This window comes from Brachyistius frenatus, unplaced genomic scaffold, assembly GCF_029030835.1.
Source record: "Brachyistius frenatus isolate BFR_SWC_R1_liver_20210118 unplaced genomic scaffold, ASM2903083v1 Contig_146, whole genome shotgun sequence".
NCBI classification, from domain to species: domain Eukaryota; kingdom Metazoa; phylum Chordata; class Actinopteri; family Embiotocidae; genus Brachyistius; species Brachyistius frenatus.
The window spans coordinates 1-288,358 of record NW_027210745.1 but is presented as its reverse complement, the minus strand read 5'-3'; the positions used below and the strand labels follow the sequence as shown (position 1 = coordinate 288,358).

General features: G+C 41.8%; 12 protein-coding genes and 5 non-coding genes across 24 annotated transcripts; 6 read left to right on the top strand and 11 right to left on the bottom strand.

The window, feature by feature from the left end:
• The first annotated feature begins 27,996 nt into the window (after positions 1-27,996).
• On the top strand, positions 27,997-97,306 carry ntng2b (netrin g2b). Its single transcript, XM_069715651.1, has 8 exons — positions 27,997-28,483; positions 29,688-30,441; positions 42,282-42,925; positions 64,860-65,032; positions 67,129-67,158; positions 90,878-91,045; positions 94,523-94,657; positions 95,797-97,306. Exons 2-8 carry the CDS (start codon positions 30,223-30,225, stop codon positions 96,018-96,020), a joined length of 1,593 nt encoding a protein of 530 aa, XP_069571752.1. The 5' UTR covers positions 27,997-28,483; positions 29,688-30,222; the 3' UTR covers positions 96,021-97,306.
• A 29,688-nt stretch (positions 97,307-126,994) lies between these two features.
• On the bottom strand, positions 126,995-135,249 carry dolpp1 (dolichyldiphosphatase 1). Its single transcript, XM_069715682.1, has 9 exons — positions 134,065-135,249; positions 131,226-131,443; positions 130,372-130,472; positions 130,188-130,272; positions 129,528-129,627; positions 129,200-129,298; positions 128,607-128,735; positions 128,354-128,443; positions 126,995-127,571 (listed from the first exon to the last, which is right to left on the bottom strand). The coding sequence occupies exons 2-9, from the start codon at positions 131,299-131,301 to the stop codon at positions 127,535-127,537; spliced, it is 717 nt and encodes a 238-aa protein (XP_069571783.1). The 5' UTR covers positions 131,302-131,443; positions 134,065-135,249; the 3' UTR covers positions 126,995-127,534.
• A 13-nt stretch (positions 135,250-135,262) lies between these two features.
• On the bottom strand, positions 135,263-146,160 carry miga2 (mitoguardin 2). The gene is made up of 16 exons (XM_069715681.1): positions 146,089-146,160; positions 145,027-145,292; positions 144,122-144,332; positions 143,915-144,030; positions 143,676-143,796; positions 142,951-143,078; positions 142,106-142,223; positions 141,832-141,938; positions 141,588-141,700; positions 140,979-141,051; positions 139,807-139,893; positions 139,606-139,704; positions 138,142-138,276; positions 137,999-138,052; positions 137,791-137,907; positions 135,263-136,911 (listed from the first exon to the last, which is right to left on the bottom strand). The coding sequence occupies exons 2-16, from the start codon at positions 145,120-145,122 to the stop codon at positions 136,711-136,713; spliced, it is 1,776 nt and encodes a 591-aa protein (XP_069571782.1). The 5' UTR covers positions 145,123-145,292; positions 146,089-146,160; the 3' UTR covers positions 135,263-136,710.
• A 1,053-nt stretch (positions 146,161-147,213) lies between these two features.
• st6galnac4 (ST6 (alpha-N-acetyl-neuraminyl-2,3-beta-galactosyl-1,3)-N-acetylgalactosaminide alpha-2,6-sialyltransferase 4) lies at positions 147,214-151,842 on the top strand. Its single transcript, XM_069715674.1, has 5 exons — positions 147,214-147,550; positions 147,665-147,811; positions 148,536-148,945; positions 149,647-149,754; positions 149,846-151,842. Exons 1-5 carry the CDS (start codon positions 147,539-147,541, stop codon positions 150,030-150,032), a joined length of 864 nt encoding a protein of 287 aa, XP_069571775.1. The 5' UTR covers positions 147,214-147,538; the 3' UTR covers positions 150,033-151,842.
• A 1,356-nt stretch (positions 151,843-153,198) lies between these two features.
• On the top strand, positions 153,199-158,683 carry st6galnac6 (ST6 (alpha-N-acetyl-neuraminyl-2,3-beta-galactosyl-1,3)-N-acetylgalactosaminide alpha-2,6-sialyltransferase 6). The gene is made up of 6 exons (XM_069715622.1): positions 153,199-153,283; positions 153,662-153,734; positions 154,142-154,336; positions 155,863-156,275; positions 157,056-157,163; positions 157,290-158,683. The coding sequence occupies exons 2-6, from the start codon at positions 153,711-153,713 to the stop codon at positions 157,474-157,476; spliced, it is 927 nt and encodes a 308-aa protein (XP_069571723.1). The 5' UTR covers positions 153,199-153,283; positions 153,662-153,710; the 3' UTR covers positions 157,477-158,683.
• Positions 158,684-159,460: 777 nt separating this feature from the next.
• LOC138630959 (kynurenine--oxoglutarate transaminase 3-like) lies at positions 159,461-169,788 on the bottom strand. Its single transcript, XM_069715636.1, has 25 exons — positions 169,647-169,788; positions 169,485-169,543; positions 168,208-168,355; positions 167,882-168,031; positions 167,670-167,756; positions 167,442-167,564; positions 167,200-167,320; positions 167,036-167,112; positions 166,874-166,963; positions 166,195-166,381; positions 166,014-166,090; positions 165,750-165,836; positions 165,620-165,675; positions 164,381-164,483; positions 164,252-164,291; positions 163,532-163,645; positions 163,272-163,431; positions 162,000-162,083; positions 161,862-161,911; positions 161,117-161,247; positions 160,948-161,020; positions 160,744-160,842; positions 160,255-160,357; positions 159,927-160,074; positions 159,461-159,686 (listed from the first exon to the last, which is right to left on the bottom strand). Exons 1-25 carry the CDS (start codon positions 169,716-169,718, stop codon positions 159,609-159,611), a joined length of 2,517 nt encoding a protein of 838 aa, XP_069571737.1. The 5' UTR covers positions 169,719-169,788; the 3' UTR covers positions 159,461-159,608.
• A 306-nt stretch (positions 169,789-170,094) lies between these two features.
• surf6 (surfeit 6) lies at positions 170,095-172,318 on the bottom strand. Its single transcript, XM_069715669.1, has 4 exons — positions 172,107-172,318; positions 171,567-171,743; positions 171,391-171,473; positions 170,095-171,034 (listed from the first exon to the last, which is right to left on the bottom strand). The coding sequence occupies exons 1-4, from the start codon at positions 172,195-172,197 to the stop codon at positions 170,345-170,347; spliced, it is 1,041 nt and encodes a 346-aa protein (XP_069571770.1). The 5' UTR covers positions 172,198-172,318; the 3' UTR covers positions 170,095-170,344.
• A 34-nt stretch (positions 172,319-172,352) lies between these two features.
• Positions 172,353-175,337, top strand: surf1 (SURF1 cytochrome c oxidase assembly factor). The gene is made up of 9 exons (XM_069715670.1): positions 172,353-172,509; positions 172,635-172,695; positions 173,049-173,176; positions 173,274-173,356; positions 173,664-173,855; positions 173,945-174,017; positions 174,769-174,931; positions 175,099-175,180; positions 175,260-175,337. Exons 1-9 carry the CDS (start codon positions 172,447-172,449, stop codon positions 175,324-175,326), a joined length of 912 nt encoding a protein of 303 aa, XP_069571771.1. The 5' UTR covers positions 172,353-172,446; the 3' UTR covers positions 175,327-175,337.
• Positions 175,338-176,037: 700 nt separating this feature from the next.
• rpl7a (ribosomal protein L7a) lies at positions 176,038-179,492 on the bottom strand. The gene is made up of 8 exons (XM_069715668.1): positions 179,469-179,492; positions 178,278-178,398; positions 177,930-178,079; positions 177,530-177,670; positions 177,136-177,215; positions 176,723-176,853; positions 176,288-176,357; positions 176,038-176,177 (listed from the first exon to the last, which is right to left on the bottom strand). The coding sequence occupies exons 1-8, from the start codon at positions 179,469-179,471 to the stop codon at positions 176,073-176,075; spliced, it is 801 nt and encodes a 266-aa protein (XP_069571769.1). The 5' UTR covers positions 179,472-179,492; the 3' UTR covers positions 176,038-176,072.
• LOC138631012 (small nucleolar RNA SNORD36) lies at positions 177,001-177,075 on the bottom strand. The gene has a single exon (XR_011311681.1). It is a non-coding gene; the product is annotated as a small nucleolar RNA SNORD36 (small nucleolar RNA).
• On the bottom strand, positions 177,295-177,368 carry LOC138631017 (small nucleolar RNA SNORD36). Its single transcript, XR_011311685.1, has one exon. It is a non-coding gene; the product is annotated as a small nucleolar RNA SNORD36 (small nucleolar RNA).
• LOC138631018 (small nucleolar RNA SNORD24) lies at positions 177,765-177,836 on the bottom strand. The gene has a single exon (XR_011311686.1). It is a non-coding gene; the product is annotated as a small nucleolar RNA SNORD24 (small nucleolar RNA).
• On the bottom strand, positions 178,160-178,230 carry LOC138631019 (small nucleolar RNA SNORD24). Its single transcript, XR_011311687.1, has one exon. It is a non-coding gene; the product is annotated as a small nucleolar RNA SNORD24 (small nucleolar RNA).
• Positions 178,721-178,796, bottom strand: LOC138631015 (small nucleolar RNA SNORD36). The gene has a single exon (XR_011311684.1). It is a non-coding gene; the product is annotated as a small nucleolar RNA SNORD36 (small nucleolar RNA).
• Positions 179,493-180,246: 754 nt separating the features above from the next.
• usp20 (ubiquitin specific peptidase 20) lies at positions 180,247-197,816 on the top strand. Of its 5 annotated transcripts, none has more exons than XM_069715678.1 (25): positions 180,247-180,401; positions 180,733-180,851; positions 181,772-181,825; positions 182,151-182,213; positions 182,342-182,482; positions 182,573-182,675; positions 182,900-182,969; positions 183,057-183,170; positions 183,316-183,415; positions 184,933-185,440; positions 185,527-185,688; positions 186,480-186,592; positions 186,949-187,121; positions 189,247-189,341; positions 189,435-189,468; positions 189,575-189,620; positions 189,703-189,883; positions 190,049-190,175; positions 190,258-190,427; positions 191,945-192,026; positions 193,076-193,184; positions 193,278-193,380; positions 193,464-193,532; positions 193,617-193,785; positions 194,052-197,816. In XM_069715678.1, the coding sequence occupies exons 2-24, from the start codon at positions 180,774-180,776 to the stop codon at positions 193,772-193,774; spliced, it is 2,853 nt and encodes a 950-aa protein (XP_069571779.1). In that variant the 5' UTR covers positions 180,247-180,401; positions 180,733-180,773; the 3' UTR covers positions 193,775-193,785; positions 194,052-197,816. The 5 variants fall into 5 exon arrangements, with proteins under 5 accessions (XP_069571779.1, XP_069571778.1, XP_069571780.1 ...); XM_069715677.1 differs by having other exon boundaries at positions 180,647-180,851; XM_069715679.1 differs by having other exon boundaries at positions 180,247-180,562; positions 183,316-183,394.
• Positions 197,817-203,467: 5,651 nt separating this feature from the next.
• Positions 203,468-206,374, top strand: ptges (prostaglandin E synthase). Its single transcript, XM_069715672.1, has 3 exons — positions 203,468-204,207; positions 204,353-204,435; positions 205,718-206,374. The coding sequence occupies exons 1-3, from the start codon at positions 204,091-204,093 to the stop codon at positions 205,965-205,967; spliced, it is 450 nt and encodes a 149-aa protein (XP_069571773.1). The 5' UTR covers positions 203,468-204,090; the 3' UTR covers positions 205,968-206,374.
• Positions 206,375-208,717: 2,343 nt separating this feature from the next.
• On the bottom strand, positions 208,718-280,177 carry garnl3 (GTPase activating Rap/RanGAP domain like 3). 4 transcript variants are annotated; one of them, XM_069715629.1, is made up of 31 exons: positions 279,658-280,176; positions 256,473-256,542; positions 242,174-242,248; positions 240,338-240,437; positions 238,612-238,730; positions 237,549-237,613; positions 235,831-235,894; positions 235,630-235,656; positions 235,101-235,176; positions 234,688-234,786; positions 234,477-234,580; positions 231,995-232,103; positions 231,776-231,821; positions 231,460-231,566; positions 231,258-231,373; positions 230,700-230,822; positions 226,180-226,254; positions 225,401-225,515; positions 225,264-225,290; positions 225,067-225,171; positions 224,146-224,262; positions 222,642-222,808; positions 221,305-221,463; positions 220,774-220,840; positions 220,403-220,510; positions 218,917-219,035; positions 218,309-218,444; positions 216,444-216,503; positions 213,892-214,110; positions 212,060-212,183; positions 208,718-211,949 (listed from the first exon to the last, which is right to left on the bottom strand). In XM_069715629.1, exons 1-31 carry the CDS (start codon positions 279,753-279,755, stop codon positions 211,784-211,786), a joined length of 3,162 nt encoding a protein of 1,053 aa, XP_069571730.1. In that variant the 5' UTR covers positions 279,756-280,176; the 3' UTR covers positions 208,718-211,783. The 4 variants fall into 4 exon arrangements, with proteins under 4 accessions (XP_069571730.1, XP_069571732.1, XP_069571733.1 ...); XM_069715631.1 differs by having other exon boundaries at positions 230,700-230,804; XM_069715632.1 differs by lacking the exon at positions 279,658-280,176 and adding an exon at positions 262,862-263,329.
• Between the last annotated feature and the right edge of the window lie 8,181 nt (positions 280,178-288,358).

The following is a 288,358-nucleotide window of genomic DNA, read 5'->3' as shown; positions in this document are numbered from 1 at the left end:
GGATTTTGTTTCTCATTTTTCACGCTGGATTCAGACGAAGGACAAATTGTGGCAGCCGATATTTAGGTTATATCAATGTGCATCGGTCCTGCATCGGGTTTTTATCTGACAGTCACATCCACATTTAAAATACTGCCTGTTAGCGAAGCCATGTGCGAAAGCTCACTCCAGGGTTTTAAATATGTATTTTGAAGGTTGTTTGGGTTTTAATGTTATTCAACAGAGTGACTTGATGAGCAAAGTGTTTGTTGGAGCCCTTCCTATTAGTCTGGATTATGGCTGGCCCAAATGCTTTCATTAGGCTGGACCTTTGAATTTTGATCTGAACATGGATTATAGGATATTTACCGCGGTCGCCCTCTAACCTGTGCAGCATCCCCACCTGCTTTCATGCCGCAACGAGTGCAGCGGAGGTCATGGGAGAACACAGGGAGGCCCTCCTCCGAGTAAGTACGCAACGCCCATAAAAAAAAAAAATCAACTGGAGTCCGCCATCTAAACAAGCAGCTTTTTGATTCTCACTAATTACGAAATGGTTAAACATTCTACGCGTGTTTCTCTCCTGCGCTCGAGTCGAGCCGCCGTGCAGCCGCAGTCTTTCACCGGCGCTCAGATGAGGCCTCGTCAATTAGAGCACAGGCCAAAGCCCGGCATGTTAATTCGCTGTAAAATATTCCTCCTCCAGCGCTAATTAGGTGCTAGCTGCGGTCGAGGAGCGCTGTTCACCGAGCGAGAGCAGTCTGTGCTGCATAGCAGTCCCCCGGTATCGTTTGGCTGACCAAAGCAGCCACGATAACAGGGAATTATTTTAATTAACCGGCGCCGCCTTCTGCGCCTAACGAGCCTAGTTAAAACGAACCCGACATCTTGCTGCAGCATGCATGTTCCTGGGTGCAGAACCGTGGATCGTACACTCGTAAAAAAAACAAACCAGATGTGTTCAGATACATGCATTACAAGGTGAATACATAAGAAGAGCGCATGCATAGATAAGCAAGCGCTTTGAATACTAATAAAAGCCACGCCAGCATGCAGGCGAAGTGTAAGTAGTTGAGACTTAGTGCAACAGGTGAAGGGAAAACCACCACGATGACGTGCAGGGAGCACCAGTGTACTCAACACACAAGTCTTTCCACTCCTGGACTCTTTTAGTCCACATACAGAAAGCAGAATGATGAATTTCCCGTGTGAATGTGGGAGAAGGACACTTTTTTTTTCTTCTACACTCTCCTTCCGACTGAGTCAGAGTGAGAAAAGAGGAGGCTTTGAAACTCTGCCCAGTCTCCTGCACAGAGCAGCAGAGGAAGGGAAAGAAAAAAAAATTAAAATAATTTAAAAAAAAAAAAAAGGTTGGCCCTCGCCGCGGTTATTACTCTTCAGTTGTGTAACAGCGTCACTTGCCCCAGTCTGAAGCGCATTCATCTCTACCTCCGAACCACCTGTATTCCCAGAACTGCTGCCGATCACATCTTCACCTACAAAAATATCTGAGTCACGGGCAGGTGAGGCTCGCTGTATATTACCGAGATCTACTGCGTATGAAAAGGGTCGCCGGAGTCGTGCAGTATTGCACTATGACAGTGTGTTAATGTGTGATGTTGAGCAATGTTGCATTTGTCTCTTTGGGATCACATATGTCTGGATGAGGCCACGGCGTTCTGGGAGCTGACACAGGAAATCCGGTGGTGTCACTTCGATGAGGTAATCAATCACCTGTCGCTTCCGGATTTGGACCTGGAAACCCAATTTGGTTCACACATTGCAGCATTGCTGGTTAAGGTCAGTGCTTGGGAGTGTGATTTACAAAATTACAAAAGCTGTTTTATAATTTAGGTTTTTTTTTTTTTCAATTGTCTCCTGCATTGTATTTCAAAATTATTATTTTTTTTTTTTTGAGGATTCAAGTTATTATTGGCCTGTCAATAATCTGTTAAACCCTTTGAACTGCACTAATGTGTATGAAAAGTGCTATATAAATAAAGTTTGATACAAAAAAAATATATAATTAATTACAGTTACTATTAAAAATGTTACTGATTACCAAGGGATAACATCTGACTATTATTCGGCAGCGTGCTATCAAATTTTTAGCTTTGATTTTGATTGAGTCTATCGTTTGATAAAAGTTTGACAGTAATCAATATTAAGTTCTGTTGAGATGTTTTCACAGCCTTGTTTAAATTTTTATCTTTAGGACTTTTCAGCTTTATTATCCAGTTTAAAACATTTGTTAGAAAAGTACCAAAAAAAAAAGTAATTAAATGTACAAAGTTACATGTCTTTGCTATCCAAGTTATAAAACATGCGTGGGATCAGAGTGCGACATCACCATCAGGACCACGAAGCAGTGAACTCCTCAGTTTGTCTAACTCACCAGACATAGAGTGTTTGTATAAGTTTACGCCTACAGTAGATTCTCCTTCCTTTCTGCTATCTTTGTTACCATTTTCAAAATACAAGTCGCTACAGCAAACAACAACAACAACAACAACAACCTTTCGAGCAGAAACCTACACCCTGAAAGGTTTTGATGAAGGTTTTGGATCATACAAGGCAGGCCAGCTTGGTTCTTTTGCAGGGGATTTGGCCATGTAAATGCCAGGGTTCGTCTCTACATGTGCACATTTTTCACCAAGGCCGCCATCGCTGCAGTCTGTGCTCATAGCACCACCTGAGACGACTGTGATTGGTTTAAGGAAATACAAAAAAGCCAAAGCTTTTTTTTTTTTTTTTTTCTTTCTGTTATCGCAGAATGATGTATGCGTGAAGGCAGAACATTCTCCAGTCGGGTGGAGAACAGTCTGGATATGCAAAACTACTCCACATTTAACTAACAGCTCGGAGACAGCCTGCACCACCCTCATGTTCACTCAAGCACAGATGTCTAACCTCAAATCAGCGACCCCGGCCTGCAGTGAAACGCTGCTGTTAGTGCCGAGGCTCTCATTACCTTTACGCAGGAGGTGAACTTTAAATTAGTCAACATGGCATATTCATTAGCCCGCTTAAATTTACCTCCTCTAACGCGCAATACTGCACTTCATCTGCACATCACACATCTTACTATTATACTTAGCCTCTCATCTAAAACCAAGCGATGCCGGCGGCGGCAGCAGTCAAGGTCATTTGATGAGAGCTGGAGGTGTATGTGATGTGAATTCACTCACCGGATTGATTCCTCCCGTACGTCCTAATGATCAAACCCTGGCGGATTTAGAGGATAGTCAGGCCCCTTAATGAGAGTGTGGAGGATACTGGTGTTCAGGGAAATGAGATACTGTAGGTACACACTGTTACAGTATGGAGGACCAAATGAGAGCCTTTTTCATGGTTTGAACTGCAGATCATGTTCGCAGTGAGAAAGGAATAACCCAGCTCATCTTATTAATATAAACTTGACAAGTTTGGAGTGGAGAGTCTGCAGCGTCTCGCAGCTTTCTGTTTTTAAGACTCTGTTTGTGATGCATAAGTGTTTTTCAGTCTTAAAAGTGTTTCAGAAGGAATTCCTGGATATTAAAAATGACGTGATGCATGATGTGACAAAAAACATTTTAAATGGCAGGAAAACGTAGGGGAGAAATACTACTGCTATTCTACCTCAATCTACCCCTTGTCAAACGATAATGAAATGAAAGCAGAGGATTAAAGCTCATCAGGCTCCCTCTGTTAGAAAAGAACACTTTTTTTTTGTTGTTTCATTGCTGCCTTTAATATTTCTACTGCCACCCCAATGTCCTGGGGGGAATGTAATTATTTTTGCAGCGTTCCAAAGCCAGCAGCTTTTTCCAAACATGAAGTTTTTGTAACTTGAGATAATGCACATTTCTGAATTACTGTACTTTCTAAAGAAATAGTGTGTTCTGCGGATGACTGTCCTATTCGGTTTGTGAAACCTAAAAATAAAGCAATGAGCAGGATATTTGTCAAAGAACTTGTAAAAAGTTGTGGAATTGAATCATTTCAAGGATTTTTAGAGCCATGAGAAGTGTAAAAATGTTCTCCTCTTCATCATCGTGTGAGCCTCCAGTCTATTATTGGGACCCGTTATGGAGTCCAAACTCCCAGTTTGGGAACCCCTGATCTAAATTATGCAGGTACGATGTTTTTATTTATTTATATATATTTACTCCTGCTTTTTCTCACCCAAAATAATGTTCCAAAGTTGCAGTAGAATCAAATTAATAGCGGGGGAGGGAGGGGAGGAGAGCAATTAGGATCAATCCTAAAAAGGGAAAGAAGAGAGAAAGAAGGAGAGGGAGTCCAGAGTAACAAAAACAACAAACAAAAACTAAGAAACAAACTCCAAGCATAAAAAGTGTGTGCACTGAGATGGAGGTCTGTGGTATTTCCTGGTTCGGACGCCCATAAATCAGACTCCGATGGATACGTGAGGATTGTTGTGGCCAGAAACTCATTTTGGATTTAAACACGTCTCTCCTCGCTATGATTGAGCAAGCGGACGCGTGTGTGTGACAGTACAACACGGCACTAATGAGATCCCAAACTACCACCAAGTTATGCTGGAATTAGTGCCTTTCAATCCCCCCTCTCCTCCCAAACCCCCCCCCTCCCCCCTCTCCCTCACCCTCCTCCCCCTCCCACCCGCCTAATTCTCCCAACCCTTCAACTGGCTTTATTAAAACCTGGACATGAGGCAGAGCTGAAAAATGAGCTGAACTCAATCTCGGCTTTAGACGGACGGCGTCCGGGTTGTGTGCTCTGGAGGAGCGGAGGGAAATGACCTATGAAATACAGCCTGGTCCTTAAATACAATACAGCCGCGGCTACACGCACGTAGCGTTAGACACACACACGCACACGCACGATCGTTCCTGCAATCCTACGCACACACATGCACACGCCGAGCATCGAAGCAATTATGTGAACAGTGTTTCATGTAAGAGATGGAAGCGGACAGGTTGCTGTTTCATAACGAAGTCTTCGCTCGAGACAAAGCCTGAGCAGCGACGAGCGCTCCGATTCAGATTACAACTGAGCAAACAGTTAGCAACGCACGAAATAACGAAAGACTTATGAAAATGCTACATTTTAAATAAGGTAAATCAACACAATCTCCGGGCGTCTGCAGCCAACTCACACAGTGGGGCCTACCAGATGACAGCGCTTAGAGCAGTAAAGCAAACACTGTGCTGCGTCTTTTCAAAGGCGTCCTGCTGCCTCTGACTGGTTTTAATGAGGAATTAGCACGAAAAGATAAATAAACAAATTCAGATTTTACGATCCGCTGGCGTCTTACAATCCTCTTCCATTCCACCGCCCATCAAAGACCCGAGCAGATCTGAGTGATGGGAGCTTTCTTCGCTCAATGCCAGAGCTCTGAAATCGTATTGGCTCGTTGCAGCTCATGCTTTGCTGTGTTTTCATTGATTTTTCTTTTTCGTTGGGGGTTACAATACTTTCGGCGTTTGACTGACCAACTGATTAGTTGTGGCTCACAGAACAGCAGGGAGTGCGTGTTCCTTGTCATTAAGGTGCTTTGCTGGGTCATTAGCAATTGAGCAGGACTGCAGCACAAGGGGTAACAATGCATAAAGAGACACACACACACACACACACACACACACACACACACACACACACACACACACACACACACACACACACACACACACACACACACACACACACACACACACAGATAAAGATGAAATCCACACAGTGATGCTGCACCCTACGAATAAATAGCTTTTGATCAGCTTTCAGGAGGAAGCAGGTCCACACAAAAAAAAAAAAAAAACGCCTCACGAACAGCGACAGCGGCGAAAACATGTTCTGCTGCTCAGCAAAGCAGAAAGATCACCGGTACTCTGCCACGGCGTGTACAACACAGAGTTCAACTTTAAGACAACAGATTAACATATTAAATCAAAATGTGAGGCTAATCTGCCGGCTGCTTTTTTTTTTTCTTTTTTTTTCCCTCCCCCTCGCTCTCTCCCTGTCTGTCTCTCTCTCATTAGTCGGGCACATTAGCTTTCCTGCTACCCTTCGAGCCAAAGAAAGAAAAAGAGAGCCTGCGGCAAAGTGACCTTCTGGGGATAGGAGGGAGGCCAGGGGAATTCTCTGACACCACTGATCTCCACCAAGTTCAGTCTCAGCTCAGACGAAACTCTGATCTGATGCAGCCATCAGTGATTGACGGGGAAAACGGAATGAATTTTAAGCACACTTTCTGTGCGATTGGAGGCCATTTGACTACAGACTGACAAGTCTGGTAATGCCAGTTGGAAAATTAACCCTTAAAAAAGTGTCACGAGGAAAGATCTGAGGTGCACAGACATCTTATGTCCGATTAAAGAGAGGGGATACCCATGGGAGAGGGTTGATCAAAAACTGTGCTCCGAGTTCCTCATAGAATTAACCTGATAAATTAACTCTCGACTGTGTTGTGTGCAAGATGATGAGATTCAACGACCTCGAAACGCAACTCCTTGAGAAGTAGCTGGGAGAAGCATAATTAAAGGTTGCTGTTTGTGTTTTTCTTCATTCCCACCACTGCAGCTATATCAAATTATGTGGCCATAGCTGTCGGCGACACTTGAGAGACCTCCGGTGCCCCAGTATCACCGCTAGACCCTGTCGCTGTCAGCGCTTCTGCACAGAGCACCGCTCAGCATGTCATATAACCTGCAGTTCACCAATTTTGTTTTATTGCAGGCTCAGATAGATGGATAGATAGATAGATAGACAGATAGACAGATAGATAGACAGATAGACAGATAGATAGATAGATAGATAGATAGATAGATAGATAGATAGATAGATAGATAGATAGATAGATAGATAGATAGATAGATAGATAGATAGATAGATAGATAGATAGAAAGAAAATACCTATAATGCTACAATAATGGTAATTATCAGGGAGGGCTGGTGACCGCAAGGGTTACCCAAGAATATCACAATTTCATTCGATCACCTGATGTAGCAACCCGGTATCACGGCAAACATGAAATAGGCACGCATGTCCACTATAGCAAAACATGAAATAGCTACGCTTTGCGCTATCTAGGCGTGAAAGTTACACGTTTTCCTGTAGTGGACGAAAATGATACATAATACATGCATAGAGCCATGTGATTTACAGGACAATGAAACTTATAGCTAAAGCATTGGGGTTAGGGAAAAGAAAAAGGTTTGTGTTTAGGGAGAAAGAAAAAAAAAAATGCTTCGGAAAAACAACTCGACAAAAATGGTGTCACCTCCTGGATTCAAACCTTATGGTCCCACATGACAGTCTATAACTAATGGCACCAAGCAACCGCTCCTGCCTCCTATTAACACCAAAAAATGTCTTTTGTTGCCTCTGTTGCAGGACCTTGGTCACAGGATCCTGACACATACCTGCGTGTTAGTTTCACGCTTTCAAAATGTGTAATTTTCACGCCTGGACAGGCCAAAGCGGGGGTATTTAATGCGTTGCTGTAGCGGACTGGCGTGTCTATGTCACGCTTTGCTGTGATAATGGGCTGGAAGTAAGCCACACCTGGATTTGGAGTCACCAACTTTATCTTGATTTTCTCTTGTTGTTTCTAATTAAACTCTATTGTTACAATACAAGAAAAGAGAGGCACACAGAGGGCAATACAGACTTTTTCAGATAAGCCATATATACATAATAGGAATAATATAACAAGAAGTGGTCTGGAAACATAATTATTGCCAAATTGTAAATCCTGCACAAATAAAACAAACTGCCGGTCGGCACCAAATTTGGCACCGACGCAGCTGCACCCCCCTCCCCCTTTTCCTCTTCCCCCTTCTCCCCGAGCTGTCCCTTCTTCTTCCTCCACCACCTCTCTCTTTTTACTGGGTTTGAAACATCCCAACAGGATTTCTGTCTTTTCCTCTCAGCTTGTGTTTGATTCAAACTCTCATTCCTTAAAACTCACTGCCAGTCTCCACAAGACGAGCCAAAGACTCTGTGCAAGGCACTGTGATCGGAAGTCTGTCGGCTGGGTCCAAGGACCGGTGGAAGACAGAGCCGGAACAGAGCGGACCATAGATCTAAGTAATGGTGTATTTAGGCTGCAGCAACAGTTCAGCTCGGGCACAACAGCGGGGGTCATGTTTGTCAAGATGGTGCAGACACAGGTCCAATATGGTGTTCTTGGGTGGCACACACACAATGCCTGAGTACATGCCATTCATACGAAGATCACAGCCTAAGTGTGTATATATTTGTATATGTAATAAGTGACTGTGGGAAAGAGAGGGGGAGGGAGGATTGACGGGGAGGGGAGGATGCAGAGGTGTACTTGATGTCTTTATTCTGTCGTCTGGCTGGGGGGAATAAAGCAGGTGCTTACACGGCTCAGCACCTCCCTATGACTGTGCCAGCACCGGGAGCAACCACACATCCAGTGTTAATCACCATGTTCCCTGCCATTTCACTGACAAGTATGCCTGTACACACACACACACACACACACACACACACACACACACACACACACACACACACACACACACACACACACACACACACACACACACACACACACACACACACACACACACACACACACACACACACACACACACAATGAAAAATACAGACACTTGGGGCTCCCCAATTGCCTGCAGGGAAAAAGGGGGCTAATCCGACAGTGATCTAGTGACTCTGGAGAGAAAGCCCTTTCACAGAAGAAAGGCTGGCTGAGTGAAGGGAAATGTGTGTGTGTGTGTGTGTGTGTGTGTGTGTGTGTGTGTGTGTGTGTGTGTGTGTGTGTGTGTGTGTGTGTGTGTGTGTGTGTGTATGCATTTTTTTTCCTCGTTGGGACGTTTTCAGGAATAAACACCGACCTTGTATGGACCAGTAGTCCTCATGGGGACCAAACCCAAACCCGGGGAGGCAACACGTCATTTGAGGTCCCGATTAAAGTTGTCGGTAAGGTGTGAACTGCTTTTAGGTTCACGTTACGGTTACGCATAAACTGGTTATGGTTCAAGTTAGACTTAAGGTTAGGCTGTCCACATTTGAGGGTTAACATAGCTGCTCTTTCCCAGTGGTTACTTGTGGTACTGCAACACAAAAAAAATCCTCTGCAGCCCAAAAAGTATTTTCCCCATAGACCACAATTATAAAACAAACATATGTGAAAGCCATCATAGAGTCTATTATCCAGCATGTAAATCTGTGAATGATGTCATCAGTTGAAAGCCAGTGGATCCTTAAGGTAATTTGAACACATCATCTGGGAACCATGAATGTCTGTAAAAAAAACATCTTTGACATGTTAGTGTCTCTTGAGGGAAAAGTCAAAGACTCATCCAAGTTATTAGGATTTATCCTCTAGGGACTGAATGTATGAAGAAAATGCTATGACAATTCATCAAATAGTGGTAAAGAAATTTCGCTTAACTAATATCAATGTTGTATTGGCGCTCGAGGAAAAATCAGGGGACGATTAAAATCCTGGATTCATCCACAGGGGACCAAAAATGTCTGAAAAAAAAAATCCATGGCAATCCTTTTAATATTTGTTAGATTATTTCCGTCTAGACTGATTAACCAGCCAGCTGACCAAGATTCCCATCCTACGAGACACACTGCAAACATGGTTCAAATTATTACAGAATAACACATAACAACAGACTGTATATTTCAACAGTCCTTCATAAAAGCGACTTCTTCATAAAACCAGAGACAGGTGAGTACATCTTTTTTTGTTAGTGTGTGTGTGATTCTGTACGTACCCTACTCACATTACAGGCAAACAATACTTTAATAACAGAAGGTGGAAGGAGTGTCGGGAAACAATGGGGAAAAAAAGAAGCAAAATCAAATGAAATAGAAATAGACAAAAGATTTAAGAGATTAACCAGATCCCGAAAAATAAGACGGTTGGCAAGAGAGAGAAAAAGATGGCAAGAAAGATGAAGCAGATAGATGGAGAGAGTCGAAGCAGGCAAGCAGTTCGGACTCCTGGGAATGATGTGTTCATCCCACACATATCGAGGGATGAAGGAGAACAAATGTTCCCGGGCCCACATGTCACATAACAAAGATCGGACCGTGCCACAGCTCCATCAAATTCCTCTGAGGTTCTATTGTTAGAGCATGATTCCCACAAGACGCCATGAGAACAAGCATGAATAAGCAGCTCAACCTTTAGAAAATATGTCTCCTCTTTCTCAGAGGTTGTATCGGGATGCTGGGACACGGTGAGGAAGAGATTTGACTGGAGTCCAAAGATACAGAGTCCTCCAATTTCCAAACAGCCACAGAAGAAGATGCACAGGTGGAAGATTAACATTGAGTGTGTTTTCATCCACCTGTTTTCAGGCACATTTTCAATTTGTACAAAAAAACACCTGAATGGAAATGCTGAAAATGTAAGGTGAATATAGTTTCTTGGCTGTGGTGCAAAAGTCGGTGTACAAAACTTTAATCGATTGTTTGCAGTCTTTCCATGATGGGTCGTCGACCTACTGAAATTATTGGAGCAGTTTTTAACCAATTGGCACTGACCGCTGTATGACAAATGTTGTGTGCCAAAACTCACTAAGCAGTAAAGGGACAGAGATTCTTCCCTCAATGGGAGTAGAGGTTGGTAAATGACAACTGGAGATGTTGTTTTTTTTTACAAAAATTGTAAGTATTTTTCTAGTTCTGGCTTTCATTCCCAGTGCATCAAATAATGCCGTTCACAGGGCATCAAATATGTGCGTCTTATGTTTAGGCTCCAAAAACGATGTGATTATGGTTAGGAAAAGATCATGGTTTGGGTTACTTAAACGAAATCCACTTTGACTGTTGCTTCATCATGGACTCTCCCTGCTGAAAGTCCTGGGTTTGTTCCATCCATCCAGGACTGAACTCCTCCCTCCATGGACTTCACCCCTTTGTACTTCATCACATGACCTTTTTTTTTTGGCCCATCTCATCACAGTCTATAACACATAAGGTACCTTGTGCATAACATCTGTGACAAAACGGCAGCATTTAACATCCTAAAACTAAGAAGGTGCTTGAAGCAATAGCCTGACTTCAACGACATCGCATTTAGCTGCACTTAGTGGTGTTTCGTGGTGTGAGGCTGCAGGATTTCAGAACTGCAATGTTGATTTAGGTTCAAGCCAGACAGGTTTTTATTGGAGGAAAATCAATTGTTTGCAAAGTGAGTTATTAGTCATAATTGGCTGAACTGTGCACCGTATTTAAAGGCTCTGCATACTTACACATAGTGAGTTTTTTTTTTTACTTCACATGGCTGATTAGACATCTGATCATTAATGTTGAGAATTACAGTGCATTAGGTCACCGAAGTACATTTCATGAAAATGGCAAAGACTGAAGTTGTTCTACCTTAAGAGTTATAAAAAAAGAATTAACAAGAAATTTACGGAAATATCAACAAAGCACCGTCTCTACAAAGGACTGTGTGGATGTGTGCAGTTTACACACCCACACAGTCCTTCAAGACCTCTCCTGGGATTTAAGTGTTAGCTAACATAATCTTTTTTTTTTAGATCATCATCCATGTTCTCTTATCGTTTGTATCTTACTTTGATTTTCTGACTGCTAAATTCATCAGCAAGCTGTTTTTACCACCGAGATTTTGACATAGCTTCAAAACCACATATAGTAAGAGTAGTATTAATGATGGCTGCGTTCCATTTAGGTGTTCAGCTTCAGCACTCTGCTATTATTCATGCATGTTCTGGCTTACTGATAATAAAATGAAGTGTAGTGATGATTTATGTTATTGCTTGCTATGACAAGACAAAATGTCTGCAGTGAAAAAAGTCAAAGGCTCCAAAGTCCAATACTATGTGATGATAGTGTCTTTAAATAAATCACTTTGGTGTTAGTTCAGATCCAAATGAATGTCTTAAAACAACCAAAGTTAGATCAAATTACTGGGACTCTGGTGGCTTTGAGGAGAGCGATATGAGGATATGATGGTGCAACTCCATTGTGGGTCATGGCTGTCTGACCGCAAGGTAAAGCAGTGACCTTATGTCACAATAGGTCCTCTTGAGCAGGAAAAGTACCTACCCTGAAGTCAGAGCTACAAAAGTCCTCCAAAATAGAGTTAAAAAAAAAAAAAGCTATGATGGTTCCTGCAGTGCGGACACAAAAAAGGGGGCACTTCCTCAAACGGTTCTTAGAGCTGTGAAAAGTTCCTCCAGTCCGAAAGCGCCTATATTCAACAAACTGATTTTGGGCTAGTAATATCTGGAGCACTAATGAGGAGCAGTTGGAACAACAGGCAGATGATTAAAAATAAGTCTCAGGTGTGAAGGACAGGGGAGCACACTGAGGACATCTGGTGGACAGGTGAGGAATGCCACAGGAAACAGGACACAGAATAGGAATAGTTACAGCAGTGACAACACTTTGTCAAACGTAAAATTACTAAATTCACTTGCTGTAGCAGTACTGTGCAAGCTGTTACTCTTTAATACAGCATTTAAAACCGAGAAGTCGTAAAAACCCAGGAAAAAAAGTTTCCTCAGAAAATCTTTCAGCTTTTTTAGCTTTGAGAACAGACAGAATATGAATACTCATACGGTCACAGATCTGACTGTAAAACACTGCTGCTTGTCAATAAATGACTAAATTGTGCCAAAATACCTCTCAGACACGTTTCAGCAGTTCACACTTACAAGACCTCTCAAATCACAGTACAGAAATGTTAGTAATACCAGTCAGAGCTAAACATGGTAAAGCAGCTTTTAGCAGCTCTAGAACAAACTTCCTGATGACATCAAAGCTGCTCCAACGGTAGCCAGCTTCAAATCTAGACTCAAAACCCAACTTATCTAAGAGGCCTTTTGTTCACTGATTGAATGTACTAGCTGATCCAATTCACTTTTCATTTATAATCTTTTACTTTCTTTGTTTTTGCAACTGTTTTATTGCAAAGTTTTACTCATTTTGTTCTATGTTCTTTCTACTGTCCATACATTTATATGCCAAAATGTCATATCAACTTTTTACCTTTTCTTTCCCATGCGTCTCTATGCAGGTATCTCTGTGTCTTGAGCTGCATGTTTCTGATTTGCAGTCTCTGGTCCCTCCAGCCTGCCTGGTGTTTTTTGATTGTTGTTTCTCGATGCTCCTCTTCTCTCTCTCTGCTCTCCTCTCATTCCAACTGCTCGAGGCAGACAGCTGTTCACCTCTGAGCTCCCCACGGGTTCTGTCAGAGGTTTCTTCCTCTTAAAACATTTTTTTCTCCCCACAAGTGCTTTCTCAAGGGGGATTTGCGGTTTTTGTCTATAATATTGTTTGACCTTACTAGGTAAAGTGCACGGAAATGGCTTATAGTATGATAATACGGTTGAATTGAAATTGAAATCTACTGATTTGTAAAGCACTTTGAGTTGCCAATGTGTATAAATTGCGATAAAATAAACTGTGACAATGAATTGCTACACTAACCTTGTGGAGAATTTAAAGGTTCAGAAATTCACCAAACCTTCAAAAGCAGACTGTCTCTGGATGAAAAGCTACAGCGGTGACACGACAATAAAGCACTTATCAAATATCAATTGCGGTCTCCCTCGATGACCAAAAACCATGCGATCAAAATGCATAAAAGTCTCCAGGTGAGAGGGTATCAGAACTGCATGCAAGTCCAGAAAAGAGGAGCACTGGAGCTTCAGGCTGAAAGGACAATGAGAGAGAGGGAGAGAAAGATGTGGTGGCAAATTTTGTGGACAGTGGTTTAATCACTTTTCTCATTACAAATGGAAGTTTAAAGGACTAAATCTATATTAAATACGACATAATCGATACAAAAAAATAGTTCAGAGTCTTTGGATGTGCTTAGTTAATTTGTATAAACAACACAATAATGTGGTTTTTTTTTTTTTACCCGAGAGCTTACAAGACTAAATTCAGTCAAACCAACGCACTCCAGTTTTACAACACACGCGTATGGAATCGATTATTATCAATAAAGGTTGATTATCATTCTTTGTTTTGCTTCGGTTATCATAGAGAAAGAGACTGATTTTACCTATAAACTCCTACATTTAAATCTCGTGTTGCAAACTTGCATGTTCAGGTCTGTGGTTTCAGTTTTAGTCTCGTGTGTGTGTTCTCACAGACTTCTGACAGGTTTACTCCACTGTGAGGCTTTGCACAGAGCCTCAAGTCACATTTCAATTATGACCAATCTCCTTTTTTGAGACCGTTACAATCAGTACAATTATAGCAAGTCTGTCCAAGAGACCTGAGGATGTATAAAAGTAAAGCTGAGGAATACATTTAATGAGAGAAATGCTCAATTAGAGATTTTGTTGAGCACTGACTAGACTGGCACCGACTAATTGTTAGATCAAGGACACTGTAAATAGAACACAAAAGCTGTTACAGACTACAATGCTGTAGAAAAATCGCTCCTTTTAAAAACATCTATTTGTACTGCACAATTTTATCTCTCTCCTTCCAGTTGTGATTACAGCAGTTTACCTATAACAAGCCTGTGAATGTCTGTCACAACACAAGCAGACTTTAATGTCATTTTCCACCTCCAGACTTGCTGTTTACTCTTCATGCCAGTCAGTGTGGGGACTGAGAACTAACACTGGTACGTCACAGGGAAAGGGAGAACATTCTCATGGCCTCTGTAGTGAGTTCAGGATACTCCTGTGAAAGAGTGGGCCAAAACTCTGCAATATACACCTGCTGGAATTTCACCTTCAGTGTCCGGTCACAGGATAACTCCAGCAGCTGCTCTTCTGACTTTACTACCAAAGCCATTTGAAGCTGTTGCAACTGTGGCAAACGTGACGGGGCAGACAGTGTGTCACCACGGCATTTGGGTTGACAGCCTTTATCCTTGCAATAACTCCATCTTTTTGTACTTTTCTTCTTTTAAGTTTTTTTTTTCATGGAAGTTGGCAAACAGCTTTTAGGTACATTACCGCCACCTTCTGGCTGTAGAAACACACTGCCATCACACACCCGAAAAAAAGGGGAAATCAGCTAAAAGACGCATAAATTATTTTATTTTAGAGAATTCTAACCATCCCTAAAGTTTACATGTATAAATGTGATTTTTTTTTAAAAAAATTTTTTTAAATGTATGAGCAAGTACAGTTTTATCATCTAATTAAGATTTTTCAAGAAGTATTTTTGGACATTTTCACTTAATTTGATAACAAGATAAAGAGATAGGAAATGTGTGAAGAAAGCAGGGGAAGGACATGCAGCAATTGGTCCACTTATCCAGAAGTTGAACCAGGTACTCACTGCGCCCTAACCACTCGGCTAGTGGGTGACCCATATAATCCATTTTTTTCTCAATTATTTAGGACCCCTTATGTAAAGTGTCGCAAACCCCTAAGATGCCGAGGACACCAACTGCAATATTCCATACATAGGAATTCAAATAATAATGACATTTTAAGACAAACTTCTGTTATTGATTTTATATTTTCAGACATAATTTAAAAGTTGCTTTGCTTCATATACAGTTTTGAGTTTCCTGCAAACCAGCATCCAGCAGCCATTCAGAATTCAGCTGTAGTAGCTGCTGATTGGGACCCCGGCAGGTGCTTAAAAGTGCACAAGCAGAATGAGTTCAGACACCCAAAGTATCCGACAAAGTACCAAAAGTGCAGTCAAAAGAAAAAGAACACGGAGATGTGATGTCTTATGGAAAGACAGTGAGAACGAGGCAACACTCCGACCTCCTGGTTCTTAGGTTTCACTCTCTCCTTTTAGTTGTGCGGGTCTCACAACAAACATATTGATTGTGTTTACATTAATGGATACGTGGGGAGCTGCAGAGGAGAGGCTGGCCCTGCCTTTGCTGCAGTCCTGGGATCACTCAGAGGAGGGCTAATCTCTGGCCAGACCTCCACCCACCGCCTGCTGCATTCTCATTCCGAGTGGACAGGAAAGGTACATCTACAGGCACGCACTACCACCTCAGCCCCTCCACCCCCGAAGTCTGCAAGCTGTGGGAAAATGGTCCAATACTCCTGCACAGAAGAAGGATCAACTTATATATACACAGCATACACACAGATGAGCAAATACGACTTACACAGGAACATCACAGAGAAAGTGTAGATATATGAGAATATGTGCATGTGCTGTATAAAGGAAGAACACTTGGACAAGTGCTGACACGCTCTGACAAGCCGTGACCCGCAGACTTAAAAGCATGAAGGAAATCATCCAGTTGTGGTGGAGCAGAAAAAATAATTGCATGAGAATCAATGTTCTTTGTGGGGTCCAATAAGGGAGATATGAGGGAGAAGAAGAAACGCTTTTAAATCCTACAAAACCTTTGGCCCGCACTGAAGTCATACATTGAATCCCCACAGCGAGCAGCTACTGTAGGGTGCTGGATCTGATGATAATTAACAGGGTTTCCATCACAGGGTGTCACTGGTGGCGCCGGGTCCAGATTAGCTGCTGCTGATGGATGTTTAAAGGCTTTTTGATGCTAGATGAGAACGAAAAAGGCAAAAGGGCAAAAAACAAGACACGGTCAGGGGCTTGATGAGCGGCTGACCAGGCGGTGAAAAAAACAACATCCAACAAAACGATTTGAAAATAACATTAAATGTGATACGATGTCCAGTTTACAGCAAACCAGACCTCGCTGGTTTGAATGGGCTTCAATTTAATAACAACTAATTACTTTATTCTAAGCTGATATGATCAACAAGTAAGGAAATGATTGCGTATTTAAATATCCAGCAGACACGCAGCTGCATTAGCATTCACTTGGAGTCGTCTTTGTATCCACCCGACGAATGAAATTCCAATATCCACTCTAATTTTAGATCGGTTTTAATCTGAGGGAAATATCTAGCTCATTAGAGGCCGAATGCCTCACTGTGTTCACCAGTTAGTCGCTAACTTTATCGGTCAGGTAGCATGTAGCTGCTCCTGCAGGGAGGAGAGTAAACAGTAAAGTTGTGAGCTCAAAACAATGAGCTGAAAGATGCTACGTCGGTCTTTAAAGATGAGAGAAACTACAGAGTTGGGTGGTCATTTTCTCTGTGGGTTTTTCACTGAATGAGGAAGTGACATCTTTTATATTATTTTGTGTAATCAGACCTTTATGTTGGTCCGCCTGATGATACAGTTTTTATGTGCTTTATTATTGTGTAATATACAGAGAAAAACACAGTCTGCTGCATTACAGTGCAGTAAAGTATATCAGATTACTAATGTATACAGTACTGATGTTGGTAATTTACAACATGTTCTCAGAGAAAAAAGGCTATAGACGAAAACGTTAAGATAAGTTGCAGTAAAATGCAGCAGAAACTGAAACTGAAACCATCAGAGCCGGTAAACTCAATAAAGCTGTTCATAAAAGTTTCTGCTGGAATGAGGAGATTAGAAAAAAATGCTTGGAGAGAAAAGCAAGCAGTCAGATGAAGTGTTGTTTACATCTTCATGTTTGCGTTTCCTCTATGTATTTTTCTTCTCTTTCCCATCTTTATTTTCCCTCTTAATTGTATTCCTCACGAGAAGTCAGACACATTGTTTGCGTATGTATCCGTTACCAAAATATGATAAATATACTGTTTACTCTGTTTTTTCTTGAGTGAAAGTTAGACAGTGACATAAAATCACACTGTGGAACCATTTTCATTTTCTCAGTTTTTCCTGTATGTTTCTTTTTTTTTAATTATTCTAATTCCTTTATGAAAAGTTGGCACGAAACTTGGAAAAGTCCACTTTTAGTTTTGTTAATGTATGACTTGCTGTTTGTCGTTTTCTAAGTTTTGTTGCGTTTTAATTTTTGCTGATTTGTTTCATGATAACGGCGAGCACGGATAATATTACAGGGTATAATGAGGAAACAGACACACACATAGACATATAATATAATATAAATAGATTCCTCCAGCCTCATATCCATTTCCCCCCGTATCGCCGAGGCTGACCCATGACCTGTTAGAAGTCGAGCTTCCTAAGAAACAAGCCTCATTACCCAGGCTCCTCTCTGGCAGAGCGGGGTCTTATTTACCCCCGAGGAAGGACAGAAATAAACAAAGACCACCGTTGATTGAGTGATGGAAACGAAACACTGCTGCGGAGAAAGGTTACAGTGGCCGTCATCCTGTTCAGTGCCTACTGGCTTTCAGTCATAAAAAAAAACACCTCTCAATAACGTTCATCTGTGGCAGAATCTCAATTAAGTTTGAAAAGTCACCCCGAAACAGCATTCACACGTTAATTACTTCATATTGGACTGTTCAGGGCGAATTACTTATTGGTTAAAGACAATCTAGCGCTACCAGTGACAGTTTAGCAAAGGTTAACCATTTACCAATGTTCCTGCTGATAATGTGATTCATCACAGTGCAATAAATTAGACAAACACTTCATGAAGTCTCATTTTGGTAGAAAGACCTTCAGTTATCGTAGGAACATCAATGCTTGTTAATAAGTAGAAAAGGAGGAAGTTTGTGATGTTGTTATGGACACAACATCCACAAAATCCAGACAGAGGATGTCAGGGTGGATGATGTGTCCACAAAACATTTTACTTTAATATGGGAGGGAACAAACTGTTTTTCTGTTTCTTATTCATGTCAATTTTGGTTTCTTTTAACCATGATCACAAATGTTCCAGAGCATCATCCCGGTGGTTATCACAGTAACCAAACCTTAAACCTGAACTGCTTAAAGGTCCCATATTGCATAAATTCAGATTTGATTTGATTTTCTGATTATGAAGCAAGTCCACGTGCTACAAAAATACTGTGAGTGTGTCAAAACGCTGTCCACGGAGATATGAACACAGCTCTTATTCACCAACTGTGGCATTGGGACTTTTGTAAGTTTGTGATGTCGCAAACTCGCACTAATGTCATATGTTCACCCTCAACACGGCCTGCTGTCCAACCTCTTATGTGTTTAGGACACCCATTAATCCAGTAGAGGATACCGTGTCAGTTTCACATTTTGCTTTGCCCATGTGTCGAAAAGGAAGAGGTCGGGGGTTGCTTGACCGAACAAGCGCAGGCTTTTCACCCCAGAGACCAGTGTTTAAGTCTGTCTTACATAATGTATGTTAAGAGACATACGTAACATTACTCAGTTAAATTACTTATTTGAACCCAAACCATAATCTTTTCTTAAACTTAACCAAGAGGTTTTGGTGCCTAAAACTAAGGTACCTCACTTTTTACGCTTTCAGGCGAGAAAAAAAGTGACACCATCATGGTAACCTCTAGTGGACTGATAGGAGTATTACAAGTTGGGAAGAAAACACTGAGCGGTCATTCTGTCACAGAGCTAGCAAAGCACAAGAACAGAGAAAACCTGGAGCTTGCTTGAACCACTCGGCCAATCAGAAGAGAGGGTCACTAATATCAATAGACCTTAAAGACATAGACACAAAACAGCCTGCTCTTAGTAGAGGTCCAGAAAGAAGCACAGATGTTAAACTATATTGTGATGTTTTTTGGTACCTTAAACCATAAAAATATCTTTGTGTGGATATCAAGACTGCAAATAAAACACCAGAAAAACTTAAAATAAGGGAATTTTAAAGATAAACAAACCTTATTCATGAAAGAGTGACACAGGTTTGGAGGGCATGCCGATACGGCTGAGATCAGAAGATGCTTTTATGTGTGATTCTGGAGGGCGATGAGAAACAAAAAGGTTTTCTCTTCTGATGTAAGGAATTTGTGTTATTTTTGCTTTTGGTCAAAAACTGATCACACTTCATGAATATTAACTGCACAGTCTGCCTCCTGCATGCAAACTATACAGAGTAGTTAAAACATCAGTAATAACTGCTGCGTATACTTTCATTCCCATTTTAAGACATGATATCATGGGACCTCTAAGAGCCGCTGTCACTGTACAATGTCACTGTCTCCTGCCGGTGGAATGGATAGGCACTATATGTAGATAGATGAATGAACAGCGTCCACAGGTGACAAGAGGGGTCAGCGTGGCGGAAGAACCTCGAGGGCGAGGTTGTATGAGCAAATCAATGAGACGAAAAGCTGCTATTGATCCTGCTGGATTTATTCCCCCACCCCCCAATGTCAACACGGAGCGTCAGTCTGAAGAAGAGACTGTGCCCTGTTTGCCCTGCGAGCACCAGGATAAATCTCATTCTCTCCTCTACAGCTCATTTAATGAAGGATATAATGGTGTGAGTAGGCTGAACGACTGTTAGCAGACCATTCTGGCGAATAGACTGTAAATCTTTTATCCTCCTCTGGAACTGACTTTCATTTGCTGCTGAACCGGAGTTATAAATCTGAAATGGCACACAAGCAGCTACGCTAGCACTCGACAAACAACGTGTTCACCTGTGGTTACAAGAAAAAAAAAAATTCTGATTCAATATTTCCAATGCAGTTAGAATCATGTGAACAAAAAAACAAAAAAAACAAATTACCTGCTAAATGTAGTGCCTTTTAATATAAATCAATAACCCCCCCCCTGCCCACCTCCCATTAAAGGGAATGAGTCAATAAAAGTTCAAAGTCGTAAATCAGGATTACTCAACCTTATCTTGCTCAATATGACTATATGACACAAGCAGAAGAACAGTGTATCAGTCTATGATAATTCCCATGACCCTGTCAGTACCGGATGCTGTCAGGTGGAGCAACGCAAGAGTTGGTTAAACTGTGGCAACAACACCCCGGCCTTTTTGGCGTTTAGAGAGCACCGCGATAACAAAAGATAAATGTTGGTGAGAAATAGCGAACTCTCGCATAAACGTGAACGATGATTGGTCCGGGTCATACTTGTAGTGTTGCCAGTCTCCTGACAGACACGGCAAGAGTTTATGGCACTTTAATTGCTTAATCTGACACAGTTACCATCATAAAAGACAAATATATCAAGTGGTCTTATCCTGGTATAAGGAAGCCAACTCAGGGTAAACTATCCAACACACGACTGCAGCCTCATGTTATCACACACTCTTTTGCAGATTCCTTGCAGACAACAACGTAGCAATGAGCCAACACGATAACGGAACAGCTTGTAACGGTTAAATCCACACGGAGACGCCGTCCTCCTCCATCCACATATGTAAACCAGACCTGAAATCCCAGACCCATTGACGAGTCTCATGAGAGCGAGAGAGCGAGCTCACCAGTGAGTGAGTCAGTCAGTGAACAATGAGCTCACTCATTCACCCAATGCATGAATGAGTAAGTGAGCCGTGTGAGTGTTTGAGTGAGTGGGTCATGTCGATATATGTTTGCCAGCAGCGCAGAATGGCGGGAATCTTAAGTGCAACTTTACATTCGGTGAGGTGACTGATAAGCGGATGAGTAAGGGAAGAATGAGGACATGAATGACTAATCGATTGATCCATTGAGTAAGAGGGTGAGTGAGATGTTGGCTTTGTAACCTTGAGTGGCGAAAGACACTTACAGTGTTGAGGAGTGGAGAAAGGTAGGTGTGTGTGTGTGTGTGTGTGTGTGTGTGTGTGTGTGTGTGTGTGTGTGTGTGTGTGTGTGTGTGTGTGTGTGTGTGTGTGTGTGTGTGTGTGTGTGTGTGTGTGTGTGTGTGTGTGTGTGTGTGTGTGTGTGTGTGTGTGTGTGTGTGTGTGTGAGGCACCTCCAGAGGTTCTCATCGATCACCGGATCACATGGGGACACCGAGGAGGTTCAGTCATGCGGCGGCTGACGAGGAGAAAAGAGGCCACGTACTGTACGGCACCTGCACAAACACAAACAGACACACATAAATGTAGTTCATCTCACACATGGATTCACCTTCAACGTGCTGCATACAGTAGACACACAACATTAGTTGAAATAACGCCTCTTTTTTTTGTTTTGCCGATCCCTCTCAGACACGAGCAGTGTTTCTTCTGCTGGCCCAGTGTGGGACGGGACACCAACTGGGCCCACCGCAAATGCTGTTAATCTCAGAGTCTGCGGCTTGTCGCCCCTCATTACAAAGTGACTGATATGTAATGGAGAAGGATGAGCCCTCAACTCTTATTTCCGCTCATTACAGTGCTTCTTCTAGATTTCAAACCACCGCATCCAGTCAGACTTCTATTGAAAGAAACGAGCATAGAGGTCGACTTAAAAATATATTAATGTTTATGGTAGGAGGGGGGAAAAGCCACAGTAGATAAAGGTAGAGAAAGTGCTTGAGGTGTTAATACTGTTTTTGAGTTGCCTACGTAAAAGGGTTAGCTGTGGTTTGTGGGAATGAGGTGAAATGTGCCTTCATTTAAGGGTCACTTCAAGGTTATTTCTGGTTTCCCTGGTGGGCAAACTCCTGATGTAAGTGAAAAGAGCATCTCTCCCAAGGTAGGACCGCTAACTAGGAGTTGCTAGGAGACCGTGATTGGTGTGTGTGTGTGTGTGTGTGTGTGTGTGTGTGTGTGTGTGTGTGTGTGTGTGTGTGTGTGTGTGTGTGTGTGTGTGTGTGCAGTACACGGGGAGTGCATGCTCGTGTGTGTGAGTCTCTGCGCATGTATGTCTTTATTCATTGTGTGGAGGACCCATCTGGTTGCTTAAAGAACATCATATGTTCTCAGTGACAGGTGTCCGGGAGTCTAAAGACACATATGGGGCTCACTTGCAAAAAAATAAATTATATGAAGTGTGTCAATCTAAACTTAAAAAAAAAAAAAAGAATACGCATGAAAGAGCTGCAAAACATTTAAACAATCTTTAAAATGTCAATTCTAATTCTGTCAGATTTGCAGATAAAAGACTTCTCACACTTGTTGTCTTCCTTCTCCACCAACCTTAATAGACAATGCTTGTACTTCCCCCATACACGAGGAAGCTTGGTGCTCCGCCTCACTAAAATTACACACCTAGTCTAGTTTTGATGGAGGCCGCGTCAAGCTGCACAGAGCAGATCGGCCAGCAGGAAGTCAGACACAGGAACGCCATCGAGAATCTAGTCAATTTTCAAAATAAAACACCCTGTGCGAACTTGCGATTGTATATCCCATCACCACATCATTGTGTCCCCCTCCCTCCCACCCCCCAACCCCTCCTGGTGTTTCACAAGTAGAAAAAAAAATCAAAACAATAAACACAAACCAGACAAAGAAACCATTTAACAAAGTTTACAATCCGGAAGCACAAAAATCAAGGTAAAATGACCAAAATCAGGAAGTCATCAAAATCAGGCAGACAAAACGCTTCATTTCTAAAACACTCCCGGCGGGTACAGAAGCCGTGCAGAGAACGACACATGCGACGTGACGGACTCGTGCCCGGTGGAATCGTATCACTTGAGGCGCTTTGTAAGAGCTTCCTTTGGAGCCACAAAAGGTTTTATAGAACTTTTTTTTCTAAACATATGCTGCAGTGCTCCTCAGTACCTATTTAACACACTCTGATGTTTGAATTCCGTGGAGTTCTCCTTTAAACACATCCAACTTCTTTTGGCTGTATGGCCAGTGTACTAATGGCTTCAGACAATAAACTCATCAGTCAGATTTTTTTTTGAAGAAACACAGACATCAGCCTGCATGTGCACAAACAGAAAAGTGTATACTATGTATGTGTGTGTGATTACAGCCTGGCCATCTGGTCAAAGCTGTTAACAATGGACAGATAAATTCTTTCTGATCATGCACAACTTGTTTGGGGCCGACCCAAAGTTCCACACTGATTTATGCGAGACCGCGACTCCCGTACAAGTTGACTTTTGCGTCATCCTTTCAGCAAATAGAGGGAGGGAGAGAGAGAGAGAGAGAGAGAGAGATGAGGCCTGTCCTGAACCTTGTCCAAACTCCGCAGGCTGCCACGATGAAGGGTATATTTTTTATCAAGGTCTGCCAGCTAGGCTACTCTGACAGTCCTATCCGCTGCCAAAATACAAACATGGAGAGACTGAACAGGAGGGAGAGTATAGAGAAAGTTGGAGGCTGACAAAAAAAAAAATAAGGAAAAAGGATGAGGGGCTTATCATCTGATTTCTTCGCCACGTGTGATACTTTTCAGATTCAGTGAACACACCTCTGTGAGCCAAATGATTCACAGAGCAGCTTTCTGTAGAAACTGACTGAAACAAACATAATACTGAATTAAGTCAAAAGGATTTCTACAGTAATTTCACACTGAACACTGCATGGCCAATTCAGTGACATTGTTGCAGGAAATAAACACGCTGCTGTGTTCCATACTGTAGTGTGTTCAAGTCTATTAGCCGGGACAGGCTGTTCTATTGTTATTGATGCTCTTATTTATGTAGACATAATTGAATTCTAAAGCACAGTGTCACTCATTCATCATGTTCAGGGCTGACATTTCTATCAGGTTACTGATGCACATTCAAGTGAACTTGTGAAATCATACATAGATGTAGGAAACGTGTAGTTGGATTAAATACGATCATGATCTTTGTTTGACGCACAAATTATAGAAGCTGCCCAAAATGCAATCAGTCCTCACTGCCAGCACGTGTAATCCATGTCCATTTGTGGAAAAAAAAAAAATGTGTGGCGCTTAATCACGCCAAGTCACGTTTGGAGCCCGGCTGACACTCTCTGACCATCGCTGACTCAGTGATGAACCGCGGCCTTAAATCACTCACACCATCGAGAGAGGAGACGGAGAAAAAAACAGGACGGTTTGTTGGACAAAATTTCGAATTCCAACTCGTAAAATCGGAAGACCTTTGGAAGTCTGATATTGAAGGTGACATATCGGCTGTTACGTAGTTTTTCTTGGCCTCTGACACATGCCGTTTCATCTTTGACTCAGAGGCTGCTTGAGCAGGGTCTTATTCTCTAGTGTTGACTAAAGCAATGTGTTATTCTGTATCAACAGTCTGAATGCCATATTTATGGTTCTATTGATCCCAGATAGACGACTTTGTTTTTCAGTGCTGAGAAAAACAGGGTCCTCTTCCCTAAAACGCCTCAGCAGTACAAAAAAAAAAAAAAAAAGCATTAAAGCTCATCTCAAACATACGAAAAGGGAGAGAAGGCCCTGCAAGGACAAACTATCGATCTTCTCCTCGGTGTACTGCCAGCGTTTCATACAGAGGTTTATAATTTCCTTTGGACTGTACATCTCTTTCTTCCCCTCACCGTCTGCGTCTTCTGGCCTCTTGCTTCTTCTGCTGCCCTAACATATGACCGGAGGTGTCAATTATGTAATCCCAAATGTCATTCACCGCTGAAGTGTGAATTAGTGTTCTGGTTCGGTATCAACTGATTACACATTTGTTCCCGTGTTGGCAGCACAATGGTGTTAGTTACTTCAATGGTTTCCAAAATCAGCTGTGGGGACGTTCAGGGGTCTTGAGAATGCCACAGCTGGGCCCCTGCAGATTTAATTAATTGTCCGCTTAAAGATGGGCGATACATCAAGTTATTTAAGTGATATAATTGTGAGATACGTGCTTCCTCTTTCTATCAAATGACATCAGTGCTAGCTGTGAGAAATAGTTCACTGGAGTCCCAACAGTAACGTAAACTGTTGACGTTTCCTTGGAGATGCTTGCACGTGTGAGTGCTGCCAGTTAAACACACTTGAATAACGGCAGCAGCAGCTGACAATGTCAAAATATGATTGAAGGAAGGTAATCATATTATTTCAGTGACGCGGGACTGGTTCTGTTCAGCAAAGTTTGATGTCGACCGGACCGCCACGCTGTTTAAACATTTGAAAAACGCTGTTCAAACAAAAGGTGGCAGCACAACAAACCTGGTTCAATACATAGACTAAGTTCTATTCAATTCATGCTAATTTGATCAAATTTCAATTCAATTTAATCCAACTGGATTTCATTTAATTTAGTTCAATTTTGTTTTATTCTAATCTATTCCATTCTATTCTTCAAATCACAACATAAGTAATCTCGGGCAGTTAACACAGTGAGGTCGAGACCTTACAACATTATGCAAAAGAATGCATTGCAATGGGAGCAGTGAGTGTCTCTTCAAGATTCTGATGCTACAGCTCCCGTCCCGTGACCCACACGTCCAGGAATACAAAGCAAAGGTTAAAGGGTCACCACAGTTTTTCCCTAAGATTTGCTCATGTATACATATTCTATAATATCTTCTGCGGGAGCTTTCTAAAGTCAGAGATTATAACCCCGATGATGACATCAATGACAATGAGAAAACAATGTGATAAAGTAAAAGAGGTTGCTGATGAATGATGCTTTTGCTTCTTTCTTCAGCTTTACAATGAGTTTCAGCGAATTGTTTAAATGTCCCGCCTTCAAATTCATTGTTTTGGTGCACTCCCACCGCCGACAAAGTTAGCGATTAGCTGGTGAACATAGTGGAACCTTAACACCTGAAGAGTCTGATATTTCCCTAAAAGAGTTGGTAGTGACCCTAAAACCGAGCAACAAGAGAGTTAAAACTGACTTTACATTCAGCAGGTGGCCAGAAACACGCCTCTACAGGGATGATAATGTTGCACAATATCAGCTGGATGTGCTACTAACTGTGTGTATCAACTTAAACTTGATAATAAGTCAATGCTGTGATCATAACTTGTTTTTGCTACCCTCTAGTGACCACAGAAATATATCAGTAATCGCAGGGTTAATGTAAATCCTACAGGTGTGGAGTTTGATGATAAAAGAAAATGTTGAACTGCATTGTGGGAATTGTAGGATGTAACGTTTTTGAAGTTTGACTCATACTGGCAAATAAAAGTCAGATTATCTCGACCTCTGCTGCTTTGTTTTGATTGTGACCTTTTTTTTTTTTTTATAAGAAAAAAAAAATCTGTCTCTGGTGAGTTTCATCACTTTAAGTAAATTCAATACTAAGTTGCTGGCTTAAACCTTTAAGAGAATATACTTTGTGCAGATTCCCAGACAATTTCTGACTGCATCAAGCCATCTAAGCGTTGTTGGATGTGATGTGACGTGGCCCTATGTAGCTCAGTACAGGCTTAGTCATTGAGGACCATTAATGACACCATAATGATTTGTATAAAAAAGTTACTGACTTTTCTATTTTATGACAAGTTGAATGGAAGTCTATGAAGCCTGAGTTGTTGTTGTTTTTTTTTTTTAGCCAGCCCCTAGTGGTCCTCAGGGGCATTGCAGTTTAAAGCACTTTCATACTGGCATCACTTTTCAGACCCAGTAACTACGCTCATTTGTATATACATGTATAGTCAAAGTCTCCTATACTGCTGATCACCTGGTGATGCCTCAGATTTATCATGCGACAACTAGAGATTGGGAGGCACAGGGAACCACTGAATTTCCCTAATATAACACTTTTGCAAATCCATGCATTACTTAGAAGTGGAAAATCTAACAACAAAAATCAACTAAAAGTCACAAAAAGCAGGGTACATTAATGTAATTTATGTTGCATCCTGTGTGGAAAGTTAAAGGTCCTGATCCATTTCAACACCACGGACAGCCCACCGCTGCTGCAGGGGAAAAGCAAGCACAGCACTGCATCTACTCTGTGCAAATGTGGACTGCAGTTGGGATTACAACTAGGAATTCGGATTATCTGATGCTCGATTATGCATACATATATTCCATTTACTGCAGATTAAAAATCAGCAAAAAGTTCATATCTTATATAAAAATGCTGTGTTGTTTAATCTTAGAACGAAATTTAAAGCCATAATGTGTGCTATGAGTTAGTGGTAAATAATTGAATAAAGTGGGATACGGTCAGTATTTAACAGCACCGCAGCCACACTGAGTCCCGGTGGGAGAAATGCGGGAATATGTCATTTTTCACGCAGAGACAACTGTAAGTTCACCTCCACGTAAACAGCGTGTGCAGTACATTGTTTTATTTTACACATCTGGACGGATAAGGTCGCCGATAGGCTACAGTATAACACCGGATCTCCGTTTCCCCTTCCATCTGGTCCTTTAAGCCGAGCAGGGTGCAAGATCGGACCTGGTGAGTTTGGAGCAGGAGCGGAGAGGAAGTTGCACCGCCACGGTACATGCAGCAGGGCTGGAGCAGATAAAAGCTCAGATAGTGATTGAAAGTGATGGTAAAAGGATTTAGCCTAGGCATTAACCAAGAGAGGGAGAGGAGGGGGAGAGAGAGAGAAACGGAGAGATAGAGAGAGAGATAGAGAGGGAGAGGGGAAGGGAAGAGGGAGGGTGATATTTTCCATAAAGCCTTTTTTTTTTTTTTTTTCCCTCTCTTTCTTTCTGCCCTTGAGCATCCCGGGTAAACCCAAGCTTGTAAAGTAGGAAGAGGAGGAGGAGAGAGGGGGGAAGGAGGGCGGGCACAAGCCTTTCTTCAAACTCAATATTTTATACTTTTGATACTCCTTGACGCTGGATTTCAGTCCTCTTTTCCCAGCCGTTTCCAGATCTAGGACACCGATCTACCGTGCGCAGCCATCCACGGTGTGATAAAAAAGTATCCGGGAGACGGGGGGGGGGGAAAAAACAAACAGCGAGCCGGGCAGACTGATACCGGGAGTACAGCGAGGACCGCGGCGGGGGAACGAGTCCGGTGGATGGTCAGGAAGGGGGATCTGTTTTTTGGCCAAAGAAGGGGGACATTCACGCACTTCACGCAAAGTGCTCGACCTGCCTGGCAGATGAATGTGAAAAGTAAGTGCTTTATCTGATAAAACATTTCGCAACACGATCCGTTTTTTTTTTTTTTGCTGAAGCTCTTTGAAGTGTGCACCGAGTTGCACAAATATACGGACCACTTCGGGGGAAAGGTGTGGAGGGTGGGGACTTTCAGCTTCATTTCCAGTATTTTAGAGAAGAACAATGACGCATTGATTTGTGAACACATATGCTGCTCGATGGGTTGCACAACTGGAGAAACCGACACACCGCAAGACTGTCAGTGACGGGAAATAGCTTTGTCGACTTGACAAGTGAACTAAGTCAGAGTCCACAGGGTTGAACGGGACGGGTTACTCAATGTCCTGGCTGCTGTCAGTGTGGGATGACGGTCGGATTACAGGCAGTGAGTCCACACTGCAAAAAAAAAAATACATGTTCACCATATGTATTAATGTATTCAAATATTCAGTTTAGAATCAAATTATAATTAAATTAAGAGGTTAAATTAGGCAAGACCTACTTCCAGTGCAGTTTGTTTGGCTTCAAGTTCATGGTTACATAAAAGACTGATGTGCTGAAGTGAGACAGAATATTGAACAAGTCTATAAACTCCCCAGAAATTGCACTTAATTCAAGTAAATTCTTAAAACAGGGTGATTGTGAGTGTAATTCCTCTCATCTATTAAGAAAACAGATGATTTGGGCTGTTAAATGCGTCTTTCTTACAGTGCAATTATGAACATCCATACAGCACTCTCCATCCCCAGCACTGGAGAGCTATAGGAGCAATTACAACTCTTACACGCACAGGCGGCACCCGGCAGCAGCACGTGTTTTTACGCACAAGGTTATCCACACATGAGCGGCGCTTTTAAATCTGCAGCTCCTGATCATGTATGTCACTGAACGCCTGTCAAAGGCGAGTTTAACCAACAATCTGTTACGAATTCACCTAAAAGTTCTCCTCCTGGTGATATTTCTTCACTTTCCAAAATTAAGCACCGTGATTGCATTATATTTAGAGAGTTCGTACTGCAAAGCAAGATTTCAACCTACCCGTCATACATGAATATTTCAGAGTGGCATTCAAATTTAATTGCGGGATAACTGAGCTCTGTAAAACATGATGGTTATATTCTTGCATTTACAGTAAGAGTAAATATGTGATAACTGATGAGGACACTGCTCATGATAATAACTAGTTACTTCTCCCATTGTTGTCCCCATTTCGCCCCAGGACAATCAGAAGTGAATCTAAAACATCCAATGGATATACCTGAAGTCGCAGCAACTTCCTGCTCCATCCTCCCTAACTACGCCCACCGTTTCCCTGCAGGACCCCGCTCTCTGAGACATGGATCCGCGTGAGCATCTCCCACCCAACTCCCTCCAACACTATGGTTAAAGTGTATGACGAGATTCATCTCTGCGACATTATCCGCCTCTCCACCCATCGCTCATCGTCCTCAGGAAACCAGCTGTTGAAACAAGAACGCGTCCCTCTCTCGGCTCTCTGGGGGCCGTCAATATTTGTCAAGAGACACTGAGCGAAAGTTGCCGACACAGTGGTCGCCTTTCATTTGAGGAATTTATAAGCCTGGAGGCGAGTTGTGTCAATTCTCCACCTCTCCGTTCAAAAGTACAGCAATATGGTGGGAGGGATGTCCATTATTTCCTTATGATCACCGGTCCATGCGCTTTATCTCTCCTCTGAGCTCCGTGGCCCCCTCGCCCTGTGCCGGACCCCGCTCCAAATACCCCCCCAGCCTGCCATGCTCCTCCAGGCTGTGTTGCTGCTGCTGCTGCGCTTCCTGTCCTCCGCCGTGGGCCAGTACGAACTGTGCAAGTCCCTGGTGAGCACGGACGAGGGCTCGGTGTGGGAGAATTACGCGTGCCAGCCGAAACCCGCGTCCATGAAAGACTACATGCGGATCAAGGTGGATCCGCCCGGAATAACGTGTGGAAACCCGCCCGAGAGGTTCTGCACTCTGGTGAGTTCATGTCTGGACTTTTATACTTTTATTACAACCTTTTGGAGTATTTTTTTTTTTTTTATATTTAAAAGTGTAATGAGTAATCGAGTGCTCTTAAATCCTTAATTGGTCTCCTTAAAAAATACAGTTACACGTGTAATAAGTTGAAAACTACCATTCAGGAAATCACTCAGGGTTATACACTTAGAGAGACCATTTAAAAAGTAATGACACATTTCTAAGAAAGGTCAGAGTAGGATTCACACTATAACGGCGATACCAATCTGAGAGGGATGGCAGAAGTGCATGACTTGGCATGGATCAACCTCGGACCTCAGAGACATCTGGAGGTGTTGTTTACATTAGTATAGACTTGGCAGACCTGGTATCCGGTTTATTTTGGGCTTCTGGAGGACCTCACACCTCCTCTGGTAAAATGCATAGCGGGACCTTTTACTTCCAAGGACACTAAAGGGTGAGCTGTGAGGTGGAAAAAAACTCGTTAAAATGTCTGCAACAGCAGTATTTAACACACTTTAGCCTGCAGGCTAGTCCTGGCTAATGTAGGTGTAATCATTTTAAACAAGGGTTATAAAATCCAAATCATAAGACTGCAATTAAGCTTCCCCCTGCCTCCTCGGTGAAAAGTTTTCTATTTGAGGTTTGACTCTGCGTGTGTGAGACAAGTTCGTCCTCTTGATGATCGGCCCACTGTCACTGCGTGTCCACTGACTGATGGCCAGTGCTGAAGGTGCCAGACCCGTCTCAACAGCCATGAGTCAATATCTCACACAAAAAAAAGTGTCTCTACAGAGTGCTGGCCCGTCTGCATCACATTATAAAATCTTGTCATGCTGTTAATTAAGTGTTTATATTCCCAACGACTGGAGATTTGTTACTTTATTTTGAAAACAACCCCCCCCAACCCTGTCGCTCTCACTTCCTCTCACCAAGGCTAATAACTGGTGCGCAAGGGTCATTTGACAGGAGCAGGAAAGGATATTGTGGTCCTCGGATACCTAATGGTTAATGATTTGTTTAGCGGCGGAAACCATTGTTGTCTTGAGAAAACCCTCTCCGATGACTTCTCCTGAGAGGGGAGATGGACAGAGGCAAGGGGAAGAGAGATGCTTGCTGCCATAACGTATTGACGTCTGCCCCCTAATGGCCCCAGCCTGGAAACTTCTATAACTATGTTTCTGAGTGAGCAATGATGAAATATTGATGGGATCCTTAATGGGCTTCCTTACCAGGGTTGGCTAGCATCGCTCCATCCCAGGAATCCAGAGTGTGCCGCTCGGCTGATGAGACAGAAGGAAAAGCGAAGGGATGGATAGATGGAGGGCGGGACAGGAAGGAGTCTGGTCTTAGTCAGCACTTTCTTGTCGGACGGGGTCTTTACAGTGGAAAGTTCTGGTTCTTCTCGGGTCCTGCGGGGCTGTGGGGATTTAACACCCCCCCCCCCCCCACACACACACACACACACACACACACACACACACACACACACACACACACACACACACACACACACACACACACACACACTAGCTGGGGATTTAGGGAGTGAAGGAGCTGTGAGATGAAAGTTTACTTAAGGAGGGAGGGATGTCACACTCAAATTCCTACATAATGAGAAAGCAGTTTGATTGTGTAATAATTATTTGTTCCTTTTCTGACACGTAACAATCCACCTTGTACATTTAACTAACAGAATATCTACACGGTAACTCGGGAGTCACTGAGCATCTACTTATCATTTTCTTTAACAGAGGGAATAATCCATCAGCACAAACTTCAGCGGGGGAATCAAGGCTATTACATCTCTTCTCTGTCTTTCTTTTGGACACACCAAATGGGTATCGGTTGGGGGAATGTTAGTATACAGATCATTTTTATTTTCAGGCGAGCGGTGTTTTTTCTCTTCCTCCCTCTTCCTTTTGCCCCCCAGATTTTGGCAGCTTTACAGAAAAGCCCGTCTTTATCTAATTGGTGTACATTTACATTCACTCATTCAGCAATCCCACAAGTCAAGACAGTCAGGGCACATTGAAAAAAAAAAAAAAAAAGACTGCATAACCCAATGCGCAGAGCTGCTCTTCCTTAATAAGACTTGAGACATACTGCGGAAGATGCAAAATATATATTTTTTTGCCCCCCTTCTCTCGCTACAGTGCGCTCCTAAAAACTAAGGGAGAACTCACTTTCTGGGGTTTTGATGTGGAGGCATACTGGAGCTTCCCCCTGCATGCATTGGTTTACTGTAGTTTTTTGCTCCCTCCATCTCCGCAGGGATGCATTTTTTTCTACTCTATTTATCTCTCGTTCCCTGGGAATGCAGCATCCTTTCTCCTCAGCCAAACAGGCCAGCATGTTGGCTTCTCCCAACATGACGGGCTTCCAGCACTTTGACAAAGATGCTACTGTCACTACTGCTGTGTTAGGAGCTTCAGTAGTTGCTTTGTAGTTTCTTGGTACGATAGCTGCTATAGAGTTGTAGCTTGCAGTTAAAGGCAACGGAGTAAGGAGGGTTTGAGGCGGTACGCTGCAGAGGGAGATGGCTAATGATGAGGGAGAGGTGAGGAAGATCCAAGCCTAGCTAAGCTGAAAGATGAAATCAGACCACAGTTCTACAGTAGTACACCGTGTCGATATATAAAAATGCGGCATTCAAAAAAGGTCTCGCTGTGCTGTTGTTTGTTATTTTGTATTTTGGTTTTGAACCAAAAGCTTCAATCAACCGTCTCCCTTGGGGCCGAGAACAGAGAGCCGCCGAATGCAAATGGGAGGCGTGCGCGAGTACTGGAATGTACAGTGTACGGTTACAGGGACCGGCGGGGGGGTGAAACGTGTGCACGGGTTGGCCAACACACGCACAATAGTATGTCTAAGAAAGACAAAACACACACACACACACACACACACACACACACACACACACACACACACACACACACACACACACACACACACACACACACACACACACACACACACACACACACACACACACACACCTACCTTCCTGTTTCACAACACATTTGCCCGTTTTAGAAGGTAGAAATCTGCCAGCTCTAAAAATAGACATGAGAAGAGAGAGAAGCCGCGCAGCAGCGGAAGAGGAGCACGCAGGAAGGGGAGGAAGATGGCAGCTGGTAGCGTGGATCAGTGCATCCCAGACTGGGCCTATGGCCATACTTCATGCCCCCTGCGCAGTGAGGCCCTGCTGGGCCCCGGCTGGCCTGCCCCTGCCCAGCAGTGGGCCATCAAGGCCGCGGGAAAAGGGCCACCCACATCCAGCGGTGGGCCACTCGTGAGGCACCTCCCTGGGGTTAAAAGATAGCCCAGGTGGCCGGTGTCCTAATAATACACCCTCGGAGGTGAATTTGGGCACAGCGTGAGCAGGTTTGACAGTGCAGGGCATAATTAACGAAGGGAACAGGGAGCTAAAGAGAGCGATGGAGAGAGTGACTGTACAAACAAGGGAGGAGGTGGGGGAGGGTGCAGTGATGTAATGGCATGGCTTGCTTCCCCATTAGGACACAGTTGAAAGTGATCAGAGAGTGTTTAGATGTGTTGGCAGAACAGGGGGGATAGTTATAAGTGAGATTTATCCCTGACGGAGGTGATACTAAGGAGGATTGGCGGCAGGGACTTAGACAGCCCGAGGTGAACTTAGCAAACCATCCAGTCTCACCAACCGGGGTGTCAGGACGGAAGGCTGTTTGGAGAGCAGCTACATACAGCAAGTGTTTGTGGGTCTGTGAGTGTGTAAAATCGAGTGGCCTCAACGTATTAGTGATGAATGGAAATTTATCAACCTGGTTATTTTTGGCCCATGTGGCTATTGTTCTGCTCCATAATCAGTTGCAGGAATATTACTAACTGCCTGTGTTGCAAGCACTTGGGAAATTCAGGCAAGGAAAAGAACAGAAAGCCCCCAACAGCTTTCCACAAAAACTTTAAATACTTCCACATGTGCATTTCCATCTGAATACTTTCTGTTTTTACTTTCAAGACAGGAAGTTGTTTTCAGTTTAAAGGTTTCAGGGGAGTTGTGAAAGACTCTTTGCCCCAGCTGACACTGATCTTCCTGAAGTCTTTAGTTACCAAAAATCTGTCTAGTAAAAGTGTTATCATTAACCAAAAGGTCAAAAGTATGAGAACGAAAAATATTAAGATCTCCCATCAACATCTACAAGACGGCTCCTTAATTAAAGAGGAAGTGTGGAAATAAAGTTGTTTAAAGCCTCGAGTGGCTTCAGAGGGATCTGAGCGAAATCTGATTAACTGCCTCGAGTGATGTCACCTGAGTCAGTGTCAGTCTGGAATCTGAAAACGAATCCAATCCGAAGGTGTGGAGTAGGAAGTAGGAAGTGAGCTCTGTAACAGAGGCTACACGCTCGAGGCTATCAGCCGCTACTTACTGAACTGATGCTCTGACTGAACTGTTAGTGGTCATTGTGGGTAAAACAGCAAGGGTAAAAAAAATGAGAAATGCATGGAATAAAACAAAATTTGCATCGATTTGAATTATTCTCTTAAACTGTCAATAAAATCTGAGTGTTCGGAGAGCAAAAGCTAAATTGTTGTTTTTTAAGAAACAGAGAAAGTAATGCAAAGCTCTCTGTTGCACATCTCAGTTGTCTCAAAGCTTGAAAAATCCTTTTTCCTGCTCCCCGCCTGTCTTTATCTACTTTATCTACATCTCCTCCTTTATGATTGCTTGAAATTTAATAACAGACATCAATAAAAATAACATTATAGCTTTTCTCTGAATTCTCATCATCGGTTTATACTTCAAGAGACGATGACTCTCCCTGATATTGGGCTCCTTCAGCGGAGTGTATCTGCTGTAAAGTGTTACCTGGATTCGAAGACGAGTTCCTGACATAACTCGTCCTGATCCAACTGTGGTGATTTGAGCAGGACAAGCTCTGCTGCTGCTTTGGAGCAGCGTGGTGTCTCTGCTCCGTCCTTCTTCTTTCCTCCTCCAGCACAATCACACATGCCTACAGTAAACATTTACTTTTGCTGGCGCGCACGCACACACACAGTCATAAACAACACCCGCCCACGAAAAAACACACACCTAAGACACATTTACACTTGCCAACTGCTGTTTTGTACCCGGCAAGACATTTTACAGCAAGCGGATAATCTCTCTCTCTCTCTTTTTTTTTTTTTTAAAGGTAATTAAAGTAAAAGGCAGGTATTTGGGTTTGTAACTTTATACATTCACTTCACCTACAGAGATACACCATCTTCATTCAGGGAAACAAGAAGTCCAGTGTGATGGAAAAACCTCCTACAAAATAAAAGATTAACGTTATAAGTGAAAAAGCAATATCCCTTACTCTTCCCCTCGGTGGCCCTTTTTTTTTAATGGGAGGGTCATTTCATTTGATGTTTCTCCAAAACAAAATAAATTGTGCTCTCTGAGCGTGTGTCCCTGTCTTTATTCCCCTTGCTAGCAATATAACTTGGAAACTTCTATAAGTGGAGGTAGAAATAAGGACGAGCGAGAGGGCGAGGCGGCAACGGAGAATACTTTTTTGGGGGAGGGAGGGCAGAAATGGTCATAAAAGCAGGAGAAGGGAGAAGTAGCAACATGCAGGGAAGAACTTTCTTCATGCTTTACTTCTGTGTAAATACATAACGGCTGCTTGTTATTTCTGTAGGCGACCGGTAATGTTTAGTTTGTCCTGTTGCGTCCAAAAACAACACAATAACTCACTTCTAAACTGATGTTTGTGTGAGATTACTTGCACAATCACAAACGCTGCAGAGATAACTCAAAGATGATTCAGAGCTCAGAGCATAAGCCACATTTTAGCACTCCAGGAGTTATTAATGACTGTTTACGATCTCATTGTTATCCCGCGAGTTAAAACAAGGAAGTCGCTCGTCGCGGGGGCATCATGGCGGCTGTTGTCGTGGAGACGGGATCCCGGCGAGGATAATTGCTGGAGGGACTTAGCGGCGCGGGCCACCTGCCACAGCATTTGGCCGGGATCTGCGTGTGTATGTTTGTGCTAGAGCGAGTGTGTTTGCGGGTGTTATAGCGGGTGTGCGTGTGTGTGTGTGTGTGTGTGTGTGTGTGTGTGTGTGTGTGTGTGTGTGTGTGTGTGTGTGTGTGTGTGTGTGTGTGTGTGTGTGTGTGTGTGTGTGTGTGTGTGTGTGTCATGGCGTCGGCGCGCTGAGCCGGGCCAGAGCGGTGGCAGGAGGCAGAGTGGGATAAAGGAGGACAGGACACACACAAAGGGCTTAAACATAACCTTGCGTAAATCTCTCACGGGGGATAACAATCTTCCAGTCTATATTACTGTACATATCGCCTCCACTGGAGCTAATCCTAAAGGGCTCAGTGAGGTCGGAGCAGACCGGTGTTTTTGACCCAAAACACTCAAATCCACCAAAGTGACACGGTGTAAAAAAATATTATATTGATCCTCGCTTCTCGTCTAGTCGCCCTCACACGAACCAAACACGCGCTGTCGGCGTGTCTCTCTCAGACAACGCAGGCCGTAAATGTTGTCACAGGCACACTTCAGGGGCTAACCTACATGGAGTTTGTGCTGTATCTGGGACGGTGTGACAGTGCGATCATTTTCAGAAGGATTTGTAGGTCATGGGTCATCCCCGGAACAACAGCCCTACTAATCTTACGTACTGTCTGTGTGTGTGTGTGTGTGTGTGTGTGTGTGTGTGTGTGTGTGTGTGTGTGTGTGTGTGTGTGTGTGTGTGTGTGTGTGTGTGTGTGTGTGTGTGTGTGTGTGTGTGTGTGTGTGTGTGTGTGTGTGTGTGTGTGCAAAACGCGTGCCTTGACCGAGGTCAGGAGATGCACTAATGCAGGGCGCAGAAGCAGCTGGGCCAACACGGGCCTACCACTCTCACTCTGAAGTTCACTGTAAGCCTCCTCATCTGATTCTAATTACTTTTTTTCTGGTTGCTGTTGTTTATAGGCATTGTAGATTATCATCGTAAGTGCGTTTGCCCTGACAGCGATCTCTATCTGAGTCGGTGCAGGAGAGATTATTGGGTTATCAGATCGAGAACAATGCTGCTACGTTGCTCCGGCGAGGAGAGAGAGAGAGAGATTATCTGCTACGCCTTCACGTGCATTATGATCCCGTGTAGTAGCGTCTTCTTTTGCCGCACAGCCTCCCTCGGCACCAGCTCAGCGTTTGCTTATGGTCGGCGTTTCCCCCCACTCGGCGTTGTCACCATAAATCAGATGATTTATAATCCCAGCCTCGCCGGATTGTGACTTGTGCTTTTGTTATTAGACCACAAGAGTGGGTTTGAGTGACTGCTCACTTTCCCCCCGTGGTACAGTCCGCTGACTTTTTGTTCAAAAGGCAGAACAGATGCTGCTTTCTTGGCAAGAGATGCGGAAAAAAGTGAACGTCTGCAAAGAAGCGGTGACACACGATCTGTGCTTGCGCAGTACATCGATATCGTGCAGTATTGCTTTCACGTTAGAGCTTACATCATAAAGAAGAAAACTGCTGTTTCATGTGTTACTTCACCGGAACTCTTTGGAGTATTGACCAATCGGCCTGACCACGACTGAAACTCATGTTAAAGCAGAAAGGAAAAAAGAAAAGTCCTGAAACATCCAAAGAAACTTCTCTGATCACTCCTGCAGCATAATCCGCTCCTCCATCTGTACGCTCAGTATGTTACAAATGTACTTCCACGAAAGATTTTGCATCTCGCACAACTCTGCCAAGTTCGATAGCGGGCGTGCGCGTTGGTTTGAGCATGTTAAAGCGCCCTGCTGACTTGAGCCGCCATCTTACATCAAGGATGAAACTGCAGTATTTACAGGCGCCCCTTTAAAGCCTGCGGGGGGCTCCGCGTTTGATAGGCAAAAGACTAACTTTGTGTGAAATCACTTAAAAAAAATCCTCAGGCAATTAAATTCTGCTGCGCTGAACTTAAAGCAGCTGCAGTATCACATTACTGTATATTAGTGTTACATTAGTTTGTGGAATTCATGTTCTCCATGTAACTTCAAGTCATAACTAAAGTTTGATAAATGGCTACAGAGGATGTAATTTGAGTTTAACTGATCTCAGTTTCCACTGAATTTGCATAAAGAATTTCAATCTGTTTGGCCACAATTTCTAACAGCAACCATTTGTGAATTCTACACGAGTCTAATGTTAGGGAGGGCTATGTAAGCTCTTGAGTATTAACTGGGAAAAGGCACATAAATCAAGTACATCCCTAATGAAAACTGTATCAAACTGCTAAATCTAAAAATCTGGGACTTTACTGAAGGATAAAAATGATTTTATGACCTTCAGAAAATCTGATATTTATAAAATGTCCAATTTTCAGGCACTGATTTAGTTTCCATTCATCTTAATTGGCTGCATTTCTAAATGTGGAACTGAATGTTCTTGATTATACGGCATGATGTCTCCGATGTACCTCGTCTACCAGCAGCTGAATTTTATTTCCTGATCCTGTTTGGTTTTTCTGTTCGACAACTATTTCTTCTTCTTCCTTTTTTTTCTAATTGAAACATTAGATGCAATGTTGCATGTCACTTCTACCTGGAGATAATATGAATAGGATGTATTTCAGTAAAATATACTTTGTCATATTAAAATAAAAGAACAAACAAGATGGCCGATGTCAAATAAATCCTTAAATCCTCTCATTTGTCATTCCTGCTCTGAGCATTCATGTAATTGATCACGTGATCTGGAAAGTTGCTCGTGAAGGTTACTCCCACACTTCACTGGATGTAGGAGGGAGTCATTTGATAAATGTGTCTTACTCTTCACTCTCAGCCAAGAACATTTTCACTCGGAAATGATCTCTTTAGTGTATTTCTTATAAGTTTGATAAGATGCAAATAAGCAAAATAAAAAAGTATGTCATCTCTCTTTGCACTACCAACAAATTACATGCTTTTTACTGGGTTGTCACATGGAGGTTTTAGTTATGCTTTGCTCAACAACTCTCAGCAGAACAAATACTTGATACCACTGGGGCTTAGATTTAAATATTTACTTTGCCACTTCCTACAATTGTCCATTTGTGCTTTGTTCTATAATATCTAGACATCTAATAAATAATGATTCGAGGAAATCTGTTTTTTTTCCTGTGGTTGTTGTCAACATAATTACTATTAGCATACCAAACAGCTTTTCAACACGAGCTGCTGAAAGTCGTAAACACAACAATTAAAAAGTTGTACTAAAGCTAAAATTTGAAATAAGCGAGGAGGTGGAGGTCAAAGAAAAAGAAAACAGACAAAAATGAAGGACATTTCTTCTTTCTACTCCATCAAGAGAGGCTAATGCAGTCAAATTCTGAAAGACTAATGGATTCCCAAATAAATAAAAGAAAAAGAATAACATCAGCTGTAAGATTTTATCAGTTAAACAAGGGGTCAACAGGAAACTCCTTAAAAGGCACTTAAATAGGGGAAATGATGACATCTTTAGGACGTGATTTGTTTTTGTATTGTGCTATAAATGTGTGCAGGAAAAGTATCCTGAAAGAAGCTCGCAGCTGTGTGATAAAGTGAATACTTGGACAAATAATACAAAAATTGTACCCTCTGATACAATGACTGACTGTGACTAAATACAGGAGAAAATAATAACCCTGATCAGTCTAATTAGTGCATCCTGGGGGCATGACGAGCCCTCTGAATGTGATACAATCCAAACAGCAGTAGAGCTGAATTTTGCAAATTAAGCGCCAAGAGAGACGACTGAGGATCTCTGGGATTTCTTTGTGTAAATATTTTCACTTCTGCAGTGATGGGGATGTCACAGAACTGGCTTACAACAGTCAGCTACATCAACTTTACAGAAACGTCTCAGTGCGAGGCGCCAGCCACTGGGGAATCAGGGAAATGTGTGCACTTATTTGAAAATTTGGTGGGGCGACGAAGACTCCTAATATACGACTTGAATATGTCTTGAAGGAAAAATGACAAACACACTAATTAATTAATTAATTATATTAACTTACTAAGCAAATGTTGTCAATCAACACAGTTGGCGAGTCGCAAAAATATTCACTGCCAAAATATTTGATTTGTTTTCCGCCTAAAAACTACAGGCTATAATATTATCTTCTTAAAAGGGATTTTGTGAAATTGGATTAAAAATAAAGTATCGTTCAGGAACAGGTATTGAAGTCAAGGTATCAGGACCGTATTGACTCTTTTTTTGTTTTAACTGCATCTACTGTAGCCCTCAACTTAATATACAGCTTGTTTATAAATATCAAACTGAAATCGCAATCTTTCTCTAACCTTGACTTAAGTTCTTTAACTTAATGGTCTTTAGGTTTTTTTTGGTGTGTTCAGATATCAGCAAACTACCTGCATGGGTTGCTGTGGTAACGATGTACGCGTAGCAAAACTGATGATGCGGTTTTCCAGCAAAGTGCTGGCAGACGATCAATTTCGGGGAAGATTCTGCACTCCGTCACTCTGAAAATGACGTCGTCATTGTGTGCCGCATCGCGAACGACGCAAGAGAGCCGATCTAAACCACCAGAGCGTCGAGACTGACACGCATCTGTAGAAATCTGATTGGAATCGCATTTCAAACCACCTCCCAAATTTGGTTTGGATCCAAATTGCCCGAAAAATTGCATTTCACGTGGGTTCTTTTCCTTCTAGACTTTCAAAAATCAATCCAGATAAAATGTAGATATGATACAAGGCTGATTTGGGCTGTCAATCTAAAGAAAGCCAAAGTCATTTTGTTGCCTAAATCTCACGTGAACTTTGAAAATCCTGCGCTTTGTAAGCCTACCATCCACCCCGAGCACCTCCCTGTGACTCTGGTGCCGTACATACAGTAAATGTAGCACTTCATTCACTCAACAACTCTCAACATAATCTCTCAACATATTCCAAGCAATGATCACATTTGTCACAAGAAAGCAGTTAGGAAAAACATTTAGTAGCCTAGTGTATTGTGACGGACCCGACATCTGAAATATGAATAAATCTGAATAAGTGGATGAAGAATTTCCTAGAAAAGGGAAGGTGGGAGCCATGAGATCTCCTGGCGAAGTGAAAGGCATTTCTGAATGCAGGTAGTAACAGGCTTTCTCTCTGTGAGCAGTGCCAATAATCCTGTTGACTTTTAGTTGTGTAGAGGGGCAGCGGCTTGAAAGTCTTGGCATCACTAAAAGAGGAGGATCAATTCTCTGGAGTTAAAAGTGCAGCAGCACTCTGCTGTCTATGCAAAGACAGTGGTGATGCACCTTCCTCTTGACCTTCACACTTCCTGTTGTGTTGTTTGACAAGTTTACTTTTAAGCTTTCTGTCCCTCGGTGTCTCAGTGAGACACCCCTCATTTAGAAACACACTGTTTTTGGGGAACAATATGGATGTTTTGTTGTTCAGTTTTAGGATGAATTACATATTTTTTGATTCAGCATTTAGACAAAAAAAAAAAAACTTTCATACATCATCTTGGAGGAGTTTGGAAGCAGAAATTCTAATCCCTTACTTTAACATTTTCAGTCACATTAATGATGACTGCAGCTACTGTGGGGACAAGAAATTCATTACAAAAGTTAAAAACTTTGCTGCAAGACACAATGTTGTCTTGTCAATTGAGAATTTTTAAATAGAAATACATTTTGATTCTGTGCAAAGACAAATTACCAAACGAGTAAAGCGGGAAACAACTGCAGGAACTCAAAAGGCTCCATGTTTAATGTGTACCAATTACTTTGAGGTATTTTGTGCAATCGTTGGGAATAAGCACTGTGCTGTGAATCATGACTCTCTATCGTTACCATCCTAAGATTCATTTTCACACCCTGACTAATATCTTGCTGCTCTGTCTTCACTTCTATTTTAGGAGAACCCATACCTGTGCAGTGACGAGTGTGATGCCTCTAACCCAGACTTGGCCCACCCTCCTCAGCTGATGCAGGACCGTGAGCGAACCGGTCTGCTCACCTACTGGCAAACAGTCACCTGGAGACGCCACCCAGAGCCCCTGCTTGCCAACATCAGCATAGCCTGGAACAAGAGTCTGGAGCTCACAGACGACATCCAGATCACCTTTGAATATGGCCGTCCCACCATCATGGTGCTGGATAAGTCCATGGACCACGGACGCTCCTGGCAGCCCTACCAGTTCTATGCTGACGACTGCCTGGATGCCTTCAACATGCCGCCCAAACGAGTGCGTGACCTCTCGCCCGCCAACATCACGCGTGTTATCTGCACCGAGCAGTACTCGCGCTGGGTCGGCTCCAAGAACGACAAGAACGTGAAGTTCGAGGTGCGGGCGCGCTTTGCCGTGTTTGCCGGACCTCGGCTACTGAACATGGACAGCCTGTACACCCGCATGGAAAGTATGAAGGGATTGAGGGACTTCTTCACCTTCACCAACCTTCGGTTAAGGCTGCTCCGGCCCGCCCTCGGAGGCACCTACGTTCAGAGAGACAACCTGCTCAAGTACTTCTATGCCATCTCCAACATCGAGGTACCTGCCAGGTGAGGGTCAACGCTAAACTCACGAGGAACACACATCTTTGTGATGTCTTGACACACAATCACACCTTTTAGTAGAGATATAAAAATGAAGATAATCTAAAAAAAAAAAAACAATTCAAAATAAATACTCATCAAACATGTTCTTCACATCTAGGAAGTGTTGGGAAAATATTAAAACTAGAGACTTAGGAAATGTGCACCATATTTAACATTTAAAAAGATTATTGTGTTTGAATAAAATCATCATCTACATGCACTCATACATCTTCCAATATACCCTACAACCAAACATCACTCTTAGGAAATATAAATTTGTAACCTTTTAAATACTTACATCGGCTTTAGATTAAAGGAGCAGCAAGTATTTTAGTTTAAAAGATACAAAATTCAACTAAAGTTATCTGCAGAAAATATAACAATTGTGAGTTAAGTCAAGGACTTCTACTGATATCCACTGAAGTTAGCATGCCAAACCAGCATGTCACGTAATACCACTTTGTACCTCAAGAGGCAACAGTGAGCCACTGCAGTGTCTGCCATCAGTTCAGCTAACGACAACACAAACCAAACAAAAAAAACAACAACTTTGTTGATAAATGGTTTTGCTTGGTCTTGCAAAAAAGTGAGCTACGCAAACCATAACACATTAACACACGAAAAACATAAGATAGCAGCTCTCAGTTTCATCAGTTTTAGCCGAGAAAACGACGGTCGATGCCGGCTATAAATGACAAAGTGCAAACACGCATGTCTTCCTGGTTTTTGCTCGGTACAAAATAACATGTAGAGGAATTGTTAGCATTAGTGCTGAATATGTGGAACCGTACATCTTACTTGATGCACGTTCTTAAATATTACTCCTGTCCTGTCCGACACCGAGACATGGCAGATAAAAACCCACCCGGCGATGAGCATATTCTGGTCTGACATACGCACACGTTCACGCGCAGCCATTGTGATCCGAGGGCATTCAAAATGACCCCCTTTCTCTCTCAGCATTGAATCCTGGTCTGTCCGTCACCGGTCCGAGAGGACAATGATTAATGACAGAAACACGCGGCCTCGGTGGTCCAACGTAAACCACCATCCGCATTCTGCCAGGGGAGCCGCGAACCCTTACATAGCAACTTTGTGACAGTGAACGATGCTCGGGCCGTCAAGCACCTGCTTAGCATCAACAAGCCATCTTTCCTTCCTTTCAGAATTATTATTCCAATCAATACGGCAGGCTGACATTTGAATGGTATTTAACATCCTTGTTGGGACGGTATGGAATGGGGGGAAGAAGGCATGAATTTGTGTGTGTGTGTGTGTGTGTGTGTGTGTGTGTGTGTGTGTGTGTGTGTGTGTGTGTGTGTGTGTGTGTGTGTGTGCGTGTGCGTGCGTGTGCAGTCAAGGTATGTGGGGGGGGGGGTTTGATGAAGTCCTGAGTGGATGCTGACACAGCACGTGCACACCCCCACACACACAGTAACACAGTAACACACACACACACACACACACACACACACACACACACACACAGCCCCTCTGGCAGTGTGGAAAGGGCCTGCAGGTATTGATCACAGCCACTTTTCAGGCTCAGCACAGAATCACAGAGAGAGGGAGAAATCGGCCAAATACCCCGGGGGTGAAACAGTCCATCAGCACACCAGAACCTGCACCAAACACCGAACATTTTAATAATCAAACATCCTTGTTTTGAAATATTTGTGCTTATTTCTTTATTTAGTAGTCCACTAGTGCACCACATCTCAGAATTTTATCATCCGACTTGAAACCCACGCTGTGGCCGACACACTGTAAGGCCTCAGACATTTTCTTTTCACCTGCTACACTTCCAGAAAAACTCTCCTAATTTCCATCCTCATCCAGAGACCGGTGGCAGCTGGCGATAGTGTCAGTATGTGTTGGATCTGGTAACAGAGGACCCAAATTTAGCCTCGCGGAGATGACTGAGGCCAGTCCGTCTTCCGCCCCCGGCCACCCACACCTCCCGTAACATAATCAGTAATCAATAAGTTATTCTGGGCAACCAGGAGGAGTATTAGGTGATAGTGGTGGGGGGTCCTCAACAGTACAGTACAATCAGGAGTGTCTGATGCTTACGGCTGGGAAATTGATTTTGGGGAGCGAGACGATTAGTCAATGTTCCCCGGACAAAAGGCTAAGCTATTTCATCTCATCTCATCTGGCCTTAGTAACATATTGGGATTTCCAATGCTTAAAATTTGAATAATGAATATTCCACTCCGCTGATGCTCCGGCAGGGACAGCACACTGAAATGGGTTTTATATGATCAAGACCGAGTGGCAGTGTACCGCAGGTCGCCACCGTAATGAGATATGCTGGTGTTATCGATGGAGGAAGGGTTGTAGTCACTTCCTGACCGTATTGTATGTCCGCCGGCCTCCAGCGGTGGCTCTCTGACTGAACCCAGTTAAAAGTCATTATTATTAGTTAACTGTTCTTAATGACCAGAACTGAGCCTGGACAGAGACAGCAAAACAAGCCCTTTCCCCCCTCCATCCACCAGTGTGAGATGTTACCTCTGTGGGATGTGTCTCTTTTATCTGACACTGCATTGTCAGTGTGACTGGCCGGGCTCTAAAAAGCTGGCGCAGGTATGCGGGAAGTCAGGTACTCAGGGCTAAATAGTGCTGCTTTATCAATAAATACGTAACCTGATAGGCCATTAAGTGCAAACGCAGGCAAGACGGGTTTGATGGGAGGAAGGTTGCAAATTTAGATTTGTGGACGTGATGAAAACACTCAGCAAGCTGGATGTTGTTGTGAGAGGGCATTTGGGGCAGAGGGCAGCCAAAGGTGGAGCAAAGATTTTGAAGTGGGGCATGAAGAGGAGAAGGTCAAACAGAGGGACCACAGGCAAAGTCAAACTGCATACAGTCAATAGAATATCATTATTTAATTCAGCATCACTCACTTTGTGTTGCAAAGTTCTCCCAAGGTGAACTGTAATGAGCTAAAGTACTGGCTACAATATAAACTCTCAGCCAAGGTGTTTGGGTTTTTGAGTGGCCTGGGCTTTATGTTCACTTCCCAAGCTGTATTCAAAACTTAGATGTGGCCATTTCCATATCACTGATGGGCCATGTGAAAGCCATCGCCAACCATCAAAGATTGAGTAGCAAAGCCTCAACTCTATCATCATTTACATCAGTGAAATCCTATTCTCTGGGAAGTTTCACTCGTAAGCGAAGCTCTCAAATTGTTCCTCATTCATTGGTCCTCCATCCCCGTTCCCTCTGTCCCATCTGTCAACCGCCCTGCTGGACTGTGGCGGGGACGGTAGCAGGCCGTGGCTGGCCTGTAGTCTGCACTATGGATTAGACGTGGGGTCATGGATTGGGCCTTTTTAATGAAATAAGCAGCAGGTCGTACCTTGGGTCTTTATAATGGAATAAAGGAAAGGCTCTAAGCTCAGGAAGAGCCAACTAAGTGGATTAAGGGCCAAGACGAAGGAAAGGAAACGGAGCAGGATGGACGAGCAGGAGAAAGACGACGTCTGCATTGTTTTTCTCGCCGCGCTCATAATCGCTGCAGCATCAGGTTCTCTTCTACCTAACCTCTCAATTTGATTTGATTGGCTGATGGGGGAAGATGACATTTAAGAGAAGCCAAGTGGTCTGAGTATCTCTTTACTACCCTACAGTATGTCAGTCAGCTGAGTAAGGGGTAAAGAAAATAGTTCAGCACAAAAACGTTACCCATCCTGGTATGCAGCTAATGAGACAAAACTCACATTTTGACTGATATTTTGAGTTTGCAGAATTTATAATCTGTTAAATATTTTAGAAATGGATGTAGAATGAACCCATTATTGATATCTATGTCAATGTTTTGATTCATGTAGCGTTGCTTTTTTAGAAAATCAGCTTTTCTAATTTTCTACAAACTACAGAATGTATTGTAAAAGAGGAAATGTCAAAACATGGTTTTTACAGTCAATCCAGAATCTGGGAAAAAAAAAAAAAAAAAAAAAGAACCTGTATTTAATGGGGCAACTTATTCAGTGGGGTTCATTTCAAAACAATTCCATAATTAATTAGATAATAGGCCTCAAAGAGAGGTACGTTTGGGGGCGTGACCGTTTGATAGACATCCCTACGGGGCAGTCATGTCCACAGGTCCTCAGTCAGATCCACCACTCGCTCCTCCTCAGTCAACCAAATGCAATTTGAAAACAATTTTATTATCATAAAGCACTGACATGACAACTAGGCAAAGTACAAGCAAACAATATTTATTTCCTAATTATTTTGCAATATATAATTAGTTTATGTTAAACATGTTTAAGTAGCCTTTCTTCTTCGTGTAACGAGAAGTTAATTGGAAGCCTGACACAATTATTGCATAATTGCCCGATCAGGATTATTTGAGCTGATTACAATCATTTTGCCAAATCGTTATCAATCATCGGTATAAAAACAGCTGAATAAGACTAAAAGAAATGTCATATTTACATCACCGTTTCCACGTCATTTTCCTCCGTTTCAAGTTCGACTGGCGCTCTTCCTTCTCCTGCTGTGGAAATTAGCGCCACCAACTGTTTGTCTGAGCATCTGTTGACGCGAACATCAATGATTTAGTTGCAAAGCCAAGCAGCAGAACAAACACCGTCGTGAGTACAATTTGGTTTTAAGCCAAATGAAAAAGGAGAGACCAAAAGGCTGAAGGAAGCGATGTGTCAGTTATACAGCAAAAAAAGTGGCGGTCAAGGTGAAGTAAACAGAAAAATTATTTGTATGTCGAGAGCAAAAATGTCTGCACCAAATGTGGTGGACTGACGGATCAACAGACTGACATTTCCATCTTTACAGCCACGAGCCTGGCTGGAAAGATAACATCGATACCAACAACAACAACAACGACAACAACACTACTATTGCAACCAAACGTGCAAAACAATGTAGTGATTTAGCTCCATGAGCTTTAACCCCAAATTACACTTGGCGTGCCCAGTCTTGTCCAAAAGCCACATTTCTTATCAACAACTAATTCTTTTCCAGTAGTGAAAATTAGTTAAGAGCTGACCTGGCACGAAACAAGCCGCCATAAAAATGCTAATGATATTCAGAGTGCTCATGGTCATGTTGTTTCATGCCTGCTTGACTCATTTATCCGTCGTGCGTCTGTGTTTCTCTCAGCGCCATCCTGGCCCCCTGCTGACACAGCTAATGTGCTGAGAGGTTTAAGCTCTCCATCCTTTTGCAGACTAGAACAGACTGGCTCAGAAAACTTTACTGGTGTTCATTAACATGTTGCAGAGAGCAGAGATAGGACATTCAAAGCAGTTTTTATGGCTTCCGTCATCGTTCTGTTTTTTTTTTTTTTTTTAAGCATTTGTTATTATTATTATCTTTGCTTGTGGTTATATCAAGACAGACGGTATAGCAGAAGTCCCTTGTAGCTCTCCGTCACATGGCGATATTCCTGCTTCATAAAATGCAACTGTAGCCATGAATATGATCTAAAATGAAATGTTTCTGTATTAAAACAGTTCAAAAGAGAAAAAGTAAGCAACAAATTGGGGGAAATATTTCAGTACGTGTCTAGAATTGTGATTTTTAGGTCCCGTTTACATCTGGTATTAACAACTGATCTGTATCCGATAAAAAAGTTCTTGCATTAACACCTGGTATCAAAAGGTCTCGGATCATCTCAGATATCTCTACATTGTGATCGCATCTCAATGTGCAGATTATTTAGGCATGGCTTGGACCGGAGGAACTTCGTTTTAAGATTGCTGGAGGAAGCACACTTGGTTTTTTTTGTGTGTCTATCCACACTTCAGAAACTGAGGACTGTCGTTGTTCTAAAAACGGCATTTAATTTTGATGGACTTTTTTTTTGGCTTCTACTTCAGGCTCTGAACTCTCCCAGAATAAGAGGAACTGAGTGACAAAAATGTACGGTGATTGGTCAAAGACATGAAACATTGCAGTACCGGCAACCGCCACTTTAAAATACCGAAGTAAAACGTTAGCAGTTCTTCTACAGTTCTTAAAGTTAGCCATAAAAAAATGTAAAGGGATGCCACGGATATATCACTTTTTCTGAAGTAAGTCTTGCCACTGTTAGGCTTCTACTTTTAACTTTCACTTGGCAGCTTTAACTGGAGGAGGTGGAGTTCAAAGATGTCTCAACCTGCCGCGTGGAGCATTTTTTTGTGTGTGCGTGCTTTGAGGCTTGTTTGGGCAGCGACTTTATCAGATTCTTATCATAATGTAATCCTGAAATCTCATTTTGAAAATATGACATTTAAGTGACCAAGAGTCTGCACGATCAGCTTCCGATGTCAAGATGCCGCTGAAGGACTCGGGTCCCATCTGTACCTGGTATTAAAATTAGATTTGTGTCTGGATGGATTAGACATTACCTGGATAAAACTCTGCAGGCCCTTGCACTTACACCAGCTATTAGTAAACATTCAAGTTAACTTGATTCTACCAGACACTGATAATAAAATTCAGATTTGGCCTGATTGTGTTCTGATCACAATGAGGTTCACACTTTGCACTGACATCTAACAGGTACGTTACTGCCAGGCGTAAATGGAAAATGTTCGGTACTTATATAGCGCTTTACACCACCTGCCTATTTTTTTTTTGTCCCATAAAGAGTATCTTGTTCAGGTTCTGTAAGAGTAATTAAAACTAAAACTCAAGCCTACAATGTAATTTTCACAAACTCTTTGAAACAACAGGAGTAAAGTAAGTAAATGTAAATGAAAACAAACTGCTTACTCTTTAAAATGAAAGAAAACTGCTGTAACTATGGCTGAACCCACAAACACTAAAACAGTGGTTTCTCAACCTGGGGTTCGATTCCAGTTTACATGCGAGGTGTTGCAAAAGGATTAAAAGGGAACGCCGCTGATTTTACCCATCGTCTCGGTAACTTTTTACACTTGTAAAATCCTGCCTGACAATTACCAGCCACTGTGCAGTGTTTTGACCGCCGATAAGCTTTTAAAGGCATTAACCTGTTACCCAAACTGAACTTCCAGGTAAGTCTTCCGTCGTCTCACCGAGAAGGTAAACTAAACCGTCTCATCTCGGCTGTCCAGTCTTGTTTTAATGCAGAGCTGGGAAACGCTGCTTAGACATGTGTTGTGTGAAAGAGCCAGGAAAGATGAAGAATACGTCAAATAAAAATAAAGGTTGTCTCAAGTTCTGCTGCATTGTTGCTTTTTTTTTTTTTTTTTTTTAAAAACGATACCCATCGTAACTTTGACGATGAAAAAAGTGGAGACCATTTAAAAAGTGGAGCAGAACAGCTGAAATAACACTATTTCTAATTAATGAGAAACAAATAACAAAGACATCATTTAAAGTGTAACTCATGAACTTGGAAATCGCAAACCTTAAGTGACCCTGATCTGTGCTTCTGCAGTCACACTGCATCCTGCGGGAAGGACTAATTAGACCCTGGAAGGCTCTCCGTAGTTAATCCAATTGTTACAAAGGTTTACTGTTTTTTTTTATTTATAGTGGAAGCATGAATGAGGATGACAGAGTAGACGGCGAGGAATCTCAGTGGCCTCGGGGCTTGTCCATCCTCACCACTGCAGAACAAGGGAGAACAGATGCTTCTCATCTGCTTCCCATTTTTTTTGGAGCCTCCAGTCTTTTTGTGTCTTGATTATTTTACGTAGGGTGACTTTGACTTTGGAGACTGTCACACTATTTTTGAATTATTCCAAAGTTTTCTTTTGTGTCCTTTTGCGGAGTGAAGGTGAGAGGATGGGAGGTATAAGCCTGGATCAGGGGGGAGCGGGAGCGATAGAAGAAGAAGAAAAAAAAAAAAAAAGGAGGCAGATGATGGATTAACTTCTGGTTTCATGGGACTAGCTGGGGTGTGTGATTTCGTGATGAATGATGTGAGGTGCGATGCTCTGTAAATATTATTCTCCAGTTCACACGGCCACCACAGAGCAGAGAACCAAAGTCCTGTGACGTTTTCTCCATATTTCCCTCCCACGGTTGAAAACTTCCCCGGCAATTGTGTTTGATAAGAAAACAGTTTTGCGCTTGAATACTTCTCTTTTTCCCCCTCATGAATGAAATATACGATCCATGCTTGATGTACGACCAGGAGAACATAGAGGCGGTGGCTCGTCTGCGGCTCGCCAAACACAGGAAACCTTCACGCTTGGCCCCTCCCACCCCGTTCAGACTCCTCCCCCTCGAGTTATCTCCCTCCGAGGCAGCCGAGGCTCAGAAACAGATCACTTTTTAAATCATTCATGAGCACTCCCTGGAAAAGAAAGGCATGCAGAAAGCAGAGGGACCGCAATGAGGAATGTGTCATTGTTCCTCTCATATGCGATGATTTATGACACGATGGTTGTAACTGATTTGATAATCACAGTTTATTTCCCTTCAGAAGGGAAGAAAGTTATAGTCAGCGATTTTGCCTGTTTTCCTTTCATTCCTCGTCTTTTGTTTCACAGATGAAGGTTTTTTTTTTCATCCCCGCCCTCTTCAATAGATTTCTCTTTTCTTCTTCCACTTCGTGCCAACCCCCCCCCCCCCCTCCATCCCCCCGGCCCCCTCTTCTTACTCAGCCCGTAAATATCCTTTTAAATTCACAAATACAATGAAGAAATTCTCTCCACTAGCGTCTGCACCGTGTCTTACCCAGCATCCGGTGGTAGGGGAATCTCTTGATACCGCAAGCGTGCTTTAAAGCTGAAAAGCATGCTGGGAATTGTAAGTGGGAGAACATGAGGGAGAGGGAGGGTGTCCTTGGAAAGATGGTTTGTTCTCAGTCAGCCACATTAATTAGCATAGCATTATTACAGGCGTGGTGTGTTCAAAGACAAACTGCCGCCTGTACTGCGGGACTGCCTCCGTTCCTCGCTAGCATGTTAGACAGATGCCGATAAACAAGTCATCAACCGGACTCTGAGCGCGAGAGAACAGAGAATAAGCCCGTCGTGTGTTTGTCGATGACATCCATACCGGCTCACACTGTGATCAGTCGGTGTCTGATTTCACTTTTACTGCAGTATTGTCCCATCGTGGCGGAGGCTTTCAGCCGTGGAGGGATGAGAGTCTGCAAGTTTTCAGTCAAGCTAAACAAGACAGCTGGCGATGTCATGTGGACACTGATTATGACTCAAAAGCTTCAGTTGAAACCACAAATCAGGAACAGCTAATTACACCATTAATTGGGTGTAACTCCCCCAAAATTAACAGCATTACAGATCGTTTTAGGCGGTTTGAGAGTGTGCAATTAGGAGAAATTTACTAAACTATTTCAACTCAAAGTCCACGAAGTCACTTGTTCCAGAGCTTTCTGTTATACCATAATGTGAAGATGTTTACTTTCTCCATGCTGCCTTAAACATCAAACCGCTGAAGACTCATCTTTATCTGCTGATGTAGACCAGTATAGTCCAACGCTCTGTAACCAGATCTTGCTATTTAAACTGCTGTTTTCAAGGTCAGCAACAAACTGCAAGCTCATACTATGATAATGAACCAGTAAAGTATAATAAACAGGGTTCTAGTCATCTACTTAATGACCATTTTTTTTCAATTATTCATTATTTATTAACTCTTAAACAGCTGCTAAATTGCACATAACCAGAAGTAATAATCAGTTCCTTATTATTTTCTTTATCGTTTAGTCTTTTTAGTATTATTCCATGACAAACTTACCTTAGCTACTTTGTGTACTTATTTGTATTTTTTTCCAACTACGTATCAATCTGATACTTAGTCAATGTGTATTAACCTTCGACAACATAATGTAGTCTGCAGGAAACTGAAAACTACAAATTAAAAAAATATATATTTTAGGAGGAGGCAGGTTGGGTGGATAAGTTTGATAAAACTGCAGGAGACAGCTGTTCGATTCCCCGTTTCCGATCATGAGTCGGCATGTTTATAAAAAAAGAAAAAAAAAGAATCGCATTTGTGGTTGCCATGACAATGAAGGTTGCATAAATTTAAGTAACACGGTTCAAGTGGTCATTTTAACCGAAACCATTGCCTTTCCCTTTTTGTGCCCAAACATAACCAGGGGTCATTGGTCGTATTGGATCGCCCTATATGGCCATGAGGGTTGGAGTAGTTGTTAGAATATCTTAGGGCTCAGGATTATTCGTTAATCAAAGCAAGTCACTAAAAGGCAACACTGACATTTATCATTCGTTTCAGGCCCAGTATTATTTTCAAGCATTTGACACGTTGAACCTATGCGACTCTGCATCTTTATATTTCCATATTTATGTCATAAAAAAGTCACCTGTGCATATCCGGGAGTTTTCCCACCGTCCTCGTACATCTCAACTGAAGGGAACGGAGCAAGAAAGCGCAGTTTGATTGATGAGTGAATTCAGCAGCTGCAGTTTTTGGACGAGTCCCCGAATAACACTTTTAAAAGGCCTGTGATTTATTATCTTTATTAATAGAAAATATAGAGTCCTCCAGTAACTTCAGCTTCATATCTAATCTGCACAAACCAGAGGTCATTTCATTAATCACTAAATTATGCCGAGCATTTACTACATGAAAGTATCATCGTGTGTTTAGTTCAGATATGTATCTCATTTCTAAACCGTTTTACCACAAGTAACTCGTTTATAGGGAGATTATTAAGCAAAATAGTACAATTACTGAATAAGTGAAATTGTTTCTCAGTAAAAAAAAAATGGTCCTTTCTGGAGTTTTTTTTTTTTTTATTTTATTTTTTTTATAATAAAGACCCCCAAGTTTTAGTCCTTGTACTAATTGTCAGGCTAACTGCACTGGTGGGTTTTGAGGCTCTCCTTTCCTCCTTCTTCCTCCTCTGTTCTTCTCTCCTCATCGCCTCGCCTCCCCTCTGGCCTACGGCTCGGGTAGCTCTTCCTCTTGCTATGACTAATGATGTTCGTTCAGACTCAAGGTTTTAGCAGGATAATTATATTAACCCTTGTCCTCTGGATGATCCCGGCTCAGTTTTCTCTTCCGCCAGGCATCCACCCCTCCATGGTCTCGCTGGAGTTAGACTTTAATACACTCGTATGTGTATACAAGAGCACACATTACAGTTGTACGCCAATGTGTGTTTTGCATTAGCCTGCGTTTGTATCTCCGGGTCTTGGTGACTTTTAGGAGACTTTTTGCAAATTAGTTTACAAATGAGAGGACATGCAGCCACAAAAATGGGTAAAACAGTATGTAAAGTAATTGTGTTTGTCCTGACAAATTAAATGCACGGCTGAAGATGCAGGTATGCAAATGAGTTTGCACAATATTGTTTCGTGAAAACATGCCTTCACACATTAGAGGTTGAAAAGTGCGCTGCTGAAGTTCGTATTGCGGGCATGTGGCATCAGGGAGAAGACCCAGAAATCCTGACTGTATTCCAAAGTTTTTTCATTCTGATAAACACAATAACAGACGTAAAGATCCTACAAAGAGCCATCTCGCCCTTAGGGGGGGTTCAGCGACTCCATGGGGGACCACACAACAGGAAGAACCTCCCACCATACCCCGTACCGTCCCAGAGTTTCTGTATTTTCATCACTTTTTAATTCCTCACATCGGCTCCCATCTCCCATGATTCCCTCTTCCTTGTTCATATCTTAAATAAGAGGATGTATAATAACAACCCTCCCCCTCTCTCCAACTCACACCCAATTTCCTCTCTCCCCAGGTGTTACTCTTTGCTGTACTGTTCATTAAAACACATTCAGCAGCAGTAAGGACTGCGCGGGGAGGTCACAGTCTAATATCCAGCACCGTCACAGTGATCACGGGATGGAAAGAGGCAGGACTGACTCTCTTTAGTGGAGGAAGCCTTAAATCTTAAGATGCAGTGACATGTCTGCTTCAGTGAGATGGTGTCAGCCACTCTGCATCATTCATGCTGCATCATGCTGCATGAATATTACAATGCTGGCGTGCCGGGTCTTAAATTACCACCCGCCAAGTGCCAAATGCCAGTAAAATATGTCTTCTGTGTACGAATTAATAAGGGTCACCCGTCACGGTGGTCAGTGACTTTTGAGGGTGCATATATTCAGGGGGTGACAACAGTCAGCATATGTCATTTAGAGTACAATAACTTTTGATTAGTTTCATGGAGAGAAAAGCAGAGAAACGTGGGCAAAACTGCTGAAGTGGGGCTTTTATCTCGTTTCTATCTGCATACTAAACACAGATTTATACTTGATTACTCAAACTTGAGATAAATTGTATGTAAAGATAAAGCCGTATTTGGGCAGGAAAGAATGATAAGTATATTATATTTGATTTTATATTAAATGCTGATTGTTTTTGACACCGTATCAAACTGAAAAGACATTACAATTGCAGATTCTACTCAGCGGAAAGAACACTTTACATACAAATACAATCCATCACGTTTAATTATGTCAGTCTTTGGAAATGTTTCTATGATAACATTTTGACTGCTTATTTATAGAGATTTGAGAGCTTCCCCTGAAAACTGACGAGTCGACTCATCTGTCTGAGACCCCTCCCCTCCCCCTCCCCCGCCTAGTCGAGTGAGATTCATTAAGGTTTGTTTTTTTTGGGGTTAGGGTCATTTTACACACAGCCTTTGAACACCCTGTTGGGTTGGGTAATGGAAGCGCTTAGAGGGAGACCAGAGCAAAATGGCTGTACCGCGCTGTGGTTAAGGTTCTGTGTGGTGGGCAAAGTTTGGTTTTCACCGTTTGGGACCCACCACCGGCCTCCACATGTACCCCGAAAGTCCATCAAAGCAGGCCGCTGCGAGTGTGATAGTTGGAGTATGTGGGGGGGGGGAACACAGGGTTATCCACGACGCACTTCTTGCAACAGCAAGCAACAACGACCATAATCTCCATCAGGGGAGGTCCGTGGACACGTAAAAATACTTGTGACTTTTGGTTTTCGAAAAGCTCAGAAACGCTGAAATCGGACCAAGCAAGCACGCTTCAATATTGCCAGATAGTCTATATTAAACAAAAAAAATGTTGAATCTTCATTCTTCAAATGCAGTTTTATTGCAAAATTCAGTCAGGTAAAGCCAGAGAAAATGTATATTTTAGTTCACCTCGGTCAACTTTTTTCAGATTTGTGGCTGAGTTTGTAGTGGAAAAAAAGGTATTCATTCAATAAGTGTACGTGTATTTGGGGCTGAGATATTGTAGGTTGTTAGGTTCAAAGACAAAAATGAATCAATAAAAACTCTTATAATAACAATGGCTTAGTAAGTACTCAGAAAACCAAAAACAGCCCTGCTTGAATAAAGAAAAAGGGACAAGTTGAAGGAGGCATGGAGGTCCTGCTGAGATGATAAAAGGGCATCCAGTTTACCACATCAGATGAGTTTGAAGGTTTATCAAATGCCACAACCCTGCACAGCACTTTATACACCCATGAGACAGGATGTGTGATGGTATATAAATGTAAAAGCTGAGCCAGGTTCATCTTTTTTTTTTTGCTGAACAACTCTGTTTGTGGGTTTTTGTTTTGCAGCACAGACTGCATTTTTCACACAGTGCTAAATTTGGTCTTAACAAGGTTTTATGCAATCTATAGTCTACTGTATATCTATCACCAAACTATCACTGTTTTAGGTTTTGTTTTTAGAACAAGAACATGCAAAAATGCAAACAAGAGCTTCTTATACAAAGGCATAAGAAATGTTGCCACAGTAGAAACTAATTGCCCATCTGTCTACAAATGTGCAATAAATAAGCTCAAACAATTAAGCACACACATGCAAGAAGGGCTCATTAATCAAAACGCTTGATTTGCTTACTGATAATGAATAAATCTTAAAGAGCCAGACAATCTCCTAATAAATACTTGAAATCATATCTCTGAGCCACCTCTTACAGTAAAACAAGGTTTGAATTGGGCGTTTTAGTGTGCAAGAACATTATTTACAAATTGCATCCTCTCCTTATACACGTAAAGTATCACAGGAAACAGCCAGGGTGACAAAATCCTATGAAAGCTGCACATTAATTACACCTGCAGTTTGAAAGGCCAGCAGAAATGGTAAATTCCACACAGCTGGCATGTAACCCACACCTGAACTGTTCCAGTGCAGCGCTCTCTCACTCTCAGCTGCGCTCATGAGAACAGTGCTCTGAGGTCTGGACCGGAGAACAGGATGTGCCCAGGCTCCATTATTTAGCTATTTAGTCCTGTGCATACAGTACATACTTCAGAGAGCAGGTACCTCAAAGTGGGGCCGAGTTTACCGGCTGCTCTTTACGTGACCCAAACCGACCAATCAGAGGGCCGCTTTCAGGTCTAAGCGCACGCAACAGCCATTTACTGTATCCTGTGTAAATAATTTACTTCCAAGCTCCGTCCCACACAGTCTCTCTCTGTGTCGTTCTCGCTCTCCATCCCACAATCTAGTGCAGCATCACAAATTAAAAGACACACTTTTTAATACCGTGCTGAAATAATGAATCATCCCACAAACACACCAGGGAGATCACACATCTCCCGTACACCGCGTAGGATGAGACAACACAACAAACACACACAGGGTGTGGATTGCAAAGACAATCAAGGTCATTGCTGCGCTTTGAATAATTTAAGATGCCTTTTTGCTGGACGTTTCACTCCGCTTTTATTTCCAGAGCCAAAAACATCCAGTGCCCTCTCGACAGTGAACATATTTAGCGTGTGTGTGCCCCGTGTTGAATTAAAAAAGAATGGGAAATGCCAAACACACAGATCCTTCGGTCTGTCTCCCGTTTCCTCAGATGCTCCGATAGCATCCTCAAATTGAAAACTGAGAAACTACAAAAAGATTGAGAGGGCAGACAGGAAAGGAGGACTGATTTAGGAAACGTAACAAGAGCAATAGTTGATTTATTGGGTAGTTGATTGACAGAAATTAATCACAAACTATTTTTATAACCAATTATTCAGATTGAATCTTTTTTTTGTGTGAAAAAATCCCAGCTTCTAAAATGTGACTATTTTCAGATTCCTTTAGTCCTACTTGATAAATAAACCTTATATATTTTGACTATAAAGTGCTGGTCGGGACAAAGAGACATTTCAGACTGGAATTTAGATTCGGGGAAACATTTTTCACTATTTTCTGACATTCGTAAGACCAAACAACTAATTGATTAATTAAATGGAATCGAATCATTGTGACTTGCAGCCTTATTAAATAATAGCAGATAATGAGCTTTGGAGCCATAATTTGTTAAAAACAATTTCATAAATTTTGCTACGTGGAAGAGTGGGAGGGGCTGATAGAGATATGCGAGAGAGCTTTTGGGGTTATGAAAAGAGGCACATTGTAATTCCCGCAGAGCACACGACTGCAGGGGAGGTCAGTTATAGATTACCTGTTTAGTCTGGAGAGAGAGTGGGAGCGCACGTGTGAGACGGAGGACGGTGGAGAGAGGTGTGGTGGAGGGGGAACGTTTGAAGAAGCTCACGCCGCTACGGAGGGCTGCACTCAAGGAAAATCAATCTTTTCCCTTCAGAGAAAGAAATTTATGAAGCTGGAACATAAACGCAGTCATGTCCAATTAGCCGCTCTGAATTTACGAGGCGAGGCGGGGGAGGAAGTGGGAGGGGACGCGGTGATAAAGACTTCAGCAAAGCCAATAAGGCGTGCGGCTGATCAATGATCTCAGCTACATGCAACTCCCACTCAACGCTTGGTCGCTTCCCGCCGTGCTCGGGATAAACTGATGTTGGATGACTCTGTTTTTCTACAGCCAGGCCTCCACCAACTACATTTTAATTTATGGACCTTCTTAAAGATCACCTCAAGATATGTTTTAGGAAATATAAAAATATTCTGCTCTGAATAATCATTTTTCTCTGATATGGTTCTTGCGCAAAAAGTTTAATTAGCGAGTGAAAAATATCTTAAATTATATCTACTCCTTCTCCCTTATTGAAAACTCCAGGATCTATGCATTTTAAATATTTCTTAGTTTTAAAGTTTAACTGGACTGAATATGTCTCCAAACTAGTCGTGATGTCATAATCCTGTGGAAATGTACATGTCTTTAAAGGTCCCATGTTTTACACTTTTCCAGTGTTATTTTTTCAGTCTTGATAAAAGATGGTTCTGTGGTTTAAAGTACCAAAAAACATCTGAATATGGTTTTACATATCCTCTGTTAAGATACTCTCTGGAGCTCAAACAAGAACAGGCTGATTTGTGTCCGTCTCTAAGATTCATTGCTATCTATGACCCTCTATTCTGATTGGCTGACGGCAGGCTATGCTGAGGGCGGACATATGACACGAGTTTGTGACATCACAAACTTACAGAAATCCAAACACTGCAGTTGCTGAATATGGGCTGTGTGTTTCACCATGAACTAAACGTTCTAAAACTATCACAATATTTATAGCACCTAGACCTGTTTTATGATAAAAATGCAATGAAAATCTGAATCGTTACATTATGGAACCTTTAAATTCAGCTTTAATGTGAACACAGAGAAACTTCCCTCCTTCACCAGATGAATGTGAAAACACTTCCCAGTGTCAAACTCTGCACGTCTTGTTGCACGGTGAAGGTCAAACATGAAATAAAGAATAATTATATTATTTCAGGGCCATATCGTCCACAGCAGACCACGCGAGATTCATTCACTTGAAAACAAAATTCTGTAAACATAAACAAGGCAGTGATTAAGTTTCTCAATACAACATAATTGTAAGAAGTAATTAGTGTTTTGCAGACGGTATTTCTCGATGTCTTCAGTGAGTCCTGCTTTGAGTCTTAAGTCTGTCTTTCTATGAAAGCAAACCCTGGCACTCATTGTCCATAAGGCTCTCAATCTACTTTACTTTTCCGACAGCACTTTGTGTAGCGAGTTGTGTGTTTTGTTCTTCCAAGAGAAAGGCTTGTTGCGAGTGGCGAGAGGGCCTTCTCGGTGACGGTTGATCGAACATAGCGGCGAAGGGGAGGGAGACCTCCTGCCGGGTCAGAGCCGCATCAATGCGATCTGTCATCGCAGGTCAGAGCACGTCAATGCAGACCCTCCTCCTGCTCCTCCTCCTGCTCCTCACCACTGTAGGCGGGAGAGGCGGGCGGACTGTCAGGGCTTTAACACAACCGCCCTACTCCCCGCTGGACTGACTGCTCAGCCCCCACCCCCCACCCCCACCCTCTATTCTCTCCTCTCAGACACATGTCCACAACCCCAATTTACCCAATGCACTCCTCAGTGAACGGTGGTGCAACGGACGGTAGCAGAAGGGCTAAAGAGAGTACGGCCGCATAGACTGACAGAAAGGGGAAAAGAAAGAAAAACGGAAATAAATCCGAATAAAATGGAAAACTAGAGAGGAAGAGCGAAAGGGAAAGACTGGAGGACGGCTACGGGAGCAAAAGCAACACATACAGTGGGAGGAGAGCGAAAAACAGAAAATAAGAGAGAGGGAGTGATAACTGTGTCCCCGGAGAGAAATAGAGGAATACACGTCAACTGCAGTAAAGAGACCGAGAAAGCCCCATTAACTGCTGCTTCCAGCTGCTTTTTCTGGCTCCTCCACCACATGACTCCCCCTTGATGTTTGTTTATCTTTCTTCATATTTATCCCCCTAATTGCTGCGTCTCCGCCGTCTAAAACAAGCGGCCCTCGTATCGTTAAATGCGCAGCGCCGACATGACTTCAGACAGACCGACCGAGCAGAGAACGGTCAGAGGAACACGCGTCCAGTCAAGTTTGGGCCGAGATACAGAAATAGAGTAACATTCATTATTAGATTATCGCAGACGATCTATGATTAGATGCTAAACATGGCGCGTGCACGAAAACATGTTGATGATCCATGTGTGATGTTACATGAGCTTTTAATGTGCCAAGACTATCTCCATTAAATTATTTTTATATCCTACTAGATGGCTTTCTGTCATGCCTTTTAGAGGAAATGTAATTGCTTGCAAAATCTTTCAGTCTTCTTGTACTTTACAGAAGTTGTAGGGAGGTGGTGGTGGAGGTGGAGGTGGAGGTGGTGGAGTTGGAGGTTAGTAGGACTTTGACATCAGAGACCAGGACGTTTGCAGATATTTCTTAGGTTAAGGCAAAATTTCAGAGCATTGTGTTTTGTAAAATTGGAGATGCCAAATAAGTAAATACAGTAAAAGCGACTTCGTGTAAAAAACGTTAACTTTGTAGTAAAACACTTTTTTTTTCAGCTATTGTCTTTCAGTGTTCCATGTGTACACTTTACTTTACAGTAGTTTCTATTGGTCGCAGTAGCAAACAATTTAAACTACATACAAGGAATTGATTAGAAACAATAGATGTACTGGAGCTGACGTGGAAGACCAGTGTGTCACGCACTTCACATGGTTCAGAAAATGCAACTAATTCATCCAACGTTTTCTGCGGTGGTCAATACACATGTAGTTTTGAGAAGAAAGATGGCACCTGTATTATCAAACTACAATCGATGACACCCCTGTTAACTACAGGCGCCCTGAGATCTAAAAACGTACATTGTTCGCATCCATGTTTACCAGCAAGCAGTTGTGCTTTTTGCTGCTTTTTTCCAGCACAGTGCTGCATACGCTGATGCATTATCACCCCATGTAGTTAAGTATAATTGTGTAAAATTATTGGCAGGAAGTTGTACTTTGACACCCACAGGCACCACATGTGTGCGTGTGTGTGTGTGTGTGTGTGTGTGTGTGTGTGTGTGTGTGTGTGTGTGTGTGTGTGTGTGTGTGTGTGTGTGTGTGTGTGTGTGTGTGTGTGTGTGTGTGTGTGTGTGTGTGTGTGTGTGTGCGCGTGTGTGCAAAAGCCAAACAAAACGGGGACCCGCTCGCAAACTGTTACAAAAATGCTCCCGGCATCACAAAAAAACCCACCTCGAAGCCAACAGACTGATGAACAGCAACACTGACCCATAATTACGCCAGCTAATTAAACACCACCTTGTGTGTGGTTTTCTAATGTAGACTGGAATAAATCTGCATCCCTTGTTTGCTCCCGTTCCTCGACACTCTCCGGGCCTTCTCTTGCCCTTCTCTGTCGTCTCCTCCGCTCACCTTCTCTCATTTCATCTCCCGCTCCCTCTAAGTAAACAGACAGGGTTGTGATGGATCCAGCTGTCCCGTCTTAACTTCCTTCAGCTCAGAGCTGCTACTCCCACTTTGATGACTTTGCAGCGAAGGCAGACATCTTGCACATTAACATATGATTGTGCCCATGTATTATTTGTGCGTGGAGGGACTGACGAGAGGGATCGGGGGGAAAAATCCCAGTGCAAGCTGTCATCCGAAAAAGAGAGAGAGAGAGAGAGAGAGAGAGAGAGAGAGACAGCAAAAGAGACACTGCGCTCAAAAAGGCGGGGTGTCACATCATTCATGCGGAAGGAGTGCAAGGCTAGAAGTACTCTTGGTCTTCCTGGGCTGTACTGCAAGGTAGAAGTCAGAAAAACAGGTCAAGGAGATGCAGCGTCCACAAAGTTTCAAACCTGCAAGAAGACTGGGTGACCCAAACTTCTCCTGTTTATGCTTAAATTAATTATGCTGGCAAGAGGCAGCCATTAGGCCTCCGAGACTCCGGTGTACCTCGAAAATCACTCTGTTCTTCCCTATCGATTTTAAACTACAACGTCCACATCCTTCACTCGGCGGCGGCGCTTCCACTTTTCAGATGAGACAGATGAGATTTATCACCAAAGATGCAGGAGATGAGAAGTAGTGATATGTTCAGCGCTGTCAGTCACTCAACGCAGGCATTAGTCACCGCGCCTCTGCTTCTCCGATCTGTTGTCTGTCATCAGGCGCCCTCAGACAAATGCATCACAATCACATGAACCAGAAACACACACACACACACACACACACACACACACACACACACACACACACACACACACACACACACACACACACACACACACACACACACACACCTGTCCCGTTTGACACACGTTCGCTCTCACGCACCCGCACACTATTTTCGCCATGAAAAAGAGATGTTCAATTTCCGTCTTCGCTAAGTGGACAGCTCGTGTCCTTCAGAAAGCACGCAGGAAACAAGGCCTTGTCGGTGGATGGATTCTCCCCGGCACATCCTGTCAGCTCGTCCAGTGATCAGAGGGAACTGGGTAATTTATAGGACTGCGAGTAACCATGTGATATGAGACACAACTTGCTGATTGACTGTCTCCATTCTTTCTTTCTTTTTTTTGCCTGTGTGTTTCTAAGTTTCAGTCATCGTTATTCTGTTTATGTAATTTTGTGAAACTGGGGTTGAGGTTGACAGGCCAACCCCTTTCCCCCCCCTTTCCTCAAATAAATTGATGAGAAAGCGCTGTAGATTAGCGAGAGGAAAGAAGATTGAGGCCGTCATCTCGCTAGAATACAGAGGCCATTCTTTGAATATTTGATGCAGACGGATAGCTGTTCACTCCAGTGGAACAAACTGGATTGGAGTCCAGTCGCTCATCTGGAAAAGGCTGTAATTTAAAGTCGTAGCTGCCGAGGATCCTTCCTCATTTCCTTCCTGGCAGAACTTCAGCCTCTGGATCGGCCCACCTGGGTCCTGCCCTCTGCTGAGGTCGAGTTTGCACACGGGAGTGCGCGCACTGCCACACAAACAGACACTCGAATTTCACTGGCTGTAATTGTAAAACACTAATTTCCTCCCAAATTGACAAAAAGCAGGTAAATAGATTGTCAACAGTCTCAGACCAAAAGTATTTTACACTCGACTTTTGGACCGGTTTTCAGATTACACCCTGCTGCCCGTTTTCCTACACTACAGAGGTTTATATCTTTATAATATTTTGTATGAAAATAAATGTCTGTTAATTCAGTTAAATGTTAAAGAAAAAATGGCATTATGACAACAGATTTTGTGGGAAACATCATAGAAACACTTTGAAAAATAATCAAACAGAATAATTACATTCAACAGCTGCAACTCTTTATGTAAATGGATGTTTATTCTCTCAATAACAACTAAAATAAATTGTAAGTAATATCTAGTCTCAGTAAATAGTAAGAAATGATCTGTAAAAAAACAAACAAAAAAAACTTTCAAATTCTTAAACTGATGAGTAAAGTTTGTCATCATATGTGATAAAGAAAATCAGAAATCCTCACCAACTTGCACCCAAAGCTTCTCAGATCATCAGTTGACTAATCGAAGAATTAATAAAGCGTTTCAGCGCCGCGATCCATCAATCAGGCCTTTTATCGTTCAGCAAGGTTGTCACATTTTAAAAGGAAAATGTTTCATTCGTGTTTGTTACTTCACTCGGTCAGTGTGTGAAGAGTACACCTGCTGGTGAAATCAAACCGCACAGAATCAGACGGACTGGCAACTTTACAAACTGTACCAGCAAACATCATCGTGGAAATGGGAGTTCTGCCAGTGACTTCTGAGAAGGAATGGAGAACATTTGAGACCCAAAAGTGACAGTTAACATGGTAACGAGTCTCAAGGGCATCTCTTATGATATTTCTGAGAGTTCTTATTGTAGAGATTTAAATCTTATTTCTTTGTCAAATTTGCATAGAAACCCCAATGAGGCCACGCACGCAGGAAAAAACTCACATATAAGCACACGTAAAAGCATAAAGAAAGGAAATTTCGATAGTTTTTTTATGACTTCTTTCTCTTTGTCAAGTGGAATGTTTAATTTACCGACAATGCACTTTTTGCACAACCTTAATTCAGATTTTTCTTGTTTTGTTTTGTTTCCCCTTTTTTGTATATCATTATAACAAGAGGTGTGTGTTCTGTCTGTACTTGCACTTGCCTTTTTTTTTTTCTTCTTCTTCTTTTTTGACTCCTCGTGTAATGGGGCTCCTTTAACATCCGTTATCTGTAACACTGCACTGACAACCTGGGTGTGATTACAACTTTGTCCCGCTGCTCACTCGTCCTCCCTCACACACATCACACGTGAATGTTTCATCTCACATGTGTCAACTGTCTATTCTCTCTCCCTTTAAAGGTGTAAGTGTAACCTCCATGCCTCCCAGTGCCTGCAGATTGATGGGAACCTTCAGTGCCAGTGTGAACACAACACCACCGGCCAGGACTGCCAGCGCTGCAAGAAGGGTTTCAAAGCCAAGTCCTGGAAAGCAGGTTCCTACCTGCCGGCACCCAACGGAACTCCCAACACCTGTACGTACCTGCCTCTATGGTTCCACCAACTCACCAATCTGGCACAGTCAGATACGGGGCTGGGTACCAAACTTTGATAGAGTAATGGCACCGATCCAATCGCTTCTGTGCTCGTCTACTATAAAAAAAAAAAAAAAAAAAAAAGCCTTATCATTCGGTACCAAATTTCAATACCTCCGCTTCATCCACACAACAGATCATAATGCTGAGTAAGATTTTTGGGGTAAATTAGAAGTTGTTCAGATTTTTTCAAATCCAGTTAGTGAAGTTTACTGATTCAGTGCACTGATGTCAGTGTGGACTTTAAACTGTAAAATATCCTGCCTTCAAAGCAAGTGTTAAAAAAAAAAAATCATTTTATATATAGACCATATATGCAGTAGCCTATATATGAAGAAGGATATGTTGAAGAATGTTGGCCAATATATACATTTCTGAATTTTTTTTACTCGATCTCCGATTAGGACGCCATATTTTACTCATGTTAAATAAAGTTTTGGCCCCACACTTGTCTGAGTTGCTGCATTAACTGGAGGCTTCTCTGTGCACAGACAACAAGCTAGCACCCACTGTTAGCATGTGAGGCATTCAGGGAACATCAGTAAATTGTAGTGCCTAGTGATAGCGTCTGGAAAATCTCTTAATTTTAAATATAGAAAACAACTTTGGTTTCGCTCTCCCCCTCTAAACTGCATGAAAACTAAAGATTTGTACCGTAATGTAAAAGATAGATTTATTTTTGTTAAAATGGATTTTATAAAATTGGTATCGAAAAAGTTACCGTTCAGGAACTGGCATTGAAGTCGAGATATTAGAACAAGATTGTCTTAGTGAGACATTAGTGTCTCAGCCTTAGTGAGACATATTACCGCTTACTTCTTTTCCCGTGCCTTAGCTGTGGATGTCTGTTGCTTTATCATAATATGCACTGAACATTAATGCAACTACACAATTGTGATACAATTAGTTTCAATTCTTCTAATCAGACGTGATGTATCATCACGGTATATATTTAGTTTCTCAAAATTAATCCGCGTGGAGTTGTTTTGAATTACATTCCTCACTATTCTTGACAGACGTATGTGTATGTGAAAAGAAAGGAGGAAATGAAACATGGCGCCGAAGAGACTAAGCTCTCCGAGTTGTCGTCACGTCAGCGCAGAGAGCAGATCAGAGCTGAGTAGCAACGGGAGTGTGTGGGGAGGAAATCCTCTTGGAGAGTGTAGCCAGCTACAGTAGCTAGCTATGATAAAATAATAATCTAGGGCAGCCCCTCCCTCGTTTTTCTCCTTTCAAACAAACAGACACACTCGCACAGAGAGGCACAAGCAGAAACACACACACACACACACACACACACACACACACACACACACACACACACACACACACACACACACACACACACACACACACACACACACACACACACACACACACACACACACACCTGTACACACACTGCAGAGAATGGCTCCATTGTGAGCCTTTGTAAAAAAAAAAAAAAAAATGTTTTATCATGCTGTTGTTTCCAACCCAGTTCTAATGGCCCTGACACACACCTTCAGAGGGCATCACCAGCCTTTTAAACTCCTAAAGCCCATTAGTGGGATTTAAAAATTTAAATGTTTGCAACTTGCTCGGTTGAAATGCGACACAAAAAATGGCCGAGGCTCACGAAGGAGTTTGTTCCCTACAGATTGCATTATGCATGCAAAGTAAAGCTTACTATAAGTAGAATCTTGTAAAAAAAAAAAAAAAAAAAGGCAAGAAAGGCAAAAAGTTTTGATTGAAGCATAGCGTGGTAGTGGTAGCGCTCTCTTAAAAACATACATATAAGATGAGGGCCTGTGACTATGAGGGAGTGGGGTGGAGTAACAAGTTAAATGAGGGAGGATGGAGGAGGCGGTGCAGAGCCAGTAATTACTCCAGGACATTGAGAGGTGGTCCACAACAAGCCCTTATTTTGCAGAACAGCTCTTTAGCTCTCTCTGCCACCTGAGTCTGATGAATGAGGCAGAGTCAAGTCTTTAGGCAAATTGAATGCATAAATAAACAAGTTCTCATCCTCTCTTCCTCTCCTTATTCTCTTTCAGGTACGATTGCTGGTTCTCCCTCCGGTTCTAGTAAGTAATAATGCAAAGCGAAGCAGAAGCGGTGCTGTCCCGCTCCCTTTCTCTTCCCGTCTCGTCTCCGTCTCTCCCTTTTGTTGCACCGTTTCTGAAATTTAAGTTTTCACCTCATACCTCATCTGTATGTCTCCTAAACTCCCCCTCTCTCCTGTGATGTTCAGCTGGCTCTCCAGTCACTCATTTCTCTTTCGCTGCATCTCCTCTCCTCTCGGTGCTGCAGCTTGGGCCCCGTGTGCTTCATTATTAATAGGCCTCTCTGTCGCCGTGTCCTTTCATCACAGCACATCACACTAACCTGCACAGGAGGAATTCTTCCACAGTTCTGCCTTTTTTTATTTTATTTTTTTATTATTTAAACTAAAAACAGTGCCATTGATGGATTGAAGAAAAGGAGTGATGGCTTGTCTGGGAATGGCTGGTGGATGGAGCAGCAAAGGGAGCCGAGACAGAAAACAAAGGGAACTGGGAGAAAAGGATGTGGGCATATGTTAGTGTGTTGTAATGCAGTGTGATTCCGGGTGAGGAGCTCAGGGAGGCAGGAATAAAAGGGAATTTGATTAGGGATTCTCTCTGTGGAGAGGCTCTCAGCCTCCGAGCTGTTAGACAGAAACGATCGGCAAAGTGGCAACATCAACCCTGACAGCACTGGGCTTTTCTCCACATGGCCCGACAGTAAAAGGCTGATGCATGGATAGACTGAGCAATTGGGCTGCACTGCAGAGGCCTGCTTTGAAAAGGTCTCCTCTGACAATTAGGCACAACTGTGTGCTTATTTGAAAAAAATAAGGGGTATGATTTATCAGAGAAAATAATGATTCTCGCTAATGGGCTGATTATGGGTTTAGCGGTCCAGTTTCAGACTCCCACAGATTCAGTTTCTGGTTGTTAATGAAGACTTTTGTACCTGTGTTGCTTCTGAAGCTGAAGATACGACAGAGGAGGGAGATAAAGTTGAAGCTGAGGGTGAAGCTGAAGGTGAAACTGAAGGTGAGGGTAAAGCAGAGACAACCCCAACCCTCTCTGAAGCTGAACGGCCCCCGACTGTTACCCTTGAGCCCTCCGGAGCCCCTCGGGAAGGTGCGGAAAAGTAGTTTAGCCATAGTTAGACGTAGAATCATACAAAGTGCATCTACTAAATGCTGTAAAACCCGAAACCCAAATGGCGCTTTATCATTTCACTTCTCTCCTGCTATGTCCTTTCACTTCTCTCGAAATGCAGCAATTTTTACTCCATTACAGCACATTTATGTGGCAGATATAATGACCTGTTACTGGAGAAATCAGCATCTTACCAAATAGTTTTTTACGCAGTCCTGAAAGTCTTATTATCTTAAAACAAATCTGCCTTTGAGGTCATGCTAATGGAGGCCAATTGCTTTCATGAATTTTCGGGAAAAAGGTGCTAATTTCTTCCTTATTCTGTCTTTTAAAAGCTATTTCTAATATATTCCTAAAAGAAATAGTTCATCATTTTGGGAAATTGTTTGCTTTCTGCCAGAGATTTGGAAGATAAGATTGGAGGGATGATTGGTACCACTTTAATTTCTGTCCATCAGTTATGAAGCAGCCAGAATCGGTTTAGCTCAGTCTAGTTGAAGGACTGAAAACAGGAGGAGCCAGCTATCCTAGCCGCCGTCCAACAAATCCAAAGAGCACCTCCGAATCTTAGTTATTTAATCTATACAAAAGATTAACTGTGAAAATTATAATCTCCTGTTTTTCGAGGATGTTTTGTGCTTCACTATTTCTTGTCCAGGCTCAGTAACTACCTGGAGTTTTCACTAGTTCCCTCACAACTCCTCAGTGACAAAAAGTGGCCCACAGATGAAACCAGCAAGATGTGTTGATAGTTTGTGCTAAGCTACGCTAACCACCTGATGGCTGTAGGCTAACAGTTAACACACAAACGAGTTGTATCGATCCGCTTCGTTAAGTTTGTCAAAGAAGTAAATCAATATATTTCCCTAAATGTGGAACTATTCCTTTGAAATAAAATTTTCACATGAATGAGGCTGAAATAATTTAAAATGTTGTACTTTAAAAAAAGAAAAACTTTAAAAAAAAAAACACACACATTGTTTGCAGCTCAAAAAATAAGTAATTAAATTATAATTCTGCCTACTGTTTAAAACTTGAACAACAAATAACCAATAAAATAGGCAATAATATTGATATAAAAGGCCACTTTGCATGAGTACTTTTACTTCTGGTGTATTTATACAGTGTGATATTGTTATTTTTAACCGAGTAAAGGATCTTAATTTCTTTCTTCACATGTACAGTAGCATGAACTTACTATTCACTAGTGACAAGTCAAAAGTGTGTGCCTGTGGATGTGCTTATAGACTCTGACAAGCAGGATGTTTGTGTCTGTGTACACATCATACATAATTCATCCTGCAACTTACTGGAGGTTTTAAGACATACACCGACTGTTTCCCTGGATATATAGATATATAAATAGATATATCCACGATGTCTGTCGTTAATGTGAGATTTGGGATGTCCCGTCTTGAGAGCAAGGGCATCAAACTGTACGAACATTCAGAGTTTATCTGTTCTGACTGACTGACTGACTTTAAGCAGGACGGATGTGAACAGATTCTGTCAGCTGCTTCGACGTACAGTAAAGTGGTCCTTAAAGCTCAGCTCGCCTTCATACTAAATTTAAACCTGCCATCTTAGTAGGCAGCGGACCTCTCATGTTACACCAGAAAAGCACTTAGAACGTGGTAGGAGCTGGGATCTGTGCACCACCGTGATGTCATCAGACTTTCTTTTTTTTTTTGTCGTAAGGAAATCCATTAAGAATGTGTTTGTCTTTTTTTTTTTTTCAACAGCACAGCACTTTTGTTGTTTAGCTGACATCAGTAGGGAACTCAAAGAATTGACTGATTAGCTGTGATTTAGGGCTTATGGGCCTTTTGAAGTTTCATGGGGACAAACTTCCCAAAACATCACACGTATGGCGTTCTGTTTATGTTCAGTCATAATGTTAACGTTTAAACTATGCAGTGCATCTCTTAATCTCTCTAAATCAACAATTATTTTCTTTACCAAATAATCTACAGATCGTTTCTTTAAATAATTTGTACAAAACTCAAAAATATCCCCAAAAAGTAAGAAAACTTGAAAACAAAAACTATCAAATGGCTAAGTTTTTGACATTTTTGCTATTAAAAAAATACTTTAAACGTTATTTGATTATCAGAATCGTTGCCGATTAATTTTCCACCCCATTAATATTTAATTAATTGAACAATCACTGCAGCTGTGTAACCCCATATGTCAAATTAAAATTAATATCCAAATACAAGTTTTATGCGTGCGTGGACAAAACAAATTCCTAAAAATCAATTACTGTTAAATTATGACTAAACCCATACAATGAATGCATTTAGTGGACAATATAACAGTACTGAGAACATCTGGGTCGCCGAGCAGGAAGATACCTTTGTAGAGTCGTATTCCTGTCTTTGTCTTTTTTTAAATCTTGGGTTTAGAGTTGTGTTTTTGGCTTGAACCTGACCCTGATGTGAGCAAACCGTTGTTATACGTGTGTGTGCGTGCATGCTGGTGTGTACGTGTAGATTTATGGCGGGCATATGGTGCAGTTCAGTGAAACCCATAAATCATCTTCATCCTCTCCTTCTCCTCCCGGGGATCTGAGGTCTTAGGTTCCATTCTCACAGAGCGGCCCGCCACTACTGTTTGTACATGCACACACACTGAGACACACACACACACACACACACACACACACACACACACACACACACACACACACACACACACACACACACACACACACACACACACACACACACACACACACACACACACACACACACACACACACACACACACACAAGTTTTATCATATCGTACGGCTGAAGGTCCTATGACTTTAATAACTAGATCACATTACACCATCAGTTGTGTGGAATAATATGACCTGAAATGGCAGTTATCTTGACGTGTTTGATGATGCATTCATAGCTTTTTCGGTTATTTTAAAATGTAAGTAACGCATGAGCAAGATATGAGAAAAGAAAATGCAATTTTAAGCGTGAGAAGGTTAGGATTTAGTTTTTCATTTTTTAACCACATAAAAGTTGGTTATATGAATCATATTTTCAGTATCATTAGCATTTCCACCAATTTGGAAAAATGCAAATCCCAGCTTTATTGTGTAATTTCACAATAAGATCAATAGTAAGTTTTTGACTGTGGTTTGTACTTCACGAGCAGATGTATATTCAAAAACATTACAGCGGACTTACAGCGGGTTAGGCGGCACGTCATAGTAGTTGCACCCTTTGTCATGCCTCTGCCCCAGTTAAATCAGTGAGCATGCTCAGATGAGGATTAGCGACCTATTGGCAGGAGAGTCTGATCCACTGAGCCCGCAGCCCATTGGTCAGCTGGACAGATGGGTGTGTGCAGGGGGGGGGGAAGGTCAGAGAAACCTAAATCCTAAAACCCAGTCATACATCCACCTATCCAGCCACCATGACCCCACACGACCCCGCTTCATCTTTTGTCCAAAATCAGATCCCGAGTGGGAGCAGGAGCACACATGCTCAAACACGCATGCACGCACGCACGCACACACACACACACACACACACACACACACACACACACACACACACACACACACACACACACTGGTGATGTAGTACGCCACTGAAATTGTTTCATTTTTATAAAGACTGAACTTAGCCTTAGTTTGAGAGAGATTAGATCATGTCTGGAAAATCATGTAACATATTAATAACATCTACGCTGTCCGCCACCATTAGGTGTTCTGGCAAACGTTAACTGGTCCTGAATCCCAATGGCTTCATTAGCGTGGAGCTAAATCAATGTCCACCACTCTGATAACAAATGATGAGAATGCTAAGACTGACAGGTGGCATTAAACATTATTGTTATACTGACAAATGATCTCATTATATGCAAATACATTTGTGGGGAAGTCGTCTAAAAATTAGTGAGAGCACGTGAACCGACACTGTATGCTCGCTTTAGTGTGTGTGGGTGTGTGCAGAGAGGGGAAGAGGGGGGAGGGGGAGAGGGGGGAGGGGGAGAGAGTGTGTGTCATGGGACAGTTAGTGAGTCCATTTGTACAGACAGACAGGGATATATTAGAGGATTACTGAGTAAATCAGCTTAGTCTGTTGATGCGTTTCATGAGAGAGTGATGGCGCTGTTGCACGGCTGAAAATTACACCAAGACCCTTTTTTTTTTTTCTACAACCTGTTTTCCTTTACATACAGAGTCCATTTCCTTCCACGGCCCTGTTTCTGGGGTTGGAAACTCTCTAAACCCTCATCATTCTGATAAAAGTGAAGGTAGGCAGTATGAGGCTTGTTAGTCATGCCAGCAGTATAATTCCACTAGAATAGACAGCTACATGATGGTTCAAAGTTATGTAAACGCCTTGTTTTACTGATGATATAGAGCTTACAAAATCCTCAGAAACAGAATCCTCCTCCTCACCCCAGATTAGAAACAGCCAGATCCCTCTTCCTTGTTCCCGGTTTACACGTTCCCCACCTCTGCTTTCCAACTTTCTGGATTCATAAACAACATATACTTTGCTATGGAGCTGGACAACCCACTGTCCTTCCAGGAATAAAAGAAATTGAACATTTTTTCCATTGTCAAATAGATCTGGATTGAATTGTCTGATATACTTTTTGTCATTACACTGCCAGACTGTTACGAGGCAACTTTGATGTATTTGGTGTCTTTACACATCATACGATACAGTGCTTCCCACAGGTAGAAAATGTACTTGATGTAGTGGGTGGCGCATGTGCATGCAGAGACTCATGCAGTTTAGAGGCGCAGCGTGTAAACCAGGTTATTTTCTGTAGGTACAATTTAGAGATGTTCCCTAAACTCCTCAAATGCATCCCAACCATTGGGACTTCCCACAGCCCCTGAAAGTAACACATGACTAGGTCAAAACCTAGTATAAGGCTAGGCCGTGTGTGAAATACTAGGGGGGGCTTTTAATTTGAAACAAAGTCTTTTAATTTGAAACAAGGGCTTTTAATTCGAAACAAGGGCTTTTAAGTTTTAGTCGCGGCATTCAACTGACCAGTGGTGAACTCTGATTCCACACTCACTGATTTTTAAAGCAGCAATTGTGCAATAGTGGCCGAAAAACAAAATTCTGAAGGATAGTCAGATCGTAACTGATGATGAATCTTTATTCAGTGAAAATAGTAATTGGAGTTACCCTGGAAAATTTAATTGCACAATATACACGTATTGATGGTCCAATTCACTAGTGTGCAGCAAAAGAAAAAGTTCACGAAGGACAAGACTGCAGTTAAAAGGTTGCATGTGGAGCATTATAATTTTCTCTCATTAGCTGCTGAATAAGGATTCACATTAGTGGAAAACGGTGTGATGATCAGTCGGGACAGCAGAACAGAAAAATAGGAAGATTTATAGCAGCACTGTTATGTATTCAGATTATTTAGCAGTTTGTTGTACCACTGTGTGGTGGGATATCAGTAATTGATTCATTGCTGCTGTGAAGGTGAGAGATAAGCACTGCCATTATTTGTCATTATTCATCTAATGACAAAGTTGAGTGTGCGCAAACACATATGCACGTGTCCATACACAACATTGTAAGTGTAAAACAGAGAAATACACTTTGACAAACAGTGTGTGATTTCATTTTACAACCATATTAACAATAGTCACACCTTTAACAGTCACAATGTTTTGCAGAAAGACCACAGTTTCCAGCACTGAAGGGGTTGTGGAGCAGCTTTTGAGTTTAGCCTATCTCAGCAGTGTGAAATCACACTTTCATTGTGTGTTCTCACTTCTGTGTGTGTGTGTGTGTGTGTGTGTGTGTGTGTGTGTGTGTGTGTGTGTGTGTGTGTGTGTGTGTGTGTGTGTGTGTGTGTGTGTGTGTGTGTGTGTGTGTGTGTGTGTGTGTGTGTGTGTGTGTGTGTGTGTGTGTGTGCGTGCACATTTAAAGAAAAAAAAAAAAAAAAAAAGGGAAAACTCTGCTTTCTTTGGATAAACAATCTGAGGCAGCATCTCTTATGCTAATGTCTTAGCCTCCCCATTCCTCATTGCATTTACATTCTCTGTCCTCATGCTACTGATGCAACAGACAGCAGAGCTCCGCCAGCAGCAACCAGAGCTACAGAGAGCTCAGCCCCGCTAACAGGCAACGTGGTACCCACCACCTCTTTATCTGAGCCTCCGCTGACACCCATGGGAGAATCGGACACACTTCCTGTTACAGCGGAGGTTCGCCCTCCGTCACCATCCTCCCCGCCTGCGGTGCACAGAGTTTCCCCGACACCAGAGGAGGTCACGCATTCAGAAACAGTCCCCGAACACGCACACCCGTCTCACCTGGTCCCAAAGGAGCCCACACATCACTCAGCTGTTGACCATCATCATCACCACCGTACAATCACAGAGGAGTATATCCTCCATCTTCTGACTGAAGTTCCTCATCACACAAGCCGAGCTGAAACCGAGGAGAAACACTCAGAGCCGAAGCACGGCGAGAGAGGAGGTGAGGCACACCCACAGCTCTAGATGTCAGTAGATAGAGAGTAGAGTAGAGGCCCACAGAAAATAGAATAATCTAATTCAGAATCAGGAGATCATTTTCAGCGTGATGGTGTTTATGGTGTGGAGCTCCTCTAAAATGGGCAATTTTCAGGGAGTGAGAGTCACTAACGCGCTCTTACACACAAACTATCAGCATTTTTATGTAGCTCAGCATCATATCACATGTCGGAGATGCTTATTCAATTTGGCGACAGCGAAATCTACTTAATGTGGGCGGGGGAGCGAGTGAGAGGGTGCGGAGAGAAAAACTAAGTTTTACAAGCATCAGCTCTTGTCGGTTTCAGTCAGAGTTCAGATTCGGAGACATTGAGAGGATTGAGGAGCATCAGGCACAGGATCAGAGTGATGAAAAAAACACAAGATGTATCAAATAAAATCAGAACTAAGGCCAACTCAAACCTCAGTTTACCGCGGCGGATTATAAAACACCGTGTCAGCAGCTTTAATGTATGAAGCAGGACGATGTGGAGAAAGCGATCGCGTGTTGTTTGAGGTCATTTGCTGCTGGTTCTGGCAGGGTGTCAACCTGCCAGTGAGGGAGCAGATGAAGAGCTCCATCACTGTCATGGTTTACCAAGCCCAGCTGACTCTCCTACACACACACACACACACACCTTTTCTTTCAGTCAGTGTGGAGCAGGCGGGAACCCCCGAACGCTCAGGCTGCCAATGTCTGATGTCAGACGGTACGGACTGAGCTGATTGAGATTAATGCCAAGAACGGGTCGAATCACTCCCCCCCCCCCCTTCCCTCCAACCCCCCGAGGTAGCACGGGTTACTGAGATTAAATGCATTTATGCTCACTGTTGTGCTACATCAGCCTTTGAAACAACTGTGATTCAAGTACTGCTTTCCCACTCGAGAGCTTTTCAGCCTGCATGTGTGAGTGTTTTGAGAGAGAGAGAGAGCGCGTGTGTGTGTGTGTGTGTGTGTGCGTGTGCGTGTGCGTGCAGCTGCGACAGATGTGTGAGAGAGTGGGTCTAGTGGGGCCAGAGTCGGACACGAGTGGAGGTAGGCGGGGGTTACTTTGATGAGATGTAATGATGGCATGATGCCAGTTGTGTGAAATGGTCCGGGGCACTGTGAGAACAGCTGCTGGCGTCCTGTCTCACTGGAGCCCGAGGGAGGAGGGGGGATGAAGGGGAGTGAGTGGGCGAGAGATAGCCTGAAGTGGGATGCACGGCGGGGGAGTGGGATGCTTACAGGATGCCCCTTCTCTGAAGAACAACTGGAGATGGAGTTTTGCTTCCACAAAAAAAAAAAAAAAAACACCTCAAGGGGAAACCCAGATGGAAGCATGCAGGAATGTAATTCTCTCGCGGGCTGGTGATCACTAGTCCCTCACTGACGTTCACGGTGTGGTCGCCTCGTGTGATTGGCTATCTGTATTTTTTTTTTTTTTTAACAGTAATCATCTTTGTGAGGAGGATCGCGGTGTTGTGATTAACTGAATTGCGCCCGTGTTGCAGTAAAGGTGTAAGGAAGAGGAGGCTTGATCCATAAACTAGTTTCACATCTCTATTTTTTTTCACTTTTAGCCCTAAAAACCTGACGCAAAGGATCACGGGAATGGCAAAAAGCCCTCTGGGAAAGTGCAGCAGACAAAGAGGAAGAGAAAGGGAAAAGAGGAGAAAAACTTGAGCAGGAGACAATTAAAAATGCAGTAAAAGTGGAATGTGTGTGCACAATTGTCTCTGATACGAGATGTTTTGTGCGAATGTGGCATCAGAGAGAACTTGAAATCTCGACGTGGGGAAGTGCGCCCATGAGGAGACGTTACTGTCACATACTGTAACACTGTCAATAGCATCCTATGAATATTCATATTTTGGACAAATACAATATCAAACTTACGAGCTGTAGTTGATCTTTTTTCTCTACTCAGGGAAAAAAAAAAAAGGAAGCACGTAAGGAGTTAGAACAAGCACCCATCAGAAAATGTCATGACACTCAGATAAAAGGAAGTGCATGCCATTTATTTCACACCCAGAGTGAAAATGTAGTGATGAAGGAGTTTCTCAAGCCTCTCTGACTCTCGCAGCTTTTTCCCAAGCCGAGGGCTGAGGCCCCCGATGGGGCAATCCACTATCTGACAGAGAGAGAGAGAGAGAGAGAGAGGGGGAAGAAGAAGAGAAAAGGGAAACAAGGTCTCGGAGGAAGATGGGGGAAGAGGGCAGACCATATCAGTAATCTTTACCAGCTGCAGTATCAGCCTAATTATGAAGTTCTTATTGTTTCCCGGGGAAAAGAGCTCGTAAAATACCCCACAAGATGTCTGTGCTTGTTGTGTTAATGATGGCTGTGGTGTGTCAGTCTCCCACAAGTTTGTGCATGAGACTCATGGACACAAAGCGGCAGGCTCCTCTGAGCACAGGCGGGGAAGGGAGGAAGACGAGGAGGAGGAGGAGGAGGAGGAGGAGGAGGAAAAGACAGGTAGAGTATGTCTTTTAAATATAGTAGTGACAATTTTCTTGGATTAATGTGCTGGAGTTTACTTGTAGTGTTTATCCAAAAAAAAAAAAAAAAAAATATGCAGTCAATAAACTTTTATTATACAATTTTTACAGCTCAGGGAAAACTAGGAACCTAACAACTGAAGCAGAAACCTATCGAAATCTACCTCTTACCGTCTTATATTACTTTGAAACAATGACTTAAGTTGATGGGTCAGAAATGAAAAGCGGACAGCGGGGCGAAGTAAAACTAGACGGACTGTTTGTTTATTGCTCCACTTCCTCAGAAAAGAGGATATAAAATTCACCCTCCGTGTGTTTTTGCTTTGTGTGTAAACGCCGACTGCGGCGTGTCAGACTCCCACAAGTCTCAGGAACAAGAGACTCACGGACACAGAGCCGCAACTTCACATGAACATGGGGAGCAGCGAACAGAGAGAAAACCTGCAGGGAAAGGTATCTCTTCAGACTGTACTGTAGTGGTTGTAGCTAACCGTAGTTCATTGTAGTGGTGGACGTATTTATGCATAGAGCAACTAACTAACTGTCTAGATTTTTGTTTCTTTCTTTCTGTATGCCAACCATAATTGCGATATGCAAGTCTCCCACATGTCGGGAGAACATGTAGATGAACCTCACGGCCACCATACTCCGTCCTTATCTAAACACGGGGAAGAAAGGGTGGAGGAGGAGAAACAACACCAAAGAAAACCTGATGAGACAGGTATCTAATTTTGATGTAGTGCTGGAAAGTATGTAACTCTACAGTACGCAGATGTCTGTGACCGACTCGGCTTGACCGGCGTCACACGTCGGCGACCCATCGGTGACCGATGTCACTGGTTAAACGCGATGACGCTTTTCTACATGTAGTTGCAGCGGAGGAAGGTGGTTCACGCGGATTGGTTTGAGGCTGCTCTAACAGTTTCAAAATGAACCCGAGTTGTAAGCAGCCGTTGGAAACGATTGCCCATTGGACGGACCTGCATATTCAAGCAGCGACCCCTCAGGCCGGGGTAAAGAGGAAGCTTTCAGCAACAGGTGTACGGGACCTTTGTTGTCACGGCAAACATAAAAGGTGTCACAAAAACATTGTGAGGCGGTCGGAGTTTGTTTCGGTTCAGGGATCAAAACTACTTGGTTGCTCTTCAAAAAAAAAAAACATTTTGTACATTGACTTGCGTACTTTAGAATAGAAACGTTGACTTGTTTTTCCGCGGGACACACGAGGACATAAAACAACAATCTGCTGGGTAAAAGTACTGCATTTGAGCCAAACATAGTTACTACAACCACTAGATGTCGCAAGTAGACTCAGTAGGCCCCACTAGCCCGTATATTGGTAACCGATTACATTTAGCGAATCACACGTTGTCTAAAAGTTGGAACAACAGACATTTCTAAAAATGTTCACGTTATTTAGATTAAAATTGTGTTTTTTCAGACCCACACAAGTCTTACGGGCACGTGCATGAACCTCACGGCCACGAAACAACCTCATCTGTGCACGGAGAGAAAAGGGAGGAGGAGGAGGAGCATAGAGACAGACATGTGGAAAGGAAAGGTATCCCATCTTTATGTCGTAGTGTCAATGTTCCCTTGACCGCTAGAGAAAAAAAAAAAAGCAGAAGTGCATGAAAATTTGAGCTTCTTGTTTATAATTACTGCGGTGTGTCAGACCCCCACGTGCCCGAGGGACACACACATGCAACTCACGGCCACAAAACGACGACAACCTCATCTGAGCACGAGGACGAAAGGCGGGAGGAGGACGAGGAAAGAGGAGGTATCGGCTCTGTACGCTCTTGCGGCGGCACCTCTGGAGCTTTTTGTAGTCGACCTTTTAGTGGCAGAAATCCCCAGATCAACCTCTACCTGAAGGTAGACTTAGCAGCTGACAGAAAATTTGCTGGCTTCGCTTTTGAATTTTTTTTTTTTTTGAATTTCTGCCACCTTCCCTAAAACACGACCCACAGGACCGTCGCGGTCAATTCGCGCCACCGGTTCGGTTTAAGGCACAAAAACCGATCGGTTAGAGTTAGGTAAAGGTAACGGGTTTGGGTTTCAAATGATAACTCGAAGCGCGTTATAGTTATTATCTCCTTGAAGTTATCGCAAGCTTTGTCGTCGTGGCAACAGCAAACGCCTGGTCGGAAAAGGAGGCGGGTCTCCGGCGCCTAGATCCGCTGAAATCGAAGCATCCGCCCAAACGAGGAAAGACGTCGCCCGAACAAGCGTCTCTTCTACGGTACACCAGACATTCATTATGACGAGCGCCAAGAGAACACTAAACTTTAAAACCTAACCGTGGGTCGTAATAAGCTGCTGGCGCAAAAGACCCGTGGGGTCTTTTTTTTTTTTTTTAGAAAAAATGGGGAAGAAGAGGCGGCAAAAGAAAGAAGAGCTTTCATGCAGTGCTGGCAAGTAGATCCGCTAGATTTATCTACTCGTATCGTAGTGGTAGAAATATGCAGCCAATAAAGTTTTGAAATTTACAGTAAAGAGCGATGCTCACAAAATTGGTGACGTTAAAAAAAAAAAAAAAAAAAATCCAATTTTTTTTGTTTGTTTGTCATGCGAGTGATGACTGTGGTGTTTCAGCCGCCCACAGCTCGGAGGAGCACGAGCATTCGAGTCACGGCCACAAAACAACGAGCTCAGCTGATCACGGAGAGGACAGACAGGAGGACAATGAAAGGAAAGGTATCTTTATCAAATGTCTGGGAGACAATGTTCTTAGAGATTTAAAAAAAAAAAAAAAAAGTTTATCTGTAGTGCAGTAAATACTCAGCTTATTAACTTTTATAGAATAAACATGAAGTCGTCAGGGGGGGGGAAAGTGTTCCCCAAAAAATGATGACGGAAGCAGCAGAATTTTGACCCGGTGTCGTTTTCTTTCTTGTTATGTTTACGATAATTACGCGTCAGTCCACCACACGTCTGAGGGACACGGACACGAGGGACACGGACACAAAACGTCGCCCGAACGCGGTCGGGACGAGCACGCAGCAACAAAAGGTACCGAGAGTTCAGACGCAGCGACGGCGGATTTCACAGTAATTTTGTTTCCTTTTAGCGGCGCTGCCGCCTTTCCAAGAGTTTGAGCTTAAAAGTGAATTCAAATGTGCGCGTCAATCCCTCGATCGTGTCACAATCCTTGCGTTATTTTGAAAGATTAACGCTCCACCGCAGGCGACTTTTCGCCACGATTTAAATATGGCAACTCCTACAGAATTTACACGTCAAGTTGTTTCCTTTCCGGTTGTGTTGGTGATAATCGCAGCGCGTCAGTCCACCGCACGTCTGAGGGACGCGGACACGACACTCACGGCCACGAGGAGCACGCAGCCGGCGCAGGTACTTTGTTTACATGTAGCGGTGGCAAATCTTGGAAGGTTTACCAGAGTAATTGAGTTTATATTCAGCAGGGGCTTTCACCAATTCCTAAATTTAAGTTAGAGTAAAGTAGAAATTTCACATATATCACCGTTGATTTTTGAATCCAAATCCATCCTGATTATGAATCACGAGGGAGGACTCGTTTTCACCACGAGTGAAATGAATTTATACGCCGTGTTGTTGTTGTTGTTTTTTTTTCTGGTTGTGTTGGTGATAATCGTGGCGCTTCAGTCCACCACACGTCTGAGGGACACGGACACGAGACACGCGGACACGAGACACGCGGACACGAGACGTCGTCTCAACACGGTCGGGACGAGCACGCGGCAACAAAAGGTGTCCAGTTAACACGCAGTGGTGGAAATTCTTAGATTTAATATAGAATTCTAATTTATATTCAGTAAAGAAGCACGCAGCAATAAAAGATCAGGACGAGGATTCAGCAACACGGATCGCCTTACGATGAATATCAATTTGAGATGGAGAATCAGAATGTCAATCACTCACATTATTTTGAATGTAACCAACATATCTTTGTTCTTTAGTATGAGGAAGGATTAAGTTCAATTTGGCAACTCGGTTAAAAAAAAATTATACAAAATTCAAACATTGATGTGTTTTTGTTTTTATTCTGGTTATGTTGGTGATCACCGTGGCGTCTCAGTCCACCACACGTCTGGGGGACATGAGACTCACGGTCACGATACGTCGTCTCCCCACGAGCAGCACGAGCACACAGCAAGAGCAGGTATTTGTTTCACATGTAGCGGTGGCAAAACCTTAGTAAATTTAACAGTTATTTAGTTTATACTAAACGATTAAAATCGCAACGTCGACCTCTCACATTATTTTGAACGTAAACCACATCTCTCGATTATTTAGTATTAGGAGTGATTTATTTTTTATTTTTTTTCATCGCAAGTTAAATTTGGCAACTCGGGTAAAATGATGAAAAATGTAAACGTTGATATGTTTTTTTTTTCTGGTTATGTTCATGACAACGTGGCGCGTCAGTCCACCGCCCGTCTGAGGGACACGGACATGAGACTCACGGCCCTAAAACGTCGTCTGAACGCGGTCAGCGTGAGCACACAGCAAGTGAAGGTATCACATTTGGACGTAGCGATGGCTCACTCGATTAAACACAGAAATTCAGTTTACTTTAAGAAGTACTTTAATATCACCTCTCTACGAATTTAAATTTTAGTCGATAAAACTTGAATATCAATCGCTAAAAACTTTTCAAGGATACTTCAAACAATTTTTTTTTTTTTTTTCTTAAATCACAAATTAGATGTGGAAACTCAGTTAAAATTTATTTAAAATTGAAACATTAATATGTTTTTTTTTCTGGTTATGTTCATGAGAACATGGTGCGTCAGTCCACCGCACGTCTGAGGGACACGGACATGAGGCTCACGGTCACACAACGTCGTCTGAACACGGTCAGCGTGAGCACGCAGCAAGTGAAGGTATCACGTTTAGACGTAGTGATGGCAATTCTTTGTAGATTTAATTCAGTAATGTAGTTTATATTTAGTGAGGCTATCGCCTTTTCATAAATCAATAATAATAATGAAAAAACCTCTGAGATCGAGATCTTTTTTGTCTGGTTGTGTCGGTGATAATCGTGGCGTTTCAGTCCACCACACGTCTGAGGGACACGGACATGAGACACACGGACATGAGACACACGGACATGAGACACACGGTCACACAACGTCATCTGAGCACGGTCGGGACGAGCACGCAGCAACAAAAGGTATCGAGTTAACATGCAGTGGAGGTAGTTTTAATTCAATAATCTAGTTTACATCTAGTGAAGCTATCACCTTTTCATAAATCAAGAATAATCATGAAAAAAACCCTCTTGAGATCGAGATCTTTTTTGTCTGGTTGTGTCGGTGATAATCGTGGCCTTTCAGTCCACCACACGTCTGAGGGACACGGGCATGAGACTCACGGGCACACAACGTCGTCTGAACACGGTCGGGACGAGCACGCGGCAATAAAAGGTATCGAGTTTTAACATGTAGTGGAGGTAGTTTTAATTCAATAATCTAGTTTATATTTAGCGGGGCGATTCAATTTTTTTAGAACCTTAGGTTTGAGTGAAATAAAACCGGCATGCCCCGCATATCCTGGTACCAGGAAGGATGTTTTTACAGTTAAATATGCCAATATGTATCAAGTCGTCACAGTCTATACAAAATTTAGAAACCGAGATGTTTTTTTTTTGTCCCGGTTATGTTCATGATAATCGTGCTGCATCAGTCCACCACACGTCTGAGGGACACGGACATGAGACTCACGGCCGCACGACATCAGCTGAGCACGGCCAGCAGGAGCACACAGCAATAACAGGTAGCTTGTTTACACGCAGCGGTGATCATTCTTAGTATAGAATATAGCGATTAAGTTTACTTATCGTAGGACTGTCACCTCTCCGCGAATTCAATTTTGAGTGAAACTCGCATGCCCATATATCCTAAATCTGGAGCATTAGGAAGGATTTTTCACCACAAGTTATATTGACAATTGACGCCTACACAAAATTTAAACACTGAGATGCTTTTTTTTTTTCTGGTTATGTTCATGATAATCGAGGTGCGTCTGAGGGACACGGACACGAGACTCACGGTCACAAAACGCCATCCGAACACGGGCCGGAGGAGCACGGGGAAGGTATCCGTTTGACATGTGGAAGTAGCGGCAGCCTTCTTCTAGTTTTATGCACCGAATTAAATGTGGCAACTCGGAGCGAAACGGTTTCCTGAAAAAAATGAGAGCTGAAATCGTCCAATTCAGATCAAATCCATCTGGATTTGTGGCTTCACCAGCGGGATAGTCGATCAGTCAATTTGAGAGAGCGAGAGCCAAGTTCCAATTTTGTACCAGTCGCACTAAAACTGAAAGGAAAGGAAATGTTTACGTGTTGTTTTGGTTGCTGAGTAAATATTATACAAAATTTATATAATGAGATCTTTTTTTTTTTTTGGTTCTGTTTGTGACTATCGCGGCGTTGTCAGTGCACCACACACCCGAAGGACACGTACATGAAACTCATGGCCGCAAAACAGCATCTGAGCACGGCCGTGGGGAGCATACGGCGGGAAAAGGTATTTATCTTAGTTGCAATAGCAAAGCTTTCTATTTACTGTAGTGTTACTGTAATGATAGAAATACGCAGTAGATAAGCTTTCACTATAAGTTAAACTGTGAAAAATGGGTCCGTGAAAACAAAAAAAGCAAACGGATAGTTTTTAATCACTTTTACATTGTTGCTCGTTTTGTTAATGACAACTGTGGTTTGTCAGTCCAACACAAGACTGAGGAACACGCACATGAAACTCACGGCCACGGACAGCATGCAGCAATAAAAGGTATCTATCTCGTACCTAGTGGTAGCAATGCTTTATATCTACTGTAGTGTAGTGATATAAATATATAGTGTACCACAAGTTAAACAGTGAAAAAGGGGTCCATGAAAACAAAGAAGAAAAAAAAGCCATAAAGACAGTGTTTACAATTTCAAAATCTTTGCTTTTGTTAAATGATCACTGTGGTTTGTCAGCCCATCACACATCTGAAGGACACGAACATGAAACTCATGGCCACAAAATGCCGTCTGTGCACGGGCATGGGGAGCATACAGAAAGAAAAGGTATCTATTCCATATGTAGTGGTAGCAATGCTTTAGATCTACTGTGGTGACGTAAATATGTCGTGCATAAACTTTCACTACAAGTTAAAAAAAAAAAAAAAAAAAAAAGGGAAAAATGAGTCCCTAAAAACAGAAAGAAGCAAAGTCACAGTATTTACAATCTCTAACATATGTTCTTGTTTTTATTCCAACTGCGGTTTGCCAGTCCATCACACACCTGAGGGACGTGCGCACGAAGCTCACGGCCACAAAACCTCGCCTGAGCACGGGCATGGAGGGCACACAGAAACAAAAGGTATTCGTTTGAAATGCAGTCGTGGCTGTGCTTTAGATTCACGGTAGCGTGACTAGTGATAGAAATATGTAGCGCATAAACGTAACTGTTCTTACACGCATGATGCTGTCGTTCGCTACGCTGTTTTCTAAACCGCTGTTTTCTAAACCGCTGTTTTCTAAACTGCTGCCGCAAGCTGAACTCGTCGGCTGTATTTAAATGCTTGCGTTCACGTTGATGACGGTCATTTTGTTAGTCTCCCACAACCATGAAGGACACGAGACTCATGGCCACAGAACAACCCCCACATCTGGGCACGGGGAAGCGCACGCAGACAGGAAAGTCACAAGGACAGGTACATGTCTTCTCGACGTAGTGGATAGAAGTTTGCAGTAGGCAACAGTTTAACCACATATATATATATATATATATATATATATATATATATAACTGTAGCAAGAACCGTACTGTAGATGAAACCTAAAAACAGCAGACATTTATCGAAATGTTTGCTGGTAATCTTAAGGTCTTTACACACCGGGGGGGGGGGGGGGGGGGTGTCGCGAATGAACAACACCAAAAGCGATCAATACTGCGAATGTTCGGCATCCAAAATATCTCGGCACCGACTGATGGATTCAACGTCATCCAGTGGCGATGGTGTCGATTTAGGTCACGCTGTTGCTTGCTTACGACCAACTTCGTTAGATCCAACAGTGAAGTGCATGAACTACTCACTAGCCTGATTCATTCGACCGGCGACACGTCACCCAGAGGTTAACGTCACCGCAAACCTTTCTGGGTGGGGGGGAAAGAAAAAAAAACAATCCGGCACACCGAACGTTGAGAATATCCCCAACCTCTGAAAAATCTTTCTTCTGGGGGAAAAAAAAAAAAAGTTAATTTTTCATTTAATATTTACATTCTGTGTAAAAATACTAGTAACAAAAAGAACAGTTAGAATTTTTTTTTTTTTTTTTTTGCCGTAACGACAAAACGCCCCCCAGGTGTCCAAAGACCTTCAATGACCTTGGTTGTTTCAGATCCCCACAAGTCAGACGGACATGCACACGAGACTCATGGCCACAAAACAACAACCTCCTCTGAGCACGGGGAAGAAAGGCATACAGAAACACAAGGTAGCTGGCAGCATTCATTTTTTTCTTCTTTTTTTTTTTAAATTAATCTACAAACTGAAATATGCAGAGCAAAACACGGCACCTCCAGGTATTAAACTGGGCCGCTATAAACAGAAGGAACGGATCTAAATTCACGCGCCTGTATACGTGTTCAGTAACATAACGTCTTGGTCAGTAAACTCGGGTTTAAGAGTAAAAAATAAATAAATCTTCAGCGGCACCAACGCCAGCTTCATTTTATCTGAAATGATATAAAACCAGATATAGATATCGTGAAGTTGTTACTCGGAGCATGGAACGCTTTCCCAGAATAATGTTTTTTGGTTGCGGTGTGTCAGTCCACCACGAGTCCGAGGGACACGCACACGAGACTCGCGGCCACAAACCCCCGACCTCATCTGAACACGGGGCGCACAGTGGAAGGAAAGGTATCTATCCGACCTGCTTTAGAGGCAGTCGTCTTCTCAGAAAATGAAGCTCCGTTTTCTTTTCCTATTTGGTGATTGTGGTGTTTCAGTCTCTCACAGTTTTGGGGGACGCGTACATGAGACTCACGGCCACAGCACCCCGACGTTTTCCGAACATGGGGAGCATCGTGAGACAGGAGGTATTTTGTTCACGCGCTGATAGATCAACTTTCACCGCCAGCTCAGCTCGTTAGCGTACGGCGACAAATAGAAACCGGGAAACGGATCCGAGTTTATCTCTTCAGCGACGGTGATAGCCTGTCAGTCAACACGAGCCGTAAGGCTAAATCTTAATCTGGTGGCATCGTGCCGTATTTTTATCTAACAAAATAAGTGATGCTGAAGGGCAAGAAAAGAGAAACAGACAGCATAAAGGATGAAGGGTTAGGAGTAAACGAAAAGGAGGAAGGTGAATTTGATGCTGAAGATGCTCTTGAAATAAACTGTTATTCAGAAGTGTATGAAAATAGTTTTTTTTTTTTACATTTTCAATACCCTCATGTCATGTCCGCTCGACAGAGTGTGCTTTGTGTTAAAAAAACAAACACACAAATATTACATTTGAATAAGATCTATATTAGAAATATTGGATGTTGTTGACCTGTCAGTAGTCTTTGTTGTATCTCGTTTGGTGTAAAAAAAATTTTTTTTAAAAAGACACAAAATCTCGTGTGTAACAAGAAAATCTGTGCTGCGTCGATACAGATTGATTTTTGAGTTGCTGCTCATTTGTAGTGCATCATGTCGTTGAACAACCTGAGTGGGAAGGAGGCGGTCGTGAGACCTCAAAACACACCGTCTGGGGGGAGGATGAAGACGGAGAAGAGAGAGAAAAAGTGAAGAAGAAAGGTAGAATTTCAACACGCGATATAATCACACAGTGATTCATAACTGGTTGGTCAGTAGGTGACAGAGAGCTGCTTTTATCTGAAATGTTCAGTGCTGCAGGCGCGATCCATTGGATGGAGTCATTTCAGGCTCCAGTTGTTACATTATTTCTAAGTTGAATCTTCAAACAGATGTTGTTGTTGTTGTTGTTGTTTTTTTAGCTTCCCTGCGTCATCGCCGACAAATACAAATTAAATCTTAGCCTGTAAAGTTTCGCGAACGATAATGCAGAATTGAAGTCGAAAGATGATTTCTGTAGTTTGCAAACCGAAGCGCAATCCACACAATCTTTGGCAGGTAAATTTGTCCAGATGTCCTGTTCAAATTTCGTTTTTGTCAAAACGTTTTCAGGAGATCTCGTCCTGTATTTTGACCTTGTAAACAGCTACTGGAAAAAACAGTCTGGCGACAGGTTCAACCGTGGTGAGATCGGTGGCAATTCGAGGGTTAAAACTTGGTTTGGGGGATAAGGTTTGAAGTCGGTTCAGGTTTAGCGTCGGGGTTTGGCACTTTGGTGCGATTGTTAAGGTCAGGGTACGGAACTAGGGGATGCATTACGTCAATGAGTGTCCTCACAACTACCGAATAGCAAGTCTTTGTGTGCGCGTGTGTGTGTGTGTGTGTGCAGTCTTTACTGTCCAAGGCAACGCTGCAGTGACGAGAAGAGACGGAGATCTCTCGCAAAGCGCAATTTGAGTTTTTGGTTTGTTTTTCTTGCGACTTAACAACAAATTAAAACTTGGTCAACTAAGACTTTTCTCATCGACTAATTCTTCATCGAATATTTGGGGGCAGCCGTAGTCTTCAAAGTCCAGAATAAACTTCTTTTTTTTTTTTTTTTTTTTTTGAGTGCTTCAAGCCTAAAACCATAAGGTATCCTTTAAAACAAGCCACATCAAATTGCCAGTCCAATCCACCTGTTACAAAAGGTTTCATATTTGATATGGGTCGAGCGAAGCGTATCGGCAGCTTCTTCCTTCCATACGGACTTTCATAAAATCTTGTGAATACCTTTTTAGTTGTGTCCAACCAGTTAAGAAACACTGCACTTTGGTGAAGATGTTGTCAGCTTAATAGAAGAAAGCAACCCCCTTCTTGAAAGTAGAAACTACTGGGAATCCCCGTCATGTAATCCATAAAACCCCTTCTGTAGAACTGATATTGACCTGTAGGCTATAACCCGCTCCAGCTGTGTGACGCTACAGTTGCGGTAGACAACGGTAGCGCGGTGAATGATGTGGAAACAAATCTTTAACAAAGGTTCCTTCGTCCCTCAAGGACTTCTGAAACTCTTGATCTCAGGAGAGCCCCAGGCCAAACAGTTGTTTGGGATCGTATACAATGATTTCAAAGGTAAGAGACCAACACAAGCAGCATGTGGTTTGAAGAAGCGGAAAGAAGACTCGAGCTTGATTAAACCTTCTTGATTCTTTGGTTCAGATCAATGGATCTTAAAGCCTTTCTTGTCATTTCCCTAAACTGCAGATGGTGTTTTTTTTGTTTTTTGTTTTTGAAGAGGAAAATCTGTGGAAAAATTCCTTCCAATTGTCTGTTTTATGTTTTCATTTTTCATTTCTTTCCCTATGCATCCGTGACTCCCTCGTGGTTGTGTTTGCTTTATGTGCACGATCAAGGTAAGAATCTGGACTTCGTATCAAACCATCAAACGGTTACCTACACTGCCGTTTGTGTTTATTGATTTTTGAAAGGATGCCTGTTAGCAGAATTTAACATCACTCCTTCAACTCCACAGATTGTTTGATGCAGGCACTTCTCTCTCGCTCCGTCTCCCAATATGGCCGTCCTTTACGCGTAACACTTCACAATTGATAAACACCGATAAAGCGGTATCTTGACTCGTAACGATCATTTGTGGAACAATGTCCCATTGCCTCTCTAGTCTGCGCAGTAATTGGCCATTTATATTTAATTAGGCAGTTCTTCCCCCCACTGCTAGCTTGGTTCCCTCAGTGCTGAGAGAGGCACTTTATGGTGCTCCTCTCGCTGGCTTCCTTTAAACCAGCTCATTAATATTTCAGCTGGCATCATCAACCAAACAATAATAAAATAATAATGTGACGGCTGATTAAACAGCTAAACTCCGACTTTTTAATGTGCATTTAAATGTGTATTTGCATAAACATGCCTGGTAAACGCCTCTTTAGAGGACAGTGATGCCTTGCAGCACACTATTGCAGCCAACTTCGAAAGCTTAATAAAACCTTAATTAGGTAGCAGCCTCAGTCGCGATAATAAGACGCTGGAGCAGCACCTCGCTGCACAACGCAGATCACACAGGAGGTGACATCAGGCTTTTATTTCTGTCTCTGTGGAAGAATTATACAAAAGATCTTACACCATTCTCCACATCTTTTTTTTTTTTTTTTTTTTTTTTCTTCGTTTTGGTTTTAGGGTGTGAAATTTGAAAGAGTCTTAATTTTTTTCAAGCATGTGGAGTAAAAACCTGCAATCAATTCCTCTCAGATAATTCATGAATTACAAAGAGAAAATTTAATTAAGAGGTCTGATTGTGCAGCACTTTATAGAAGAAAACTTAAAACCGTGGCGATGAAAATGCAGCAGTGAAAAGTGAGTAAAAATGGGGGATGGGTAAAAAAAAAATACATTGCCACAATCATTTTTTTTTTGTATTGATTGAAACTCAAATCCTTTTACCAAAATACCATATTTAATACCAATAGAAAAGAAGGAAACACATTTGATACAATTGTTAGACCCGAAAGATTTAACAATTTGTCGTGGCGTGTAACCCTGAGTGTAATATAACTTGTTTACAAGACAACTCCGAAGTGTACTTTTTAATTTAAAGTTCACGGAGTAATGTTATATTTATTAGTTTAAAATACGCTCTATATATATCTGGGTGATATAGACCAAATCAAATATTTTAAAAATTCTGACCAAATGATCGATGACTATTGGTGCTCGAACTAAATATGTGCACAGTAACATTTTTGATAAATAGTCATGAATGATGTGGACATAAAGACTACGTGGGGAAAAGGAAAATAATGCCACTAGAAGTTCAGAAGAAGTTCAGAAGAAATAGGAAGGCGACGCTGACCAAGTCTGGCTATTTCACCTTATTTTCAAAGCAAGTACATTTCCTCCTTTCACCACAACCGCTGCCCCAAATACAAAAGAGACACATTTATCCTAAATTCCTCGCCACTTTCTTATCGTTATTGTGGGAATTTGTTATCGAAATCGTTTTATCTTCCCGCATTAGAAGAGAGGCAGTTTTCAATCGGGATAACCAGGGTCAGACCAGTTGTATAGTGCGAGGTGCAGCCTGGAAACACTGTATCACTCACCTCAAACTCCCCTGGTTATCATCGTGAAGCTTGTAATCTACTCATCCCCTAATACAATTAAATTCCCAGACACAATTAACATCCCTTGGCCCGCACACAAGCAAACGTGTGGACACGCAGAGGATGGTGAATTCCCATCAGTAATCAGTGCAGCACAGTGAAGCAGACTCAGCAAACGTCTGAGTGTAGTAATGGAGAGGGAGTGGTCTGTCTTTGTTGAACCAATATAGAGCGAGAAAGGCAGGTCGTAAAAAAAAAAAACATTCATTTGTCCACTGACATCTAAAACTCTCCGAAACGTCCGTTAGTGCCGGTTATTTCATCGTTTCCTCCCGTCATCCCATAATCCTTGAAGAATTTAAATACTCTCCTATTCCAGTTTTTCATCATTTGCATTTTGAGTTTAACTAAAAAAAATGGATAATCATCCTTTTAAAAACGGATTTCAAATCTTTCTCTTTCCTTTCAGACTGCGAGTGCTACGGTCACTCCAACCGCTGCAGCTACATCGACTACCTGAACATCGTCACATGCGTCAGCTGCAAGCACAACACCAGGGGCCAGAACTGCCAACACTGCAGACTGGGATACTTCCGCAACGCCTCTGCCGAACTGGATGATGAGAGCGTCTGCATGGGTCAGTCTGCTGGGAGACAGTGAGAGGATGTGGAGGGGGATGGTGTGTGTGTGTGTGTGTGTGGTCTGTGTGTGTGTGTGTGTGTGTGTGTGTGTGTGTGTGTGTGTGTGTGTGTGTGTGTGTGTGTGTGTGTGTGTGTGTGTGTGTGTGTGTGTGTGTGTGTGTGTGATGGGATGCTGTACCTGCTTATAAAATTCAAGCAATTGCTCAGATGTTTTGTTTTTAAACTGGAAATTACCACATCTAAGTCGTTAATGCTTAAAAGCTAGGGCTGTACCCAACTCAGGATTTGACTGTTCATGACCTTTTTTTTTTTTTTTTTTTTTTAATAAGGACTATCTGGCAATCAGAAAATCCTCAGTGCGCTCTCTGTTGTCTCTGAATTGCAGAGGCTCTCTTGGCCGCTTTGCTTTGTGCTGTGAGATGTGAAGGTGTCCAAAGGCACCTCTTATTGCCTTCATCCGCACTGCCAGACCTCCCCAGGTCGAGGTTGTGGCCGGCGGAGATCAGCAGACTCAAAAACAGTCCCAACTGGACAACCCTAGCCTCCTACCAGATCCACCTAAGCGAAACACTTACAATGGCCAGCTCAGAGGGCGTAGTGGCATGATGATGCTGGGCTCCAGCAGAGGTCGGTGTGGGATCCCCATCCAACGACACCCAGCCCTGGCTCACTACTCAGAACCTTAACTTCAGTTCATTGTCTGCATGTAAAATAACAAATAACTCCCAATACAGGAAAAAAAAAAAAAAAAATACTTCTCAACTTCTGAGTATTCAGTGAACTGAAATGTGTCCGACCGATGATTTGACCGTCGACTTTCAGAGGGCAGCCCTATAAAAAATAACAAGGAACCAATATTTTCTTCAACGATATAACCTCTTTAGTATCACTTTTACGAAACAAAGTGTTTCCCATACATGAAAAATGTACTTGTGGTGGCTTTTAATTTAAAACAGAAGTCGCGGCATTCAGACTAACACTCGCATAACTCTGGCCACGCTGTTTCCATCCAGCCAGATATACTGTATTTATGTTATTTACCTAATTTATGAGCACCCGTTTCTTTTCAGCTCAGTGTGATAGTCTCTGCAGCTTTTGAAGGTCGCCCTAGTTTCTGTCCTCTGATCTGTGTTTCACAAAGGGCGGAGCTTAACCGCTGCTGCACTGACACGGAGCGGAGCAGGTGAAGGAGGAAATGGGGAGTTTGTCCTCTTTTAACAGATTAAAAAGTATCAATAAAAAAAATGCCGAAATGGATCGTCAAATATACTTGGGCGGTTGTTAATATACCGGGTGGGTCCCCCCCCCCCCCCAAGTATAGTATATGTATGAGTAAAGTACATGTATGGTAACTATTATTTTATATTGACTCTGCAATCCAGCACACACAGGATTTAGAAAGAAACGATGATTATGAGATTAAAACATTAAAACGCTGATTTTGACTGAGGAACAGTGATGAAATCTTTTTTTTTGTTTTAAACATGGTCCCCAAACTGTAGGGAACAGTATGTATTTCTACCACAGACTTAAAGCCGCTCTGATCGATATCTCTACAGTACCATCAAAGGATAAAAATGTCTCTGCATAACGTCATCTCTGCTCCTTTCTAGGGCTTCCTGCCTTTAGTTCATTTTTTTTTTTTTTTTAGCAGAAGCAGCAATGTGCTCCGGTGAAGTTTCCCATTGTTTGGACATCAAAACTTTATGATGTTTTAGGGTTATTGCTCTGCTGTCTCAAAGCTGGATGGACGGCACTATGAATTAAAGAAGCTCTGCCCAACACCGATGCGAACACCCTCAGGCGCCCTTAAAGCTGAAAGTCAACTCTTTAAACTCATATCATATCCAATGTGCTGGCGTGCAGGGCCAAAACAGAGAAAAGTACCACTCTAAAAATGATCAAACTCGTTGAATAGCGTTATATCGTTATGTACAGTGATCCACACCTTTTGCTTGCTTTAAAAGTGTATTCACTCTCTTTAAACTCGGTCTTATTAAGGACACGTCCTGATAAGAAGTCACTCTGTTTGGCTGTGGGGCTCAAATCTGGTGTTGCGTTGGATCCATCTGTAGGTGGACTGCAGGGGGTTGGAGGGTAAACTCGCGGCGGTTGGGGGCACACGCAGGGCCAGACCTTTGGAGTCAGCACAAATAACCCCACCCCCCCCCCCCACCCCCGCCGCTCATCTGCCAGCACACTGGCACAACCAAGCGTGGCAACAGAAATCAGTTCACACCAGCGTCTCGAGAGCAAGAAAAACACGAATGCATTTGCACACCCATTTTCCACAGCTTTGAATCCCACACACACACGCACACACACGCACACACACACACACACACACACACACACACACACACACACACACACACACACACACACACACACACACACACACACAATCCCAACATTAGTGCACATGACCCACAAACACAGGAAGACCCACCGCGTCGCTGTGGTCGTTGTAATGTGAGCCTCTTGGCTTGTTTCACTTTTATGAATATTTTATAATAATTTTCATAATAAATTAGCGAAGCTGGTCTTGGCTTTACGCAAAATACAAGCTATCATAGGCTTACATCAAGTCACGAGAGAAACTTGAATTCATCATCAACTGACTGACAAATGCGATGCAAATATGGAGAGCTGCAGGTTGTTTTTTTTTAAATAACCTCTGATCTGCTACCAACTATCACTGATCTGAATTTCAGTCAGTCTCAATAAATATATGCATTTCTACTTCTACTTATTCTACCTGCCCTTGAACTGAAACCTGTGATTCAGAACAAGCTGCACTTCTATTTTGTGGTATTAGTTTTCCAAACAACATCTAAGATGTGCAGAGCGCCCTCACATAAAGCACATCTGTCAATGTATTTTTCAGTTCTCTTGAAGGCTGTTTGTTATAGGTGTTTTTTGGGTTTTTTTTTTTTTTTTGAAAGCCGTGCCAGTCACTAAAGTTAACCTCTAGTAGACCTTGAGAGAGTTTGTGTAGTCGTGCTCCGCTGTGTGAGCAGAAAAAACTAAATTGACCTGTTGGATCAGAAATGCAAAATCCTATGTCTTATCAGCGTTACAATTCTCACCTTATCTGCTAGTTGTGCATACAAAGTTCTAGACGGGCGTTTTGCTTCAGCGTTTTCAACAAGGTAATACAAGTGCAAACCTTAACCAAAGCTCAACAATAATTCTGTCCGAAAAAGGCCTAAATTTCAGTTCTGAATCAGAGCATCATCTCGGGATGTCTCTGTACTTTGGAGAAACCCCGCCTCGCATGCACAGCACTGTAGCTCTGAAGCGTTTGAATATCAAACACAACTCTGCGGTCTGAATACAAATGTGCACATTTTCAGGCTGAACTCAATTCAACTCCAAATTAAATCCCAGAATTTAACAAGAGGCGGGGATTTCTAAATGTCTCCCTCTCTTTCTTTTCTTTTTTTTTTTCCTCCACTGTTCTCTTCCTTCAGAGTGTAACTGCAACCAGATGGGCTCTGTTCACGACCGGTGTAACGGCACAGGCTTTTGTCAGTGTAAAGAGGGCGCCACGGCCGCCAAATGTGACGACTGTGTGCCGGGATACTACTGGAAACAAGGCTGTTACCGTGAGTATGAGGAGATGGGAGTCTCGGTTCATGTCTTAAACTGTACGGTTGAAGAGATGTTGCAACCTTCGCGAGAGCACCGTCCACTCGGCTCCCGATGTTTTCTTTACTCACTGGGGAATAGATCATGTTGCTCATTAGCAGGATCAGCTGCTCCTTTAATTGATGACCCTGTCCCACCTTAACCCCATTACAGGGACTCACCATCCTCTGCCATTTACCATGTAGTCAGGGGCCTCAGTCTCAAACAGCCCCCCCCCCCCTCGCTCCTCCCTCCCCCTACACACACACACACACACACACACACACACACACACGCACACGCACACACATTTTGACCATTGGTTTATTTATCACAATGTGGGACGTACTGTAATAAATAATGGTAAAGTTTTTTTTTAGGTTCTGACATCTTTCTCCAAATAACTCAACAGAGCTAATTATATTTTGGTGCGATAATAAATGTTAGCACATGTAATTACTTCTCGTCACGGAAGCCTGAATCTCTGTTTTTCTCTCAGAACAGTTTTAGGTCAAGTATCTTGTGCAGTGCAGCGTTTCCTAAAGCCTTTAGTAGCATCTCAACGATGCCACTACGATGTCACTGCTTAAGAAATATCACGCATGTAGTGTATTTTTCTGCTGGGTTTGACACAACAATTTTGACTTGACCCTGAGAAAGTGCAGGCTCAAGGAAAACGGACGGAGAAAAGGGCTGCAAAAACAAAACAAAAGGCAGGTGGTACCTGTTGTAGTCCCTGAGGCAAAGACTGGAGAATTTATCTTGCCTCTTTCCTTCCTCCTGCTTTCTTTTCTACTTTGTTCTTTCTGCCCTGAATTCTTCCCCTTCCCCTCCACCTCTGTTTCCCGTCATGTTTTTTTTTCCGAACATTGCCCCTCCTTATCTTCCTCCACCTGTCGTTCTCTTTGCCATACATCGTTGTGTTCCTTACTGCCCCACTATTCTTTTACCACCTGTCATTCTGTCACTTTGCTGCTCGCTCTTTATTCCCAACGATTCTCTCCGCCATTCTCCTTACCTCTGCACTTCCTTCACTCTCCATCCTTTTTCCCCTCACTCCTCCCTCTGCTGCTTTTTCCATCTTCGCTTTGGTCTCTCTCGCTCTCTCTGCTCACAGCTAACGTTTGCGACGGGGAGATGCTCCTGTGCCAGAACGGAGGAACGTGCTACCAGAACCAGAAGTGCATCTGTCCTCCGGAGTTTAAGGGGGTACTGTGCCAACAGTCCCGCTGTGAGGCGGGCAAGGACTGCAACGGCGCCTCTTCGCCGCACTTTTCCACGGCCACCCTGCTGCTCTGCACTCTGCTAACCTACCTGCTGGCCACGTTAACACCCCACTGAGCCACAAAAAGAAGTCAAAACAAACCCTCAGACCAAGGAGCGCGTGTCTACGTGTGTGTGTATGTGAGGGCGAAGGGTGACCTGGGGAGGACCGTCCCAGTCATGGACCCGACGAACGCACACTGCAGCACTCTCAAAAGCGCACACACACACACACACAAACTCACAGAACACTACCTAAAACCCCCATTCTCCTTTCAAACACACACACACACACACACACACACACACACACACACACACACACACACACACACACACACACACACACACACACAGGACTGTTATGATACCGAGTGCGTGCAAAAGAAGGACAAACAGAGGGGAAAAAAAAGAAAGAGAGCGACCTCGGAGAAAAGAGATCCAGTCAAAGGGGGAAAAAAAGAATCATACCAACCACTGTTCCCTTTATTCCTGAGCTGGAGCAACGCGCATCAAACCAAAAAGCATAGACAAAACACTTTAATCACCACTGTTTCACTTCAAAGGGAATGGCTGTTGTAACCACAAGGACCTTGTCTTTTTTTCTTTTTCTTTTTGAATTCTTGGTTAAGGGATCTCGCCTCCGTTGGATTGACGGCCAACGTGTGTGTGTGCGTGTGTGTGTGTGTGTGTGTGTGTGTGTGTGTGTGTGTGTGCGTGTGTGTGTGTGTGTGTGCGTGTGTGTGCGCGCGTGTGTGTGTGTGTGTGCGCGTGTGTGTGCGCGGTCAGACTCAGTGTGAGACGTGTCGACACGACGGACGGGGTCGGGAGGCGAGGTGCTCATTCGATTCCTGCTGCTGAGGCCTACATAGTATATTAACCAGGTTTCATTTCTTCTCCAAAAAAAAAGATGAGACTTGATTTTACATTTATTCTATTTCTGCTGCATTTTTTTTAAATTATATCTTCAGTCATTGTATCTAATGTGCCCACTAGCAGTCGCTGAGATTATACACATTATATAATATCCAGGGGGTTATGAATTATTTAAAAAAAAAAAAAAAAGATTTAGTCACTATTATGGTTGTTATAGGAATGAGTGATTGTTGCCACACTTAGCGAGATTTAATCTTCACACAGTATTCAGGAAGCAGAATTTATCAGAATTTAATCAGAAGTCTAAAAAGAGAGAAAAGATATGAACCACTTATCAATATTATATGACATTATTTGAATATTTTTTGTAGAAATTATTTTTGTTTGGAGTTACAATAAATGATAAAAAATGACATTTACAACTATTCCAAATGAGCATTTTATTACACTGAGTGTAAACCTTGCAGTAAATATGACTGTTATTTGCCTTCTTTCTTGTACTTTTTTCCATTCGATCAAGTGTCCACAATAACATGCTGTTAAGCTTCTTTTCAGAGGACGGGTAAAAAAAAAAAAAAAAAAAAAAAAAAAGGTTTTTACAAAAGAACCGCATCGCTCTTCATCATTCATTTGATATATTTCATTCACTTTGGACATGGTGTCGAATGCTTCTTATTACAAACGCTTTATTCCAGTTTAAAATCCAACAGTCTGTCTGACAATCACAAAGAATTGCTTTTCCTGTCAAGAGAATATAAATAATTTTATTCTGATAAAAATTGCAGAGCTTTTATATCTGGAAATGTCACAAATAACAGCCTGATTGAAAATATTCTCCACAACATGAACAGCGGAGATGTACGGTGATCAATGCTGGCCGAGAGACGGAGCGACTGACCCCGAGGCCAGAATTTCTACCTTTCACCACTCGAGATCGCCGATTTCCACTTCCAAGGGTGTAACAAACATGTTGTGTTTAGCAAACACACGGTTAAGGTTCCAGGTTAAAAAAAAAATTTCCCTGAGCAGCAAAAACTACAACATAATTTCCCTGTGAAATGTATTGCTGAGTCAGCCGAGGCACACAGTGGATAAATAGACGCGAACGCCGCATTACATCCGGATCGAGTGTACATCCGAGATAAAAGCGAGACTAAGCCTGCGAGAAATGACAAGACGGGGATTCTGGTATTACTCCTCTCTGTCTGAGCTCTTTAAGTTATTTTGTGTGTAGGGCTCAGCCCCTCTGAGCCTGAATGGTGTCAAGATCTGAGCTTCAAGAAGGGAAAGTTTATGAATGTAGAACAATGAGAAAGAGAAGGTAATACTCAAACAAATCAAAAATGCATGATTGACTGACAGTAGGATGTTCAGACACAATGCAAATATTTAACTTCTGTCTGTTTGTACGAAAACACTTTGATTCATGTTCATTCTGGAGACTGTTATTTGCGGTGCTGTTGAACCGCACTGGGTTAATACTGACAAGTGTTCCTAATACTTTGTCGGCCCGATTCATTTAAATGGGAGGGACCAAATATTAGCAACACCTCTTAAATTACAGTCTCTCCAAAATGACCATCAAAATAAATCATGACCTCTCTTCATCGGACTGAATAACAACTGGACATTGTAAACCTCACGAAGGGAGGATTTATTGCTGGGCTGTTGTTTTCTACTTCATGCTTCACCTGTCAGTGGTTTTAATGTCGTGGGCTCATCAGACAAGGTTATCGTATGAAATGCGAAAGAAGTACGTGACATCAAACAGCCTACTACATCATATTCTGTCTCTTAAAAATACAAAATCTCATATGATGACAAGTTCAGGATAAATATTTGCCTCGTTGCTGTTGTCTGATGAGACGTTGATATCACTCTCTTGTGGTAAATAAACAGTAAACCTGGTTCGGAGACAGTTATTAAAAAGATAAAACAGGGACAATAGCTGGCTCTGAATTTAAACTTATTCTGTGAAATATACATAACATAAAAAAGAAATATACACCGATATAGCTCTAAATTGTACCAATTATGCAACTCATTTGTTTAATCCTTAAACAAACATGTTTTCTAGAGTATTACGCAACAACAGCTGTGCACACTGAACAAGCGTTTTTTGTTTTTTTTTGCATTGATTTCTCTCTACCGCTCTACAAACTTGTAATGTTCAAAAAGAAGAAGAAAAAAGCTGTTGTAATACAGTTTGCACCAGGATAGATAGACACCGATCCATTTGGATTTGGCTCCACATACGGATGTTGATCAAATTAGGCGTAGTGTATTTATACATTGTTAATCAAGATCAAATAATGCGGTTCATTTTTTTATTTGTAAATGCAAACTGACAAATAAGATTGGAACTGCCGAAGGACGTCTCTATTCAAGGCAAAACTGTGCACCGTTTCATCATTCAGGGTTTATTACAGTAATTAATTAATATTGAGAGCAGCCCACCCAATTAAATTAAAATGGAGCAACACTGTGTTTTGGCGCTCTGAGATGAACCCGGAGATATATGAAAAATGAATGATCAGCAGACAGCTCCTCTCTTTATATTTCACCTCTGAATAGCTGAAAAACGACCGTACAGGAAGCTAAATCATCTGTTCTGAATCTCTTTATAGGGAGTAAGTGGGCTTCAAAGTAAATTAAAATGCTGTCAGGCACATACAAACCAGCCATGTTTGTTAACATGAAGAGATGCGGCTGAAACAGAAATAAGTACATAGTGTCACAGCTGCACCATGAAGAGAGCACTTTTCATATCACCTCGTGAAGTGATCTATTAAAAGTAAGACGTTAGCGTCAGCCGGTTGCCGGTGTGTGTGGAAGAGATCAGAGACGTCAGTAGAACAGCGGCTGCAGTTTGTCTTTGTCCTCCTGCAGCCTCCTGAATGTGACTCAAGAGTTTGGTGAAAAATGGCTGTGTTTGTCCATGTCATCTCTGTACTGTTTTCCCAGCTGTACCACTGCCTCCTGTTTGGATTATTTTCGGCTGTGAATTTTACATGGTTCCTCCAGGCTTCTGCGTCTGATTGCCCTAAGATTTCCTTTTCCAGACACCCTTTGTTTTGAGGATACACATCCCGGCTACTTTCACCGCGTCGTGCCCAGGGGTGTCTGCTGCTTTATACAGCCTGCCGTCTCTTGTACATGACCTGGTTTCTCTTCGAGGGTCGTGGTGTGTTTCTCTGGGGTTTTACTGGGGGCTGATCTCATGTTTCATCATCCCTCGTACAATCATGTAAGGTTAGAAAACCTTATCTAGACACATTCCCTCTGGAAGAGGCCTGACTGAGCACCTCGTGTTTTTTTTGGGGAGAGAGTAGCATTGACTCGATCTGGCTCGATAACTTTTGTGCGGTTCACATGTGAAGTTCTACTTTTGTTTTATACGGTGACATCTCCCCACATCAATCACTGTGTCCTACTTGTATCTTGGCCTGTCACAATTATTACATAATCACCTGATCACAATTATCTGAGCTGACGGCAATCATTTTGCAGAATTATTAGAATAATATCCATCCATCCATAGAAAAGCAGCTGGAACTGAGAGAAAGGTGATATTTCCACCAATATGTTCATGCCATTTTATAAAAATTCAAGTTATATTTGGTAATATAAAGTAGCTACTGATTTCGCAGTAAAGAACAACCATAGTCTTCAGATTAAATTGCATTTATTGTGAAGAAGATGCAGGAAGAGATGAGTAGGAGCTGAATGCATCGGTGTCATGTCGGGCTGATATCGACTGAATAAGATCAGTTTTGGATCGTATACTGTACGTGTAGGAGATCGGCAAACATAGATAAAAGTCACCTGCCTCGTCTACATCGGGAGTTACGCTACCTCACTTTATTGTAAAATCTATATTTAAACACTGCTGATTATTAGGAATCTTTGAAAAAAAATGGGTACATCTTTCCATTTAAATTTGCAGTGTTAATTACAAACAAACAGGTTTTTTGTTTACAGCTCGGCCCCGTTAAGCTCTCTCACTCCCTTCTCTTACGGTTTGCCATCTTTTCTACGCTGCACCAGAAATCAACCTCATTATCGCCAAATGAATAATGTTTTTAAGGCATGTTTGCACAGTCAATTGAAAGACGGCGTGTAGCGAAAATGTCAGTATTTAATTGGAGTTTTGAATTTAATCTCCTGTGGCTCAGGGATCAACCATGCCTGGCTAGTCAGAATATTACTGTGACTCCTGTGCTGTTAAAAGTCTGTGTGCCGCTCCTTGTACTGATCCACTAACACCTGACTGGAGTTTAATTTTCACTTCCCTTTGAAAAAGTCATTGAAGACAAAACAAAGAGACAGAAGGAGCTAAATACTTGATTTTGAGTTGTGTGCAGATCAAAATATTTAAAATCTAGTCCGACTTCAAATTAAATAACTAAACTAATGTATTAAAAAAAAAATATTGAAGGCTTTAGAAAAATCAATCATACATTCCTTTATAAGACAATATTTTTATAGACCAGTTTTATCGATTTTCTACTGCCACATAAAAAAGATTGAAAGACTGAAGACCCCCGAAAATAATTATCTTTGCCATTTGACATATGGGCATACAGGCTGGGTGGATGTTTTCTCTCTTGTTAATTTCTTGTCACTTAATAATCAAGATCTCGGCACTCTGATTTCAGATCAATAACTTCGTATAGCACATCTAGAACCATGAAATGCTGACTCGGACAATACAATTTCTTACAAATAATTAGTCATCATTTACACGCTTGGAAATATTAAGAGTGAGGCCCACCAGCAATAAAAGCCGCTGAAGCAAATTTACCTTCACTTAAATTTAAAAAGGGACACGTTGGATGCAGAGATATAGCGAGTGAAGTTCATATGATTGAAACGATGTCAACTTTAAAAGCTCCATCTGCTACCACCATGGTGGTGTAGTTAGCAGTACTGAACCTGTGAAAATCACTGAATAAAATTGCATTAATATGCATGAATAATGTATCTCCAGGCCATCGCCTAGTATGGAGATGCAACAGTTGGTGGTAAAGGTTTGACGCTGATTGGTGCACGTTTCCCTTAGCCAGGGCTCGAAACACATGAAAAATGAACAAACACGCACGGATCTAAAAGCGGTGATGGGCTTACACTTACAATTATGATAATTACATAAGAAAATTGAACCCATATTATGATTAAATCAGCGATACATTATGCAACTTTATGCCTGGAGTCAGCAGAGTGTAGTCCCACTCACCTCCCGGTTCGCTGGTCAAGTTCCCGTCACTCATCTTGATGAGGCGTCTACCCGAGACGTCTCGCCCGAGGCTGAGCGTAAAAACTCCGTAAAGACCCCCACTGGTGTTTCTAAACATATAGAAGTGCTGGGCCACTCTTCCATAAAGAGCGAGTTTAAATCCAGAGGAAGTGCAGGTGAGATTGTCATGAATACTAATAACTGCAGGTGAAGAAAACATATCTCACAATTGAATACTCTGCAGCTTTGTGGAAAAAGGCCACATTATAAAGTGCCCGCAGTGTCACAGAGAAAAAAAAAGTAGACTGCAGAGTCCAGCAGCGCTGCAGAGAGGACAGCGACGGTTCAATGCGTCATCTGTGGGAATAAGCGCGAGGCCTGACAAACACTAAAAGCTGACAGACTGATACCTCGTTTAAACCCATGACCATGAGTCAGACCAGGATTATTAGACCTTTTTTTTTTTTTTTTTTTTTGCTAATTCAAACCAAGCCAGTCAACACGGGTTAATCCCCGGTTATGATAAGTCAGATGGGACCTCGGTCGCAACCCGGGAGAGATACGTGACAATTAACACGGGCCGGAAACGGACGGGGGCAAACAACATGGCAACCAGGGTGGTACCATTCACATTAAAACAGACCTTTGTACAATCCATCACAAGAGGTGAGTCTGTAAACACGAGTCGGACACAAAATCAACGCGGGTGTAGGACCCTGGTTGGCCACTTTTGGTGCTCCCAGAAAATATCCGGGACTTTTTATACAGCTCCCACAGCAGGTGGGGACAGGTGCACGAGCAGACTTTTAGAAAAGTTTGTCTGACACAGTTTACTAAAGCTCCAATCAGTGATGGTGGTTTAATTCCCCTCCGAAATTATTGTTTGACCTTTCACATGTCAGTCTTATTTTACTGTTCACCGGTTGCTTTCACACGAGGTTTATTGAGGTGCTTCCAATATGAACTTAACTTATGCTGCTGTTGCTGCATCAAATTCAATCCCACTGATGAACTAGACTAATTGTGAAGCAGTCCTAATGCATGCGTTGTGTTTATCACCGAGTTTAGTGGAGCTTCAGTAGCAGTTCAGCCGAGCATTTTCACTTTGTGCTGCAGTGGAAAAACATAACAAGCCAGAGGCCGTTCACAGCAAACATAAAAAACTTATAGGTATGATATTTTAGTCAGCAACTAGAGGGAGGCAGGAATAGATTAGACTTTGAAAAGAAACCAATAATGTACCCCCTTGTTAATGTCAGGTAACAATGTTTATATGAGCTCAGCTTCACCAACTCCACTTATTTCCTCATAATTGCATGTAGCTATTGTGGATGTCAGCGGGGGCCACGAGACTCAAGTCTGCACTGCACATCTCACTGATGCCGTGGTAAGTCTCACATACTGGAGGCAAAAAACAGAACAAACACGTACCCTGGAAAGTACCTCCCTGCCCCGTCAGAACTGGCTCACACCACTTGCAGGGAGATTTTGCTGCAACGAACGCTGCTGTAACCCTGTGGTCAACTGGAGTAAACCGCAACCCAAAATTTGAAATCTCTGACCCGTCTGCTCTGCGAGCGTGAGGAGCCTTCAGTGCAGAGAGCAGGAGGAGAAAGGAAGACACCTCCCCTCGTCGCTAGAAAAAAATATATTCTTCTTCTGTTTCTTTTTTTTCCTCTTCGCAACTGAGTGGCGCATTAGCACTACGCTGCATTTCACATGCTATGTATCGGGACATGCCAAGTCTTTTTCTGGCATACTGAATAGTATGGTGGTAAGGATATGGAAACACGTAGCATGTGTTTGAAAGTGCCTGGCACCTCCTTCTCAATGACACCACGCAGGACATCAAACACCGACAGCTACTGTGTGATTGGTGGATGACTGATGTGTCTGTGCATCTATAAAAGCCTAATCTGACACGCTGACCAGCTCATCAGACACAAAACACCGTGTAGCCTGAGAGAGCTTACGGCTGCTGCCACTGAGCTTTCTCAGGCGTCCCTCTACAGCTGGAGCATCTGCAAAACATGCCACACAAGAACCTCTTCCGTCCTCATCATCTGCTTTAAAGCAAGAAGAGAATTAAGAGAGTGCGAATAAATATTCATGAGTGCCCACTGAATGACAAATTTCAAGTTACACATTTGCTCTACAATGCTTTCGCTGTATAATATGCTCCGTTTTCCCTTGTTGTCGCACCGTGCTGGAGCATCCAAGGTGTCAGTTTTGTGTTTGCTAAGTTTGTAGGTAGTTTGCTTGTTGAATAAGCAGGTGGAAAGTCCCCACGACGGGCTTCAGTCTGGCTGTCTTACACTGCCAGCGCCTTGTTTCTCACACTGTCCTTCACCAAAAACATCCACATCTGAAGTACCAGCGTGCCGTACTTCAAACATGTCGGCATATGTCTGAAGAAGTGGTTGCTGCTGTGCAGCATGTAACCCTCAAAATCCCTGTGCTTCAGGCAAGAAAACGAAATCTTTGTCAATTCACTAAGCTGTCAGGCTCAGCGTGGCAGCGGGGTTGACATCATGGCTCCAAAATGCCAGCTGTAAAACTCACTGCTGCTCCTACATGCATACAGCAGTGTGGGGATGTTAAAACCGCGTGTCTGCGGGGCTCACCAGTGCCACTTCAAATAATGTCTAAACATTTGTTTTTAGAAACATCCTCAATGATTTCGATGGAGTTTTCTGGGGTATAAACTTCGTCTCTCAGTCAAATCTCTTTTGCATTTTTAAAGAAGTCCGTCGCGGACACAGTCGGGAAAGATGTTGTTTTTTTTTGTTGTTCTTTTTCTGTCTTGTGTTTTGGTCAATTCTGCAATGCTTTTAAGGATGTCAGGATGCTTTCAGTTGGTAATTTAAGTTTGTTTTTATGTAAGACGTCTTCCATCTAATCTGTCGGAGAATTCCTACAGACAGAGCTTCCCAGACATGAAGAGTATAAGACAATAAACCTACTGTACATTAGAAATAATTGCATTTCCACCATTTAAATATGACAGCAGAGTACGTGCTCTTCAGGAAGGCTCTTTATTGGTGTCTGGATAAATTCACGGCAGCAGTGATTTTCTTCCACAGTCATTAGGCAGGATTTCATCAAATGAGAAGTAGCAGACACAATAGAGCTATAAATTAATGTCAAACTGTGAATGCAAATAAAACAGTGGAGTTGATTTCGAAAGAGCGTCAAGTGCTATTAAGACGTACAGATATACATATTTATGAGCAAAAAAATAATGTTGTCGCAATTGAGGAATTATAATCTGTTCTGCAAATTTTACTTTTAAGGTTCTAAACTTTTGTTATTTATAAAAATAAAAATGTTGAAAATGACTCGGGCTCAGCATCATAGAGTTAAATTGAAGAGCTAAAACTTGCCTCATCTTCCCCATCTATCTTCCCCATCCACACAGTAAGCAGCTGCGTTAACACAACATGCCGCGTTCTCTTTCAGGTAGGAATTTTCAACTCTGGAAAGTTACCATGGCTGCAACCATTATATCTTTAGCTATGTTTGCAAGGTGAGCAGTAGAAATTATACACTGACTCTACAATGTACTATACAAAGAGCGTGCACTTGCTCGTGTTTAACTGGCTGCAGTTGAGCAATGCTAGATTGTTTTGCTGGAAGATGTCGAGTTTTTTTTTTTTTATGTGAGGCTTCTGTGTTGGCAGACTGACTTCCTGACATCAGCAGGGTATCGTCAGCATCATGGTGGCCCATTGTCACAAACAAAAAGAAGAGCGGTCATTATGCCAGCTTTTTGATTTTACAGTGAATGTGTGACTCAACAGTGTCGGGCTCTAATGTCATTTATAAGTACGGCTGCACGACTCTGGATAAAATGAAAATCACACTTTTTGGGCTTTGAATTAATATCCCAATTTGCATTATTTTCTTCCCACTAGAAATGTTTATTTCACTCACATATTCACATATTTCACCTGATACAGAAGGAGGTGCCTGATGTAGGAGCGGCAACAGAAAGGGAGCACTCTTGTTTTTAGCTTAAAAAAAAACAAACAGCTGCTACTGATGCTGAATATTAAAAGTCAGCTTCAGTTGTCTTGTCTTGTTTTATTTATGTATTTTTCTGTGCGTTCTCTTTTCGCCTGTGTCGGTCCCTCATGCTCACAGGGTTTACGTTTCTTACTGACAGCGACAGACATCGTTTACCTTCCTATGATGGTTAATCTCTGCTCAGAAGGCGAGGAGCCCTCGGACCTCAATATTTTCCCCGTTTTTATACGGTACAGCGAGGCTGAACAATGGTGCAACATTTTGGGCTTTAACATACGGCATAAAACAGACTCATGAGAGAAGATGTACACCAGCAAAGAGACCAACAACCCTTTAGTAGGAAGGCTTTGTGTTACTGAATGCTGGAGGCCAGAAAGGCGGCAGACTGGGGATAATTATTTTTTTACGGGGGTGGGTGGGAATTTAAATGCTCATTTTAGCAGAGGAGTGTTTCACAACTGAGAAGCTATGAAACAGGACAATGTGTACAAATATGTTCCCACCAAAAACAAACAATGCCCATATCAGAGATACATGACTGATACATTACTACAAAGCCAACCCAGACACGGGCACAGATAAGCTTTGAAAATAAAAAAAATTAAAAAAAAAAAAAGGAGGGTCAAGGAAAATAAAACCATACACCGATAACGATATTTATGTTCACATGAGCAAAAATGCATGTATCAAATACATGACTTACATCATCCTCAGCATATAGTGTAAACACTGACAAAGCAAACAAACAATATGTCCCAGCGAAACCACCTGACTCAATGCAGCACAGCTTACAAAACACAAGTGCAGAAATCCTCACAAACAGTTATTATAACTTTAAGCCCATCTTATGCAAACAGGTGTCATTCATAATGCAAAACTGGAGGTTTTCCAAAGCCTCAACTATCTCTGTCAGTGTGTGTGTGTGTGTGTGTGTGTGTGTGTGTGTGTGTGTGTGTGTGTGTGTGTGTGTGTGTGTGTGTGTGTGTGTGTGTGTGTGTGTGTGTGTGTGTGTGTGTGTGTGTGTGTGTGTGTGCGCGCATGGACAGCTTCAGAATATAAACCTCCTCAAGAACTTCACAGCAGGTAGTTGAACACACACACACAGCCATGACAGGACATTTAACCATTTAAAAAAAAAAAAAACCAACCAAAAGACAAAGAGGAGGTGTATCTGACTTACTTTTTTTTATGAAGTCCATGCTTGTTTGTGTTGGAGATGAGGCGCTCCTTATCCATATTGCGCAGTGTCCCGTTCATTGCTGTATCTGACAGGAGTGTCTCGTGCTGCTGGCTAAGAAAATACTTCTTTGGTAATTGTGATCATTTTCCATTGTTTGTTATCAGAATAACTTTAGAGTTGCGTCCATTGTCAGTTTCGGCGTAACATGACACCGACCGTCTCTGTTTGTTTGCAAAAGTAACGGCTCGTTTGTTTACTTCACCCGGTGGCTCAGCCGGCTCCAAACACGCGCAGGGTTTCACGTGACTGACGTAGGCCGATCGAAGCCTTCAGAGCCCCGCCCACCGCCAGAGCCCCGCCCACCGCCCAGGTTTGAATTATTTTCAGGTAGGGGAGGGGTTATATATGGACGAAGGAGTATTAGAGCAGCGTTACCCGGAAAAATTACAGGCCGAAGATTTTTTTTTTTTTCCTAATTTTGCATTTCGATAATAAATTCGAACTTTCAGTATTAGTGCCAGACATACAAAATTTTAACTTTACTCTCGACATTTTGGCAAAATTTCTAACATTATGACTTTATTCTCAAAACAGTTTCCTATTTCATCTCCATTCTTGACATCGACTTTATTCTCAACATTTCAAATTAATTCTCGACATTTTAAATTTATTTTCACCGTTTCTAGTTTTTTCGCAAAATAGCATTTCGACTTCATTCTCAAAATTTGGACTTCTCCACATTTCCACTTTATCCTCCATCCGTTTTCTGAACCCGCTCTAGCCACTCTTCAGTAAAAGGCACGACAGCCTGCTTGGAGTTTTCCAAACAGCAATTTTTTTTTTTTTTAAAGGACCCGACAGCAAGAGGAAACAGATTTTGTGGTCTGAGGAGACAAGTCGAACTCTGTGGGCAGAACTCCAAGCGCCAACGTTTGGCAAACATCCGGCGCTGCTCATCACCTGGCTAATACCGTCCCTGTGGTGAAGCAAGGTGGTGGCAGCGTCATGCTGTGGGGGTATTTCTCAGCGGCAGGGAGACTGGTCAGAACTGAGGGAAGGATGAATGCAGCCATCACACAGAGAGAGAGAGGTCCTTGACGAAAAAATGCTTCAAAGAGTGTGTTATATGTGAATAAATCAAAACGGACTGTTACGTGATGAAGACACTCAGGAGCTCTTTTTTATTAACATGACCATGTTTGATCAACGAGGAATTGCCTTGCTTCTTAAGAGGAAACATCACTGCATTTCATCAGGTTTAGGAGGCTCACTGGTCCCACCTGAATCCACCGGGACCACCGCAGAGCATCAAACAGATTGATGTCAAAGACCGATGACACCGACGGATGAACTGTTGTGTAGCAGTCACCAGTAACACGTCAAGTAGATGTACACCATTACCACCTGTGTGCATGAGCGGAGCCTTGTTCTGCCACTTTGGACTGCATCACGTCGGGGGGGCTTCAACAACTGGAGGCTCAGACTCGCCAGTTAAGACGTTGTCAAAGCTCCTCTTCATTAGCCTCCAGGGGCCAGACATCGAACAGCTCACCTCTCAATAACAAGTGGTCTGCGAGCCCAGAGAGAGAGCAGGATGTCGATAATCCTCTCTCGTACATTTCCATTCATGTCATGCCATTCGTGTCCCACTGGAAAGAGTGTGATGTATCATGTGTTAGAGCATACAAAATATGTTGTAAAAGGAAACCTGAAATAACATCAAAACACCAAAACAGGAAAAGAAAAATAACAAAACATACTTAGATTTGTCTTGATATGTTTACAGGTCCTGCGATAATCTGTATCATCGTACTTTGATTTTATCTGATCAAAGATGAACTCAGAACTCATTGGCACTCACATTTCTTTAATTAGCCCTGGTGTTTGGCACATTTATGAGTTGTTGTTTTTTTAACAAATTGATATATGAGAAAATAAAAGATTGGATAGAAAGGAAGAGGACATTTTGGACTTCTACAGAGTGATACCAGTCTCTTTAGAAAAAGGCATGAATATTTTTGCATTCTCATCATTGATACATCTGGTGTGGGTTTTTTGGCATTGATATTCCAAAACCACAGGTGCAGGCTGCATCCATCTGCAGGTTGCATACAAAGAAACTTTAGCCATTAAGGACACTGGGGACCTGACAGTCATTCTTCACAGTCATAGAAAACAGCACAGTCCACGTGCCTCCAGATGGCTTCGGCTAAAAACAAATTTGAGTCTAAAATAATGACTATCACAAAGAGAGACCAAAAGAAAAAAGGTTTTAGTTGATAAAGAAGGTGAAGGTTTTACCCAGGAAAACCTTGATAAACAGCAAATATTCTGTCGTTTGTAGAAAATATGCCCAGTTTTATTTGGGACCTTACAAACAGGCATTTGGGTAAACACAGACAGTTTTCAATTCGAACAGCAGGAGGGAATTCACAAACCCTCATTTCTGATTTCCGCCTGTCCAACTGAGCTGATTAAAAATGAGATCTGAGAGAAGCACACCACTCAGCAACAAGGAGGTCAAGACAAACTGGAGCAAGAAATAGTCTCCCCAAAAAAAAAATGAGACACAAAAGAACAGTTGGCAGCTACGTGACACAAGGGAAGGAAGTTTGGTTCACCAACAAAGAAGTGCAGACATTTAAGAAAATGCACGACTCTGTAGAGTAAACACCGTCTCTGGCAGTGACATACCTGTGGTTTAAGTCACCTGAAGACGGGGAGTTTTGCTTGGAAGATGGCACAACTCGGTCTCGACATCCTTTTCAAAAGAAACTGACAGCACAAACTGAGAAGAAGCCTTCCTTTTTTCTTTTTCTTTTTTCTTTTTTACAAAAAGTCAGCAAAAGCAACTCGCACACTGTATAAATATTCATTTAGACTCCGTTATGTGGTTGCGTTATTTCAGTGTTGCTGTAATTTCATTATGATTTAAGTTCCCTTTGTGTTCCTCTATTTTTTTTTATGTGTATTTGGGTATAAAGTTATATAGCGAGCAGCTCTGCACACTTCACGACATTGGATTTCTCCCAGAAAAGATACAAATTCTCCTCTTTCTGATATCTTGAAAATCTGATTTATATCTGATTTATTTATTTATTTGATAGTTGGTTTTTTTTACAGTTTTGAAAAGCTTTCCCAAGTTGCTCTGTCTGTGCACACTCGGTTAGGAAGTGTATTTCCATCTCTTTTGTGGTCTCTGCTCTTGTACTGTATGCCTCTCCCAAACACTCACTCTCGCAGTCGCTCCTGCAGTTCCTTCATGGATGGCAGAGCACCGTGTCAGCTACTGTCACACATCGAAATGTTCAAATGAAAGCTTCAGTTGTGTATTTACTGTATGCTGATGAAATAAATAAATAACAGTTTTTTATGGAAAAATGGAAACAATAATTGCAAGTTTTCAAAGTCGTCACCACTGAGCAGAAAGATAGGAGAATTGCATTTAAATTAGACGTTTACGTATCACCGCAGCTACTTCTATTTATCTTGACAGGAACGTTAATATATATGTTGTATTACATGGCAAGCCATCCAATAGTTTTCAAAACATTTTATTCAAGACTACAAACACCTTAGTCATTTGTCTTTATCCTCTGGGGATCTTGAAAACTCCCAATAGTTGTCAAGATAATCTATAATCCATAGAGCCAATCCAAAATAAACAGATTAAATAAATTCTCATTTTCATGGGCTAATGAGTTAACTTTCTGTCCTCCCTTTCATTTACATTTTCAATAAGAGTTTTACATTTGGCTCCTCGGAGCTCGTATCATCATTATCCTCTCCAAACATCCCGACTAAAGATGCCTTAAGACTGTCAGGACACGGAGCAGCGGGGGCTTTAACATTTCTGACTGATTCAAGAAATTTTTGACGCTGCCTAAGAGATGCAAAGGCCTTGGGGAGATGTGCTATAAGCCTTTTCTTTTAGATGTAATGACCAGCTCTAATGAGATCTGCCAAAAGCACTCTATTACAAGAAAGAGAGACGGAGATGGAGTCGATAAGGTCAATTTAGAAAGAGCGAGAAAGTGAGCCTTGTTCCACGTCTCCCTGCAGACCCAGGAATGGGGAACTCAGGACTTATACCAGGGAGTGCAATTATCTGTCACACAAAAAGGTTATCGACATCACAGGTGTTATACAAATCTGGATTCTCTGTACTGTATGTACACTAACTTGTTAGAAAATGAGATCAGTTTTTAAAAAACATGTAGGTGAGCGTGAATAAGGGAATACCAATGCATTCCTCTGGTTGCTACTATTTAAGATGAACTCTGTGAGTGTTTTGTTTTCTCTGTACAGCGAACGAGTGCTTTGGCATCCGTTCTATCCAGAGCGTTGCATATCTGACATCAGCACATTCAAAACAACGCTGGTTTACTGCAGTCACAACTCTTTTATAACTGCAGTAAGCTTTCATCCACATTTCATTTGTTCAGTGCGCTCAAAAAAAAGTAAAGTATCCAGGTATGCAAAGAGTCTGCCAGATACCCAAAGAGTGAATTTGTGATATTTCTACAGACGAGGATCTGACGGAGGTGTTTGGTCAGTGTGTCTGAAGCGGAAGCAGAGGATAACAGTGTTTTCTTGTGTAACGTGTGTGTCCTGCCAGCAGGCAGCCTCTGGGGCGCCTAAGTGTACCATCTGTGACCAGGTCTGTCATGCCATCATACCCTGTACCACTGCCACTGATGATGAGGACGCGGTGGAGCCCATGACTTATACTTTGTGCTGCCAGGGAGCGGCGGAGAGGAGCCAACAGGAAGCGGCGTCATTTGTTTTTCTTTCATAACATAGTTTGGTTTATGATGATCACAAATATTATGAGTTAAGTCTGTGCCAGGTGAGCAGATACTGCTTGCGAGGAGATTTTGTGCAAAACAAAGCCAGGAAAAATACATCTCTGAACTGGATGTGTTGACAACAGTACTCTCATGTGAGTGTAATTAGCACAGCAGACAACTTTAAAATGTGAGTACTTCTTTGATAAGATCAGATATGTTGCATCCTAATCTCCAAGTGGGATAATCTGCAGAAAATGACAACAGTCAGTAGATAATGTGTGATTTCTCTTGGTCTCTGGCTTGATTACACAAACATATATTAATTTCTTGGCATTAGTAACTGTACAGCTCAGCATGTGATGGCCACACAGCAGACCTTGCAGACCTGCCATGGGTTTTACCTGATAAAGAATACACAAAAGGTATAGCTAAAGAAGTCATTGGCAGCACTGCAAGCCTGCAAAAACCAAAAATCTAAACGTATGTGTTGACCAAAATCAATATAAGTGCACCATTGCATGTTTGCCTTCATCACTCAGCTGGTTGCTCCCAAACTGTTTGGAATCAAACTGTTTGCAGCAATACAGTATTTCCTAAAGTGGAGAAAGTGACCGTGTGTGCTGTTTTGTCCACTTTCCTACCATACAATGCAAAAAATGTTTACTCTTTTTGCAAGTAAAAGAAAAGATTGTTGCAGCAGGACTGTGGAATTAAAACTCCAGCGAAAACATTTTCTACAGACCTTTCTTTAAGAGGACAAATTGATCTTTCAGAAGTTCCTGTTTCTGTGAGAAAGGTGTTTTATCCCTGCAAATGTTTTCTCTCAGAATCTCTTTAAGATGGGGTGAAGAAGAATTTGGACTGTATTGTAACATAAAGATTTTACAAGTTATTTTTACACAAGATAAACCTTTGTACTGAGCCTTGTGCTCAACCTCAAACCAGGGAATCAATAATTGTGTTGATATAACAGATGAATTCATGAACAAAGACCATGAGGAGAAACTGCTGCTCTGTTTACTGTCTGGTAATTATTAAATTCTGTCCCACTGTTGGTGAAATAGCTTGCTTAAAAGCTGCACACCATGTGGGGCTTCAAAAATTCAATCAGGAAATATTCAAAAATACAAAACATTACAAAAAAAAAAAAAAGATTCGCAGTAGTGAAGGGTGTCGGTACGGGCAAATATTCATGCTGCTGTCAGAAAGCTGTGTAAATCAGAAAAGCATGTGGACTAAGCTCCCTGCAGCTCTCAGACGGATCACTGCTGTCCATCACTGCACACTTTGTGACACGTTCCATCAGTTAAACACAAAGCATGACAAGGAGCTCCTCAGGAAGAACGTACTGTTTAACTCAGTGCAGTATTCAGAAGTACTGCATAAAATAACAGCAAACACCAGTCACATATTCTCCATGTACAGTATAGTCTGTCCACAGTGAGGCTTACTATACCTTCTTAATTTTATTTAACTGAATTGAAAAGTTAATACCCAGAAAATTGGATTATGGAATATGGAAGTGACTAGAGTTAAATTTCCTTCCCAAAACGGAGACATCCGACCACAAATCAAGCGACAGGCAGTAATGGACCCCGGTCGCGGGGGTGACAGAGATCCAAGGTCCTGTCTCGTTGCACTACAGCATTCGTTGGCGGCTACAAGAGATTTTTCTGGAAACACAACAGTCAGTGCTGCACTTCACAAATCTGGACTGTGTGGGAGAGTGGCCAGATGGCAGAAGACAGCAGCCTGGAGTTTGCAGAAAAGCCAGTGAAAGAGTCTAAGTGCATGACGCAAAAGACTGTGGTCTGATTCAGTGAACACTGAAAACTCACAAATGCAAGGTGATATTTTTGGGGGTATTTTTAGGGCATCGGCAGCATCACTCCTGAGGTTACAAAGCGCAGCATCAAAGAGGTACACATGTAATTCTGTTCAGAAAAAACGCTGATTGCATGCAGACAAATTAATGAAAAAAAATAAAAAAATAAAAAATCCCAAAGGGAAGCAATAGATATGCAATTAAAATATGTAACCACATTTAAAGTGGAAAACAAACAGACGTATTTTCATCTTATAAAAGGTGATATGGGAAACTTTTGAGTAAACAGTTGCTCATTCACAATTCTGTTAAAGGCAAGGCCAATATTCACACTCTTGAAACCCAATTTTGGTCTCCACCATCTTCTGTATCGAGTATATTGAGTTCATTAGCCACCAAATGATAATTATAGTCACCGTCTACTGGGCAGATGACTCAGCTTTTTTGCTGAAAGCTGCCTGATGTGTCTACGACGCTGGTCAGAGCAGAGACTAAACAATAACAATCAAAACTGCGGGCTGTAAAACCAAAACAAGGAGCTAAAAGATGCTAAAATGTTCAGTGGTGCTTAAGAGAGCTGCGGAGTAGCATGGTAACTGTGGGTTTGACATCTGTCAGTTGATCCATCAAAAACATCAAGAGCAGTTTCACACGCTGCAGTAAATACACAAATAAATGCAGAGTGATTCATCAAGTCGTTTCGTCTGTACACATCATGCAGGCGGCAGTCAGACGCCACCGAGTCTTTGGTCACCTCATCACTTGAATCACGTTTGTTTACTATCTTGTCAGGAACACAGATGATGCACACCTTTAGATTATCATCAATGACCACTTCACAGCGAAGCATTTTTTTTCCAATATACTAAAGGCTTGTAGGTTGTCTTGCCAGCCATGTCTGGCTGATTGGACTGTTTAATCATTTTTGAAATAACAGTTTGTCTGAGTTACAGCCTTAAACAAAGGAAAACATCAGTAGATAGATATGAGTAAAAAAAAACGACATTGTTTTGGGCACTACTCCTTTGTACCTCAGAACCTCCTACAAAGGTTCCCAAGTTGCCGGGCAGGACTCCCACAAGGACAAATCTGAGGAGTCGTGAGGTAATTAAGAGAAGAGTCTGCCTGTCCACTCATTTTTATTTTTACACTCGTTCCCAGGAGGGAGATTGCATTGCATCAGGGCTTGACAAAACTAGAAGCTCTTCCTTTAGTACAATAATAAGAAGCTATAAAGTGGGAAGCATCAACATCCCTGTTAAGACACAACAGAAGTATGAGCAGGTGAGGTAACACACAAAATCATTAAGGGGACTCACAAGCCATTCATTCAGACTGTGAGGATTATGGAGATGAGGGAGGCCCAGGAACACCAGCAGATCCTGGAGATAATCCTGAGCCTGATGTCCTCCTGATTCAGGAGTCCCTGACAGCAGCTTGAGTTTGAGTAAAGTCACATATAGAAAACATACAGCCAATAAGAAAAAGAATAGCTAAATTCAAATTAAAAGCATAAATACCAATGTGTAAAGGAATATATATTTCACAAAGTAAAACAAGAACAACAGCTCTGTGAGGTTGTACTGCAAATTTAAACTATAGCTAGCTATCAAACTCACAATGGAAATGCTCAAATTTAGCAGGTGTAATGTAACACACAAACCTACTTTGAGCTAAAGTGCTCACAACCCAGTCAACACTTACGTATGTCACCCATCGGTTCTTGCTTCTTGCTTGCTCTTAGACACTATGCCCCGCCCGCCTGTAGCGGAAAAACCTTACTGCACCACAGGCCTGTCGATCAAACAGACACGGCCCCCCCAAAAAAACACCTTTTTGAGGCCTAATTTCCACCTGACGATGGGATTATTTTCAGATGAATCACCAGAAAACTATTAAGACGGAGGAACTGTAGCTAACGACATGATAACTTATGGGAAAAAAATGTATTGACTTTGTATTTCATGAGCGAAGTTGAATGGGAGTCTGGAGCAATCCCTAGTGGCCCTTGGTGGTATTGCAATTGAAGACACTTCCGCATTAGCTTGATTTTTCAGAAACGGAAGCTACGCCCACTTTTATATATCACAATACAATGGCAAGGCTACTGGTGGCATATTTACCATTTTAGCACGCATGTGAGCATGTTAATTAGCAAACACCTGAGGCTGATGGGAATGCTGTTAGTTTATTAGGTTAAGTATTTGGTCAAAGGCACTGAACCAAAGCTGTAAACATATTTGACTCAATCAAATGATTGATTTTCATCATTTCAGTTTATCCTGATGGTTTAAGAATAGTTTGAGTGAGTAAAAGACAAAGGTGTCAGGTGTGTGTTAATCGTTACTAAAAGAAAATAGCATTCATCCTCTTGGGAAGAGGCTGTGGGCTAAATCTTTAACAAACTTGCCAATCCATATATGTATATGATACGTACATGTATGTATGAGATACTTTCTTTAACAGACAAAGTAAAACATTCAATAGTTGTTCAAATATTTCAGTCTGGTATAAAGTGCTGGACTGACTGACCGCCTCACAGACCAACAACTGAGTCACATGCTATCCTCGTTGAAAATAAATTTAAAAAAACGTGCATTTACAGCATGTGTTTGTATGTGGGGGTGTTGAGACAGCTTTGTTCATCAAAAGGGTCTTAAGTGTCTATTTATATTTATTGTGGGATTTCTTCTAGAGTGAGAATGTAATAATTCCACAAATGTGATCCATGACCTGATAGAAAATTGATAAGGGAAAGCAAGTGCAGGAAATGGGGAAGCGGTATTATCTTTTCACTTATGAATAAGATCAGCAAAAGCAGATGAAAAAAACACAGACACTCAGGTCACTACTGACAGTTTTAAGGAAATGAGGCAGTATCTTCTTTCATTGCACTCTTCGTGTGGTATACTGTATTGCACAGTTTACACTTAATTCAGTCTCCTCATATCAAGCATGTATTTAATAATGTATAGGTCATATGGCATTTACAATCTGTCCTTCAGCATGCAAACTGCAGCCTTAGTCTCCTTTAAAAAAGGGATGTAATATACTGAGACGTTTTTGTGGTCTGGCTCTTTTAACACCTTAATTTTGCCCTGCAGCTGAAGTGAGGGGTTCTTAACAAGAAGCTGGCCATCACCTGTACCTCTAACAGGAGAGAGTGCAGGGCAGCAGAGGAGTCAGCAGACGAAAGGTCTGGTCCGAAATGGAAAGGCATCAATGGGAAGAGGAGCGAGAAAGCTGAAAAACTGTAAGGAAATTAAAGGATAGGTGGTGAGGCAAAGTGTACGGCCCAGGGCTGCGAAGAAGGTAAGAGTGTGGTTAAGAAAACAGATGAAAGGAAGTAGAAAGGTAGAGGAGAGGGAGGGGCAAAGAGAGGACAAAGAGGTAAATAAAAAACAAGACCATCAGAGCTAAAAAAAAAAAAAAAAGAGTGGGGAGAACAGGAAGTTAAAGTTATTGATAATAAATCTATGCACTGTAATTTATGGCTAAATTCAAGTCAACAAATCAGGATATAAAGTTAAACTGGTGAAATTTGGACCATTAAGATATGTAATTACCTAATTAGCGGCACTACTTGAACAATTTTGAATCACATAAATCCAGTATTTCGTAAATATTTCAGAGCTAAATTAAATAGCATTAAAAAAACAACAACTATAGAACAGCAATATTAATGCAGGTATAATAATAAACCAGCAGGAAATTATGACCCAAATCTGCAGCTCCCATATGCTTATAAGTGAGTTTCAGAGCATAGTTTTGTTGTTCGGGCCACAATTTCACCGTTTTGGTTCATGCTCACTGCTTTCACGTTGTTTTTGTCAGTAGCTGTTTCTGGAACATCCAGCACAGTTTATGCCACCTGCTCGGCACCAAACACCAGACAGATACAGTAAGCAACTTATTAGCAAACAAAGCAGAGCATTTAGCAGCTAAACAACCAGGTGTGTCCCTCAGAAGCTGGTGGAGACCAAAAATGGAGCTAAAAGAGAGTGAATATTATTTATTTATTATTATAACATCTGTCATGTGGCCAGAAACACAACTCTAAATTCATTATAATCTCATTTAGCAGTTCACCACATCAACTTTAAAAAGTGATAATGTGTCAATGAAGTTTTCACAACTTGTGCTTTTTGATTTATTTATTTTTTAGTGTTTATCAGGTCTACAGTATTCAGTAGTATATACATTTGCAGCTATTATTAGCTTCCATCAACTCTGAGCTCACTACTACATTAACATGAAAGAGGTCCAATAATACACACTGCAATGCAGATTTCATTCTCATCTGCAGCTCCAGATTTCAACGGGTTTTTCTCTGGGATGATATTCAGAGATGTGAAAGGGACTCATAAATCAGAGTACAACTTGTGGCAAAGATCCACTCTGAAGCTGAACGCAGGGATTTCACAGAAGCAGGTGTAGAGAAGCAGATGTTGTAGTTCACACGCACGCACACTATATTTGGTATAAATAGTCCCCGGCCACAGCTTGAAAACTATATCAGTGTTCTGTTTGTTCTATCCTCTGCGATATTAAAATTAGTGCAACATGAGCTCCATATTGTGTAAAAATAGAACCACATGTTCACCAGCTGGTCCAGGATCAAGACCTGACAGAGGCTCTCTTCTGTTTACATCACCGTGCCTGTGTCTAAATATAGACTAAAACTGCAGGGGGTGGGAGCACAGGAATAAAATAAATCTCAGCAATCAAAGCTTTGAAAACTTGTAATTTTAGGAGACGTCTACCAGCCATTTGTTGATGGTATCAATATCCTTAGTTGAAGACAAGACTTGATGCTCGTCTAAATAAAAAGCCTCGGCAATACAGACAAAATATTCATTAACTGACTACGACACAGTGACTATGCAAAGAAATAAAAATATGATCAGAAAAGGACTACCACCAAGTTTTGTCCTTTAGATGCCAGTTTTGTCCTTGAACCAACCGTGTTACCATCTATTACAGGTCAGTGTGTGTTGCCCCCAAGTGGAAAGACTGTGGAAAGACAAGAGGGAAGTGCAACCATTGAAAGAATTTAGTTAGAGTTAAAGTGAATTCAATTTAGAGAAGGGATTTAGACGTTTTGGGGTATTTGTACATGTTATACTACTCTACATTTGATGTCTTTGTAAAACTGATGATGTTAACAGATGCTGTATGAGCAAGAATTTATATGAAAGTCAGTTTTGTAGAAAAAGCAATGATATCTCCATGACCTGTAAAATATTGTTTAAGTTAATATTCAGCTCTGTGCTGTTCCCACTTTGTTTTCCATTCATGTTGCCATTTTTGCAGGGCATTGATGGCTCGATGCATAAGGCAGCGCTTGTTCAGACCAAGGATTCACAATTGCAAAGTGTGAAGAAATCTGCTTTGATTTCCTAAAAAAATTCAAATTCAAACTGTTCCAACAAGTTGCAGATGAAGTTTATCAGCTTGTCAAACAAGTTAAAGTTACATTGAAAAGTGTGAGAAAGCTACATCGTCACATATATCACACTAAACACGTGATGTCTGCAGTACAGCGGATCTATTTATTCCTCTTGGACACTTCAAGTAAAGCAATTGTTGTAACAAAGAATCAGATGTGCTTACTCAGGTGAAATTGACAGAAATGGATTACGACATGTCTCATGAGTCCTGATAATAAACAGGGATGGAGCTGACATCTAAAATCTGTGCATATTAAGAAAATATAATGCAATTCCAAGCTGGAAGTGAAGCTATGAGAGCGGTGAGAGTGAAACAAAACAGTTGAAGAATGGGCTGTCCATTGCGTACCCTTTTCACATTGTTAAAAAAAAATATTGGTTATCGCTGCTTTAACTAAATATGCTAAATAGGATGTGAAATCAAAATCCACCTTGGGAAATAAGGCCCAGATCTTTTAATGCCTTTCACACATTGTGTACTTATTCACAGTTCTGTTTACCAATAACTATGGAGGACATGTGGTTTGATATTTAACAGGGTTTTGTTTTTTTCCCTCTTAATCAATCTGAGGTGAACAGAGGCTTTTTGTTTTTGTTTGTTTCTATCATGTGCTTCATCAGTCAGCAAGTGTCGGTGCTGCATGCAGCTTCTGAATCTGTTGAGTCCAGCAGGAATCTATTCATGTGCAGAAGCTTTTCATCAACAAAAAAAAAACCAGTACAATTTAGAGAAGATCGTGTAGGGGTCCACCGACTTGAAACAAAGGTGCCTCCTATTTGGGACACCTGATGATTTTCGTCTCTAAGCTGCAAATATGCAAATTCAATCAGTATTAGAGTAAAATGAAAACATTTTTTTGTACATTTTCTCTGATGTTTCATAAAGTGTAGCAAGACAATCAGTGAGCTCAGATTTTGGATCTGATTAGGACAATAATTTGGCTCATGATCAGTAGCTGGTGTACTCTCATCCCTGTAACACTACGTACGCAAAGCCAAGAAAAATACATTTAAGAAGTGAATAAGGGTTCCGACATTTCTTTTGAAGTATTTATCAAAAATGCTGTTGTTGTTTGTTGTAATATAAGGCTGGTTATTATTGGTGGTATTTCATGTGCTATCCAAGAGACGAAAAAAGAAATCTGAGGGCGGCGGTTTGAATGCATTTCATGCCACTGTTCATACATTTGTTATAGCAATAGTACAATCTGTACAAACACTCCAAGAACTGATTATCATAGACTCTCCAGTGTTTCAGGACATGTAGGCTGAAACAATTTGAATCTCTTCATTAAACATACTTCCATCATTTTACTTTCCTTGATGCGGACTCACAATTCCCCTGATTCTGTTGTCCTACTTGTATCCCCATTGGTGGATCTATTTATTTTACTTTTACATATTTTTCAAGTCAAAAATTTGTTTTACTTATTGCTACTCACTTGGAGGTTTGACCTTCACGGTGCTGACTCTCTGCGCTTGTGTTAAATCTGAGTTTAGGACAGGATTTTGTGACATCATGACTTGTTTGGAGACTAAGCACACTTACACAAGTGCCATGTGAAAACTTGACATCTCTAACAGTTACATGACCGAGTGAGCATTTTTTTCCCCCCTATTTTCTAAGACATGTTGTACTTCAACTTGTAATGAGCAGGAAATCATTAGGTGTATTTAACGAAGGAAGGATCCAAACCCTCGATACTGAGGCAGGTAGTGAAGTAAACTTACAACGAGTAAAGGGAAAAGCAGAATCCAAAACCGAGGCAGGGTACAAAGCTGTCAAAATACTGACACAGTATCTGAACTCTAGGAAACCTCAGGCTCAAACAAGCAGCAGTGGGAGACTGGGAGTAGATACACTGAGGGGGTTGACTGCACAGGGGCTGCAGGTGAGGCAGATTGAGGAAGTGGGAACAGGTGAGGTGGGCGTGGCAGGTGAAGTGGGCGTGGCAGGCAGGCGACGGCACAAAGGGAGAGACCGGAGACCTCTGGTGGGTGGAGGGACTGAAACAGGGAATAAACTGAAAAACGGACGGGCAGAAAGACCAAAACTGAGACAGTTTATGCACAACAACAAAAATTTTAGAAAGATATGTAAATTCCATAAAACGATTGAGATTACCTTTGAAGGGTTACAACAGGTGGCTTACAGAAACTCACATGCATGTTGCTTTGATTGATGGCATGATGTAATCATGGACCGTATCAGTGCGAGATAGTTAAAAACAAATGTGATAATCTCAGAACAGGCCTCGCTGCAGATGTGCAGTAAGCGATGGGTGCCATCTAGTGGTCCTGGTTCAGTACTGTGTGTAAAACATACAAACATGCTGTATACGGTGTGGTGCTGGTTCAGTTTGACTTGTGTTTGTGAAAATGACCAGATTAGTGGAAAACTGCTGAGCTCCTGTGTGAGGTGGTTTCATGTCTAAATTCAGGGATTTTTCACAAAACGACAAGTTATTGCAGGAGTTATAAATGCTGCAATGCTGGAAAAAAAAAAATACCAACATTTCAAATTTTCATTTTTTATTCTAGGAAGAGGAAATGTTATCACATAAAACCCAGAAAATTCTTATGGTTTTTGCTTTGTACATATAGTTACCTCAAAAAGTTAAGACACTTAACCCACACCTAAAAGTGTATTAATTGAATTGTATCAGAACGGTCAAAGTAACATTTATCTTAAAGAAAAAAACATTGAAGCTCACTTGTAAAGCAAAAATATTCCAGAAAAAGATGGTCGGGTTTTATATTGTGAAAATAGATTTACAGTTTAAAGACAAAAAAAAAAAAGATTATTTGGCTTCACTGAAGATGTAATGTTTGAGTCTAAAGGCCTAACTATGTTTTAATATTTACTTTGACATCCTCTCGCTTGCAGGGCTGCTTGATAACATCTGTAGTGGCTGTGGTAAAAGTTTCTCCATGTTTCAGCAGGTGAAACTGTCACTCTGTCCACACTAGAGCGCTGACAGACTAACAGTTGAAAATGCAACTGGTTCAGAGTGCCGGGGCCCTGAAGTAGTTGGGGACCCCGGATGGATTACAGGGAGGACATTTATATGCACAATGTATAGATTTTAGATATAATCGACCACATCCGAGGACATCCCTTATTGATTGTGATAGGTCGGTTTCCACCTTCCCGCCTTGTGCACTTATGGGTTTGAGTCATAGGCCTTTGTCTTTATTCAAAATTTCCAAAACTGCATGTATTATCAAAAATAAATATTTCAGCCCATCAGTTAGACCTGAACTGACAGCAATCTTTGCCTGTTTTCTCAATTTTACTCACATTTCTGCGGTCCAATCTTTCTGAGTCTGATTGTTCTCATTCACAAGTCCATTAACTTTTTCACCATAAGAGCAGCTGTAGATGATGGAAGACAGAGTTATTGTTTTTTTTTTTACATAGTTGACCAATAGAGTGAGCTTTTTGTGCTAATAAACGATGCTTGACCTTTCCTTGTTATTGCCACTTTAGCAGCTGCTTTTAACGAGCATTTCTTGCATGAACATGAATGTGAGTGCGTTGCTCTAAATCTCACAGTCAGAACTTGTCCAAATACCGTTTTGTTGCCATTTACAGAGGCACAGTATGTTCATACCTCATGTGACAACCACATTTATTTAGTTTAGTGGAAGAATTTTTTTTTTAATTTTTTTTTTATAGTTGTTCTAAATTTGTTTTTTGGTGGACTAAATTCAAGTTTTTCAAAACATTTTGTGAAATAACCACGAAATTTGCTTGATCGTTTAAGTGCTGTAGTGTTTGTGTTTGGTACGACTCAGCACATGTAAATACATGCTTCATACAATAATTTTCTCAGATCTGAGCAGAGATGTTGAACCGCTTCCATTTCTCAGACTTAAAACACTCCGAGTTGCTTGCCAACGTCCTGTGAGATTACACTCTGAAACTCTTGCCAGTTGTCTGCTGGCAGAAATGTGACTTGACTCTCAGTAGAATCTTGCAAAAATTCCAAATTAGAAAGACAACTTCGATGTTTGTTGTAATGAATGTCGAGGTAGTGCGTTCAGAAAAACCCACATTGAGGACTTCATTCCCAAAATCAGGATTGGCCGAGCTTTACTGCAGAGCCAAAGCAAACCGGGGGACTCAGCAAATGCAAACAACAGGTTGTTTACCTCAATGAATAAATCCAATCCAGATGTTTCACTTGATGTGTGTATTAAACCTTTTGTTGTGTCACCATTTCTAAAGTCATCTTACCAAGAATGAGCAGCTTGAAATAAAATGATCTGATTTGTGTTTCTTTATTTTCTTTTGGTCACATATTAACTTTGAAACACAGAGCTCTGAGTTATACCAACGCACACATCTGTCATTAGATGTCATTGGAAAGCAAAACGCAAAGCTAACGTTGATGAAGTGCAGAGCCGACCTGAAATCTGGGTGTGCAACATTTATACATCTCAGCCAACCATTGAGCGATTAACATGACAGGCAGGATGCCGACAAACAAATCAACAAACAAATTACACAGCTTGTTAATCAAACTGGGGCTGCTGTTTGATTAGCGATTTAATTTGTTCCCCAGGGAACTCATTAAAGCGAACATCAGTAGGTGAACAGCATTCATCTCAAATGAGAAATGGCCGTATGGTTTTCAGGGAAAAGGCTGGTAACAAACAATGCATTCGTCCTGAATAAGCCGGGCATTGTAGTTTTTAGCAGTCAAACAGGAGTGAATAGGGCATTTTAATGCAGCTGTTGTAAACAATCCACCCTGATAAACAACGAAGTCAATAAAGTTGGAGTTGAAACTATCACAACTCCTCATATTTATTTACATGCAGACTTTATGTGGAAACTTTTGACTGCAGGTTCTCGATGAATGTATTTCCCTGTATTACAAAATACTTCAGTACAGAGGTGACCAAAGATGAATCTGGATGGAGGGCCCAAAATAAATGTTTATGTGAAATTACATTTCATTAGAATGCAATATATTTGACAGAAAGCTAACATTTTCAATCTAAAATAAAAATTTCGGAATAATTAAATCACTGCTCTTTAATCTGGGTAAAAAGCTATTTTATTGTAGGCTAATGTAATTTAATAGGGAATCTTTTATCTGCACAAAATTTACGGTTCGTGGTGATTATGGATTTTACAGCATTTAAGGAGAAGCAGAATAGGCAGAAACCAGTCAAAACCGTCAAATGTGATCTTCTTTGAGAAGCCCATTCACCCTTTTCTTACTGTCCCTTTCTTTAATTCGCTTTTCTAATTTAATGGGCCACGTGTCTCAGGAAATTCACCGACTTTAGCCAAAACTATCCTCTCATCTTCTTTCTCGAACATATCATTTGTTTGTCATTATTTACATTTCTACCTTTCCCACAAGCCATTTACAGACTTTAAAGAGGCTGCAGACTTTACAGCAAAGTATTCCCAAATGACACCTTCTGCTTTTCTTTAACACGATAGTGCATTAACAGGCTTCATCCAGTAGATGTCAGTCCCTCCTTTGTTGTACGTTTCTGTGAACTCTGGGAGCCTGAAGCCTCGCCATAAAACTGCAACTGATGTAGGCCACATACCAAATGTCCAAGCTGATGACGACCTTCACCTTTTTATAAACTAAACTACAAGAGACGAGAATTAAACATACCCAACGTGCTCACTGCTCATCCAGACAGTGCAGGTCAAAGAGAGAATGGCTTGAAAGAGCCTGAAATAGGCTGAGGCCTTCATAGTTTCTATCTAGGCTATGCCCGCTCCCGACGGGTGCTCGGGGATAGCCTGAGGGAAGACCTGAAAAGTGAATCAAAAATGGAATGGGTCGTTTAAATAGGGCAGACGTTCCTTTCGTGCCGCGCTCGTCGGGAGGAGAGGCCCTCAGTGTTTCTCAAGAAGTTGTTCTGCAGTCACATTGGAGCGTGAGGAGCAGGGAGAGGAGTGCATTAAGCTACTTTTACGTGATATAAAGGAGGTGGGGGGGGGGAAGCTGGTTCGTGGTTAGAACCGATTTATTATTAGCCTTTTTATAAAAAGAATTGTCTTTATGAAACGGAAAGTGGTGCATTTGAACCGTTGTGGGTCAGTTTCCTTGTTGCTTCTCGACTCTTGTTCCAGTCATGTCTCCACTAGCGTTAGATGGACTGCAATTCGTTTTTGTGCAGAAGTTCATGGTCCTCAGATTGACTGCGACCAATGACTGCGTAGTGAATCCTGTGATTTTTCTCCGAGCGCCACCATGAGATTGGCATTTAGGGAGTCCAGGAAACTTGGGAGATCACGGGACACCTTTTAAATCATTTTGGTGATCTTTAAACACGTTCTTTATCAAAACGTTCTATCCTCAGAACTGACATTTTTTTTCTTTCGTAATTAAGTTACAACCCTTTATTTTAGTTTTGAGCCATTCATATTTCACAGGATTATACCTTAGTAGAACACGGTGCCGTAATGCACCGTTAAAAGCATGAAATAAACAGCAAAAAGAGTGTAACTAAAGTGCAACTACACAAACATCTGCTGCCCCACTCAAAATGTCCCCCCTCACGGTCATGACCCACCAGCTGAGAACCACTGCATTACTTTACGACCAAATACCAGCAACACAAACGATTTTTCCATCTGCATCAGTACCAAGAAGCACTTTAACACTCGAATCTGAAACGGCTTGTTGAACATTCCTGTCAAGTCGTATCAGCACAATAAACTCTATTTAAAAAGCAGAGAGACATATTTCAAAATACGACACCTGAAACTTCTCTTGTACATAAACACATTTTTATTCAGCCTGATATAGGTTACACATGAAGAAAAAAATAAAAAAAAAAACTAATAAAAAAAAATCAAATTCTAAGAGATCTACTTCCCTTTGTGGCGCTAATGATATGAGTTTTAAAATCAGCTTCAGATCCCCAGTTGACAGCTTTCAACATCAGCTGCCGTAGGCTGTGAGGAATGAACATAATCACATGCTACGACCGACCTGAGGCTTTGCTTTTATTTATTTTTTTTCCTCCTTTCTTCAAAAAATAATACAAAAAGAAAACGCGTCCTCTCGGCAGTCATCGTGTTTTCTCACGTAAAATGATATGGAATGTTATCTCGGAAATGCAGGTGCAAAAGAAACCCGTTCTCTGCACCAGTGGAAAACAAGATGAAGAACTGAATGTAAAAAATAATAACAATATAAAGAAAAACTGATTCCCAGAACTCTGTTCCCGGGGTGCTACTGTGTGCGAGGCATTATGAAAAACACCTTCTCGGTCCAAAGTGTGTTCAACAGCAAAAGTAAGTCAAACCTGCTGCTGTGATTCAGTCCTGTCGCCCTCGAACGTGGACAGAAACCACAGCCTCGATGCTCTATAGTACAGAAGGTACGTTAAATTTACACCGCTTGCAGATCCGCTTTGGAGTCTTAGTATATTATTAGGACTGGCAGTCAGACACAAAGCAAAGGCTGAGGAGAGAAAAGAGGGGGAGGAGCTTAACATTAAACTAGTGTTAGTCTTATTTTTTTTTTATACTTATAAATTTCACAAAGTGCAAATTTGTACTTATATTACATTATAACCAATTTTAGAAATTGTTCAGTATCTACTATATAAATGAAAAATGGTTAATTCCATTTACGCTCAACAAGGCCATAACCAAACCCCCCCCCTTCCCCACCCACTCCCATCAGCGAGCCACCCTAATATCTTAAAAGAAAGATTTTTTTTTTTTTTTTTTTTTTTTTAAAGAAATCACTTAATACATGCTGCAATGACACCCACCAATTGGTTTGAAACTTGACCAAAGCCTCCATTTTGGCCCCTTGAATCTCTTGCAGTACACTGTTACTGTCAGCGTGCGTTTATAGGCAAAATATATATATATTAATCTATCATTAAATAGTATGCCTCTTGCACAGTCTTGCATGCACTGAAGAGCATTTTGGGCAAGCTGTACAAGGAGGAGAGGCGTGTGGACGGACTTGCTCAGGCTGTAGGCTCCGGGCCAGGTCCAGGCACTCTTTCGCCACCTGTAAACGTGTTGTTGTTTTTTTTTTTGCCCTTTATTCCTTGCAATCACGTCAGTCCAAAAGATGGTTCTCCAGTGTGTTTTTTTTTTTTTTTTTGTCAAGTGAGCATTTGTGTGTGCGTGTACACGAGAATGTGCGTGTGTGTGTGTGTGTGTGTGTGTGGTTTGAAACCCAGTTTCACAAAAGAACTTTGTCGATCACTGAAGTTTTGTTCCAAGCTTTCGTTGTCTGTTCCTAGAAGAAGAAGAAGAAGAAAAAAAGAAAAAAAAAGAGAAGTGCGTCACATAACAAGTAAAACATTCACGAAGGCCCTGTGCAGACCTGCCATTAACACGTGTCCATTGTGATCCCATCACAAGTAGTGAGTTCCACGTATGCACCAAAGACACAATGAGCTGAGATCTGATCCGCTCAGAGCCCCGCCCCCTCACACAGTTCACTTATCCACTGCGGCGCAGGGCTCGACCCACTCAACCCCACAAAAATGATTAAGGAAAATCTGCGCCAGAAACAAAATGAGTTCGATCTGGATGATTCAGGTTGAGAAATACAAACTTGAGCTATTAGCTGAGCAAATAACTTAAGTTTAGTTTTAGAGCTCAGTCACCTCTTTAATTGGCCATGATGAGGTTCTTAAGGGTTAAGTGGTGCAAAGAAAACAAAAAGAACGACTTCTAATAAAGCAGCGTGGGACTCGGGTTTGTGCCGGATATACCGTGTCACACGATAGCAACGCGGTGAGGATTATCTCCGACCAATCAGTGGTCTGCAGTTTTGTTTACGGTCAGGTTTCAGAAATGATTCAGCTCGGTAAAGAGATACCAAAAAAATAAAAAAAAAATACCAGATACTGTCAACAACTGATGGGAAACCAAAAAAGTCAAGTTGAGCCATACGATGTGGTGGAAAAGCAGCACAAGCCTCTAGAAGTGCCTACATCATCAGAATGTGAAAACTTCCTGCTTTGACCAGGCTTTGATATGATTGTGGATGACGTCACAGCGATCGCATCTTACCTTGCCTCTGATCTGGTCACTGTATACTCAAACCACAAGATGTTGGGGATCAGGCTTGTGTCTCGCACCAGAAAGTACTCTGATATTGGCCTATTGATAGTGAAAAGCAAAAAAAAAAAAAGAATTAAATAAAAAAAGACAGATTAACAGGGAAACCATAATGGAGCAGTTTTATCCATGAATTCAGGCTAAGGATGAGTTGTTCTCCCCTGTGACACCGGAAGGAAGCAGACAAAATGAGAGAACTACTTACCATGCTGCTATTTTGGGGAATAATGGTGTCAGCACCTCTTGTGTGAAAAAGAACCAAACTATACCGATCATACTACCGGCCACACCGCCATAGAAGACCTGGCTCCAGGTGTGATACAACAGGTAGACCCTGAGATTGAGCAACAAAACAACAACATAAACAGTCAGTGGGCAAGAAAACAAATTGTGTTGAGTCGATTAAAAAAAAATATATATATATATATATATAAAAAAAAAAACAATTATGGCTTCTTTTTTTTCCCCACCATGTGAGCAGGCTGGTTCAACAATATTCAAATGTTCTCATTCACCTCTCTAACAACTGACCTCCACATGTTTTTAAAATATTTCACAAGGTTCAAAAACATCAGAAAAAAAAGAAGAAAAAAAAGAAGCACTTTCATATCTATATTGGTTATGTATAAATAAAAACCTTTTTAAATGTTTTAATATGCCCTCTGAGCCTATGATATGAAACCAAAACCTCAAAAACACATGAATCAGAAAGCCTGCTCCTGAACGTTAAGGTTCTCGTCTTCTGTATTCACGTTAGGATCCGTCTGGAAAGGTTTGCCGTGCAGATGAAGCTCTTACCTGCTGTACGAGACTGATAAGGCCGTGCCCAACAGGATAATGGACAGTATGTGTCTCCACAGCAGGTCCACACATCGAGCATTGTTCGTTTGATGCATTCTGGGAAAAGAGAGAGAGAGAGAGAAAAGAGATCAGTTAAAGAGTTCACACCACCGCATCTACATCATGAATGAAAGAGCAAGAACCAAAAATATGCCCATAATCATGCAGTAATTATAATTCATAGCCTGGAAGAAACTAACAGAAAACTATTTGACTTTGTAGAATAGGCACCCCTCAATCTTCCCCAAACAGGAAGAAAATTAAAAAAAAAAAAAAAAGAGCTCACCTTAAATAAAGGAAAAGAAAGAAGTAAACAACAAAGAACCAGATGAGCTGGGAATGACTGGAGGGCATCCCATACTCTGTGTGCACAGTTGTGTGAGCCCCTGCAAGGAGACAACAAAACCAGATATAAACATCGCATTCACAACATGAAGTTCATCCGACATCTTCTTAGAAATTTAGAAGCCATTTGGTTTACAAGCAAAGTACCTTATACATAAATATCTGTCCAAGGATGGGTGATGTCATCCATTTGCAGAAGCATTTTCAGGCCAGGAAAACATTTATTTATTTGTTTTCTAATTTCATGACCGTGGGAACCTTTTATCTGCATATTATATCTACAAATGACTTAGTGTGACTAGCGTATCCGTTTTAGATACAGCTTAAGCCTCAGTAACAGAAATACTATTCAAACCAGCACAAATGACCATGACACAAGTTGATAAAGCTCTTTTTGTTGCATTTTTTTTTTTTTTTAAATTTGGTTTGCAGAACTCAGGAACACCAGCTGCTTATTATAACATCACACAGTTAAATTAGACAGCTGAAGTGGAGATGTTCTGTTTCTGAGTGGATACGGTGATATCGGAAGAAGATACTCTGGGTATCTTGGGGGTGTTTTGTCCAACCCTGAGGAACAGCGGTTCGTTCCCTCACTCACCTGCGCAGGGGCGCGGCTCTCTGAGGATGTGCTTCAGCAGCCAGTTCACGCCTTCGTTCAGGATGAGCCCGCCGAAGAAGGAAATCTGTAAAAAAAAAAAAAACAAGAAATGCCAACGTTAGGGTTCCTGCAAGACCAACAAAAAAACCGGCTTCACGCCCAGCAGGTCCTGTGCAGGACTCACCGTGTGCAGCTCCCGTTTGAACACTACCAGTGTGACGAATCCCACAAGAACCGCTATGGGCAGGAGACTGATGTAAGCCAGCACTTGTCCCGTCAGATCGCCTAAAAAAAATAATAATAATAAAAAACCCAAAGACACAGTCTTGAAGTGAAGACACACGTCACGTAGCCCTGGTGGGAGTGACACTTTGAGGCTCCCAGTGAACCCGGATGGGGGGGGCTCCTGAGAGTACAGACAGGAAGCTGGTGTGGAGGAGTAGTTAAACAATCTTCAAACTTTAAAAAAAATACACATTATTTCATCTTTTTTTTTGGGGGGGGGGGGTCGGACACGTGGCTGCGATGTGGTTTATGGAAGTTGCACTAATCAGTATCAGGCCATGGGGCTAGCAACGTTAGCAACTGTCCTGGCTACAATGCTACACGGGAGGGAGGAGGAGGGGGGGGGATAGGTCGTTACTTGCAAAACGGTCATAAATGCTCGAAATACTATAATTTAGTGAAATAAATCGTGTAGGCGCGTTCGTTAATTCACCAGAGAAAATATCAAATTCGATATTAAAAGACAGCTAACAGGCTAGTTAGCCTTCATTGTGGACATTCAGACAAACTGCGCATGCGGCGCCGTCTCACAATTTGGCAGTCCGGGTTTTACGTTCCCCGCTGTGCACCGAGCTTCAACAGCAGCTCACAATTTGGCAACAGCACACCAACGGCCGTGGCCGTCCAGTAAGCGACAAAAAAAAAAAAAACAACACGCGCGGCTGGAAAAATGACCCCGCAGTTTTGGCGGGGTTAAAAAAAAAAAAAAAAGCGGCTTCGACAGTTAAAACAAAAGACGCGGCGTGTACGTACCCTCCGGAAACTCTACGTGTGTCAGAGATATGGACCGCCATCGAGGTGGTGCCGAGCACTGCTCTTCCAACGCCATCTTACCCGGACACAGCCGGGCAGTCTCAGTTGCGACGCCTCAGACGCGTGCGCAGCCAATGGGGAGCGGAGCTCGGCGTTTAAATGGGACCCGGCAGCGGAGGAGCCGACCAATCACAGCAGCCCTCTGCAGAGGAGACGCTCTGCCCATAGAGAAGAATTATTGAATGAACAAAGAACACAAAAGTCCGGAGCTCCACATTAAAGCAGCAAACTGCATTCATTAAAAAAAAAAAAACACACACACACAAAAAAAATGCTTCTTCATGATAATTTTGTTTAATCATTATGCATTAGGCCTGGACATGGAAGTACTCACCTCCTGGGTCATCAATAAGTCCTGATTGCTCGGTTACCATACCTTAACCATTTTATTAAATTGCTCTGTACCTCTTGGGGATCTGTCACTATCTTAACAAAACACATGTCAGTGATATTGTCATGCATAAATGACAAAAAGCCGCATATTGCCACATTTAAGAATCTGGGATTCAGATAGCCTAATTTTTGGTCATTTTATTTGCCAGAAAACAATTATCAAAAATAGTGATTCATCTTCTGGGATAAGATCAGTGGTGAAAAGTAACTAAGTATTTACTCATGTATAAATACAGTTTTGAGGTAGTTTATACTTCCACATTTCAAAGGGAAATCTGTGCTCTCTACTCTACTAGATTTATTTGACAGCTTTAGTTACTTTTACAATAGTAACAACAACCTTTTAAAATAGCCTACAGCTATCCAAAGGGGTTTTTGACTCCTGACGTCTTACAAAAAAAAAAGTGTGTAGTCTGAGTCACATTTAAGATGTCAGATGTCAAAACGTCTCACGTGGTTTTGCTTCATGAAATGTTCAAATGATCCAATAACTTACCAAAAAGTCCAAAACTGAAAACAGATTTGTGGATCAGAACTTTGTTCTCTCTTCTGTTTTCTTTCCCCTCAGATTTCTCTGCTGTCCTTGTGTGTAAAACTTTATAAGTGATTAGCTCCAGTAACAGGAACGTGCTCCTTACACCCTGATGCTTCAGTATTAACAATCTAATGACGTCATATATATCAGTCAGAGGGACCAAACGGGTACTGTTACTTAAATAGTTTTACTAAAAGGTGTCCATGTCATTTTGTCCACCCTACTCGGTAGGATCCAGCCCAATTTAACAGCACCACAAACTGAATCCTCCAAAATGACGATCACCAAGACGTTTCGAAAACACTTTCAACAAAAACTGAGCATTACAACCTTCCAGAAGATTCGAGCATTACCATTTCTGTTTTGCTTTGGTCCACTGACGCTCAGTTTATGTTTGATACAGTCTGTTAACTGTTAATCTGTTCCTTTTTTTATTTTTAAAGCTGCAGCAGAACAAATGCTTCGAAACAAAGACTGTTTCTGCCACCTTCTGGACAATTTCACATTACCGACCAACAATTTAGCAACATCAGATGAGCGTAAAGCCCCTTTTTATCCATTTTACTCACTAAATACTCTCTTTCAGGACAAACTATGTTCTTTGCTTTTTGGTCATTTTTGTATTTTACAGTAACAATATGAAAGTGTGATTTTTACTGGAGCATGAAGTACAACAAGTTGTCATCAGTTGGGAAAAGGGATCAAAAACATGTTGATTTAATAAGAAAAAATAACATTTAATATGGAGGATTAAAATAAATTCACAGTTTGTGCTGGCATTGTAAGACAACAATAGAAAAGATAAAAGGCATGAATAGGACACTTGTCATGTACAACAGTGACTTTCAAGAAGAAAAATAAATCTTTCCACATTTTGGCCGTCTGCAATCCTTATTCAACTCTATAATGTACTGAATATACTCTAAGTAGGAGACTACATGCCTAAATTTGAAACTTTCTTAATGATTATAAATTCCTAAATATTTTCTTTAGCTTTTTTTCAAACTGGGATATTTTTTTTTTAAACTTACAATAACTATAGGCTGAGTCTGCATCTACATGTTGCATGTTACACTGATGCATATCAGAGAATCTACACGGTTAACATGCAAAGGCAGTTCATCTGTGAACACAGGACTAAAAACATTATTTCCATGACTGCATTTACCTGCATGATATAAACTACAGAGATAAAAACAGGGCAGGGACACGTTTTTAAAAAGCAGATCATCAGGGATCGGACAACACGCAGGTAAAAATGGAGAATGTGAACAATTTAAAGACGGACACTTAAAACAAAACCTTATGATAGCATCCAGAATAAACCGTTTCCCTAATATAGTTTTCTGGGAAAGATAATTGATCTACTGTACAGTGTTTATGTTCTATATTATCAATAATATGTTAGTTCTGTGATGTAGCAAATAATCAAACAGCTTGTACAGCTTCACTCACAAAAAGAAATGGGTCATTGGACATTTCTGCATCGTCTTTCTGCTAAAGTGCAAAATGCTTAAAAACACAAAGCTGCTCATCTGTTGACAAACGAGGAACCAAACCATTTCTTGTAAAAGCTCCATTTACAGTTGTGGAACATAAAACAAGTGATCCAACGATACTGACTCCTCACACGGCTTGTGCAGTTTAAAGAGCCCCCAAACAAATTTGAGAGCAGGATTTGGATTATCAATGCCACAAAAAAACACACATTTACATTAAGGAGAAGGACAAAGAGCAGACTTCTGCTAATCGGTGTAATAAACTAAACACAAAATGATTGGACAAATTTATCCCACAAAAGCATAAACACTCTTCTTCCTTTAATAATAAATAATCTTACAGTCTGCTTACCACAAATCTGACTTTACAGTAGTGGTGTTATCCGCGCTAACTTGGCATCTTAGAGCCCCTTCAGCGTCTCTGCGCTCCAACAAGTTGACAGCACGGAGGAAACGGACAGAACTGGAAGGTTGTGATCAGTTGTGGGTAGATTGCAGTCCAACTGTTCATATGCCCTGTTCTTCAATACAGATGTCCATTAGATCAGACAGATTCTCGCTAAGACTACTAGATGGCACTGTTTCATTTGAGGTGTGCTGGGAGAAGATTGAGGGAGGAGCTTGTTTTTAATACAGTAGTGATGGAACATTTTTAGGCAGTTTTAACACTGACACCAACATTTTTTGTTCTTGTTTTTTTGTACAACCTTATCCTGGGCCTCTTTCCACTGAAGACATTTTTGACTCGTCACCCGTTTGAAAAGCACAGGTTTGAACAAAGACCTGGATGACATCACTCCATTATGTGTCCCCGTAAGCCACGTCAGTCGGTGCACAATATCTGGGCCCCGGCGCACACGAATGGAGTGCAGCAATCAGTGATGTTAAACAGTCCCACTGTGCTTTTCCTGCTCTGACAAGTTAAAAGTAACTGGAAAGAGTCCGTTGTGCATGTTGGCTCATTTGTCGCAGCTTACGGGGACACGTAAACACAACAAAGCCACCAATAGGGTGGCAACACGCGTCAAAAATCGAAAGTCAGAAATGTCTGCTCTGTGATAAAGGCTCATTACGCATTTTATATTCATTTCCAGCCAGTGGGCTTTAAAGTTGGAAAAACAAACATCCTCAGGAGGCATTTCACATCAGAAACAGATTTCCATTTCATCTTCATACAAGTTATGTTTGGATAATTTTGCTTAAAACATTTCAGTCATTATTTTCATTTTTCATCAGTGAATTTAGTTTTAGCAAGTTGTACAATTCAAGCATCACACCCAGTTGAAAAACACATTAATTATGAAAATTTGAAAAAAATAAAAATAAAGTACTGCAGTCCCCAATATTGATTTCAGGTTGCTTATTGTTCCCTGAGAGCACTCAAGTGAACTGAATGAAGTGTTACACTGTTCAAGATATTTGTTTTCTCACACCTTCCAAGTAATTGTATTCAGGCAGATATTTTCACACCTGGTATTGTTATTTGTAGTGGGAGTTTCTTTGTGTCATGAAAACTGACAGCATGCATGTCCGAGGGGTGTTTTCTGGGAGGACGACGGCTAATGTTCAAACTGTCGGTCAAAATCTGATTTATGTGTAACTGGAGTCTGATCATAAGAAGCAAGTCTGAAGAAAAGTCTTTTTTTACAAATTTGTATCAAAACACATCTGTTTGAAATATGATTCAAACGACACTTTTGCTAATTTGTTTGTCTGACTGCTCCGATCTGAGATTTAATTTGGTGTTTTTTTAGTCTGTGACTTTTGATGCCGCCTGAAGTTCACATGAACAGAAAGCACGCTAGTTGCACACAGCTGCTGTATCTGGACCACACTGTTCTCTGGACCGCGAGACCGGCCGGTTACATCATCAGCAACTCGGGGCATAAAAGCTTCCTTCATCTGACATTACATCTTTAAAACCTGCCCTGCAGCTTCCACGTTGCCATGTGGTAAACAAGACAACCCATTTCATTACCCTTCACTTTGATTTGTTTATGTCAACTACGACAACTTTCAGGCACAATGTCATTACTGTGGCAACCGACGTGGATAAAACTGAAAAATGCGGGTTGCTACTCGGATACAGACCGTTTCATTTGCCGTATATAATGCGGGTCATCAGTCAGCAAGATTGGACATGCACAAAAACAACAACAACAACAAAAATCAGCTTTGGACTGACAGTTTGAACAAAGTCTGAGGTCAAATACAACTTTGGGAAAACTCAACTTCTGTGTGTTCACGCCAAACACTGATTTTATATAATGCATTTAACACACTCTCTCAGATATGTCACGTTTTAGCCGGCTTGATTAAACCAAAGTGGAAAAAAAGATCTTGGAGATTAAAGAGGATTTAAGGACAAGTAAGGAGACAAACCCTTCCTGTCTTGCATCATGCAGCACCAGTCTTCAGTTGGCCAAAGTTCCCATGAACTACCATTAACAAATATCCTTCCTGGTTTAATACAAAACATGGAGTAACACAACATTGACTTTCACACCGTTTCTTTTCACATAATGATGAAGACTGTGACATCCCATCTTGTTCACACTCCTCTGATGATCCATGTGAAGTAATCATTGTCGAAGGTCCAGTTTTCACGTGTTGGGAGTCGGTCAGGTGTGTTTTTTTTTCAGAAGCATCCCCGTCACCCGACAAGGCAGCGACGAGTCCGCACACGTCTGTGATTACATGACTGCAGCCTGCGTTCTTGATACGCAACGGAGCAGCAACACAAGAGGAGCGGTGGAATCATGTCATCCAAACAGTCTCCCTCGTTGGGACCAGTGACACTGCAGACCTGGTGACAATATATCCTAATGAAAGCAGATGAATACATGAATTACGTTGGTTCTCAGTGTATCACAGCAGCATGACTCAGTTACACCTTAGAGTAGATTAAGCGTTGAGCTGCGACTCCTTTGTCGTTCCCGATGCTTTTTTTTTTGGCCCGTACAAGCCCAGAGAAGCCCTCAGCGGCACCCCGGTCGTCTCAGTGGGTCCCGAGAGAGCCCTCTGCGTCTCCGGGCAGGGTCCCGTTGAGCTCCAGGAGGCTATTGATTCCCAGGTAACCCAATAAAATCTCACTCCGGCGGTGGGAAAGGTTCAGGATATCCTCGGCCAAGGAGTGGGAAGAGGTGAAGCGGACCTTGTCGTGGTCAAACATATCCTTAAGGTATTGAACGATTTGTTGCTGCAGGTGGAAGGAGAGAAAGGAATGACAGGAAGTGGTACATAGCAGGGCCAGTCGAACATTAAAGGGGAACTAACTACTTAGCCTGTGAAAACTCTGAAGAATCTTGAAAACACATCAGGTTTAGTTTGGAGACTACGAATGTATAACAGAGGCTGTGTTACTTACAGAACAGAAAGACAGAAAGGCTAATGAAAGATGCTATTGAGTAGCACAATGGGATGTAGATTTGATTTTCACGACTCTATTTTTATTTCTCTTTCTGCAAGCCTCTCCACTTTGTGAAAATCCACAACTGTACTTTCGTAAAGTTATTAAAAACTGATTAAAGAAAAAAAATATTCCAAATGAAATTGCCAGAGGCTCCTATATCCGGACTTTTTTAATCTGATTTGAATCACGTCCCAAACATTGGATCCCACTGTTTGCATCTCATTAACTAACGTTATATATGTTATAAATTGGAAGCCCCAAGCCAACATTGAAATAAACCTGACTGCCATCTTTCTCCAGAACCACAGAAGAAATTAGATAACTTATTTTACTGGGTGTATAAAACCGCAGTATAACGTTGTTTATCGAACCTGAAGTGGAAACTCTTCTGCCTGTATGAGTGATTACAAAACACTGTTGACGATGTGCTTACGTCAAAGGCTCTGCTGTAGGCACAGGGAGAATTATCTATTTGAACTCGTTTGGAAACAGCGTGAATGTAACAGACGTTCTTTGATATGTAAAAGTTATGTAGTAAAGCTTTAAGGCTGAGAGCTCCCCATGACAAGGAAACTGAACTTCATATATGAAACCTTTAAATTACAAACTAGTCACAGACCTGCGTTTTAAAATTGTGACAAACTTCTCGGCCCTCTGTGCTCTTACCTTGAAAATGGTGCACACTTCACTTAGGTGCTGCCGGGGGCCCAAAAACCCAAAAGCTAAAACTGGGCTCACGTGTTCTGATATGGCATAGAAGTGGGAGATAAACCCATCAGGAACCTCCGCGGGGCAGTAAGAGAACAAACCGTTAGAATCAAACATGTAAACTTTAAGAACAAAGCAACAACTTTTCAAAGTAGCTCAAACTCACCATGAGGAGACGCCTCTTTGCTTTCAGGACGGACCAGCAAGCCGTGGCCAGAGCCTACCAGAAAAACACAACTCTGTTATTCAAGAAATATCTACTTATTGGTGGCTTAAGAAATTTGTGTATGTGCGCGTGTATAAATTAACCGTCTCTTTAAAGCTGTCAGAGAGCCAGCGGTTCCTCAACACAGCAACCACAGAGGAGGGAGGGCTCTCCAGGTCCTCGAACGCATCCATCAAGATGAAGTCCAACACGATGTCGAAAAAGTTCATACACACAACCTGCAGAGATCCGGACACGAGGACACACACACAGGACAGCGGTTACTCTTTATCGCTATGTATTTAGCTGCCGTAGCGTTGCTGTACTTCTGGACAAGGACACACAGAAGAGAAGAGTTCAGGGTCTTTGTACACGAAATAACAAAATGTAATTTAAATCTTATTAAAAAAGTATCTTTCTTTTTTTTTTTTTTTAACCACCATGGAGGCTTTTAAAAGTGCAATTCGGTTTTTGTTCTGTATCTGTTGCATTCTCACAACCACATGTGCGCAAAGGTCCCGCAGCTGGTTTCACGCGATCCCACTGATCAACAGTTGGTGGCGGTGATGAGCCGAGAAATGTGGCAATTCACAAATAAAAACTACAAACCTGAAGTCAATCAGACTTTCATGTTTCACTGCACAAACAAAGTCACAGAGTGATTGTTGACTGGATTCACATTTACACGCTCGCTGTATACATACAGTATATAAAGTCGTTCATACACACATGGATTATCATATCTACACGTCGATGTGCCTAAACACAGTCACAAAGGCGTATTTCTTGTACTGCTACAAAAACAAATCTATTTAGTAAGTAAAAACCTGATGATTCATGATTAATAAAACTAAATGGATTACAAACAAATAATCCCTCGCAGGTTTGTTCTTGTTGGTCACAGATTTAAGGATTTTGCCAACAAAGCCTCTTTGTTGTGTGAAAAAACTTTTCATTGCAAATCAGGCCCCTTTGGTTGCAAGTCAAAAACTTTCGCTACACTGACAGAGAAAACGAGGTTTCCTTATCGCAGTGCAAGAACTGTACTTTTACGCCTGCTTTAAAAAGAAATGTTTAGCAATTTATCAATTTCATCATTTCTATCATGACTATTTCTTGGCTGATAAAACAGCCAAACAAACACCCTGAAAGTTTTCTGATGCTTGTTATTTGGCCTCCAATTGTGAACAATATGCCACTGATTACTACGACCAGATCATCAGTGAGCCAGCCAAATGCAGTATGACCCAAAAAACTATCTTTACAGTGAGCAGAGCCGACCCTGCGACAAGAACCTGACATACTGTGACTGAGCCTCCCTGTTCCCATGAATTAAACAGGGGATGAATACTGCATGGCGACAGATCTTATCTGAATAACCTGGTTAAGATCGACAATGTAAACACACACACACACACACACACACACACACACACACACACACACACACACACACACACACACGATCTAACTAATGTACCTAAATGTAGTCATGTTACCAGGCACACGCTGAAGAAGCAGACGAAGACGTGACTTATTAGCATGACATGAATGACAGCGTTACTCACCCCTCTGCCCTCCAGCTCCAGCTTGGTGATGGGCCACGTTTCCTCCCTCTGGGTGTAAAGCAGCATGTCCTCATAGCTCTCCAGGAAGGCTTTGGGACTCTGGGTTAGAGCAAAAAAAAAAAAAAAATAATCAGTTAAAGCTGTGTAAATAAGTCAACAGGGCAAGTTCATGTTTGAGGATTCAGATGAGTCGCGTCTCACCTTGTTTGCTTTTACCATCAACCCGACAATCATCTGCTTCCCGGTCTCCATGAAAAAAGTGCGGTGAGTTTCATCCAACAGCAGGATCTGAAAAAAAAAAAAAAAAGGCATTATAGGTTTTATTTCTGCAGTAATTGTCACGTAGATTTTAGTTAATTTAGACAATATGCATCTGATTTCTTTACAGCGCTGATGTATTTTACAACGCCGCCTTCATGATGCTTTAAAACAACATTCAGCTCCCTTTAAGAGCTCCCTTCAGCTCCAGCTGTGCAACTGTCCACATGTGACGGAAATCAGAGGCTTAAATTTTGATTAAAAAAAAAAGAAGAAGAAAAGCAGCAGAGACAAACACCCACAATATCATCCATTTTTCAGGTGTAAGGCACACGGTGAGTCACCCGCTCTGATTGCAGCTGCCGTCTTTTTTATCTGACCTTGTAGCTTTTGTGAGGATGAACAAGGAAACCCGACGCGCTGCCTGCGGGTGCTGCTCAAACTGCAGCTGCACAGAGGCAGAAGCAGAAGCTGGGTTTGAGGAAGGTTTTCTACAGGAGTCTCATTACATGTACAGGATGAGATCAGAGATGATGATTCGAGAAAGAGATACTGCATGTTTGCGCCTCAGATGACCTGATTACACCGGATTTTAACGCCTGGTTCTGAAATCCACTCTGACTAATAATGAGCCACATTTTTCACTTGCATCATCTCTCATCATGTATTCCTGCAATATTTTGCAACTGCAGTGTGTTATTAACTGTTGCTTTTAAGTGACTATCATTAAGACAGCTTTCCTGCTCGAAGAGACATCAGCCAAAAGCTTTATTTTTTTCCACCACTTTTTCACAGCTAACTTAAGAGTTTCACATGTGGGAAAAGTAACCTTACCCTTGCTAGTGTATAACCAAAATAACTGCCATTGCAAGCTACCTTTTGGAGCTTTTGACCAGTAGTACTGCTGCAGTGTGACGCTTTCAAGAGCACAGAGGTGTACATTTTCTTGGTTGTGTTACAATGCACCGTAGAAAGCAGGAGTCACCAGTATGAGAAGAAGAAAATCACTGTAAACAATTGAGATTTTAAACCATATAAAACGTCTTTATAACTGAAGGAGGTTATCAGAATGACTGCTAACAATCTAATAATGAGAACAGTGAGCTGAAACCGACCTGGAATGCTTGTCTCACACAGTGAAGCTTAGCGAGGAAGTCTTGGTCACTGTAACATTCAAGTAATTCAGTCCTGGAAAAAAAAGAGAGAGAAGTGTGTTAAACTCAGCAGAGCCTCAGTCTTTTCTTCTGCTGAACATTTGAGTTAAAATCAAAACACCAGGGATGAAAAAAAATAATTAAAACTTAAAATTCAAGACAATAAACATTACTCCAAATTAAAAGCCAGACTGATCAGATAAGTCTTTTGTTTCTTTTTTTCTTTTTTTTAAATACAGAGAAATTTTGCCATTTATATTTCCAGAGGCAGTCTAGGGGCATAAAAAGAGAAGACACTCTCACAGGAACTTTTGTGGACCAGAGGAGGAACATTTAAAAGAACAGCGGCGGAAGACCTCAGTGATCCAGCAGGAACATAAAATGAAAGAAGATAATTAATGTAGGAGGGTTAAGGTCATTTAAAGCTTCATAAACAAATAAAATAACTATAAAATCAGTTCTAAAAGATACAGGTGGCCAGTGCAGCGTCTGGGATAATGTGGTCAATTATCTTGGCTCTAGTTAAGTAAGTGAAGTTACTTGAATAAAGACGTGACACTTGACAGTTACCTCGGGGACCTGTAGGACACTTTGCCCTCCCGGACCAGAGACAAGGCCTCTTCATAAAGAGCTGCTGGCTTCAGTGGCTGGTAGACCTCCTCCACAGACATGGCATCAAACAGCTGCACATATAAAACACACCTCAGTGCACAGTTCACGTGTACTCGTGTGTGTGTGTGTGTGTGCGTGCGTGCGTGTGTGTGCTTGAGTGCTTGATACAAATGACTTGAGAGAGCAGAGGAAAGGAACCGACCTCTGCAGCCGAGAAGAAGGAGTCATCCGAGGTTACAGTAGTCGCGTCATCGTCTTGCAGTCTGTGGAAACTCTCCACTTGAGGCAAGATAAGAGTTCCTTCACTCTCTGCCAAAGGAACAAGACAAAGTAAGTCCCCATGCGAGATAAAAAAAAAAAAAAAAAAAAAAAAAAGCGCACGTGTAGAACTGTATGTACAGATTAGAATCAACTTTTATTCTCCTTGATTGATAACTGTTTTTTTTAGGGTCTTCTTCATAAAACTCGAATCTCACCGAAGTCTGCCAGCACACTGTCTGTTGGGATGCTGCTGCCAAAATCCTCCTGGAGGTGGTACGCCCTGTGCAGCAGTGTCTCTAACTTCTCGGCAAACACTTTATTACCGGCTTCAACCTGCAACCGAAAGGAAAAGGTGAATTCAATATTATTTCATAAATAGCTCACATTCAGGATCAGTCTTAAACTGATTCTATGTCACCTCGGAGCAAATCAACAACAGGTACAGTGAGTTAAACTCCAGCTACACCATTCAAAAATATTGTATTTCAGTGGTTCTAAACCAGTGGGTCGCGACCCAAAATGGGGTCGCAGGGCCATTATGGGTGGGATGCAAATGGTGTGTCCTAAAAAAATAAAAAATAAAAAATAAAAATAAAAAATAAAAAAAAATGAAGGGGGGGGGGGAAAGGGCAAACTTTTATTTTGAAGTCTACAGAATTTCTGCTGCTGTGATTTTATTTTGAAGGACAGTGGCACAGCACACCTGATGCCAGCGTTGTCACGACAGTAACAACCAAAACGTAAGTCATAACATCAGCAGTTAGCTCTCATTTTATCATTTGTAAAAGTTTGGGATTAGATAAATCTTTTTTTTTTTTAAATTTAATTCAAGATAAATCTGACTTTTTGTTTCATATTTCAAACAGTTCAATTTAGATTCTTGAAATTTTATAAGCATACACAGTTTAAACCTGTTTGACTTGTAGTTAAATTTAATGCTGACTTGTGGGTCATGAGAATAGACCATCAGAGAACCACTGCGGTACTTGATTTGGAAATAATCCAACCATGCACGAGAGTTTCAAGCCGTCTGTACTGGTAATGATGGTTTGATGGTTACCATGGGGAGGTCGCCGCACGCTGCCCCCTGCAGAGCGAGGCTGTTGTTGCTGGAGGTCGAGTGGGTGTGATGGCGGATGTTCAGCGCCTGTTCCCACTTTTGTAGCGCTTCCTCAAACAGCTCCATTCCTACAAGGAAAAGAGATATAAGACTGAAATAAACTGTCTCTTCGTGAGCTGGAGAATCAAAACGTTGAGGGTAAAAGTTGCATCAAGTTTTACTTTATTAAAAACAACCTGAGGTAATAAAAGTTCCAGATGAGGATGATGGCTGATTCCACATTGTTCATGCAACATAATCCAATTGCCAAACTACAACACTCTGGGTCCAAAAGTCCAACAATTACACCATTATATCCTCAATTTCGGCAAACATTATTAACAGTCACTTAAAAACTCAAGTTGATACTGCTTTTTTTATGCCGTTTTATGATGACGGATAGCATGATAATATCAACAGGATATGGGGAAAAGATATTCGGAAGATGCAAAGATCATACTAAATACCGAATATCATCCTCTTTACTAAGCCAATACAGCCAATATCCATTTGATTTTTTTGTTTGATTTTTTTTTTTTCTAACAGCTGTTAATTATCTGAACAGATAATTGTACTTTTCAACCCATGGTTCATCTTGGATGATATGTCTCATACAATATCAGAATTTCACACACAGCTTGTATACTACATGTTTTATAAAACCACACGTCATGGTAAATACCAACCCAATAAATAGAGATTCTCTGCATTAGCATCCTCCATTGCCCCTAACTCCTCCACCACAGGCTCTGCCTCCCACGGCATGGATGGATTGGCAGACTGATTCGGGGAGCTTGGGACTCGCATCTATGCCAGACAACAACAAAAAAAACACGTCAAAGACAGAACAGGAAAAAGAAAAACTGACGGGACAAGACGAGCAAAAGTGACAAAAACTTGAAAAACTATGAGTCTGAAAACTAACAGATGCCAGGCTGTGTGAGGAACTGGAGTGTTTACTGGGAGCCAGGGAGGAAATCCCGCTCATGGTGTCATTGCTCCGCGTGCTGGGACTCATCATCTGTCGACCAGTAAACTGACCTGTCCAATAAAAACACAAACAGAAAAAGATATCTGAGCAGATGCTGGAAGACGCGACATACCACAAAACAAAGCTATGATTTCAGCACACCTCTCTTTAATGACGAGGGTCTTCCCGTCTTTATCAGCGCCTCCGGCATCCCCACCGTCTTCTGGCCCTCCTTCCCTTGTGTCACCTGCTTCCGTTTTCTTCCTCGCCTTTTCAGCTGATGAGCAGTGAGAGCCAGAGCCACGCTGCCCAGAGCCGTGGCGAACAGTACCTTCTTCAGGTTGGGGGTGAGTTTGAGCTGGGAAAATATGGACTGAGAGCAGGAGAGGAAGGGAGGATACAACCAAACATTAGCTGTCATTAGAAGGACATCGACATATAATTTTTTTTTAACTTTTCAGAAGACAGTGATAAGTGATTAATTCAAAGGAAATACTTTGTATTTCTTTTTCAAGTGGGGTAGCATGAAGTACATATAATTATTCCTGCAGTGCCCAGTTTGAAGAAACAGGCACATGTATTTTAGCCACCTGAAATAAAACATCAATATTTATATAACTGACATATATTTAGCTTATTTTCATCCCTTTACCTTCCAGTCTAACAGCCCTTTCTAACAGGGGAACTGAAGCATTTATATGGTTCACTTCAAAGCTGCCAGACTCGTTTAAAAAAAACCACAAAAAAAAACCAGTGATTTTACCACACAGAATAGTGGCCTCAAATGTTCAGTTTGTTTGTGTTATTGTGGGAATTTGGCAGCGTTTTAACACATCAGTTCACATCCAAACTAACACCACAGTCACACCATGTGACTAAGGTGGCTAAAATACGTGTTGTTGCTGACCCCATTCACAGCATCACACTGCTTAAATTCCATGCCTGCTTTTCCAACTGGGGGACGTGCAACATCCATTGCAGGCAATGCACCGACTACCGATGAGTATCTCGTGCAAACCCCACTTCAAACAATCCAACTATGCGGGCGAGTGTACAAAGCGGTTTACCTGCCCGAACGTGGAATAGAGAAAGACTGGTATCTCTGCGACAGTCATGGCCAAAGCCTGGGCTAGGGACATCCCTTCTGCTCGTTTGACTGACATCTCAGAAACAAAAAAAAAGCCCTCAGGCCACCCGGGGCTCTTTTACATTCACCCACGGTGAAACGTCCTCTCTGCGCTGCGATCAGCCAGCTGAGGGCTCGGTGATGAACCATCCGTAGTCTTCCGCTCCTGGGCTTCACACCGGTCCGGCGGCCGACTGTAGTTTTAACCTGCGGTGGATAAAAATAAAAACACAAGATTTGGAAATGACCTTAAGTGTGTGGCAGCCTTCTCTGGTAAGGACGCACAATGATCACTACAGAGTTGTTTGCTCCCACTCAGCTTCGAGAAAGAATGAACTTGTGTAAGTTCACACGGCCTAAACCTGGAGAAATCAAGCTCTCGCATTAACTGTTAAGCAGCAGAGCAACTTGACATCCTGCCAGCTACTTACCTGCAGCAGCTCTTCTGTCTGGTGTGCAGACAGCCTGCCTGCCCCACAGCTGCTCTACATGTCAAGACAGCGGGTGGGTGGGGGGGGGGCCTCGGCGTAACAAAACTCTGCAGACTTTTTCCCCCCTCTCTCTGAAGCAAAGCTGTCAAATTCAACTTCGACTCTGGTGTCAACAAAACACATGTTCCGGTTAGACAGGGACAAAGTATTGATGATGATGATGAAGGGACTGCTCGTTCAAAAAGAGACTGGGCTATAAGGCGAGGGAGGGAGAAGGCGAGGCTGTGAGCCCCGTTCAAGAAGCCGAGGCCGGGAATCCACCCTGAAACCATTTTTCAACTTTTAGGTAAAAAATCCATAACAAGTCTGAGCTCTTATCGTTTAGGCCGAAATCAGCACTAGCACGCAATGCTAACGTCGGCTAGCTCCTCCGGCTAGCCTAGCTCAGCCTGACCTGTCGTTTCAACATCACGGCGTCACATGTTTACAAGTGACACAGTCTTCAAGCTCTTTGTGTCACAGCTCATCCCGCAAGCACCAGCTAATAACATAATCCCTCTTCAGCTACGTACCGTGAGAATCCGAGGGGTCCGGGAAGGACATTCTCGTGTCACAGTCAGTGAAAGCCGCACAGCAGATTCTTTCTTTTTTATTTTTTTTATCTCTCGCACCTATAGCGTGTAGGAATACTGAAACAACCTCCCAGCCAATCGGGAGAGGAGTACAGAGGGCTTCTTTTTTTTATCGACCAATCAGAGGAAAGGTAGGAGGGGCGTGAGATTTTAGAATCCAATCAGATCGTAGATTTTTTTTTTTTTCGAGATGATCGTCCCGCCCCTTTACCGAGAGACTCTCGGAAAGTTTCGGCGGTGCGTTTATTTGTAAAAACGTAATTAAAACAGCAGGAAAGACACAGAAATTTGTCACAATGTCTGATATTTCTTGAAGTGATTACGTGCCTAAGGCCCTGGCAATCAAAACAGGCTCTTTCAGGGGTGCGTTTGTTTCTGCATAAAAAAAAAACATTTTAGACATTATTTAACAAACAAAAAAAACAGCTTTGTTAGATTGCCCGCCTTTGTTGTAGCAATGATACACACAGATACTCTCAAAGAAAGCCCGCTAACCATTTGAAATGATGTATTTATTGACAACGGCTTATTAATGAAGTTTTTCTACAGCTTCGTGTAATGGAATGGGGAAATTCCGAGTGTCGCCTGAATGCAGCATTAGCAGACCACAACAATCAGACGACTGTTTCCGGTTTGGGCATCTATCTTTCAGACTAAAAGCGCGGTTACCCTCTTAGCGCCACATTATCAGGGGGTTATCGTTGTATAAATGAATTGCATCATCTCAGTTTTAAGTTAAATACTCTTGATTCAACTCTTCTTATGTAACCTACCACTTTAGAGCTTCCTTATACAACAGATAGTCTTTAACTGCAGTTAATTTTAAATTGCTGTAGATCCATCAGAATGTAATGGCAGAGCATCTCAGTGTAAAGTTAAAATATTATTTAAGTGCACTGACATTTTGTAACATGTGCATGTAACATTTGTATACGTGTGCATTTGTCCTTGCAAATTCTGTAAAAAAAACAAACAAAACAAAAAAAAACAACCGGTGGTGCTTTTGTTTTGAAACAAACGTCCCGGAAGCCTGTTTTGCGTGGATGAACATTGTGCATGTCACAGGGCAGGTCCTACACTTTATGTAGACTGTATCAAAACTGTGGGTGGAATATCAGACACCTGAACAGATATCGAATGGTTTTTAATCCAAACATGATGCAGATTTAGACATGAATAATGGACTTGTGGTCTGCCAGGCGATGAAAACAGAAGTTACACGGAAAGGAGGAGCATCCTGGATTTGAGAGTTGACCAAGAGAAGCCCGCATCTTTTGACATGAAATCCCTTTGATAAGGACTCAACCATGGCCGGGTCATTAAGTTAACGGGCTGGGGAAAATGAGTGCCGTCAGGTCCTCCGGAGCAGGACTTTCCCAAAGGCCTTGATATGACAGCTCCGGTAAGAACGAGTTATTTTTGATGCAACATGTGTGCTCAGACATTGTATGGATGTTCAATGTGTGCAACCCTTCGACTCTAACTCCGCTGTCCCACTTTCCTGCGGCTCATGCAGATGCTCCGCTGGCTTTGCCTGCTCAGCCTGAGCCTCCCTCTGTTGTTTTGGTTTGCACATGTGATCACACGGGATGGTCCGTCGCCTGCTGCGCGAAGCTTAGGGCTCAGGGGCTACACGAGGATCAGTCCGGGCAGGATGGACCAGGTGAGGGGGGGCCCCCAGGGGTCTCACAGATGCATCTTCCAGAGATTTGGCTCCAACTCAGCTCATTGATTCTTGGTGACGTGAAAACTTGGTTTAGATTCATACTCAACATGTCAAATTCCGCTTCTTCTTTTTTTTTTTAAAGTTTGCCCTGTTTAACTGTGATTATTTACATTAACATTGGGTGAAGCTGTTTGTTGTGTATAAATATGACAAAGAAGGCTGAAACATGCAAAACATGTCAAACGAGGCCTGAGTTAAACTGATATAATTTGATATTTAAGTCAAATATATTCTGCTAGTATTTTTTAATTATGATAATGATTTAAAAAAAAAAAAACAGGTTACATAGTCACAAGCCCATTCTATACAGAAATCCCACAATATTGCCCAAAAGAAGAGGTGTCATTTTACCTACTTTTCTTTTTTACAAAAACTAAGCCGGCATAACGCTCCACCTCCCCTCAGTGATTTTACATAGCAGGCCAGCTTTCTGGAATCAGAGACTCAACCATGGGGCATGACATGTGCCACAAGATCAGCAATACAGATAATAATAGCGCAACATTTCCATCTTGAGCAGGCTGAGTTAAGGGGGCCATACATTCGTAGATATATAATGCTGGGCAGCATAAAAAACAAGTTATAAACAATGCAATTAATGTTTTTACGTACAAAACCCCCAAACTAACACTGTCTTATCTTGCCTGTTTTTCCTCAACAGTTCCTGAACATGCACTGCAACCAGTGTGCCTTGATCTCCAGCTCCGGTCAGATGCTCGGAGCTGCAGCCGGAGAGGAGATCGACAAAATCGGATGCGTGATCCGGATGAATAATGCGCCCACATCAGGGTTTGAGAAGGACGTTGGGAGCCGCACCAACGTTCGGGTCGTGTCTCACACAAGTGTTCCCCTGTTGGTGAAAAACGAGCAGTATTATTTCCAGCAGTCGGCAAACACCACGTACGTGTTCTGGGGCCCCGAAAGGAACATGAGGCAAGACGGGAAAGGACACATCTTCAATGTCCTCCTGAAAATGGCGAGGAAGTATCCGAACGTCAGAATATACACCGTGACCAGAGACATGGTTCAGTACTGCGACAGCGTGTTTCAGAATGAAACTGGAAAAAACAGGTACAGTGTGGGTTTAACATCCTCACAGTATTATTTAAAAAGCATGAACTGATGTTTTCTTTGTACGTAAAGGAATGAGTTAAGCAGAACAGTAAACAAACAGAGGACAATAAATTACAACTACTAAACCTCTAGTAAACGCATAAATAAACCTCCACTACATTCTTCCAAACCTGTTTACACGATGTTGATTAAGCCCGTCTCTGCCAGGTAAACTTCTCTGTATTTCACAGTATTCAGAGTTTTTAAATCTGATGTCTGGTGAGACAATCCCGCCGGCCGGATGAGTGCGTACTGGGCATGCTCCATGGACAGAGCATGTGCGCTACAGACTTCCACCAACCGAACTGTCTAACTTTCGGTTTAGCCCTACGCTACCTTGATTGGGGATAAACTAAATCAATTGCATGGCACTTCTAGACTTTCCAAAAATTATTGTACCAAATGGATCGAATTCTGACAGTGAAATTAGTCATTTACCTATAACCGTAGCGATGGAGGCTCCATTACAGTAAAGTGATGTCATTTTCTGAACTTACCAGACTGTAGCTGTTCTATTGTTTGCTTTTACCCACTTAGTCATTATATTCACATTGCTGATTTTGGATCAAAACTCCCATCATGATGTAAATATTTTGTGAAAGCACCAACAGTCATCCCGACAATATAGTCTGAAATTGAATGTTTGGTGTCTCACTCAGGATGAAAACGGGGGCGTTTCTCAGCACCGGATTCTTCACAATGATTCTGGCGATGGACATGTGCGACAGCATCAATGTTTACGGAATGATTGACGATAACTACTGCAGGTGAGACCTTTATGAACTACACTCAAGCTACATCTTTTTTTTTTGTATTAAGTACCATAAATAACCTCTGGATCTTTCCTCCTCCTGACAGTCGAGTCAATCACAGCGTGGTACCTTACCATTACTACGAGCAAAACCGAGTCAGCGAGTGCAGGATGTACAAGGTCCACGAGCACACGCAACGCGGCGGCCATCGCTTCATCACCGAGAAGGCCATTTATGCCAAATGGGCGACGCGCCACAAGATGGAGTTCAAACACCCGCCTTGGAGCCTCTGAAGAGTTTAATCCTAAAACTAAGATGTTCCCTCACGTGAGGGGATATTTATTATTTTTCTGGATTTTAGTCTTATTTGTTAAAAATAGTCGTGTTTCTGGAGCAGGTACTTTAACGATTACTGGTGGACTTTTCTTTCTTTTTTTCTTCTTTTTACCAACTGAGCAATTTATTAAGTAGAAACAGCCACATTTGGTACTTTTCTCATTATATAATCCAAAACAACAGAAACATTATATTTCTGGCAACAACTGTGACAATGTATCACCTTCAGTATTACTGAATATTTCCTTTATATATATATATTGCCATTAATATGAATACTGCTAAAGCATATTAAGACAAAACTTGGCACTAAAACCAGTTGATACCAAAGCTTACAATTTAAAATTTCTTTATACGTGTGCCTTGACTTTCAGTCTTATTCTGCACAATGTTGTACTCATGCTGCAGTCCGGCCTGTGAAATTTAAAGCTGCTACCTGCACCGTTACCCCACGAGACAGGCAGTGTAATATTTAGGGCTGCAGTTAAAAATTATGTTCATGATTGGTCAAATTTATTGATTACAAATGGTCAGAAAATCAAATGTTAAGCAATTTACAATCTTAACAGTTTAAGAAAAACATCAAGAACCAGAGCTTTTGACATTCTTGCGTAAAAAAAAAAGACTTAAAACAGTTCATCAATCATCAAAAAAATAGCTGGGGAATTTTCTATTGGTGTAATCAACAAATAGTTTCAGCTGTAGTGGTCAGTATTTTGCCTCAAAACATGACAATCCTCTCAGTGAACCATCAAGTTCAAAGCTCAAGTAAAAACTAGCGTCCAAGGTCACAAAGAAAAACATCTCTAAATGTTGTTTTGTACGTTTAATATTATGCTGATAACCTGCCATGATTGCAACCAGTGTTAAAATGTGTGAAATTTCATGTAAACAGTACTGTATTCAGATGTTACCATAGTGGGCTGAGTGCCATTAAACTCGGTGATTGGGCAGTTGTGGCATCAGTGGTTTAACATGGAGCCACACACTCTTTTTCACATACATGACACAGTATGTGCAGTATGTGTGATAAAGTGGGAACCACCCACAGAGCAAACAGTATTGAAATGTAACTGCAGTGGTCCCACGCTTATATTTCCACTGAATAACGGCCAAAGACACAAACATTACATGGAATTTGAATGGTAAAAGAATACCAGCAGATCTGCGTGGTTAGTGTATTTAATATTATGTACTGCTGCTGAGGGAAATGGACACCCACCAGATTTCCTGGAAGGCTGATGCAAACCGTGCACCTACACTGGTGGCTGCGAGGCCGCCGTGAGTCATCCGAAGCTTTTCATGATTTAATTCTGCACACAATTGCAGCCAAAAGCTAAAAAAAAAAAAATGGAGGCGCCTCAGTGTCTTGTTTTAACTTTAAAAGTAATTGGCTCAACACCATGAACATAAACATGACTTATTTGTCCTCGAGACCTCCACTTTAACATTGGTTACCCGTTATATGATGCTTCTTGTTTACGATTAAAACTATAGCGCTGCCTTTGAGTTGCATAATGCTTATTTTGTGATTAATCCCAAAGACTGTAACAGTATTTGCACTACTGAGCAAGTTTATTACTAAAGTGCACATTTTAAAATGTAAATAGTTTGCATTAAATTGTATTATCAATCATGTTTTAGTAACCACAAGTAGCTTACTTGTGTAGTAAGCACTGCAAGGTAAAAACTTGAATGTAAACCTGAATGCAGGTCACATCTGTTGAGAGACAAGCGTCATCATGAATAAATCTGCTGTCAGATGAATTCTGCTTGTGTGTGTTTGGTCTTTGTGTCCATCCCTCTGAAATCGCCTGCACATGTGACTTTAGTTAAAGGCTCTACACAGTAACTACCTGATCAAACATCTTCTGGAGCCGGGTAAATGTGTGTAAACTCTACGTGATTGACTCACTTTCTGTTAGCGTTTGTTGTACATGTAAAAGTGGGAAGAAATTTGGCTTTTTTTTCAGTCAAAAACTGAGCAAGAAGGCTATCAACCAAAAAGATCTCATTCGTACAGCTTTTTGAAAAAAATTGTATTTTAAGTTTTAAGGGCATTTTCGCTTACTACAGATTACTTTAGATTTTTAGATTAATTCTAATTCCTTTTTTTTTTTTAAATACATCAGTTATTTTCAGATAAATTTTTTGTTGTTGTTGATTTAGCTATTAATAATGATGCAATTAAGACATTTGAATACGCTTTGAAAGGGATGTTTTACTGTAACTATCTGTTTTCAGTTTTTAGACTTTTTCTCTCTAATCTTTTATTTTTTTTATTTTTTTATAAAGTATTGGACCAAGCATTGAAATCAAAGCATGGAAGATGTTTTGAGGGGTCAAAATCACTGTTTGGTGGCGCTATTAACATCTCTGACATCTAAAATGTGATGTGACCACACTGATTTTTGAAACAGGTCACAAGACTTCAAAGTTGGAAACGACTGGTTTTATCTTTAACAATGTGTTGTATTTTAAAGCTTCTTACATTATCTATTGTGTGAAATCTTATTATTAAAAGTAACAAAAAGCTACCAAATAGCCTAAATGGAGTGGAGTATAGAAAGTTTGCCTATTTCCCTCTGAAATGTAGTGGAGTGAAAGTATGGAATAGCATTAAACAGAACTAATAATGTAAAGTACAAATTGTACTTCCATTACTTGAGTAAATGTACATGATATGGTCTACTGTATGTATTGTAGATCTGAGTCTTCTAAAAGTTTACGCAAAACTTTTAATTCAAGATTAAAAGCAAAAGAGAGAAAAATAAGCCCTTATTTGTTTTCTGTGTTGGATAAATGAATAAATTAAAAAAATAACCATTTTCTTTTTCATTTTCAAAATCTGCAGTCTCATCTAAAAATGAGAACAACCAATATTACAAGCGTTAGTTAGGTCTTTTATATATATAAATATATATATATATATAGGTTTAAAAAATATGCATTTCAGATTTGTTTTATTCATGAACATTTATTCTATTTTTCAAAACAAAAGTCTTGAGTTTCGATTTTGTTTTGTGCTCTCTAAATGGTTCTCCCGACTTCACGTCTGAGTTTAGTCCCACCAACTTTTGAGCAGCTGGACTCTTCCGTCCGTGCTGCAGTGACAGACGCGGCGATGACGTCACCAAGTGGCGCAGGAAGATGGGGGACGAGGGAGCTGAGGGAGTCCTCAGACCGAGACCACCGACACCATGACCAGGTAAAACCCGGATCAGCTCCGGGGTTTCCGTTAACGCGCTTTCAAAAAAAAAAGTCGAGCTGGTTAATATCTAAATCCCATCAGCGGGATGTTGGTTAAAGACGGGGGACGTCAGCTGACGGTGTTGACGGAGGGCGGCTGCGCACGAAGCCTGTTGTTGTTTTCTATTTAGCAAAATATATATATATATATTTTTTTTTCTTCTGTATCCGCGACGTTAGGATAAAATACACCTCAAGATTGTAGCATATTTCCAAACCTCCTAGTGGCTGTAAATACTCTACATTCTTGAATACAGCTTTGACATGACGCGGTTTTAAATTACATGCGTGTGCGTGTGTTTGTGCGTGTGTTTGTGCGTGTTGGTCCTCCGGTTAGGTACGATGACACGGAGCCACAGCCCGGGTGTCGGTACTGATCAGACAGCATGGGACTCCGGCTCAGTGGCAAGGTAAGACAGACCGACCCGGAAAGGGTGTGGACCTCCGACCCTTCATCATCATCATCATCATTGTCATTCGTGCAAAGAGTGCAGTGAAGTACTAATACCACGTTGTGAAAATAATCCACTGCAAGTTTTGCACTCAAAGCCTTACTAATGTACCCAAAGTGCTAGTTACATACAAATGCATTTGGTATGTAAAAAAAAAAAAAAGTCAAATTAGTTTTAGGATCATTTTCACTTCATCGCTGTTAAGTAAATGCAATGCGGTAAAAAGTTGATTCATTCGCTGTGAACTGTAGTGGGCTAAAAGTATAAAGGGGCACAAAATTCAGGGACTGTACATATAAAGTGTATACGTTTGTATTTAAGTAAATGTTCTTGATTACATTCCACCGCCGTTGTTCACACTGCAGGGACAACAGAGCCACAGGATGGTGATCTTTGCCGCCATCTTCGTCCTGATGACGCTCCTCATCCTGTACGGCTCCAACAGCAGCGCCGACACCATCTACTCTCCCATCCACATGGCTACCGGTCACGCTGCCAAGACTACAGACCTGAAGAAATGGGCCGGGAAAGAGGGCTACGTGCCGTTTTACGGCAACAAGGTAGGACCGCACACATACCTTAAAATGACTGTATTCATGTGAGTAAGACAAGGTTGTAACTGTAAATAGCAGCGGAGGATGTAGCAGAGGGGAAATGTGTCTAATTACTGCCGCACTGAGGAAATATGTTGGCAGAAACTGAAACTAAGCCTTACAGGATGTGAGTGAACTGCACGCAGATCAGTCATGTACATCAGCCTGAACTGTGAACACCATATCAAAAGATACTAAAAAAGAAGTGGGACACCAGAAGAAAACTGCATCCACACTCGGTGTCAGTGAAAGGCAACAACCACGTCCCTCTAGGTCACATCAGCGCGCTGCTGCAGCTTACGTAAGGTGATTAATTTAAAATACTCAGAACAATCACTCAAAAGCAGACAGCGTGATAACGTAGGTGAACTATTCAATCAGTCGGGTGTCCTTTCGAAATAACGCTCTCCTGTTCTGACGCTTTCTGCAGTATCGGCTTGTCACCATCATATCCGTCATTATACATGAGCTGAAACTGAAGATAAACAACTACATCCCCTTGAATCACAGGGCGCTTTTTCTTTGTAATTTCACTGAAGAAACAGGAAGCCGCAGGTGTATGGTGCAAATACTGTTCGGAGCATGTAAAAAAAAATAAAAAAAAAAGAAGCTATTACAAGGAACCGTGGGAGGGTAGAACCACCTACAGACGATCAGTGGGTGACAATCGTAGGAGAAATTTACTCGTAGGAAAAACTGACACGTGTATTCAGACTATGAAAAGCACAACTGGATGTAAAAGGGAGAAAAATGAACTCAGTTTGGCGATGCCAGAAAGGGACAGTGAAAAATGAAGAAAATCAAATGTATTTCTAAGGATTGTTTGTTCTTCGTTAGGGACACTGTTTACTGTGCCACGGATCTTTAAAGATTTAAGGGGGAATAAATAACTGGAACTAGTGATGAGGCTATACAGTTAAAAATGACAATTTGATGCTATTCAAACACTTCTCACTATTCCCGGTCGTGTGAACTTTTTACGTTTTTTTACAGTTCACCCTGAAGGGAACATGAATGTGTGTACCAAATGTCGCAGCATTAAAACCAACAGTTGAGAAGCTCTTTCACTCAAAACCACACAGACGTCAACTTCATGGTTTTGTTCGAACCCTCTGAGCCGTCTGAAAAGTCCTTCGGATTCATCCTCTGGGGATCATGAACATCTCGACCAAAACTTCACTGCAATTCATCTATTAGTCGTTGGTTGGACCGACGCGTTGTGCTGCTACCGTGTTAAGTTGTAACTAATGATGAAACTCATTTAAATGACTCGATGCTCCAACCAGCAACGTGAACTTCTTATTGGCTGCAGTGTTAACTGGTTTTAACCCCGAGTTGATCATTATTTGCAACTTCAACAATTTATATCAGCTAATGTAAATATTGCAAATTTAGCTCTTACAAAATGAATAAAGAATAAGGACGGGTTAACAACTCCACTTAATGTCTATAGACTTGTTGTTTTAACACATTGACTGGTCTCTCCCTCTCAGAGTATGACCCTGCACTGTCAGAACTGCGCCCTGGTGACGAGCTCCAGCCACGTCCTGGGAAGTCGAGCGGGAGAAGAGATCGACGGTACCGAGTGCGTTATCCGCATGAACGACGCCCCCACGTTGGGGTACGGGTCTGACGTGGGGAACCGGACCACTCTGAGGGTTGTCGCTCACTCCAGCGTGTTCAGGGTGGTTCGACGGCCGAACGAGTTCCTGCAACGACCAGACAGCAACCCTGTGATCGTCTTCTGGGGACCCCCGAACAAGATCGGGAAGGAGGCCAAAGGGGCCATTTACAGATTGATCCAGAGAGTCAGCATGACCTACAGCAACTTGTCTTGTTTCAGTATCTCCCAGAGCAAGATGCACAGATTTGACACTCTGTTTCACAGAGAGACGGGACGAGATAGGTGAGTATCAAGGGAGCCGGTATAATGTTAATCATGAATCGCCGTGTGCAAAGTGTGATTAAAAAGTTCAGAGACGGCTCCTGTTGCGCACAAACAGAGTGCAGCAGAGTAATGTGCGCAGAGCAGGGGGAAGCAACAACTGTGATGAGTAAGTATTGCCAAGTTTCGAAAGTTTCGTTCGAAAGCCAACGGCAATGACCCAACGAGCTGGGCGAGATGTTTTTGAGTGGCATTTACGTTTCAAGAGGGGAAGAACGTTACTGTAGAAGACCAAAGAAGACGCGTCGAGTCAGGAGCGCAACCAGATGGGTTTTCTTTGACATATACGGGGTTGTGCTGCGGAAATTCGCCCCCCGAGGGGTCAGACTGTCAACACCGAGCTCCACTGTGACGTTCCGAGGCGTCTGAGGGAAAACATGGAGCGCAAATGACCCTGAACTGTGAAGCAATGGCACTTTGGTTTTCCAACATTACGACGAGTTCCCCACCCCGCTGTACCAGGCGGATTTGGCTACCTACGACTTCTTTGTGTTCCCCAAAAACATGACACAAAATTTTACTTGTGCTCAAGTTTCGGGTCCATGTTCCAAAAAAACTTATCACAAAAATGCGCGTAGCTCAGGTCACGTAACTTGAAATACTTAATCAGAAAATGTATCGCTCCCCCCCCCCCCCCTGCAGTTCATGTGCAACATAAACAGTCTCCGAATTTCACCGACCTCCATATCGGCCCCCAACATCACATTCACAAACGTTTTTTTTTTCTTCCCCTCTGATCAGGCAAAAATCTCACTCGTGGTTGAGCACAGGCTGGTTCACAATGGTCATGTCCATCGAGATATGTGACAACATCAAAGTATACGGGATGGTTCCGCCGAATCACTGTGGGTGAGTATCACCTTACCTCGACTCTTTAAAGCACATCGACCAGTTAATAACCGCGGAGAAACTGACTGTCAACCCAGATAAAAGATATTAATTTTTTTTTTTTTTTTTAAATCCCTCTTTTTCCAGAAAAAAACCTGCATCCAAGAAGATGCCCTACCACTACTACAAACCCAGGGGACCTGATGAATGTGTGACGTACATACAGCACGAGAGCGGCCGGAGAGGAAACCACCATCGCTTCATTACGGAGAAACAGGTGTTTGCACGCTGGGCAAAGCAGTACAACGTCACCTTCAGTCATCCCAAATGGTGAAAGGACTGTTGTGAAAACCACAAAGAGATCCCGGCCCTCACAAGAACGCCTGAATGAGCACGACGTATTCATCGTGACTTCCCCAAATGAGACTTTAAAAAAAAAAAAAAAAAGCCTTGCAATGAATGACCGCTGTTTTCAGGAACTGCCACGAGGGTGAAAGAGCTTTTGGAAAAACCTAATTGAGGAGATAAATGGGAATGTTTTTCTCATCGATTCGAGAGGTTTCTGAAAAACTATAAACTCCACATTGACTTGTTGGAGCCCTCTGACAAGTGTTTTTGTAAATAGAAAAGAAAATGAATTTGAGAGGATTTTTTTACATGTTTATAATATTTTTGTTATTATGTATTGAAAATGTAGTCATGTTTCCCATGTTGAGAAGGGATTATATCAGTGAGCACATCTAGTTAGCTATAAGTGCCCTACAGCATACACTCTGCAAAGCTCTTATCTCTCCATTACTGAGATCCTGTTCTACAGTTCTTGCAGCCAGAGCTGGTAAATCACTAATCCAATCTACAAACAATCGATACTGTGGCCTTACGACACGGTGCATGAGCAGGATGGTTGGGTACAGTGAAGTTTTACAAATCAAAACAGCACTTTTTCAATATCTCAGCCTGAAGAATATAACATTTTTCTTCATACATTTTCATTTGACATAAACAGTGAGCTGCGTGCATCGTTGTTTAAGGTCTTAGCACAAAGCGCACACACATAGAAACTGAACAGAAGTCCAAACTGTGATTTCAATCAGGAAACAGTCCAAAAAAGGTTAAGTTTACGACGCTGCACAGCTTTTAATGCTCGCTGCTGCAGACACATTGTGATTATGGCTCAAAAAGTAGCAGAAAAACAGCTCCAGTTAAGAGACCTTAGTGTTAGATTATTATTTTATTTTTTTTAAGATTTCACTGATTTTGGTTTAACGGTGACAAAAACTTGACACCATTATTGGAGCTACTGCAAATTATGCAGCATCAAATTAATGTTAGAAATACCGATATAGCCTCATTTTGAAGATATCAATACTTCACTGTACCATGAATATTTGACTTTTAACCCTGATTACCTCAGTGGTATTGGAGTGCATGCAGCTTAAGTTCAGGAAGTCCACAGAGTGCATCATGGTCGTGTTATGTATCAGTATGTTAATCTTCAGACTGCACGAATTAAAAGTGAAATTTCAGTTAACGCAGAGAAAGGTGTCTTTTGCAAGTAATTCATCTGCATACATACTTTTTTTAAAGATGATCAGGAGAGGCTCTCAACGTGCTTAGATAGTTATGATCAGAAGTCGGCCCTGATGATTTCTTTGAAATCATTAGTGAACAATGATTAAGAAGAAAATACATGAAGCACATCGACTGTCGTGCTACGTAACCGAGATTAAAATGCCTGCTAAAACTACTGAAACAAAAGCGTATAACATTGATATTGTTGTATTTTATATGAAGAACTGTAAATGGAAAACCACAAAAAAGCTCATTCAGTCTTTACAACACAGCAGGTGGCAGATCAAACTACAGTTTTAGTGATGTTTCAGTAGATATAACAAGGTGCACTTCAAACTACAAGTTCCAAAATGATCAATATGAATAATCGAAACGAAAATTTAACATTATCACCTTCATGAAGGGAGGATTTACTGCAGGACTGCTGTATTAGCCTGCGTTCATTTTCACGAGCTGGACCTAAAATAAAGCTCTTTCAGGAAGATGCAAAGGCGTCCCCACAGATAACCCAAAAGAAAAGTGCAGGTCCTGTTAAACCTGGAAACCTGTGAAAATGAAATGCAAATATAAGGAGGTAGATACGTGCGTCCAGAAGTAAATCGGAGCTGTTAGGTTCTGTTGTCTACTACCAGAGGTTTTGTTTGTCCGTGCTGCTCGCAACACTTTCTTTCATCGTGCCTTCTGCACCGTTTATCGAAAACGTAATCATATGCTTTTGATAAAAGAATGCAAGCAGTCAGTTTAAGCATGTGGAGAGTATTTGTATTAAAGCATGTACAATTTGTTGATCCATTGAGAAACAAAGACAACGAAGATGAGATAGCTATAGTTGTGGGCGATGAACAACTTCATGGTAAATCTCCCAGTGTGTCTTTGCTTCATCTCTAATTCATTTTATGAACCATTGGAAACATCTGAAAAGGCAGCTGAGATCTTCGGTCTCAGTCCCGCCATGGTAATAAAGATGGCCTCCTGTTGACGAAAAAAGGGAAATAGTTAAATCAATACAATAATTGGTGAGCAGAGCAGGAAACCTTCAAAGCATTTTCATAGTACAATGTAGTGTCAATTTATCAGATATTGTCTGTGAAAACTCTTCATCCAGGTCGTGTTAAATCTAAATCTTGTTCAAAGGCACACTGGACTTTTTTTTTTTTTTTTTTTAGGTGCTTAGAGATGTTGGATAACTAACGTTCTTCAAATGTTTCTCACCTCTGTTCGAATGATCCTGCTGCCCTGACCGGGACACGTGTTGAGGTAAAAGTCAAATAAACCACTGGGGTCGGTCACATCCAGGTTTTGGTCCGTACCCACACTGCCTTCTAGACCCCGAAGACCTCCGAAAACTACCAGAAGATGCCTAAAAAGTAGAAAAAAAAAGTGATTCCGTGAGGCTGTATTTAGGTGCAGCGGTGCTTCGAGCACGCTCAGGTTCTCACAATTATAACGTGCTCATGTTTAACAAATCTTTCTACCGTGTTCAGCATGTATGCATACTGACAGTAGTTAGCTGACTTTATCTTACAGGCTCTGAACCTACTTGAATGGCGAAAGTGTGGTTTGGTCCACGCTGCTGCCTCTCTCCGAGGTGCCGATAGTCACATCGTATCCTTCTTTATACGGACTTTCTGCGAAAACTGAACCTGCATCGACAAAAGCAAACAGCGGTCACAGAAAGAAGCCCGGTGGATTCTAACACAACAACTTAGTCGGTTGTTTGGATTTAAAAGGTACAGTGTGTAGGATTTAGAGGGATTGCGTGGCAAAAATGGCACATCAAAATGAGAATTATGTTTTCATTAGTGCAAAATCACCTGGAACTAAGAATTGTGTTTTCAATACCTTAAATTGAGCCTTGTTTGCAATCTAAGACTTTACCACTAGATGCCACTAAATCCAACCTTTCAAAAAAACATTTTTTTTTTTTTTGTTTTTTTTAAATGAGGGTAATTCTTTGTGACAGTCTGAGACGTTGCAAATTAATATGAAGCGTATTGTTGACTGTATTCAGAAAATCGGGGAAACCTACTGAGACAAGATGCCAGGCGGACGCTGTAGCCCCAGTAAAGACCTCCTTCAGATCTGGGCTTGTGAGGAGGCACAACAACTCCTTTAAACACTTTGCTTTCTGCAGACAGACAGACAGACACAAACACACACTGAACTGATGTTCTACACAATGCGATATAAAACATTTAAAAAAAAAAGATTTTTAAAACCAACTGGAAATAACCTTGAGTCTGCGTCTTATTGAGCTGCACTGTGACTCGGAGTCCAGACTGCAGCTGTTTATCAATGCGAACATCCTGAGGGAGCAGATACACACAGTTTGATCCAAGTTCTCTTATAAATACTAAAAATACAAAAGATGGTAGTGGTTTCCCTAGTAGAGTCATGCTTACCTTTCTCATGCCACAGTTGACTAGTGAACCATGTCCTGGTTTGGACGGCCTGTTGAGCACAATTCCGTCCCGGTAATCAGATTCCTCATCGATCCTCACATGGTGAGCACTGTCTAAAGGGTTTAGCAAACCTAGCACACATACAAAGTTGAAAGTGTATCTTTTTTTTTTTTTGCCTTTACTTTTATAACATGGACCCTAATATGGTATGTACAGCATAAGCAAATGTCACCCTTTGTATTTACATAAAGAAACAGCTGTATTTAATGGAGGTTCATAACAGGTTGCTTTTGTTAGATAATGGAAGAATTTAAAATTTGTGTTCTTATGCTGTGGACATGATTTACAGATACAACAATCCACCTTATGTCAGTTTCTTTGTGATTTTTACAATCATCCGTTTTATCTTCTGAACTGAACCAAGGGCTCAAAGTTAAAAAGAATTCTTAAGTCCCAAAACAAAACACTTATCCATAAAAGTGACCTTTATGGCTCAATATTTGTTAAATTTGCATTAATTATTGCAATTGCTAGACCACACTTTCCTGAAGGGACTGATTTATACAGTTTATCAGAAAAGGCAACAAAACAGAGTGAAATTTCATGTTATAAAAAAAAAAAGAAAAAAGAAAAGGGTGAGTTTGGTTGTTCCAAATCAGCAGGACGTTTATGTGTAGTTTGAAAACACAATCAACAGTTGTAAATGAATGTGCATACATTTAATATCTGGATTATTTCAAATTACCTGCATACAGTAAATCGGGATGCTTTGGGAAAAACCACTTGCGCAGATACCTGGTGGAGAAGAAAAAGACGTCATCTCAATCTGACAAAAATGGAGTAGCGACACCGATGACGGTGGTCTGATCATCTCTGTACTTACTGTGGACATTCCAGGTACTGAAGTACTTTGGCGAGCCGAACACAAGCGTTTCCCTTCTTCCCAATGCCTTTGAATTCGAGGCTCCTGCGGAACAAAGCCAAGAAAATCTTCTCTACTAGATTTCTAATGGTTTTGAACTGAGATTCTCAAACCGTGGTACGTGAGGCCCCACCTGGTGGTGCCACGGGAGCCTCGTTGAAAGCAGTGGCGCAGACATGATACGCAAGTATACAGCATGGACCCACTGAGAAAGCTGCAGGATTTCTCAATTTAAAATGTTTTTAAAAAAACGCAAGGATATCGTACAATACTGTTTTTGTGACAGAACATGACAGTGTTTCCAACTCACACGCTTCTGTTGTGAGACACCTGTTAAAGTTTTGCGCTCTCATGTTGCCCAAACGGATCTCATGGCAAATAAGAAGAAACCTCAAAGCTTCTCCTTTATTTAACGGATAGTAACATATTTTTATGCATACGGTACAAAGTCTGAACATCAGGCTTTTTCCACATTTGAACACCAATATCGCACCGTAAACATTAGAGAGAGCAAAAGAGAGACACACACACACACACACACACACCTTTTTAAAATCACTTAGCACCTTTCATGTATGTTGAGTTTTACCTTTCACGTTTCTCGACAATTTCCCCGATATTACAAACTGAAATGTCCATAAAAATACAAATGTACCCGCAATGAAGACAGCGTGTGACAGATTTCTGTAGTGACACTCATCAAGGAAAAAAGGAGCTTTAGTTTGATGCTTCCAGCTGTTTGTCTTTCCTTCATTTTATCATATTTAATAGCTCCAGCTTCATTCAGCAGTAGGATCCCTTTGAGTGTCTCTAAAGAGAGAGAGCTGCACACATTTGCTGCTGTTAAAGAAATCATCATTGTAAGTGGGCAGAATTTTTATTGTTTAGGAAATGATAAAAAAAAGAAACGACTAAAAACATTTTAGGCGCTACAGACAGCTGATTTCAGATGATTAAAATCATTTACTTATATGTTTGTGATAAGCGATTTGAAGGATGAACTTTCCCTCTAATACTGTACACCACGGCAGCTTTTTAAACGGTCAGTTCACCCAAATTAACCGACTATCAAATAAACTGTTTCAGCCCTTCTGCAGCTGTTGCATTGTTAAATTAGTATAAATAAAATGTTATGAAAAAAAAAATGTTAGTATTGACTGTGGGGACTTGGGAGATTTGGTTTGGCACACAGCTGTGTGCTGTACAATAAACTGCACCGTTACGATAACTCACTTGACATCTTCGCCTTGTTCGTCAAACACGATGATCTCGTCGATGCAGAAGACGACGCAGGCTCGAGCGATCTGTCCGGCCAGGTACGTCCGAAGTTCAACGGTCTGAGCGTTGTCCAGGATAGAACCTGGCAGAGCGACGCTCACCGTGTAAGCCCGACCTGCGAAACACAGGCGACTCATTACAGCACTCGACTCACCGCTATTACGAGGTGACGACAATCTCGGAGATGATGATGATGATGATGATGATGATGTTACCTTTTTTGTTCTGGCTCTGTTCAACTTCGACTTCCTTTGCAGCATCTTGCATTTTTTGCTTTTCCAATTGTTTGATGAGCTTGGCCTCTTTTCTCTGCTTCTTGGCCTCGTTTACTGTCATTCAGGAAGAATCATTTGTAAGAAAAATGAACACTGCATTTATCTTAAGACAGCATTCAGTGGAGGCAATCAATTCATTGTTCCGTAGTGACAATTTCTCATGCGTGCAGCCAAAAATCCTCTCAAAACTGTTTGCGCGTTATGTACATAATATTGTCATTTGTAAAGTTTTGCAAGTTTTTAATATTAGTAACTTGTGAAAATGAGCCAACATTGCGCAGTTCCAGCTAAACATCTGAGTACTTGCTGCATTTCTTCATGTTGGAATTTTATGATTGAAATCATTCTGACTCCAATATTTAAAGCATTTACGTTACCAAAAAAAAAAAAGTTTCTACATTAAAGCTTAAGTAACAAATATAATCACATGTGAGCGTTAATACTTTTCGATGTATAAATGGGCAAAAATTCTGCATTAATCCCGTTGACAACTATATGGCACAAATTTAACTTAAACACAAGCGATTTACTGAACTGTAGCGTTAATTACACTTTAATAATGCGTTTAAACGAAAACGGAGCGAAATGAAACCAGCTGAGCTGATGGGCATGCAGCTACAGGCTGTTAGCTCCATGTGGCTAGTTGAGCTGTTTACTCACTTTCTGCTTTCTTTTTCTTCCAGTTCACCTTCTCCTCGGGCTTTAAAAAAACGACAACCGGATTACAGGTGGTATAAACGAAGGGACACTTTAGTTTTTTTTTAATGTAAAATAAGGCTGTAACAGTACCTGAGAGAACCCACGTTTGAGTCTTTTCACTGCAGCGTCGGTCGACATTTTTACACGCAGAGACACGTGAGATTTATTTACTTCTAGGTCCACATCCGGATTTCAAAATAAAAGCCTGTGTTGTAAAAAAAAAAAAAAAAAACGCACCCGGACTTCGAGGTACTGCCCTAACTACTTTTAATCACACTATATTTTTTAACTAGGACCGTAGAATAATACGTGACTGTCAAATTTCCTGTCTTAATTGACTGTCTTAATTTTCCACTAAAATGAGATGTTGTTGGCACAATTAGTACAGCTCTTAATAACTCTAATTAAACGGGGAAAACCAATGTAGTGGATGCTGTGGATCAAAGTGAACAAGTACAGGACAACAATATAGTATAGTGTATATTCAGGCTGAAATAGTTACAGTAAAATGATGTATCATTAAGAAATCAGCAATATTGCACAGATAATAGCACAATTACAAGTTTCAGTGATGGTACATAATGATGAATATAACAATATAAAGTGAGTATGTATACTGAAGTGTACAGAGAGGACTTTTTACAAACTCCAGGACCTTAAAAATTATGTCTTTAGTTACAAAATGTAAAAAGCACAGAGTGGATGGGTACAAACAGAATTTTTCTGGTGTCTCATTTTTGTCACTTGAAGGAAGGTCTTTCACACACTCAAGCCAGCAGGCAGGATGGTTTGCTGTAGTACACTTTGTTTTCCACTAAAACCTACTATTTTTCTCTTGCATCAAGTGTTTTCATTCATATAAAATTTAGGGATCAAATCCTTTTACATTAAGTCCCATTGATCTTGCTCGTCAGTATAATTACATTAGGTTGATTAATAAGAGAAACCACAGTTAAGGTTGCAGCTCAAAAGTGTGTTTTACTCCCAAATCTATCTAGAAGTGAGACACGTGAAGCAGCAGAAAACAGGAAAGGAACTTTGATCAATGTATTAATATCTTTATTAAGTGTATTGCTTTATTTGATTCAGGAAAAATATCTCTGCAGTTACATTGCGACAGATGCATAATTTAATTACCGACATAATTCCTTAAAAATTACCCAGACATGGGTCTTCAGTGTTTTCTGAGTTTAAGTGGACGTTGTGTTTGTGTGCCTTTAAGAACCCAACAGGGACGAAGACTTTACTGAGGACGCATACTGAGCCACTTTAAGTAGGCTGGTTAACTCTGGATGGATGGATAATACTTCATATTGTGGGAGATTTTACTTTCTTTGACTCCACTTCCTCAAGATGTCCCCTGCTGCATCCAGCGTGGAGTCCTCCTGTTGGACAAAAATGGTGAGAAAAGTGACAAAGAGCAACTGACATTTATTTCAAGGAATGAAACTGAATTTACCTTGACAAAACAGAATCGGATGTATTTGTCAAACTCTTTGCTGTGCTCTGGACTGTAGAACGCAGACACGGGGATTGTTGCTAAACCCTGCAGAAAAAAAAAGACAAATAAGGTCGGAAATGTTTTTGAAAAATCCCCCCCCCAAAAAAGGGAAGTAAAGTTAAGGATGTTCTCCAAATGCAGTGGTTCAACAAAAAAACATTTATCCCACATTTTTTTCTTTTATTCAAAACAAACGACACCAAAAACCTCTTAAATCTTTACCTTCTCTTTAACCAGCCATTTAACAAATCTGAAGTCATGAGGTTCATCCTTGGTGCTCTGGTCATTGAGGTCCACATCTGTAAAAGCCAAAATAGAAAAATAAAAAATTGATTTAACTGGATAAATCCAGACACGAACAGGTGATTAATGTAGTCAGTTCAGCTGTTTGACCATCACTCACTGACAGAGGAGATGTCTGTGATCATGAAATAGCCTCCCTCTGGCATGATGGGCTTCAAACCCACACTCTCCAGGCACGAGGCCAGCTTCATCCTCTTGTGATGCAGCATCGCCGGCAGCTGCTGGAAGTAGCTCTCCGGAGTCCCAAACAGCTCGTATTCTCTCTCAAACCCGTGAGCGACGGCCTCCTGTGGACGACAAGGATGGATGAAAAGTGGGATCTACTATAGTTTCAAAGGTATAAAACAAACAAATTAAATAATAAGAAAGCAACATTTTTTTTTTGCTCATTTCCATGTTCTATAAAATCAATTAGACAACAGAACTAAGATTTATTTTTCTAGGTAATTCTTTTAAACACTGATTTTCCCCCTCAAATTTAAAAGCTTTAAAAGGTGAAAAAAAAAAAAACTGTCTTCCTTGCTGACGATTTCAGTGACATCGTGTCAAATGGAAATGTTCTCAATGAATTGTGAATCATTTCTTTTTTTTACCACAGGTTAGCATTACATTTTTGGAAGCTCTGGGGCCGAGTCTATAATTTAAAAGTGTATGGACTATGACTATAACTGCACCGCACTACTGAATATTTCAAGAGAAGGAACCAAACTTCTTTGGATGTGTGGCACCTGTTGTTAGAGACAATAAAGAAGTAATGTCAGTCAGAATAATGAGTTTACCTGAGCAGCTGTTGCACAGTGATAAACAGAGTTCTGATGGATGGTTTTCAAGTGTTTGATGACATGCCCGGAGCTCATGGCCCAGCCAACCTGAAAGGAATAACTCCATCAGGTCATGGTAACGATGTGTAATAAAGAAGAAGACATGACACTGTGTGTTACCTTCCATCCTGTCGCACTAAACGTCTTTCCAGCGCTGCCGATGGTGACGGTTCGCTCCCACATCCCAGGAAGGCTGGCTGTCAACGACACAAACATAAACAAAATAACTCCGATAATACAAACTATTTTGTTGTGCTTTCCAATGATCTCTGGCTTTATCTCACCTATCTTCACATGCTTGGCTCCGTCGTACGTGAGCCACTCGTACACCTCATCACTGATGCACAGCAAATCATGTTTGATGCACAGATCAGCAATCATCTGAAGCTCCTCCGTCTTGTAAACCTGTAACGGACACGGATGTATGCTTGTGTCCATAAAAACACACTCGTTATATTGCCTCCCTTTCAAACGGATCCTTGTGCTAAATCAGAGCCCAGCGAAGGCCCCCTCTGACTCAGCTTACCTTGCCCAGTGGGTTGTTGGGAGTGTTGATAACTATGGCTTTTGTGCGTGGAGTGATTTTACTGGCCAGCTCCTCCGCTGAAAGAACCCAGTCTCCACTGGACAGGACGCTGCTGCCCTCTCTCTGGCATCAACAAAAGAAAAAAAGAAAAAAACTTATTCACAGGATCTAAAAATGAAAATTCATTCAATGGTATAATTTTTTTGTCAATAAATGTGAAGGACTCACAGGTCTCAGAGGTACATACACCGCCTTTCCTCCAGCCATCACCACCATCGGCTGGTAGCAGTCGAAGAACGGCTCGACAATTATGACCTAAAAAGACAAATCCCTCTCAGCCCGCCTTTCCTTTCCTTTCAAAGTCTTGGCTCTTTTCTGATTTTCTTTGCCCCTAATTATTGGACAACATCTTAACCTGACTTGACTGCTGTTTTCCGTACCTCATCGCCTGCATCCACCAGAGCCTGAAATGCACAGAAGAGAGCCTGATAGGCTCCAACTGTCACCAGGATGTCTTCAAGAGGGTCGATGTCATGTCCCACAATCCTACTGAAGAATTTAGCGAGGCTTTTGACAAGACGGGGATGACCCTGAGGACAGAAATGACATGAAAACACAGTGTTGTGCTCAATATTGGTTCTACATCCATTTGTCCTTAAAATACCTGATAAAAATAACTGAAATCATCCCAACTTCAACTATGAAAATAAGGAGGTGACTATCAGAGAAAATATAAACACGTGGCCTGGAGTGTATTTCCACTTACAAAAGCTCGGGTGTACTGGTGCATTGTGGGTCCTCCGCTCACGGCTTTACAGAAAGCCTCCTGGACAAACTGAGGAGGGGAGAAGTCGGGAAACCCCTGCCCGAGGTTCACCGCCTTGTAGTCCGCTGCCAGCTGAGTGAATTCCACCCTTTTAACGGATAACAGGTCAGACAATGCAATGATGTTAACAGGTTTATCAGTAAGAAATAAACAACTGAAGTTTATGACCAAAAATCACATTCAGCTATGTTACAGGTGCTGTGCCAACATATTAAACAATTCCAGAATGCACAAGTCAGTAAAACAATAAATCAATTATAATAATTAAAAAAAACTTCACAATAGATTACTTTTGTTAAAATATATATATATATATATATATATATATATTGTTAAGGTCTATACATGAGAGCAAAACTTTTAGAACTGTGAATGTGTTTCAAAATAATGAGTCAGATCTGAGTCTTTTAAAAGTTTACGTGAAACTTTTAATTCAAGATTAAAAGCAAAAGAGAGAAAAATAAGCCCTTATTTGTTTTCTGTGTTGGATAAATGAATAAATAAAAAAAATAACCATTTTCATTTTCATTTTCAAAATCTGCAGTCTCAGCTAAAAATGAGAACAACCAATATTACAAGCGTTAGTTAGGTCTTTTATATATATATATATATATAGGTTTAAAAATATGCATTTCAGATTTGTTTTTATTCATGGACATTTATTCTATTTTTCAAAACAAAAGTCTTGAGTTTCGATTTTGTCTTGGGGCTCAAACAATATCTTCGGTGCATGTTTGACGTTTTGAAAGTGAAACAAAAAAAATAACTGTTTAAAGTCTCAAAAAGTAATGCTATTTATTTTTGTTCTTGTTGCACAGCCTGCGATGCCATTTATTTCGCATTTAAGTGTACATGTTTGTGATAATTAAAAAAAAAAAAAGTATCTCCAGTGACTTGGTTGCTGGCGGTGTGCACCCCCCCCCCCCCCACCGTGCTCCAACAATCACATGATTACATTAATATAAACAGGAACCCGATTGGGTCTGTCAGTCCAAACAGGCACCTGAATGCAACACTAAACGTACCCAACTAATACTTCACGACCCCCGTATCAGATATCAAGCAGCGCATTTTCCTCTGGAAGTGTCACTGTACGAGTAGTTAACACACTAATCGGATGTTTCTTCTGCTTTTGACCCGTGATTTCCACAACACAGCTGACTGACCTTTCAACAGCTCTAATGTCAAAGTCGTCTTCAGCCGATATGATCGCTTACCAAACATTTTTATCGACTCCGTCTGTTCTGCACGCGTGAAGCCGCCTGGCCATGATGACCTAAAATAAAATAAAGAACCATTTAAAAAAAAAAAAAAAAAAAAAAAATTAAACACGGCATATGTATAAAACCGTATATTCGGTTTGGTACAGCTTCACCCACCTTATGAGGGTTTCTAACTGAACTCTGACGGATTATAATATAACTCGCGGCCAGATTCCTGATTATTCCCATCAATGGATGATCATCGCCTCTGACAGGACAGGACAGGACTTCACTGTCACTGAATACCGACACTAAAGTGCTCTCTAAATGGTTCTCCTGACTCCTTTTTTAAAAAAAATTTTTTTTTTTTTAAATCTGTAGCAATTTCTAATGGAGATGTGAAGTCCTCCCCTTCAACCTCCTTGTGTTTTCATTTCTACTTCCTGTGTGGGCGGGGCGAGATATTATAATTAGAAACAGCGACACTGACCGTTTACAGCCGACAAAACGCATCCATCAGTGTCAAGTGCAACCGGGTCGGGGGGGGGAACAAACTAATGTATGTTAGATAATAAGTCTGGGTAAAACAACAACAACAACAAAAAAAAAAAAAAACGCCAAGCTGTTTCTTTAAATCATAGATATATTTTGTTAAAATAATCAAAACATTTTCACAACAGAAGCTTCCACTTATGTTAAAGTAATGAATGATCGCATTTTATTGGCAATAACACACACACACTATATTATAATGGTGAGCATGTACGTAATAATAATAATAATAATAATAAGTGCACAAACAATACACTTAACGTCATGGAAATATCACACGGCCACAGGAAGAGACTGATGGGAGTAAATTATCCTCTCCGTCTCTACACCGAAGCTTTTTTCAAGTCCTCGGGCAGCACCCGGCCCCTCTTCCGCGCCTGGTCCTTCTTCTTCTCCGTTTTGGACTGCTTGCGTCTCTGGAGGTTCTTCCGCCTCTTGTCCTGCCGGTGCTGCATCTTCTCCACGACGATCCCGCTGCGTTTCTCCCAGTTCTTCTTCCTCCGAGCGGTGCCCTTCTCCTTCTTTTTCAAAGAGGTGCGCAGCATTTCCTCGTTGTCTTTGATCTTGATGCCCTCGGCCTTGTAGAGCATGTTGGTCCACTTCATCCTGTTTTCCATCTCGACGGCCTTCCCCTCGTCTTTCTCGCGCAGCTGTTCCACTTTGGCTTTGCGAGCCTCCACGCGGCCGAGCAGCTGCTTGTAGTTCTTCCCCGTCAGCGGCGTGATCTGGCCCTTTACGCGCTGTTGCTTGAGCTTCTTCTTCAGCACTTTGTCCACGTATCCCTCCTCCACCGTCTCCACGTTGTTGAAGACGAACGCGGTCTCGTTTCTTTTGCTCGAGACCGGGACGGGCTGTTCCTCCTCTTTTATCTCAGCCGGGGGCTCGACGCCATTTTTTTCAGCCAGTTTCTTCATCAGGAATTCTTTCTTCTTCCTCTTCCTGCGCTCCCGCTCCAGCTTTCGTTTTGCCCGCTTCGCCTGGACCTCTTCCGACAGCGCATTCTTCGGAGGTCCCTAATAAAAGACGAGTCGACACGATCAGTGTCTAACGAACAACAAACCGAGCGCTGTTTATTTACTGGCTTAAGAATTTCACAAGTTCAGTAGAAGTCAAGACTCCCTTACGTTGAACTAAACCTCAAACTCACTCCTCTGGTTTAATGTCTACGATATCTGCAGTTTCAAGTCTTAGACCTGTACTCATACATAACTACCCGACAGCAATCGTTTCGAAATGACATCCATTATTTCGCACACCATCGTTGTAATCGCTTCCATTAAAAACACGACTCCCGATGGAGAAGGGGTTCGCGTTGGAGCCGGTGTCACTAATACAAAGTACGAAGGAACCGCCTCTGCAGACTGCATACCTGCCCTCTGGACTCTTCAATCTTTTCATGCAGCCTCTTGCGCAGTACATCTACTGTGGAGAAGCCGGAGCTGACATTTCCTCCTTTTAAAAGAGGGAAGAAGAAAAAGAACAAAATAAGATCCAGTGATGGGAAAAGAAAATCCTGCATCAACACACTTATACATGCCACGGTACCGTTAGGCTTCTGCGCCGCAGCTCCATTTGCCTTCGGACTCTTCTGTGCCGCCTCCGCTGCAGCAGGCTGAGGTTTCTGTTGACGTTTGGGAGTCTTCTGGTCGTCTTTAAAATGTTTCTTTTTGCACTTTTTCTTCTTCTTTGGAGGACCGTCGTCGCTTTTCCCCTTGTAAGGAACTACAGACAAACACACGCGTTCACCATCACGTATATTCAACACAAGTTTATTTAGTGCCAAATCGTCATCACAGTTTCCAAACAAGGAACTATTATCATGCAGCTGACTACGTGAGTGAAAATATTTCAGTGCAGATCTGACAAGTTTGCTTTTAAAATGGGGGGGGGGGGGGGAACCCTCATGGTCTTACTTCCTTATTTTCTCAAAAAAAAAAAAAAATAAAGAAAAGAATAAAACCTTCATATTTGTCCATCTTAAATTGTGAACTGTTTAGTCTTTTAGTATGCCGGACAGACAGATTTGGATTAGGCAATAGTTTGTTTGAATGTTGCATTTCTCAGATAAAGAGAGTAAAACATTACCATACGGTCTTTTCTTTGGCTCCTGGTCATGTTGTGAAATTATTTTACTTGCGAGTTTCTGAATGTACGCGTCCCTCGAGGCGAGATCCATGTCGACACAAGAACCGAGCTGCCGCCTTCAATCCGGTTAAACGGTCACACCGGAGGCAGAAATCACACGACAACGAAAATCAACACACGCCCGTACACACGTGGGGAGGAACTGACGGGACGGACCGCCGTTAAACCGGAAGTAGTAACACCAAATACAGTCCCCGTCTGAGCGGAAACGTGACAGTTATGTAGCTTTTCACCGGTCGGTTGGCCTTCCCCTCCATTTTCATGAATGTTTTGACTCAGCATGGCTTCTCTGAAATCACTGATGGCTCTTTCCCGCCGGGTGCTTCAGACGCTGAAAAAACAGGTGAGATATTTGTTTTCTTTGTGTCCGGAAGTGTCATTTTAGTGGATGATGGTTCGACCTGCAGAGATCTGAGTTCCCTTTGTGTTTTTTTGTTTGTTTGTTTGTTTGTTTGTTTTTTGTTGCAGACTCATGTGGTTTACATCCAGAGGACTTTCATCCTGCCCAGACTCTTTAAACGTGCAGACGGTAGAAAAGAGTTTATTTTCACGTTAACACTGGACATCGGCATTTGATTTTCACTTCCTGTTCACTTCTCATTATTTATAAATGTCAATGAACGCAGTAATACATACAATATTTAAAAAAAAAAATTAAAACAAGCAAAAAACAAAAAAAAGATTGTGTATAACTGTTTTGTTATTAGAAGATACGACTAATGTAAATAAAAGGTTTCTTGAAAAAAAAAAAAAAGGGGTTGGTGCTAAAAAAAAATTTTTTTCATCTGTTTCATCCCTTTATTATTCCTTCACTGGATGTTTCACACAGCAGTTAGAATCTGTAAATAATCCACTTTGCTCTTGTCTATTGTACTTTTCCAGGCAGGTTCATTAACTGTGGGAGACTCTCCAGTTCCACAGCAGCCAGCGCAGAGAAAGGCGAAGACTCCTTCCTCAAATGGTTCCTGCTGCTCATCCCCGTCACCACCTTCGGCCTCGGCACATGGCAGGTGCTCTTTGACACTTTTTCAAATAAAGAATTCGGATGCGTTTATGTTTTGGTGCCGGATCGACCTTTGTGTCGAACACGTTTTTATTTCTGCGAAGGTGAAAAGGCGTCAGTGGAAAATGGGGCTGATTGACGACCTGAAGCGACTCACTACAGCAGAGCCCATTCCTCTTCCTCTTGAGTGAGTGAATTCATGTAATATACACACACACACACACACACACACACACACACACACACACACACACACACACACACACACACACACACACACACACACACACACACACAGTCAGGACCAAACAGCAGGTCACACTGATACTGATTGTTCATAACACCACACTAAATGCAGTTATAGCTGTTCTCAAAGTTTGTTTTTCATCCTACAAGAGATGCAATATAGTTCATAAGAACAACTTGTGTTTTGTTTTTATTTTGAAAACAAACAAACATCTATTTTGCTTGTCATGTTCCTCCCTGGATCGTAGTCCTCATGAGCTGAATGACCTGGAGTACAGAAGGGTGAGAGTGCGCGGACACTACGACCACTCGCGGGAGCTCTACATTTTGCCCCGCTCACCGGTCGACCCCGAGAAAGAGGCCCGAGAGGCAGGACGGCTGTCCTCAAGCGGAGAGACCGGCGCTAACGTCATCACCCCGTTCCACTGTACAGACCTCGGGTGAGGAGCCTCATAAAACACCACGTCGTAGGTGCCGAGCCGTCTCGCAATATATCTAACACCGATCTCTGCCGTCTGTGTCGCCGAAGCATCACAATCCTGGTGAACAGAGGATACGTCCCACGGCAGAAAATCAGACCGGAGACCAGGATGAAGGGGCAGGTCAGTGTTTCAGACGAGGCTCGTCTTGATTAGTTCTGGCACGTTAAGGCACCAACACGACAAAATAAAGACCGACTGATTGTAAGCCTAAAAACTTATCTGGCTTTATGTACCCAGAATTCATGGCAAAACCCATCAGGAACAAGATAGCTTTGTTCAACAGATGAATTTAGACGTCCGTAATCACTATGAAACCGGCTCAAGGTTCCTTTTTATTATCACGCTTCATTCCGGCTGAGGTCGAACAATAACGCACTCCAACCACTAAGAGTCAGAGCAGCAGTGAGAAAATAAAAATCGTTTTACTCACAACTGAACAAAAGGTCAACAAAATGTGGGGGACGTCAGGACAAGAAGGTTGTGCCAAATAAAGGAAATAAATACAACAAAACAGGGCCTGACTAAACCTTTGCCTCTGAAACAACAAAAACAAAAGGCTAACTAGCTCCCCTGAATAAAGACTTTACAGTAGAAATACAAGGGGTGGCAGCAACCTATAAGTCTAGTATGACATGTGCAGGGAACCCCAACTTATCTCCTGCCACATACCTTCTCTGGCAACCAATCAACAAGCAGAGTTGAATTTCAGACGTGGAATCCAATCGCCTCGCTTACGCCGAGGAACGGGCAGCACCTGAAACGAATAGGAGGATGTGGCAGGAGAAAGGAAACACCTCCCAGCCTTGCTGAGCACATAACACAAGTCTGTTCAGACATATTTACTGAAGTATATATTCCTGCTTTTCTGCAGGCGGAGGGTGAGATGGAGGTGGTGGGAATCGTCAGGTTGACGGAGATCCGCAAACCGTTCGTCCCAAACAACGACGTGGTGAGAAACTGCTGGCATTATCGAGACCTGGAGGCCATGTCCCACGTCACCGGAGCTGAGCCGGTCTTCATAGACGCCGACTTCAGTAAGATCTCATGAACAGCAACGTCCACGATGCTCTTTGACTCGACTACATTATAATCCCGATTGATCTACAGCTGGCTCAAACATTCAGCCAGAATGACCTTACAGGTGTGCAGCACTCAGATCAATACAGATGTTACGGTGACTGAGTTTCTTTACATCATGCAGGGAGCACCGTTCCTGGTGGACCGGTAGGTGGACAGACCAGAGTCACACTGAGGAACGAACACATGCAGTATGTAGTCACATGGTAGGTGGAGGTTTTTCTTCTGGCATGAATAATCCTATCTTGTACATATATTCACTGTACCGACTCCTTTATTTCTCAGGTACGGCCTGTGTGCAGCTACCTCCTACATGTGGTATGCAAAGTTCATCAAGAAGATGCTGATCTGATTTAAAGCAGGATGTTGTAATGCAACACTCATACATAGCCAGCTGCATATATTCATTAATAAATGTATAAATAGCTTCTGATAATGCGAGAATAAATTAATTTAGCAACTCCACTGGGAAACTATTCATTCGAGTTCTTTTACTTCTAGAGTGTAAATTCCCTCGTCAGTTCGTCATGTTCATATTAAAGCCTGACCAATACTGGATTTTTGAGGCCGATACAGATATTAGAGTAGAAATTATAATATATGGACTAATATTGGTTCTATTGAAAGGAGGAAAATGATGGGGGCATCGTTTACCTTGCATTCACTGCCACATGTGCTGCAGGCAGTATTGAGTTTTGTAAACTCCGAAGTCTGAGCACATCCTGTTGGGACAAATTCCACGTCGACACCATTTCTAAATTACCTCAAGCATCTTTTTCCTACATTAGACTCACATCGGATATAAATCAAATGTCAGCATCTAATTTACAGAACTCGTAGGTCCCAGAATCACATCACACTATTTTTACAATGAAGTAACAAGTTAAATACTTTTCATCTACATCCTGGTTGCAAACAGGCAGAAGTAATTTAAGTATTTGATTAAACTGAAGAAATTGTTGCCCTGTGAATATTTTCCAGTCACTACTGTGTTGAATGAATCTACAGCTGCGGCTTTGTTCCAAAATATCATATTTAGTTTAAACAGCAATAAAAACAAGTCTTCTATTAGGACACATATTTTTTATTCCAAACAATTTAACCAAGCTTGGTTGCCAGTTCCTTGGCCTTTGCCTTCTCCAGTTTGGTGATGCGGGCTGTTGATTTGGGCCCCATGATACCACCTCCCCAGTGACGACGGATCTGGGAAACAAGTTCGCAAAAGGGTTAACAAAAAAAGGTGTCATTTGTTTCGTGATAAATATGTAATTTGTAAAAATGTGGGGAGCAAAAGAGTCAACTCTGATAGTCACCTCTTCATATCTGTCATTGTAGTTGGTCTTGATGGCCTCCACGAGCTTGGCAAGTGCTCCTTTATCCTCACTTGGGAGAGAAAAAGAAAGCAGAGCCAGTTAATACAGTGCTTCGACTTTATAGAGATGAGGCATTAAAAAAAAAAAACTTTTATGAGAGCACCTTGAGCAACCGTGCAGCACACATAACTGTCTTGTTTCTGACAATCCAGTTAAATTCACTACATGGTCTAGTATTATAATGGCTAAATGGAACAGTTTGACATTTAAAATGAGAATCTCTGCTTCAGAAACTTCAATATGAAACACTGGTCTTAAAAAAAAAAGAAAAAAAAAAAGGATAATGTAAGAATTTCAAGATGTGAACTAAAGGTAAAAGGTTGCTGCACTGAAAGTCAAATGTATAATCACAGCTCGGTTTATGTGCGAACTTACGGGTTCGTCTGTGTGAAGGCAACTGAAGTGCACGTCTTTCTGTGCACCAGTCTGCCCAGTCTAGCCTTGCTCTTGACGATGCAGTATGGGACGCCCATCTTGCGGCACAGCGCGGGCAGGAAAACAACAAGCTAAACAAAAAAAGAAGCAGGAGGAAGTATTAGTATTTCAGAAACATTTACAACTGAACGTAACAAGCAAAAACAAATGTGGAATCTGACCAAGAGGTGTGATGTCCACAATATTCATTGTTCAGACTTATATTTACTTTAGTGGTCTCTGCTCAGGGTTAAAAAGCTCGTGTTTTGATCCACACAGATGATTCAGGTGAAGAAATTCAGACATCATTGCCAGAGACCACTTTCTACTCTGAACTGGACAAAAATGCAGCACAAATAATGCACAAATCTCACCTCAATTGGATCCACATCGTGGGCAATGATGACCAGCTGGGCCTTCTTGCTCTCCACCAGGGAGGTGACGGTGTTCACACCTGCAGAGAAGAGGAAATTGAAGCTGACTTTTGATCTGCCAACACACTGCCCAGAAATCTCCCTTTGATATTTTTGGCCGATGCTCAGGGTTAAAAAGCTCAAAAAGCATCACTGCAAGTTTCAGTTGAAAGAAATTCAGATCATCATTGCATTCAGGCCAAGTCTGATAAACCTCAACTAACAAATCAGAAAGGAAGTGTCTCAACAACACTTTGTGTGGGACACATGAAATCATACATTTGGTTCACAAATCAATATCCTAAACAATACAGCTCTTCAAGATACTGGCTCTTAATTTTTCTGTAGCGCTCACCTGCACGGAGGACGGGAGGCCTCTTGGTCGGGGTGTCTCCCTTTCCAGCCGCCTTCTGCTCAGCACGAGCCAGCAGCCTCTGCCTCTTCTCCTGCTTGGTCTCTGGCCTGTACTTGTGGGCCAGCTTGAACAGCTGTGTGGCTGAGAAGGAACACATTTTTGAAAATTAAAACAAACTGCGGCCACACGCTTGGGTTATTCTTAAGCAGCACGGGCTAAACAGTATTTCAAGCAATGCATCAGTGATCTTGGTGGGAATAGTCAGCACAACTGATCAGATAGCAAATATCCTTTAACATCATTTGCAAAGTCACAAAAGGTACTGTTAAGAGCCAACTTTGAAATACTCAAATCTTTCTTCTTCAGGCTGCACTTGCTGCTAAAAACTTGTGAACCTTACCAGTCTGGCGGTCCAGAGCCTGGGTGAACTGGTTGATCGCAGGGGGAACCTTCAGGCGCTTGTAGAGGATGGAGCGCTGCCTCTGCAGGCGGATATACCGAGGCCATTTCACAAAGCGTGTGAGATCACGCTTAGGCTGAATATCCTGGCCTGTAATAAACAACAAGAAATGTTCAGTATGACATCAAAGAGGCACATTCATCTTTTTTTTTTTTTTTTTTAATCTAATGTGCATCAGCGATCTTGGTGGAAGTTGTCATCAGTGGTATTCAGATAGCAAATATTGTATACATCATTTGCACCATTACGGTCCCCAGCTCCCCCCAAACGCCGCTTACGGCTACTTACCGATGCCAAAGTTCTTTGGCCTCTTCTCGAACAGGGGGTTAACGACTTTCTTGGCCTCATGTTTCTTGGCCACAGAAGGGGCCGGTGCCACCTTCTTCCCCTTAGCCTTCTTTCCCTTAGGCTGTGAAGAATAAAAACAGAAATTAAAAGACATAATCAAGCTTCGAACTCTCAAGTCATCTTAAATACCTCTGCTAAATCACTTCCAAGCTGAATTTACGTTGATAAATCTCTGCACTACATCAATTTACCTTCTTTTTTTTTTTAGCATCCACTGTAACACGTGCAGATTATACCTGTCCATTACCTATTTCTACCGTCCAATACACAGCAACAGATTAGTACCTCGGTCGTAGAGGTAAAAACTACCCCCCCCCCCAAAAAAAATCACCATGTTGCTGCACTGCTGATGAAAGCATGGCCTCGTATTTACTTTAGTGGTCTCGGCTCAGGGTTAAAAAGCTCGTGTTTTGATCCACACAAGAAGATTCAGGTGAAGAAATTCAGACATCATTGCCAGAGACCACTTTTCTTTTTACTCTGAATTAAGACCCAAAATGCAGCAAAATAAAATAAAAAAAAAAGTACAAATCTCACCTCGACTGGAGCCACACATTGTGGGCAATGATATTAAGACTAGCTGGGCCTTCCGTAGGCCATACAAACCGAGCTACAGCTGTTTGCGATCAACTTAAAACACTTAAAAGAAATATATTATAACGAGGTCTAAATGTGACGTCACCGCTCGAGGCCCATTCACGTCACGCTAACCCGGGAAGCTAACCCGGGACACGCTTTGAAAAAATACCGCTCGATAACGCGTTTCCACGGTACTTCCATTTCGGGTCACCTTCTTCAAATTGAAACCGAGAAGTTAAGCACCAAAACAGTAAAAGCGACACGCGTTAAAGCGAAGCCGCGACCTTTTTTTGTTGTTGTTGAAAATCAAGCACGTTGGCTTTAGCTTCCGCACAAGCTCGTACTAGGCTACACACTCTTGCTCACTTTTGTCCCCAAGTTTCAGCCACAAACGAGAAGACATCGAAGCGCAATATCGACGTTACATCCGTCGGTAGGCTTCGAGGAATTCATAGGAGAACTCTGCGGTGTAAAAAAATAAGCACGAAGACGAGGATGCGTACAGATACAGAAGCTTGAGGGGTTGCTCAAAAGGAACAGCTTGGTACCCACCATGTCGGTTCAGGCAGAAAGGAAGACCGAGGCATTCTGGGTACCCTAAATACCGCGAGGCTTGCAGCGGGATTACGTGACTTCCGTTGACCATATCTGAGATCAGATTGTGGCGCTCCTTGCCCGCTCTGGCTCCGTGGATTTAACATTGAGGAAACTGACCCAGAATCTGTGCTACGTATGTAGTCTAAATACACCTCGTACGTCATTCTCAATGGACTAGAGGTTTTTTTTTTTTATTATTTTTTTTTATTTTCCACTACTTTAATACTCCAAATACACTCTAAACACACATATTTGTCTTTTCTATACAGTTTATTATTTTACACAGTAAATTATTACCAATTTTCCCATAATTGCAGTCAGAGACACGAGATACGTTTTGTAAATATTTTTCAAATGTAATAAGTTTGTATCTTCACCTATCTATTTCTATAAATTTTACTATCAATTTCAGCAAACCTGAAAAAAAAAAAAATATATATATTACTAAATATTCACTAAATAAGTACGTCACTTAATACGTCACTTCCGTCAACAGGGAATTTTTCTTCCACAGAAACGAAATACAAATTCTATCTATCTATCTAGTCGAAATTATTACCTTACAAAATTAAACACATAACTATCGTGAAAAAAAAAATATATATATAAAAATGTCTTTCATCTTTTACTGCCCTCTTCAGACGGTGGGCTGGGTTTACAGACCGACGCGTCTCCTCCAGCCTTGCGTCGTGCCGCGCCGGGCCGGGCCGTGCTGCAGATGGGGAGGGGTGGGGGGGGAGGGATGCGAGGTTGTTCGGGGTTGGTGGGCCGGCTCGCGTCCTCGGTGTCTCGCCAGCTCGCTGTCACCTGCCCCGGTATTCAAAAACGCGGATGGTTTCCACGAAGATGGAGAACGGCGATTCGTCCTCGCGGCAGCTGCTCGTGTTGGTAAATAAAGAGCCGCTGGTGTTGTTGTTGTTGTTGTCGTCGCCGCGGCCGGGAGATGATCTCTGAGCTGTCGTCGGTAAACAGGAGGCCCTTCACGTTGCAAAAGCTGTCAGCTCCTGTGGACACGTCTGGAGTGGCTATTGTGGAAAAAAAAAAAAAAGGTAGTCTAACTAATGCAGGTGTGTCAACACATGGCACGGGACACTTAGACGTGTGTGTGTGTGTGTTTTTTTCTGTGCGTGCAGACCGTGTTGGGAATATGAAACTAGCGGTAGCTACAGCAGCCTCTCCTTTGAATGACTGCAGCTGTGTTATTGCTGCTCTGACACAGTGACAGACGTCCTGTCCTCCACCTGAAGAGAAGCAGCAGCTATGGCTGAGCAGGACCTCTGTCCTCACCTGGACTCCATCGGCGAGGTGACCAAGGAGGACCTCCTCCACAAATCCAAGGTGGGTTCTCGTTCATCCACAGCTGCCTGATGCAGTGGAGGGAATTTAAAACACTATCTTGGGGGTTAACGTTTGCCCCGAGTGTCTAAAATATCGAGGTATTTACAAAAGCGTTGCATAAAGATAGATAGATAAGACTTTGATTAATCCCACAGTGGGGGAAATTTAACCATCACAGCAGCATAGAAACACAGTTAGGAAAAAAAAAAAAAGAAAAGGTGCACATAAAAGAAATTACAAATACTTATACAATAAAATAAGAGATACAAATATTTTTGTTTAGAAAAGGTAAGACCAATGAATAAATACACACACACAAACTATATACACAAAAAATAAATAATTGGGAAGCATAAGATTCAAATGCAATAATCAACCAACTTGCGTCAACGGGAGTAAATAAAAAAAATCATCTGTAAACGTGGGAGAAAGCAGAAGCTAGCAACTATTTTGCACTTTTATTTATTTTGTAATAGCGTGTAATGCATTAGTTAATAGATGGATTAAAAACCTCATCACTGAAGGGGATGTAATTAAAATGAATTCAAATAAAGCGATAACATGATGTAGGATACTGGCTTAAATTTGGGACAATTTTTGCTCTGTTTTTTTTTTTTTTTGATGTCTTGAGGCATTTTTTTTTTTTTTTTTTTTTGCCCTTTGACCCTCCTAATGTCCCATGCTGGTTGACATGAAAGATGTCCCAGTCTGGTAACAGGCTGTGTGTGCTGCGGCCTGCACGCTCTTTAAGGCCACAGTCGTATGACTGATGATCACACTGCAATAATGACGTGCGCTTGAATCTATTCTAAGCTCTGTTACGTTGTCTTGCTTATTGTGTTGCTTGTGAGTGAGCCTTAATGCGTGTGCACGTTTCACACTCTTCTTTTTCTATTAATACTCTCTTCCTCTCTCTGCAGGGAACTTGCCAGTCGTGTGGAGCCGGCGGCCCGAACCTGTGGGCCTGTCTGCAGGTAAATTCAGGACTCAAATCCCGTTTTTAAATATTCATAATTATTATTTGGCCGGTTTACTTTGCGTATCTCAGATAAAAGGATGACTGCTGCACTTACCGTACATCATTTGATATTAGAATGGCAGGTGAACGATTAATAATTCACAAGGTGGAACCTAAATGTAATTATAAATGCAGCAGCGCTGAAACTCAGGCACACAAGAAAGTTCATTGATTGATTTTTGCGTTTTGAACGACAATGACTAACAATGTGACTTCTTTACAAGACGAGAGGAGGATGTAAAAGCTGTAAGATGCTTTCTCACACGGCGTTTGTTCTGCAGAATGAATGCCCATACGTCGGTTGTGGAGAGTCCTACTCGGATCACAGCACGCTGCACGCTCAGGTGAAAACCCTCACAAACTAAATAAACCTGCTCGCCCTGTTTTTTTCCTCTCGTCGGCAGCCTGCCTCGACATGGCACGTTAATTAATTAAAAGCAGACTCCGCTGAATGACCGAATGTTTTCTTCAGTCCAAGAAGCACAACCTGACGGTGAACCTGACGACGTTCAGGATCTGGTGTTACGTGTGTGAGCGGGAGGTGTTCCTGGAGCACAGGCCCGCCCTGGTGCCCGTACCCACCGCCCCCCACCACTGTACAGCCTCGGAGCAGGTGCGACTTCGGCCCGGCTCGCCTCCTCATTTTCTGTCCCGCCTTACTTGGTGAATCTGCGCTCATAACATCTGTGGATCATTTCACTAGGAACCGGCTCCCCAGCCGGTCAGTCACCCGCTAAAAGCAGTACCAATAGCGGTGGCGGAAGAGGAGGGTTCAGAATCAGACGAGGACGAGCTCAAACCCAGAGGTACGCTGTCAACATTTCTTTTGACAAACTACTTGCATCCAAATCACACGAGGCTGTTGTGTTATTAAAAGTACAGAAAATCTCTCAAACATTTGAAACCCAACAATGTTTCTTTTAATCTTAATAATGATAATTAACTCTTGGTGGTGTCAGTTTATAACTAAATTGTGTAGTTTGAACGTTTTCTGGGAACATCAAGTTTTTTTTTTAAATTTTATTTGCAGGCTTGACTGGCATGAAAAATATTGGAAACTCCTGCTACATGAATGCAGCTCTTCAAGCCCTGTCCAACTGGTGAGAGCTCACTTCCTCTCATTACATTTGGCCCAATTATCAGGGATGTCATTTTTTTTTTTTTTTTTTCCTCTGCTCCACCACCAGCCCTCCTCTCACTCAGTTCTTCCTGGACTGCAGTGGACTGGTCCGGACCGATAAGAAGCCGGCTCTGTGTAAGAGCTACCAGAAACTCATCTCGGAGCTCTGGCATAAAAAACGGTAATAAACAAAGTGATCTTAAGCTACTTTAAAACCACTTTCTAAATGGCGTGGCTTTACAATTTGCATAAAATGAGACGACTAAAACCTAATCACGTTAAAATATCTTCTAATTCAATCTCTCTCCGGGCTGCTGCCCTCTCAGGCCCAGCTACGTCGTCCCTACCAGCCTGTCTCACGGCATCAAACTAGTAAACCCTATGTTTCGTGGTTACGCTCAGCAGGTAGGGGCAAGCAGCCAGCAGGTAACTACACCTGGCATCACTCAACAGCAGTTTAACACCAACTATCCCTTTGTTTTCATGCTGTGACCCCCCCCCCCCCCTCCGTGCGTTGTTCCTCACACACACACACACACACACACACACACACACACACACACACACACACACACACACACACACACACACACACACACACACACACACACACACACACACACACACACACACACACACACGCGCGTTATACATAACCGTAGGATTTGATCCGAGTTGCTGACCCATGTCTGTGTTTTAGAGGGTCGGTTCACAGTTCTTCAGGTCTGCGTTAAAACAACTGTCAGGTCGTGATTAAATAAGAAACAGATCTGAACAGCTGGTATGAACAGAGTGAACGAAAACAGCAAGAAAAAAAATGTTGGAGTATTCTTACAGGCACCTTAATGTTGTTTTAAGAAAAAGTTTGAAAAATTGTGAACCCGACCTTCCAGGGATACTTCAGTTTTCTAGGGAATTTTTACTATTTTTATTTTTTTTATAACCAGATAAAGTCATTGATGCCTTTCCACGTCTTTCTGTGGAAAACTGGTGGAACAAACTGTAGGAGAATATAACTGTTTATATTAGTCCAGCTATTAGCTTAGCATAAACACTGAAAGCAGGAAGCCACAACTTGTCTTTCATACACGTCAGGTTTTGTACAAACTCGTGTATCAAGGAATAAATAATGTGTTAATTAATGAGATTCAGAGGTGGCCAGATAATGTTACGTTCTGACGGAGCTAAATTAGCTGTTTCCATTGTCCAAACTAAGCCAAGTTAATTTAAGCTGGGCTAAGCTGAGCAGCTTTTGGGAGGCTACTTTATGTGCCGACATCTGCCGTATAGATGATTATGAATATATAATGAACATATGGATAAATGGTAAACTATAAACGGAGTTTACTTTCACAAATCTGGCTCTTGATTTAAGATTGAGTTTATATGATGCCATATCTCCATTCGACATACAGACACGATACTCACAAGGCGTTAAAACTAATATTTGAGTATACAGATATGAGCATTAAAAACATTTACCACACACGTTTAAAAGCCATCTCTGACTTGATCTTGCTATTCAGCAGTAAGGAAACTAGTAAACTTCTATCGATCGTCGAATTTCACTTTAGTTGTCTGATTTTTGAGACAAAAAAAATTCCCCAGATACTGAATTATTTTTGTAATGCAGTTTAAAAATGTTTTTTTTTTACTTGATTCTTGCTGAGTGCATGATTGATTTGTTTGTTAGAAACAAGATTTGTTTTTGTCATGGTTTACAAGATATCCTTGTAGCTAATGTAAAAAAAAAAAAAAAAGATGCTTTTTTAAAGACGCACATCACGTCTCGTACATGATATTTCTTATTCGATTTCCTTCTTAGTTACCACACATTTATTTATTATCTGTTTGCATGTATCCCAATTCTCTGTAAAACTCCTGTCGCTGTGATCATCCTATTCATGCATGCTCCTTTTGTCTTTCTGTTTTCCCCGCTGCAGGACACTCAGGAGTTCCTGCGCTGTCTGATGGACCAGTTACACGAAGAGCTGAAGGAGCCTCTGACAGAGTGCAGCATGAGCAGCGAGGGGAGTGACGGCGAGGAGAGGAGAGACGGAGACCGCTCACCTTCGGAGGACGAATTCCTGTCCTGCGACTCCAGCTCCAGCAGCGACCGGGGAGAGGGGGGAGGAGTCGGTGAAGGCGAGCTGCTCATGCAGGACGAGTGCGACGGGGTCAGGCCACCGGCGGCGGGAATTGTGGGCGTCGGCGCGGTGATCTCGGAGAAGGAGAGGCTGAAGGAAAGAAGGGTGTCTGGCTCACCCCTCCGTGGCGGCTCGCAAGAGATGGATGAGGACGCCGATGTAGACACGGCAGCTGAAGATGGGGTTCCTCAGAGAGGGGAGGAAGAGGAGTTATCACCAACCCCAAACACTGAGGTTCAAAGCCAGGAGAACAACCAGACGTCTAACACAGGGCAAGGACAAGTTCAGAGCAACACCACATCAGGTACAGCAGGATTACCATTTTTTTTTAGTTTCATATATTTGATCATTAAAGTGTGAATTTCGTGCCTGCAATGTGCTTCTTTCCAGAACCAGACAATGAAGCATCGATGACCCAGCCTCAGCCTCAGCCTCAGTCGACTCCCTGCAGTCCTGTACGAACCCTTCAGGAGCTGCATCCCAAACTGTCCTCCAGTCCGCCACGCTCCAGCCCCCTCCGCTCTGCAGGACCCGCATACTCCCTCAAAAAAGGTATGTAAACATCTGGGGCCGTTCTCAAACACTAGTTTCTCCTCATGACAAAAATCTAAGAACACTCTTACAATTCTTACTTTTTCTTAAGATTTTCCTCTTGAAGTCGAGTGTACATCTTTGTAAAGATAAAACTTATTAACAAAGCATCTTAGCCCTTAAGAGAACTCCAAAGGAGAACAAAACTGTTTGGAGGACTTTTAGAGGCCTAAGAATTCCTTAAGGTGAGGAGAAAATTGCAGAAGTACAACGAGGTCGGAGAAATTCTCAGGACACTGAATTCTCAAGAATTCCTCAAACGCTGAATGACTGAGTTAACAAAACGATGCAGATTAGATCGTGCGGGGATGATATTTGTGGTCGATTTCAAGAGACGCTCACCTCTCCCACTCAATAACGGCAAACATGAATGTGATCGCAGCACTGTGATATTTGGCAACTGGAAAAACACAACAGTGCAGCAGTAATAATTCACACCTGTTGCAATCTTCCATCAGCAGAAGATCACAAACAAAAACAGCACTTTCACAGCCTCATATTGGGAGGCAGTACATTTCATTTCCACTGGATGTCACTGTCGATTCTGTGCAATCACTATAAAGACTGCATTTTTTTTTTTTTTTTTTTAACCACCAGAGTCGACCACATTCCTCACTTGGAGCTCCCTGAGAGGATTTTCATTAACACTCAATACTTCAGGTGTCTGTGTTAATGATGCTCTGTGTGTCAAGTCAGTGCAGGTCAGGAGTCTGTCCTCTAGAATAACATCTTCGCCCTCATGTGTCGTCCAGCTCAGCTGCTGCTCAGTGTCAGGAAGAAGAAACAGTCCCACTATCGCAGCGTGATCTCTGATATCTTCGACGGCTCCATCCTCAGTCTGGTCCAGTGTTTAACCTGCGACAGGGTGAGATGTGATTCACATGTTTTAACACAATCACAATCTGTAAACATGTACAATTACTTTAAAGAAAATCTGGAATATTTATGGTCAAAGTAGAATTAATAGAAAATGTGATGTGTAATTATTTCAGACTATTTTAGATGATTAGAATATTCAAAATATGCAAAAATTTAAATATTCACAATTCAAACCTTGGATTAACTGACATTTGGTTTGTAAATGTTTATTTTGATCTTTTACACATTTTTACAATCTCTTGAAAACCTAGAAGTTAAATGCTTTATTAGTCTAAAAAAAAAAATACATTGTTTAATTGATAGAGGCATGCTGTCTAAACTAGTTGTCTGAATGTGGGACAGGTCTCGACTACAGTGGAAACCTTCCAGGATTTATCCCTGCCTATTCCTGGCAAAGAGGACTTGGCAAAACTGCACTCGTCCATCCATCAGAACCTGCCGGTCAAGACGGGAGTGTGTCCGGACACCTACGGCTCGCAGGGCTGGATCTCCTACATCATGGACTCCATACGCCGGTCAGTGGACCACGTTTAAGTGTCATAAGCGAAAGAGGATGTGTGCGTGATTTGAAGGCATGAATTCAGTAAAATCTCAGCGTGGTACTATGCTGATGTCACCGATGCGGGATATTAAGATGCAGGTCACTTCGTGTACTTACAACAGCTGCCGAATTGGCAAATAAAACTAAAACAAATTCTGACTTGCAGGGACCGTCTTTGTAACTTGTGCTGTTTAGGGGAAGGAGCCTGACTCATGCTATCACTCAGTTCTCAGGAAATAGAGATACCACAACTGATTACCTTTAAATGAGTCCACACATTCCTTTTAATTAAAAACTTATCTACACCCTTCCATCATGGTTTGTTTCCATCCCATCAGAGCTAAAATCTCTGTTATTTCTCAATGATGATAAAACTCTGTGGCTCATGCAGCGAGAGCCTTAAGGTCTTCCAGGACTGATGGGTTGGCGAGATGAGATCTGCTCATAAGAGCTCTGAAATGCTTTGCAAAGTGCTCCAGGACAACCTTTTTTTTTTTTTCTTTCTTTTTTAAAGAGCTGAGCCACCGGGCGACCTGGCAGAAGTGATGTCGCATTTTTAAAAGGTCCTCAGAGGGTTTGTGAGTGGAGCAGAAGATATAAATACCCGTGTTAGCGGAGCACTCGGTTACCCCTCGCTTTATACGAGTTAACCGTTTTCTAGTAATAGAAGATGACTTGACACAGTTTGTTAGACATAAAAGTAGACTCACTTTATTCACAATTTGCATAATCTGCCTTCGTAGGACACAGGTCTTAGCTTGCTATTGACTTATCTTACAGTTTCTAATAGTTATCTAAAAGCAACTACAATTGCTTGAGGCTGTTGAGGATGTTTGAAATTAAAAGTGACCGAGTTAATCTGAGCAAGTACCCGAGTTTAAAAACTGTTTTAATCCGTGTTTGATATTAACAATAGATCAAATGATTGTGTAGTGTTAAAAGGGGTCAAAGGTGGTCTCTGGTGAAGAACCTGCAGAAAAATGATCCGTTCCTGCATTTTTCCACAGCTCTACTGAACTGTTTTTTTTTTATGGCCTCCAACGTTGCTGTTTTGGTTCAGTCTCATCAGCGTAGTTTCCAGCAAAATGTCTAAAAACAACAAAAAAAAAACTACCCGCTGATCACTTAACAGCAGAAAGAAGAGGTTAGCCCCATGTTAATGGAGCATCTAGCTGCTAAAGAGACAGATGTTCCCTTCAGGAATTGGTGTAGACCAAAACAAAGCTAAAAGGAGAGCAAATACTGGAGTGCAAATTAATTCTAATGCTGCCGTGTTCCTGCTGGATGTGTAAATAGACTAGGGCTTGCGTACATGTTCACTATAAGAAAGAAAGGGGTGTCTGCGACCTAGTTCAGGCAGTAACTCGAGCTGCTCCACTCTGCTTCTCCAAAAACATCAATCAAACGAACACACCTTCCTAGTTTAGCGGTCTGTTTAAACTGCAGAGATTTCCCATCTCACCTCTGCCTGTTAACAACACCGCTGCGGGTACATTCAGGCTCCGGGAGGTTGACAATATTTGCTTATCATTTCTCTGATCACATCTGCTTGGAGTGATGAGGCAGCAGCCTAGATGCCAACTATGTTTTGCGGCCGTTATGAAAAATTTCAAAGAAGAATTGTCTGACTGAACCTAAACTTCACCATCAGGCCCATCCTTCCGTCTCCAATTCACTCTTTTCTGCACGAGAGCCAGTCTGAAGAAATGGGTTCCCCAGTGGGCTCACTTTAGTGGCAAGAGTACTCCACTCAAGATCAGACCACCCAAGGAGCAAACCTTTCAGGACACTGTAAAATCAGTTGTACAGAGACTGAAAGTTGTCTTTTTTCTTCCCCCCTCAGAAGCTAATGTCACCGCAGGCAGCGTTGCTTTTAGGGTCACTTTTTCCAAAAATACCAGATACTATCCACAACGTTTGCCCGATTGAAAAACCAAAAGAAGTCGAGCCATACCATGTTGTAGGAAAGATGCTTTAACCATTACAAGTTACTGATTCACATAAAAGGTCACATTTTTCCAGTATATGATCTCCAGGTCAGGATACAGACTAACTAGCATTGTAATGATTACATACGTTTGTGTCGTGCCTTTGAACAGGTTTGTAGTCTCGTGTATCCCCACTTGGTTTTGGGGGCCCATGGTGACTCTAGAAGACTGCCTGGCTGCCTTTTTTGCTGCAGATGAACTCAAAGGTGAACAATAATGTGATATTCGCCTTTAATAAGAGTGTGTCCAAGCGTATGTTGGAAAATGTGTGTCCTCATTCACATTCATTCTTTTCTCAGGAGACAACATGTACAGCTGTGAGCGATGTAAAAAGTCAGTATGCATGATTAATATAGGTTTAATGCAATAAAATAAGTCAATTTTAACAAGGATGTTTTTCATCTGCATTTCTTTTTACCCAATGTTTTGTTTTCTGCAGGTTGAGAAATGGTGTCAAATACTGCAAAGTGCTTAAACTTCCAGAGGTACAGTTTTTTTTTTTTTAAATCTCGCTGCAGATAAGAAGTGTAGTTGTGGTCGGCTACATACACTTTTTTTTTTAAATAGATTCTGTGCATTCACCTGAAACGTTTCCGGCACGAAGTCATGTATTCGTTCAAGATCAGCAGCCACGTGTCCTTTCCGTTGGAGGGCCTCGATATGCGACCTTTCCTGGCCAAAGAGAGTCCATCCCAAGTCACCACCTACGACCTGCTGTCAGTCATTTGCCACCACGGCACGGCAGGAAGTACGAGTTTATTCATTTCCTACAGAAAAGGACAATTCAGGATGTTATTTCTTTCCTTTTTTCCTGTTAATATAGCTCCCAAGTTCTCTGTTCAATCCTACGTGTGTGGGGGGTGGGAGGCGGGGGCGATCATCTCTCCATTAAAATGTCTTTTCATTGTTGCAGGTGGACACTACATAGCTTACTGTCAGAATGTGATCAACGGCCAGTGGTACGAGTTTGACGATCAGTACGTGACCGAAGTCCATGAGACGGTGGTGCAGAACGCAGAGGCTTATGTCTTGTTCTATAGGTGAACAAAGGAGAACCCCCATTTACTCCGTATCTGCACCGATTTATTCCAAACGTCGTGACTGACTGTGCGTCTTCTGCAGGAAAAGCAGCGAGGAGTCGGTGAGAGAGAGGCAGAAGGTGGTGGCTCTGGCCAACATGAAGGAGCCCAGCCTGCTGCAGTTTTACATCTCCAGAGAATGGCTGAACAAGTTCAACACCTTCACCGAGCCGGGACCCATCAGCAATCACACGTTTCTGTGTCAGCACGGAGGTAGGTGTGTGTGTGTGTGGTGATTCTGTCTTTTCTTTAAAATCTTTTGTACGTTAGAATGACCCCTTACACAGTATAACTGAGAAAACAAACACTTCCCCTAAAGGGAAATTCCACTGAGTTTACATATAAGGGTCGGCTTACTAGTCAGTCATTTACAAGTCAGCCTGTGGAAACGGTTTTATTTCTGTGGTTCTGGAGGACTATTGTCAAGTTTTAATTTCAAACACCAACTTTTGAACAAGTTCCTTGAAAATGTTATACGTTACCGGAAAAATGCCAAGAATCACATTATTAATTCCCCAAGAGCAGAAGTAGTTTGTGACGTTATTTTCAGCACAGCTCAGTTAAAAGGTGCCTCTAAATATTTCCAAAGTCTGCACAACCAAAATAGTGTATATTTAACGCACAAAGAAATAAAAAGCGAGACTTTGCAGTTTACCATCAGAGAGTATTTACTGACCGTCAGAAGGCAACATTAGCTTAGCGTTGGTGGCTGATTTCATGCAGCACTTCAGAGAAACCTCATCCTTTGCTGAAGGCTTACTGATCAAATGTGGGCAGAGTTATGGGTGGCTCACTGATATTCAAGAAAACACAGCCTGTATTTAAGACGACCTTTCAGCCTCTAACAGGTCGTGCAACAATCTGTAGACAAGATATTGATTTCAACAGGCAAATTTTTTTTTAACCCCCCTCCCCATTGAATTAAATAATGAGCTTACATTACTGTAACATTTTAAGTAATGCCCAATGCTGCAAACAAGAACTGTGCAGCAAAGAGATGCTTTTGAGTTGCATTATTTTAACTATAACTTCCGGTGTTTTTGTAATGTGATCAATATTTGGGACTAAAAGTCAGAGGGTCTTGGATCTCTTTTGACAAGTCTGCTGTTAATCTGCCTCTAGCTCATCTTCACCTTTAATGAAAATGCAGTATTACATTTCTGGAATACCCCTTTAAAAAACAAAAACACTTAGCTATTAAATGAGCATAAAAATCTGTGGGAAAATGTTCAGTGTTAATCACTGGAGATTTCTTGCCATGTGGACAAATCAGTGCATTCAACTTACTCACAGCGGCCAAAATTTTTTTTTCCCCCCACATGATCACATTCACATGTGCTACCTAATGGACGGCGGTGCTGAAGGGAGGTTACTGGCCTCTAGACATTTCAACTTCCAAGACCGAACCGTTTTATTCTCAACCCTTCCAAAAAAAAAACCAAAGCACAGCTGTGTTATTTCCACATAAAACTCTATTAACTGTGTGTTTTGTTGGGCTTTTTTTTTTTTTTTTTTTAATGATAGCTGGCCACTTTATACGTTTTTATTAGAAAAAACCTGGCTGTATGGTTTTTGAGAGACACAGACCAGTATTGTTCAAGAGGATGACAATAAAAGGGTGGATTTTGTGTAGGAAGAGGAAAACGAAAGCTGCCATAGTTGTTCGTACCAGTGTCCAGTTCAGGCCAGAAAAGTTTCCATTAACCTCAACATATTTTATCTCTGTACAGGGATCCCTCCTAATAAATACCACTACATAGACGACCTGGTTGTGATTGTCCCCCAGAACGTGTGGGAGTACCTTTACAACAGGTAAACACGCAACATCCTTTCAGTGAATAACATGGCGTCATAATATTATTGTCACAACTGAGCAGGAGGAAGGAGTCAAACACGCGACTCAGACACAAGGATTTAAGACAAGTGAAGAGAGAGAGAAACAAACCCCCCCCCCCCAAAAAAAAAAAAAAAAACAACCTTTACTTACAAAAATTGGTACAGAAAAGTCCAGGCCACGGAGCAAAGAAACCGGGAGAGGAACCAATCACAGGTATCAACTTGATGTGGTTATGACTTTCACTTGATAACTAGGAGAGACTGAAGGGAGGTATTTATACTGACTGGGTGATTGTTAAGTGACAGCAGCTGGGGCTGATTGGAGACCTGTGAGCAGGTGAGGTGGAGAGAGAGAGAGAGAGAGAGAGAGAGAGGATGAAACACAAACTAAACTTAAAATACACACACAGACCAAAATCACGACAGTTATTGGTTACTTGCTTCCATCTGATTTTATAACTTCCTAAAAAAAAAGGACCCTAAACCAAAGAGATGGTGTCTTGTCTCGTCACACTTAACCCCGCTAAGGAACCACCGGTTCAGAGCTCAAGTGAATGTGAAAAAACATTTATATACCGACCCTCTAATTACAAGTTGGCAGCTACTTGCCAACACGTTCCCCACAACAACTTTATGACGTGACAAAACGTCACTGGTGATAAAAGATCGATTATGAACGCTCTCAAGTCAAAACATTTCAATTTCAATTTTTTTTTTTTCAATATGTTGCTGCTAAAAGTTGTCATCTGTAAAGTAAAAACGTTTGAGCTTAAGGAAAGCCAAAAAAAAAAAAAACACCAGATGAGCAGTTATAAGTCAGCTAGCTTGATAACTGAATTCTGGCTACTTGATCCCGTCACAATACATTGGATGGCAGCATCCCCTGAACTGGACATATTTATCTCTACAATGATCCCATAAACCACGGCCTTAGTTGAATGCTCATTTATAATTTCCATGTGGGTTCGTCACTATAAATATTCTCGTCGTACCTTTCTGTTAAATGTTGGTGTTTCTGTCTTCAGTTTTGGAGGCGGCCCGGCAGTCAACCACCTGTACATGTGTGCCATCTGTCAAGTGGCGATCGAAGCTCTGGCTAAACGCAGAAAAATGGAAATAGACACCTTTATCAAGGTAAACACCTCAACTCTGTGCTTAAATACTGTATCTTTACGCTTTGTGCTGAACGCTAAATGAGCTTCTTTTTTTTTTTTTTCTTGTCTGTAGCTGAATAAAGAGTTTCAGGCCGAGGAGGCTCCAACAGTGATCCTGTGCATCAGCATGCAGTGGTTCAGAGAGTGGGAGAGCTTCGTGAAGGGCAAAGACAACGGTACGACCCTGCACTTAGATAGAAACAGCAGTGCATTCAAGTTATTTTTCTCTATGCAAAATACCTTTCATCTGTTTTCTCAGAGCCACCTGGTCCCATCGACAACAGTAAAATAGGTATTATGAAAGGAGGACACATACAACTGAAGCAAGGTAAACCTCAGGACTGGTTGAGAAAGACGTTAAAGGTGGAAATAAAGAAAACAGACGGTCAGTTTGTGTTTTTTCTGGCCTCAGGTGCAGACTACGGTCAGATCTCAGAAGAAACGTGGCAGTACTTGTTGGGTATTTATGCCGGAGGACCTGAGATCGCAGTGAGACAGACGGTGGCGCCGGCTGACCCCGACAGCCTCCATGGAGAGAGGAAGATTGAGGCAGAGACAAGAGCACTTTGAGATAAAGAGAGGTTGGATTTTTCTGTCATGCGTTTGAATGTGTAACAACTTCCTGGAAGCCGTGGTCTTGAAACATGAAACACTTCCAGCCAATTCGCTTACGCCAACCACATGAAGTCATAAATTCCTTCTGGCCAGTAAAAAGTCAGATTCCCACACATGTGGCCGAAACTAATGGAGGCTAATAAAAGGTTGTAAATCTGGAGATCTGGAGATAGAGAGCCCATTTGGGGGTCTGTTGGTTCTCAACTTGTTTCTCAACTCTCACTATCCGCAGGTCTTCTGATTCCCCTTTCCACTCCTGCCCTCACAGGACGCTGAGGAATTTGCACCGTGGTGAAGAAGCCCCATCGTGAGCACTTTGTAAATGTAGCAGCGTATTATCCCGAAGCCATGTCACACGAGGAGGAAACGGTACCTAAATATCACGTAGTTTATTTATTGGATAACTCTGACCCTCAGTGTTAAGGTGTTTAAAAAAAAAAAAAAGAAAAGAAAAAAAAGATGTCATGTCACATCTCTGGAGCTGTTTTTGGTAGCTATGGTGTCTCAGTGGCCGCTGTCGTGGCTCGGTGTCATGTATGGCCGAACCGGCTGTGGCAGAGCGGACGGCTGCCGGTGTGAAGCTGCTGGAGAACAGAGCTGCGGTTTCATGTTTAGTTTGAGGACTTCTTCATCGGAAGGAAGCAACAACCAAGAGACATTAATGAGCTTTCTGTTGTATGCCTGTTTACTAGATACTTAGCAACGAGTTCAGACACGAGGTGAAAAGTCTCAAATAAATACAACTCTTGCACCTCCAACCTTAAATCCACAGTGCACTGAGCCCTCAGGAATGGAAGGTTTTTTTTGTTTGTTTAAGCCTGTGAAATGATGAATGAACCATAAAAACAATGCCGGCTTCATTTTAAACTACAAACAAAGCATGTGTGTGTCTGAAAACACCAGTTCAAACTGCATGCAACTACAACCTTTTTTTGGACCAGGAAAGACATTTCACTGACAGGATGCTGAGGTTGTTTTTTGTTGTTGTTGTTGTTTTTTTGCTCAAACAGACAATTTATCTGTTAATGTGCTCAAAATTATTGAAATATCAACTCGTTCCTGTTTAGTTTTGCAAGCACTATCACTAAATAGGCATAAGGGCATATATAAATATGAATAATATTAACAAAACAGAGAAATGGACATCGGCACAAGTCGTAGAGGTTGAAAGCAGGAGAGAAGATCACATATCAGAGGTGATAAGAGAATCAAAGTATCATAACTGGCATTTCTGATAAGAGCTCACAGTATGTTAGTAATTCTTCAGGAGCATCACAGTGTAAATGACCTTTTATGTCAGTCTTTGGTAGATACCTGTAATTTCAAATAGACCAGTAATGCAGTAATTATTAAACCAGGAGAGGACAGTATTAAATGAAACACATTTTGTTTTACCATGTAACATTTTAGCATGAGTAAAATAATTTGCTGGCTTCATAAACATTTTGCATTACATGCTAAAACTCAAACCTGTTACAGCAGTGAGGTCATTTCTGATACTATTTGAATGAAATTATATATTTTTTTCAATTTCTGCATAATTTATTAATTGCGCATGTGTTGTTATCAGGTCCCCCCCCCCCAAAAAAAAATCCAAATGATACACTCTGAGGTATTTGCTTGTAAAGATATGCGTGCATCTGTAGATTTGCTTTACTTTGGAAGATACAGTTTAAAAGCGGATGTAAAATACACTAATCTAATCAAGATACCATGTCTCGTTCACTCAAACTATGTTCTGGATGTAAAGGAATTGAGGAATTAAACCGTTTTCCTGAGTCCTGACCAAAGCGTGTGTTGAAAAAACTCGATTCAGATCCGAGTACTGACCTCTGTAAGCAGCCAATACAGAGATGCTCAGAGCAATTGTTTGTTGTAATTAAGTTTATTAAAAGAAAAAAAAAATGTTTTTTTTTCTAAATTGTGCAATTCATTTTACAGCATCATCAATGTAAGAAAAATGATTAAGGGTCAAATCTGGGAGACATGGCAGAGCCACTCCAAGTTTAGCCAAATTAGAGTCTTCCTCTATCTCATTGTAGACAAATCACACGCTCGCCTTTTTCTTTTTCTTTTTCGCACACATCTGCATCGCAAAGTCTGCCACCAAATTTTAAGCAGTTAAGGGCCTAGCATTATTTGACCATCTTCTCCTGTCTACCTTTAATATTATACATAGACTAGTTTACTAATTATTATCAATAAATAACAATTTTGAAAGCCAAAAATAGGAACTGAAATTGAATTATTGTATTTAGGTTTCGTTAGTATTAAATGAAAAAGCCTTAATTTCTCATCAGTTTACATTTAATGTTTGATTACATTAAAATCCCCATGATGCATAAAGTACCAATGCACAGTTAATACATTGTTTTGAAATGTTTTATAGGTTACTGGTAATCATTAAGAGAGCAATTAAAGTCAAACAGTCATCCTACCTGGGAATACAGTGCCTTCAAGCCCCTGCTGTATACACCCACAGTGCTTTTTTGTTAGGGTGGAAAAATGTACATCTTAAAAATCATTTCAATTTATGATTTTCAGAGACGTCATATAAATTCCCAGCATTCATCCACATCGACTCTAAAAAGGTCTATTTAGCAGTGTACCATTGAATTTCCCTTCTGTATTTCATGGTTACATCAATCAGAAAAGGCGAAGCTCATTAATCATAATGTCATATCTTGTTTGTTTAATCCTTAAAAAAAAAAAAGAAGGTCATCCTAAAAACGACAAGTTGCGAACCGAAGCTAACGGCCTGCTGAAGGCAGACGGTAACTCCCAAAATGTCAAATTACTCCTTAAAAGATGTACACAAATATTTGACATCGATTCAAATGAGCTTATTTTGTTAAGATATGAGCTATTCAGTTTAAGTATGACAATAAACGATGCCAGTATGCATAAGCAGAGGCCCTGAAACAGGAAACACCTCTACAGAAAACAAGATGACCAAATGGACCATCTGTTGTAGATGGCGGCGCTCGTTTCACTCTTTAAAACTTTGTGAGGAAAAGCCAGAAGACGACCTTGCAATGTGTGTTTTCTTTTGTTTTTGTTGTTGTCAAAATTTCTCGCTCACAGCGGTTTCCCGTCCTTCTCGGACGAGGACATTAAATGTCACCGAACGACCCGAATCTGCTTTTTGAGACTTGTAGTTACCATTCGCAGGACCAAAATGTTTAAAAACTAAATGAAGCCATTATCAATATCATTAATGTCACCTGTTCACCTGTAATTTTCCCGACAGACACGCCATCATGTCCGCTGCTGTGTTTGGTGACTGTATTTTGTCTCAATAATCCACATCTCCCTGTTTTCTTTCTTTTTTTTTTTTTTTTTTTTTTTTACACTGTTCATCCTTTTTAATAAGAAAGGTCACTAATTTATCTATTTATTTTCTCGTGTAAGTTTTTCTTTTCACAAATTTCCAGACTGTGTCTATAAAAGATCGTATTTACACTACGGTGGTATGTGTACTATATTTAGATACTTTTTGGGAAAGTGTTTGCAATGAAATAAAAGACAAATCTGTGCAATCTTACCTCTATTATCAACGAGATAATGGGCAGCTGTTACACGGAGTACCGTTTGAACAGCTGACAGTAAAGACTCGGGCAGTGCGGCTTATTATAGTGCAGCGTTATGAGAACCGTGGGTGGTAATTACTTATTCATCCCCACCTGAGAGCTTGTTTGCTTGTGTTACAACTCGTAGCTATGCGTGTGAGATTTCCATTTTCGCTGGCAAGTACAAGCATTGCTGTGGTCGGACGGTAAATCAGAAAAAGATCACGACACGCAGCTAGGATTTTATTGACTGGTGTTTTCCCTGTATTTTATAGTGTGTGGCTCTTGTGGTCACGACAGTGGTGATGCTTCGATAACATGGGACTTTAGTGGTTGACCTCAATTCAGTAGGATGTCTTAATGTCTGTGTAAGTGATGTAATTACGTGACTGGTTTAATGATTAAAATTGCCTGGTCTTGGATTTCAACTTGGGTTTTTTTCCATCTTTTCCAAATCCAGCTAAAGAAAGACGTCAATGCTCTTGGATAAATATTGTAAACCTCACTGAGGATTGTTAAAGGGTTCAAGTTTCCTTCTCATGGATGGTACTACTCTGCCCGTTGTTGTATCTCAAATTATTGTCCCCAATAGTTTTCCCCGAGTCCGTTGATAGAAGCAGTATTTCGGGAGTTACCGGTCTTAGTTGATTTTTATTAAGCGTAGTTTACAAGATATCTTGGAGAGCCCAACATCAACCTGAGGTCTCTTTGTTGGATTCTCACTTCCCCCTTTCCGGCACATACACTTATACTATAGGAAGAGGTGTTACCTACAGTGAGGCGGGAACATTTGCATAGTATGTTTGTCTCAGTACTTTTCCACTGTCCTCCGTTTGAACCACATCCCCCTTTTGATCTGATAGTGAGTTGCACCCTACTGTGACCCCAACGTGATAAGTTCCTGCATAAGCAATGTGTTCTACAATGCTTACAGTCAGTATGTATTTTGTGCTTCTGTGCTAGGATATGTTTACAACAATACAACACATATATATATATCATATCATATTACTTACATATAGGTCGTACCATCACTACCAATCTTAAGGTGTAGACAAAAGGCTGTGTATGTAAATGAGAGTGATACTGCTTGGCCAAACCAAAAGGTCACAGTAGGAGGTCTGCAACCTGTGGGGTCACATACAGTTGTTCTTTGAGGCATTATCAGATGGCTGTCTGGAGGACTCCAGGGGGCGAAGGAAGACAACCCCCACCTCCACCAACCAACAAAGAATACATCAATATACATGACTTTTGGTGGAAGACAACCCAAATTATATTGTATTAGCATACAACATATGAGCCCTCATATGCACTAAGCAGATCTATATTCCACACCGTGGAAACGGATATGATAATTGTTTACTGACATTTTATAAAGCTAAAAAAGGTCTTGTGTGGTTCTGGATTATATTTGTTAAATCATAGAAAATCTCCCCGGTGATGTCATAGTGATGTAATTTGTTTTTTCTTGGCATAGGAGCAACACGGTTGTGTAAAGGATGCGTTGCAACACAGGAGCTCGCTGTCGAAAGGGAGTGTGAATTTATTTTTTTTAACCGTTATTTCCTTCTTTTTTTTTTCCTGAGACTAAGGAGAGAAAACTATAGCACTCTTTCATTTTTCTGTTAAATACGCAACTGCAGTTACAACACAGTTAGCTTCCTGCAAAGTCTACTCATGGGGAAATAGCTAGCCTGATTCTGTCCAAAGCTACAGAAGAAAATCTTCCTACGAGCACCTTTAAAGCTCACTAATGAACACATGATCTCTTTCTTTGATACGTACAAAACCAGACAGATATGCAAAAACATACTACTGCCAAAGCCAGGCTGGCTGCTTCTCCTGCTTTCTGTTTTTATGTCTATTAATGCAAGTTGTATGATTTCTATTTTGCTTTATGTTTTAATAATTTTTCAGTCCAGTTAACGGTTTGTCAACTCTCTTATGGACTGGAATAATCAATAGCATTTCCATCCAGTTTCTTCTATAGATCAGCACTGACTAAAAAAAAAAAATCTTCTAAACAAGCATATTAATAACGTTTGATCCAGACTGAAATGGAGATTCCTTTCCTTTCTGTTTTAAAACTGTCCTTTGTGAGCTCCTGAACACGATGCAGTTCAATCTCACTCAACCTCTGAAGTTTCCCTTTAAAAGACAAAATAGACGGTGTACAGTCAGTGTGAATAAATTAAAGTAGTATTATCTAAATGAGTCACCACTTTCTTGGCACGATGTCAGCAGCATCACTGCTCATCTGGAGTAAAAACGTTGATCAAAAGGGAGTTAAGATGATATATAATCAATCCTTGAATGTATTTTTAACTTGTTTTCTGCTGAAAAAAAAAAAAGGATCAGAGAGAGAGAGAGAGAAAAATGGTTCATCGGTTTCAATCTGAGAAAAAGACCAACTGTTACGTGAGGAAATGTGATGTCATCCCAAAATGCCATACGTATGCTGAGCTGTGATCGAGCCCAGACAGACGGAGGCAGACGGGGAGGGAAACACACCGGGCTGCTGCTGAGACGAGACGCTGCACATACGACTGAGCATTCGTGCAGACGGGCGAGCCGACAGGAGAGCTGCAGGTAGGAGCCAAAAACAAAACTGATTTAGAGCACTGATTTCTGTATATCTATATATATAAACACACACACACACACACACACACACACACACACACACACACACACACACACACACACACACACAAACATGCAGCTGCAGCATCCGTCCACATCGCATCCTCACTGGCGTGTTTTCTGCACTGCGTGTGTGTCTCAGCGTGAACACACACGCAGCTTTGACAGGGCTCTTGATCGCTGACACGAAGGTTACATTGACGCCGAGATACGACAGCAGGTACAGGATGCGCGTCACGAGACACCGGACGTACTGATGAACGATTAAATGTCTTATCGGAGTAGCTGTCCGGACAACCGAACATTCAATCCACGACACAGCGACAAATCAGGACGGCAGAGGAGTCTCGTGGCTTGCCTTTAAGAGGATCCTCCCGGCTGTGCCCACCACCCACCGGGACGACGGGATGGGGTGTGGCACGCAGCGGCCGACCACACTCGTCCCCACCATTCAAGTCATCGCCACACCTGCCGGTGGCTCTCTGTGCGCCAGCCGCCGGCTCTGGAAGATGAAGGTCAGACAGCAGATTTGGGAGGGCAGGTCGAGATCTGCATGAATCAAGAGGAAAAAAAAAAAACAAAAACGAGCCGTCATGCGTGGAAATATCTGTGACAATATGAGAGGAGCTTCTTTCTCCTCGAGGATGAAAATCAGAGTCTGCCGTGGCTCCGTGGCTGTTTTTTAATAATGTTGCGTCAGAGCAGGCACATGGTATTTGTGGGTTTTCATCACAGTGGGATGTTATTCAAAGATGACTCTTGCGGAAGTGATCTCCCTTGTTTACTCGTACATTTGTAATATTCCAGATTATGAACACTCGAGTGGTTTCCCCCCATTTCACCTCGCTGGTTACCGGTTTGCAGCTGCGCTCACAGCACTCCTAACAATCCCAATAATCTACGTTTGTAATTTAGCGAAAAGTTAAAGCGGCTGTTCTGAGACTCATAGAGCAACAACAGCTGATTCAAAGCGCTCACTTTATCTGTAAGTTTTTGATTTGAAACTTTTTTGCAGATTTTTTTTTTTAAGCTCTTTATTGGCTTGTACCAGCCTGCTTGTTTTACACGTTACATTTTACATTTACATGTCGCCCTTCAGGTCATCTGGCATGAATCTTTTAGGTGTTTCATAGTGGTGGACAAAAAAAAAAAAAAACAAAAAAAAAAATCTTCTGAAAGCAGCTGAAAATATCTTACAAGCCTGCATGGCTTTTTAATTTGAATGTCCTGTCGCCTTGATTTATTTGATCCTTTAATTTTGTTTTATTGTATTGATGTTTTAAAATGTTGTGGTCCCTCTTAACTATTTTATTTATCGTCTTTTTAATCTATGTCATTGGTTTTATGTTCATTACTATTACCTATTTGCGTTGTATTCTCAAATAGTTTTACTGTTTATAGTTGTATGATTATCACATAAAGTTTGATTCATTTATTTATACAGCGGTAAACAAGGGAACAATGTTTTGTCCTCTAACTCGCCTTTTAAAAGTGAACATTTACTGAATATATAGCATTCTGCTGCTGACTAACCTCCTCTCTTATTTCTGTGTGCAGGCATTTATAACATCTTCAGTGGCAGCTCTGCTCCATCAAGCGGAGGAGAAGTTCACCAACACGGCACAGCAAGTAGCCCACATATGAACGCTCTGGTATGAGCAGGCCCTGCGGTCGTTTAAAGGCCAAACCAAAGTGCTGCGCACTGTCAGAGGAGCTGTTTCTTCAGAGAGAAGAGCCCCACTGGACGGACTGCTGCTGCACTCCGATTCAACTCCTCTATTTGTGAACTCTTTTGTGGTTTTGTTGCAAAAGCGACCCCTGTAAATATTTACATGCCGCGTCTGGCAGCTGAGAGAGACGGAGAACCAACTGAGAGAGATCGTGTTTTGACTCTTTGCTTCGCGGTTACCCCGCAGGCAAAGCTGGATGTGACACCGATGTGGTTTTTTTTTTTTTTTTTTTGATCGCTGAAAACAAATAATTTGAGGAGTGGCTGCACGTCTTCTTTCGGGGGAAACTTTGTGCCTCACCGCCCTTTCCCTGCTTGTAAATTGCTTTTCTGCCTTTTAAGGAAACGAATCTCGTACACATCTAAGGAAACTCTTTCTCACGGGCATTTACACTCACTCAGTTTTACGCTCCATCGTCAGGCTGTAAAACTCCGGTTTCCCCTTCGGAACACATAAATAGAATAAATACGTTCACATATATTTAATAATCTTACATTTATTTTACATTGCTCATCCTTTGTTTATAATAATAGTGACATTAGTCTACGAGTATGAAAAAGAAAACACACAGTGTCCTTATGAAATAGGATAAATTGAGTGCAGCCAAGACAGAATAAAAATATATAAAATCTAAAAAGAAATGACTGAATAAAAGAATACAAGATGATTAAAATCCATTTTATGAAAATTCATCTTTAAAGAATCTCAATATTTGTTTTGCTATGTTGGTAGTTTTTCTTATATTCTGCCTGTAAATATATCAAATACGTGTCGCGGTGTATAAAACAGCAATAGTTATTAAGAGTTATAACATGCAAATACAAAATTCATTCCCTATTGCAGTATAAACACATTGGATCTCAGTCAAAGGTGTATCCTACTTCCTGTCCTCACCCGCCACACATGCGGGCGAATGAGTAAGGACGAGTGCGCGTGCTGACACGTAGGTTAGTTACCTGTCGTCTACCTGTCGAATCTGCTGGCACGCACCATGGGCTGCGCCGTGTGTTCGCAGCTGGTTGACATGTGGACTGTGAGGGTGAGCGGGACCGGCCGCCGGGCCGTGGAGCTCACCGCCTACCCCGGCGCGCTGCGGGGAGGCTACCACCGAGTCACGGGCCTCCACTACATGTCGTCCTTCTCCGACGCCGAGGACTGCTGCGACGACACCAGCTCGGGCAGCTCGCTCACGCTGGACCGGCTGGCACAAGGGGCGGACGGCTGACGGGGGCGTTACGATACAAACATGCGAATAAATATGATGAAATAACACCGGACCACGTGGTGTGTTTGCGAAAAAAAAAAAAAACATTCGGTGATGTTTAGCGTTTTTATTGAAGTCGTGTCCTTTTTTATTAGAAAGTATTCTGACATTTAAGCCTCCCGAACGGCCGGAGACATTGGATTTTCTTGTTCTTGTGATCGCGTTATTTCGGCAACATCTTGAGGGAATTTTCTTCGAATTTGGCCCAAACGTTCACTGTTAACGAGGATGATTCGATTTAGGGAGGGGGGGGGGGGGGGGTCAACGGTCAAGGGGACTGTGATCTCATGTCTGCCCCGTCCTTCTCATTTATCTTTTTTCTTTTAATTTGGCCCATATTTTCATTTGGTGCCAAGGATAAACTGATTAGAGTTTGGTGGTCAAAGGTCAAAGGTCAAGGTGACCGCGATCTCCCATCTGTTCCATCCGGATTATGATGGAAAATCACCACAGTACACAAAAGACATGTCGGCAGCAGAGGTCAAACAGTCTGATTTGAGCCTCCGTTTCATCCTTCAGTGTCTCTTTTCGGACGTCTAGTGTCTCATTGCGATGATTCGATTTTTAATTTTAAACCAGAAAACAGTTACTTCATAAAAAAATGTTCTCTAATTCACAAGTTCCAAAAGAATCCTCATGAATCCACCTTCCAGTTGACTTTTATTTTTTTGTATTTATTCATACATAAATTACACTTTGAGTGGCTTTTTTTTTTTTTTTCTTTCTTTTTTTACTTGTTACACATATTTCCACATATTTCCTTCTATCTAAACAAAATTGTCCTCCAGCTCTGCGCGTCACAATTTTGCCTCGGGGTACGTTTTTTTGTTGTTTGTTTTTAAACGTGCAGAAGGTTTGTCACTCATTAAGTGGGAAACGGAAAATCCTTGAGCGCAACACCATCGCTCAACCTGTCATCTCCATCTTTGGGAGTGGGTGGAGCAGACGGTACAAAAAGCACGTCCACTCCGGGACTCCACTCCAGCAGCGTTAAGGCACGCACCGAGCCGCGGTCCCGTCTTCTCCTTTTTGTTTTTCTTACTTTGTATCATCAAACCAACGATGGCGGTCATGATTAGAAACGAAGTTTTCTCCTGCTTTGTTTTCTACGGCGTGCTCCTGGTGATTAAAATGTACATTATAGCGATCATAACGGGGCAAGTGAGGCTGCGTAAAAAGGTGAGTGACTCACACGATGTTTTTTTTGTTGTTGTTGTTTGTTTTTAAAGCGGAAAAGGCATCTTTTTTTTTTTTTTAATACCAGCACTGGATTTATTTACTTTCACTGATGCAAACTTCTTCTTTTGTTTTTCTACCCTGAAAGGCTTTCACTAACCCCGAGGACGCGCTGAGACATGGAGGCGTGGAGTTTTACAGAGCGGATCCGTACGTGGAAAGATGCCGTCGGTGAGTGGGCAAGTTTCAACTGTCACGACGTGTTTTTACGAATATAATTAAAAAAAAAACAAAAAAAAATGCGCCTGAAGAAAAAGTGCACGGCTGCCCAGCTGGGAAAAGACCCAAGAATATTTGATTAATTGTTGTTGTTTTTTTTTAAACGGATGCATTCATGTCTAAGCTGTATTTTATTAGTACTTTTTTTTTTTTTAGTATAACTAGTATAACTAAATATTTAATCTCCATGGTGACCTCACTTTTGGTGTAATAGAAGCAAAAAGTGACATTAAATGAAAAATATGAAGCATACATCCCGCCGCTGACAGCTTCATAATATCTCTACATTATTGCACTGCAGTTTTTTTTTTTTTTTTTTTTTTACAGTAAGATGATGAACTAATTAGTCGTAGCTTATACCGAAAGTGTGAGTGAATTGGTTTTATTGGAGCTTTTTGTGGCTCCTTCTGCAGATTTTGTGATTTTTTTTTTTTGCAGACCTTCTGCAAAAGAACAAGAATCTGCAACTAAGAAATTAAAACGCACAGATCGTGTTTATCCGAAGTGGAATTTTTTTTTTTCCCATTGAAATTGAAGTCGTCTGTTAAGTGTTTTCCTCCATTGATCTTGTCAGCCTGCAGGAGATGTGCCTGACTGCTTTGTTTTGACTTGTCAAGGAAATGATCTGTGACAGGAGCCAGAGCACACGTTCCTCTGCTAGTATAAAAAAAAAAAAAAAAAAAAAAACCCAAAACATCTGTCTGTTGTGAAATAATCAGGAACTTGCGAGAAACAACTTTGCAATGGGAGAAAGTCTTGGTATATTGAAAAAAAACCAAAAAAAAACCCATCTGGCTGGGCAATTCATATGAATTACAACAACATGTGCAAATAGTCTGCGAGCCCAGTCGCCGCTTTAAAACGGCTAGAATGGCAGGTTTCCCAGAATGACGTTGATAAAAGATTGCGAAGCTGATTAGTGAGCCGGCTGGCAGAAAGAGGAAAGTTACAGACTTCCTCTGTAGTATGATGCATGAGACGAGATGAGCCAGACATTGCAGAGTCCACAGTGTTACCTCAGCGAGGACTTTCAGTCGGAGGAAACCACAATTCACAATTTTGAGTCACAGACACGACTGGGAATCACTTTTAATCATCACTTTCCCTGCGACACAGAAAACTGAGTCACTAAATTACAGTCGATTGAAGACAGATGTGTATGTCGGCATTCACGGGTTGACTCTTCCCTCCCCCCTTCCTCCCCCTCCCTCTCCCCCCTCCCTCCTCCATGTAGAGCTCACCTCAACGACCTGGAGAACATCCTGCCCTTCCTCTTCATCGGCGCCATCTACTCCCTGACTGGACCGTCGCTGCCCACGGCCCGCCTCCACTTCCTGGTCTTCTTCCTGGGCCGGATACTGCACACCGTCGCCTACCTGTTGGAGCTGCGGGCGCCGACCCGCTCCCTGGCCTACACTGTCGCACAGATACCTTGCGTTTCCATGGCCGTGCAAATCCTCATGGCCGTCGCAGCGTACGCCTAGGCGTCCCGGGGGAACGAGGGACTGAGCTTAGGGGGTGGTGTTTTGGGTCTAAAGATGGCTGCGATTTATCAGAGAAAGAAGGAGGAGGCCTCTTAGAGGGGTGAGGTGGTTGAGGGGGGGGGGGCCTCCTGGAAAAGACGGGAATGTCAAAGGGTGTGCAATACCAGGTGTTTGATTTCACCAGTGCTACGATTCTGTCAGTATTTCTATTGATCTATTTACAAAGCTGAAATGTGACCAGGTCTTAAAAAGATATTTGAAGTTGACGTCATATACTGTATTGTGTATTTAACATGCAAATGAAGGTTGTTGGACTCTAAAACTCACTGATGGACAGTTGTAGACGTTTAGCATTAACTCACTGTGGAATATTTTCCAGCACTGCACAGTACGTCGACCTCTGACCCACTTTTGTGTATGTGTGTGTGTGTGTGTGTGTGTGTGTGTGTGTGTGTGTTTACATACAACACAGACCATCAGTGTGTTTTTTTGTGTGTGTCCTCATTCATGTGTTTCCTGTATGGATAAATCAAATGTTAACACAACAGATGGAGCTGCTGTGTTAACATTTGTTCAGGTACAAATGTTCAACAAAAGCATAATAGTGGATCCTGGCGATGATGACCGATGAGGCGGTGAATGTTTTAATACCGTCTGCAGTGAGAAACAACCTCCGTAGCGCGATCTCATATTGTAATTTCATCTGTGAAAACGTATTTTGAGGCTGTTTTCTTTTTTTGTTTTAAAGGTTTCTAATGATAATTTATTCATCAACTTAATGTATATAGTTGTGTTTTTTTTTTTTTTTTAACTCACGGATATTTTTTGTTTTGTTTTCTTTTGTAGGCAATAAAAACAATTCACAACCAAGAAGTCGCAACATTGAATTGAATACGAGTTCACGTGTAGATTTCGTGCTCTTTTGCCTTGTGTCTGCCCGGTGCTGCTGCAGAGACGGTGTGTTCTGCGGTTGAGGGGAGGGGAGGGGACGGGACGGGGACGGGACGGGGCCGGGGGGCCCCACTTTGTGGGAGTGAGATGAACCAGAAGTCCGCGGCAGAGTTCCAGCATTCCTCCACCTGTTATGTAAGACCTTTGGCTTGTGCTGCGTTCGCTTGTCCTACCCCGGAGGGGGGGGGGGGGGACGGACACTGGGAAGCCGAATAGACTCATTTTTACAGTGCGCAGGCAGTACAGTGCTCAGTCAAGCATTCAAAGAAACGGAACATAATTACAGCATTCGTGGCTGCAGGACGTCGTCTTCGTTTGAAGCAACGTTTCTTTTTTTTTCCTAGTTGTAAAAAAAAAAAAAAGAAAAAAAAAGATATAATCCCAGTAATACCATTTCCAGTGATTTTCCCAATGAGCGATGATGATTAATCTTGAATATACAGAGCTGCAGTGTTTCGTGATTGCAGAGGTATTTTTTTTTTCTTTTTCAATATACAAAAGAAATACAACAATCCGTGACAAGGTGGGAGTGTTGGGAAAATCCTTTGCTTTGACTGAATGAGCTTCAACAATACATATAATCTGGGTGAAACACAACACTGCAATGCAAAGGACAGGGGTGTGTCTATCCTGTGTTATGCGTCATCTCTGAGGTCGTCTAAACGTGCCTTTGCCTCCAGGGGTAAAAGGAAATAAGGCTCATGGCCTCCTTCTTATACTGCTGACACACACACAAAAAAAAATAAAAAAAGTTATTTTTTTGTACCTTTTCATAAGTGTTTTTCCCATTTTTTTTTTTTTTAAAGATAATATGAGTTGAAAACTCGTACAAAAGCTTTGTTTTCGTTGGCCCCGGCTGCTCCCCGTTTATGTTGGACTGCCTGGTCTATTGTTCAGGGGTTGGAGGCTCATGTCAGGGAGAGACAGCGAGAGGGCAGCATTTAACTTCAGTCAGCAAGAAACTGGACATAAATCTTTGGTTTAGTGATTTAATATGAATATATACCTCCATCTTGCGGCCAAAAAAAAGCACTAAGCAGTCAAGTTGTTCCAGATTTCACTCTCTTGAGATCAAATTGTGAGGCCTCCTCCCAGTGTAATCCCACTTGAGCTGTTCGTTGGCCAAATGGCAGCACAGGTGATTGTTAGTTACACTGTGGCTTTGTTTTTGTACAACTACAGTAAATACCAGGTGATTACAGCAGCAGACGTACTTTTATTTAATAGAAATTAGTAAGTGAAAACTGTTTTTTTTATTTTTTTTATTCCCGTTTGTGTTTTTTTTTCCACATTTTTATTTCTAGAGAATTGTTCTTGTTACACCATCAAATGTTATCGTGGCTAAATACTACCAGCTGCTGTAGATTTGTTAATTTATTTAACGGCTCAAAGCCCGATGCGGAATGTAAAACCACCATCAAAATGTTTTGTTCAATTATGTTTAACAACAACAACAAAAAAATTACATTATCTCGGCTATAATTTGTTTTTTTACAGCTGTATGCTGAGTACAAATGTTAAACATTACACTTGACGTTAACATGTTAGCCTGAAAAAAGTAAACTTTTTCCTTACATCATTTTTTTAGTGAGAAACATTTGTGATTTGAAGTCCAATTTTTTTTTTTTTAAGGGTTTTTATTTTAACTTCATTTTAAGTTAATGGGAAGCCAGTGGAAGTTTTTTTTGTTTGCTACACTGATTAGTCCAAAATCAATTAGCAACTCTGTTGGTGGCCCTTCAAAAGTTTCCCTTTGTAAGACTTGCGTGGTAAAACAACAGCGTAACGAGCTACGCAGCTCAAATTTCATAAATATTTATTACATATCAATGAACAGAATCAACTACTTTCACAGCAGTGGTCTACAGCACTTGTTTAAAATAACTGCTCAAATAATATTAATAATAATAACAATATAGTTCAGTTTCATTTGAGGCCACATTTGATACACAAACATTTACAAGTAGTACTTGGCATTAAAAACGATGGCGATACAATATTTTAAGACACTTGGTGTTTTTTTTGTTAATTTTCTTTCATTTTGATATCACAGAGAGGTTTAGCAACAGTCCAAACAGTAAATATAGATCCAAATACAAAAAAACAAAAACGAAACAAACAAACAAACAAAAAAAAAACAGTGAAAATGCCAAGGGGAGGTAGAAACAAAGAGTACTCGACAGAAACACAGGAGAAGGAAGGAAAAGGACGTACGAGGGAGAAGCTGCGTTCCCCCGGTCACCCACGCTCATTTTAGAGTAATAAACACCAGAGTACCTTTGTAAAACTCCCCACTTCATTTTTCTTTTTCTTTTTCCGAGTTGTGTTATAGTGTTGGAAGGTTTCGCTATAAGGCAGGCAGGAGAGTAGAGGGAAGGCGTGGGAGGAAAAAGGGAGGAAAAGGAGGCTCATGCAAGATCTGAAGGCTGCTGTGTTGTAAAAAAAACAACCAAAAAAACCAAAAAAAACAACAACCACACACCGTACAGAGGTGCTTTCATCCCCACATGAACACAGTCAGAACCCACCACTCCCAGTCTGTCGCCTCGCCGAGCTTTCCACTAAGCTTTCCCCCCTTTGGTTTCACCGACTGACGCTCTCGGCGTTTTCCCCGTTTCATGCGAGATTCAGCGTTGGCGCTGACGAGACGGGGACTGATTTAAATTAGTGATTTGAACGCGACGACGTTCGTCGAACGCCAAACTTTTCGAGTCCTGCGCCTCTGAGCTGCTGCTGCTGTTGCTCGCTCGTCACCGGGACGCGGCACGCTGCGAGCTTTTGATCCCGCTGGTGAGTCAATTGCAGGTGATTGCTTCCACCCGGCCTCGTGTGCTGCAGCGCTTGATGAGCCACGCGGGGCCCCGATGGGAGAGAGCCACAGAAAAAAACAAAAAAACAAAAACAAAAACAACAACCTGGACTGACGCCGTGTTTTTGTCGTTTTTAAGCGCGTGTTTTTGTAATTGTTTGGGGTGCTCCACTGATTTTACACAGAAAGTTCACTTTACGCGTCATACGGACAAAAATGCTTTCTAAGTGTAAAATCATATTTCATCATATGGGATGATGGTCAATGACTTAACAGAGCCGTGCAATTAGAGGATTAAAATATTGTGCATTCCCAATATATCGCCACGTGTATTTAAGTTTGGTTTTAATCATACTGAATATCAGCCTTTAGCCGATGGGAATTATTCTTATTTGGTATTTTTTTTGGGGGCCCTTATCGAAGTGCCAATTTGGATACTGTAGTTTTGTAGTTAACTCCGATATGATGTGAAAGCAGCATTACATTTTTTTTAAGTAGAAGTGTGAGGTTTGAAAGAAGTGGACATTTAAGAGGCAGCGAGGGTTTTATGAAAGACCTCCGCATTATGGAAAATTCGGGATATGAGTTATTTTTGAAGCTGGGCTCATGTTCTGAGACAAAAAATAAATAAATTGAAAAACAGTTTAAAAAAAAAAAATCTGTCTGCCGAGTCTTCCAACTTTGTGGATTGAGCTCAAATTTGCACAATAAAATAAAAGTTAAGAGGCGAGCTGAAACGAGCAGATTTAAAAGTTCCTCCACCCATTTTGCACGAAGGACAACCGGTAAAAAGTTGATCTAATATTGGAAATAACTACTGTCAGTATCTGACCTCAATCCTTTCAGCTAAGGAACGTGCCGGGTAACTGATTAATTAAGGTGTGTTGTTTTTCCATCAGACTCGAGGACATCAGGGTAAAAACCAGCTGGACTTCTGGGTCCTGAAGACCAGAAAAGAGTGCTGAATTCCTAAAAACTAACAATACGTCACTATTCGGCTCGTGAGCACGCTAGCTTCGGCTGCCTAAATCATTTAATTTAATGTCAGTATGCTGTATTTTATTTTTCTAAAATTAAAAGGTTTTGTCGACAACTCCTTTCCTGTACCATCAAACACATCAATCTTGTAAAAGAGGCCCCCAACGCTTTTGCTTTAAGCCGTTATATTTGGTATTATGTCACGGACCTCATTGTTTCCAGAGGAGCTATTTTTGTGGCGAAGAAGAAACACAACACTTGTGCAGGAAAAGTCAGGTCATGCAGATTTAAAGTTGACTGTTTTTTTTTTTTTTTTAAATAAAATGTTTCGCGTTTGTGGCTTCGAGAGAATTCATCCAGACCGACGGGGGGAGGGGGTAGGGGAGAGGGTGGGGTCGCAGGTCACCATTGTAATCTAATGCGGACTACAATCATGGCTGCTACTGTCAGACACCACAATATACGGCGGCCGTTCGATGTGAAATGCTGAAAAATGGCACTTGTGGGAGACTTTGCCTGCAGCCCCGTCTACCTGTTTGCTGCGCACGAGGAGAAGGATGAGGACTAAAATGTGCAGGGAGCATAAAACATCATACTTTTAGTAAATATGGGAATAAAACTGTTTTTTTTTTTTTTTTAATAATATATCTATAAATATGCATCACAGGCCGGACGGGCACATACGCATGTGTGCATCTTCATGTACAAACAGATGTACACATACATATGCATATCATACAACATTTGAAAGTGGAGTGGAATTAATCACATAATATACAACACATATTAACGCTCCAGCAACTTCAGAGGGGACGGTGGACGCGGGGGAACAAACGCGCACGCGGACACGTCTCCTAAACCCCCGCTGCACCCATCACGTCCGATGAACGGGGGGAGACCACGAAAGATTCCCGGATATAAACAAACAAAAAACGAGACGAGATAAAAAGGAATTTCGACAAACAAATTAAAAAGCAAACCAAGCAACCAACCAAACCCCCCCCCCCCCTTTCCCCCAAACAATAACGGTGACAGTACAGGAGTGGGGCGGGCGGAGAAGTGCGCGACGGGATTGTCTTCACTTTAGGTCCAGGACGTCTTCTTCGAAGGACGTGGCGAGCGCGAAGGCGCTGGCGAGCGGCGGGCTCTCCGCCAGCAGCACCGCCTTCTCCGGTTCGGCCTCCGAGCCGGACGAGCAGTGCAGCTGGACGTCCAGGTCGGCCTCGATGGACTCTGATGACAACCTGTTGAGCACAAAACGATGCGTCACGACCTCCGACGTCGCCGAACCGTTAAAAAACAACAACAACAACAACAACAAAAACCGCCGCTGCTGCTGTCGCGTTACCGTCACCTGTCACTGTTGGTGGACGTCAGCGCTCGAGGTTTGGGCTGCTCCTCCTCCGCGGTCTTCTTGCTCATCTTTCTCTGCTTGACCGATCCGCTGTCCGGCTTCCCACTCGGCTCCTCGGTCAAACCTTCGTGCGCACGAGGTGATGTTAGTTCAAACATTTGGGAATTTCGCTTGTTCTGCCTTTTCTAACGAGCGTCAGGCGAGAACATCGAGAACATCGACACCAACGCGTTTACAGCCGCCCCAATTAAAATGGAGCGACAGTCTGCCAGCAGGTTAGCTCAGCATGAACGTTAACCTTGCCCCGTCCTGAGTTCACAAAATTTGACTACCAACACCTGTTAAAACTCTATAATCTATAATAATGTTGAAGCTTGTTTAATCTGTAAAACAGGGTTTTGGCGGGAGTTTTTGAGCGGGAACTTTTCTTGGACAGAAGTAGCACCTTCCTCAAGTTGTCTCCTGCTTTCCAGCCAAACAATACGAGCGTGTATGACTCCGATCAGACGGCCGGGAAGCGGGAACGTTTTCCCTTCGGGAACCTCCGGCTCCGAGAGCGTTCACAAACAGGCAACGTGGCGACTCCTAGAAAACGTGCTGCATTTCTTCCTTTCAAGCGCACAAACGCTGCCACGTCAACTGACGTCAGATTTCTTCTCTGAACTCTCGGAAAACGTCCTTGTGGGATATTCCCGAGTTCGACGGGCATTCGGATGTAAATTTCCTACTTGGAGGTCGAAACGTTTTCACTTTCCAGTTGGTTCCCGAACGCACCACGATGTCTTTAATTAGAGAGCTTCGGAAATGCTGGCAGCCAGATTTTTTGCACCTTCAGACGGAGGCAAGGCCGGCTGTTTCCCAACCTGCCCGCAACCCGATATGTGGCGTACAGATATAGGTAGGTAGGTAGGTAGGTATTGTGGAATATAGATCTGCTTAGTGCATATGAGGGCTCATATGTTGTATGCTAATACAATATAATTTGGGTTGTCTTCCACTAAAAGTCATGTATATTGATGTATTCTTTGTTGGTTGGTGGAGGTGGGGGTTGTCTTCCTTCACCCCCTGGAGTCCTCCAGACAGCCATCTGATAATGCCTCAAAGAACAACTGTATGTGACCCCACAGGTTGCAGACCTCCTACTGTGACCTTTTGGTTTGGCCAAGCAGTATCACTCTCATTTACATACACAGCCTTTTGTCTACACCTTAAGATTGGTAGTGATGGTACGACCTATATGTAAGTAATATGATATGATATATATATGTGTGTTGTATTGTTGTAAACATATCCTAGCACAGAAGCACAAAATACATACTGACTGTAAGTATTGTAGAACACATTGCTTATGCAGGAACTTATCACGTTGGGGTCACAGTAGGGTGCAACTCACTATCAGATCAAAAGGGGGATGTGGTTCAAACGGAGGACAGTGGAAAAGTACTGAGACAAACATACTATGCAAATGTTCCCACCACAACCTAGGTAACACCTCTTCCTATAGTATAAGTGTATGTGCCGGAAAGGGGGAAGTCAGACTCCAACAAAGAGACCTCAGGTTGATGTTGGGCTCTCCAAGATATCTTGTAAACTACGCTTAATAAAAATCAACTAAAACCGGTAAATGCCTAAATACTGCTTCTATCAACGGACTCGGGGAAAACAATTGGGGACAATAATTTGAGATACAACAGTATATACTTTATTATATACCTACCTATACCTACCTACCTACCTACCTACCTACATCTGTAGATATATAACAGAGGTATAAATGAGTGGCCAAATGTCAAACTATTACTTTAACACGGAGTAAATGAGTTATTCTTTACCGAGGAGCTCCTTCCGCGTGCGGCTGGCGATCTCCTTGATCTCCATGCGGGACAAGGACAGCGAGTGCGTGGCGGAGATGAGGGGAGTCGGGGGCACCATGGCGGGCGACGGCGTCGTCAGCACCTTGTTGACCAGAGGGGACTTCAGGGGTCTTTCGATGCTGCGGCCCACCAGGTTGCACAGGGGGATCTTGAAGATGTGCTTGCATGCTGCTTCACCTGGGACGGAGAGCAGGATGGAAAAACAACGGGAAGCACGTGAGGAGTCAGGAAAGTAAAGAGGAAAGGAGGAAGGTGACGAGAGAGGACGTGAAACGAGAGAGCGAGAGAAAAAAAAGAGCCCAGATGGCAACAGGATGTCAGAAAAAAGACACATAATGTAGAGAAAAAGACGAATGTGTGATGAAAAATGTATGAAACTCCGGCCTGAAGCACCGCTGTTGTTTTCTTTGCGAGTTTCAGCTCATTAGCTACAAAAATGCATTTTTTTTTTAAAGACTTTCCACTCAGCCACTGAACATTTTGTCCACAATGTATTTTGCTTTCTGTCAATATTATTTTGCTACTGCGTTGGGCAACGCAGTTGAGTACAAACCATATTCTTCAGCTACATGAGCCGAGTGTCGATGTGAAGCTGGTTAGCTTCGCTTTACATAAAGACAGGAAGTAGGGAAATGGCTAATAAACCAATGATGAATTGGCTTTTGATCATTTATTTCTGTACAAAAACCTGAGCAGAAAAATCAACCCGGTGTGACTTTATTAGAGGTTTTCTAGCCCCAGTTTGTTCCTTTCATGTATTAACATTAGCTACGTTTCTTCAGCTGTTCTGGTGGTATTTTCCAGAATAAAATGGTTTTAAAAGTATTTAAAGCCTGGCTTTTATTAATTAATTAATAACTTATATCAATTCTCTAAACTGTGAAAGTAGAATTTCATACAAAACGGATGCTTGGAATCAAAGAAACTGATCTAAAATGGGAAATAGTCAGCAGTAATGTGGAGTATTTATAAATAGTATTCTATGAACTAAAATACGCAAATTGACCGTTTTTGTGACATTTTATAGACCTCCACACACAAAAGACAGGATAAAACGGTAGATATTCAAATTAGGCCACTCTAAAGCGATTAATAGTCCCATTTATTGAAATAGCATGCGACACTAAATTCAATTCTCCTTACAACAAAGATGTAACGTAATATAACTGTTCAGTAGCCATTTACAGCAGAGATTCTGCAGCTTAAAGTCTGTTTGGGACACATGAAATGGATGTTTGGAGTTTCTCAATCTGCCCACAAAGCTGCAGCGTGCCAACCTGAAGTTCCTAATCGTGCCATCGGGGAGCAGCAGCGGAGTTCAGCAGCCACTCGCTGCTCCGCCGAGGCGGGCCGGTGATAACCAGGGTGAGAATGAATCAAAGTGGAGGCTAAGCTGCACAAAGAGGACCGCCTCATCGGAAATGTCAGCAGGTGAGAGGGGAGTGAAGAGCCGGTGGGGGTGGGGGGCACAGAGGGTCACTGCACAGAGGGTCACTGCTGATGTTTGACAGGTACACAGTGTTAGCGGCGTTACAGAGCCGCTCTCATGTACCTGCCCCTGTCACATGGCAAAAACAAAATAATAATTAAAAAAAAAAAAACACAAAATGCAGGAAAGCATGCAGTTATCTGGAATATATAATCATGGAGATCGATATATTCCACATGCGTTTCTGGTCCAGGGGAAGTGTCACACTCCATCACACCGGCAATTCAATCACACAGTGTCGGGGATGTTTTCAGCATTAATTAAAGTCCAATTCTTTGTCGGTGTGTGTGTGTGTGTGTGTGTGTGTGTGTGTGTGTGTGTGTGCGTGTGCTAGATGGTGGCCGGCAGCCGTATCAGCATCTTGTTCACATTACTGATGCGATTACATCAGATGAAAACCTCCCAGAGGAGCAGATGCAGGCGGACACACAGGCAGGTAGAGGATGGGATTTTTGTCAGCAGCCCTTCAACCTTTCTCCCCTCCTCTCCCTCCACCCACCATCAGACTGTGGCACCGCCGTTTGGACTCCCACTTTGGATCGAAGAGAGGGCTGACAAAAGTCTCCATGGCGACAGTGCAATCTGTAAATCATGCTGCGGCAGAAGTGTCTTCCCTCCTTCCCTTTTTCTCCCCCTCCCCATCCCTCCCCGAGCCTCCCGCATGTACACAACCCCTCCCTTCCCTCCTGCATACCTTCTCTTCGTCGTCTCCTCCTCTTCCTCCTCCTGTAATTTTTAAACCCTCTTGTGCCTTGATTGACATTATCATCTGTCACACTTTTCACTTTTGCACCCTCCCCCCTTTTTTTTTTCTTCTTCCAATGCTTGAATTAGTTGAGACAGAAATGGGGGATGGGGAAGACATAATGTTCACTTAACATTCAACTAGCGTTCAAGTCAACATGCCGCCTCGGAGCAGACGGGGTGATACACTCTGGGAGCACGTGCGTGTTAGTGGGGCAGCATTATGAGTCAGTTTGTCATGAGCCGAGGACGAGTAGCGGGGAGAGTCCTGCAGTACCTTCAGCATCCTTAGACATGTACAGGGAAAGCTTGGTACCATAGGGGATCCGTATAGAATCTGAACCAGGGATGAAGAAGAAGGTTACACAGACTGAACTCACACAGTAACGTACATTCAGGCGCGCGCACGCACACACACAGTAGGTTCTCCGTTAGGGTCGAAGGACTCCCACGTGATGCAGAATTAAACGCGTAACCAGCTAAAAAAAAAAAAAAAAACAGGAAAAGAAAACGAGAATCCCTCGGAGAGAAATGATTGCCCAAACCAGCTTAAAAGCATAAATCCTGTGTCCTCGGCTAATTGCGGAGGCAACAGCCCCTGTTAGCCTTAATGGTACCTGTAAACACCGGCTGCCCTCAGGAAAACACTGCCTTAACGGAGCGACAGCGGGTACCCAGCCATTTTAATAATTGTCCTTCACTGCAGCCACACGTGGAGACTGAGTGGTCAAATATACAATGAAAGACGGAGGGGAGAGTGGAGGTGGGAGGGGCTCATATTGATCCTTAATCATCCCTGAAAGCGTCCCCTGCCTCTGAGGACCGTGTGGTGCTGGGAGACGTATGACTAATTAGCATGTTGCTCGTCCACTAATCGCTCATTGTAGATTGAATTTCTACCTTTGTTGCAATCATAGCACTCGATTTACTTAAGTATTGGATGAAAATCAATTTACAGATACTTGGAAGTTGCCCAAGACGCATAATTCATCACAGTGGACATTTCGCTGCCTTGATTTTTTGTTTTGTTATCTTGATATTGCATTAAAGTCACATCATCTTAATGCCTGTTTTGAAACCTGGTGTGTTCGAGGATTCTTCAAAATCGGAGAGTTGCCCAACAACAATCCTTTAAAGAAGCAGTGTGGAGGATTTAGTGGCATCTAGTGGTGAGGTTGCAGATTGCAATTAACTGAACCTCTCCCCTCACCAATCCTCGTCGGCTGTGAAACGTTCAGTGTTTGGTCTGTCCCTTCTGGGCTTCTGTACAAACACGGTGGCTTCCTTTGACGAGGACCTTCTCCCTATGTAGATATGATTGCTGGTTTTGGCCCATTTCTTGTGATATTCTTTCGATGGACAGAACATGTTTCATTTTCACAGTGTTTATTGCTTCATCTGTCCCATGTTAAGATTTCATGTTGACATCACTCATCAAAGCACTGCTCATCTCCAGTAAACTCTTACAAATCATTGTTTCCTTGAACACACCAGCAGGCTAAGTGATCCAGGCTTGTTATAGCAAATTGAAAAGAGACGATTAAAAAAAGGCAATGAATTCGTCACAGTGATGGATTTTCTTTCTTTGTCTCAGCTTTCGGGAACATTAAAGTCGTTGCAAAAAAGATTTTCATATCTTATTGAAATAAATGGAAGCGAATGACTGTTCAGAAGGCTGGAGATAAATGTGAAATCTTATGCTTTGAAAATGGTCAGTTATAATGAAATAAAAGTGACATTTGTAGGTAATAAACTGAAATATTTAAAACTCTCTGGAGGGTTACATAAATTAAAAAAAAGTAAAGAGAGGAGACTTGTTTCCCGACCAGCCAACAATGAAGGCATTTTTATATTTGTCATGAGACTAAACTCGGTGTGAAAAGATGAGGTAATAGTCATGGGAGAGATAAATACAATAAAATATCTTCCAATAGAAAACTACACATGATTAAACTGTCGGAAACTAACCGCAAGCCCGGAGGAGAGAGAGCCGTTCTGCTGAGACAACTTTATGTAAATATGTGTCGAGCTCTGGGCTACGAGAGCGTCACAAAGTCAAACAAGGTCTGCAGGCAACGTTGACATCTAAAAACTTGAAATATCGGCGCTGTAATCCAAAGATCCTTCGGTTCCTTCGCTTACCGTCACCGAGCGGCGAGGGGAACACGGGCATCTCGTAGCCGGTGGGCGTCTGCGGGGAACTCTGGGAGCTGGTGTCTCTGGAGCTGCAGTTGGAGGCCGAGCTCACCGGAGCCGACGAAACAAAATAGATGTCCGACTGCGGGAGGAAAAAAAACCCCCCAAAAAACAGAAGCACACAGAGAGGGGAAGGAGTCAATGCAGAGGTGGTGAACACGTGGAGAAGTCAGGAAGTAATTAGAGGAAAACAGAGAGGATCGAGGCAGCGGCTGTAACATGGAAAGGAGATATAAAGAGACTGATGGCAGGGGCACTGTGTTCTGCCTTAAATCATCCATGTGTATAAATTATAAGTGTATTATTGCTTTGTAGCCATGCAGATTGCCAGCCATATTTCCCACCGGGGTAATAAAGATTGATTGAAATGAGAGCGCTGAGATGGCTACTTCCACAACGCAGTGAAGTCTTCTAACACCCAAAACATTCAGACTGGTGATGCACAAATTTTCTGCACCTGAACGCCTCATTTCCGACAGCAGTTTGAGATCATAAAATATAAAAAAAAAAAGAAAAAGTATTGGACGTGATATTATGTTGACAATCATGCTGACCCGTGAAGCAGACAGCTGTAGCTCCGGGACCACCGCTGTGTACACGAGGTTGCCGTTGACCACCAGTCTGATCTCAATGGAGTCCGTAGTGAAGGCCAGGATGTACGGAAACGCACAAACTGCGAAGACAACCCGAGGACATGAAAAACAAAACAAACGATCGAAAAGGAGCCGCTGTAACAAGACACGATCAAGCCTGAGTGGAAAAACAAATTATGTAAAAGGTTTGTTAAATTTGTTCCGACTCCCACAAACATGAGGCATTTAATAGTTTCACCCAGAATGGCATTTCGAAATGTCAGCATTAGCGAGAGTGACAAGAATCCAGCTGAGCTTCTCTCCTTAGGGCTGCAGATGCTTCTCTTCTCCTCTGCTTGGTGTGAAATGTGCAACAAGGTGGAAGCAGCCAGTAGCACAGTGTGGTCGAGTAAAAATAATAATAATATATTAAAAAACAAAAAAAAACAACTCAGACAAACCATCTGATAGGAAGAGAAGTGAATAAAAGATATTTTAACTTGCCAGACAAAAAGCAAAGAGGAGGACAGAGGGAAACCACTAAGACGGAATATGAAAGGGACAAAATCTAAACCAGCCTTATTGTTTTTGCGAGAGTTCAGCGCAAGAAGCTGAACAATTTAATATTATTTTGTTATATAGTACTGTTGTTATGTTAGCTCCACAATCCTTGGAGGGAAGTATTTTAGCACCTAAACGTCCCACTATACGTTCACCAGGTAGGTGTTTACTTTGTCTGTCTGCTGTTTGACACAGAAAAAAAACTAAAACAACGAGCTAAAAGACGCTAAGACGCAGTACAGGGGTGTGTTTACCTTTTCCTTGTGATCACTTTTTATTGTTTAACTTACCGAAGTAACGACAAACGATATTGTGTTAAGACGTTAAAAAAAAAAAAAAGACGGTAAAGAATAGACAGAACAGTAGAAACCCTCCCCAGTAGCACATCACCCATGTAAACTACAGCATGTTTTAATATCTTTGGTTTGAGTAAATCACCTTTATCTGTTGGCACTGTTTCAAAGATTTAGTGTTTGCTGGTCCAAATATGATGAAAACCTCAACAATTTGCACGACATGTACTCAAGACTATATTTAATTTATTGTTAATATAACATTTCTGATTAGAGTAGCTTTAACTGTGGATTTCAAATTGCGGTTCTCCAATTGTTATTACTGTGCATTGCTTGATTTATTGTGTGTGTGTGTGTGTGTGGTTCCATTATAGATGCAAAGTGGCTGAAAACTGCAGCATTTTGTCATCAACAGGGTCGGGGTCACATGTGTCATACCAATTCTTTTCATCTCCTTCTGCGCTAATTATGAACCGCACAATCAAAAGACACAAACACACAAGCCAGTTGGACGCTTGTGGTTACACATGGTGTTTCCATGGCGACAGCAAGCTCTGGCCAGGCCAGCAGCATGGCCAGGGTGGGGCACGGGCGCTGTTGCCGTGGTAACCTACCGATAGCATTGGGCATCTGGTTCCAGCTGAAGTGGAAATCGGAGGCGTTGGACTGGATCATCGGAGTGGAGCCGTTAAACGGACAAACTTTCTTATAGGAACAAATGTCTGCGAAAGAGAAACGGGTTCAGATTTTAAATTACAGTTTTGCTGTTGTTTGTTGCTCATTGTATTACTCGTACATATAAAACGTGCACACATAAGGTGAAGTAGATGGCTGCATTTTCAAAGTCTTATTTCAGACTCTTAATATTCTGCTGCAGTCTGTGCTGTGATTTTCATTCCAGTGGCAGAAGGGGAAAATACGTTGAGGCTCAGCTTCGACAGTGGAGACAGAGACCTGAATCATATAACATCGAAGGGAGACTCACAGTTGTAACACAGCAGCAGACCTGCCTCCCCGTCTTCATACACATCAATGGCTGCTACAAAATTTACCTGTGGGCAAAGACGAGTCAGTTTTAGAGAAACCATTTCGACAAGATCGAAAGGTCAGAGATGAGAGATTAACAAATAATGTCAGGTCACAAGCCCTCGAGGTAATAAAAGAGATACACTGTGTGCCAGTTATAGGTTGTTATGTATTTTGGTTCCTCTCTGAAAGGAGAATGGTTGAAGCAGAATAAGATGGTCTATTGGAACAGCTGTTCGTCCTCCAGCCTACTCATTCACTTCTCCTCCCTCTCCTCGCCCAGCTGGTGGCTCTGAATGACAATGTGTTGATTCACTCAAGCAGCCAGGTAATCAGCAGGTAAATAAAGCGACTAACTGGGACCACTGAAGGTTTCAGTTCTGCTCAGCTTCAATGATCACACACACACATACACAAAAACAACAACACACATATAGAAATAAAAGGGAAAACCAGCGTGGGTTTGCATGCGTGTGCACATGTGCCTCACCCTGTTGGCGTCTACATGATGTAGCCGGTAGGCATCTCCAGTGCTCTCATTGATCAGGTCAAACTGATGCTTGTAGGCCACGCAAATCATATTGTCGTTTTCCCCCGTCGGACCATCCACCAGCGCCATCACCACCGGCGGGTCACACAGACAGATCTCCTGATGGGTGGGGGGGAAGCCACACATTACTGTTATTATTACACTCCTGTTATACTTCTTTTATTATGCACTTCTGTTTGGTAGATGATCACACTCTAAGCCCTGGAACTACAGCTCCCATAATGCTCAAAGACTGATGTAGAAGTAGATGTAGCTTCTAGGTCTGAAAAATAATACCACTCAGGGCCACTAGGGGTTGTCTCCAAAAAGCCTGCGGCTCCATAGACTCCCATTCAACTTCTCTCATGAAATACCGAGTCAATACATTCTTTCCACAAGTTTTTATGGTGCAGTTAGTTAAAGTCACTCCTTCTTATTAGTTTTCTGGCGGTCCATCTGAAAATAATCTGGTATTATTTAGGAATTGGTCCTCAAAAAGCTGTGGTCTTGAGGGAGGGGGGTGGGGGGCTTGTCTGTTTGATTGACAGGCCTGTGGGTAATCAGGTTACAGCTATCGGTGAGTGGGAGTTAGTATCGTCGGGTTTCCAATCAGATTGAGTCAGATCCACCGCTCGCTCCCACCCAGCTCGTCCAAATTTGGTCACTGCTGCCTCCGACAGTCAAAATCCAAACTCGAGGCTTCAAACGATCGTTCACAAACCAACAGGTGACGCTACAATGTTTTTAAGCCTGTGTCACCATTAAAAATGTGCTGAATCAGCTATCAGGAGCTCCTTTTCCAATGTAACGCTGGATGTACAGACAACTGTCACTGGATTTACTTCAATACCAAAAAAAAAAACCCAAAAAGAATCATGATTCTCAGTTAAGTTCTGGAATCATAAGGAGTGTCTTTTTCTGATTTCTAAGCAGATTTATGTTTGATGTATTGACTATAAACAACCGAGATAATGATATCCCCGGAGGGGGTAAGTCACACTGAATCTGAAAATATTTGTATCATATTTGACTGAGTGTGACTGTGGGAACTTGAGTGGCATTTTTGACACAAATTGGGGCAACTGAGGTTCTTCAAAACCCCTTTCATTGGCTCCACGAGTTCCCTCATACTTCTACAGTATCATATATGAGCAGTTCACTGCTTTGTGATGTGTAAGTGGGCCTATAGAGAAAAAGGTTAAAAATCGATGACCCTGTTTATCTGAAAAAGCATCTTTAAAAGTGAATTAATTAATCGTTCCATTTAATTATTCAATCTTTTCTTAATTCTTTCGTACCCGGATGTACTGAAACTCCTCCACCGGCGAGTCCGCTCCGCTGGCGATGGCGCTGAAGCCTTCGAAACGCGGATGCTTCCTGGTAATGAGGAGGAGTTTGTTCCTGATGGCTGCTACTATCCTCAGCTCCGAGCCGTGGTGGGTGTTGATGGAGTACAGATGACAACCTGGGACAAGGAGGAGGACAGTGGAGACAGAGAGTACACATTGGACATGTGCCGTAGATGCTGTCCTCTGGCGTAATCTGATCAATGCACTCAGCTCAGACAGCTGGCGTGACACCGGCGGTGGGTCAAACACTGTGTTTGTGCTGCAAATAGGATGTTCAAAAAGGTTGCACTTCAGGCTGATTAGATGTTTTTCTTTCCTATCAAATATTAATAAGACGTGTTAACGAGGTCGTTTTACTAATATGTTCAGTTAATCTCTCTTTCAAAGCTGACGAGACAAAAATGTGTTTGGTTTTGGTGCTCAGAATAATATTTCAAACATCTATTTGATAGATTTACTTCTTTCAACAACACAAATACCATTTTATTTCCAGTTTTTTGACTTGGTTTAATGAAGGAGTTTTAAAAATGACACTAGAATCCAAAGAATTGGAGCAAGTTGAAAGAGACTTGTTTTATGCTAAATATAAAGCTGGAGTCAGCAGGTGGTTCGCTGAGCTTGGCACAAAGACAGGAAACATGAAAAAACAGCAAGCCTCGCTCTCTGCAAAGGCTTAAAAAGAAAAGTCTCTCAAACTCTCTAATTAACAGATCGTATTGTGTTTGTTAAATCTGCACAGAAACCAAAGTTTATAAGTGAAGAGTTGGATTTTAAGTGCTGCAGTCTTCATGATAACCTCCTGGCTTTGGCCTGATATTTATCGCATTGATATGAGAGCAATTATCGACAAATTATTTCATTTTCTTCTTCAGCTTTAAGCTCACAAACTACGGGGACTTTAAGAGTTTTTCGGTTGAGTTTAGCTGTTCATTTACTACGTGACATTTAGAGAAAGCAGTACATTACATCACTCACAACTCCAGGAATGTAAATTAAGTCCAAGATTTCCACTGCGGTCTCTGATGTAAAGAGAACAGGGTTTTCTTCTAGACTTTGTCTTTTTAGTATAAAATTCCTGCTTGTTTTCACAGACAGTGTTTCTTCATTGAGTTACTTTCAAAAAATAGTGACAAAAAGAGGAAATTTTATACAAAAAAAACCAGAAACTTAAGAGGATATCCATTTGATTTGTCTAACGCAGACAGTGGAGGTTTCATATTAGCTTCAAATAAGCTTTGGGATGTAATTTTGCAATTAATTTTTAATTGCCGGTATTAACAGGAGTAATTATAGCGAGCAAAATCTGTCTCTGTGTTCAGGTGGGCGACTAACAGGCTTTGAACTCCCTATCTCAGCTGAATTAGAGCCCGTGTTTATAGCTTACAGTGTATTTTGCTTGTTTGTTTGCAGACTGTAAAACACCGTGTACTTCCTTGCAGGCCTTGTGCTGTACCTTTCGTTTTCTCCAGTTTATTCTCCCGGCTGTCACACTTGGTTCTGACGAGCTGCCGCTCCTCCAGGCCTCTCTTGATCGTGCTGAGTCTGAACACATAAAGCCGAGCGTCCTTCCCTGGAAACAAAACAACTCTGTTTGTGTGCGCGAAGGTAACTCTTAATTTACTAACTCTCTCTTATTTAAAAAAAAAAATTTTTTAGCATCCTCCCACGACCAGACAATGATGTCGTAGCGCGGGAGGATTTACTCGAAGGCTTCTTAAGGCTTGTGCGCTCTCGGAGGTTTCATCAAAGCCCACACACACAGTCGTGACAAATGTTTGCGCCGCCATCCCATAATCACCATCAAAACCAAGTCAACCCTGTTTGTCAATATTAGGGTTAGCTAATCAACTGCAGGGTAATTAATTACATGCTCTTCTGGTCGAAGCAAACATGAGACAAATCCTCCCGCTGCCGGTTTATACACAGACACTCCCTGTTTATACTGGGTGTGTGTGTTTTTTAAAATGCAGGTCTGTACAGTTCATTTTTATCTGTCTGCTTCTCCATCAGTCCGCTTCACTCGCAGACGTTGTGGTCCTGCAGGAAAAACAGACACACACTCTAATGTACACACACACACACACACACACACACTTCAGGGATTGGTTGGTTGCCCATAGGTCAGCTTCCTTAGATCACACTGAGAGATCAATGTGAGGAGTGGAGCAGTGGAGGTGGAAAGGGTAAGTGTGTACTCGAACGACACAGAGAGAGAAGACGGCAATGAAATAAGGGAGACGGACGGGAATGATGAGAGAGAGACGATGTGCTGTAAATACTGCTCTGAGTCGATGAGAGGACAACGGAGGAAGGCACCACCTCTGATGTGAAGGGAGGAAGGCAGCGAGTCTTCCTCGGGGTGTTTAAGGCCTACCTTTGTCGGCTCGGGTGATGAGCAGGTCCTGAGGCTCGACAACGTGCATCTGCTTCACCACCATGGTTTTGTCGAACACCTGCACCGGAGGCAGCGTCTGTGTCTCTGTGATATAAAACACAGAGTAAAAAAAAAAAAAAAAAGAAAAAGAGAATCTTCAGAGAAAGAAAAGGGGTTATCGATCGCGTGTCACTCACCGCCGCTGGTCGACGCCGGATCAGGGCCTGAAACGTGGACAACATCATTATCACCACCATGTTAGCTGTTGGCCTTGACATTCTGCACAGTATTGAGCGGATATGGATGGGCGGCTTTTATATTAGGATGACCTCACCGTCCAGCAGCATGACCCCCGCCGCGTCGGTGGCGACCAGCAGAGACTGCCCGAAGGAGTCGGAGCACACGATCTCATAGGGGAAAGTGCTGCAGAATGACTGGGACTCCCACGGCTGCAGGACACACACACACACACGCACACGCACACGCACACACACACACACACACACACACACACACGTATTAGAATTACTACTTAAAAAAGAAAACTGCATGCTGAAACAGGACAGAATGCAGCTATAAAGTTAAGAAAATGCAACCCTAAACAATAAAGGTTATACATTTGTCAATTTAACCATCTTGTATGTATGTATCATATATACTGCAGGTTGGCTAATCAATCACAATAAGTACAATGGTGCCAAATACATTTGAGGTTGTGACACTTATGACACGTATGAGACACTTCTTTGGTAAAATTTCCCCTTGGGGATTAATAAAGCAAGAAAGCAAGAAAGAAAGAAAGCAAGCAAGCAAGAAAGATCTCTCTCTATCTCTCCATCTATCTAACCTCTGATTATTGATCATCATCTGGAATGTTTATCTAAAAATAAAAAATATTGCTTCTATATTGATTCTTAAACTACAAATATGGCCTTAAAACCCAGTATCAGTTGCCCTCTACTTGATTCCCTGAATTGTTTTGTAAACATTTTAAATATTGGATAATTTTTTTGTTTGATTTGTTTAAAGAAATTAACATTTTCAGACTCTGCAACAGATCAAACGACTTGATCGGATGTTAAAATGAAGGTTTGGTGCCGTTCGATGTCTCACCTCTTTCCTGCACAGTCCTGTGGTAACGAGGCTCGTCGGAGCGTCTCCTCTCACGATGGTCTTCAGCTTCAGAGCCTGCAGAAGAAACGGCATCAAACATGACGCATTACGCACACACCTCTGGATTCTAACATGCTTCTGGCTAACAGTGGCAGAAGAAGGAGTATAATCTCTTCAATTTTTCCGGTATGTTGAGCACACAGGAATCTGACCTCCACATTTAACCCATCTGTGAGGGGTGGAACTAACAGACACACACTCGGAGCGGCGGGGGGGTTGGGTGGCTTGTTTGAGGGCACATCAGTTGTGGATGTTGAGAGAGAAGAAGACGCTGTTCAATCACTCCCGTCACCCACGTTTTTTAACGCTGGAGGGAATCGGAGCCTTCGTTATAAAACTCACTTCTCAATCTCCAGGCCGCGAAGCATCACAGAATTCAAAAGTACAAATTATGCACTAAAATTGCCCCCATGTGACTAATCTTGTATTTCTATTGTTAGATGGTTTACACTGATGCAATGATGTGTAAGCAGCATGCTATTGCTGCAGCAAATATATATATATATATATTCTGTACACTGTTTCCTTGTTACTTGGTTGTTTACCAATGTAGGTCGGGCTCCTTCAAAGGGTCACATGATATATTGGAGGCGTTGTTAGAGGGTATACAAATAAAAGTGTATTTTTAAGATATTGTCTCTGGTCTATTTTTTTTTTTTAATTTTTTTTATATTTGATCGTTTAAAGGTTTTCTAAAGTAGAAATTTAGAGGATGAGCAATTGGTTGAGCAATTAAACAATTTCTGGATATTAAAAATCCTGGATCCTGCATGGGATACAATAAGCATGGGCCTGAGCTTCTTGAACTACACAGCTTGTATTCCATTATTAATATTTACTTGGCCTGCCATGTTGTTTCCTTTGTTTTTCATGCATATTGAGGCGCTGAGAACCGTGACAGATGGCTCATCAAGGTGGAAATGATCCATCATAATACATTAAAGGTGAGGTTGTTTCAGAACTCAAATAGAATGCAGTGTGTACAAATGTTCCAGCAGCAGCCGTCTGATCAGCCTGAAGCCTCACACTCAGCCACCGGCATTTACATATCTGCATAAGCAGGCAATCTGGAGGTAATGAATTGCAAACTGGACAGTCTGGAAAACGTGGTGGAGAGGAGAACACTGAACAAACTCTTATCCATATCGGATAATCCTGAACACCGTCTCCATCAGACTCATCCGCTGTCACAAGGACTGATACAGGAGATCATTCCTGCCCACTGAAATCAGACTGTACAATAACTCACCTCTGGCCACATCCATCCGACATCATCATTAACACCGTTGCACTGTTTTTAATTGTTAATTTAGTTTAATACATTTTTTTTCTTATTCTATTTTATTGTATATACTGTGCATGTTTTATAGTTATACCTTTACTATCTCTATTTTCATTCTGTACTTTTTATTGCTTTTGCCTTATCTTCCATGCTGCTGTAACGACAAAATGTCCCCTTGCGGGATCAATAAAGTATATCTATCTATGAAATCAATACCATCCAACAGTACAGTGCACAAAACACCCAAGAGGACATGAAATCATTGTGTATTACGTGGTTCACACAATGAGCAGAAGCACTGAGTCGGTTTAGTCGAGGACAAACGCCTCGTCTCTACAAAACTGGATAATCAATGACTCGACACATCTGCCTTCCATTGTTTTCATGCTTTACAGCGCAGCGACTCCTCGGCTTTGTGTTTACGAGCAGAGAGCGACGGGGATGAGGTAGAAAACACAAACAGCTACACGAGGAACAAGGGTCAGCAAATGAAGATAACAAACAGAGGAGACAAGAGAGACAGAAGTACTGAGAGGCATAAACAGCTTTTTTTTTTTTTTAAGTGTGAATTTAAAACAAAGAGACTTCGATAACCTTTCCTCTAACAGTTGTTCTCACAAAGTGTGGCGGTGAAGACAAAGACCTATTAAGAGTTTATTTACAATGTACACAGGTTGTTTAGCTCAGCGGCTTTATTCTGGGTTCAGAAATCTAGTAATGGAGCTACAAGAAAGACCTGTTGTCATGTTTGTAAAGTGACTAGTAATCAGTCAGGGATGAGGAAAGCATGGATGACCATCAGGATCATTAATAAATTTCCCCAATATTAAAAGCTTTACATGCTCAAACTTTACCTTATTTTGTATTTCGTTTGTGAGGGTGACTTGTGATTATTTGCATTTTTATTTGCAAGACTTTTCTCACAGACACATTAAGTAATGGAAGTCTGAAACTCCATCAGGTATCACAACAGGCCAGAAATCTGCTCAAAAATATCCATTATCTCCCAGAATCTGGAAACAAATTATTTCCTAAATGCCAGAAGTCGTTAAGTTCAACACCACAAATGGCGCTTTGTAAGCTTTTGTTTTCTTCTTAAACTTTGGTGCTGTCGAATTATGATTTTCTCTTTTTGTTTTAAGACTTTGGTGCTGTAAAATCAGGATTACATCAGGTGTAATGACGATTACATCAGCCCGATAATGACTACAGCGCCGTGGATCAGAGACCTCGTCTGTCATTATTATTCCATCTTCATCCTCCTGCAAGCAGGTGTGTGCTTCACTCCATTTTTAAAAGACTCTATCAGGGCAGACGGTTACAGATCCTCCTCACACAGGAGAGAGGCTTGTTTTTAAAGATGTCTGTAGCTTCTCAAACATAGGAGCCAAATCACTACATTTATATTATCCACAAAAAGAAAGAAAGAAAAAGAAAGGAAGGAAGAAAGAAAAAGAAAGAAAAAGAAAGAAAAAAGAAAGAAAGAAAGAAAGAAAGGAGAGAAAGGAGAGAAAGAAGGGAGGGAAAAAAAGAAGGTGAGAAGGAAGGAAGAAAGGAAAGGAAATAAGAAGGAAGGAATTTTTAGGAAATTATCCTGAAATTTTCCAGGAAATTACACAATGAAAACACAGGACATGTAATATAGTCTTACCACAAATTAAACTACAGCTGTGAAATGCACTGGTGCCTGCGGATAAGTGTATTTTTCAGCACGGACAGGAAATCCATGTAACGTGTCTTACTGTGAATTAAGCCCAAGATTACAACTTAAATCAAAGTGTTCTCTGCCAAAGACGCTGATATAAAGCCGTGTCACAGCGTCCATGGATAATAATCATCCATAAAATACATCCTCTGTCATTTGTGATGGAATTATATGACTCCATAGACTGTGATGTAATCTGTACGCTTAACATCAAAATGAAGCTTCTGCATTTTGCACTATGAAGTTTGAAAATGTTTTATGTTTAATTTTGGTTTTGATGCTCAACATTAAATCATTCATAAACATGATGATTTTCTGTCAGCCTATAACAGGATACTCTCATCTATTTTGACATGGAACATCCCAACAGATCTTAAATTAACAGTGTTGGATATGCCGTTTTTAGTCAAACCTACATTCTACTTTCTTTTATTCCTTATATATTTTTCCTTACACTGCTGTACAGACAAAAAAAAAGGACTTTATGAAACAGTATATACATAATGAAACAGTTTTTTATGTCAATGACACAAAATAAAAATGGGCTGAAACTGTAACATCAGATTCGGAAATGTTTACACAAACAAAATCAACTGTGTTACAAAAGAATCGTTCTTTAAACTGTTAAAGAGAAGTACACCCATTTCCATTCTTTAACTATTTTTATGTTGAAGTATTGAACCCTGCTGATCTACCAGAACAGACTTGAATCATATGTACATATGTTTGCATTGATACCTTTGTCACATGTCAATCCGGGTAATGATTAAGATTCTAAATCTAAATATCACAATGTCTGGTAATAAATTAAATCTGGGTTTTGGCCAATCTTTTTCAAGATGAGCCAACTTGTTTTAAGTAGAAGCCGAAACCTAATCCACCAGAATTATTTCTCTTGTTTCTTTGCCTTCATTTTTTAGTGTGCTAAAATTAAGAATTCAAAGTTCCTAAATTAAGAATTTGTTACCAATATTTAGTTTCACTTGTTTCCTTGCTGCAGCAAGTCTGATCTCAAGTAAACTGAAGTAAAAACCAGCATTAACTACTTATATGGGGAGGCTGTGGCTCAGTCGATAGAGTGGGTTCCACACTAATCGGAAGGTTGGTGATTCGACCCCCAGCTCCTCCTGTCCACATGCCCAAGTGTCCTTGAGCAAGACACTGAATCCTACATTGCTCCCGATGGTGTACCATCGGTGTGTTGTAAGTCGCTTCGGACAAAAGCGTCAGCGAAATGAAATGTAATATTTCAAAACTCTGATCAGAGTTTATTATTTAGATTGGAACCATTTTATTTGAAGATTTCTTGTCAAGTAAAACTACTTAGCTGCATGGACAGATCATTTCACGAGCATTAAGTCATTATCTTCTCAAATTCAGTGTTCTTTTCTTGTATTTTGGCCAAGTTGTTTTGCGGTGTGCTGCTTGTGTGTGCACATGTAAGTGTTGTGCTTGTTGTTTGTGTGTTATCACCTGTCCTATCCTGACAAACTCGGCCTGCCGCGCCTCCTCCTTCTTGCGTGCCGACTTTGGAGACTCGGGCAGCACGTCGCTGAAGGACCGTCGGTTTAACATGTTCTGGGGAGAAAAGGGAACCTAAATGTGGAACACACAAAATGTGCACACACACACGCACGCACGCACACAGAGACACACACGGAGAGAAAAAGAAAGCACAAAAGGGGTCTTAGAGATAGACCCTAGCAGGGGGGGGAAGAACAGCAGCAGTGAAACAGCTAGAACCGAGTTGTGTTAGGAGCAACAGTGAAAGGAGGGGACAAAAAAGAAAAAAAACAAGGGAAAATAAGAACAAAAGTGATGTGAGGAGGGAGAGCCCTGCTGAGAAAGTCAGCATTGCAGTGGTATCCAGTCGGTGTGGTGCAGTATGCGGAGGCTGCAGTGGAATACAGCAGAACACAGCAGCAGGTGCCAGTGACTGAAGTGACAAGGAGGAGTCAAGAAAAGACAAACGTCCATCCAATACAGGACAAGTCTCTACACTCGAGCGGAGGTCAGAAAGTGCTGCGGTACCTTGTGCAGGTCGGGCATGAGGTCTTGGTAGAGCGAGCGGATCAACATGTCGAGAGTCCGCTGGCGCTTCTGGGCGAACGTCGGCGTCTCCAGTGTGGCTTTCTCTCCATTGATTACTGTAGAGAGATGAGGACGGTATCAGCGCATGATGCAGATTTGTTGACATAATCTGATGCATGATTTGTTTTCATGTTTTTCTCACATTTGACTAATAAAAAGTCCCTGAATTCTTGGTGATCAGTAAATACAGGCGGAGACGGGAGAGGGGGTCCAAACAGTGGAACGCTCTCCTCTGAGAAAATCTTCAACCTGTGGCAGACAGCAGATAAATAACGGACTTTATTTTACTCCAATAATAAATGAGTGGCAGATCGAGTTAATTCAGCAACTCCTTTTTAAAAAAAAATAAAGCATGTAGTAGCTGTTTTTTGGGGATGGAAAGTAAAAAAAAAAAAAAAAAAAAAAAAAAATCACTTAATACAATATAAACCAAACACTATCAACCAAAATCTACTCACCTGTAACTGTCATTCTGGCTATTATACCTAACTAATGCAAAAATATCTGGAAGTGAAAGTAAAGGAAACATGAATTAAACTGGAAACACAGTAGCAGATATATTTCAGCGTGGACATCTTCTGATGCGATATCTGTTGAACAGAGGCTCTGCTGAACGTGGCCCGTGTCGCTGACAGCCACTTAATTTCTCTGACAGTCGTTGTCCATGTGAAGGATACGGGTGAAGTGCGAGCGGATCATAGACGGCTTAAAGGACGACGACGCGTCGTCCCCCTCCTGGAATACTATGGTAACGATGTCGTTTCCAATGTGCCTCTTCCTCTCCACCTGGCAGAGAAGGAAAACCATATAGAAAAACAAAGAGGATGAAAAAACATCTTAACCTCAGTACTCTGTGATCCACGTGTGGCTGGAATTATCTTTTACTAAATCAGCAAGACAAACTACAACTACATCACACAGTACGTTTGGTCTGCTCTAACTCCTGCGGGAGAAAGAATCCTGCGGGAAATATTCGGCTGTTTGGCTGCAAAATGCTCCAGTTAGTTGCTGACTTTGCCGGGAGGGCTAGATTTAAGTAGGTTTGTTTAAGCTTTTTCACTAAAACAGCTGCCTGCAATTTCTAAAACACACTGATGAGAGCAGAGAGAGTAGGTCCAGACAGTAAAACTTTGGGCCACAAAAAGGAAACTATCCAATGTTGACATAAAAATCTTAATTATAACAAGATAGATGGCCACTGCATTGTAGGCCACACAATGATGTCATTTGATCAATCCAAACACCAAAATATTCAATTTACTGTGATTTTTTTTTTTTTAATATCGAGTATTGAATTCTCACATTTCAAAACCTTCAATCTCAAGTATTTGGGAAATTTTGCTTAAAACGTGATGCAAATGCTGAATTGCCTTTCAGAATACGGTGGCCTCTGGATTTTCTTTGGATGGCCGGACTGATTGACTGGCAAACTGATGCACCTCTAATTTAATGACCACATTTAAACACGGAGAAGAAAAACCTGTTCAATCTTTGGCGACGGAGATTTTTGTTAAGGCCGCAGTTGGGTCACACGGCTACAAAATCCCCTGCACAATCATTATATTAATTTATCTAGAAATTAACTCTGCAACTTCACCAATTCAACTCAACTGACTTTATGCTGCACAAACACCCACGTGTGATGCTGTTTGTGGTATAAATGCAGCTCTTGTCACTCAGGTGGATGGGAGGCACGCAACACACCATCCGCCAAATGCAGCACAGACTGTTCCTTATCATTGCCCGCCTGAATGCCTTTTTATTTTTTGTATCTTGAGAAGAAATCCAATTACGTGTCAGATCTGCTCAGTACCAGCCTTTGAAATCACTAATATTAGTATTACATAATGACACGTCCTCGTCTTTTCCTTCTCCTCTTAAAGTGACTGCGTCTGCCAAGTTACCTGCAATCGTACTGGCTTCCTGTAAGTGCGCCGTTAGAGTGGGATCTTTCGTCTAAATGACAGAGCTGAAGGAAGACCTGTGTTCAATGCACATTTAAAGTTTCTGAAATTTCTCTGACAAGTATATTTCTTAAGGAGGAGCACATTATACAAAAAGTAGAGAGAAATAAGGGAGAAGTGCAGTATTTATCTGAACTGTTGTTTTTAATGGTTTAAGTGCACAGTCTAAAGCACACAATGCAAGTGCGTTCAGGGCATGTCCCAATCCACTTTTGCAGGTTTGAAGGTAGATAATTTGAATGCAAAGTAAGATGCATGGTTCAAAAGGGTCACGACCGTCATCTCCCATTCACTTTAAGGACCAGGTCTGCTTACACCTCGGCAGATTTGCTTTTATAATGGCGGATTTTCCAGGTAGGCAGGTTTGCACCACACTTCATTTTAAGACCAACACAGGACATTGGTGCTCAGATGGGCCCAAGTAAATCCGATATTTAAACAAAGTGAGCTGTGGACAGGAAATTGACAACCGAGTCCGTATGGCACAAATAAAAGACTTTTGTGCCGTGCTTCGACCTGCTTTGCTCCGGATGTACGACAGAGTCCTAAGAGTCTACAGCGGTCCTCGCACCTCTGTGAGGCTGTACACAATGGTGCTTTGAGTTAAATGAGCCTAACCCATGCTCACAATGACAATACAAACTTACTGATGTTCAACAGGTATTATGGTTAGTATGTTAGCAGGGGTATGAGTACGCTAGTATTTAACTAAACACAAAGCACAGCAGAACTTTCTGTGCATGTTGTTGATTTTGGTGGCAAATTGAAGTAATTGGATGAATTGTTATTCAACCTGATAATGGTCTGCGCTTATGGCATATAGTCCTGTCTCAAAGCACTCTACAGCTCGCCACTCACCCACTTTCTCACACACACACACACACACACACACACACACACACACACACACACACACACACACACACACACACACACACACACACACACACACACACACACACACACACACACACACACACACACCTGCAAGGTGCTCGCCTGCCATCGGCAGCAAATTGGGGTTCACAGTCTTCCTTAAGGACACTTCAGCATGTGGACAGGGGGACACGGGGATCGAACTGCAGTCTTATAATTAGTGGGCAACCATCGACCATCTGAGCCACAGGTCGTGTAGCTAGACAAAACAAAAAGGAAGTAAAACCCATATAACAATAGAAAAGAAGTCCAGCCACACCTGCTGTTTGTTCTCTTTAGAGTAGGGTAACATGGTGGACACATGGAACATGAGCTCATGGCCTTGATACACGGTGTAGATGGACTTGATTCCTGTAGTGTCGTCTGCAGACACAAAACACAACAACACAAAGAAGAAAGAAATTAGCACACTTTGGTCCCCTCTGCTGTAAAGTGCACCTGATATGATGATGAGCAGATAGGAGTCTTACTCTTGGTGTCTAGCCCTCCGCGGTAACCGGCCCATCCCTGCAGTGTAATGGTGTCACCCAGCAGATTGAGAAACTTGTCGAATTTCTCGCTCCCCGTCTCTATAACGAACACAGAACTTTCAATCGGCAAATGTCTCCCATTGCAGGACATACAGTGATATGTTGGGAAATGTGCGCATCCCTTTTCTTGCAGAGAATTAGGTAAGACAACACTCTCATGTTTGTATGCAGGTGATTAGCTTAGCATATAGACTGGAAACTGCTAGCAGGCCTCTGTCTGTGGGGTTATATTGTGGACTTCTTCGCTGAGATATTAAATGTTAATTCTCTGCAAGAATGCAAATAAGTGAGTTTCTCTAAAAAAAAATTCCCTTTAAAAGCTTCGAGAAAACTTTGAGTGTGGAGTGATTTACCGTTGCTAAACATCTCGTCATCTGTGAGCTGTCCATCTTTGGCATACAGTACACCAAACTTAAAGTTGACAGAACCCTACAAAATGATAGCTGGGTTAAAATTTTGAAACAATTAACAGTTCGAACATTCATTTTTTAAAGAAAGATAAAAATAGTATGTCAAATATGTCAAAAGATTAAAAAAAATTGTATTTAAAAGTGCAAAATATCAATTATCTAACTTAAAGACAAGATTAATAGCATGCATCAGAGCAATAAATACAAACAAAGATAACACTTGAAAGTACAATAGTGGTTGTATATATAGTCCTCATACACAAATAAAGAATCAGTCATGTAGGTTTCTGTTATGGTCTGTTATATGAAGGTGATTAGAAAGTTAAACTAAAGAAACCCCGACAATAAAATTTAAAAGTTAAAAAAACGTCTTTAATCACAGGAAAAGCCTCGAACCTCAAAAATAAATCCAGGATCACCTCAAAAAGCATCAGACAAATAATCTGAACTGAACCGTGAACTCATTTCATACCTCCTGTTCCTCCAACACCAGCAGATCCTGCAGAAAGAAAGACAGAACGACCATCATTCACACTGAGCAGCACTGCAGCTGCAGATGACGCAGCCTGAGGACATTATAAAGTTTAGGTGTCGCTGATCAGACCTGGCATGAAATTGACCGGTGTTATGTTTCATTAACCGCGGGGGCCCGTTGTTCTTGTGTCACTCTCACCTTCTGAATCTCCGGGTTGAGGATCTCCCTGGGGCCTTTCTCAAACCGGTCCATGTTCATTGCACTATAAGGGGAGCAGGAGTAGCAGGAAAAGGAGGCGCGGCGGAGGCAGGCAGCGATGAGAGGAAAAAAAGAGACAAGGGTGTTTAGGACTGATGGAAGACAAACAGCCCAGAGGCTAACACAGAAAAATGAGACTGGATACGGGGGATTTCTCACCCAGCTTGTACCATTTGTACTCATTCAGAGTTTTAACAGTGACACTGTTCAGCTTGAGGAATTTATAATTGCCAATCTTCTGTGTCATGCATCTTTTTATATCATGTTACGAGCCACTCAAGACATCTGCTGCTGAAAACGTAATGTTGAAGGTATAAATAACAAGAAAATACAACTATAGAACATGTATGTGAGGTTCTGGTGTAAAATAAAGTGTGAAAATATACAAGTGTAGCCAGACTGGGAGATTTTCCAACCAGCTGGGAGACTTTTTCAGTCCGGTCTTTTGGGGGGACACGTCAGTTTGAATAGTACACACACGTAGGAGCAGCCTGACTTGTGTCGAAGAAGAGTGTTTAAGTCTCCATCGGGAGGACAGAACAAACACAGGACGTTCAACCAAGATAGCAAGCAAAGCAAAAGTCAACGGAGATTTCTTTAAAGTAGCACAAGTCAGCTGCGTACATAACATAACATATCCAACTTTCGTAATATATGTAATGTAATCTCATAAGAGCCGTACATCATTTGACTTATGTAAACTTACTTATCTTTACCTAAACTTTTCCTGAACCTAACCTCGTGGTTTTTCCGTACCTAAATCTAAGGCACCTTACTTTTCACTTGATTGGGCTGATGAAAAGAGTAAAATAAAAAGTTTGAATAAAATGATTCCTAAATTTATTAATTGATTATTCCTTTATCAAGCAAAAATAAAAACATTCTCTAGTTTCAGGCTTCTAAAATGTGAATAATTAATTTAGTTTTTTGGTCATATATATAATAGTTTCACTGAATGTCTTTGTGGACTGTTGGAAGGCAAAACAAGCTATTATTAGTGGAGATATTTTTTCATTATGTTAACTACAAACAAACGGAGACTGAATGGTTATGTCCTCCTTGTACTTGCTAGCCACAGAATTTCATGCGAGCAAAACACTGAAAATTATTCACTGATACTGAGTGTTTACTGATGTGACTGAAATCAGAGCCTCAAACGCACCCAATCATAATAAAAGACGCCCGGTGTTTTTTTCTGTCTATTGGAGAGGCTTCCTAATGTTCATCCGACGCACGCTCACACACTTACATCAGTGTTATACGCTGTTATTGAGGTGTTTACTGCTGTGCAGACGCGGGAATATTTTGCATTAAAGCTGTGTGTATCTTATTTAAAACAAAATAGCATCATTACCGCTACTCACTAACACACTGTTAAAATAATATATGCAAGCAGCTCGGTGGCAAATGTCTGCATCTAGACGGCAGTGAACACCTCAGTAACAGTGTATAACACTTACATTAACATGTGTATAAAGATGCCTTTTCTTTACGGACAAAAAAACATGACCTGTTTTCCGATGATTAGTTTTGTTTGAGGCTCTGATTTTGGCCAACACTGTATGCAAATAAGCATGTTTCAACAGCAGTGCGAGATAACATGAATTCTCAGAGTAAAGAGTGAATGAACTGTGTCGGCTTGGAGCTGCGCTTCTCACCTTAGGATAGACTTGACTGATAGTGTTTTGGTCGGGCTGTAGGGGAGGCTGATCTTCAGAGTGCCCTGAGCGAACAAGGAAGACACGGATCAGGGATTACACACACTTTCATTCAACTTTTCTTTGAGGAATCACTTGATTAAAACATGTATTTATACAGCTCTGAATTGAAGCTAATTGAAGGAGATCATGCTACAAAACTCAAAAAAGAAATCTGAGCACACAACATATTTCTCAATTAGTCAGAGAATAATTACAGAAGACTAAATTAAGTTCAAGCCAAAGCAAAGTTGTTCTGTGCAGCAGCAGCAACAACAACAACATCCTGTACCAGTTAAGAGTCTGACAGAAACAAGACAAATCAATGTGATCAGGCAGCGGAGGTGCACCGCCCTAATCAGGTTCTAGACGAGGCTGCAGGCCAAAATTAGATCCAAGCTATCCTGGTCATGAAACGGAATCACTTAACAACAAAGACACAATAATGAACATGTGTCTCCCTCTCACACACCGTGAGTCAGAAGGGGAGTAGCAGAGTCGCCTAAGAAGGCTTTTGTTTTTTTCATATTTAGACGGCAGAAAAAAAAAAAAAAAAGCCCCCTCCCACCGTGCATTTAAAAAAAATAAAATAAAAAAAATACAAGATTTCAAATTCAGGATTAATCGTTGCACCAAAAGTTTCAGTACCAAACCAGTCTGATTGGAGGGAAAATCCTGGGAGGCAGCGGTGGAACGAAACTAAGTAGACAAAACACGATGAGGAGGTACTTCTGCTCTGCTTGAGTAGTTCCAGTTAAACTTTACTCCACTACATTTATCTGAAGAGCTCTGAAGAGGTCTAAAACATGAAGCATTTAAAATCCTGCGTTCTTTACATTCAAGTTCATGAGAGTAACGAAACGGTGGATGCAAAACTGCTCCGTAGCTACTAGAGGTAAAAAAACACCAAAAAAAACACAGGGATGCAGAATTTTGAGTTAATCTTCAATATGCAAGTAAGTATTTTCAAATATTTGTGTTGCTATTTTTCCACTGGTGTGAGGTGCACAGATGGAGAACTCACCGCCTTCCTCCAGAGGATGGCTCTGTACTGAGGAACCCGCTGGTTGTTCTGGTCTGAGAGGACGACTGACAGGTAGAAGGGATTCTTCTCTGCATCTGTGCCCACGTAGTTCTGGTGGACTGAGGGCGACGCAGACAATAAATAGATAACATTATACAAGCACACTAGATATGTAAGATATGTGTGGATGTCACAATCAAAATGTCAACGTGACAGGCTCATTGATGTTGAAATTATAAGCAGCAAATGTGGTTTTCTGCACATTTCCATTTCATCAGAATTTATATTCCCCATTCAAATATTTCGATAATGAACACTCCCTTTCATCCCCCGGCTGTTCTGTCCTGCCTTTCTTTCCCATTTTGTCTTCCTTCCAACCTTTTCTTTCATTATTTTCAGTCATCCTTTTCATTCAGACCCCCCCCCATACACAAAGATTTCCTGAAGACACCGCAGCAGAGTCACGCATTCGTGCCTCTGCCTCCTCGGTTGACCGGGTAACATCTTCAGAAAACAATGCTAAACAGACCTCCAAACCCAATTAGATGCAGGATCTCTGTCGCCTCTTCCCTTTGTCCCCATCTAATGCCTTCTTTTCCTTTTTTCTTTCTCTTCTACAATTTTACTGTCTTTGTCCATTTGCTTTTCAGTTCTGTTTATTCCTTTTTGATTTAGGTAAGCAATACATTTGCAAGGTTGTGTTGCAATTATACACGTATTAGTTTGGACAGCTTGAGCCTCTCTTTTTGTGAGAAGAAAGCACATTTTGAGCTTCTAGAATTAGGAATTATCTTCATATGTAATGCAAGACAGCAGGGAAACAAACTGTTTTATTATTTTGAACCTGATCATGAAGAAATCCCGTCCATGTGTTGCTGTAGAGGTGCCTCATCTGACAGGAAGTGCTTGCGTTAGAATAATTGGCCTCGGGTTCATAATGTGCTGTGTGGTGCGATGCAGTCGGCTCTCCTCAGGCTGTCAGACACAGATGGCTCAGCCACCGTCCAAACAGGTCGAGCCAACTTTCTCGAGACACGGTTAGATTTAAACTGCTCATGCCGTAGCGCGATTAGACCGTGGCTGGAGGAGGAAAAAGGGATTTCTTTTTTCTTCCCACGCTTGACGTATTTCTGGCTAACTATTTCCTTCACGTGTATCTCCATCCAACGATCTTTTGTTGCACGACTTACAGCGCTGCCTACGCTGCCGCTCTGAGAACAGGCAGGGTGTAAATGAGGATGGTGAAACGAGGAGGGTCAGAAAGGTGAAGGAACAGGCGACCAATTTCAAAGTATTTTCAACAATCTCCACGCTCTTCGCTAGCTCGCCGCACAGGGCTGCAACCCGTCCAGTCTTAATTGCGTTATCTTGTAGAGGAAAAGCCTCGAGACTGGATGTCCTCCACGGGCCTCATACTCAGAGTGATGTATGGGATTATAGTGTGGTTGAGACTCTCAGTGGGGATATGGCTGGATGCTAACAGGTTTTGGCCTCAAACGAGGAGCAGTGCGGCGCGAGGACAAGGCTGACTTCATAAGATAAGAAGCGCTCTGTAGACCGGGGAACACATTCAGAGGGTGTTTTTATTCCTGCAGCATCTGAGAGACACCTCAAACGCCGTTTCTAACCCTCACGCAGTGTGTTTCTCCGTGTATCTCGCTCTAATGCTCTGTGTGAGTGTGTATTTTTTATTTTTTTAAACAGAGCACAGCAGAGCAGCACTGACCTTTTCCCAGGAAGTATTTAAAGAACCATCTGGTGTGGTACTCTGGATTCTCCAGATGGACATCGGTTCTCCTCCAGGTTCCTGGAGCGTAGTCCGAAGTCTGTTAGTCACACACACACACACACGCACACACGCACACACACACACACACACGGTCATCATGATGGTCACAGCTTGAGTCACAGCCGTCTCCTCTGTGGAAAACTGTTACACACTGCAGCAGATTACGAAACAGGGCTGGAAATCAGAGACAGCAAAATTCCAGACCCAGTGAGCCGCAGTCTGACTGTTTATTACTATCAAAGCTGTATTATGATGTAAATATAAAGAGCATAAAGTCAGTTAAAATCGTAAGAAAGGCAGTAAATCACATCAGGATTTGAGTCCATTATGGACACACACTGCAGCTGTATTTTCAAGAAATTGACTGACAGAAGAAACAAAGATGATCAATAAATAGTGGGAACAATTTAAGCTGCAGTATTATCCACCGAGATTGGCTAGCAGGTCGTCAAACTGTTATTGGACGCTTTGGGAGATCAAGTGAGGAAAACAGCTGATGGGAAAAACCCAAGCGTGCAGAAACATAATTTCTCTGCATTACTTAAGACTCAGATTACATCACTATAAAATATAGTGTCCTCCAGTCAGTGATTGAGAGACTCTACAAAGTCATTTTTGTTGGCAAACGTGTCGCCACGAATATTTTTTTGAAATATACATTTACTTCCACCATATACATACTTTGCCACTTTAATTTGGCAACTAATGCAGATAATGTAATGAGCCAGTTTCAAACCTCATTAGTTTGTTAGCCCTTAAAGTGAAGCACTGTGTACTTACGACCTCTAATCCCAAGACACACACGTCTGATTTGTCCCTCCAGACAGCTTCATCTGAATATTATTTTAGCAACCAGAAAACTGAAACTATATTGTATTTACCAAGGAAAAAACAAAGATGTGAGAAAGTTTAAAAAACAACAACAACATTGACATATCCGTTATGTCCAATACATTTTCTCTGCCTCCATATATATATTTTGACCAGTTGGATGGGTCACAACCCCTAGGTTGGAAACCACTTCAAGAGGTAATTCATAGTTTGAGCTTCACGACTCAAGTTAAAGTTTAACTTTCTCTATTTCCTGGCAACAAAGTAAATAAGTCTAAATTTATATTTCAGTGGTTCTCAGCTGGTGGGATGCGGGGCCATTAAGTGGTTGTGTATGTGAAAAAAAAAAGAAGAAAAAAATGAGGGACTTGTATTTTGAAGTCTACAGAACCTCTGATGCTCCACTTTTATTTTGGAAGAAATGTTTCCCATCGAACAGTGCCTTTGCGGTAGACGTTTGTAGCCAATGTGTCGAATGAAAGTAACATTGTCACATCAGTAGTTAGCTCTCGTTTGATCATTTGTGAACAGGTTCAAGATTAGATGAGTCTGATTATCTATTTAATTCAAGACAAGTCTAGCTTTTTATTTTGTATTTCATACAGTTCAATTAAGATCCTTAATGATACGTAAACTAAACAAAAATGTTGAGCCTGAGATTAAACCAGTTGAGAATCGCTGGTCTAAGTATGATTTAAAGATACTGTTCGTGGATTTAACATGAATATGTCATCACTGATAGATGTCTGCCCATCAGCATTTTACATATTTAGATTTTCTGGTCTTTCATTTTTTTTTTTTTACACTAAAAAATTGGAACAAGAACCTCCTACATCATTTACTACTTATTGTTTTTGGCTGCTCATCACATGTTCGTGAGAGCCAGATAATGACGAGTGGACAGGCGGGCTGCGTTTGCGCACAGAAGTGTTTTCTCTGTACCTCATCTGACGAGCCGTTCTCCACCCTGAAGCGTCCTGCCCTCTGAATGGCCCCATCTGCGTCACTGGAGATCAGCTGAGAGGGAGACAGAGAGAGTCAGAGAGGGGAGACGGGTTTAATATTAGGCATCTGATAAACCATGACTTGTGGCAGACAGTAATAAGCAGGTCATAAATACATTAGGGCTGGCTGTGTTCACAGACAAAAAGAGGAACCGCGGCCGACACATCACTTCCATGTGACCGCAGCAGCATGAGTCCTGCTGCAAACATATGAGCAGCCCTTTCTCTTGAATAAATAACCAACATCTCCACACTTCTTTAATCATCAATAATTATTCACATCTCTGCAATAACCTCAATTAGCTGTAAAAAAAAAAAAGAAGAAGTTTTTATTCTCTATTTTCTTTTTTCACTTCCATATGCCAACCCTCTACTTATCGGCCCAATTATCTGCGTCCTGCTGACTCACCTCTCTGCTACGGTGCTGGAGAGGAGACGTTAGGAGAGCAAGATGGGACAGTTAATGGTAGAGAGTGAAACAAGACAGGGCAGAGGACGAGAACACAACGTATCCTGTGTAACATACGACTTACAGAAATGGTTCTTCATCTTGGGAAATATTGAACGCCTCTTCACTTTCCCGCTGAGAGTTACATGAGCTTCATGTGGTGGCTTTGTAAACTCTGATGTTGTTACTCTGAGACAGTGACGTCGTGTTTACGATGCAAACCTTCAGAGAAAAGTCAGAACATTCACATTTGCCATGCGAACAGCAGCCGTCAGTAAATCAAGCCAACGAAGTGCACCGAAACAGCTGAACGATTATCGGATGAATTGCGACGAAGTTCTGTGCAGACATTCGTGTTACCCTCAAAATATTATTTATTACTTCCATTTTTATTTGTAGCCATAATCAAGTCAACGTTTTTGCAGTTTTGAAATTGAACATTTCGACAGCCCTGTTCTTCTCTTAGTACGGTCTTTGGAAACATGATTTAAATGTTGGTATCACCAGCCTTTTATCTTTCTGGTCAGAAAGTCCACATCTGTGTCATCACAAAATACTTTTTAAGGTATTATGTGACCAGCCAGGAGCACTGAAGTTCCTAAAATCCCCGTAAATCCACAATTTATCATTTTGATATGTCTGGTTTTGTGCAGATTAAACAAACGACAACAACAAAAATATGTTAATTTTATTGTTTTTGGACAGAGCCAGGTTAACTGTTTTCCACTGTTTTATGCTAAGATAAGCTAACCATAGCTGCATCTTCATATTTAATGGACAGGCAGTGGTATTTATCTTCTCATAGCAACAAAGCTAATTTACATTATTTCCAAAATATCCAACTATTCTTTTCAATTTTCTTTGCCAGACTTATGAGAAATACATGCGGCAAATTAAATTACAATACTTGCAAATCATTTCTATTGGGTTTATGTGTCTGTCCATCTGATCCAATTATAAAACAAAACGTCTAACATGTTTGTGAATAATTAAAGATCAATACGTTTCATTGATAGCTCAACAGCAATCGGTCAAATGTTTAGTCAGTCAGTGTTGCTGCTCTTCACCATCCGAAAAGCCCCCTTCAATCTATTCTCTTCACGTCCCCATTTCCTTCTTAACCCCTCAACGCCATCCCAATGAATGATGTTTTGTTGCCAGGCAACGGACCAAAGACTATCTCCTCCCTTGCTTCTGTTTCTCCTCCCCCTGCCTCTTTTTTTTCCTCTGCATCTTTGCCCTTCGCTCTTTGACCCTCTTGAGTGTCGTGCTCTGTTTTGCTCCCCTCGCCAACAGAGGTCTCCGCTCTGCCAATGTGTTTTAAAAAAAAAAAAAGTAAAAAAAAAAAAAAGAAGAGCTCTGGCATGGCAGTTTATCCCTGTGCACACTGGGATATGTCCAGATGGCCTGAACTGGTCTGGAGAAGCCAAGAAAAGAGATGATGGAAAACATGCTCCTAAGAGAGAAGGACTGAACACAGAAAGCTGAAGTCTGAGTGTAATTTATTTCCTCCACAATAAAATTAAACAATTATTTTCATTAATGTGCCAATTGTTTTTTCGATTGATTGTTTAACCCATAAAACATCCAAAGTGATGTCTTCAACTGTCTTGAATTATCTGAAAAGCTGTCCTAAAGTTGAAAGATGTTCAGTTTACAATGATATAAATCAGAGAAAGCATTCTGTATTGAAAACCAAGTTTTAAATTTTTCATGTTAAAGACATATCCAGAATATGTTTAAAACCACGACACTAATGTGCACAGAAACATACTCATTACCTCAGAGGCATCATGATAAACTAATAACTAAAACGATGTTCTGAATGGCTTGAGAGAGCCCGTGCAAAACTAAGGAGGGCACAATGTTTTTCAGTTTGGAAAGTGGGTGGTGCACCCCATTCAGCAGCTCATTAGATCATGTCAGACAGTACACTGACAAAGAAGAGTGATGAGGGAGCACTTATCATGCAGAGAGAGAGAGAGAGAGAGACGAAGGGTTAAAGTCCATTCAAAACATTCCTGTGGGTAAGTGAGGATAAAAGGCGAGCGCTTTACATCCTGAATAAAATCATTAATAACTGTCACTCTGACTTTATTGTTCGAGCTAAATTAAATCTGATATGCAGTACTGTAGCTGGGGGACTGGTGCAAAGCTCTTTAATGAAATTTTGCAACCTTAGCTTGGCTGAAGTTGGGTTTGGAGGAGGAACGCTGTGACGTAAATAAATAGTTACGAAGTTTTTATTTGCATGTCACGCTAAAAAGACCCTCTATCGGTTACAACGTTATCTGCTGCTAGTTGAAATAATAGTACACCTTATACAAAAGGACAAAAATGAAATGCTCCAAGGTTAAAGTAAATCCTGAAGTATTTCTCCCCCTTTGAACTTTCTTCAAGTAACCGAACAACCTAAATAAATAAACCTTAACATTTCACATGTGAATGGCCAACTAAATCTTTGTGCATCAGCCAAATCAGTATTTACCCTCGATCATAAGGTATTACAGGGCGCCCAGTCAAAGAGGCAAAACAAAGACGAAACATAACTCATTTCATATCTGTGAAAGAGGAAATGAAACATATTAATAGTAAAAGGGTGAGGAAACGCAAATGGTTAACCGTACTGCAGGTTTAAAAAAAACTACAACTCAGAAGGTGTTTATTTGGTGACTCGACAGGTCAGCTATTACCTGCAGTCGTATTAGTGGGGTTATGATTGGAGCAGAGGCAGCTTTTAAGTTAAAAACTGTTCCTCAATCCTTACTCCGATGAGAACTACATTCGAGTTTGTCAACTGTAACGCCAAGAAAAATGCAAAGAAAGAAACAACATAGTGGCGCACATGTATACGACGTATTTTCGGACAGTTTTTTTTTAATGTGAAAAATGTCTTTACCTGAATCTGTGATTCCAAGCAAAAGCGTAACAAAACAAAAGGTGTTATACCGACATCAAGGTGTGTTTTCAACTGAAGAATATTGTGATGAAAAACATCAATAAATATTCAATATATCGCTGATTTCACCCGCCCCTAATGTGCACACAAGGGAAGCACTGGCTGCATTCGCTCCCTACGGTGCACTGTATATAATGAGATAATAAAATCCAACAGATAGAGAGCCAAGCGTATTTACTGCAGGTGTGAAGCTCTGATAAACAACAGGAGGTTTCTGTGCAATAATTGGCTGTGTTTTAAGAGATGCCGCAGAAAATAATGCGCTCCCTCCTTTCGTCTGCACATTAATAGGCCTGGAAGCAAATATATTTTCTGCATGTTTCCAAGCGTGGCGGTGTATGTGCCTGCGTTTATGTGCGAGTGAATGAGCTTTGCTACTCCGGTAAAATCCGTGTTTGTGTGCAGAAAATGGAAAGTAAATGTCGAAGCTGGAGGCCTCCATCTCCCTCCATTTCTCCTGCCTCCTGCAACATTAACTGTCCAATCGCAGGATAATGGAGGGGAAACCAATGCAGCATTCAGACAGAGCAATGCACTGCCTCCCTAGTGTGTGTGTGTGTGTGTGTGTGTGTGTGTGTGTGTGTGTGTGTGTGTGTGTGTGTGTGTGTGCGGCTGCATGCGAGAAAGAAAACGCTTTCAGTATTAAATGTGCGTTTAGGTAAGTGTTTGTGCTGCAGTGTGTGAATAGGCTTTCTGCTGTTTTTTGAGGTGAAAGAATGAAAAATGTCAGGAGAAAGGCGAGATTAAGCTCTCCGGGGAGTCTGTGAGTGTGTGTTTGTCTAAGCGCACACACACACACACACACACACACACACACATATGCATCACACAGCCACTGCTTCTAAATCATGCAACAGAAGAGTGGCAAAGAAGGAAAAGCTGCACTCCAACGATTCCCCCTGGGCGGGGAGGCGGGAGGGAGGCAGACGAGAGGTAACAGTGGAGAAGGGGGAGCCGTTATGCTTCTACGGTTTAACAAACAACCCATAAACCACCTTGCCACTACAGTGGAGTAATATGGGGTGGAGGAAAAAAAAAAAAAAAAAAAAGAGACACCCCAACATATATAGAGAGAGGGGCAGGATGAAGGATGAGGCCAATGGGGAAGGGAGGCAAAGAGCGATGTGTGATGACAACAAAAAGCCGAATGATACAAGAATAATAGCCGTCTCCAGGATGCGTAAGCCCAGGGGAAAAGGGCAGAGGCTTCACAGACGGCGCAAGCTCACACTCTCCTCTGCACACACACTCAAACAGTTACCATTTTAGGGCATGACTTGAACATTTCACAAACACAATCGAGCTCACGGCGTACTCATAGAGCCTCTGATTTCCCCAAGGCCCACGGGACAAAGGAGCGCTACACTGCAGAGGGAGGTGTGTGTGTGTGTGTGTGTGTGTGTGTGTGTGTGTGTGTGTGTGTGTGTGTGTGTGTGTGTGTGTGTGTGTGTGTGTGTGTGTGTGTGTGTGTGTCAAGGGTATTAAATCAATACTTTTGTGACTGCTGATAGATAATTTATCTCATCAGTGGTCCTTCGCATGCACACTCACAAACCTCAAAGAAGGCAGAACAGGAGAGGAAGTGGAAGAGGGTGAGGAGGGAGGAAGAAGAGAGGCAGGTGCAGAGTCTGAGAGGAGATATGAAAAAGCGACAAGGAGGAAATTAAGAAGCAGATGAAGAGTTGAGGAAGAGAGGATGGGAGAAAAATCTGGAAAACAAAGAGGAATAAAGAAAAAGGGGAACGTTAAACAGACTAAAAGGGAAGAATCGAAGGAATCACGAAAACACATGCTCTTCTTTTTCCCATCTTCTTAGTCTCCATTGACTTAAGACATCTCCATGAAATCTCTATGTTGTGCTTCACAGATGCAAAGTGGGATGGGCTACTTTAGGCGCCTCTGGAAGTAAAAGTCCCATTCATTTGTCCCATAGAAAATGTTCCATAACAGAACTCACAAATGAAGCACTTCTAAGACTCAGATCTGTACGAAACACTCCCATCAGTACAAAAGACGCATTGGAAATGATATATATGAAATACTCTATGCTATAGGACTGTGTGCATTAAACATTGGTAGGTTGGAGTTATCGTTGCATGTTGTGCTGGTACACAACAGAATCTGAGAGATGTATAGGCATAAATATCTCAGTGTTTCACACAGACTGTCCAGTGACTCAGACGATCCAGAATAAAAATATTGTAGCTGAATTTAGAGAAGGAAGTGAAGTGTGGGAAAGAGATACAAAATGCTTCTCACCGTCTTTTCCAAAACTTTTCTATCTCGTCTTCCTGATCATGTTTTATTGATGGGTGGATTATAAGATTTTAGTGGTCAAATCACCACCAGCTAATAAATCAGTTTTATGATTTCTTACAGGAGATTCAGATGACTCAGGTCGCTGCTATCGGCCTCCATCCATTTATGTCCCTTAACTTTATACCTCTCTCTCACCACTCTAGCTTTGTGCTTTTTGTGCATGTATCTCTGGCTCCAGAGATTCATGTTTCTGATCTGCGGTTACTGTCCCAGACAACTCGCTAATGTTTACTGTTTGTAGTCTCTCTCTGCTGTTCTTTTCTCTCTCTGCTCTCCCCTCATCTCAATCGGTCGAGGCAGATGGCCGCCCACCTCTGAACCTGGTTCTGTCTGGTTTCTTTGTGTTAAAAGGTAGTTTTTCCCTCCTGAAGCTAAAGCTTAAACCCCAACAGTTACAACCAGAGAGGCAGGATCTGGAAACAGATGATCTGAACCATGCAGTAATATCCAGATCTCCTCTTTCCGGATCCTGAATGAACTGATCCTTCTAACAAATATTGACTCTGTAGTCAAAGCCAGATTCATCTGTGCCACAGATGTCCATTGTGTTTTTAGAAATTTTAAAAACAAATTTTATAACAACAATGGAGCTCTTTGGCACAGAAATAAGCTATATCAGGCTGCGGGTAGACAGACTGGTCTTGTTGGTATCATTTAATTGTTGGTTTGGGTCATTTGTTGAAGTTGTTAACAAAAAGAACTACAATCACTGGCTTATGGTCAAGTTGCAGTTTACAGTTATATCTGTCCAGAGTCAAATGGTGAAAACTTAAGTAATTTTTCCAATAAAGCTGATTTTGTTAAGCACAAAGTTGCAGCGATGACAGCAGACATTGCTTCAAACATGGACCTTGCTCCAAAGAATTGATAGACTTTTATGTGAAAATTTGCCAGTTAGCGCATGAAGTCTGGAGTTATGGCCATAAAATGTGTTTTGTGAGGTGACTTTTGACCTTCTAAATCCAATCAGTTCGTCCTCTGTACTAAATTAACATTCGTGCTAAAAAAAAAAAGAGAGTCCCTCAAGGAGTTCCTGAGATATGGCAATCACGAGAATGGGACATGAGTACGTACATTTGTAATCGAGCAACACGGGTGATGACTAATCTAATGACAGGGACTGAAGACATCGGGCCACCCACCCGAGAGCCCTGCTGATGGGTGCAGCAGCTTTGAGGGCCCTCAGGAGTGGGCAGATGCTGCAGTGAAGCCCTGGATCACAGAGCTCAGCGGCAGAGCGCCATGCATCAGCTGCTTTAATAGATGATTAGTTATGTGTCAGAGAAAATAGGAAGAGGGGGGACAGATGGGGAGACAAGAGTAAGAGGGAGGGGGTTTAATAAATTTAAATAGGCATGTTTGGATAAGCACTCACTGTGACACAAACTTCAAATTATTTCTAAAAGAGGCTGATTAAGTCGCAGGCTTTTTAAAAATATCAATTACTTTCAAATGAGACTGAAAAATTTGACAAGAATTGTTTTATTTCTGAAATCTTGTATGAAGCACGCAGGGGAAGGTGACAAAATGGCTGCATCTAAACGAGAGTAATTGTCAGAAAAATAAGAAAACAAATCAAAGAAGCCTCAGAGGAGTAACAACAGGCTCTGGTTTCCACCAAGCTGTAGTCAAGCTGTGACTGGATCCTGCAGCTGCAGGAAAGTGTTATAAACACAAACAATAGAGCTGCGACTGAAAAAAACTCAACTGACTCCGAGTACGGAAACCAAAATAAGACGAGTGTTTCTGCACAGGTAGTCTCTCAGAAAATGCTCTGATCATTTCAAAAAGTGACCTCATTTATTCTGGAGTTTGTCAGTTTGCAAAAAAGTTTGCATGTAAGTGATGAATACCACCAACTCAGTGGCTCCAGTTATGACTCATGAGGATGAACTCCTAAGTTTTGACATTTCAGAAAGCCATTATCACATCTGTCTGTTTTAACAATGAGCAAAAGAAGATAATAACTGATTGATTGGCTTGTTTTTGGGCTGATGTGTGAATTTAACCAATCTATTGCCAGGGCTCGCATCTAAACATCCAAATCTTCCACCAAAACAAAAGCGCTATCTCTGCATCCTATTAGCGCCGCCCAACAAACAAGAAACAAGCAGAGCTAGCTAAGTGAGATTAGTTAGCAACATTATTGGCATGTTGCTGCTATAACTGAGACGATACAAGTTCTGCTAATGTTACACATAAACCTTTCAATGCCTGCATGACAAAAATAAAGCAAGAATAAAATGTGTCAGTTTGCTATCATCTTGTAATTATCATTTGTGGCCACGGAGGCCGCTGTTCAGCTAAAGTTATATAGTTAATAAACAAACAAGCAGATGCAGTCACACACACACACACAGTGTGACGCACACACTCAGAGTGGGAATAAATTCAATGTGACAGTGCAGTCAAAGGCCTCTGAGGCAGTGACAGTAACACTGGTAGGCAGGTGGGAGTGGAGCCGTCTGCTCACCAGTCGCTGTGCAAGACTGACAGCTAACTTCTCAACACAGTGTCTCACTCTCTCACACACACACAGACACACAGACACAGACACACAGACAGACACCCCCCCCCCCACACACACACACACACACCATTTCTGACAGTAGTCTCAGTCGCATTCATTGCTGTGCACTGCGGCACACCAAACAGCACGGAGCCGAGACAAACACGCATGTCCAACCACAGTAACAATCAACATGAGACTGTTTGTCCGAAGGGTTTCATCCTCAACACCGCCAACCTTTGTTTTTTTTGGGTTTTTTTCCTGTGTGTTATACAACATAGCTTCAACCTCATCATCACCACCTTCATCTCCGGGCCTCAAATAAAGACACTTTAAAAACATTGCCACCCTTTCCAAGTTGTCGTGTCAGGATGAAACGGATTTTTATTACGTTTTTTTTTTTTTTTTTTTTAAAGTAAACTGTGGAGTTTGTCACTGTTGAAGAGGCATGATGGAGTGGGAGTTTGTTGTGTTTTCTATCAACGCAGATGACATCATTAAGTATTTTTTGCTGACTTGTGGGGACAAGCATTTACAAAATATAGGTCTCAGAGAGTGTGTTGGCACAAAGGATAACAGGAACATCACTTGTGTTGACTACAGTGATTGGGGCAAGTAATACGGGCCAAACAGCCAGTGTTTGTGTGTGTGTGTGTGTGTGTGTGTGTGTGTGTGTGTGTGTGTGTGTGTGTGTGTGTGTGTGTGTGTGTGTGTGTGTGTGTGTGTGTGTGTGCGTGCGTGCATCAGCAGGATATTGATTTTCTTCTTTGGTGTAGTTATTGAATTAAACTTCCTACTTTGTTTACTATTTTTTCTATGTAACAAACAGGCCCTCTGGCACCTAATAAGACAACCACACACACCCCCACTTAAAAGTTTGAGGATACATTTTAATGACTCTGGTAATCGAGTTAACCTTTCTGCAGTTCCACCACAAGCTCAAAGTTTCCAGTCATCTCAAGTGCATTTGTATTTGGGAAAAAAAAAAAAGTCCTTTATTTCATCATAAAGTACACGTTTTATTATCAAATGTATTCAGAACAGAGTTTTGACTTCATAAGCCTGCTGAAATGTATCCGGATCCTACACAGCTCTATAATGTCAGAAGTGTGTACATGGACTAAAGCGAATCATATCGGTACATTGTCGAGGTTCCTACTGCCACCGCCGCCGCGATGCCAGAAATAAAACAGACCGAGTGGCAAGGTGAGTCACGGCTCTGCTTATGCCGGTCTCTCTTATTAGGGAGACCCCGCTTGGAGTCATTATCTCCCAGTTATGTCGAGACGCTCAAAAACATGCTCTTTAAAGCAGTGGAACAGACTGCAGTCAATGTCATGTTCAGAAAACAGACAACACAAACAGTGAAGTGATTTGGAGGCATAACAGCGAGGTACATACTGAGGTCACTTCAACTCTTCTGCACAGCAGGAAAAAGGGTCACACAGTGGTCATTAACTCTGTTTACTAAAATACTTCTTTTGAATATAAAGTGATACAAACTACTGTTTTATGTGGAGTGTCTACTGTTTCCCATTTAGCATGTGGAGACAAATGAAGATTATAATTTAATGCTTTTAAGACAAAAATATAAATAAATGTAAAACTATTTCTACACAAAAATGGCACACAGAGACATTCTAGGATATTTAGAGGTATAAATATATTAAATGTAATATATAATATGTATCATGTGTAAATACATATGTATTTTGGTACATGTAGCTGTGTAAAGTTTACATTGGCGTGACACTTGCTAGTGAGAGCGCTTGTCTTATTTTTCTGTGTTTCTCTCATAAATTATGATTGACAGACTGGCAGCACAATTTTCAAACTAATTTCCTTTCCATACGACACATTTTAGGGACAAATTACTCAATGAAAATAAAACTGAAAGGATTTAGTATTTTTAATTGAACGATAAACTGACAGTCTGGAAATATCACGCAGTCAGAACATTTAGACTATCGTGTCGAGAAATAAAGATTACAGAACATAAAACAAAATATTTAAATGATTTAGTAGAACAAGAAAAATATTGTTAGGAAATATCTTGGTGGCTTTTCAAACATTCCTTTAGGGAGCCGTGCTTGGAAATTTTGAGACTAAAAGTAAATCTAAGAGTAAATTCTCTTTGCAGGTCGTCGTGGCAGCTTCATAAAAGGGCAGCTGGGTTCATAAATCTGCCTTTTCCTGTCACGTTAGTGCAGCATTCAGCTGTAAAGGAGAGCTGAGCATTTTAGGTTTAGCCTGGAGGAGCAAAGCTTCAAACACCTGGAGTCACTGAAAACACATTTTCCAAACAAACAAATGAATACTGGTTCTTTCCCAAATTAGCATCAGTTTCAGCTGGTAACAGGCTAACCTTCATCCTTCTTTGCTAAGCTAAACAAGTGTGAGTGCAGGTGAAGCACAAACTAACACTCTGCCCCTGTGTCTCCAAATGTGCACTTAACTTTTGCAAAGTACTTAAAGTGCAAAGTGTGTTCACACTGTCAAGCATGGGAACATTCCTTACACTATAAGTACCTGATTGTTCCCTTTATACTCGTCCGCAAATTGAGTGTGAAATGATGGACACTTCTCACCCTTAATGGTCGCCATCATGTTCACACAGCGGAAAGAGAGGGACCACTGACCTATTTTGCAGCAGCCAAGGAAACGGCAGCTGTTGTCGAACACAAGTTGAACACGTCCACACAGTAGTGTATATTTTTCACCAAGCATCACAATAATTCTGTTGCATAGCAGTTTTTTCCATGTTTATTGTGTGTGTGAAACATTTTTAGGTAAACAATGACAGAAGACATGTTGACAGGTGATGCATTCAAATGTTCCCGTTATTTCCGCTGCGTGCAGAACAGCTGTGTGCGATTTCAGACAAAACTACCCAGTCGAAAACTCACGCACGACACAAATAGGTGTACCGACAGCCACAGCGGTAAAAGTCTGCGGAGAGCTTTGACCTCAACACTGTCGTCTTTGCTGGAAGCAGCTCAGCCCATGTCGATCTCACACCACGGATGAAGCCAGAGCGTCATCTGCTCCGCTGCAGTGACAGACTGGTAGACGTGGACCGAAGCACCTCAGACGAAAAGATTCCAGAAAGAGAAAGCAAACAAAAAACAAAACAAAAAAATCCCACTTCAGAAATGTGAGGACAATTTAACGATTCTTCTCAGGAAATGTCAGGTGCTAATATCATGCCTACACCATACCAGACAGGACACACACATCCGGCACTGTCAACACAAGGAGCTGTTTGTGGGCTAAAAGGCATCGAGACCAGAATTTCCACCGACTCTTTCCCGACCTTTGCACAAGCTTCCCCCGGAGACGTCCCGCCTTAAACAGCGTGAGCGCCAGACTGGACAAAAACACTTTCCCTCGTACGTGCACATAAGCAATCGTATTTATTCTCCCACAGCAAAACAAAGACTTAATTTCACTGCAGGGTCAAGGACCGGAGATAAAATGCAAGCTTGGCAACATGTGGTTATCCTCCCCGAGGTTGTTCCTGAAGATCAACCCGGGTTTATCGGGCCCTGTCGTTAATTTTCCACTATCCACTTCATCTTCTATTAAAATGTACCACAAAACCAATTATCCCATCAGGAGCTGCTGTGTCTTAAAAACAATCCTTTCCCGTATGTTTTTGATTCTTACCCTAGACTAAAACTTCTACATGTACACTTAAAGAGACTCAAATAGTAGCTCTGAATGAGCTAACTATCTAGCCAACATCAAGGCACCTATAATGTCGCTTGTTGTCTGATTTAAACTACTCAGCTTGTAGAGGAAGTCGTTAGTGGTTCTGTTGCGGTAAATGTAAACGGTAAATGTCCAAACTAAAAAAAATGCACAAAGCAAGAAAGTTCTTGTCATATTTAAGGAAAAGTTGCGAATTAAACATATTTGCTTTCTTGCCGAGTGTCTGATGAAAAGATTGACATCACACCGAGTACAGTAGATATGCCACCAACGAATTAGCTTAGCTTAGCATTCAGACTGACAGGAGGGTGATAGAGCTGAACTGGCACCGGCTTTGTCACCGTGAGGTTTCCAGGCAACCAGTGAAGACTCCAGGAAGTCAACGCACGGCAAAATTAATCTTATCGTTTTGGTTTTGCATCACTGTCTGTGTTGATTCGTGATCTTACAGGTGCTGGTGGGAGAACTGAGCCAGGCCGGCTTGCTTCCTCCTGCCTCCGGTCTTTATGATAAACTAAGCAAACCTCCTGATCCGTTCTTATTAGCAGGATGTCGTTCATCACTGCTTTCCAAAACTGTGATCAAGAAATTAGCATTACTGATCTGCCACTACAGCGGTAACCGTTCGATGAGGATTAAAGTTAATAATATATTGACTTTACCACAAAATATTTGGATTAAGGCTGGGAAAAGATTCTGGTCACATTTCAAAAGACAATAATCTTAACTGTTGAAGGCAGAGTGGTTATGAACATCCAGCCTAACCTCTTCTGTAAAAGGTTTTCTGGCACTAACATCACATAACATCCACCTTTCTTTCACATATTAGACCATCATTGCTAACAAGGCCCGGGAAGCTACATTCTTTGAAGGAATGAGTCAACCACAATTCTGATAGTGGTTAAATTAATAAGTTAATACATTTATGAAAACATTGAGCATGGAGCAAGTTAAAACATTTATGGGTTCCAGCATCCTAAATATGAGGATTTGCAGCTTTTCTCCGTTTCATGTTATTGGAAATTAAATATCTTTCAGGTTTAAACTGGGCTCTGATAAGGTGTTATGGGCTATATTTACTATTATGATACATTTTATGTATATAGCCACTCATAAATCTGTAATTTATTGCTTTTCTATTATTATATTATTATATTCTATTATTTTATTCTATTGTTTCTATTATTGTCTTATTGCTTCTGTATGTATGCTGCTGTAGCGAAAAAATTAATAAATACCTACCTACCTAATAGATGAAAATTAATTATTAGTGACAGCCATCTATAAAGACAAAAGGACCCGTTGTCTCTAGCCTCAAACTTGAGGTGTTTACATTGTTTTTGCAATCTTTTCACCGATTATAGTCATATACTAATATATTATGTCTTCGTATCTAATACTTAATCCAACATGATGGATCACAGAAGACCTTCCAGCTCGCCACACATAGAAAAAAATATAAATTTCTAGGTGCAGCAGAGATAAAAAAATAAAATTTTAAAAAAGACGAGAGGACGCCGTTGATCAGATCGAACGCTGCACATGTTGAATGCAAAAAAGGAACCGACGCCTCAAATCGTTCTTTGAATATTGAAGCTATTAGTGACCTCATCCTGCTTCACACACTGGATCCTGCTCCCTCACTTCCTCTTTCTCCAACTCACACCTTCGCACAGCAGCACTGTGTGTAGTGTCAGTCTGCTGGTGCCGATATTCAGCGTGTGGTTTCTCCTCAGCACTAATCTGTTGCACACGTGTTACGCGGCACTCATGTACGAACCCACAATATGTCCTGGTAGGAAGTACGATCGCAGCATGACAACCCGAGGACTTCCTGTCCCTCTGGGCTATCGGGGTGTACAGACTCAGCTTACACACACACACACTTCTCCTCAACAACAATGACTCAACAGCTTAGTAATCAACCACGAAGACACACACTGTCTTTACACCAGCAGCGTCAAAACAAAACAAATGAAGTTTGGAGGCTCGGCAGCGAGCGGAGCGCCCATTGTGAGCCACGCTGGCAGAGCACATCGCCGGACCACACCCAGTACGTCATGACTCATCAGTCAAACCCCCCCTCCCCCCTTCTGTTGTCCATCCATGCCAACAGAAAAGAGGGGAAGGCAGCGAGAGAAAGAGAGAGACAAAGAGCGGGAGGGGGAGATCATCAGGAGAAGAATCAATGAGGAGGATGAGGAGAGAGAGGAGAGAGAGGATGAGGACACACTCACGCTGAGACACAAAGAGAGCAGCGAGCAAATGAGTGCGTTGTGGGTGGGACTCACCAGCTCGACCGAACCATAGTGTTTCCTGCTGAAGTCTCCACGCCTGCAGCCCAAGTCCTCCGAGGCAGAGCTGGAACAGAAAAAGGCACGGTCAGACACGTGGCCCGTTGGCCCTCCACCACACCACATACACAGCACATACATAAAGTTACGTCACTCATACACAAGTGGAAGTGGCTGCATCTGCTTTCCTCCCGTCTCTTTATCTCAGTAATCTCACTCTGTCTTCTTGATCAACGGACGCTTTATTCACACTGGTCTTCCTTTCTTTTCTTTCTGTCTTTCTCGGACTCCTTCCTGTCGCTGTGGCGGGGCCCCCGGTGGCATGGGGAGCGGCGGCGGCCAACCCAGTTCTGATTGAGACGTGGATCCTGATTAAATTAAGCTCGAGTGATAGATGGGGACTGGTCGGGAGAGCGGACTGCTGGTCAAGTGGCCAAATGGCACACGCAGAGTAGATACAGTCACAAATACATTAAAAGAAAGCAGCACACGCACCAAGCGACAACAGGTTATGATGTCACTCATTGGTTCGTCGCCATCTTGCCATGTTGAAGCCAGATGTGACCATATTTGGGCGAGCTGGGGAGGAGCGAACGGCAGATTTGATTAGGAACCCGAGAGGAAATTATTCCCCGCCCACTGATAGCGGAAACCTGACTGCACCACGGGCCTGTCAATCAAACAGACACGCCCCCATAAACACGGCCGTTTTAAGGCCTATTTTGTAGAAAACTACTGAGAAGCTAATAACACCCACATAATTGTGGAAAAAATGTATTGACTTCACATTTTGGCTTCAGAGCCAGAGGCTACGTCCACTTATATATACAGTCTATGACCGCACATGAGGAACATAAATAATGAGTTTTCCTTTTTGAAAAATCCAACTACGCTACTTTTTAGATTTCAATAAAGTTAGCTTTAGTATTAAGTAAGGCAATAATTTGACATTTTATAAAACTAAACTTTGATAAAATGATCAACTCAAATATCCTGTCTGAAATTAGCTGCACAGCTAAAAGCAGCAGTCATTTAGCTTAGCATAGCGTAAAGGCTGGAAATAAAAGGAACTGGCTAACTGCAAAGTTTAACATGGCATATTTTTTGTAAACAAAAGAGATATAAGATGCTAATTTGACAACTTTAGGATCGTTCGTAAGCAGATATCTTGCATTCGGACAAAGCCAGACTAGCTGTTTTGAGTCATCATGCTAAGCTAATTAACTCCCAGACATGAGACTCATATGGATCTTATCATTTAACTCGATCAATCAATTGTGTGTTTCTTTCCTTAGAATACTTTTGCTAATCCAGTGAGCAAGAACCTTCCTTGATCTTTGATAGCATCTAAATGAAAAACCTGGTCAGTCACTCAAGTCTTTTTTGTGCTTCTAAATTTCAGCAGTATGATATGATCAAGTTAGACTCATGTGAGCTGAAGGTGCCCCTCACAGCCGGCTTCACATGACATCTGTTTGCAGCACAAAGACCCAACAAGAACTTCGAGACTGATGTCCGTAGTTGGCCCACATTATCTCTGAACAGCCCATTTATCACAGCTTATCCTCAGTCATGACGATCATGTTACTATTGATCCGCCCTTGTCCACGTAGAAGAATCATTTGGTGGCATTGTAAAAAACCTCAAATTTTACGGATGAATTAAACAGAAAGAACAAGCTGGGCGTAAAACGATCAATTAATTTGTCTGTACGTGGCAGGCAGCGTTCTCAGAGCTTTCATTTCAGAGTATTTTGTTTCTTTGGAAAGCGAAATGTCGTAAGAATCTGGTTAAATCCTATTAGAGACGAAGCCATGAATGAAGAAATAAGTCTGAATCTCATCAAAAAGACAGATTGTAATTTTTGTAAGTTAAACGAGATAAAACACAGCCCTTTGGACAGACCCAGATTTTTCTCACGTGTTTTGGTGGTGATTTTAAAATTAATGTATCCATTACTTAAAAGAACTAAACTTTAAATTATGTCTTTTCTTTTGATACTTGAAATAATGTTAACACAAGTAAACATCATTTATGTGCATCGAGTAAAAGGCTGTTTCTTAATCTTAAAATTAATCCCGAGTGTTTCAGCCATTACTGTAATGATCGCTATAGTAAACGCCACGATCGGAGACGGAGCTTCCTCACACACACACACCACAAAACAAAATGAGACAAAGGGCACAAGGCGAATACATTCAGCTTCATCATGTCGTCGGTGCAAAAAGACCCGAGTTTGTCCTCAAAATGGGAAAACGTGCAGTAATATTGCATGTGGTTAAAACCACTTCATTAATGGCCATTCAGTTTCCACATGAAGAAAGTATATAACCGCCTCCCAAAAACACAATTACCCCCAAAATTACATTATTTTGTCTTAATTATACCTCGTTAGCTAAAAGACTTGCACTTATATAACACCTTTTGAGCTTAGCGGTTTACAAAGCACTAGCCATGCAAGGTGCTCGACTGTAATCAGGAGCCACTCAGGGTTTAGAGCCTTGCCACAGGACACTTTGCCACGTTGACAGGCAGAACTGAAATTGAACCGGCAACATTACAATTAGTAGGCAGCGTGCTCTACCATCAGCAGAGTCACAGCCTACCAGGCATCAACTCCATTTTTTGGGCTCCAACAATCTATAAAATAATGTCAGCGAGTTGTAAACCATACCTGTCTGTATTCATGGTGGGACTCTATAATCTATATTCCTTACATATTTTGTATACCACACATGTATGTGTATGATAGTCAAAGTGGCGATGTGACCTCCATGCTTTCTGCTCCCTCCATCTCTCTGGCCCACATCCCCCACTGCGCTTCCATCTCCCCCTGACTCTTCCCACCCTGGTCAGGTTTCTGTGTCTCCGCAGAGGAGTGGAGCCGTTTAATACATAATGCACACTCAGGCTTAAATGACGCATTTGTGCGTCTGTACTACAGGATGTATCCATCACTGTTTCCTTACTCGCCGTCTTCCCTCATGCTTGCCTCATCTGCACAGAGGTGATGAGGGTGGCGCTCCATCACAACATGCACCCCATCACAGCTTCCACCTTTATGTGCTCTCGTCTTTGCCTCTCAGCACCCAGGTCAACATGCTTCCTACCCTTCACTTTCCCTCCGAGAAGGAGGTCATGAGGAGGACTGTAGCTCGGAGGGAGGTGATTAATTGATATTACTCCACCCATCCTCCTGATGAAAACCACTCTACTGGTGAAGCTCATCTGGGATTCATGAGTTTAGGGCTTCCAACGATGCTTTATGGTCGTCATGGGACGATCGTTTGAGTTGGGATTCAACTGAAAGGTGATGAATAAGTGAAAACATATGATGTAATAATTTCTGTCTTTGAACTGCATGTGCCATCGATGACAGCTCTCAAGTGGCTGTGGTTAAGGGGAGATTTTTTTTTGGGCTTGAGCTGAAACACCAACCTGTTCTCATTCACAGGGTGTAAAATACTGTTGTTTTATCGAAGTCGTCTGGTTCTCTTGGAGACCCACATGGTGACTTCATCCAAGTACCAAAAACCACGTGGTTATTGTTACGAAAAGATCATGGTTTGGCTTGAAATAGGTACTTTTATGAAAGCTCCCTCATGGACTTTATGCAAGTTAAACATATTACGTTACTTAGCAGAAATCCACGTTGACTTTTGCTTTGTCAAAGACTTAAAAAACAGTTTCCTTGGTTTAAGTCCTGGGTTTGTCTCATCCAACCACCCTCGACCTCCTCCCTACAGGGACTTTACAACTCTTTCTTTTTCATCACATGACCTTCTTCGACCTCGCTCGTCACGGTGCATAAAGGCTATTTTCCACTAGAGCCGTGGCTCCGACACGGCCACCATAGCTGATCGCTGGCATTCTAGTAAATGCTTAATTTTCTGACCGGACACACGACGGTGCCTGTAAGCAGCATCCCAAAAGCGACTATTTCGGGACGGACTTCATGTCAAGCTGCGCAGAGCAAATCAGCCCGACAGGAAGTCAAACAGGGGAACAACATAGTCAGTTTTCAAAATAAAACACCCTGGCCAACCCCCAGTTGTATAGCACATCATTACAACAATTTCTACCCCCCACTGGTCTTTCAAGGTAGGGCAAGAACAGTACACACATCAAACCAGTCAACTGGTGCATTTTGAGCACACATGTATAACTGTACATGCCGTATAACACCTGAGGTAAAAAGTGTTTCTAGACTACAAATGTGTCCTTGTGTACTCGGGAAATTATGAATTGTCCCTATTTTAGCTTTTCCACTTTTAAAACGAGAGGTATCTCATCACATGTAGCAGGTGTAGCCTGTTGTGATTTCTGTCAGACCGAATAGATAAACAACATTCAAGCTGTGCTGATGCTTATTAAAGAGGTGGAACAAGCTGGTAGAGAAAAGTGTCTTGAGCCAGATGAGGACCATGTACCTGTCAACAGAGCTGCAGGAGCACAACGCAGTGGGGATGACATATGCAGATTTCAAGTACAGTACGTACAAAGATTCAAAGCAACAACAAAATTACCCTGCGAGTCGGAAATCCGACTGCAGCTGACAAACTTGTCCCAAACATCTTAGCATTAGGGCAGCTGGTGTCTGCCTTTATCCTGCATTCAAAGCTGCCCATATGTTTGGACATCATAAACTGAACTCTGCACTAAAGCGGTGCAGACATCCACTTTCCAGTGGCTGTTTGCCAAAGAAAAATTACTTTGAAAGCTCAGACCAAAGAGAAAACTCTCTGAAACAGAAAGAGGTAAAATGGATATTCATTACTCATCTGTTGCCCTCAGTAATGGAGTAGAGGAAAGGTTACAAATTGTGGTTTCTGTCACAAGACAATGGATAGTGGCCAGTGAAAGGCTCCATGCAGTAGAGTGAAATGTAAAGTATAAATCACCCATCATAATAAACGTCATAACACCGCTCAAGAAAAAGTCTTTTTTCTCCTGTCACATTGCATACTGCATAACTCTTCAAACACTCCAGGAAGTAGCTCTTTTTTGAGACTGAAAGAAAGAATACCCCTGCTAGTATTACAGGTTGAGACAATGCCAAACAAAGGACTGACATTGGAGCGCGCATAAAGGCACATCAGCTGGTGCAAAATTCAGAAAACGATCTCAGATTTGAAGAGTTTCCAACGTAATATGATACACATGCATCCACATCCTCAAAATATATGTTAGTTGCAGTAATTCATTGTAAATACTACAGACATGTAGAATTACAGTACAAAATGTTCAATAAAAGTGCCATAACTGAACTTAGGAACTTTAAATGATTTTAGGATTTAAACCAGCTTTTCTTACACTCAACTGATGCATGCACCAAGACTTGCACCAACACAGCTACAGTATGCACAGTATAAATACTACCTCCTCATACAGCTTTATGACTCTGAATTACTCGTACTAAAATCAGAAAGTAATTTTGCAACAGTGATGTTTAAAAACTAGAGGACCTGGATGAAGATGCAGATGATTCTTACATAAAATGAGAGGGGGAAAAAAAAAAAAAAAAAAAAAAAAAAACTATTAATGCCACAACAACAGCAGAGCATAACATGGAAATAACAGCATTTGATGAGGGAAGATATCAGGACTCATCTCTGGTAGCAGTATGGGAGCCTTTGCTACACTGGCAGCTCAGTGCAATGCGTTTACTCCACAGTATAATCTCTCCAGCTCTGCAGCTGAGGGCATTTTCAGACCCATCAACAGTACGAAGCTGGAAATGAGCTGCTACACAGAGGCAACCTTGGACTACATGTGAACTCGGCTGCTCACTTTCAGCCAGATGCCTGCCGTCAGGGTGGCCGGCAGACTGTTGCGGTCATTACCGCCAGAGCTGCATGCACCTCCGCTACCTTCAACTGAAAGGCATGGCATGAATTATTCATATTTTTCCGTGTACATACTGCCATGTCTTTTCTCCGCGGGAAAAACAACGGCTTTGCATTTTTTTTATTTTTTTTTTTAGAAAACTATCAACAAAGCTTCAATGACATGAATTAAAAGCTGTCTGTTAAACTGGAGACTCGTGGATTCAGTGGCGCGCATTTTGCCAGCCATCCGGGTGTGAATGGGAAAATATCGATTAAACCATGCAATTCATGCGTAAAGTAGCAAAACTCGACCCGAAATCTGGACTATTGTAAACACAATTAGCCGATCCGACACGGCACTCGGCGCCCTGTACGCGGGAGCAGCAGGTGTTTGCAGCTTCGTCGAGTTTTGCCCGGGGCTCCTTAAAATATGCGCGTGCTGCAGGGATATGACAGAGATGACGGCAGATGCATTCAACAGATGAGCGGCGACACGCATTCACACAGGTATGAGCAGGGTTTGCTTGCTTGTTTTGTTTGTTTGTTTTTGTTTGTTACCGTTGATTGAAAGTCAACAGTTTGTTGGAGGCTGGATCCACACTGTTCATGTCCCCATGCGATGTCAGTCCAGCGGACGAGGCGACGAGAACAACAACAAACCGGCGTCCTTTTCTTTTTTTTCTTTCTTTCTTTCTTTCTTTCCCTCCCTCCGTCTGCTGCTCCTCTCGCTAAGAGTGCAGGAACATCACTGCGGCGCAAACTCCCGACAAAAACCCGGCTGCTGGTCCGACTCGCTCTTCTCTCAGCGAGAAACTGTTCACTGCATGATAGAAGCGGAACAGCTCTGCCACAGGAGCTGTGTGTTTACTGGGTGATCTCTCTCTCTCTCACTTCCTCCGTGTGTGTGTGTGTGTGTGTCTCTCTCTCTCTCTCTCTCTCTCACACACACACACACACACACACACACACACACACACACACACACACACACACACACACACACACACACACACACACACACACACACACACATCAATGGTGCATTTCAAGTCATCACATCTTTTTGGAGCTGGAGGCTCTGCAGAGCAAAAGGCACCATTCATAGATTCAGCTGATCCCTTTTTTTAAAAAAATTTTTTTTTTTTTTTTTTTTAAAGCTGCTGCTGCTTCTGTTACATCACCGTCAATTACACGAAGCTCCTCAGTGTATCCTGCAGCGCAAAGTGAGGATGTGTCAGGATGCAGGTTTACTTCACATCTTCCGGTGTGAGCATTTACAAGAAAACGTGAAGGAAATTCTAACATGAATTTTCCTTTTCTTGCTCTGAAATGTGACTTGTGGTCAGTTAGGAGCAGAAGAACAGGCAGGGAATGCAGTCTGATCAGCTTTGTACTCCGTTATGTCAAATTACTTATCTGGATTTGATTTAGCCAAGTAAAAACAAAAATTGTTAAAAACAAAAAAAAATCAGTTTTCCAATGGTGACCTGGCCAAGATGGCATCAAAGTGCCTGGTATCAGAATAAAAGACAGAAAAAACACATTCCAAGAGAAACAGAACAAACAACTCTTTTCTACATCACAGAAAAGGCTAAATTCATTCAAAAAGTGTGACAAAATCGATTAGATGTGAAAGCGTAAAGCATTTTGTGGTTAAAAACTGCAGTTAACCTTTGTTTAAAACTGTTTGGATAAACAGGAGAGGTTTGAAACGAGCCTGCAGGTCATACCAAGACCAACGATAAGCTGCCACTCCATCAGAAGTCGCTGTTCATTAATAGGCTATCATTTTACTAATGTTATATCATTGATTATCCATTGATGAGAGCAACTTTTGGGTTGCCAGGTTGTGAAAAATCCCGTTGGCAGGTCTTTGTTCTTTCCATTTGGTAAAAGGCCAAACGGAATGATAAATGCCTGATCGCTTTATAATAAGTTGTCAAGTCTTAAATTATAAATCATTTTTAAAGTGTTTTTTTAATACGTCAAGTCTGCAGCTGTATATGTTGCAATGTTGTCTATGAATTAATGTTGGTCAGTGAAGGACGTTTCCAAAACCTGTGAAGATATTCCTATTAATCTGATTTTATGTAAATGAGCCGATAGCTATAAACCCGACACATAAGACGTGAAGTGGTCATACATTTGTCTTGGAGGAAACGCAGATCTTTGGGCTTCTCTCACGTCACCAATCAATCACTCATCTGTGCTCCCCTGGGTCTACCCATAATCCCACTGAACTGCAGGTCCAGGCAATGATGAGGTCATTCATTCACTCATTCATGCAGCTCGCCGCTCTCCTCATCCTTTCTCACGTCTTTTGTCTTTCTTTTTTACCTCTTCAAAAGTACTTTTTTTTCTGCTCTGTAACAACTAACCGATGCCTTATTTGACACCGGGAGGTTGGCTGGATGAACAACACCCAGAGCGATGCAAACAGAAATCTGAGACGGTATTTATGTCATGCCACAACAAACCTTTGTGTTTTGTTGACACTTGCTTGATTTAATCTATGGTCTGGTTCCCCCCAGGCCCGACAGCTGTGTGTGTGAAAACAATAAGAGAAGATAATAAGAAAAGAAATATAACCCTCACTCTTTCTTTTTGAATGTTGTTTTGATTCTTCTTGCCTTAATAAAACCCAACAGTGAGTGTAATAAAGTGTTGAAGTGCTACCTCTTGTCTTTAACACAGACTGAGACTGTAAGGTCATAAACTATAAAACTCTGTTGTTACAAATCCATATATTGCCATATACTGCTATTAGATTATAGCAGATATATTGATGTAGTATGTATAGTCTAAGGGATCCATAACGTGTATTCTTTATGTTTTAAGCTTAAAAAAAGGGAATATTTTAATTTTATACATTAACAAGTATAGAGTTGTTTTAATTTAAACACAAAGGAATGTGCACTGTTAGTGATGTTACTACTGTTTGTCAGTTGGACGCCCCCTGTTAAAGCTTCATTTAATTTTGAGCAAAAAAAAAAAAAAATGTTTTACAAAGATCAAGGACTTTGGTCCTCAACATTTTCATAGACAATATGTTAGGAATACATCTCTTTATGGACAGGAGGAACAATTACAGGGACCAAAAAAAAATTGCTGCCATTCGTGACCATATTTGGACGAGCCGGGGAGGAGTAAGCGGTAGATCCGACTCTGACTGAGAGCCCGAGTACACTATGCTTGCCCACCCTGAAGCGGAAGCCTGACTGCACCTCAGGCCTGTCAATCAAACTAAACACGCCCCCAAACATACCTCCCTTTGAGGCCTAATATCTAATAATATGTAGAAGCTGACACTTTTTGAATGGATGTCTATAAGAGCCAGCCCCTAGTGGGCCTCAGTGGTATTACACCTCTGCTTTGACTTTTGAGAGTTAAAAATTACGTTCATTTTTCTACGATTTTAACTCAAAACATGATCTTTTCTTGAACCTAACTAAACTTCAATGGAATCACATCGCTAACCACATGTCCATTATCGCTACCATGACGCCTGTTGCTGGTACTTTCCAGCAACAAATGACCTGTACTGTAAAGTGTGAGAAAGTGTTGGGCCTGTAGAGAGTGTCTTTTTGGGAGTCGAAACTGATGTATTGTTTGTTGTTTGACGTATAAAGATAAGTTGGGAAAAAGAGGGGAGGTGAGAAGAAAATACTTGACACATGTCAGTAGGTGGAATAAAAGGATGGAGCTCACAAGTAAAGTAGTACTGAACACTGAGGGGGAGGACACACAAAAGATAGCAGAAGAATGTGATAAATAAAAAATAAAAAAAACATGTCAAAACTGACTTTAATTCTTGATTCTGTGCTCTCTCTCTCTCTCTCTCTGTTTGTCTGTCTGTCTGTCTTTGACACACCCCCCCCCCCCCCACACACACACACACACACACTCACAGCAGGTGAAATGTGAGCTTAGGCAAATCTGATACCTTCACAATAGCCCAGCCACAGCCTGTGTCTCCAGCTCAGTCTACGTACACACACACACACACACACACAACATGAAAGAGTGCAGGAATGCTCAGCTCAGGCTACACGGCACTCAGCTGCTCATCAATTTTTAATCAGTAGAAACCCCCCCTCTGTGGCACGGCCACACCACAGGAAAACACCTAAAGCTACCAACACACATGGCCTTTTCTTCCTTTCTCTTCCTCTGAATGCGTCTACTTTTAAAAATAGCTCATGTGTAATCTGCTACAACCCGAAGCCTCAAGGAAAAACATGAAGCCTTTTGAAAGGAGACCAGAGAAACAAAACAAAAAGGCTTCGTTTTTTTTCTCATGTCGGGATTGAGTTACAAGCAACCAACCTGTGATACCTGAACACCCCCGCCTCTAATTAGAGCCCGGAGGCCGATAACTCACGCACGCGCACACACACACACACACAAAGATACATTCATGCACGTTACATAAACACAACTTCATCACACGCCCACCCACTGTCACACTTTGTAATGCACTCGCCTTCATGGCCTTTGCATAAGGGTTTTTAACTGCCGTTTATGAAGTCAATCTTTAACAGGGGAAGTGAGAACGGGGAGGACTTCCTCCTCAAAGATCCGTATGTTAATGTTGCAGAGGGGATTTCATCCTGAACAAAACTGCTACACAGAGAAAAACGAGTGTAGGGCGATACTCACAAGGAAAAGGCAAAAATCCACAAAACTACACAAAATGAATGACAAAATGTCACTGTTGATGCAACTAATTATCATTTTCATTATTAATATTTTGGCGATTATTTTCTCACTGGATTTGAATTACTTGATCCATTGAATGTTAGAAAATAGTAAAAAAGTTACTAAAAAAAGGTCAGCGACTCTTTTTGTAGTGCACAAACAGAGCACAACACTCTGATGTGCAGGAAACCTTCACAAGTATTCCAAGTTAACTCACTTGATTAAAACCATCACCCGAGTTGCACCGTTTTGTGACCACTGGTATATTTGCGATTAAACCTTAGCATAGAGCGCACATCAAATTTTGTGTAAAATCTTTGAGTAAAAACACTAAGTTGCCACAATTGGAGCGAGAATTGACCATATTTGGACGAGCTGAGGAGGAACGTAGGGGAGGATCTGACCCGATACGATTGAGAACTGAGAAGTCTACACCACACCCACCTATAGTGGAAACCTGACTGCATCACAGGCCTGTCAACTGAACAGACACGCCCCCAAACATGCCGCTTTTTGAGGCCTAATTTCTAATTGATGAGTGGATCCTTTTCAAAAGGACCATTAAAAACTAATAAGAAGGAGTGACTTTAGCGAATGACACCATAATAACTTGTGGAAATTTTTTTATTGACTTTGTATTTTATGAAAAGTTGAATGGGTGTCTATGGAGCCGGAGCCTTTTTGGAACCAACCCCTTGTGGCCCTCTATGGTATTGCAGTTTAAGGCACTTGCGCATCACCACCATTTTTCAGATCGGGAAGCTACGTCCACTTTGATATACAGTCTATGTTTGAGGCAGTGGGGAGCAACGATTGTGTCGTTGAGGTCGACAAACTTGTGCGTTGTCATGTTGGGGGAATTAAAGCACCAACGCACCACATTTGAGGTCATTTGCACTTAATAAAACCAACAAATAGTAACCATTGATTAACTGATATATTTGGGGATACATTTTCTATCAAAAAAATAAATCCGACCACTAATGTGCTTTTAAAGGATCAGTAAAGCTTTGCCCTTTGTACCTATTGAGGGCTTCAGCATTGGGTAAGAACTGAAACCCTCTGTTCAGCTCCCGCATGTGTGTGGGACCTGGCAGAGCTGGACTCTCCCAGGCTCTCTGTTCCCCAGACGAATGCATCTTCAAAAGATCAGGATATAAATGTAGGTGTAAGCATTATAGCGTGTGGGTTTTACAGTCCAATGCCAGGAAACTTGTGGTGCGCAGGTACACTAAATGTGTATGCACGGGCACTCGCAGGGTGAGCCTCAGCAGCTGAAGCACAAGAAGCTCTGCGATGCGGATCAGGAGCTCTCGACTCAATAGTGTGATAATCCCTGTGAGCTTCGCCGCCTTCTCTGGACAGCTGCCACTCCGGCCCTTTAGTCTCACAGGGGGAGCCACGGCACCTTTCCCACGCGCAGGATAAACAAGGCCCGTCTGAAAGTGTACAAAACAATTCGCCATACAGTCCCTGACACGATCACACTGGATCCAGTCATCTCCATAAATACAAATGTTTGAAAATGAGTGGAAACATTACACACAAGGCTATGCAAAGTGGACAACGTGCTGCTTCAACACTATCGGTCACATGTGTCCTGGTGCAACATGCAAATCAATGATGTCACTTTTTTTTTTGATGAGATGTGGATAATGTTTAACCTGTCGGAGGAAGTAGTCGTGATAGATGGCGTCAGTTGATTATGAAAAGCTTTAGCTCTAGATTGTAGATTTTGATGCACTATATTTATATTGAAATGACTGACTTTTCAGATTAAGACAAGCAACAGTATATTAAGAGTACATAATATCAGAAACACAGGTTTCAAAGCTCTTTGGCGCCCTCAGTTACAATACTGAGCGAGTTCTTCTTCAAACTTCTCAGAAGTTTCAATTCAGAAAGAAGGGATTCCTGTAACAGAAGTTTTTTTTTTTTTCCTTTATTAACTTATAACTTTCTATTTGTGTGCAAAGTAGTACAAATGAGCTTTACCTTTTCTACACAAGTACTTTTTCTTTCAATACCATACTTCATGCCTTAACTTGTTTTGGTAAGTAGAGTGAATATCTTCGGGGTTTTGGACAAAAACAAGAAATCTGATTACATGTTTGACATTATAATGAGAATTTTGCAATTTTTTTTAAAAAAACATTTTAAACACAAAATAATTGATCAATAATCAAATATAAGGGTGTAGTACCTGTAAAGAAATAGTGTATTTTTTTTTATTTCTGTGTTGATACTTTTACTTTAGAATGAGAGTTGTTTAGTGGAGAGAAGCAACTGGTTCAGACTATTTGAAAGACACCTTTCCCAGTCAGCAGTACTCCTCTTACATGTTGTCTAATGGCAGTCATTTACATACATTAGCACACAAAGGGGACACACACACACACACACACACACACACACACACACACACACACACACACACACACACACACACACACACACACACACACACACACACACACACACACACAGAGATGATTTGGATTCAGAGCTTGGCCTGTTTGTTTCAAGTGCTTTCCTAAATACCAGCAGGTCACTCACTGTGTGGCCTCTGTAAAATGTCACTATGTCAGATCGCAGCGATTGATGATGGCGCCCCCATTAAATGCCATCAGGTGAATTAACCTTTTGTCTGTAACGATCAGACCGGCCCTGGACACCATTATGCCCTCAGCCCTTTAGAAACGCACGTGTGCTTTTGTGTAGTTTGGTTTTAGCCAAACATTGTATTTTAATCTGGGTAACTGAATATGAGTAACGATAAAAGGCTCCAATAGAAACCGTGAGCCTGTCTGACTCTGAAATAAAAGCCTCAGCGGACTGCACCTGCTCTGCACACATAAATATATAATACACATACTCCTCCTAGTGGAAAGGTGTGACCAATGTTTCAGGCATGTCCCTTCCACACCGTTTCACATGGTACCCAACAAACCACCATGAATTAGCTTTATCTTCTTATATTCTGCACCATAATTAAAGCTCAGACTGAGAAAGGTTTGTGTGAATACTTTTTCTTAACTCCTCTTTTCTTCCCTACCTTGATCATAACTCCTTACCGTCACGTCATTGTTTTTACAGGAACAGTCTGCCCTCTTGTGGTTATTGCTTTCATCACAGTTTAATGGGAATACAATTTTAAAAGATGTGTATATTAGACTTGAGCACTTTATTAGGAACATATAGATTCCACAAGATGTTGGAAACGTCTTCATCATTTCTGCTTCACATTCATGCTGTGAATCTCCTGTTTCTATCACATCCCAAAGATTCTCTGCAGGATTCAGATCTCCTGACTGAAGGAGCCACAGACGTCTTTGTCATATTCATGAAACCAGTTTGATGATGGTCCATGAATTCAAGCTGTTGACACCAAAGTGCAGCCTCAGCAGAGATCACACCGGGCAGCGTCTGTTTCATACACTGCTGCCATATGACACACGTTGGATAGATACAGGCAGCAGGTGTTCCTAGTAAAGTGCTTGGTGAGTTAACTTTTTATATTTATATACAGTTATGGATATCATTTTATAGTGTATAAGTAACACACAATTCTATAGTGCTTGAATTAGGATTTATGATGATGAAAGACATGTTTTACATTAGTTTCCTTCCTGGATATTCAAAAACTAGTGATCCGTAGATTTTTTTTTTCCCTCTTGTGCCATTAAGTTAGCATTTTTTGTTGTTTTGTTTTTTAATTAAAATTCGCAGAGCAGCTAATTGTCTTCAAACAAAATTAAATCAAACATTAAATCAAAAGAGCTACTGATGCACAATGGAGATGTGGTTTACACAGGCTAAAGAATCCAACGTCCAAACAAAACCACTGGTACTGGTAAACCACAAAACTGGTAAAAAAAAAAAAAACAAAAAACATAGGCCAACCCAAGTGCATGCTGGTCCTATACCTGCCAGGTATCCAAGTAACCTCGGCTGCCCGTCTCGATTTATAAAACAAACCAAAAAGCCAACAAGCAAATAATAAGACTAAACAAATAACTACCAAAAGACAATACTATCAAAATCTGGCCTAAATGAAGCAGACATCTTAAAATAATTCAAACTCGGAGCAAATGTTCCCCAGAGGATGAGCTGTGATGTCGGGCCTTAAATTTTCCAGTTAGTGCTGTCATAAAACCAAAACCGGATATTAGCAAATGTTACCATATAAAACTAAGACAGTGAACATGGTAAACATTATACCCGCTATGCATGTTGCATCGTCATTGTGAGCATGAGAGCATTTAGCTTTTTGGCACCACTCGGAGACACTAGCCTGACTGTCCTATTTCGTTTCGCAACAGGTTATCTGAAATGTGTTAAAGTGTCAGTTATTTGACTCTTTTCTGACACTGGGCCAAATAGTTGCTTGCTCAGCTTTCTGAAAGGGTGTTCCCACACTAAAATACAACATCATACACACTTCAGTTCCTCATTTGAGTCATGAGAAATGTGTTATGAGGCATAAGGTTTTAAAAGACTGTAAAAGACCTAAAGAATGTGGGTATGTACACCTGTGTTTTCTGCTATATTTGCAGACTAAACGGCATACTTTCCTCATTCAGAACAGTACCATGTAATACAATCTATTGCAGGAGGAGGCCAACACTGGGGGAGTTTTCGGAAATAATGTCCACACTTCAACAACTTCATTTTAGCAACATATTTTACAACCTCTGCTGAAAGTGTACCCTTATGTTTGCGTAAGTGCTTTCAAACTATGCTTCCGTCTCTCTCTTTCTTTCTTTCTCTCGTTTGTCTTGTTCTGTTCCTCGCCCTCTAACCAGGAGGAGGTTTTAGCCGGCCTCATGTAAAACCGCAGGGTAAAAATGTACAACAGTAACCCTTCACGCTCTCCATTTCCTGCTCGTTTTTGAGGGTTAGGATCGGGGCAGCGGGCCGGTGTGAAGCAACTTGCAGTGTGCACACAGACTGTTCCCTCACTGTGCAGACTTCGCTTTGATCCGTCATCTCTGGCACTTTAAGACACTCTCGGTCTCGCTTCATGTCAGCCTCAACAGTGACCGCGATGAAAAGGGGAAGTTTGTATACAACTTTCAAGAAAAAAAATAAAGAGTTTCGTATGAATGCGGCTTGCGGCTGAGCTCGAGGTGGCCACATCTCGACCAGTACCCAGCTTTAAGTACAACTCGCTCTACACTGGGCTTCCTCCAGCCAACTATAATGGGAAATGTTTTTCCATCCGCCAAGCTTTCCTGGAGTAGCGCACAGTGCATTTTAATGTGTAGGTATGTCTTAAAGCCCTAAATGGAAGCAGATGTTACAGCCGAAGAGTAAAAGTTTACATAGGGTTGTAATCAAGTAAGGGATTTTTTTTCTTTCTTTCTTTTTTTATTTTTCTTCCAGTAATTTGAGTCTATTTTTTTTTTATTTTGGTCTAAATGAGCCTGGTGCGCTGCATTGTGCGCATGGCTGAACTGTGCCGGCTTGTGCTGAGCTATGCAGCCACATATGGGAGTGATTACAGTCCAATGTTTATCAGACCTCACTGAGGGACTGAGTGTACGGCTGAGCAGAGCACAACCAGCCTTGTGCACATTATTTCACTTTCCCCACCTACAACCTTCAATGGAAATTACACACGATAATTCACAAATACTTTGCATGCAATTGTGATTCCCGGAGGGCAAAATCTTTCAATTAGTAAAATGATAAATGAGTGGATTGACAGAAAATTCATCTCAAAGCTGTTTTCATAAATGAACAATCATTTCAGGGGGAAGTGATACGATTCACCACGTTAACGCTTTGTTTTTACAGATCCGCTGCATATGTGAAAAAGTTGTATAAAGCCGTTTGTGTCTCCACAGGGAGCTGTGTGAACTTGAAAATGTTCTTTTATGATGGAACTGATTATAAATCTAGCATAATAAAGTTGGGTTTTGTATTTAACTCTCTCTCTCTCTCTTTCATTAATTGAACCCCTAAAAACTCATCTCTGTTCATCTAAATTACATATTTTTCCGACAAAAACATCCTCTGATGTCTTAAAGCAGCTTTGATTCAACTTGACACCTTTGTCTGAATGTCTACATTTAGTATGTGCGAATGTATGAATATGCAAATAGTTCCCACCTCTGTCTCCGCCCAACCCCCTGTCTCGGGATACAGGATATGGGTACTAAGGTTTGCAACGTATGAAACTACGGCGTGGACATTTTCGTTATTTTTTAAAAATCGCTCACAATATGCCTTGTCACATATAAGCAACACCATATGGTCAGAAGCCTGATTTTCATTAGAAGGGGTCTTTAAACGAGCAATTTGAAGACATTAACATGGATTCTGGGAACTTCTGAAACGGTCCATTTTCCGATGAAAAACTGCAGCACGAGTCATTTTAGCAAAACGTCCGTAAGAACATATGTTGACGTTCAAATTAGGTCTAATAGCAAAAGGAGCAATGAATCGTGTATGTATGGAGGACATCAGGTGACCGTTTCAACAAGTCTGGTTGGTGTCGATGGATGGGTCAACAAGATATTGGACTTTAAACGAGGGAAACCACAAAGCGCTCTCGTTTCCACCACAATGAAAATCAACAGCTTCTTTTAACCACGAAGACGAAGGCCCCCCCTAACCTTAAAGTAACTGAATGACCATGGCGCTGTGACGTCATAAAGTGTGAAATAATATTCTAATAATGCAATGCAAGGCACAGGCAATGTCGATAGAGGCATCACATCAGACGACGCCGTATTTACGCAGTCATTTAATTTAGGGGACTCGATGATCAGGAGATTAATCAAGAAAATAATCAGTTGATTAACTGATAATGAAAATAACTGCTCTCCACTGCCACTTCATTCCCTCCTTTCTAATGCAAACGCACATACACCAGCCACCACTTTAAAATCTGTGCGAGAGCGTTCACAGTATGCAAAGCAGAGGAGTGTATTAAGTCAGCAAAACTGTCACTTAGTCCACAAATCCAGCTCCCCGCTGGGTGCTTTATGACAGACCGTAACGCAGAGGGAGACCCCAAGCAGCCCCGGCCCATCAGAACCGCTCTCAGCTCTGTCTGTTAGAGAGCACATCAGTGAACGGTCTGCGGGTGTATTCCTCTACGCTCAAAAACATGTCTGACATTCAGGACATGTGTTCCTCATTCACACACAGCTTTGAAGCCTACTGTGTATAAAAAATAAATAAATAAATAAAAAAACCTCAACAGGAAACCACAAGAGTACAAGCCCCAATACATGCTCACTTCCTTTTTTTTTAAAGACACGTATCCTCAACTGCCTTTACGAAAGCACGCGAACGCAGCACAGCGCACTTCATCTACATCTGGATCCAAGCTTGTGCCAATCTGACGAGCAGCAAACCCACCTGGCAACTGCAGTCACTAAACACTGCGGAGGTTTGGCAGCAGGCGAAGTTAATGACGACACTGATAGCGTTTTAAAGCAAAGTGCACTCGAATAACCTCTCAAGTGAGAAGTTCAGGGAAGAGATGATGGAGACGATGAGAAAGGGCCTGCGACTAGAAGAGTCTGTCGGAGTTTCAGAGGCTGCAGCCCACCGAGGATCTATTTTTAGCAGCGTGTTGCAGGTGAAGTTATAGCTGCTTTGTTTGCGAGAAGGTTTTCGACTAATGAGAGAATGGGGGGGAATGCACGGAAAGACGGCATGAGGTTATCACACCGAGCAGGGTGCCGTCAAACCTAATCTCTCCTCGAAACCAGCCTCCTAATCTTCCAAGTATTAGTTAAGCCTGCGTTACAAAATCAAAACCCGGTAACTGATCATATGTTGTTCTGCGTTAGCATGATGATAAATGGGCTTCTCTTCCCTCATGGTCCAGTAATGCACTCAAACTGCTCCCTGCCAGCGCATGCCTTTCCTTAAATGAACTACAAATGTTCTGCGAAGGATTGACGAGAGAGCCCCAGAGATTCCGCGCCATGAGGTTAGTTTCCACCGCATCTGAATTTGCTGATGTTGCGGTTTGGAATTCATCGAAAGCACGCTGCTGACTTTTTGTGATGTTTGATAGCGGCTTCATCAGAAAACATCTTCCTCCTGTCCTGTGGTCAAGAGGGTTTCTGTTTGCTGGTTCGTTGTACTGCAGAGTAGCGGTGGCCATTCACATAATTCCCCCTCTGTCTCTCTGGCCCGCTCTCCTACAGTTATGGTTGTTCTGCCAGTTTGCGGTCAGAGTCCAGCCAACGCTTTCTTGGCTCCTTCCAAGCGACACCATGTAGCCTCGTCTGATCCACACACAATGAGCCGACGCTGCCTGGAAGTGCTTCGAGATGGGCCAAACCGAGAGTTCGGTGACGGGTGGACTCGACAAAGCGGGAATGCCGCGATTGTTATAGAAAATAGAGGAGAACGACTCTGAATAGGTTGGGATGTGTTGTTCCTGGCGGATATTCAGACTCTCCCTTCAACAAGCTCAAAACTCGAGGGCAAAGACATTGGTTTGTACTTGTTTAAGCATGGTTATATTAAGCTCATATTTCTTATGAACTTCACTGATTAGCATCGCATTCCTATGACATTGCATTGAATCACAGTGGATCAAAAGCGTTGCAACAGACCCAGAACTGTCGTGGTTTCAAGAGAGCATTCTTCTACCTTGTCAAAAACCGAATGAACTTTTAAATTAGCATTCGTCGTTCCAATTGTCCGATATGCACCACCGCAGATGTCAGTGTTGCATGAGTTGCATTATGGACTCAAGGCAGACTGTTTTACAACAATAAAAATTCAACATTTACTGTTGGGCCCAGTTCAAACCAAAGTTTCACAACGAGGCAAAATCGTTTCAAAAAGTTGCAGGAAAAAGTTTCAACAAGCCGCTCAAACTAAATGATGGTGTCACCTGCAACTCAACTTGTCAAGTTTTTAGAGCAAAATGCACCTATTTAATCAGCCAATCAGGTTGAAGCAAAGCCAGCCTGTCAAACTTACAAACTGTCAGCTGATCGAAACGGCAGAGTTTTGGACAGAAGAGAGAAAGGATCACCTCATCAATTTATTTGAGGAACAGTTGTGTCTGTAATGACACAAGTGTTGCAAGTAACTCACCATCCTCGTTCATGTTTCAAGATGCTACAAATTACATCCAGTCTTGAAAAAGCCTGAAAAACTCGCAGTTAAAATGGAAATACAGAGAGTTGTTGCTGTGGAGATGTTACACTGTCTTGTCTAGTTGTTTTGGAGGAAACTGGCCCGACCTGCATCAATGCGCCCTCTTCTGGAATCAAGTTAAATAGCAGTACAGACTGAGTGTCGTCATTCACCTTAAGATTCTTTAAAGTAAAGCTGCTTTTTAAATAATTTTGAAGGGGTCGTTTTCTTTTCGTTGGAGAATGTCCTGTTCCGGATTGAGCCGGTTCTGGCCCTCGGGCCATAACTTGCCCACGCGTGGTCTCGGACATTATGCTAAAAGCGACTAAAGTACCCTCAAACCAGAGGCTTAAGCAGAGATGAGGAGCAGGCAAACGTGACCCGATACGCTCACTTCTTACTCACGTCAAACCCAAACTTTTCCATTTTATTTTCAAACTGATGCTGACTCATCTGGCATCACTTGAGGCAGATTTCAAACAGCTCCCTCTGAAGACACAAAAGGCTTCAAACAACTTTTAAAAAAGACTTGTAAACAGATTTTTGATGTGTAAAATCGATGGAGTTCCCCTTTCAGTCCTCACAAATATGGACACACACAACTGCACGAATAAATGCACTTAAGATGAACAAATATGCAACCACCTGCATCCCTCAACCAGCAGATCTGGCACCGCAGAGGAAAAATGACCCGATAATTGATTCCAGCGGTCCGTCCAACTTTTCTGCTTTCACCTGCAACTCTGCAGCTACCTGCCGTCAGAGAGAATATCTGCCAGCTGGCTGTCTGCTGACTCTGCATGATAAGGCCGAGTCACGATGGAGCGGTGTCCAAAACACAGCTGGGAACAATAATGTGATGTGATGTGATGTGTTTACACCACAACGGATTTACGCCAGAAGATTAGCACAGATCATGACGGCTTTAGATGCGTTAGATTCTGGATGTGAAACAATGAATCGATTGATTGACCCAGAAAAAAATGAACCAGTTATTAACCATTTCCATAAGCGATTAATCACTGAAGTCATGCCAAACATTAATTTGTTCCAGCATCTTAATTGTGAAAATTTGCTGCTTTATAGTGTCTTGGATATGTTTGGGTTTTGGGCTGTTTGATGGACAAAACTTCACATTTAAAAATGTCACATGGGGATTAAAAAAAAAATAATGATTTTCTTACAAGCAATTAATTGATCAGCTGAGAAAGTAATAATAAAATAATCACTAGCTACGGCCCTGGAGAGTGCTTTTAAGTGCTGTGAGATGTCTCCCACTCTGAGTGTCTGCAGCCCGGAGGAGAAAAAGAGGCCAGATCAATGTCAAGATAAAGGTACCTCATGACATACTTCCAAAGGGAAACATATGGAAACACTTCAGCCTGTATGTGTGTGTATGTGTGTGTGTGAGAGAGAGTTACAGTGCATGTGATCATGCACGTGAGAGCATGTTCCCAACATACAGTGAGTTTTCCTTGTGAAGCTGCCATGCATTTCTGCAGCACAATGAATTATACACAGACTTCTAAGCAGCGGCCCCTCACTCGAGTGTCTTATATCCCCCTCAGCGTAGCGGAGAATCTATTTCCGCACGCAGTCGCACTTTAGGCTCTGATTGATCATCTGTTAAACTGCAAGTGTCTGAGAAACAGACTGCCAGGAAGCTCTACAATGTGACTCCGGGTCCACGGCGTACAAGCTCTTTCTCTACGCAGGATCAGATTAGGCTAATTAGAAGGCACGTGTAATTCGAAAGCAAGTGCTCAGGCACAGAGCTGGCCAAAAAATACAAACTATCACCCCCGCATGCAGCGTGCACCCTCAAAGCCTCTAGTGGGAAAGTGAGGCCTGGCAGCCTGGATGCAGACATTTCCAAGACACACCATCACACACATAAACACGCTGAGGCAAAGTTATCAACCACAAGAGCAATGAAGAGAGATTCATGAGTAATATTGTGCTTCTTGCACACCTCCGCAGACTGTCTGAAATAGCAGGAAATTAAGAGTGAAGGTGGGAGTGGGGGAGTTGATATGACCGGAATGACAATCTAAAGACAATACAGCCGAAGATAATGAAAACTAGACATTCAACAATCAGTCGGTCAAAAGACAATGAGTCAGCAGGTCATCTTTAAGGAAAAAATGTCAATGAATTAATGATTTAAAGTTCTGAATTGTGAGAAGTTTGTGCTTTTCCGAGTCTTCTAAATTGCACATTTTGGGCTACTTAAGGCTGCATGTCATATAAGCAATGTACATGTTGATGGCACCTTGTGCTCTAGTAGACTGGGCATTTTTCACATTACAAATTACTCTGTCAAAATTGACAGTTTGAGCCAGCACAAGTACAAAACTGGGCTACCATTACCAAGAGGGTCATTTTTTTTTACCCAATATGAGAACAGAACCTCGAAAACTGCCTGAAACAAACAACGAAGGAAATAATCAACAGATTCATCGCTACTGAAAATCAGTACTAGCTGCAGGCCTCATTAAAAAAAACCACATCTAGGTGGTAAAGATGATTCTCTAAAACAACTGATGTCACAAGCTCTTAACAAACAGTATTAAACTAGGAAGTATGAAGTATGGAGCAATGATATAAAGAGGAAGGAACTGGTGTGACATCAGCAAAGTGAGTCCGTTAAGTAAACCAGTGATTTACTGGTCCGGACCGTGGCACACAAAGAGGCAGGTTAGAGCAGATCAGTTGGTGCCATCCTATTGGAGGTGCCCACATATCTCAGAAACCTGCAGGAGGTTTTTTCAGTTGTACCACACAGTGAGGTTATATCAGCTGCACATGACGTGGTATATTTGTCACAGAGACCTCCTGCCTCTATGTGTCTGTCTCTTCGGGGTGTGTGAAATCACAAATGTCCTGCTGTGCCTACGGGTGTAAGACTACAGCAAGACATCTCATCCCAAATCATCGGTTTCTTCCATTATTATGTTTGGTAGAATTAAAATCTGCATATTTTTTAGACCTGTATGGCACGACTGGACTGGATATAAGAGGGACTGTGGCTGTCAGACGGCCCAATCGGCACCTGATTTGGGCTATAAAATGACGATGGAGCGCGTCCTGCCACTGAGCAGCTCCGTCAGTATTGCGGAGTCAGGTGCAGACAAAATGTACCCGTGCGTAACGCATCCCCCCGCGGTCCGATAGGAAATGTAAACGCACGGCAATGAGATAGAAACGACAAGATGAACAGAAGGTATCAGGGTGTATTTTTAGCCATCGAGGAGGGAATCTGAGACGGTTGTAGACTGTTACTACTCTCCTTGTGGATACACGATCTGTGTCAGGGCATCCCTCTGCTTCTCTTCTATGCGCGCACACACACACGGCTGATCCTGGCTAAACCACCGCTCCACAAGGTACAAGATACATTAAAAACTCATTGTGTGCCCTCGTGAAAAAGTGCCGTGATAGGGAAGCTTCTGTGGGATAGTCATTATAGCCATTTTGATCGCCCTCTTGTCCCAGACAAAAAAAAACAAAAAAAAAAACAACATCGCCCACAGACCTACCTGGTTATCTCGAAGCTGCAACCCTTCCGAAGGAGCAAGGCTCTCTTCCGCATGATGCCTTTGTCTCTGCCGAGGTACACATTTTTATCTGAATTCATGGGTGCTGGACGAGCAGGTAGACTCGGAGGGGAAACAACAGCGGGGGGAAAAAAACAAAAAAAAAAAAAAAAAAAAAAAAAAAAAAATCGAGCAGTGGACTGCGAGAGGCGGAAGGGGAATAAAAAGAAAGACAGGCTGGCTGAAAATAAAATAAAAAGGATCCTTTGACACTCGGTTCACCTCCGCGGAGGGAGGGAAAGTGAGCTTGCAGACTTTTTCGTCCCTTCGGGCTTCACGCGGATGTGTTGGAGCTTTTCAGAGGTGCATGTTGCCGGAGATTGGCGTTACTTCCATGCGGGCTTGCTGGAGCAGGCTGCAGCTGCAGTGGTCGCCCCGAGCGGACTGCGCGCTGAAGAGTCTCCGTCGCGCCTGAGATCCTCAACTGTGGAGCTCACAGCGCTCCTTCAGCTTCAGCCCGACGCCGAGTGACTTCATAAAGCCAGTGGAGAGAGGGAGAGGGAGGGAGAGGGAGATGGTGGTGAGACCTGAAAGTGTGTGTGTGTGTGTGTGTGTGTGTGTGTTTCGGGTTAAATTAAGGTACTGTGTGCGTGGGAAAGGAAGCGAAAGTGACTAAGTGAGAGTTGCACATGAAACCCATAGTAGAGCTGCTCTATTTATATTGATAAAGTCAGAAGTAAGAATATAGTCGTCTAGCTTTATATAACAGGATATGGATCTGGTGGTTTTTGACTGGTTTAGTAGCCAAGTAAAAGAAAGGCAATACATCCATGTGAATTTGGGATTTAATCTTTCAGTGATTCATCCAGTGTTCAACATCAAGAAAAAGGAATTCAAATGCATGAAAGTTCAGTGGTAAAACTAAACCACAAAATGTTGAAAAATTATACTGACATCGGAAAATATCGCAAACGTTGTCAGATCATCCTCAGAGACAGTATTCGATAAGGTACAATACAGTTTTCAATATGACATTACAATTCAAAATACGTGCTGTAAGACAGAAAAGACCTTCAAGGGGTTAAGCCACGTTCCCTCTGCGAATGCACTCCACTCCAAGTGCACCCAGCTGGGTCGGGCAATGGATTAGTTGATTAGCTCTAAATATATAATTGGTGTGGGCTGGGTGTGCATCTTATGTGCTTCCTAAGGGTGGGACGCCAAGGGGTCACTCAAAGGATAAAGGAGAGAGACTGGGAAGTATGGGCCGGTTCACAAGAGATAAATCGATCTATCTCTCTGACTGCATCTCATTCTGCACGAGAAGCTGTTTGACGATTGCTTCAGCTCGTCTCACTGTATAACACAAGCTAAACTTATATTTTTGCAAAGATTATAGTTATATATATAAATAATGTCAAATATCATCTAAAAATAATATCTAAAAAATAAAACAAATGAGTGTGAAACAAAAGAATTTGCTGGATTTGCCTTTGGAGCTGAATCTTTTAGAGAATTCCCCAATCGTAGTAAGACATCAGGCCTGCATCTTTTCTTTGTGGTATGTTATTATATTTGATTAAAGTATGTGACTATTGAAAGAATAAATCACACATTCTTCCTCTAACAAAGGACATGTTGAACTGAAAAGCAACAAAGCAGCATTGATCAATTTAAAACCAGCTGCTACAACTATACTTCGGCATTACTTGTAGCTTATGTTGGCTAAAAATAGTTAACATTAGCAGAGATTACGGAGCCACTTTAATGACTCACCTGTACTCGTGTCTCTTGTGTTTTTGCCTGTCTAAATAAGATTAAAGCCTCTATGACATCAGCAAACTTTAACATAGAAATGAAGGTCTATTACATTACAGCCAAATGAGTTCACACGATGCTGATTAAGGCTATACAACGACGTAAATCTGTATTTCACAGTACACCGAGTGGTTAAACTGTGTCTGGTGAGACGTTCCCGCAACAGCGAGGCGAGGGCAGACTGGGAATGAGCATAACTTCCAGATTAGCCCAATGAATAGGGATAAAACAATTCAATCATGCAGCTTTTTTTTTTTTTTTTAAAGACTTTCTAAATGTTATCAGACTGAATGGATCAAATTTTCAGGGGTCATTTTGTGGGAGATGTGACGATCTAAACGACATCGACAACATCGTTGACAAAATATACAAAATGATGATACCAGACGGAAAAACACTGTAGCAGCTAAACCCCTGACTGTGTGGAGTTGAGGAAAAGGGTGTCCTTTGCTGCTTATGCATTCAACTTTTTTCAGAGACGACATTATCACTTCAAATCGTGTTAGCGTAAAGGGTGATGATTCATCTAAAAATGAGGGAGCAGTACAACAGGGTGCAATCTACCTCTCTGCAGCTCCTGGGGTTAATTCACCCCTCACACAGAGAACAGATGCTGTCAGAATCAATAACAACTGAAGAGGAAGGAAAATATTCATCTCGAGTTTCTTCTGTACGTTGATTAGTAAACACTTGTGTGGCTGTTGTATGTTTCACCTTTTCCATGCAACAGAAGATAAAGTAAGCTGATTACTCCCACATAGAGTACGTACAAACACACGCACACGCTTTCTGTCTAATATGTCAGCCCACTGTTTAGATGAGGAATTCTCTGACCATGACTCACGGCTGCATTCAAAGACTCGGCCATGTTTGCGGAAACCTTCTGACTCAGTGATTCAACCGTTCTGCTGCAGCGCATCAACCTATGGTTAAAGACGCCTTTAAATCGCAGCCGTCGCACTGACGCCACTTATCAAAGTTGTTGTGTAGCAGTGGTCACAACAGCAGAACGAAGCTGACCGAGCTGAAATAAGACCTAATTGTTGGAGTTTGAGAGATTCTACAGACTCTGAGATATCATTATTTTTCTTATCACAAATAAAAAAACAAAAAAACCCCGACATGTTTTTTAAATAAATCCTGAATGTCTCTGATGAATATCCTCTGGACTCAATGAAATGCAAACACATTCAAGGTGGACACGGTGAGGTTACGCAGAGTGTGTGGTTCTTCTCTGTATTTACTGAACATTCACAGAGGACGCCGCATGGCCTTGTAGGTCTGCGACCTGTGGTATGACTTAATGAAAGTCTAAATATATTCTGGCCTTTTGAAAACCCCGTGATGCTGGTGACTGTGGTGAGGCGGACTAAAGATGAGTAAGTCCATTTATAACTGCTTCTGGACTGTAGATTTTTTTACGTGTATTAAAATCTCACCAACCAAACTGTGAACTGCTGACTGTTTACACATCCAGTGGCTACAGAGCAATGTTAGCATTCATTTAAAATCATATTTATGTCCTCTTGAATTTAAAATAAATCAACTTTCACTTTTGTTTTCACACAGGACACAAACAGCAGTCTCCTGGGTGAATGTCCCGTGTTTGATCCATCTACGCCTCTTTACGCAAATTTTATCGCTCTCTATTCTAAGTCTCCTGACTTCTTTACTCCCGCCATAATTACAACGGCCACTAGAGGTCGCAGGTAGGTTTAGTAGACCCAAGCAACAACTATATTAGATATTACGCTAAGTTACGCTAGCAGTCGTCTGGTTTTAGCTTCATATTTAGTGTATGAGTGGTATCAATCTTCTCATCCAATCAAAAAGGCTCACGAAGTATTTTCAAAATATACGTGTTGTCGCAGGTGATAAGAAACATTTAACGACCTTTTCTTAGCTTAGAATATAAGAACCACCCATCGGAAAGCAAAAACAAAGAAACGTATATCCTAATGATTCAAAATGTTTGTGTGTAAATTCCGATTTTTTTTTTTTAACAATCAGGCAAAACAAAGATGCTCTGGTAGCATGCCATCCAGTAAATTTGTAAAGTCAAAAGAAAGAATTGCATATATCCCCAATCCCTTCTAACGGTGTTAGTGTAAGAGAGAGAAAAAAAAAAAATGCAACTTGGCAACATGAATATGGAGCCTCGTCCGTGTCTCTTCATCTCGAGCCTCAGCTGCCTGTAAATGGACTGATTCATCGGTGTCTCGCCAACTTGCTGACCTGAGCGATAAAGAAAGCGCCAATGGAGGAGAGGGTGGGACGGGTCAAAACGTGTTGCCAAAGCACAGCTGAGGTGAGTCTATCAATGACACTGGACCCGATGCCAGAAGAGAAAACAGCATCCCCAAACTAGAAGACAACGCGCTGGCATTCAGCAGGGCGATGCCAACATTGGCACGTCTCTGCGGGTCGCCGGGTTTTCAGGGGACGGAGGGCTGCGTTGGTGGCTGGCAACGAGGGCACGAGTGTCAGCAGCCTGTCATCCCCGGAGGAGGCTCAGCGAGCTGCAGCAGAGAGATTAGGAGAAAACAAATGTCGCAGCAGAGACCACCGTGGCAGAGAGAGGCAGTTATTTAAGCTCCGAGTCATGATTTCATCACTTTCTGAATCCTGAAGTGAAAGATTGATTTTGGGTTGAAGCCATTGTTTCCAAAATTATCGATTAGTGACTCCTTAAAATGAAGAAATGAAACCCTGCCGACTTTTTTGCGGACAAACTCTGCAGTCAGATAAACCCCAAAAATGATATTATTAGAAGTTAAAGTATCTACTATTCCGTGTGACAAAAGAAAATTGTGCATGAAAGGTCAGATCGTGACTGAAATAAACGACTGACATGTACTCCGTTTCCTTTCTCTCAATGTCTTAAGCGACATTATTTTTTTTTAGAGCCAATAGCAAAACATTAACACTTAAAATGCTGTTGTCTTATTTTTTTAACATGTACAAAACCTGAAATGTAATGTTGACAGATGTGATTGGAATACAGTAGCTCTAACCTTTAGTTTATTCTGCGTCTTTACAGTAAAATTATATTTTCTAAAAGTATAATTTCTCAGAAGGTTTCACAAGTTTGTTGATTGCTAAATTCACTACTTCTGTGAGTTGGGCACTATGAGAAAATTTGTATTCTACAATGGTTTAAAGCAGCTTTAGTCGATATTTTTATAATACAATATGAACGGTGTTGCTTGTATTGATGAATTTACAGAGAATTATCACCTGAATCTGCAGCTTCCTTCAACTTCACGGAGCTTTAGAGTGAGTTTCAACTCATTATTTAGCCGTTTCACACTCGCCACGTCATAGACTAAACACTCAGGCAGAAATTACAGCTAAAGCTCAAGTTATTTCCTTAAGGAGTACGTATGAAGCTAAAACCAAGTGAATGTAAGACCAGAAACAGAACTCGAAATAAATGCTATTCCATAACTGTACACCCATATACACACTCATCCTTCTGATCCCCGAAAAAACTGTTACTGCATGTTTACATCATTATTCACAATTTAAGTTTAATTTCCTTGTGCACTTTTAGATATAAATGGCAAAGTAAGTCGTACTTGTTCGAATGCAAAGCCTGAAAAATCCCCGAGAATATGATAATTCTTTCCCTTTCAGCCCTAATCTTTATTCAAATCAATTCATAGGAGGCTCTCAGCTAAAGATCAACTGTAAATGTACGTGTCCTCATCTGTATGGAGCTGCGCATGAACAGGTGCAGAGGTTTCAATGGGGCTGCTGGCGCTCGTTCAGGCGGAGGAAAAAATAAAAAAGATTTCAAGGGCACCGTCGGCCCCGAATAGGACAACGCTTTGTTTACTTTCTTTCCCCTCTGCTCAGATATGCACGTAGCTCCACAATCTTACAGTTCAGGACCACACACACACACTTTGTGCTCTCCCGCTGCTTAGAAGATCACACAGCCAATCAGGGAAATGATTTGACAGCCTGAAATCAGGATCACAAAGGGACATTCTTTTTTCTTTTTTTTCAGAAGAACCACCATTAAGTGCTGGACACCTAACATGAAGTTAAAAAAAACAAAAATAATCTCCTCCACTTTCACTCTTTTTGTAGCAGCTGATTGCGCCACCAAGCACATCATGTAGGCGCGAATTCGGAGCAATCAGTCCGACAGGCGCGATAAAGCGTCTGAATACTGATGTCCTGCAGTAATTTGCTCTAAAACCACAGCTGAAATAATCATGTCATTCTTGTGGAGCCACTGACAGGTCTGTTTGGGTTTTCTGAAGCCATTAGCAGTTGAAAGAGGAAAAGTCCAAACATGAATACGTCAGAATCCTCCATCAGCTGAGGGGAGAAAGATACTCGACGCCAAAGTATTTCTGACCTCCCGTGACCTGAACCAAAGAAAACACAGTCTGGATGAGTGCTCTCCTCCAGCTGTCTCCAGGGTGTGTTTAACAGCTGGAACACACAACAACAAACAGCTACAGAGGAGCCATCAGGGTCCTTTAATCAGAACGCGGTGATTAGACCTCCCCCAATGAGATTTACAATAATCCTGTCATGTAAACTGTTTACTTCATACGTTATAAATGAATGAGGGCTGCGTCCTCTGGCGAATTGTAATGTCCTCGTCCATGTGTTTAATCGCAGTCGTCCTACGGGAGAACATAATGTCTCTGCCACCATTCAGACACACAATTATTCAGAATTACAGTCTGTCAGTCAACCTCTCAGCATTTTTATTCTACTTCGGTTGCATCTGCCCAACTGAGGCTAAAGCCATCTTGAAACTGCTTGAGTTTATATTTTTACCCAGAGTGCTACTTTGGGCTCAAAGCAAACCTCTTCTTACTGCACTTTTTCTTTTACTGGATTTTTGTGCTCTCTTACCGCCGTGCTCTTACAGAGAAGCACACTATGCATACATGTCTTACAGTGGTAGAATTTAAGAAGTGTTGTACTCAAGTAGATGTACTTTCCTTGAGTGTACTTAATACTCCCACTCAGCAAATATACATTTTCCTCCGCAGAGTTAAACAGCTACTTTTCATGTTGTTGATATACATAAAAACACAGTTGAAATTGCCTTTTTCCCAAATTTTTTTAATTTTTTTTTTACTTGTGATCCCTCACAATAAAGCCACGTGTCATGCTTCAGATGCTTATGAATGATTAGCAGTGTTCCCCTTTTCCTTTACGATGGTTTAATTAAAATAATAATAATAAAAGGTTAAAAAAAATAAATAATAATCCGTTATCATCATTATTGTTATTTTATTTTGTGATCGATCGCACCAGTTCATACATTCTTCCATTATAGTGAAGTGTAACTGATGTGAATGTAAATATGACAATATAGTGATATTATGTATATTATGAGTCATCTATATATAAACAAGACTAAGAATCTACAGCCATGCAAGTGACGCTGTGAGGATGTACCTCAGCTCCATTCCTACTAACATGTTTACAATGATAACAATAGCATGTTGATGTTCACCATGTTGCTTTTCGCCTATTAGTATGCAAACATTTGCAAATTAGAGTTAGCTGAGCCTGAAGTGTTGCAGCTATCTGGTCACATTCATACACAATTCATCCTCTGGAGACCGTTAATGTTTGTGCAAGATGTTATGGTAAGCGAACCAGTGGTTGTTGACACATTTCAATAAATAACTAAAACATCAGGGGATCCACCCAGTCGGTCAGATTGACCCTCTGAGGACCATGAATGTCACCACTACGTTTCATCGCAGTTCATTCAGTAGTTGTCGAGATATTTCAGTTTGAACAAAAGCTGTGGACTGACAGACCGACACTGCCATTCCTACCCGACATACTGGTGCTAGCATGGCTAAATACAGGAGAAAGGACACAACCCTGCTAAAAACTAGGAGAAATACAAAAGGATTCAGATGTTAGACCACTTAAACCGACTCTCTAAACTCTATTGGTGAGCAAATTGATAATTCCCACAACTGAACTGAGGAAAATAAGCTTTTCCTCTTCCACTGTGCAGCAAACTACAGCCCAAAAATACCATAGAGTTAAAGCAACATCTTCCCAATACGGTCGACAAATATTAAACATTACAGGTTCAAAAGTATCTTCAAAGCTTAGATTTGTTGCAGGTGTTTGTGCCTCTTGTATGTACTTGAGTGACAGTAAAAGCCTGAAACTTCATCAGCAGCAGGATGGACAATAGGACACAGCAATTACAGCCTGGTGGTCTGTGATCACAGATGTCGACTTAATGACTGTGCAAGTGCGTGTGAGTGCGTAGAGTGTGTCCAAGTGTGTGTGTGTGTGTGTGTGTGAATGCCAGACTTTTATCCACATAAATGTGTGTCCTGCATGTGCTGAGCAGAGAGAGACAGGAAAAAAGAAAAAAAAAAAAAGAGTACACAGTCTCAAGTATGTTGACTTCAGTCAGCGTGGTTGTTTTTATGGCTCATGGCTGCTGTTTAAGGTTAGTCTGTAAAAAAAAAAAAAATGACAGTAATAATAGTAGGTAACACTGTACAGATGTGTATTTAAAGAATTAAGACAACAAATGGACGTCTCAGTCAGAGTTTTTCCTGGAAAACTCACTGCAGATCCTGAGCAAACTGTTTGGCAGATCCTGTGTGCCTTGGCTCCTTCCTCCTTCTACCTATTACACTGTTAGCTTGTTGCTGTGAAGGAGACGTGCTCAAATGTCCCCCCACGCACACACACACACACAGTTACCTGGTCATGTCAGGATTCCAGTGACACTTTTTTTTCACCCCGCTCTCAGCTCATCAGAGTCGGGGTCACCGAGAGTGGCAGTCGGGCAGATGGTGGCACTCAATCGCTTTCCTTCCAGGAGCGCTGATAAGACAGAGCCTCGATTAATACCGTCTCCCAGTGGCCATAC

What these genes read in the sequence shown, in the direction of transcription:
- dolpp1 (XM_069715682.1), bottom strand. Translation starts at nt 131,301, where the DNA reads ATGGCGTTGGAAGAGCAGTGCTCGGCACCACCTCGATGGCGGTCCATA. An exon ending in AGAGCCGCGCCCCTGCGCAG is followed by an intron (nt 129,628 to 130,187) that starts GTGAGTGAGGGA and finishes GTCTCCTTGCAG; the next exon opens with GGGCTCACACAACTGTGCAC. An exon ending in TTTCTTTTCCTTTATTTAAG is followed by an intron (nt 129,299 to 129,527) that starts GTGAGCTCTTTT and finishes CTCTTTTCCCAG; the next exon opens with AATGCATCAAACGAACAATG.
- st6galnac6 (XM_069715622.1), top strand. Translation starts at nt 153,711, where the DNA reads ATGGGACTCCGGCTCAGTGGCAAG. An exon ending in GACTCCGGCTCAGTGGCAAG is followed by an intron (nt 153,735 to 154,141) that starts GTAAGACAGACC and finishes TTCACACTGCAG; the next exon opens with GGACAACAGAGCCACAGGAT. An exon ending in TGCCGTTTTACGGCAACAAG is followed by an intron (nt 154,337 to 155,862) that starts GTAGGACCGCAC and finishes TCTCCCTCTCAG; the next exon opens with AGTATGACCCTGCACTGTCA.
- ntng2b (XM_069715651.1), top strand. Translation starts at nt 30,223, where the DNA reads ATGCTCCTCCAGGCTGTGTTGCTGCTGCTGCTGCGCTTCCTGTCCTCC. An exon ending in CCGAGAGGTTCTGCACTCTG is followed by an intron (nt 30,442 to 42,281) that starts GTGAGTTCATGT and finishes CTTCTATTTTAG; the next exon opens with GAGAACCCATACCTGTGCAG. An exon ending in CAACGGAACTCCCAACACCT is followed by an intron (nt 65,033 to 67,128) that starts GTACGTACCTGC and finishes ATTCTCTTTCAG; the next exon opens with GTACGATTGCTGGTTCTCCC.
- LOC138630959 (XM_069715636.1), bottom strand. Translation starts at nt 169,718, where the DNA reads ATGGGAATAATCAGGAATCTGGCCGCGAGTTATATTATAATCCGTCAG. An exon ending in CCAACAACCCACTGGGCAAG is followed by an intron (nt 167,321 to 167,441) that starts GTAAGCTGAGTC and finishes TGTCCGTTACAG; the next exon opens with GTTTACAAGACGGAGGAGCT. An exon ending in AGCCAAGCATGTGAAGATAG is followed by an intron (nt 167,113 to 167,199) that starts GTGAGATAAAGC and finishes TGTCGTTGACAG; the next exon opens with CCAGCCTTCCTGGGATGTGG.
- garnl3 (XM_069715629.1), bottom strand. Translation starts at nt 279,755, where the DNA reads ATGAATTCAGATAAAAATGTGTACCTCGGCAGAGACAAAGGCATCATG. An exon ending in AGCCAGAATGACAGTTACAG is followed by an intron (nt 231,567 to 231,775) that starts GTGAGTAGATTT and finishes TGTCTGCCACAG; the next exon opens with GTTGAAGATTTTCTCAGAGG. An exon ending in TAAACTGGAGAAAACGAAAG is followed by an intron (nt 222,809 to 224,145) that starts GTACAGCACAAG and finishes TCCTTGTCCCAG; the next exon opens with GTTGTCATCTGTACTCCATC.
- ptges (XM_069715672.1), top strand. Translation starts at nt 204,091, where the DNA reads ATGGCGGTCATGATTAGAAACGAAGTTTTCTCCTGCTTTGTTTTCTAC. An exon ending in AAGTGAGGCTGCGTAAAAAG is followed by an intron (nt 204,208 to 204,352) that starts GTGAGTGACTCA and finishes CTACCCTGAAAG; the next exon opens with GCTTTCACTAACCCCGAGGA. An exon ending in TACGTGGAAAGATGCCGTCG is followed by an intron (nt 204,436 to 205,717) that starts GTGAGTGGGCAA and finishes TCCTCCATGTAG; the next exon opens with AGCTCACCTCAACGACCTGG.
- rpl7a (XM_069715668.1), bottom strand. An exon ending in GCCAAAGAACTTTGGCATCG is followed by an intron (nt 178,080 to 178,277) that starts GTAAGTAGCCGT and finishes TGTTTATTACAG; the next exon opens with GCCAGGATATTCAGCCTAAG. An exon ending in GGCTCTGGACCGCCAGACTG is followed by an intron (nt 177,671 to 177,929) that starts GTAAGGTTCACA and finishes GTTCCTTCTCAG; the next exon opens with CCACACAGCTGTTCAAGCTG.
- miga2 (XM_069715681.1), bottom strand. Translation starts at nt 145,122, where the DNA reads ATGTCAGTCAAACGAGCAGAAGGGATGTCCCTAGCCCAGGCTTTGGCC. An exon ending in ACCCTCGTCATTAAAGAGAG is followed by an intron (nt 144,031 to 144,121) that starts GTGTGCTGAAAT and finishes TTTATTGGACAG; the next exon opens with GTCAGTTTACTGGTCGACAG. An exon ending in CCTCACACAGCCTGGCATCT is followed by an intron (nt 143,797 to 143,914) that starts GTTAGTTTTCAG and finishes TGTCTGGCATAG; the next exon opens with ATGCGAGTCCCAAGCTCCCC.
- surf1 (XM_069715670.1), top strand. Translation starts at nt 172,447, where the DNA reads ATGGCTTCTCTGAAATCACTGATGGCTCTTTCCCGCCGGGTGCTTCAG. An exon ending in TTCCACTGTACAGACCTCGG is followed by an intron (nt 173,856 to 173,944) that starts GTGAGGAGCCTC and finishes GTGTCGCCGAAG; the next exon opens with CATCACAATCCTGGTGAACA. An exon ending in AGACCAGGATGAAGGGGCAG is followed by an intron (nt 174,018 to 174,768) that starts GTCAGTGTTTCA and finishes GCTTTTCTGCAG; the next exon opens with GCGGAGGGTGAGATGGAGGT.
- st6galnac4 (XM_069715674.1), top strand. An exon ending in AATGAAACTGGAAAAAACAG is followed by an intron (nt 148,946 to 149,646) that starts GTACAGTGTGGG and finishes TGTCTCACTCAG; the next exon opens with GATGAAAACGGGGGCGTTTC. An exon ending in ATTGACGATAACTACTGCAG is followed by an intron (nt 149,755 to 149,845) that starts GTGAGACCTTTA and finishes TCCTCCTGACAG; the next exon opens with TCGAGTCAATCACAGCGTGG.
- usp20 (XM_069715678.1), top strand. Translation starts at nt 180,774, where the DNA reads ATGGCTGAGCAGGACCTCTGTCCTCACCTGGACTCCATCGGCGAGGTG. An exon ending in ACTGTACAGCCTCGGAGCAG is followed by an intron (nt 182,483 to 182,572) that starts GTGCGACTTCGG and finishes TCATTTCACTAG; the next exon opens with GAACCGGCTCCCCAGCCGGT. An exon ending in CGTGAAGGGCAAAGACAACG is followed by an intron (nt 193,381 to 193,463) that starts GTACGACCCTGC and finishes CTGTTTTCTCAG; the next exon opens with AGCCACCTGGTCCCATCGAC.
- surf6 (XM_069715669.1), bottom strand. Translation starts at nt 172,197, where the DNA reads ATGGATCTCGCCTCGAGGGACGCGTACATTCAGAAACTCGCAAGTAAA. An exon ending in GCCAAAGAAAAGACCGTATG is followed by an intron (nt 171,744 to 172,106) that starts GTAATGTTTTAC and finishes GTTTGTCTGTAG; the next exon opens with TTCCTTACAAGGGGAAAAGC. An exon ending in TTGAAGAGTCCAGAGGGCAG is followed by an intron (nt 171,035 to 171,390) that starts GTATGCAGTCTG and finishes GTCTTTTATTAG; the next exon opens with GGACCTCCGAAGAATGCGCT.